Source organism: Bufo gargarizans, chromosome 2 (assembly GCF_014858855.1).
Source record: "Bufo gargarizans isolate SCDJY-AF-19 chromosome 2, ASM1485885v1, whole genome shotgun sequence".
In the NCBI taxonomy this organism is placed as follows: Eukaryota; Metazoa; Chordata; class Amphibia; order Anura; family Bufonidae; genus Bufo; species Bufo gargarizans.
The window spans coordinates 475,026,127-475,314,484 of record NC_058081.1 but is presented as its reverse complement, the minus strand read 5'-3'; the positions used below and the strand labels follow the sequence as shown (position 1 = coordinate 475,314,484).

Here is a 288,358-nt window from a genome sequence, read left to right as displayed (position 1 = left end):
TGAACAGAACAGAAAAACGGAAATACGGAAACAGAAGGCATACGGAGTACCTTCTGTTTTTTTTGCGGATCCATTGAAATGAATGGGTCCATATACGGAACAAAAAAATAACAGAATGGAAAAATAACGGTCGTGTGCAAGAGGCCTAACGCTAAGGAGTATTCGTAGGAACGCTTGTTAGTGATTATCTGCCGGTATAGAGGTAACGCCAATTACCCAATGAATGAGCAAAACGAAATCTCGTTTGTGCAGTCATCTGAACCAGCGTTTCTGGGCAGCAGATTGTGGTGTCTGAACAGCCTCTGTTGCCGGCAAACAATAGGGACGAGCGATGGCATTAGCGATTACTGTGGAGGGGATTGCTGCTTGTCTCCTACACTGACGAGAAGACGATCGTGGGATAAAATGTTACCTTCTCGCAATCACTTCTTACATCTGGACGTGTAAAGGGGCAATGTAAAAAGGGGCAATGTGTAAATTAGACAATGAAATGGGCTCTAATTGGGCCCCCAAACCCACATCTTCTCCAGTCACTTGACTCTGCTTGTTCGCCGAGTCCTGACACTACATCGTATCTCAAGGACTTTCAAGTTGCAGCTCCCTAAAGACCTGGGAGCTGTGTGTAAAGAGCCCAGGACACTGCATTATGAGGTCTTTCTACATAGAGATGTTTGTACAGATGTAGCAGAGTTCATCCTGTGATAAGATACTGTAAGTTTACCACCAATGGAAGCCCACCAGTAACACACTGTGGTACCGCCACAAGGGGTGTATCACATCTCTATATACATAGTACATGCAGGTGTGCGGCCCTGGAGGTGACGTCTCTGTGGACCTCATGAATTTTAACCCTGGAGCAGATAAACCTGTCTACATGTCTGATTTCTGAGAAGCGTTCTCCACACGAGATGATGTTATGGGGTCACTGAGTTCTCTTCTCTGCGGGGGAAGATTCCAAACCAAAAAAAGCATTTTCCTATCTGTAACTTATCACTCACAAGGCAAACGACCTGATACTTGTGTTTGTCTAAGAAATGTATTGATCTGAACTTCAACTTCTCTCAGATCCTGACTCTTGCAGTTTGTGTTGTTCTGCCATCTGATACATTGTAACAAGACCCTCAGAGACAGGGGCTCCTATATAAAAGCTAACCTGGGGCCCTGCACCAGGGGCGTAACTACCATAGCGGCAGACCATGCGACTGCTATGGGGCTCAGGGCAAGAGGGGGCACAGTCTTAGTTGGGATCATCTCCTCTTCTACTGGAGGTGAAAACTTGGTCAGGACTCTACCCGCTAAAGGAACAATATGTTGCAAATGAGGCCGAAAAGAATTGTCCCAAGGGTCACTGAAAAGGGTTTAGGCAGAAACGCTTCTGTCCTGTGTGGGGCCTGGTTTGATCCTTGTATGGGGCCCTTACTTCTCTATGTACGCCACTGTACACAGGTCCCCTCTCACAGTATATACGCAGCTCCTCTGTTCACAGACTCAGTATATACAGTCCGGTCCATCGGTCCATAAATATTGGGACATTGACACAATTCTAACATTTTTGGCTCTATACACCACCACAATGGATTTGAAATGAAACAAACAAGATGTGCTTTACCTGCAGACTGTCAGCTGTAATTTGAGGGTATTTACATCCAAATCAGGTGATCGGTGCAGGAATTACAGCAGTTTGCATCTGTGCCTCCCACTTGTTAAGGGACCAAAAGTAATGGGACAGAATAATCATCATAAATCAAACTTTCACTTTTTAATACTTGGTTGCAAATCCTTTTCAGTCAATTACAGCCTGAAGTCTGGAACGCATAGACATCACCAGACGCTGGTCTCATCCCTGGTGATGCTCTGCCCGGCCTCTACTGCAACTGTCTTCAGTTCCTGCTTGTTCTTGGGACATTTTCCCTTCAGTTTTGTCTTCAGCAAGTGAAATGCTCAATCGGATTCAGGTCCGGTGATTGACTCGGCCATTGCATAACATTCCACTTCTTTCCACTCTTTGGTTGCTTTTGCAGTATGCTTTAGGTCATTGTCCATCTGCAGTGTGAAGCGCCGTCCAATGAGTTCTGAAGCATTTGGCTGAATATGAGCAGATAATATTGCCCGAAACACTTCAGAATTCATCCTGCTGCTTTTGTCAGCAGTCACATCATCAATAAATACAAGAGAAGCAGTTCCATTGGCAGCCATACATGCCCACGCCATGACACTACCACCACCATGCTTCACTGATGAGGTGGTATGCTTAGGACCATGAGCAGTTCCTTTCCTTCTCCATACTCTTCTCTTCCCATCACTCTGGTACAAGTTGATCTTGGTCTCATCTGTCCATAGGATGTTGTTCCAGAACTGTGAAGGCTTTTTTAGATGTCGTTTGGCAAACTCTAATCTGGCCTTCCTGTTTTTGAGGCTCACCAATGGTTTCCATCTTGTGGTGAACCCTCTGTATTCACTCTGGTGAAGTCTTCTCCTGATTGTTGACTTTGACACACATCCACCTACCTCCTGGAGAGCGTTCTAGATCTGGCCAACTGTTGTGAAGGGCGTTTTCTTCACCAGGGAAAGAGTTCTTCGCTCATCCACCACAGTTGTTTTCCGTGGTCTTCCAGGTCTTTTGGTGTTGCTGAGCTCACCGGTGCGTTCCTTCTTTTTAAGAATGTTCCAAACAGTTGTTTTGGCCGCGCCTAATGTTTTTGCTATCTCTCTGATGGGTTTGTTGTGTTTTTTCAGCCTAATGATGGCTTCACTGATAGTGACCGCTCTTTGGATCTCATCTTGAGAGTTGACAGCAACAGATTCCAAATGCAGATAGCAGACTGGAAATGACCTCTGGACCTTTTATCTGCTCATTGTAATTGGGATAATGAGGGGATAACACACACCGGCCATGGAACAGCTGAGGAGCCAATTGTCCCATTACTTTTGGTCCCTTAACAAGTGGGAGGCACAGATGCAAACTGCTGTAATTCCTGCACCGTTCACCTGATTTGGATGTAAATGCCCTCAAATTACAGCTGACAGTCTGCAGGTAAAGCTGACAGTCTGCAGGTAAAGCTGACAGTCTGCAGGTAAAGCACATCTTGTCCGTTTCATTTCGAATCCATTGTGGTGGTGTATAGAGCCAAAAATGTTAGAATTGTGTCCATGTCCCAATATTTATGGACCTGACTGTACATATTTTCCCACTCACAGTATATATACAGCTTATTTACTTACAATATATACACAGCTCCCCTCTTATAGCATATACATATCTGCTTGAGAAACCCATGTATGTTTATGGGACGTGTGTTACACAGTATATATTCCGATAGATATGTATATACTATGAAGTTCTCTTCACAGTACTTCTCTCTGCTCCATGGACTGGCACTGGCTGTTGCTGGGCTGGCATTGGCTGTTGCTGGGCTGGCACTGGCTGTTGCTGGGCTGGCACTGGCTGTTGCTGGGCTGGCACTGGCTGTTGCTGGGCTGGCACTGGCTGTTGCTGGGCTGGCAGAGGTCACTCTCACAAGGCCTTTCACACTCCAGCACTGGTGAGTGCCCAGCAGCAGCTCTTGACTCTCTGATATGGGTTCTCAGCTGCTTGGTCTGGCTAAGCACAGGGCTGCTCGCTTCACTACATTTCAGCCCAGCGCACAAGGGAGCCATGGGCTACAGGTTTAATGTGCGTCTGGTTGCTCATTTGGAGCTCCCAGCAGTGAGGCCATGAAGTGCCTGCTACAGGTTCGGGGCAATGCAGTATGCTTGAAATTCGCGACCCAGGCCCCGGGTCTACTACATGCCTAGCGACACCCCTGGTATGAATGCATTTATCTGTGTGTATGTGCACATATTAGCGCTCGCCTATATATGACAGTGTTTGTGTTGTAACAATGTATGTGGAAAAGTGCTGGAAGCGGTGTATATATATATTTCACGCAGAGTCCTCATCGGGTTGAGATAAAAAGAAGCCAGAAAGCAGAATTTGTTTCAGCAAAGGGCAGTTTGCTGGAGTTGTCTCGTTCAGACTTTGTTGTGGGCTGGATTTTTTTTGGAAGCTATAAAAATATAGGCAATAAAGTAGATTCATATTTGAAAGTGTATCTGTCACCAGACTTGTCTGACCTATTTAAGGCAAATAAATAGAACATGTGCTGGTCTTGTCTGTTTTGCCATCAAGAATAGGCATTTTTACAATGGGGCCTTCAAAGAGTCACTGGGATCCTTACTGGGGAATAAGTAGAGGGCAGGGGCGTAACTACCATAGCGGCAGACCAATGCGACTGCTATGGGGCCCAGGGCAAGAGGGGGGCCCAGTCTTAGTTGGGATCATCTCCTCTTCAACTGGGGGTGAAAACTTGGTCAGGACTCTCTGTCAGGCCTCTTTCCCAAGGGCGTGTGCGCCCCGTGGTCGTGCTGCGGCCCGCAAAATGAGTGCCGCAATGCACGAGCACAGTCCATGGGGCAGCCGCAGCGGATCGCGGACCCATTCACTTGAATGGGTCCGCAAGTCAGCCGTTCTGCAATAAGAGCTATCTTTTAGCGGAACGGAAGTACGGGGCGAAACCCCACGGAAGCACTCCGTAGTGCTTCCGTGGGGTTCCGTTCCGTGCTTCCATTCCGCATCTCCGGATTTGCGGACCCATTCAAGTGAATGGTTCTGCATCCGTGATGCGGAATGCCCACAGAACGGACCCCCGTGTAATGCGCATCTGCAAATGCAGTCCGCAAAATGGCAACGAGGCGCACACGCCCGTGGGAAAGAGGCCTTAAAGGAACAACTTTTAGCAAATGAAGCAGTGGAAAAATGGCCCAAGGGTCATTGAAAAGGGTTTAGGCAGAAACCCTTCTGTCCTGTGTGGGGGGCCTGGTTTGATCCTTACTATGGGGCCCTTACTTCTCTATGTACGCCACTGCCCTGCACCTCACTGGCTATTGTGTAGGATTGATTTGCGTAGTGTTGTGTGTGTCCTGCCTGTCTATGGTGCAATTACTTTTATGAGAGGCTATGTGCCCACTTATGACTGCTACCCTCAGAACAGCAGCATTGCTCCACAGTACAGTAACTGAGTTGTCTAGGATTAGCCAAAAATGTCTGTTTCTTCCAAAATTAGCACCACCCCTGTCCACAGGTTGTGTGCGGTATTGCAAATTAGCTCCATTCACTTCAATTGAGCTGAGCTGTAATACCACACACAACCTGTGCAAAGGTGTGGCGCTGTTTCTGGAAGTAGGCTGCCATGTTTTATAATCCTGGAAACCCCTAAAGATTTTAACGTGAAGCCTCCAATGATGGGGCACGCCGCACAGATATATTCATATCTGCAAGCGGTGTCGATGGGTTATCAATAGTACTGCAATGTCTGGTTTGGACAATCTGTTTGTTACAAGGGTATATCCGAAAATAAGCTGATCAGTGGGTGTCCTGCTGCTGGGACCACCAGCAAGGGAAGCCTAGCACCAAGGGTTCTGTTCCTTGCAACGCCATCACCAGGGGCGTACATAGAAATCACTGGGCTCCATAGCAAGAATCTGAATTTTTTTCATCACTTCTCTTACCCCCAAAAATGTCATAAAATGTGATCAAAAAGTAACACACACTCCAAAATGGTATCAACAAAAACTACAATTCACCCCGCAAACAATGAGCCCCCACACAGCTCAGTAGATAGAACTATAAAAAAAATAGTTTTGGGGGTCAGAATTTGGTGATGTAAAAAAGTAAATAAAACATATTTTTTTTAGTTTTTATTTATTTTTACACTATTTAGACATAAAAAAAACCTACCGTACATATGTGGTATCATTGTGATCGTACTGACCCAGGTCAGTTTTTCCACAAAGGGAATGCCATAGAAACAAAACCCATAAAACTGAATTTCTTTGCCCGCTTCACACTACATTGTATGCATTCTCCCGCAAAAAATAAGCCCTCATACATCTATGTGAAGGGAAAAATAAAAAAGTTATGGCTCAAGGAAGATGGGGAAGAAAAAAGAAAATGCAAAAACCTCTGGTATCCTAAGGGTTAAAGGGGCTATCTAACCCCTATTATGCCCCCCAAAATGCCCAGGCACCGCATACAAATAATACTTATGCCCAATGGGGGGGGTGTAGCCAATAGCAGGCAGCGTCATAAATTAGCCTCCCTACCGTCACCCGCGATGCTAGGGAGGCTCATTCCCATCGTGGCCTGCTATTAACTTCCCTCCATGTCGCTGGATGTTTTCATCTGCGTAACCGGAGGGAGGCAGTGGCGGCTGTGCGGGCATCAGGAGCAATGCGGGGAATGAGGTAAGTGGGATGCCCGGCACTTGGCATTTTGGGGGGCCTTATAGGGGTTGGATAACCCCTTGCTGCACTCACTAGCTGTCAGCTGATTACTGTCTTGAGGGCAGCAGATGGCGGGCAGCAGGTGTGCGCAGAGAAGATAACTGCCACGCCGGGTGCGCGCCCCTGTGTGCCTGCGCTGCTCCTGCTGCCTGATACACTGGCCAATCAGCAGTAGGATCTATGAGCCCGCAGCCCATATCACGGAGGTCGGCCGGGGGGGGAGCAGGGCCAATGGTTGGAGTTGGCGGAGGGAGAACATAAGTGGGCGGGCCGCGGGCCGCCTCAATGCCCACATGACTACTGTCTTGTGCGGAGTAGGGGGAGAGGCCTTTCATGTGCACCGGGCCCCCCCCTGTGCCGTGGGCCCCATAGCAACGGCGTGGTCTCTCTATATTGGAGAAATGAAGCATTACATGGTGCCCATTGAAATCAATGGTTTGTGTGATGCACAGAAGTGCGGGGTCCTCCAGAGAGAGAGGTTTTCTAAACCAGTCTCTATTATTTCGCTTCCACGGGGACTGTCACCCGCCTTTGCCGGTGTGTGACGAGACAGCATTGCCATTCAGGAATCTGGAAAAGCTGGGTGACGAGTCCCGTCAGAGGCGAGATGACACTGCACAGTCACATAGCTACGGAACCACCATTAGAAAGGGTTAAACATCAGATTCCGGGAGGACAGGATAATTGGGGTAGTCCTGGTAATCCGGATAAAGCTGGAAGCAGAAATATCCTTTCTAAAAACACACAAAGTGGAATATTGTGCGGGGATTACACCCGCGATTCATGGGCTGATCCTGTTACATCACATCGTGTACATGGATTGTGCGCGCTAAGAGCGGTAATGTCCTGATATAAAACGCTTTGCTGGTAATGAAGCCGCCACAGTCACTTCCTGCGGGAAGTCGATCGCCTTAGGTAGGGAACGTGATGTGGACTAATAGAGAACATGCTGCCTGTGCCCAGAGCGGAGGACGACATCCCCAGATGAACTATGCCCGGAGATACCGCGCGAGGAGGGCACCGCCAGCCAAAATGAGCAATTGGGTCCAGTAGTCTCCTGCAAACTAAGTGCGGCCACTGATGGGCACAGCTGGGAGTCCACAGGAACAGTGTCATCCTGGTGGCACCAGAACGAAGGCGCTGCCTACCACCTTACTTAGGCCTCTTGCACACAAACGTTTTTTTTTTCCGTTTACTTTCGTTTTTTTGCCTTCCGTATATGGAACCATTCAATGGATCCACAAAAAAACGGAAGGTACTCTGTATGACTTCCGTATTTCCGTTCAAAGATAGAACATGTCCTATTACTGTCTGCATTACGGACAAGGATAGGACTGTTCTATTAGGGGCCAGCTGTTCCGTTCCGCAAAAAACTGAATGCACACGGACGTCATCCGTATTTTTTGCGGATCTGTTTTGTGCGGACCGCAAAATACTAAAAAAGCCATACGGTCGTGTGCAAGAGGCCTTACTGAAATTCTCAAATAGGGCCTCTGGAGGATCTCCTGGAGGTCCCCTTTATGCTAGCAGATGTTCACAGGGGTAGACGCTATGATGGGGGTGGTGGTGCACCTTCATGGTCACTGGATTCCCCAACCTCCCCCTTCCTTGGATCATCCGCAACACCGCCCATGATGTGTCCTATATCGACCTACTACTACCCCAACCTCCCTCTCATTGTGTACAAAGAACGGCCAAACAGCTTCGCGCCCCCCCCCCCCAGTTTTAGGGACGGGAGAAGATGCCGCATGGCGAATTGTTAGAATAGAGAACATTTCTTCTTATGCTGTGGATGTGTAGCTGCTGATACACGCTGTTCTCCTGCTATTCTGTACAGTACGACCAGCAGAGGTGAGCTGGGGACGGGAGGCGTGCGGTGGGATTACACCTAGTGGTGTTGATGGCCGTAATAGTCTATGACCATTGGATAATCCAGAATATTGAATATTTCGGCTCCCGTCAAAGAGGTCGTCCCGAAACAACTGCATCTGTCCAGAGCTGCACTACCGCACACAACCTGTGGACAGGTGTGGCGCTGTTTTTGTTGGAAAGCTATGCCCCTTTCAGTGCTCGACAAGCCAGGAATATTCCCATTGCATGCAACACACAAGGTCGATTACTGGAGACGCCACCAGCAGGAGGTTATTTGCTCTTCATTGTGACAGGTTAATAAAGCCCCCAGTCTTTTTCTTGATTGTGGCGGCTGGTACCCACATCACCGGAAACTCATGACACAAATAACATATTAACAGTTCCCATGCCCCCCCCACACTGGTCACTGCAAGGCTCCTACCCGTCAGCCCACAGGTTAAAGGGTTAAAGCAAATAAAACCTGCAGATATTTGCACTGGAGTTATGTGACCGGAGTGCAGGTTAATGAATGGTGTCTGCAAATTTGTTTTAGGTTTGATATTATGTGACAGGGTAGTTGTTTTACACCAGCGCATCCACAGGAAAAAGCTGTTGTAAAACTATAACTCCTAGTATCCACACTTTTGGAAACTCCCATAGAAGTGAATGGAGTTGGAGTTTCCCAGCAGCTGGGGGTTGCTCTCCCTTATATTACATCATGTCTGGCAGTTGGATGACGATAATGTTAGGGCTCTTTCACACCTGCGTTCTTGTCTTCTGGCATAGAGTTCCGTCGTCGGGGCTCTATGCCGGAAGAATCCTGATCAGTTTTATCCTAATGCATTCTGAATGGAGAGAAATCCGTTCAGGATGCATCAGGATGTCTTCAGTTCCGGATGCTGCGCTTTTTGCTCCGGCCAAAAATCCTGAACACTTGCCGCAAGGCCGGATCCGGAATTAATGCCCATTGAAAGGCATTAATCCGGATCCGGCCTTAAGCTAAACGTCGTTTCGGCACATTGCCGGATCCGACGTTTAGCTTTTTCTGAATGGTTACCATGGCTGCCGGGACGCTACAGTCCTGGCAGCCATGGTAAAGTGTAGTGGGGAGCTGGGGAGCTGGGGAGCAGTATAATTACCGTCCGCGCGGCTCCCGGGGCGCTCCAGAGTGACGTCAGGGCGCCCCAGGCGCATGGATGACGTGATCGCGTGGCACGTCACCCATTGAAAGGCATTAATCCGGATCCGGCCTTAAGCTAAACGTCGTTTCGGCGCATTGCCGGATCCGACGTTTAGCTTTTTCTGAATGGTTACCATGGCTGCCGGGACGCTACAGTCCCGGCAGCCATGGTAAAGTGTAGTGGGGAGCGGGGGAGCTGTATACTTACCGTCCGCGCGGCTCCCGGGGCGCTCCAGAGTGACGTCAGGGCGCCCCAGGCGCATGGATGACGTGATCGCGTGGCACGTCATCCATGTGCATGGGGCGCCCTGACGTCACTCTGGAGCGCCCCGGGAGCCACACGGACTGTAAGTATACCGCTCCCCCGCTCCCCACTACTACTATGGCAACCAGGACTTTAATAGTGTCCTGGGTGCCATAGTAACACTGAACGCATTTTGAAGACGGATCCATCTTCAAATGCTTTCAGTTCACTTGCGTTTTTCCGGATCCGGCGTGTAATTCCGGCAAGTGGAGTACACGCCGGATCCGGACAACGCAAGTGTGAAAGAGGCCTTACTCAGGTTTTCTGTTCCTTTAAAAGAGTTTTTCAATACTTTAGTACTGATGATCTATCTATTGTGCCTTTTTCTTTAGCACAATAGAAAACGGATCTGTCTCCCATTTACTTTCAATATAGTTCATGACGGATCCATCTTGGCTATGTTACAGATAATACAAACGGATGCACGCAGTTGTATTATTGTAACGGATCCGTTTTTTGCAGATCCATGACGGATCCGCCCAAAACGCAAGTGTGAAAGTCAGGACACCATAAAACTGGCGAGGAACTCCATTTAATACTTCTCATCGGGTTTGCTACAATTGTATCCAATCCTGTGTGAGCGGAGCACGATGGACTTCAGACTGAAACATTTTCCCTACATTGATACATTGTATCAGTCTGAAGTCTGTAATGTTTGGCTTGCAGAATATCGTGTAGACTGGATACAATTGTAATAAGCCCTATTTTTAGAACAGTCATTTGGCTCTTCAAAGTGGTTTTCTGAGATGTTAATACTGATGCTATATCCTCCGGATAGGTCATCGGCATCTGATCAGTGGGGGTCCAACACTCGGGACCCCCGCCAATCAGCTGTTTGAGAAGGCATTGGCTCTCGCAGCAGTGCCGCAGCCCCCAGCTTTTCCTAGGCCGGTGCTGACACGTTGATCGGTCATGTGGCCCAGGAGCGGCTCAGCCCCATAGAAGTGAATGAGGCCGATACCTGTTTGGCTCAGTTTTGTCAGGCGGACAGCAAAACGCTGCAGGCGGCCTCCAGAGCGGAATGTAGACGGATCGGAGGCAAACTGATGCATTCTGAGCGGATCCTTTTCCATTCAGAATGCATTAGGGCAAAACTGATCCGTTTTGGACCGCTTGTGAGAGCCCTGAACGGATCTCACATACAGAAAGCCAAAAAGTGAGTGTGAAAGTGGCCTTAGGGCAACAAACAAGTGACAGATCCCCTTAGCAAAATGCTGGGTCACTTTCACCAATTGACTATTGTGCTACAAAGGCTTCAGCACGTGCCGAACAAGTCGCCATATTTATGAGCTCGCGGCTCTCCCCGCCCACCTGCTGCTGATTCATATGGAAATCAACCTGTCAATCAGAGGCAGGTGGGCGAGGAGAGCCGCGAGCTCATGAATATGGGAACTCTGCCTGTGCCGGAGCTGTTAGAACCTAGCAGCATTAAGGGCCCATTCACACGACCGTATATTTGTGTCCTCATCCGTTCCGCAATTTAGCAGAACCATTCACTTCAAAGACAGAATATGCCCTATTCTTGTGCGTTTTGTGGACAAGAATTGGCATTTCTATCATTGGGCTAAATTTTCCGTTCTGCAAAATGTGGAACACACACAGCCGGTATCAGTGTCTTGCGGATCTGCAACATGCAGATCGCATCGCAAAACGGATACGGTCGTCTGAATGAGCCCTAAAACTGGTGACATATTCCCTTTAAAGGGGTCGTCTCACTTCAGCAAATGGCATTTATCATGTAAACAAAGTTAATACAAAGCAGTTACTAATTCATTTTTCCATCACATTATACACGTCTAGTTTCCCGCATATCCCGCAGTGGTGGCCGCACTTGCACACTATAAGGCCTCATGCACATGGCCGTTGCTTGTATTGCGGCCCGCAAACAGCAGGTCAGCAATATACGGGCACCGGCAGGGTGCACCCTGCATCATGGAATGCGACCCATTCATTTGAATGGGTCCCCAATCCAGAAGGATCAGTACGGAACGGAGGCACAGAACCACTACGGAGTGCTTCTGTGGGGTTTCTCTCCGTGCACGCACTACTTTTTTTGCGGTGCGGACGGATCACAGATCCATTCAAGTTGTATGGGTCTGGATCCATCTGCGGAATCCGCATGGATGTTGCCCATACATATTGCGCTCCCCAATGAACGGAACGGCCGTGTGCATGAGGCCTAAGAAAGAAAGCCGTGTCTGGGACCACAGGGGCCGCTCCCATACCGCTGCAGCACAGATATGAGGTGGCCGTATACCCTGGCTATGAGCAGTGTATAATGTGATGGAAAAATGAATCCAGCCAGCAAAGGAGGCAATATGGACAATCACAATACATTAGTAAGTGCCTTGTATTAACTTTCTCTACATGATAAATGCCACTTGCTGAAGTGAGACGACCCCTTTAAGGCTACTTTCACACTTGCGTTGTTAATTCCAGTATTGAGATACCGGCAGAAGATCTGAATTCCAGAATTAAACTGATCCGTTTTGATTTTGCACATCAGGATGCATCGGTTTTGTTAGGACGCGGTTGTGTGAAATCAAACAGGAAAAAAACGGATCCGTTGCTAAATAAGTCAATGGGTGACTGTTTTTAGGCTCCTAAAAAAATGGATCCATCACCACTGACAGTGTTTATGATCGGACACAAAACTGTACCTTGCAGCGGTTTTGTGTCCGGTCACAAAACGGAATGCTGACGGAACGGAAGACGTCCTGATGCATCCTGAACGGAACTCTTACCATTTATAATGCATGAGGACTAAACGGAAAGTTTTTTCTCTGGTATTGAGAACCTCTGCCGGATTTCAATACCGGAAAACAACGACGCAAGTGTGAAAGTAGCCCAAGTCTGCCCAGGTTCTCAACCTCTGGGTGTAAAGAAGCTTTCCAATTCACTGACAGCAAACGGATCATAAACCATATAAAAATTTAAAAAAGCTAAATTTACGTGAAGCACAATATATTTTTAATAAGCAACCCTGGCGTCATTGTTTAGGACTTCAGATGGTGTACGTGCCGGGCATGAGAAGCGCTGCAGGGCGTTCTTCTCTTCCCGGGGTCAGGCGCGGGCTCGTTCTAGTGGGACAGTGACAGAACTAACAGAAAACTTTGGTCTCGCTGGGTTCAGTAAAAACATATTATCCATGGGAAAGACTAAACAACAAGACCGGGGGCACAGGAAGCGGCATCTGAATACTGATGAAAGGGAAAAAGACACTCTATGGACTTTGAAAGGATTTCACATCTAAGTCAGCAGCCGGCGGAGCACACCCAGCTTTTCTGGACTTCTGAATGCAGCAGGATATGCCACAAATATCTGATAGTTGTGGGTCCCACGAAAAATATTCTGCAGTTTTCAAACCAGCTCCTGGATCTGAATACTTTTGTAATTTTATGTAATTAAAAATTTAGTATAGCCACCAAGTTATTCAATAAAATGTATCCGTATAGTGCCACCTGCAGTTTTTTCTTATTTCTTTGTCCAGCTCACTGAGGCCGCACATGCTCAGTTTCATCCTTCAACTGCCCCCCTGAGGTGTGATAGGGAGAGCTGAGACACGCCCCCCTGAGCTGTGATAGGGAGAGAGCTGCAGCAGAAAGGGCACGCCCCCTGAGCTGCAGCAGAAAGGACACTCTCTTTGAGCTGTCAGATGGATATAAATCTAGCAGGACAATAAATGTGGAGATCTCTGGATCCATGTGAGGTACAGGGCTGGTTCTAGCTTTGTTGGAAAGAGATTGTCATGTGCTGTATGATGTCTGAGATTTATTTTACATTAGTCATGGGATAATGCCTTTAAGATGCAAACCCTGGATCCCTTGTGGTTCTACTGGATCTATGTGATGTAACTGGTTCAGTGGAATTGCGGGGGCATGGGGTTAGGGTAATACATGTTGGATAGTTACACAGTGATGCCTAGGAGGTGTGGTGCACTGTGCACCTCAATACTGCTGGAATATGGGGGTGACCTTTTAGCTAAGCAACCATCAGATGGTCCACAGCGTGCAGTATGATTTTACGTTCAGCTTGGATAGCGGTAATGTGAGCGCATTTTAGCGTACATATTACAGCTGCAAATTCCATCCCAGCATGTTTAAAAACCCAGACTAACAGCTTTAGGTCTCATGCACACCACCGTTGCCCGGCTGTGGCCATATTGCGGCCCGTAAACAGCGGGTCCGCAATACATGGGCACCGGCCATTTGCAGACCCATTTAAGCAAGGTGCAATCAGGAAGGTCGGTGCGGAACGGAGGCACAGAGTGCTTCCATGGGGTTTCCTGCCTCCAAACCGCAAAAAAAGTAGTGGACTGACAGATGCGGATCGCGGATCCCATTCAAGTCAATAGGTCCGCATGCAGCAGCCCTACGGTCAGTGTCCATGCTTTGCAATCCACAGCACGGGCCCAGCCGGCGCATGAGGCCTTATTCTCTGTGCAGGTAGTTTGGTTCATTAGCACCGCAGTTAGGCCAGGATTTGCAGCTGTCACACAGATGCTAGAATGTACCCACATCTCAAAGCATGTTGGACAATTGGTTGCAAGAACGTCTGTCCTGTTCATATCACTTGCAGAATTCTGTGCACGTGCAGCAAAAACAACCTTAATCAGACGATTGTCAATGCACCGGAGCATGCAAAATGCATCCGTTTACACTGGATCTGATGCAGGACTACAACCACCAACTACAAAAAGAAAAGCAAATGCTATAAAATGACATTTATGCAGAGTTGCAAGTTTAATAAAACTCGTACCTGACAATCTGCACGCTGGAAGTAATGGATCGGACGTGCACATACTGCCCTCTAGTGTTCACTGTCGATTATACAAGTCAATAACATTCAGATTTGTTTTTTTCCTCAGTATATAATTTGTCTTATTTTTGATAATTGTCTTTATCTCAAACTGATGTTGCTCAAATACTTTTTTTCCTATATAAGTTATGGAAGGGCAATCGCATTAATGGGCTGGGGATGAGATGTCAATTTTTTTTTATTTATGAAAATGTATGTTGAGTTATATATTGTATAGCTTGTTATATGGCAGGATTTATGAAAAAAAATATCACATACATGTGAAATTCAAAAAATTTTAATATTGTGCAAAGTTCATTTATTTCAGTAATGCAACTTAAAAGGTGAAACTAACATGAGACTCATTACAGGCAAAGCGAGATATTTCAAGCCTTTGTTATAAGGGCACTTTCACACTAGTGGTTTTCTTTTCCGGCGCCGAGTTCCGTCAAAAGGGCTCAATGGCGGAAAAGAACTGATCAGGCATATCCCAATGGATCCTGAATGGAGAGTAATCTGTTCAGGATGTCTTCAGTTCAGACATTTTGACTGATCAGGCAAAAGAGAAAACTGCAGCATGCTAGTTTTATCTCTGGTGGAAAAAAAACGGAAGACTTGCCTGAATGCCGGATGTGTCATTTTTCCCCATAGGAATGTATTCGTGCCGGATCCATCCTTGCGGTCTGCATATGCGTAGACCGAAAAAAAAGGTGAAAAAAAAGTAAATGTCGGATCCGTTTTGCCTGATGACACTGGAAAGATGGAACCGGCATTTCAATGCATTTTTTTGACTGATCAGTCTTGCTAATGCCATCAGTTGGCATACGTTTTGCCGGATCACTCTGCCACAAGTGTGAAAGTAGCCTAATTTGGATGATTATGGCTTACAGCTTATGAAACCCCAAAGTCACAATTTTGAGGTCCCCTTTGCTCAGGGGATACGGATTAATTAGCTGAATAGAGGGCGACACTTTCAGCCTAGAATATTGAACCTTTTCACAAAATAAAATTTTAAGCTGCATTAATACAATTCCTTTTAATTTGCATTACTGAAATAAATGGACTTTTGCACAATATTCTAATTTTTCGAGTTTCACCTGCATAATACCGGATGATAAAATAAGCATGCGTCGCGAGTAGGGATGAGCGAATTTCATGTTATGTTCGTTTAGTGTTAAAAGCAGAATTGCGTTATGGATTCAATTATTCCTTCCGTCATAATAGAAGTCTATGGGCTGCATAATGGATCCATCCCATTTCCGTAATGCAAGCGAGTCCTCTCCTGCATAACTGAAAGGGGACGGATCCGTTCTGCAGCCCATAGACGTCTATTATGGACAGCCATAGAATTGCATTATGCTCCATGGTAACGGAATCCATAACGCAATTCTGCTTTTACCACCAAACAAATTCGCTCATCTCTAGTCATGAGTTTGGGAATATGGATTTTTTATTTTTTTTTACTGTAACGTAGTGCCACATGTCTCTATGATATTACAGCCTGTCCATGTGAAACGTGTAGGCTCCTGCTCACATGGTTTCCTTGTGCGAATATCCATCCCAACCAGCAGTGTGCAAGCAGGATTTAGGGAAAAGCTACACATCGATATCTTGGGCACCCGAGTACTGCAGTGTGGCTGGGCAGCCATAAGAATGACATGCGAATCACAAAAAAAAATATAAAAAAAATTCAACTTTTGTTTTTAATGCGATTTGCATGTCATGGGAGCAGCAAATGTGAAAGTTCCCATTCATTTGCCGGCCCTGCTATACTGCTGTGTAGACGTAACCTTAGGGCTCATCTGCTCCGACTTCAGAGGGGTAAGTTCTCCATGTTTTGTTTCTTCATGCCCAACCTAACAAAGTTTTCAATGGGGGAGGGGGTTGTAGGCCAGTTTAATAAACCCCTTAAAGTTTATTTTTATTTTTTTAAGGGCTTTGTCACACAGCTGTTGTGTGTCCATATTACGGTCCGCAATACACGGGCACCGGCCCGTGTGCACTCCGCATCACAGATGCGAACCCAATTACTTGAATAGGTCCGCAAATCACGGATATGCGGAACGGGAGCATAGATTAGAACCCCACAGACGCACTACGGAGTGCTTCCGTGGTGTTTAAAATAGAACACGTTCTATTTTTTTTTGCAGTGAGGACAGATCACAGACCCATTCAAGTTGAATGAGTCTGGATCTGTCCTGGCCACCGCACGGATGTTGCTCGTGCATTGGGGACCGCAAATTGCAGTCCCCAATGCACGGAACAGAAGCACACCGGCCGTGTGAACAAGCCCTAAGATTCATGACCTAGCCTAAGGATAGGTTATCAATATCAGATGGTCGGGGGTCCGACACCCCCGTGATCAGCTGTTAGAAGAGAATGCAATGCCTTCTCTTCAGTTTACTTTGCTCACTGCTGACCTTGCAGAAGCGTGATCACCGTCCCATTCACGTCAACGGGGCGGCTCTGTACTATTCAATTCAATAGGAAGGAGCCGTCCCATTTAAGTGAAGGGGGACAGGAGTTATAATTACACCTGCAATGATGGCAAGCAGGTAGCGCTTATATGAACACTGCGTTCTCTTCAAGCAGGTAGCGCTTATATGAACACTGCGTTCTCTTCAAGCAGGTAGCGCTTATATGAACACTGTGCTCTCTTCAAGCAGGTAGCGCTCGCATGAACAGCTGATCGGCGGGGTGCTGGGTGTCGGACCCCCACCTATCCGATATTTAGGGATGAGCGAATCGACTTCAGATGAAACATCTGAAGTAGATTTGCATAAAACGTTGTTTCAATACTGTAGCGAGTGTACAAAAAAGAAAGAATGAGCAATAGCATTAAAACAGGGAACTATTTTTAACCCCTTCCTGACATCCACCATACAGTGAGGAACAGAAGTAATCGAACATCCTGCAATTTTGCAAGTTCTCCCACCTAGAAATCATGGAGGGGTCTGACATTCACATTGTAGGTGCATTCTCACTCAGAGAATAAAAATAAATAAATCAGGAAATCACTTTGTATGATTTTTAAAGAATTTATTTGTCTCGCGCTGATGAACAGAAGTATTTGAACACCTGAGAAAAATCAGTGTTAATATTTGGTCCAGAAGCCTTTGTTTGCAGTTCCAGAGGTCAGACGTCTCCTGTAGTTCTTGACCAGGTTTGCACACACTGCAGCAGGGGTTGTGGCTCACTCCTCCACACAGATCTCCTCTAGATCTGTCAAGTTTCGCGGGTGTCACCGAGCAACACGGAGTTTCAGCTCCCTCCAAAGATGTTCTATTGGATTTAGGTCTGGAGACTGGCTAGGCCACTCCAGAACCTTGATATGCTTCTTACGGAGCCGCTCCTTGGTTATCCTGGCTGTGTGCTTCGGGTCGTTGTCATGTTGGAAGACCCAGCCACGACCCATCTTCAATGCTCTGACTGAGGGAAGGAGGTTGTTGCTCAAAATCCCACAATAAATGGCCCCATTCATCCTCTCCTTAATACAGTGCAGTCGACCTGTTCCCTTCGCAGAACAGCACCCCCAAAGCATGATGTTACTACACACACACACACACACACACCCCCCCCCCCCCTCCTTCATGCTTTACAGTAGGGATGGTGTTCTTGGGATGCAACTCCTTTTTCCTACAAACACTTTGAGTGACGTTTAGACCAAAAAGTTCTACTTTCTCCTCGGCCTCCTCTGGATCATCCAGATGGTCATTGGAAAACTTCAGACGGACCTGTCCATGTGATGACTTGAGCTGCGGAACCTTCCGGGGCAATGAACGATTTGAAACCATGACGGCATAGTGTTCTACCAACAGTGACCTCTGAAGCTGTGGTCCCAGCTCTCTTCATGCCATTGACCAGCTCCTCCCTTGTAGTTCTGGGCTGATTCCTCACCTTTCTTATCATCAGTGATACCCCACGAGGTGAGATCTTGCATGGAGCCCCAGTCAGAGGGAGACTGACAGTCGTCTTTAGCCTCTTCCATTTTCTAACAATTGCTCCCGTAGCCCTTTCCAGCCTAGTGGAGGTCCACAATTTTGTCTCTGGCATCTTTTGACAGCTCTTTGGTTTTGCCCATGGTAGTAGTTGGCATTGACTGTGGGGTGGGTAAGGGTCTTTAAAGAGACCAGACAGGTGCTACTAAGTTAGATTGAGTGGAGAAGAGGTGGACTTAAGGCACAGTAACAGGTCTTTGAGAGACAGAATTCTTGCTGTTTCTCAGGTGTTCAAATACTTCTGTTCAGCAGAGCAAGACAAATACATTCGTTAAAAATCATACCGTGTGATTTCCTGAAATGTTTTTTATTTATTTTTTTATCCATCTCAGAGTAGGAATGCACCTACAATGTGAATTTCAGACCCCTCCATGATTGGGAGAACTTGCAAAATCGCAGGATGTTCAAATACTTCTGTTCCTCACTGTACATGTATCTTGTTTGTATTAAAACTAAATAAAAACGTCAAAAAGTTGGTATCCATGCAATTGTACTAACTTGCAAAGTAAAATTAACAGTAGTTTTACTTCATAGGGAAAGCCGTAAAAAATAAATAAATGGCGGAATGGGGTCCTAGGTTCAAATCCAACTGAGGACAACATCTGCATGGAGTTTGTATGTTCTCCCTGCGTTTGCGTGGGTTTCCGCTGGGTTCTCCGGTTTCCTCCTACAATTCAACGACATCCTGATAGAGACCTTAGATTGTGAGCCCTATTGGGGACCGTGTGATGCTAATGTCTGAAGCGCTGTGGAATAGGTCAGTGCTGGTTAAGTGCATAAAATAAATGTTTTTTGTTTGTGTGAGTGACGTCATCAGTACCACCTCCCGTCAGTGAAAGGGTTAAAAAGCAGAGGGATAAAGCACAAAACCTTGAATAGTCATCTTGCTTTATTTTAATAATCAAACATTGCATACTCAAATGTGTCATAAAATGGCGGACAGCTATACATGGAGCCGAGCGATCTCACCGTATCCAATACTACCCAAAATTTCCGAAAAGAAGACAGAATGTGTCGCGCTGTGGATAGAAAAAGATTCCAGGAACTGAATAAGACTATGTACAAAGACGTCTAGATAAGAATTCCGCCGTTTATTAATAAAACATAAAATCTCTGAAATCCCATGGAGAGGAGCGGGTCACGCGACGGCGCAGGAGGGTCAATACTGATGGTTCTAACTTCTCTCCTTTCTCTTATAAATACTGTTGGAGTGCAAAGAAAATCCTAGAACAGGCAGAACCAAACTAAGTGGATCTGTCACTTATACGTGGTGTAGGCAGCCATTTTGTTGGAGTGGACAAGGTCAGCCAGTCTACTAGGACATGGCAGGATGTCACCAGGACAGTTCCCTTTACATAAGGACTAATGAATGAGGGGTTGAAAATACAGCTGTGCCCCATGAACGCCTTTGTCCAACACGAACTGGCCTTCATGGGTCCATGGTGTGGTGGACATGTGACAGTGAGGCAGCCAATCACTGCAGCAAAACATGACAGTACCAAATATCATGTCTACGACCACGTGATGACCTGACATTAAAGATAAAGGGGTGAGGGGGATAAAAGTTACTGCCCACTGATCCGACTGGTGGACAGCGATCACATGACCCCAGAGCATCGTCTCTAGGTCTGCTCCATAGACTGTTGAAAATTACAATACCATATACCAGGCATGCTCAACCTGCAGGCCCTCCAGCTGTTGCAAAACTACAACTCCCAGCATGCCCGAACAGCTTACAGCTATTAGCCTCCAGCAGGGCATGGTGGGAGTTGTAGTTTTACAACAGCTAGAGAGCCGCAGGTTGAGCATCCCTGCAATATACCATACGAGTTATAATTTCATAAACGGCCAGGGAGTCATTCAGGATTATAAAAACACGGTTGCCTCCTTCCAAAACCCTGCGCCACCCCCGTCCTCGGGTTGTATCCAGTAGTGCAGCTCATTTCCACTGAAGCGAGTGAAGCCGAGCTGCAATACCATAGGCAACCTGTGGAGGAGTGTTGTGCTGTTTTTTTGGGGAAAAAAAATAATAAAGTCATGTTTTTCTCATCCCTTAAAACCGAGCACCATAGCGGGAAGTCTATCCTAGTGACAAAACCCCCTTTAAACAACCAACTGGCTGAATACTGGTGGTACAAAATGGCCGTCTGCGCTGTGCTCCAGTGACAGGTACATTTTGATGCAACACAAAGATGACCAGTAGTAACACGTGCGGGGGCGCATTCACAGGTGAAAAATTCGCAAAGCACTTAACGCCTTGAGGTAGCTTCTTTTAGGCAGAAAGTCAGTTGTGTGTTGTTACAAGCAAATGGGGGGTAAAAATAGAATAGTGCATTTTCACTTTTTCACTAGATTACAGAATGCGGGCGACGCAGGGGCCGTCCCGGGCATCCCTCAATATAGCCCTGTAGCATGAACTAAAACGATCGCTAGAAACCAAAAGGAAGGCCTCAAGGAGAAAGAAAAGTGAGTGACAACTGAAGAACATCCTGCAGCATAAAAACAGCAAAACCAACGCTGCGGAGCAGAATGGATTTGAAAAAAAAAACAATAAAATCTGAAAAAAAAAAACTTTTGGCAAAACTGGTTTACATACACGTCGATAACAAAAACCACAAGTTCATCTGGAAACAGGAGAAGAATGAGCCGTAACATTCAGAGTTATAATTTTTTTTGTCTTTTTTTAGTTTTAACGGTGCAGAACAGTTTGTGTTTTAACGAGAGAAAACTTTATAGAATTGTTAAAATGTGAAATCTGTGCTGTGACATAAAAACAATACTAGAGTCAGCCAGGGCGCTTGTGATCCTTAAAGGAAGGTGGGGGTTCTTTTCACCGATAGCATTACTACAAGCAAGATTAAGGACGGGCTGATACACTCTCTCCCCCCCAGAGACACTTTGCTGCTGAGTTCTCCCTACTGACCTCTCGGGTGTTTCTGTAGCCGTCATGTCCCCCTTGTCACATCACAAGTCTGAACAAAAAAAAAGCGAGCAGAAAGTGAACGCATCTCATGAAGGAGCAGCGAGTAATGCATTCAGGGGCACAAGGTTAGTTCCAAGGATTCTACATATTTGCATCAAATACTTAGAGGGAATGTTAAGAATTAGTAAAAGGACCTGTCCGGAATACAAGGACCACCAAAGGAGATCCCTGCATCACGCTCCAACCCCTGCATGACCGAGGAACGCTCCAGTAAAACATTCTGTGGTAAGTTAACTACAGACCCGAAAAGGCTGATCTTCTGCTGAAGCGAACCTCTATTTACTTTGATTGCACTAAAGTCTATGGTGGGGGTGACATGGAGAAACAAGGGCTGGACGGGCTGTGTTATTCCATGGTTTCCCCTATTGCGGTATGGCTCATGTTCGTTAAGTACCTCATGGATGGAGTATGGGAGGGTCCTAAGCTCCGGGACTGCATTTTCATTACTACCTGCAGTAATTAACTGGCTCTCAGTTTCCATCTATGTTAAATCCTGAAGAAGCCAAAAACAGGAATGGAAAAGAGTCTGCGTAAGGCACTAGGGGGAGATTGTAAAATGCAGCCAAGAAGCTTAAAATGAGTGGGAAGGATCTTGGGAGAGGGCTCCCAAATGCACACTGTTACGGGACTAACTCCTATGGGCCAATAACGTGCTGTCCACGTCTCATCGTCTGCAGGAACTTCTCACCCCCATAACTGCAGCAACCAAGTCTTACTGAAATCTCCAACAACCTGACAGCACAGCCCACAACTAACCACTACTACAGTGGTAGCTGGGGAGCGGCATTCACAACCTAGAACACAGCGTGACGGCACGAGACACAAATGCCAATTTATTGGGATGAAAATAAATAAATAAATATAGGCTTGACCCAAAGGGGATCAATAAGGAATTAAGGAGACATCGCCACAGTCCTGCAGATAAAACATGTACCGTGAGAAAACCAGAGACTGGGAAAGCTATCAATCTGACTTTAATAAATATCTTCAAGTTAAAAATGTTCTAAAACTAGTACGTCAACCCCTGACAGATGAACAGAGCCGCCATTGTGCTCCGCTGGAATGCAAGGAACTCCACCATGTGACACACAGCCAATCGGGCAGCAAAATGCTCAAATGTCACCATGGATTGTGGCGGTGGGACAATGTCAAGGCTACTCGCTCCCATAGAGGCGGACAAGGTCACTACTGGACAATCTAAAATCACCAGTTTATCTTACATGCACCTTTCTGGCCCCTAAGGGGGGCTAAAATGCTGACTTAACTTACAAAATTTAACAAAATAAAGTGATAAAGAAAAGTGCTAACAGCTAATGTATGATGTGATTATTTCAGCATTTACTATGAGGAGCCATTAAAACAGCACAGGACAAAAGCCACAAGGCAAGTCAGAATCAGGGGGGGTTGGGGACACTTGACTACTGCAATTCAGAAAGTCACAAAGCAAAGCATGAGCAAACCTAACTGCCACAGAGGGGCGCTGAGGAAGCAGATCGCGGGGGACTCACAGGGTGCGATACTGAGACCTGTCCTTATGAAACAGGGCGGTATTTTTTTTTTCTTTTTATAAAAGGCACGTTAAGACGGTCTAATGAGATCTCAGCAGCAAAATGACCGTACAGATTGGATATCTACCCTGGCCTCTGGTGTTAAATTTTTCCATTTGTAATTTGTTTCCTAAAATTAAAAAAAGAAGAAAAAAAAAAAAAGGAAAAAAAAAAAAAGCCCAAGACAACAGCAGCGGTGACTGCTCCACCTGGTGGCGCTCTTTGTCCCTTGTTTGTTGTATAGCTGATAGGAGGCTTATGTCTGTGTCTTGAACAGAGAAGGCACTGAGGTAACAAGGTGCCTACTTTCCCGGATCTCGGAGGTCCATGCTAGAACCAAATAATGCCACCAGCTGCTCCTCGTAATGTGTGATGTTCCTCTTCATAATGTCCATGCAGGGGCCCAGTAATCGCTCAAAGGCTTGAACATCCATAACTGAAAACAGAGGAGATAATATGTAAATAGAAAGCAAAAAAAGGTCTTTTTTATTCCATATGACACGACACCCCTCCCCACCTTGGTACTGCTGGAGGCGGGAGCTGGATCAGTCTCCTTCCCTTTCTGGCAGCTGACTAAAGGATCCCTTCTTACTTCCCCTGAAGGAGTCTTCTCCGCTACACTGCAATGTACTGCACAGGCTCTGCTCCTGACAGGCAGGCAGAAAGCCATTTCTATTGGCTGCCCTGCAGTGAATGGAGGATTGCTATGCAGAGACCTGACTGAGGGAAGAGTGACTGAGGATGTCTGTCTATTCACCCAGCTCATTTGGTCGAGGTGCACAATGCTACCAGGTGCTGCCATACTACGTAAGAAAATGAACACCTGGCAGCACCATATAACATAAGTACATGCCATAACTTCACTGGATCTACCACCATGTAAATGGCAAAATATATGTTTGCTGATCAGCTGTTTGAGAAGCACCTTTGCCAGTGATGTCACATTTATCAGTCACATTGGCTAAGGGCTCATGCACACGAACATGCAGTGTTTTGTGGTCCGCAAATTGTGGATCCGCAAAACACGGATGCCGCTCTGCGCTTAGTGAGAACCGGTGCCTTGTCAAGCTAATCGGCCGGAGTCCTGGGTGTCGGACTCCTTGTTCATCAGATACTGATGACCTATCCAGAGGATCCTGGAAACCCCTTTAACAAAAGGAAAATTTAACGTCCTTCATGGTTTTTACCTAAACACTTGACGTTGTCTACAGCATACGCAGAGGCAGCTCGGGGTTTGTTGGTGACAAGGGCAAGTTCACCAAAATACTGTCCTATCGTACACCGAGTGATCTCCACCTCTTGGTTGCCTTCTTGGCCAGTCTTTGTCTACAATAGAAGAACAGAACGTTACAGTCTACATCACTCACAGGCCTGGTGAACAAAGGAAGCCCTTCATCTGACTCCAGTATCTGGCACAGAATCGCCTGATGTACGGGAAAGGCAGAAAAGAGCAAAACAATCAGAAGGCTGCTCCGATTACATGGTCTTCTGGTAGAAGGTTTTTTTTTTTTATGTTCGTTCCTGGACGGAGAAAGGTATCTCTAGATATGTTGGGACTATTTGGTAGTGGATTAGAATTAGGCTAGGGCTGTCATATTGTACAGTACAATCTGGCTGTAAGTCACACGCAATTAAACTGTAGGCTGGAGAAGTTGCTTCTGATTTGTGACCAAATAAAAAGCATGAATATTTTTACAACTGTCTTGTGGTGGCATCATGTTACATGTCAATGAGACCTTGCTGTTGTGCGACGCTTGCTTAAAGGGGTTTTCTGGGATTTTGATACTGATGATCTATCCTCAGGATAGATCATCAATATCAGATTGGTGGGGGTCCAACTCCCAGAACCCCCCGCCAAACAGCAGTATGAAAAGGAAGCGTGAGCTCTTAGGCCTCTTCCCAAGCCATGTGACATCCCGTTCATCGGTCAAATGATCTAGACATAGTTAAGACACATTCAAGTGAATGGAATTGAGCTTCAATATTAAACACAACCACTATACAATGTATGGTGCTGTACTTTGTCAGCTGTGAGGAGGTCGCAGCAGAGCACCACCGCTTATTCAGCTGACTGGCGAGGGTGCCAGAAGTTGGACCCCCGCCTATCTCATATTGATGACCTATCCTGAGGAAAACGCCATCAATATGAAAATCGTTTAGAACCCCCTTAATTTGTACTTATAAAACACGATGAGAAGGAACCTTTACAGTGGTGCTGCCCAAAACTTTTCGTGGCAGTTCTTGAGCCAAAGCTAGAAGTGGATCCAGCAGGAAAGAAAAGTCTAAGGCCCCATTCACACGTCCGCAATTCCGCTCCCGAAAAAAATAGAACATGTCCTATTCTTGTCCGCAATTGCAGATTGCCGCTGTCCGTGTTTTGCAGATCCTCAAAACACACGGATGTGTGAATGGACCCCAAGTCTTTGCTTTATATTTCTCATTCTGCAATAAAAAGCTGTGTGCGCCCGCAACAGGAGGTCTTCTGCTTTTTCTAAGCCTGTGTTGGAGGGTCCCCAGACATTAGGATGATCACAGGATGTCCTGGGAGCAAAAAATCTGCAGCTCCACTACTGAGGCAATGAACTACTGAAATCAATGAGCTGTCTGTAGTGCACAGATGTGCGGGTCCTCCACAGTGAGGGACTCTCTTTAGTCAGTCCACAATTAGTGTCCTATTAGAGTTGTATGGCAGGATAAGTGCCGATTAGAGCTCCTGAGCATTGGACTATTACACAGGGTGATGCAAAGTGAATGGAGGTGGCACCATTGTTACCGCTGCTGATCCTCACAAATTCAGTTCTACCAAGTGAGTCAGTGAAAACAATAATAATCATGCACTACTTTGGTCCATGATACGGACCAAACACGCCCATTGAAGTCTATGGGTCTGTGGAAAACCACGGACAACACGGATGCCATCTGTGCTTGGTCTGGTTTTTTCTTTTATAGGACCACTGATAGGAGATGCTCTGGAAATTAATTTTCAGCTGAGCAGTGTCCGTAGAATACGAATGAAACAACGGGCAAAAAATGGACACAGGCCAAACATGGATCCTTCACAGGTAAAAACATGGATTATTTTTTTTTCCACAGACATCAGACAGACACAAATGTGAACGAGGCCTAACTGCATTTTTCATTCTGATATAAGATGCAAATCAGCTGATCGGTGGTCTTATATGAGCCAATTATTGAGAAGGAGCAAAATGACAAGACCTTTGATACAGCAGGGGGTATACAACTTCTTACAAGCACCCACTGGTTAATGCTGATATCGGATGATGTGGGCAGCATGGTGGCTCAGTGGTTAGCACTGGTGCCTTGCAGCGCTAGGGTCCTGGGCTCAAATCTACATCTGCACAGAGTTAGTATGTTCTTCCTATGTTTGCGTGGGTTTCCTCCAGGTATTCCTGTTTTCTCCTGCACTCCAATGACATACTAATAGGAACCTTAGATTGTGAGCTCCATTGGAGATAATGTATGTAAAACACTGCTAAATATGTCATTGCTATATGAGTAAAAAATAAATCTATACGACAAAGAAAATGTGAACTCATATGAATGCAATTATATATCTGGTTCATACAAAACTCCTCTTGCTAAGGGTCATCATAGTATTGATCTCTGTTGAGGACAGGACATATTCCACACCCCTCCCCCGCATACCTTGCTTTTCATCATTATTTTTACTTCTCCTGACTCAACAATGTAGAAGCAGTCCGCCATGTCGCCCTAAAAAAATAAAAACACAATTGTAGAATGACGCATCAACCTCGGTCATCTACCCAGGAACATGGCGCAGGGACAGGCAGCGCTCACCTGTGCGATAATGCGATCGCCGTCCTTATAAATCTTCTCACCTATTACATCGACAATTTTCATTCGCTCAGAAAGCTGGGGGAAGAGGAAAATTTTTTTTTTTTTATATATATAAAAAAAGATGGAGTATTAAAGGGGTTGTCTCAGTTCAGCAAATAGTATTTATCGTGTAGAGAAAGTTAATACAAGGCACTTACTAATGTATTGTGATTCTCCATATTGCCGCCGCTACTGCTGGATTAATTTTTCCATCACGTTATACACTGCTTGTTTCCATGGTTACGACCACCCTGCAATCCAGAAGAAGTGGCCGTACTTGCACACTATCGGAAAGAGCGCCAGCCTCTCTGGTGGTTGGTACCTTGGGAGTGTCAAAAGGCCAGCGTTTGTTCCTATAGTGTGCAAGCACAACAACCATTGCTGGATTGCAGGGTGGTCATAACACCTGGAAACGAGCAGTGTATAATGTCACGGAAAGAATCCAGCAAGCACAGGAGGCAATATGGAGAATCACAATACATTATTAAGTGTCTTGTATTAACTTTCTCTACATGATATATGCTATTTGCTGAAGTGAAACAACCCCCTTAATGTGAACAACATGGGAACAATCCCAAGACATGGCAGCCGGGCCTCACCTCTAAGGACTTTAGGATGGGTACAGATTCTACAAAGAGCTCAAACATCTTCCTTTTTTTGGCATTGTTTTTCAGGATTATTCTTCTAAAAGTGACTCGATCCTGGTTAGGAGGAAGAAAAAAAAAATATATATAATTTTTTGTGGCAGTTTATGCATTTATATTGAGGGCATTACAGGAGATCAGTGCTCTGAATACAGACCCAAACTATAGTTCTACATGACGATACATAAGTCTGCATGTCACTTACACGGGTGTTCATGTCTAAGACAATCATTTAAAAAAATATATATATATATGCAAATTTGCAAAGATGATAATATACTTATAGTCAACCATCATCTGTCCTACCCTGTCCATCCCAGTCACTCCTGCATCATATTACATGACCTAATCCTCCACCACAACATGCTACCATATAACACGCTGTGCATACAGCATGGAGACATACATCAGGAAGATCTCCAGACGTATACATCGGGTGATAGGCTCAGACACTCACCAGGAGACAGCGGCATGCGACATCCACGGACCTCACATTACAATGTAAGTGCAGTGATTTACTGTACATGAAAGTGTCATCAGCCATGTTTTCCTACACAGCATACAGATCTACAGGGGTGGTGGTGGCGACATTTTCGGCCTCTGTCAGATGAGTGAAGCACTATGGGTAGCCTATAGGACGGATCAGCAACGTCCAGGCACTCCAGCTGTTCTGAAACTACAACTCTCAGAATCCTCCTTTCACTTGTATGGGAGTTTCAAGAGCAGCGCATAAAGTGTGCATGCCGGGAGTTGTAGTTAAACAGCAGCTAGATTGCCGAAGGTTGCTGATCCCTGGCTCATAGAATTTTCAAGCATATACATCAAATCCAGGGCTTGATTGCAGTGTGGAGAGAGTCAATAAACGGAACACAACCCAAACAAGAATAAATCACAATTAACAGCGACTGACAACTTTTTAGTAGCTTCTTCCTACAGTAAATGAACATGGTCATGACATACAGAACTCGTTGTCTTGGCCAACAGGTTAAATGTGTGTGTAGCTCCTGGACTCCCCTCTGACAGAATGTGTATGAACGCCCTTAGAAGTGAGCGATTCTAGATTGCTGCGTCCAGCATGCCTATAAACTGCAAGTTTGCAATCAAACCCATAACCTTATGAATACATTTGCACTGTCCTAATGATAAAGCCTCAATCAGCAGGATAAGTAACATGTCATTGATTAGTCATCCACTAGGTGGCACTGCCTAACCACACACAGTACATGTGCTACATGTGACAAAACAATGTGCCGAAAGAACGGAGCATGTGACATGAAGATACATCTTGTCATTACGTGGTAAGGGCACGTGCGTGCATATTATAAGGTCCCGATGCTTTTCCCATGTGGGATGGACAGGACAGTTTGGCTCTTTCATCAGTTGAATATAATTATACGTTCCCGGCCTATAAAATTGTGTCACATGATGACTATACACTGGAACATGCAAAGACTCGAAACACCTCACGGCATGAGGGTTAATTTTCATATTTTTTTTTACATTTTATTAAGTTTGCCTTCAAGTAAAACATTAAAAAAAAAAAAAAAGGAAAAGTCACTCATATCCCACATCTCACGCTCCGATGCTTCCTGGTCACCGCTGGTTTCTACTTTTCTAATTTCTGGTGCCTTTTGACACAGAGCACATGACCGCTCGTTGAGTCAATGTCCATTGTGCTGATGCGTCTCAGCCAGCGATTGGATGACTGGTCATTTCCTGAGTGACGAGAGGCAGCATGGAAATAGAGAAAGTGGGGTTTTTTGTCTTTTTTTTAATGGTATTCTGAACCTTTTCTAAATCGTTTTATCAGCCAGAGAACCTCTTTACTGGGCATAGTTTACCTGCTCACTGTCGATATTACAGCGGTGAGCAGCGTAATCACAAGCTGTCCCATTCACTTCTATGGGACGGCTTTGTACTACACACTTGAATGGAGGAAGCAGGACGGTTTGTAATTACACTGCTCACCGCCGCAATATCGACAGTGAGCAGGTAAACAATGAAGGGGAGGCTGCGCTGGCACGGAGAACGGCCTTCTATTCAACCAGCTGATCTGTGGCGGTGCCGGACCCCCGCTGATAGGTCATCAATATTACAATCCCAAAAAACTCTTAAGGATAGACATGCGTTTTTTCCAGGCATGTTTAAAGGGAACCCGTCACCACCATAATGCCACCCTACCCCAACCTCCAACAGTATCCCACATGATGTCCTTTGCCATTTCACCAGGCAAAGAGGCCAAGTTCGAGAAAAAAATTATTCCAGCTTCGTGTGCAGCATGAAGGCGGCAGCGGCCTTGATACTTCAAGCCAAGCTTAACACACCCTCTCTGCCTCTTCACTTTTGATGGACGCCTTTTTTTCCCCTTCAGACGTGAGGAATCTGAGATCCCATGCATACGCCACCCTCTATCCTTTGGCGCCTTCGCAGTGAGCGCAGGCTCCAAGAAGAGAGCACAGAGGAACATTCTAGTTTCAGGTCCTGTGAGACATTGATGCACAAGATTGTTCCCTGGCACACTTGCCCCCGGGAGTCGGCATCTGCACAATGAGCCTCTGAAGCCAAGTACAATGCAACTGAGCAGATGCTGATAAAGATAGAGGATGAAGCAAGCACGGAATCTCCGGCCCATCGCATCTGAAAAAAAAAAAAAACACAAAAAAAACAAAGGCATCCATCAAAAGCAAAGTGGCAGGAAAGGGGTGCAGCAAGCACAAACTAAAGTATCAAGGTCGCTGCCCTCTTCAAGCTGCCATTTGCATACACCAAGCAGAGGAATAAAGCTGTTTACTGTCAAACATGGCCATCTGGTGACAAGGACATCAACCTATCAAGAATGGGTGACCCCAGTTCCACCTGTGAGGTGGGCACCATATCCAGGCAGAGAATGAATGGAGAGGTAGTCATGGTCAGCTGTTTTAGTGACTCGCATAGAAGTGAATGGAGAAAGCAGAGGGTGTGCATGGCCACCTGGTGGTCCTCAGATGTGGAGATAGGTCCAGATCTCAGAATACACGACAGTTTTTTCACTGCCATTTTGCATCAATTTTCTGGCCATTTATCAGTTTTTTTAAAAACGGATTTTTTTATTTATTTTTTTTAAACCCCAACCCCATACAGGCCCCCCAGTATAGATCATTCCCCCCAGAGTGCTTTCCAATTTAGAAAATGTCTGCTTTGTGCCCCCAGTATAGATAAGGGCCTCCTTTATGGCCCCAGTATTATAAATTGACCTCTTTAGTGCAGGAAAAAATAAATAAAAAAAATCAACCACTCTCTCCTCACTGCGGACAGCAGGACCGGCGTTCCTAGTGTGATCATGTGACGTCATCACACTGGGAGCGCGGGTCCTGCTGCCTCAAGTGAGGAGTGTTTTGGCACATGCAAGTGGCGGAAGGATCTGGATCCGATATTGTTTACCTATCCTGAGGCTAGATCAATCTGTCTATAAAACCGACTCACCCCCATTGCTCCTAGAGGCTCATTTAAATAATTCCTCAGCAATGTGGACACATAAAATAAAAATGACAGAGCCAAGCCTATACATGGACTGTACATGGGCCTCTTGTGCTGTTCCTGCAGTCTCCACCACCAGAGATCTGTACAATTTCATGTGTAAAGATCGATTGGCTTTCGGTGTTACTCAGAACATGGTCATAAAGACATGTGTCAGATAAGACGTACAACGCATCCATGTTTAATTACAAGCTGGCCGGGAGAGTTCACTTACCAGTCCCCACAGTGCTCCTTCAGACGTGGCTACAATAGTCGCAGCCCTCGGAGTGTTGTACATCAAGGCCAGCTCACCGAAACTGCCGTGATCATCATATCTGCCGACGCAACGGGACTGTCCATCTCTAGCTACAAAAATGTCATACAGCCCACTGAAAGAAAACGTCAATGCAAGACACTCATTAACAGCACTGATAATCTATCATCACTACATTCTGTACTTCTATCCCTAAATCTATGAAAAAAAATCCATAAAATAACCCACAATGGCAGTCACCTAGGGGGCAATCCTAGATGTCTATCTGCAAAGGAAGGCTCCGGTCCATGTAAAATACCACAAGGTATGCTTTTTTCCTGCGTCCCTCTATATAGGAAAGTGAATCGGAATCTGATTTCTAACGCGCGGGGGGAGGAAAAAAAATAAATCAAGATGATCCCCTGCATACCAGCCCAGTGTAGGCTAAAGTAAAGCTAAAAAAAAGCTAATGTGATAAACTAAACAAGTGTGAACAGAGCCCAAGAAATCTCTAAATGAATGGAAAGCCACATCACGCAGACATTTCAGCCAGTTGATTACAAAGGGCCTGATTGACAGATACTTACTGCTCAATGACATAGAAGTTATCCCCATCGTCTCCCTGGTCGATAACATGTTCCTGAGGTTCTACTTTCCGCTCAAACATTGCATCAAGAACCTGCGAGAGCTGTTCCTAAAGGAGGGAGAGCAAACTCGGTAAGGCACAGACGTCTCCATATTAACCACCTGCGGAGAAATTGTCCAGAAGGAAACCACGGCAAAATCCACTTCAGTTACATGCGGATTTGTTGCCACGGATTTAACTTTGCATTGCAGAGGGCGAAACCCAACGAAAATCTGCAATCCATCCGCTGGTCAACTTCCACATAGACTATGCACAGATAGTTTTCTGCAGTGTGCGGAGATTGTTTAAATCTCACCCACTTTACTTCTACTATAAAATGCTGTCATTTTCTGCCAGAAGAATCCAGCCTGTGTGAACACACCCTAAGAGTTTATACACTGATGTCCTGTTATTTAGGTTTACAGGTATAGATAATATATATGTGACATGACTCCAAAGTATGATTAACTTAGGGCCTCATTCACACGACTTGATGCTGCCCCAATGGGGTTGCAAAAAATTAAAATAAAAGTGGACAGCACAGCCGTATGTTCGTTCCTCAATCCCACAAAGAAAGAAAATGTCCTATTCTTATCTATTTTGCAGACAATAGGCATTGTTACAATTGGTCAGCAAAAATAAAGGATGCAATACGGATGTCATTGGTATATTTTGCAAAATACATACAGTCGTGTGGATATGCACCCTGACATTGTTACTTTGTTATTCTTCCCCCTTTATTTGGTACTGATATCACCCCAATGAGCTCTTCCAGGCCGTAGGATTTATTCCTATGCCCAATGATCCCCACCCCCCCTAAGGTGAAATTATCTAAGTCTGTGTAGAATAAAAAAAAAAAAAAAAGTGAAGCCAAATGTTGCATGGTGGTTCAATTAACATCAGAAGATGAACATGTCAGGAGAACATGGCCGCACGGCAATACTTATCTATACATTTATTAATATGTCACGTTACCTGGTCAAGGTTTTTAAAGAGAAGAATATCTTTACAAGCCTCCTGTAATCTACATCTCTGCTCATCCGTTTTCGGGTGAACTACCTAAAGGATGAAATATTATTATTATTTATCTTCATTAAAGGAGTTTTCCTAGTAATTAAAGGGGTTCTTTGGGCTTTTAATATTTATGACCTATCCTCAGAATAGGTCATCAATATCAGATCGGCGGGAGTCCGACTCCCAGCACCCCCGCCGATCAGATGTATGAGGAGCCATCTACTGTCTTCCTGTTGCTGCAAAGCAGGAAGAGTGATGGGAGACGGCATGTGCACATTGCGAGCGCTGTCTCCTCATACAGCTGATCCCCGGCACCCCCACAGATCTGATATTGATAACATATCCTAAGGATAGGTCATCAATATTAAAAGCCCAGATAACCCCTTTAAGGCCTATCCTATGGATAAGTCATCAATATCAGATAAATGGGGGTGCACCACCCCACACCCTTAGTGATCAACTTTTTCAGGCACTGGAAACTATAGAGTGGATGGAGCAGGAAGTGTAGTATGGTGGAGCTGGAAACTACAGTGGAGGAATCCTTCCAGTCAGTGAATGGTTTCCGCTGTCAGCCTAAAAGTGCCGATTGGTGGGTGTGCCAGGTGTCTGTCCCCCCTGCCGCACCCCAATGGATCTGATATTGATTACCCCTACCCTGGGGCTAAATCAATCTGTCTACAGATTTGTACCTATGAAACCGACAATAAAACCATCATGCAGGTCAGTTGCGGAGAGCTGAGTCTCTAGGTGTAATGGCAACAATCATTTTTCTCAGCAATGCGGGCACATATAAACATGGGGCCAACACAGATGTCTTCGGCTGCCAAGCGTACATGTAACAGGTCGGCCAGTGTCATAGGTACAAAACTGCTGACAGATGCCCTTTAAACTCCTTACAGGACATATGCAGATTTACCCGTGGTTCTGCGTCTTCGTCATCTTCATCTGGGTTAAAGGCTTCCGCACAAACTAGTAAGCGGAAAGAATAAAAATAGATTAGTCCTAGGTCTGATGCACTTATGCCTATTAAATTACCAGAGATTGTTGTGTTATTAGCCATTCTCACTGGTATCGGACAATAATCCAATGTGGGAAGGAGCAGCGAGCTTTCAGGCACCATTAGGCATATGGATTGTTCACAACGATTGGCAGCGTGTGCCCGCTACATGGGTGGCACAGTAGAACCAGATAAAAAAAGCAGGCAGAAATAAACGCTGCCAAACTGTACTGATGCATATCCCATAACCTGTGGTTTTCCAGATGTTGAGCTGTTCTGGGACTTGCCATGCAGGATGGGCTCTGCCGTTCACAAAGTCGTCTGTATGACCTCCCTTCCAACACTTTAGCAGTGCAAGACATGATTGTAAAATAAAAGGGGTTGTCTAATTATGGACAATGGGGGCATATCGCTAGGATATACAGTGGGACCCGCACCTATATCAAGAACGGAGCCCTGCAAGGTGGTGGCTGGAGGACTTCGGTCCGGCCACCACCAAGTCGGATCCCCATAGAAGTGAATGGGAGTGTAACGTGCTGGAAGAGTAAAAATACTCCTCTTACCATTTTTGAGGCGTATTTTCAGCCGATAAGGAGTACGAAAGTTACAGTAACTCAAATAGTTAATACGAAGGCCTACATAACATGAAGGGGTTGCCATTTTTGCAGGGAAACCATTACTAGTATTCTAGAACTGTCTTCGATGCATAAATAGCAAATTTAGACAATTTTTTATTTAGCTGAGGTCACTGTTGCGCTGAGGGGTCGGCACCACTGAGGTCACTGCTGCAGTGATTTTATGAGGTTTAAAGGGTTTGTCCTAAGCGATATTTATCACCTCACCCCTGATCTAGAGGTTGTCATTTTGTGTTATGCTTGATCTTGCTATAAAGGAGAGTTTGTCTTCCATGACCCAGTTGCCCTATCTCATGCCCCAAAATTGCTACCTTCGCTCTGGTTATTGGATTATACAGTCTTACAGCGAAGACTTCATGCGCTTGACAGAGGGACTGTATGTCCTGGAGGCTGTAAATGGCCACATGCAGTCCTTGTAGCACCATATGCCGCCGCATTACAGAAGAAATCCTTATAGCAAACTGTCTAGTTCAGCGTCTGATGGAACATGCTGCAATGAATCCTTGATGGATTCATAAGAAAGTTGACAAAATGACATAAGTAGAGGTCTACAGGTGACAGGTCTGTCCGTTATGGAGGTCTCCTGTTGGCATGTCCAGCGCTGGGACCCCAGCTGACTTCTATAAGCAGGAGTCTAAAGCGCTCAGCCACTTTTCCTCACTGCTGAGCGCCGTAGGGAGGACGGTCCCATAGACCTTCTATTGAGGCAGTCTTCAGTACTGCACTCAGCAGGGACGAGAGACAGCGCTCCAGACTCAGAGGAAAATAAGGCACTCAGATCCGGGATCCTCACTAAATTCCACAGCGAGCCTACTTACCCCGCCAGTGAGGATCGCACGCCTCCTTCCTCCCTTCAGAGCGGTGTGTCATAAGCTCTGGCAGCCCGCTCAAACTGACCAATAACAAAGCTCCTTACTGTAAGGAGCCTTGTTATTGGTTGTTTCAGGCAGCAACATTGTTGTGCTGCCTGTGCCATTCACAGCGCTGATAAATGGCAGGGAAAAGTCTGAGGCATATCTGTACGCCTTAGACTTTTTCCAGGGAGTAAATTGGCCTGAACAGGAGTCTATAAATCTTGTACAGGCGTTATTGCGACCTCTGGTACCGCGCATGCACGACCCCGCTCCCATTCATTTCTATGCCAGAAAATGGAGGACGGCTGCGCATGCGCAGTGGGCCCTCCTTCACTTGCAGGGCTCCGTTCTCTATTAGGTGCGGGTCCCAGCTTAGCGATATGCCCCCATTGTCAATGATGAGACAACCCCTTTAATGAAACGCATTGAGTCACAAACAAGCTGCTGGTTTTGGAGCTGGGAGCTCCGGACAACATCATGAGTGTGGCTCTCTAAAGAGAACCCGTCACTTCTCCTGAATTGTCTGTTTTACTGCTTGCATTGCCCATGTAATAAAAATTCTGTAGCATCTATTCTTTTGACTCCATGTTGTGCCTTTCCTCTGTTATTCCTGCTAGAAGTTTACTAATAAATTATCAGCAGTAAAAGGTACTGGTGGGCGTTACCAGTAGCGGGTTTGTGACTCTGTCCAATCAGTGCTGCTGGTGTCAGACTGTGCAGGGACACACCCCCAACTGGTAAGACCGATCACATCTCTACCTTTACCAGAAGCTGCTGGCAATTCATTCATAACTTCTAAAAGAAATAAAGGAATGATACAACAGAGAAAATAATAAATGCTCCCGAATTGTCATGACATGGGGAATGTAAGTAGTTACTACAAGAGACACGTCAGGAGTGGGGACAAGTCCTCTTTAAGGTCTATCAAAAGATTAAAGAGCTAACCAAAGTGATTGCACTACACTTAAGGTCCCTTTACACAGACAATTTAGCAGGCGATTGTTGGGAAGGAAGCGTTAAGCAGACACATTTACATGGATCCTCTGAGGGGTGCACAGCAGGCTGATATGTTGCTGGGGGTTGATGGGCCAGACCGCTAAGCTACTGGGTTTAGCTAAGGGATTTCCGGTACCAATAGAAGCTACCGCTATGAAATTACTTTGAGTGATGTCTTTGCATTCTTGTCTGTGGACAGAACTGTATTGTGGGAGCAGTTCCTATGGGGGGAGGGGCGGTATAAAGGGAAATGTCTCCCCATTAATTTGCTCTATCCTTCTCATTGATTGCTGTTGTATTTTTGTATTCAAGTTTTTACGATCGAATTGAAAGGAAAAAAAAACCCTGCTGGCAATGAACAGAGAAAGCTCCTTCATCTGTCAGACGTGCAATGCCCTTTTTTATTATTATTTTTTTTAATCAGAGGCCTTGCAGGAATGGAAGGTCACTCCGCTGTTATCACAACCTCAGGATTCTGCAGCTCCAGAACAAATTGGTATTTTTCTTTTGTATTAGCCTTGAGAGCCAAGAAACTATTCCTTCAGCAAGGTCAAAACCACAGCTGGTAGTTGCCAAGTTTCCCAAAAAAGGCTTAAATGCACCCAAACAATCCGGCACCTTCCAGTGTAAGGGTGCATATTCACAAGCCCATATTTTCAGTTTGCGTCTGAAACGCATTTTTGGCGGACCACACATTAATTTCTATGGGGCTGCAAAAAATGCAGGCAGCATACAGATGTGCGGCCGAGACATACCGCAGAGTTCCCTTCTGGCATATTACAGTGTACAGATGCGTTTTAGCATGAATTGCTGCAGTTTTGTGATGCAGTTATTGGCTTTTTTTGTTTTTCTTATAGGTAAATCCTATTTATTTTAACACGTTTCACCTGTAAGGCCATGTACACATAGCGGATATGCATGTTGAAAAGTCAACATTTGCCAGAAAATGTGTGGCAGTAATTTGATACTGGATCTGCCCATGGATTTATCCCCAGTCCCTCAGGCCAGGCCACGTGTGGACACAAGGAAACTGTGCCAAGAATGAATATATTCACTCACCCGACTTCAGTTACCGATTCGGATAAGTGAACTCTTATGTGATGCGCTTTTAGTTGTGGATTTTGGCTCAGGAAAATTCACACAAAAAAAAACACTATTCTCTGAACATGAAACTAAGGTCTCATGCACACGACCGTTGTTTTGGTCCGCATCCAAGCCATAGTATTTGCGGCTTGGATGCGGACCCATTCATTTCAATAGGGCCACAAAAGATGCGGACAGCACTCCGTGTGCTTTCTGCATCCATTGCTCCAGTCTGTGGTCCGCAAAAAAAAACAAAAAAACACCATGTCCTATTCTTGTCCATTTTGCGGACAAGAATAGGCAGTTATATTAATGGCTGTCCTCACCGTACCGCAAATTGCAGAACGCACACAGACACCATCCATGTTTTGCGGATCAGCGATTTGCGGACCACAAAACACAACGGTCGTGTGCATGAGGCCTAAAACTGTGCAGCCAATTATTGCAGACTCCATGAGTAGTGAAATGTGTTTTACCTGTGAAACCTGCATCACAAAACAGCTGCAATTTGGGGTAAAATGCATCCATCCGGCTGGGTCACATGGCATCCTACTATAATCCATCAGCCTAGGCGAAGATGCCAACTGAGATGAGGTACATTTTCCAGTTATAATCTGTTAACACTGAAGTCGCTCACCTGACACTCTTCTATTGTACCGATTGATGACCGGAGCTAAAAAAGAACAAAAGCAAAAAATAATGTAAGTGACAAAAGAACAATAAGTAAAATGCAGAGCAAAGCAACACCTAGAAAAGGCTACAGATACTGCGGTGACATAACTGAACTGGTCACTGCGTAGGCACAGCTTCATTCTACTAGAGATTAGAAAAACATGGCTGCTTCCTTCCACAATCTGCGCCATTCTTGCTAATAGTATTGGCGTTTAACACTCCAGCATGAAATTAACTGTTCAGTTTCAGATGTCCAAGTTGTTAACCAAAGACCCTGGTGCGTCCAACACATGTGAAGTATGAGGGGTTTCCCCTTGTACAGAATAAGCACACAGCGAGGAGGAACGAAGGCATCTCTGCCCTCCAAGTGAAGGGGAACAGACCATCTAAGGCCATTAACACTGCAGCCGTGAACCTTACCTTATATACTGAACGAGGGGGCCATGCTCGGAGCACCACACCTCGCCAGGGCCAGACGTATTCGGCTACTTTCACACTCGCGTTTTGGCTTTCCGTTTGAGAGATCCATCATGGGCTCTCACAAGCGGTCCAAAACGGATCAGTTTTGCCCTAATGCATTCTGAATGGAAAAGGATCCGCTCAGAATGCATCAGTTTGTCTCTGTTCCGCTCTGTAGGCGGACACCAAAAAGCTGCCTGCAGCGTTTTGCTGTCTGCCTGACGAAACTGAGCCAAACGGATCAGTCCTGGCACACAATGTAGTCAATGGGGAAGTATCCGTTTTCTCTGCCAAAAGAAAACGGATCCGTCTCCCATTGACTTTCAATGGAATTCATGACTGATCCTCTATGTTACAGATAATACAAACTGATCCATTCACGACGGATCAATTTTTGCAGATCCATTACGGATCCGCCCAAAACGCGTGTGAGAAAGTAGCCTAAGGCACATTACAACCGCCATGCATGAAGCACACTGCAAAGGAACCATATTTTCAGACCTTTCCACACTGATTGAAGTTATAGGATGGCCCAGCTCTGGAGGAATTTCCCTACACATGTCCTCCCCTTCCCCAGCTTTATATCAGATTTTGCTGAACCGGTCCTATTAAGCCACAATGTGATCACTTTATATCAGGGATGTTCAACCTGCAGCTGTTGCAAAACTACAACTCCCAGCAAGCCCTAATGGTTGTTGGCTGCACAGGCATGGCTAGCGATCGTAGTTCTGCAACAGCTGGAAGGCCGCAGGTTGTGCTTCCCTGCTTTAGATATTTCCCAGGTACCAACTAAATAGAAATACACCCATAAGCTGCAGCAGAATATAAGCCGTCTGTAGTAACAGCTGAATAGAGAACGCCGATGAGTTTCCCGGATAGCACAGGAAGACATTATAGAGGGGGAAACCTGTGGTGATGTGGGTAACAGGTGGAGAAATCACTGCAGGTTTACTGGAGCAATCGCTGCTTCATGGGTCAGAATTAATGTGCCATGTTCTCCTTTCTCTGAGAAAAGCATGTCTGACATAATCGTGAGAAGGGAAGAATGAAAGAAGTGAAGGTGTAATTGCAGCATTTACAGCTAATGAGTCATTCACATGATGGGAAATGAGAGATGACTGAAGATTTCAGGATTTAATCCACCAGGGAAAAAGTGCATTAAGACCGGATTCACATGAGCCAGTCTTGTATTCTGGACAGTAGGGGTGGGCGATATGGCCCTAAAATCTATATTGCGATATATATATCGACCTGAGGGGTTAATTGCGGCGGATCACGGCGCACAGTAATAGAGGCCGGCACATGCAGGCTACGTTTGTATTCAGGCATATTAACTATATTCATTGGTGGCACAGTGGCCACAGTCCCTTCCCTCCTCCTCCTCATTGGTGGTCATCGGCAGCCGCACACAGTGGGGAGGGAGGCACTCCCTCCTTCCCCACTGTGCCGGCTCAGGAGAACATGGCGAGTGCTGAGAGCAGCGCATGCCATGTCCTACCGCGATATGGCGATAAACGAAATCTCTATCATTGGACAAATTTATATTGTTTATATCGCATATAGTCTATATCGCCCACCCCTACTGGACAGTGTGGACACTGTCAATTTGGGTGGCAGAGGATCCTGCTAGCAGCTGATTGGTGGTAGTACCAGGGTGTCAGACCCTCACCAATCTGACACTGATGACCTACCTTGGGTAGAAACACATGACGTGGTCGTGCCACAGTCAGGAACCGCAGCATCTTATTTCCCAATAGAAGTCAAAGGGGAAATAGGCTTCTGAGACAGACCTAGTACCTCTCAATGTTGTGATGACGGCACCTGCTGTACGTGCAGGCCACCTGCTTTGCGGCTGCTGACCCCTCCCTAGCGTCACTCATGATGCTAGGGAGGCTCGTCCCCGTCGCAACCTGCTATTGGCTGCCCGGATGTTTTGATCCACGCAACGGTCATGCAGTCTGAAACCCAGCAGTACCTTTACTGCAGACTGCTGGCAATTTGTAAACTTCTAGCAGGAATATAAGAATGGTACAACAGAGTGATAAGAACAGATGCTCCAGAATTGTTATTCCATAGGTAATGTAAGAAATTACTAAAACAGACATGATAGGAGAGGGAAGAGGACTTCTTTAAGGATAGTGCATCAATATCGAAGTCCTGGAAAACCCCTTTAGGTCAGTGTCAGACAAGCGAGCCGACTGAAGGAAACCGGCTCCGTGTGGGAGCGTGATATCCTGTCCTGAATTCTGCTGTTGTATCTGGACCTCACAGTAACACAATGATTTATAAACGCTGTGTGTTCCGTCCAGCATCTGTAATGAATTGTACTGACAGAATGCAGTCAGTACAATTACTTACAGCGGAGGTTGGCCAAGTACACAGCATTATAAATCATTAAAATGATGTAAGATCCAGATACAAGAACAGAGTCCAGGACGAGAAATCACAATCCCATGTGGAGCCTGTTTCTCAGTCAACTCGCTCGTCAAATACCAACCTTAAGCTTCTTCACAGCAAAGCTTCCAGCGAAACACTGTAAAAGGGCCACAGCAAAGAACCCGGAGCCCCTCTGTGCACAACTCCTGAAGGGACGTCTCTTCACCTACAGGATTCTGGATCGCTGTGCAGTGCAAGGGCTTTTTCTTAAGATCTGGTGACGTACCGGGGCTATGCTAGGTGGAGGCTTACACCTAGCAATGAGCTTGGTGGTGTCACCGACGGTCTTTAGCGCTGCACTGGCCTGTAAAACAGACTAGTGCAACGCTATAAGACCGCCTGTTAGTGCCGGTGATGTCACCGGGCTAACTGCTAGGCAGAAGCCTCCGCCTAGCAGTGTAAAAAGGTAAACAAAGAGCCCCTGCCCTGCGCAATTCCCAACCAGCTTATCTTTATTCTTTTGAGCGCGGCTTATAGCGTCACAAACAGAGGGTTAGTCCAGATGTACAGTAACGCTTCCTGCACATGTTGCGGATTACATGCGTTTTTTCCACGTGGATTCCCATGCTGAAAACACAGCGTCACACAGTACTGGCAAAGCGTATGAGATTATTATTTTTTTCTTCCATGCAAAAATTGACCTGCGGTGTGGATCTTGAAATCTGCAGCGTGTCAATTCTTGGAATGGAAGGGTGAAATCTGTGGCAAAACCGCATCAAATCCGCCCCAAAACCCGCACGGACCACATACAGTTTTTCCTTTAGTGCCGGTACCCTATCGCTGCGCCCGTCCTTCACTTTAAAAGGTTAATATTTGTCTTCGTAGATTGCCACTTCCGTCCAGGGCTGAACAAATAGCTGGTTGTCATAGGGAGGCCGAAGGGCTGCTGCGATGGACCCGGCCTCATCTGCACAGTCTCTTGTGACTATAGCTGCAGCCACCTAACTGCACAGCGCTCACATACTGACAGCACATATGCCACCTCATCTGCCAACCATAACAGCATCTCGGTTTATACATTTCACCACTGGAAGACCGCCAAAGTGCAGAAGGCGAAAGAGGCAATATGCTGAAGGACATTTGTTTGTGCTTTTCTGGGCAGCAGGAGGGAAAAAAAAAATTTAAACAATTTTTCTACATTGCAGAAGCCTGTACAGGGCGGGTCTCCAACCCGTGGTTCAAAAGTGATCTTAAAACTACAACTCACAGCATGCCCTGAGGCCACTATAATTTATTGGAGAAGTGGGAGCCACATCCCTGGGGAGAAGGGGCTTCACGGGTGTCAGGCAGCCACTTATCTCTCACACTGGAGGGAGAGGAAACTGGGGACTATAGCAGATGGGTGAACAATTATTATAGATATGGGAAGTCAGGTTAAATGGCATCTGTCAGCAGATATGTCCCTATGACACTGGCTGACCTGTTACATGTGCGCTTGGCGGCTGAAGGCATCTGTGTTGCTTCCATGTTCATATGTGTCCGCATTGCTGAGAAAAATTATGTTTTAATATATGGAAATGAGCCTCTAGGAGCAATGGGGGGGTTGTCATTACACCTAGAGGCTCAGCTCTCTGTACTTTAACAGGGCAAGACAACGACATCAACACACCTGGCCCTGTCAATTAAAGTGCAGAGGGTGCGGCAGCTGGAGAGAGCAGAGCCTCAAGGAGTATTGGCAATGCCCCTGTTGCTCTTGGAGGCTCATTTGCATATATTAAAACAATTTCTCTCAGCAATGCGGGCACATATAAACATTGGACCAACACAGACGCCTTGGGCTGCCAAGCGCACATGTAACAGGTCAGCCAGGGTCATAGGGACAAAACTGCTGACAGATGCCCTTTAATTGCTTTTAGGTCATGTACCTTTTACTCAGTCATTGAGGGAAGTATATGCAAATTATCAATTACATCAAGACAATGGCAGTAACGTCATCTGTGCTTGTAATAAAGACTCCATGCACAACTGCTCCAGGTGATAACTGGACATAATGATTGACTGCAACCCACAGACTCAGATCTGCAAAATACGGATGTGGTCTGCGTGCATCCTACACTTCCCTCTGGCCTATTTGAAAAACAGACAATAAGACATGTTCTATCATTTGCAGCACGGCTGCAGATACAACACTGATGATACCCACGTGCTATCCTCTTTTTTTGGCGGTCCCATAGAAATGAATGGGTCAACGAGCGATGTGCAAAAAAGGCGGATTGGACATGGACCGAAAATACGGTCATGTAAACACGCAGCCACCCACGCAGCTTTTAGAATCCAGACTGAGGACACTTCAGATAAAATATAACGCAGTCTTGTAACTTCCACCTCCCCCTCGTGCGCTGTGGTGTAATACGAGGGGATGAACATCAGATCCGCAGCCTCAGTTATTCCATAAACAAAGCAATGACATTTCGGATTTACACTCCATAACCACAAGAGCGGTTTCCATCTCACATTCTCGTCCACAGTGATGGGGCTGCTCTTTCACATTAGCATTAAAGTGCTCATCAGGGACTGAAGAACTAACGACCTAGCCTTAGGACAGGTCATCATCAGTGCGGGTGGGGGGGGGGGGTAGACTCCCAGCACCCCTGCCAATCAGCTGTTGCTCCATCCTAGTGGCCGGGGCTGGTTACTGCAGAACTGTTCCGCATGCAACAAATACGAACATAGTAAAAGCCTTCAACTCTGTTCCCGGTTTGTGTTCACTTCTTACTCCCGGGATACTACCAACATAATGTGTTTATGCTTATTAACATGTCGCTTGCTATAGATCAGGCAATTTGTCGGATTTGTACCCATCTTTCTTATGTATGAGTAAAAGCCACCGCTCTTTAGCTCTAACCACAGATCACCAAGAAATAGGGGGCATATCACTGTAGGATTTACCAACACAAGATTTGTCAGAAACCTACATCTGTGTGAGATGTGGTCACAATATAGTAGATTTAATGGCCATCTATGCCTTCAGGGCAATTTATTTTATGTATGCATTTTACTCATTTTGGGCTAAAGATCTTTTTTTTTTTCAATTGGCGTCTATCAAAAATTCAGCCGTTTTTGAGATACAGGGGTTAAAAAATATAATAATCAGTCTATGCAGAATATCACTTCTCAGGTTCATCAGCTGAGGGCTCATGTGAAGCCTTACATCTGATCTCCTGACCTCAAGCAATCTAAACTCTTAATCCAGTAAGGCCGAATGCACACGGCCATGTGCCGTCCGTGGTATCCCGGCCTGGAATCCTGCTGAGAGCAGAAGCGCACAGCGTCATTGGTTGCTATGACGCTGTGCGCTTCATGCCGCCGCTGCCATACAGTAATACACTCTGAATCCAGGCCGGGATACCACTGTGCATTCGGCTTAAGAATGTGGTTTATGAGGTCAGAAGATCAGCAATAAGGCCCAAGGTGGGACTGAAGTGACACTCTGCAGACAGACCGATTTTAAACCCCCGTATCTTAAAAAACGGCTGAAAAAATTATTTTTAGCCCAAATTATTAAAATGCAGCAATTAAAAAAAGATTGCCCAAAAAAGTTGTCCATAGCCTTTATTACTACTTGCAAAGTCATTTTATATAGATTTTATTTAGGACCCACTGGGGCATATGAAAACGCATCTGCTGACCAGGACAGCAGTAAGGTGACTACAATAAAAACTACACATATGTAAACGTGGTGTCAATCCAGGTCACAATCCTTAACGAACCATCCGGCAGAAATAATCCGCACTAATGCCTCCGAGTCAACAGATCCTAAGCAAAGTCATGGCGTAATCTACCGGGCTGGGCACACGGATCTCGTTCAGCACAAGTCTCTCTCCCTGAGCATTATTCTAATAATCCACACTCATACATGACAATATCAATGGGCACATTTGTATCCCACAATGATGGGAGTCTGACTCGCACACAAGGTTGTTCCAGCCGTTCTTCCTAAAGCTGCGGATTGACTTCGTATCCTGCTGAATGAATTTGTAAAAAAAGCAAACGCCACAACTCCCAATGCATTTTCTCATTTCTGTGCTTTTATTGCACTAGGGCTGAGCTAATCCAGGGAGCCCGGGTGCCAATGATCCATGAAACGCACTGCAGCTGCCAAACTTTTGGGCCATTTACTACTAAAAAAATTATAATTTGAATCATCTCTTAAAGACTAGTCAAAGTATAGGGCCAAAAGCTACAGCAAAAATCTGCAGATTTTATGCAAACTGCTGCAGATTTTACCCCAGCACATTGAAGGGGTAAAAATCCACCACATTTCCGCAAAACAAAAAGGGTAGGTTTACACCTCCGTATAAGTGATCTGACAGGCGGTCCCAGCGGAGAACAGCCTGTTGGAGTTCATTGGATTTGGCCTAGCCAGATACTGCCGCTCAGCGCTGGACCCCACTGACTGTAATAGGATCTTGGCGCTTTCTGATGAAATGCATGCAAGAGGTTTTTGTTTATCTGAAAACCTGGAATTTATGCCAGAAAGCAGCCAGATCCCATTATGGTCAGTGGGGTCCAGCGGTGACTGCACTATCCAGCTAGGCCAGGTCCAGTTAACTCCGGTAGGCTGTGAACATGCCCTAAGCTGCAGATCCGAAAATCAGCGTCATTCTCGTTTTGTCATGTAGAAAATTTCTGTTAAATGAAAACAATTTTCAAAACTACTGCAGCGCATCTTGGACAGACCCCTCCATAACATTACCCAACAGAAAATTCATTTTTTCCCCTCTGTTCTGTCTGAATCGTGCAGAAAAAAACCTTGGTATGGAACTGACGATATAACATGGTACAGCATGGCCCCATAGGCTTCTACAGGCGCTGCATTCAGAGGCTGGGCGGTTGTTTTTTTATTTGTTTGTTCTGGCCATAACTTTTCTTTTTTTGCGTGGTGAATTGTATTTTTTATGGTAATGAGAAAAAGCAGTTCCATCATTGTTTTTTGCACTTTTACGACCTGTGCGCCATAACTAGCATATTGCTGTTATTCTATGAGTCAGTACGATATCTGTAGTTTTTTTACAGCTTGGGCACAGTCTCATTAGGTTGCCACAATCCAAGAGACAGGACTTCATGTTTGCGCCGTTAGAGTCGCAGGCGGCATTTTTTTTTGGGGGGGGGGGGGGGGGGGGGACATGGGACTTATTGATTAACATGCATTATCTTTTGGGGCAGGGTGAAAGAAAAAAAAAGATTCCATATTTTTTTATGTTGTACTTGGGCCGGTTTAAATGACGTATTATACAGGGCTCTGGCAAACAGACTGATAGTGTTTTTTTAACCAATTTTATAAAATAACTATGAACAAATTTAACTAACTTATTTTTTACTCTCACTAGGGGACATTGTTTTTATAATGCACTGGTATACCTTGCATACCAATGCATTATAGCCCATCATTAACAGTGACAAGCAGTCTATTAGGCTGTAGCACAATCTAATATACATACAGTTATGTTAGGCCCCAGGCTGCCGTGACAGCACAGGGAGCCCCCTATCCCTCTGACCACTTAGATACTGCAGTCACTATTGACTGCGGCATCTAAAGAGTTAAGCAGCCGAAATCAGAGTTAAAGGTGTTATCCAGGAATTATTGATGATGACCTATCCTCAGTACTGATCATCATCATATCGGTGGGTGTTTGGGTCACAGCACCCCCACTCATCAGCTGTTACAGGGAGCTGCCACGCTCCCCAGAGCTCGCTCCCAGCAGATTTCAAAACCCAGAGCCGTATATTGTATAGCAATTCTGCCCCATTGACTTGAATGGGGCTGATCTGCAACTAGGCCCTGTGACAACACAGTCTCACGGAGCGGCGGCCTCTTCCAACAGCTGATTGCTAGAGGTCCTAGATGTAGGACCCCCACCAATCTGATATTGATAAGTTCTTTAACCCTGATGCTGACTGTTACAGCAGAAGCCCAGCTTAAGTAAGGGTACGGCTTCCACGAGGATCCAGAGCACAGCCTATGAGGTCTCTTCAGCCTGTGTCAGGGACTAAAGGGACCTCACAGTCTGGGCTGATACAGCGCTCCGGCCCATACAGTCTCACGCGTAGTAACAGGCATGAGACTTTTTGCTATGACACTCGTACAGTCGTTATTGTATCCTCTGGCTGTAAAGTTTCATACAACGAGCGATAACACATTTATGTGCATGAGGCCTTAGTGCCACACACAGGAACACTCAGCTGAACATGCATGTGTTGTAAACCGTAGAAGGAAGAAAGCTACTGCCAGACACCTCTGGAGAACAAACTGATCCAACATGCCTGACATCAGGGGTCGGGGAGATTCTATAAGACTTGGCGTTCAGCCGACATACGTCTAAGGCTACTTACACACTCGCGTTTTGGCTTTCCGTTTGCGAGATCCGTTCAGGGCTCTCACACGCGGTCCAAAACGGATCAGTTTTGCCCTAATGCATCCTGAATGGAACAGGATCTGCTCAGAATGCATCAGTTTGCCTCCGATCAGTCTCCATTCCGCTCTGAAGGCTGCCTGCAGCATTTTTCTGTCCGCTTGACGAAACTGAGCCAAACGGATCCGTCCTGGCCCACAATGCAAGTCAATAGGGACGGATCCGTTTTCTGTGGCACAATAGAAAACGGATCCGTCTCCCATTGACTTTCAATGGAGTTCATGACGGATCAGTTAATACAAACAGATAATACAAACGGATCCATTAATGATGGATGCATGCGGTTGTATTATTGTAACGGAAGCGTTTTTGCAGATCCATGACGGATCCGCCCAAAACGCAAGTGTGAAAGTAGCCTAATGTGTATGGCCAGCCTTACAGAGAAATCAGATACTGGTGAATGCATGTGAGGCTTCTCGTTTCAAGCACCGTGTCTTCATTAAGCCAGACGTATGAACTGTCAAAAAACCCCCTATACTGAACAACCCCCAGGGCGGGCTACTGACGTCACACCGACACCCGCAGCAATGCAAAAGCAGTTTCTCTGGTCAGACAGGGCAGACAAACAGGAAAATTATATATATATAAAAAAAATATATATATTTTTTAGTGTAAAAGTTCAATCCCATAAACCTGCACCTCCCGAAGGCCAGGACCTCACTCTACTCCACTGTCAAGCCCAGTGCACAAGACCTGCAGGTCCAGGATGCCCAGGAATGTACCAACCCTAGAGAGCGGAGGAACTGTCCGTGGGTAGAAGTCAAACGTACCGAAGTAGCCCTGGGCCTTGGCGCAGTGATCCTCCTGGTAGAGGGCATTTTAGTCTCTGCAGTGAATACTTTTTTCCTTTTTTTTGCTTTGTTCACAGGGGTTAATGCAGAGCGGACGGATCCCCTTTAAGACGTCAGAGTGGAGGCCTAACTGTACACATGAGCCCGTCTGCTTCCACGTCCTCCAGTGTTTGCACAATGTATAGAACAGACCTAAATATTTATTAGTACATCCTGTCCTCCCCCTATAGGCCCCGTCCAAGAACATGGCCGCTCCCTGTCGGCCTGCAAGAGCTTAGAGGTTGCGTTATCAGAATGCCAGCGTGCACCGTATGCCAGCGAGCAGCTTTTATCTAGAAAATGTCCGGTTCTATTACACGAACTCATTAGCACTTTGAGATGGTGAGAAGGCACGTTGGGAGGACAGGCTGCAAATAGTGGTATAGCTCCGGCAGTCCAAGCCATGGCACTATGAGAAAGCGGGCACTGCTGGAAGTAAAGACCCTGGTCTCGGGGTGTACGAGTCGCCCTATACGCAGCCATTCCCATACAACACGACCACATAGTGCTGCTGTATAAAGGCTTAAAGCTGAAGAGTCACATTCCACTTCATCTCCAGGGATTATGAACAAAGGCACATAATATAAATTTTCCATATGCCACGACGCTGCCAGGACCTTTAATCAGTAACATGCCAACAGTCAAGTAAAGCTGGGAGGCTGAGGTTACCAATCACAAAGGTGACGAGCTGGAGGATGAGGCCACGACAAGTCAGCTTCACCCCCGATGACTGTGCCCACTCAAGAGGTCTAGGGAATATTAGTGAACTGCACGCGGGCACTAACTGGACCTGATCATGGGAGAAAAAATGCCCGACAACCACCGAGGCCCTAGATAACCCCTAAACCGGGGACCTTCGGCACTCCAGCTGCTGAAAAACTACAACTCCCAGTATCCACACTTACTTGGTTGTTCTTATAGCTCCCATAGAAGTTAAAGGAGGATCCTGGGAGTTGTAGTTTCAGAACAGTTGGAGTGCCGGAGGATGCAGACTCCTGCCCTAGACTAAGGATGCTCAACATGAGGCCCTCCAGCAATTCTAAAACTACAACTCCCACCATGCCCTGCTGTAGGCCATCAGGGCATCCCGGGAGTTGTAGTTTTGCAACAGCTGGAGGGTTGCAGTTTGAGCATCCCCACCCCTAGACCATGCTGGTGGATCAAAGATGGAAAACCACCTTACCCACTCAAATCCCAGTTTGAGAAGTATCCCACAGCTCCAACCAAAGGTGTCACGAATGTCACCTGATGGCAGTACTATCAAACTCAATGTGCAAACCAAAACACAAACACTTCGCCTTCATCCGACAAACTGCACCTGGGTGAAAGACGACCGCGGTCAAGCATATTGGAGGCCACCAAAATTAAAAAAGAAACTTTCTTTCTATTACACCCATTTCCATCGCTGGACAATGAACAGGGACGGAGCTATCTGCCGGTCTGCTCTTCAATCAATCCACAGTGGATTTTTTTACGGTGATGCCACAGGGAGCCATTACGGTCACGTTGCACCAGTTTACCGATTTTTACTACGTCTGCACTCCACCAGTACAGGTGAGCGGCACACGCAAGATGAGCTGTAGGACCTGTGCAAATCCAGGCCACAAGTCCCATGGGACGTACAGGCAGCACCGTCATCCAGCATGGAGGTCACCGCACATCTCATGAAGTTTATAAATCACAAGGTGATCTAAAAGGACCGCCGGATCCCAGATAAGGGTTACAGCGGTTCTCAGATCTGTACTGACACCGTCCAAAATACAGGCAGGCTAACATCATGAGTTAGGGGGGGGTGCATGAACGCCCCCCCTACCTCCTCAAGGTGCCACCCTCCCCATTCATAACCACTTCAGAGGGCGACAGGGAGTAGTCACCAGTGACACACAGATTAGCGCTGTCACATTATATAAACCACAAGCTACCAATTAAGACATCATCCTCCTCATGTAAAAGGAGACACCTGTAGCCTCCACATGTACAAGGACTACGAGACGAATGGCCGACGTGCGCTCACCACCGGTACGGGCGTCCTTTCGACTGGTGAGCGAGAAAAAACTGAACGAGCTCGGCTTCTGCAGACGAGATGGATGATTCAAGCAGGTCACAAGTGAGGCGATAATTAGCGGATACAAGCGGCAATCCTCCTCTCACGATAACAGCCAAAATAACCCGCAAAGTTTTAACGTGTCCGCCAAGACTTCCACCGTATGGACTTAAAGGGGTACTTGAATCCAACAAATGGCCTATGACTGGGTTTGCTGATCGGTGACCTCTGGGACCCTCCCGGATCGAGAATAAATGGGGTGACAGAGCGGATTTACTGCTACAACCTCATCATAGCGGCTCTCCCGGCCACCCGCCTCTGCAGGGACCTCCGCCTCCATTCACTTAAAGGGGTATTCTGGTTGTGGCACATTAAAGATGATAGCTATTAGACTGGACCCCCATGATGGAGCATGCACACCTTCCGCTCTGATCAATTTGGGGGGTTCCCGCTGTCGTGATCAGTGGGACCCCCACTGTTAATAATTATCCCCTTATCCTGTGGACTGGCGATAACTTACCACAGACAGACTACCCCTTTAAGAAGGACAAAGCTGCAATCCCTGCACAATGAGTGGTCGGGGGGGGGGGGCTGCAGGAAATATATGTGAGAGGGCTCAGCACAGAAGCCCCTTCATTCTCAGGATCTGTGGGGGTGCTTTAGTTCAGGCCATCACTTTATACTATGGGATAACCCCTGACAGGAACCAGTTCTCATTGGAAAATCAATATACCCGCAGGCTGCTTTAAAGGGGCACTCCACTCAAAGCTTTCCTCTGATAAGACATACAGCCAATATCTCTCCCCCCCCCCTCCCCCATACAACAAATGTATTCTACAATCCTTCTGGTTAGAGACGCCCCCCGACAACCAATCACAGGGCGTCCCATCACTGTGACCCCCCCCCCATCATCCCGCAACAAGTGATCAGCGCCACCACAGGAGGAGCGAAGAATGACACCTTCCTCACTAAAAGCAATGTCCTGATTACACATGGCACAGAGGTGCCCGCTCCAGCCCCCCTCCTCAATTAACACAGGGCTGACAACCTCTAAGGATGTCTGTTACATCTATGCAGAGGTTTGGGGGATGCAGGATAGATAACAGAAGCCCAAGAGCCTCCCCAATACTGTGACAACCTGGGATTTATCAGATTATTGCCCTGATTGGGGGGGGGGCAGTTTAAATGTGGGGGTCTAGAGTCTGATTTAAAGGGGAAATGCACCCTAATGCAGTTGGAGCTGGGGGGGGGGGCTAGATGTCATTTTCTGACCTGTCAAAAGGGTGCACTTCCCCTTTAAGCAGAGCCTACAGGTGACTGCACAGAGACTGACAGCTGGGAGGTTCTGCAGCAGCTCCGGGGGCAGCACACAAGGGTGAGGGGCCTCAGTCTAAGGCGGGGGTGGGGGGGGCTCCATGAGGAAATCCAGACCCCAGATTCTTACGTTCAAAGTCAGAGTCATCGTCCTCGTCGTCTTCCTCCTCGTCGTCCCCGTTGGACTCGGTCTGCATGGGCTCCCCGTCAAAGTTGACCCCGCGGCCGTGAGGCCGTTGAGCTGCGGCAGCCCCGGCGCCATCCTGCAGCCGCTTCTCCTGGAGCCGGGTGAAATAGTGCACGGCGAAATCGACCAGATCGTGAGGTCTCTGGCGCAAAACCTCCACCGTGTAACCCTGCAGCAACTCCGTCAGGCCGGGCGGGATCTCGATGCTCATCGTCCCCCAGGGGGCTGCTCCGTCTCCGGCTCTCCGTACAGACACACACCGTCACCTCACCGAACGAGTTTTTTTTTTTTTTTTTTTCCTCCCTTGACTTGTAAACCCCCCTCCCTCCCCCCGTTACACACGCACAGCGGCCGCTGGGGGGGCTGAGGCGGCGGCGGCTCCGAGCTTCACCTCACACACACAACCTAAAAGGACCGGCAAGCGCAGCGCGCACTGATCCTGCTAAACCAGGAGGAGGAGGAGCGGCGCCGGGTGTGCGCACAGCGGGAGGGCGGGAAAAAGGGGGCTGGCCTATTGGAGGAGAGGGAGGGACGCTTTACTGACGTCACCGGAATTTCTTCCGCAGGGACTTATTTTTTTTTTCTCTCTCTCTCTATTTGACTGATATGAGAGACTGAAGAAGGAGGGAGGGGCGTGGCGCGCAGGATTTATTTGCATCAAAGAACCGCCCATTGGTCCTTGACCAATCATGGTGAGAGCCTTGGCTTGTGACCACGCCTTTTTGACGTCAGCAAGTAGCTTTGGCCTTGAGAGCTGTGTTGTGGTTTGGGCTGGCAGTGCCAGGCAGTGAGCTGGCAGGAGGGGTGGTGGAGGACTACAAGTCACAGCATGTCAATTTGCCATGGTATATAATTATAAGGGGCAGACAAACAGGGAACACTCAGAGCCACATGGAACTACAAGTCACAGCATGCCTAAGGGGCAGACATTGAGGGTACTCCCAGTGCTGCCTATGACAGTGTAGAACTACAAGTCACAGCATGCCTAAGGGGCAGACATTGAGGGTACTCCCAGTGCTGCCTATGACAAAGTAGAACTACAAGTCACAGCATGCCTAAGGGGCAGACATTGACTCCCTGTGCCACCTATGAGTGTAGAACTACAAGTCACAGCATGCCTAAGGGGCAGACATTGAGGGTACTCCCAGTGCCACCTATGACAGTGTAGAACTACAAGTCACAGCATGTCCTGATACAATGTTATAAGGGGCAGACATTGAGGGTACACCAACCAAGTGCCACATATGACAGTGTAGAACTACACGTCACAGCATGTCCTGATACAATGTTATAAGGGGCAGACATTGACTCCCAGTGCCACCTCTGACAGTGTAGAACTACAAGTCACAGCATGTCCTGATACAATGTTATAAGGGGCAGACATTGAGGGTACTCCCAGTGCCGCCTATGACAGTGTAGAACTACACGTCACAGCATGTCCTGATACAATGTTATAAGGGGCAGACATTGAGGGTACTCCCAGTGCCGCCAATGAGAGTGTAGAACTACAAGGCACAGCATGTCCTGATACAATGTTATTAGAAGGGGCAGACATTGAGGGTACTCCCAGTGCCCTATATGAGAGTAATGTAGAACTACAAGTCACAGCATGTCCTAGAAGACAGAGCAAGGGCATTGTGCAGGGATGGTGCCAGCAAAACGTGTGCTCAATGTACAGGAGGGTTGCGCAGGATTAGGAAACAGAAACAGCACCTCGCCTCTCCACAGGCCGTGTCTGGTATTGCAGCTCAGGGAAGTAGTCACAGGAAGCCTGAGCACACAAGAGGCGCTTTTTTTTCTAATCCCGAACAATCCCTTGAAGTCCTCCTGCCATTACATTTTCTGTGTAATGTATTGGAGATATATATGGCCTGTTTATGGCAGCCGGGGGTCAGCAGGCAGACCACCCTAAACAGCAGCCTGGAATCCTCTGTCAGCTCTGAGGGAACCTTTTAAATTCCCACGACCCCTGGGCTTCCCCAGAAGGACCCCGACAGCTGAACAAGTATTTTTTTTACAGTGGCACGACCCGTCTGAGTGGGCCCTAAACCGGGGTTGGGGGCTTCAGTCTCTGATGGGTTCTCACCCCGGCCTGGGTCTCTGAGGGGCCACTCTCTGCCACAGCCATGCCAGATTGAGCCGTTGGTTTGGTGCAGGCGAGTGCGGTATGGTGACATCATCTGCGTCTAGCCACCGAGTGGAGACCAGGCCGACCTGCGCTGCTATGTATGTAGTGGGCACATGGGCTAGGTGAGTGTTGTTTTTGGAGGTGGCAATAATGTGGAGTACTTATGGAGGCATCATATTGTGTGGGGGCACTTATAGCGCATCATACTGTGCGGGGGCACTTATGGGGCATCCTACTGTGTGGGGGCACTTATGGGACATTATACTTTGTGGGGGCACTTATGGGACATTATACTTTGTGGGGGCACTTATGGGGCATCATACTTTGCGGAGGCACTTATGGGGCATCATACTGTGTGGGGGGCACTTATAGCGTATCATACTGTGTGGCGGCACTTATGGGGCATCATACTGTGTTGGGGCATTTATGGGGCATCATACTGTGTGGGGGGGCACCTATGGGGCATCATACTGTGTGGGGCCACTTATGGGGAATCCTACTGTGTGGGAGCACTTATGGGGCATCATACTGTGTGGGGCCACTTATGGGGCATAATACTGTGTGGGGGCACTTATGGGGCATAATACTGTGTGGGGGCACTTATGGGGAATCCTACTGTGTGGGGGCACTTATGGGGAATCCTACTGTGTGGGAGCACTTATGAGGCATCATACTGTGTGAGGGAACTTATAGGACATTATACTGTGTGAGGGCACTTATGAGGCATCATACTGTGCAGGGGCACTTATGGGGCATCATAGTGTGTGGGAGCACTTATGGGGACATTATACTGTGTGGGAGCACTTATGGGGACATTATACTGTGTGGGAGCACTTATGGGGACATTATACTGTATGGGGGACAATTTAGGGGGCATCATATTGTGTGAGGTAATGTGGCAGCAAGTCTCAGACAAGTCACATGACTATTTTAGATTTGCAGCGGGTCGCACACAACCTGCATCACGGACTATGATGGCGCCTCATATGCGACCAAAATCTAGCGGGTGGGATATTTCCCATCAATCTTGTTGCAGTTTCAGGAGGTCGCAACGCGGCCACATAGACAATGCAATCACCGTGTGACTCTAGCCTTAGAGTCTGACCACACGTGGCCTTAGAGTGTGACCACACGTGGCACTTACGCTGTGGATTTTCTGCATCAGACTTGCATGGAGCGGCAGCTAAGTGGATGAATGGCGGCTAGTTGAAGCAGCTCCTTCTTTTTATTGGCGTGCCACTCAACGACCCCGTGTGAACCCAGCCTTACCGGCAGTCACTGGAGCGGTAGATACAGATTTCGTAAAACCTGCGTAATGTCTCCGCCGCAGCGAATGTCCCCGTCCACTCCAATACTGTACAGCGGGCGGCCATGAGCAGTTACCAGGTAGAGATGGATGTAAACTGCCGATTACGCCAAGCGTCATCCGTGCTGTGACATCACAGAGGGAAAAACAATGACTCGAGCCAAAATCCATCCGTGAAAACCAAGTGGCGAGCGGCGCTGTGGAGACGGGAGCATCGAGCAGCTGCTTATTGTAAGAAAGCCTCAGAATTTTAGCTTCCATGGCAAATATTCAGAGAGCAGCGGAAATGAACAGAGAAACGCCACGGCTGACATTATCCAGATGCCGCGCGCCCGCGTGGTGAGGGTCTGAAGGAATCCCGGAGACATAACATAAGGGTGCGTGAAAAAAACTAAAAACCTACACGGCGACGTTAACTGCTCCGTTAAGGCTTCCGTCACACACGTTTTTAATCGTTTTCCCAGGGACAGATGGCCTAAAAAAAACCATCATGGAAGAAAAAGTTTTTGTGTTGTTTTTTTTGGGGGCCACACGTTTTTGGTCAGGCAATTTTCAATTTTCCATAGACTTCATGTCCAAAGTGTGTGAAAGAACACCATACTGTGCCAAAAGCGAGGAAAAACACACACACAAAAAAAAAGAACGCTAGTCTATCATTTAGATTTTATGCAAAAATCTGCCCATGTCACCAAAAACAAATAAATAAATAAAACGGCAAAAAATAACCAAAGAAAAATGCCACCAAAAAAAATAATAAAAAAATCTGTGTTTGGGTGGGTTCACACATAGGTTTTTGCTGGCGTTTTTCCGCACTTTTGTAGGGGTTTTTTTGCACCAGGGCTTTTTTTGTTTTTTTGCGGTAAAAATGCCAGCTCCAGGAGTTAGGTAAAATATGAAATGCAGGACACGCAAGAGGTTTATTTGCTCCCGGCTTTTTGTTCGTTGGGTGGCGTTTTTTAATGTTTGTTTTTTCATCTTTCTAGTTTCTTTGTAAAAAGCACAGCGTGCTGGAGCCCCTGCGTTTTTTTTTCAGGCATTTTTTAACTAACCTTTTCTATGGGGGAAAAATGCCTTGAAGAAAACACTGGTGGTAAACCACACCGTGTGCAAAAAACGCTGAAAAAAAAACGCAGGAGGACAAAGCAAATGCAGCGCTTATTCTTAAAATTTTTTACATTTTTTTTTTACAGGTAAAAAAGCACCAGAGACAAATTCATGTGTTTAAGGAACCTTAGGCTGGGTTTACACACAGTTTTTTTTAATTTTTATTATTATTTCTGAAAATTGCTGCTGATTTTTTTTAGGTGTTTTTCCATAAGGAAAAAAAAATGCAATTCGCACCACACACGATAACAAGAAGAAAAAAAAAACTTTTTTACTGGCATTTTTTAGCAGGAAAAAAAACTCAGACCAAAGTTTTATTATATAGGTACACAGACATGGAATATATTGTAGCTTTGCCTTGTGCAGTTCCTCTGTTATTCTTCCTGTAAATGTATGAATAAATTGACTGGGTGTTACTATTTGGGGGGAGGAAGGAGGCCACCTGCACACTCTGGCTGTGTCCAATCAGTGCTGCCAGACACCGTTATGACGACAGGAATGGTAACAGTTGTCAATTGTGTCAGATATTTCCAGGAGGAATAACAGAGGGACATCACAACGCAGAGTTCTAAGGCTGGGTTCACACCTGAGCGTTTTACAGCGCGTTCCTACGCGCTGTAAAACGCTCAACAAGGAGAAACCAATGCTTCCCTATGGGAATGGTTCTCACCTGGGCGTTTTACAGCGCGTACGATCGCGCTGTAAAACGCCCGACGCCCCAAGAAGTACATGAGCTTCTTTGGGGCGTCTTGTCGCGCGTTCCTGTACATAGACTTTCGGGAACGCGCGACAATGGGCGTTCGCTTATCTCTGTATGCGCGATTGCAAACGCCGGTACAATCGCGCATACAGAGCGCTCCTTTCAGAACGCTCAGGTGTGAACCCAGCGTAAGGGTACTTTCACACTAGCGTTTTTCTTTTCCGGCATTGAGTTCCGTCACAGGGGCTGAACTCCGGATCCGGCATTTTTTCCCATAGGAATGTAGTAGTGCCGGATCCGGCATTCAAAATACCGGAATACCGTATCCGTCCTTCCGGCCTGCGCATACCGGTAAAAATGTGAAAAAATATACAAGACGGATCCGTCTGTCCGCATGACAAGCGGAGAGACGGATCCGTCCTTGCAATGCATTTGTGAGATGGATCCGTATCCGGATCCGTCTCACAAATGCTTTCAGTCAGCGGCGGATCTGACGACGGAACTGCCCGCCGGATCACACTGCCGCAGGTGTGAAAGTAGCCTAAGTAAAGTGGCTCCGGAATTGTATTTCATGTGAAATGCAAGTCTTTACTAAAACAGACACGTCAGAAGTGCGGCCCGGTCCTAGAGATCCCCCAGGACTGAGAGGAAGCGACTAATATGCCGCCATTTATCATATTTCGGGTGGAGATGGCTTCCCTCACGCGTCATGTGACTTTGTACTAGGACATAACAGGATCTCCTTGTCGTTGATGAAAGTCATGCGATCTGTTCCCACAGGAAGCGGCCGCTCGCTATCAGCCGCCGGGAGCAGACGCTCGGTTCTAAATGACATTTTCTGGGCTGATCCGGAAGCCGTCTGGTTATCGCCCGCTCCTCACCCTCGGCTCCCGCACTTATTTCATCATAATGATAACTTCTAGCAAAATTATAGCTCCAGCCACAGCACGTGATGGAAATGTTTAAAGCGAAATGACCTGAGGAGCCTGGACGTCACATATTCTGGATTAGCAGAAGTAAAGTACAGTAAATACCGGAAAAACCTGAATAATATTAACTTAGAACATAGAAAATTATTAAAACCACTGTCTCCTACCTACGCGTTTCGGGCATACCAGCTCTTCCTCGAGGAAGGGCTTGCATGCCTGAAACGCGTAAGCGACAGTGGTTTTAATATTTTTCTACTATGTTCTGAGTTAATATTATTTGGGTGCTGGATCTATTCCCGTTTTTCCTGCATTGTTCCGGGTTGCTAGCCCAGATCGCGTGCACCTTACCTGCATGGCGGTGAGCCGATCCAAATTATAGTAAATACCCACAGTCGGGTCCCATTATGATGACCACCATCTAATATCTAGAGTAGCCGCCCTGTGCAGCTAGACGGGTCCGGAGTGACTCCATAAGGTCCTGGTCGGTTGTCACAGGTATCTGGAGCCATGCTGACCACACAGCATCCCACAGCTGCTGGAGGGGGATCCATAGAGTGGACACGACCAGCGAGGTGGTCCCACAGATGCTCATCTGGGGAATTAGGGGCCAGGGTAGTACTGGGAAGTCTCGGTCAGGCTCTTCCAACCAGTGTCGGACATTTCTAGCCGTCGCATTGTCCTGCTGGAAGATCCCATCCGCCCCAGGGAGACAATCAGCATGTAGGGGTGTACGTGATCTGCAAGGATGAGAGATCGGCTGAGAGTGACTTCCCCGACCATAACGCTTCCCCCACCAGCTTGTGTTCTTCCAGCAATGGCTGCAGGGCGTTCCCTCTCTGATGTTTCTCTCCTGACACGCCAACGTCCACCCGTCCCATGAAGCAAAAAATGTGACTCATCGGAGGAGACCCTTTACCAATCAGCGGAGGTCCGATCCTGATGTAACGTCATCAAAGGAGCAGTGACCGTCCGTCTCCTCCGGAGCCCCAGACGCAGTAGGTTTCTCTGTTGTGTTAGACGCACATTTGGTGCCCCTAGGTCATTTTGGCGGAGAGCTGCTCCACTGTAGGGAGTCCTTCGCCCTCGAGCACCCTCGTAGCCGACGTTCACCTCTCACATCAATGGCACCTGGTGCTCCGCAGTTTCCACGTCTCTTATTCACAATGGCGCCATTTGTCCACTCACCGTACACAGCAGCAGAGAACAGTTCACACTGCTCAGTGTCAGAAATACCGCCACCCGGTGCCCAAAAGCCAATAATCATCCCTTTTACCCATGGCAGCAACAAGGGATATGTGTGCAGACAGCCCATCACTCACCTTATATACCCACCAAGCCAGCTCACAACACCTTATATACCCACCAAGCCAGCTCACAACACCTTATATACCCACCGAGCCGGCTCACCACACCTTATATACCCACCCAGCCAGCTCACAACACCTTATATACCCATCGAGCCGGCTCACCACACCTTATATACCCACCGAGCCAGCTCACCACACCTTATATACCCTCCAAGCCAGCTCACCACACCTTATATACCCACCAAGCCAGCTCACAACACCTTATATACCCACCAAGCCAGCTCACCACACCTTATATACCCACGAGCCAGCTCACAACACCTTATATACCCACCAAGCCGGCTCACAACACCTTATATACCCACCGAGCCAGCTTACCACACCTTATATACCCACATTTATATAAAAGGATTATCAGCCACATACACCGACTGGACTGGGGCGGGGGACCTCCATTCTCAAGACTGACACAAGTCCCAGAAGTGGCACCTGCATCTATAAGACATAATGGATAATGAGAATAACCCTCTGCGCCCCAAATAGTTAAGCCCCTGGCAATTTCCAGTTAGTTACAAGAGATAGTTTTTTCTTATTTTCTATACAGTATAGCTTAAAAGAGAAAGCCAACAAGGTCACAGGCTGCAGACCATCACTTCTTAGCATCAGATGGAGGGTCACAGGCTGCAGACCATCACTTCTTAGCATCAGATAGAGGGTCACAGGCTGCAGACCATCACTTCTTAGCATCAGATGGAGGGTCACAGGCTGCAGACCATCACCTTTCAGTATCAGATAGACAGTTGAGAGCTGCAGACCATCTCCTCTCAGAATCAGATAGAGGGTCGCAGCCTGCAGACCATCGCCTTTTAGTATCAGATGGAGGGTCACAGGCTGCAGACCATCACTTCTTAGCATCAGATGGAGGACCACTGTCTGCAGCCCATCACCTTTCAGTATTAGATGGACAGTCGCGGGCTGCAGACCATCGCCTCTCAGTACCAGCTGGAGGTCTGCGGGCTGCAGACCATCTCTTCCAGCTTTTCGGCCCCGTGGAACTCTTTCTCTTGTCTCCTCTCCTTTTCCCGCCTCTCGCACACTTCCAGTAAGTTTCACCTTTTGGACATCGTCCGGATGTATTTTTAGAAGCAGACAGTTTATAGAATGAAATAAATCTGTGCGCTTGGTACGCAGTCCCTGGAGGCGGCCATCGCTGGACTATTCTCTGCGCAAGGTGGAAAGACTCAACCTTAGGCCTCCTGCACACCAACGTATTTTCATTCCGTTTCCATTCCGTTTTTTGTTTTTTTTTTGCGGACAGTATACGGCCCCCCCAGCAAACAGTCAAATACCCACAGCGGCCAGAACTGAGATGGCAGACTCATCAGACCTAGGACAAAAGGATCGGGCATGTTGAAATCCAACAGCCCAATCCTTATCACCCCTCCATTTCTAGGGAGATTCGGAAGGTCCCCATACATTTGATCGTTAATGGCGACTGATGTAAAAAAAAAAAAATGAAAATCAGACATCATACAGCACATGACTATCTCTTTCTAACAAAGCCAGAACCAGCCCTGTACCTCACATGGATCCAGAGATCTGCACATTCATTGCTCCAATTGTTCTGCTAGATTTATCTCAGGCTGGCAGCTCAGCGGGTGTGTCCTTTCTAGTGCAGATCGGTGTGTCCTTTCTAGTGCAGATCGGCCTGTCCTTTCTGGTGCAGCTCGGCGAGTGTGTCCTTTCTGGTGCAGCTCGGCGAGTGTGTCCTTTCTGGTGCAGCTCAGCGAGTGTGTCCTTTCTGGTGCAGCTCAGTGACCTGTCCTTTCTGGTGCAGCTCAGCGAGTGTGTTCTTTCTGGTGCAGCTCAGTGGCCTGTCCTTTCTGGTGCAGCTCAGCGGGTGTGTCCTTTCTGGTGCAGCTCAGCGAGTGTGTCCTTTCTGGTGCAGCTCTCTCCCTATCACAGCTGAGGAGGCAGTTGAAGGTCGGAAGAGAGCATGTGCGCCCCCCTCAGTGAGGTAGATTTTTTATTATATGTAATTGCAAAAATATTCAGATCCAGGTGCAGCTTCGAAAACGGCAGAATATATTTTTTCGTGGGAGAACCCCTTTAAGTAAAAGTTCTCTTTTAGTACCTACATCTGCATGAAATGCGGAGTCATAGCAAATGCTTTAGATTTTAGGTCATGATGCTTTCTGCTCTAGTCACACCCGAAGCAGCATTTAGAATTCTGCCAAGTTCCCATTACCAGAGTGCAGTGCCTTGGGGGAGACCAGACTAGTGCTAATAGCCGCACGTGATAATGAGTCATTTGTGGTGGAGTACTTTTTTATGGCCATTCGATAACGGGGACCCTGAGAGGTTCTGGGTAGGAGGCGTCCCTCAGAGGCAGCGCGTGAGCCGTGCATCCAGAAAAACAATGTTATATAGGAAGAGGCACAGACGGTAAATGAAGTGCGAAAAGACGCTTCCTTCCCATCATCGTGACCTCACCGTGCCCCCACCGATTCCTGACCAGCGCTCAGCACGTTCTCTTAAAGGGGTCTTAAACATCCATGACCTATCCTCAATATAAGAATGATGGGGGTCCGGCTCCTAGCACCCCTACCGATCTGAAGGGGGATTGAGCTGCAATACCAAGCATAGCCACTACACGATGTACGGCGCTGATCGGGGGGGGGGGGGGTGTCAGACCCCACGATCTGATGCGGATGGTCACCAATACTTAATTTCCCTTACAGGGGGCAATCAGATGGTCGGCCATTAACTATAATTTTTACAATATGGCGCCATTTTCTTACCACCGCTGCCACTTCATTCTAAGGATTATCAGCGGTCACATGGATCATACCTCCGCCTATCGGCGTCATATCCTAGCAATGTGCCACCTTTGCCAATGCTGCGCCCACCCCTTTAATCGCTGCTCAATGGCAGGTCTCCAGTTCCCTCCATGTTTCAGTTCTGCCTCATTTTCAAGATATCCCCTTGCTGTCAATGAATGGAAAGATTCTTATCTATAAGCATAGGCTGAAAACCGGTCAGGTCCTGCTGACAAGGATGCACACCTCTCAACCACATTGTAGTTTAGCCACATTTTTACCCCTGTATTTCGGAGAATCCCGTAAAAAAAATTGCAACTTGTGAATGCACCCCTACAGTGGATGGCAGCGCTCGGCCTCTCAGTATGTAGATGTATAGAAGAGCATTTCTATTCACTGACAGCAAGCAGAGCGTTAGACAAATGGGGAAGAAACTAAACACAAAGTGGCAAGATTTATTTACAGCGTAGAAAAGTAACAATTGATTGCGCAAATTTTGATTTAAAAAAATTGCAATATTTAGCTTGTTTATGCCGGACTCGCCAGATTTATACACAACCCGACAGATTTACCATTATTTACGCCGGGTGTGAACTACACCCGAAATCTACACCAGCTCCGGTGTCCAGGCTGTGAATTTTCTGCAGCGAAAAAAATCTGCAATGAAATCCGTGCCGATTTTTGTTGCGCCATTCCCGGCATAAATGCTTCAGGTTTGTCGTGAATTGCGCCCACTGCGTTGCAAAATGCAAAATCTGCAGTAAAAAGACTACAACATACATGGACCTGCTGTGAGGCTAGCCTTGGGCGTGATGGGGAAAAATTGCGCGGTCGTATGGATCTTTGCTGTCTGTTCCCTTTGCATCTGCAACGGAACTTGAATTATCAGCGCCGAGTAATGTTTACTGGCGAGACGTTGCAACCACAAACCACGGAGGCCTCCTGTCCCGAGCAGATAAGTACTCGTGTAAGAGCCACATTAATGAGAGAGCATCTGGCACAGCGTTTACACCGACTGAGCCATTAAAGAGGAATAATAGAGAAGACTGAGTGCGGAATACGTCATCTCTATGGCGGACAGAGCTCTTGTTGCAGGGCATTAAAGGGGTTCTCCGAGTCTTCTATATTGATGGCCTATCCTCGGGATAGGTCATCAATATCTGATCGGCGGGAAAAAATAAAAACGTAAAAAAAAAAGGCATAAAACAAACACAAAAATAGTCAAAAATTGTATAGAAAACAAACTATGGGGGTTATTTACTATAGCTTTAATTCTGGTGTGGAAAAAGCACAAATTTAGTTGCAACAGATTTTGTGACTTTTTATCTATTTTTCCGACGCTCTTGCCACTTTTCTAAAAACTCACCAAAACTGGCGCAATTTTCACCAGAAATCTTCTCCAGATTCCAGTTTCTCTTGCATCGACAGCAGAGAATGCAACATATTTAATAAGAGACGTGTAAAACGCCAGTGTTTAGTAAATGACCCCGATTGGCTTTAATTTAATAATCTTAGTGCGCCATTTTTGTGCAGATACAGTCTCTTGGCATCACTGACCCGGCCCTCTCCTGGATCACATCATACCTCACAGACCGGACGTTTAGCGTCTCCCACTCTCGCACCACCTCCTCGTCTCATTCCCTCTCTGTTGGTGTCCCGCAAGGCTCTGTCCTAGGATCTTCCATATCCTCCTTCTTCTCCTCTCGCTTTCTAAAACTGAACATGGATGAAACAGAACTCATCATCTTTCCCCCCTCTTGCTCACCCGCCCCCTTCCCCAACAGACCTATCTATCACGATCAATGGCTGCACACTCTCCCCGGTCAACCAAGTCCCCTGCCTTGGAGTGACCTTGGATTCTGCCCTTTCCTTCTGACCGCACATCCAAGCCCTTTCCACCACCTGCCGCCTCCAACTCAAAAACATCTCCCGCATCCGCACTTTCCTCAACTTTGAATCTGATAAAATGCTTGTACATGCCCTCATCATCTCCCGCCAAGACTACTGCAACATCCTCCTCTGTGGCCTTCCATCTAGCACTCTCGCACCCCTCCAATCTATCCTCAACTCTGCTGCCCGACTAATCCACCTCTCACCCTGTTACTCCTCTGCCAATCCCTTCACTGGCTCCCCATTGCCCAGCGAATTCAGTTCAAAGTACTAACAAATACATACAAGGCGTCCACAACCTGTCCCCTCCCTACATCTCTGAGCTACTTTCCCGATACATCCCCACACGCACTCTCCGATCCTCACAAGACCTCCTTCTCTCCTCTCCTCTTATTGCCTCTTCCCACAATCACCTCCAGGATTTCTCCCACGCATCCCCCATACTCTGGAACTCGCTGCCCCAACATATCAGACTCTCACCGACAGTGGAATCCTTCAAAAGAAACCTGAAAACCCACCTCTTCAGACAAGCCTACAACCCGTGACCCTGCTGCCTCTATACCGCCATGACCAACTTCACCCGCACCTACTTAGTCCTTCTCCCATACCACGTAGATTGTAAGCCTCGCGGGCAGGGCCCTCTTCTGTACCAGTCTGTAACTCGTCTTGTTTATGATTAGTGTCTGTATTATGTGTGTGCACCGCTCCTCAGTACATGTACAGCGCTATGGAATGAATGGTGCTTTAATAATAAATAATAATAATTATGTGTTTGCACCAAAAAGAATGGCTTTGCGCGAAGGTGGGCACGGTTTAATGGGGGTATAATTTGCATCAAATTTACTATTTCCGTGGTCTGAAGTAAGCCGAGGAAGCAAGAAGCGCACTAAGCTGTGATAAGTTTGTCGCCTTCTGGGACTGCGAGTTCTTGTGCCCGGAGACCTGCATTTCACAACCTCCCTGTTCTCCTGCCCCATTATTTACTACACAACACTCATTACCTGTTGCGCCATCCCCGTGTTTTTCCCTAAGCAATGGAGATGACAATCCATGATTTACACTGCGGCCCCACCCGTCCTCCCTGCCGTCTATGAATGCAGCTGGATCAAAGAGTACCCGGCAAATTAAAGGGGTTGAGCAACTGTTTGACTTTATTACATTAGGATCTAATCTATGCAACAAGCATTCATTTTCCCTGCAGCACCCCCGCAGGTGAAATGAAGAATTACATCTACTGAAATCAGTAGGTATATGCATGAACATGTTGGGTCCTCCAGAGTTAAAGATGCTCTTTGTGATCGCTCTCCATTCTGGCTAATGGAGGGTGGTCCTGAATGGGGAGCACCTCCCGCCCCTTATTATTTCAGAATTCCCTAATAACATATTTGATAGTGGCTTTTCTAAACCGGACATTCCTTTTAAAGGGGTTCTGGTATTAATGGTCTACCCTCAGGACATTGTTGCCCATGCCCACGGTCCCCAATTTACAGGGACTGTCTCTAATTTTTAAAGACAGTCTCTGCAAATTTGGACTGCTCTGGCCCAAAAATGGATGGGGCATATGTAAGCACCAGTCATAAATGAGTGCTTCCACACCATTTATGGACGTTCCTTGGGTGCTGCAGTGACCAGCTCCATCCACTACACAATGGATGGCGCTGTGTAGCTCAGGTGTTGACAAACAGCTGATTGGCAAGGGGTCCCGGGTGTCAGACCCCCGCTGATCTGATATTTGGTGACGTATCCTTAGTCAAACCCTGGACAAACCCCTTTAAAGGGGTTGTCCGGGTTCAGAGTTGAACCCGGACATACCCTTATTTTCACCCAGGCAGCTAGGGCTCGCTAGCACAGGCTCTTTTGTTTATCATAACACACTGCCAGGCAGAAACCTCCGCCCGTCAGTGTGTTCGGTGACGTCACCGCTCTGATGGGCGGGCTTTAGCACTGCCCTAGCTGTTTAACTGGCTAGGGCAGCGCTAAATCCCACCCATCAGTGCCGGTGACGTCACCGGGCTTCCTGGCAGCCCCATGGAGAGCCCGGTAGGTCACCGGATCTCCAAAAAATGCCTTTGCCCTGCGTGATTTAGCACAGGGCAAAGGAGAGCATCAGAGCATGAACTGCTCCGATGCGCAAGTCAGCGGGGCTGCCGGGGTGAAAATGGAAGAATGTCCGGGTTCAGCTCTGAACCCGGACAACTGCCTTTAACCATTGTATAACGACATTATGTCCAAAGCCGAGAAAAATCCAGCTTCCAAGATGCAAAAGGTGGAATCTTTATTGTGCGATTAAAATCCAATACAAGACATCACAGGTTACAGTAACGCGTTTCAGACCACAAGTAAATCAGGGTCCTTCATCATGACAAAACACTGTGTTCAAAACTCGGTTTAAGGGCTCTTTCACACTTGCGTTGTCCGGATCCGGCGTGTACTCCATTTGCCGGAATTACACGCCGGATCCGGAAAAACGCAAGTGAACTGAAAGCATTTGAAGACGGATCCGTCTTCAAAATGCGTTCAGTGTTACTATGGCAGCCAGGACGCTATTAAAGTCCTGGTTGCCATAGTAGTAGTGGGGAGCGGGGGAGCGGGGGAGCGGTATACTTACCGTCCGTGCAGCTCCCGGGGCGCTCCAGAATGACGTCAGAGCGCCCCATGCGCATGGATGACGTGCTATGTCAGGGGTGGCCAACCCGCGGCTCGCGAGCCGCATGCGGCTCCTTGCGCCTTCATTTGCGGCTCGCAGGGGAGCGGTGCGGCCAGCGATTACTCTCCTCTTTGCAACGGTGGAAGGCTGGAGGATTCAGAGCGCCGAGAGCGGGCACGTGACTCAGTCAATCACTGCAGCCCCGCCTCCTCCAGCGGCAGAGAAGGCGAAGCTGCAGTGCTTGACCCCGCCACCAGCCGCCGATGTGCCCGCCCACGGCCACACCCCCCATCTGTGAGTGTGTTTGTGTGTGACTGAATGCCCGCCCATAATCTTCCCAGTGCCAGCCCAGCAGCCAGATTCATCAGACCGCAGGCTGGGTCTATGGGGGCGGCAAGAAGTGGCGCAGCAAGCAAGGAGGACCTGGTTCCAGTTCCATAGTAAATTTTAATGAATGTGAATGGTGGACAGCAGGGCAGGACAGTGGGCACTCAATCAGAGCAGCAGTGGCAGAGATAATCACTGAGGCCAGCAGCAGACCTTTTAGTCTGATTATAGCCACTCTGCAGCTTCGGCTCTAATCTGACTGAAATGGCTGCTGCTGGCCTCAGTCTCTCTGCCACTGCTGCTCTGCCTTTTTTTCACAGGTGCCACTGCCCAGCACACAAAGTGTATTTCAGCATATGGGCGGTCGTCTAAGCATGGGCAGTCATCTGAGCTTAAGGCGGTCATCTGAGCATATGGGCGGTCGTCTAAGCATGGGTGGTCATCTGAGCATATGGGCGGTCGTCTAAGCATGGGTGGTCATCTGAGCTTAAGGCGGTCATCTGAGCATAAGGCGGTCATCTGAGCATGGGGTGGTCATCTGAGCATGGGGTGGTCATCTGAGCATGGGGCGGTCATCTGAGCATAGAGCGGTCATCTGAGCATATGGTCGGTCATCTGAGCATAGAGTGGTCATCTGAGCATAAGTCGGTTATCTGAGCATAAGGCGGTCATTTGAGCATGGGGCGGTCACCTGAGCATAGAGCGGTCATCTGAGCATATGGGCGGTCATCTGAGCATAGAGTGGTCATCTGAGCATAAGGCGGTCATCTAAGCATATGGGCGGTCATCTGAGCATAAGGCGGTCATCTGAGCTTAGACTGGTCATTTGAGCATGGGGCGGTGATCTGAGCATGGGCGGTGATCTGAGTATAGGGCAGTCATCTGAGCATAGGGCAGTCATCTGAGTATAGGGCAGTCATCTGAGTATAGGGCAGTCATCTGAGTATAGGGCAGTCATCTGAGCATAGGGCAGTCATCTGAGTATAGGGCAGTCATCTGAGCATAGGGCAGTCATCTGAGTATAGGGCAGTCATCTGAGTATAGGGCAGTCATCTGAGCATAGGGCAGTCATCTGAGCATGGGCAGTGATCTGAGCATAGGGCAGTCATCTGAGCATAGGGCAGTCATCTGAGCATAGGGCAGTCACCTGAGTATAGGGCAGTCATCTGAGTATAGGGCAGTCATCTGAGCATAGGGCAGTCACCTGAGTATAGGGCAGTCATCTGAGTATAGGGCAGTCATCTGAGCATGGGCGGTCATCTGAGCATAGGGCAGTCATCTGAGCACAGGGCAGTCATCTGAGCATGGGCGGTCATCTGAGCATGGGCAGTCACCTGAGTATAGGGCAGTCATCTGAGTATAGGGCAGTCATCTGAGCATGGGCGGTCATCTGAGCATGGGCGGTCATCTGAAAAAATCTTGAAACACATTATAAAACAAAGATTGCCAGGAGTCTCACTAAAGCTGTCTACATTACAGGTAGGAGAGGTGGTTTAAATGTTTGATAACTCAATTGCAGTAATACTGTCGTGTGCACGCATATTTATGTAAACGGATAGCTTGTGGCTCCTGGCAGTCATACGATTTTTTTTTCTGGCTCTTTGTGTCTGTAAGGTTGGCCACCCCTGTGCTATGTGATCACGTCATCCATGCGCGTGGGGCGCCCTGACGTCACTCTGGAGCGCCCCGGGAGCCGCACGGATGGTAAGTATACCGATCCCCTGCTCCCCACTACACTTTACCATGGCTGCCAGGACTTTAGCGTCCCGGCAGCCATGGTAACCATTCAGAAAAAGCTAAACGTCGGATCTGGCAATGCGCCGAAACGACGTTTAGCTTAAGGCCGGATCTGGATCAATGCCTTGCAATGGGCATTAATTCCGGATCCGGCCTTGCGGCAAGTGTTCAGGATTTTTGGCCGGAGCGAAAAGCGCAGCATGCTGCGCTATTTTCTCCAACCAAAAAACGTTCCGGTCCGGAACTGAAGATATCCTGATGCATCCTGAACGGATTTCTCTCCATTCAGAATGCATTAGGATAAAGCTGATCAGGATTCTTCCGGCATAGAGCCCCGACGACGGAACTCTATGCCGGAAGAAAAGAACGCAAGTGTGAAAGAGCCCTAAAAAGGCTAGTCCACACCTGAAACCCCAATCACTGAATCACATGACCTGATTGCTCAGACTCAGATCACGTGTCAACCATTAAAAAGGGATATACATGAAATATACAACGAACACATAAACAAAGCATAAAAGAAAGAAATGGCAGCAAATATATGGTTAATACTGTAGTATGAGATCATGTCTCTTGTTAAGACCTTCTGGATAACGCGTGGCGAGTAAAAACATCCAATATGCTTCTCTGTTAAGCAGCTTTCTCCTCAGATCACCACCTCTAGCCGGAATATAAACCCTCTCTATACCTTGCGCTCTCAAATGGGTCACTTCACCCCCGTGCACTACTGCAGTGTTCACTTACTGCGGACACATGGCGGTTTTTGTAGTGGGGAATGTCTGATATGTGCTTGCGAATTCGCGATTTTATTTGGTTAGAGGTACAACCTACATATTGTAGCTTACAAATTGGGCAGGTCACTAAGTAGATCGCATTTTTTGTGTTGCAATTCAAATAACTTTTTGCCATTAGCTGTAGAATGAAAAGATTGGCTCACTTGAAAATGATCGCAGCAAATGCACCTGCCATGCCCGCACTTGTAGCTCCCCTTCGTTGAAAGCCAAGTCGGTGTTATATTGTTTTTTTCTTTATATAAACTGGGACTGATAAGACTGCCTAAGGCCCCTTACACACGGGCAAATTTTCCGCGCGGGTGCAATGCGTGATGTGAACGCATTGCACCCGCACTGAATCTGGACCCATTCATTTCTATAGGGCTGTGCACACGAGCAGTTATTTTCACGCATCACTTGTGCGTTGCGTGAAAATCGCAGCATGTTCTATATTGTGCATTTTCTACACAACGCAGGCCCCATAAAAGTGAATGGGGCTGCGTGAAAATCGCAAGCATCTGCAAGCTAATGCAGATGCGGTGCGATTTTCACGCACGGTTGCTAGGAGACGATCGGGATGGAGACCCGATCATTTTATTATTTTCCCTTATAACATGGTTATAAATGCACAGTACAATAGCGCTGGAGGGGTTAAAAAAAATAAAAAAAATAATTTAATTCACCTAATCCACTTGCTCGCGCAGCCGGCATCTCCTTCTGTCTCTTTCTTTGCTGATTGCAGTCAAAGGACCTGTGGTGACGTCACTCCGGTCATCACATGATCCATCTAAAAGATCATGTGATGGACCATGTGATGACCGGAGTGACGTCACCACAGGTCCTTTGACTGCAATCAGCAAAGAAAGAGACAGAAGGAGATGCCGCTGCGCGAGCAAGTGGATTAAGGTGAATTAAATTTTATTTTATTTTTTTAACCCCTCCAGCGCTATTGTACTATGTATTCTGTATTCAGAATGCTATTATTTTCCCTTATAACCATGTTATAAGGGAAAATAATACAATCTACAGAACACCGATCCCAAGCCCGAACTTCTGTGATGCCGATTTTTCTCACGCGCGTGCAAAACGCATTACAATGTTTTGCACTCGCGCGGAAAAATCGTGCAAAACGCACCCGCACGAGAAACCAGCCTAACATGGGAGCTTTTTTTGCAGCACATCTAATGCCTCCCGCTATTTTTTTCTGACCACTTCTCATCAAAACTGAGGACTGGTAAATGTTTTTTGATGATTTTACATATTTCCCGATACTGTACTGGGTTACAAAAGTGATGGGAGTATGCCCATCCGCTCCACTGCGACCCACTACAGCTGTGGAATTTTTATCCGGAAAGATCAAAGAATTGCGGTCTAAGCTCAAAACCGTTTTTTTGCTGATATGATTCCGAGCATAGGCTCTAAGAGCCAACCTGTTTACAATCTTAATGCTCTCCTGTTCAAAAGACGAAATGTCCGAGCAGTTTACGCCTGGTACGGATCAATTCGCCTTTCGGAATATTAGATATCACATGCTGCGGGTGGCATGATGATGCATGTAAAATGGTATTGCCGGCTAGATCTTTCCTAAAGGTGGAGGTGTTCACACTGGAGGTTACAGAATCACCACTCAATTTTAAATCCAAAAAAGTAACTAACCTGGTGTCAAAGTGCAGTGTGAAAGAAATAGAGGGTACACATGAATGAAAATACTCGCCAAACAGTGGTATGGACGCCACATGACCAGACCATACAAGGAGCAGGTCATCGATGTAGCGCCCATACCGCTGCAGGCGATCACAGAAAGGGTGGGTGTCGATGAGGAGGAGGCATCTCTCCCACCATGCCCTAAATATATTAGCAATGGAGGGAGAGAACTTAGCCCCCATCGACACCCCAGACGCCTGCAAATAATAACATCCATTGAACATGAAAAAATTGTGTTTTTAAAAGAAAATTGACCGACATCTCCGAAAATTCTTGCAATTCACAGAGGAACCAGCGCAGAGATCGCAGCGCCAATTCATGTGGAATATTCGTATAAAGTGACACCACGTCTGCAGCAATCCAAACATATTCCTCCCTCTATTGGAACGACGACATATAACGACATTATGTTCTAAAATTCTAAGGCTAGGTCTACACAACGACTTTTGTCGCACCAAGTGGTTGTTCCAAGAACAGCTGAGCAAGAATGCATGCTGGGAGTTGTAGTTTCACAATACCTTGAGTGAGAGTGACGGGTGTTCTTCACCGGCCACAGAGATATAGGCATGATGTACTGTATGTCTACATTGTAACATTGTGTTGTAACGGTTGTATTGTCTCTGAGCAGCCCCAGCCATGAGGTTGTCACAGCCCCGCCCAGTCATTGGAATTGTATAGTAGTATGAGAGGCCATGAAAAATGACCCTCATGATCGCCCAAACCATCCTAGGCCGCGCCCTGTTCCATTCACGGTGCCCACCACCACCACATGGCAGCATTGTTAATATCTGACTGGCATCCGCAGAGGATTATGGGAGGACATTAAAAGGCATAAAAAATGTATTTCTGCCTATGTATTATTAATAAAAAGAGCATCATACATGTTTGATGGAGACGACGCTTTGTGGTGAATGGATTCGTTCCGGAGCTGCGTGCTTTAATTCAGCTGTCTAATCCAATTGCGATCAAACAAAGGAAGAAAAAAAATGGTTCTATTTATGTCGGGGTGACAAAAGAGGGCGACGAATCACATCCGACCGGCGGAATTATTTGTACATTCATACAATATAAGGGATGGTTAATCTTATCTTTTTGCTCTGTATGTTTCCATCATGACCTCCAGATTAAAATGATTATTAGATAAACAAGGGGTCTCCTCTCCGGGCTATTAGTCAGAGAACACAGCTCTCATACACAGCTCCAGAGACCATCCTGCCTGCCTGCACCCACCACTAGGGGGAGCTGACTGCATACTGTGTTATAAACTCAATCCATGGACAGCATGCAGTAAGCTCCTGAACTCCCTCTAGTGGTGGCTTTATATATCTGTATGCAGTAAGCTTCTGAGCTCCCTCTAGTGGTGACTGTATATATCTGTGAGCAGTTAGCTTCTCAGCTCCCTCTGGTGGTGGCTGTATATATCTGTATGCAGTAAGCTTCTGAGCTCTCTCTAGTGGTGACTGTATATATCTGTGAGCAGTTAGCTTCTCAGCTCCCTCTAGTGGTGACTGTAATTATCTGTATGCAGTAGAGCTACTGAGCTCCCTGTAGTGGTGGCTGTATATATCTGTATGCAGTAAGCTCCTGAGCTGTATATATTTGTATACAGTATGGTCCTGAGATCCCTCTAGTGGTGGTTGTGTTTATCTATATGCAGTAGAGCTACTGAGCGCCCTCTAGTGGTGGCTGTATTTATCTGTATGCAGTAGAGCTACTGAGCGCCCTCTAGTGGTGGCTGTATTTATCTGTATTCCGTAAGTTCCTGAGCTCCCTCTAGTGGTGGCTGTATATAACTGTATGCAGTAAACTCCTGCGCTTTCCCTGGTAGTGGATGAATACAGTATATCTGTATGCAATAAGCTCCTGAACTCCCCTTAGTGGTGGGTCTATATATCTGTATGCAATAAGCTCCTAAGCTTCCGCTAGTGGTGGTTGTATATATCAATATATCAATATGCCGTAATCTCCTAAAATCCTTCTAGTAGTGGCTATATATATCTGCAGTAATCTCCTAAGCTCCCTCTAGTGGTGGTCACATATATCTGTATTCAGTAAGCTCCTAAACTCCCTCTAGTGGTGGTTGTGTATATCTGTATGCAGTAATCCCCTGAGGTCCCTCTAGTGGTGGTTGTGTATATCTGTATGCAGTAATCCCCTGAGGTCCCTCTAGCGGTGGTTGTGTATATCTGTATGCAGTAATCCCCTGAGGTCCCTCTAGCGGTGGTTGTGTATATCTGTATGCAGTAATCCCCTGAGGTCCCTCTAGCGGTGGTTGTGTATATCTGTATGCAGTAATCCCCTGAGGTCCCTCTAGCGGTGGTTGTGTATATCTGTATGCAGTTATCTCTTGTATGCAGTTATCTCCTGAGCTCTCTCTTGTGATTGTCATTACCTGGTGCAGCGTATCAATTTTTTTCTTATTACCAGTAAAAGTTCAGTTTTATCTCCCTTTCTCCGCTTTGGGGTTTATTTGATTTGCATTAAATTTATACATTCCGAATCTTTTTTCTATTGTCTATGCAGTCAGCTCCTAAACTCCCTTTAGTGGTGGTTGTGTATATCTGTATGCAGTAATCCCCTGAGGTCCCTCTAGTAGTGGTTGTGTATATCTGTATGCAGTAATCCCCTGAGGTCCCTCTAGTGGTGGTTGTGTATATCTGTATGCAGTAATCTCCTGAGGTCCCTCTAGTGGTAGTTGTTTTTATCTGTATGCAGTAAGTTCCTGAACTCCCTCGGGCGGTGGATAAATACAGTATATCTGTTTTCAATAAGCTCCTGAACTCCCCTTAGTGATGGCTCCCTCTAGTGGTGGTTGCGTATATCTATATGCAGTAAGCTCCTGAGGTCCCTCTAGTTGTGGTTGTATATATCTGTATCCAATAACCTCCTGAGCTCTCCCTGGTGGTGGATGAATACAGTATATCTGTATGCAATAAGCTCCTGAACTCCCCTTAGTCGTGGCTGTATATATCTGTATGCAGTAAGCCCCTGAGCTCCATCTAGTGGTGGTTGTGTATATCTGTATCTTATACAGAAAAGAAAGCAGCACTACTCACTGGATGTATTCAAAACAATCTGTCCCAATGGTGGGGGTGCCAGCAGTGTTAGGTCCAAGCCTGACAGGCCCCAGCAATCAAAAAAAGAAGAAGAATTACCGCAGCACTCTCTGTCTCCAGTCATATACGGTTTATTCACCAACTGTGCAACGTTTCGACTTCACAGAGTCTTTTTCAAGGTCTCCGAAATGTGTAAACAGCTTGTTTGTGATACTGCTCCGCATATGATGTAATTCAATAAAGAGGAAGATTTTATGGGAAGAAAAATAAGTGCCGGAATCGTTCCTTTTTCTTTCTCTTTTTCAAGCATATCAATGCTCGAAAAAGACTCTGTGGAGTCGAAACGTCACACAGTTGGTGAATAAACCGTATATGACTGGAGACAGAGTGTGCTGCGGTAATTATTCTCTTTTATGTGTATATCTGTATGCAATAAGCCCCTGAGCTCCCTCTAGTGGTGCCTGTATTTAACTGTATACAGTGAGCTCCTGAGCTCCCTCAAGTGGCAGCTGTATATATTTGTATGCAGTAAGCTCCAGAGCTCCCCCTAGTAGTGGCTGCAGTTATATTTTAAATGCATGTCATTCCAGGGGATTTGGAGCTCTGTGTCAGAAAAATGGAGCTCTACCTGCTGTTTTACTGGGGCAACCTGAGAGTATAAGGAAGAAGACACCTGAGCCACTCCTTTTTACTAAGTCTGTTGTTTCACATGGTCTAGCACTGGAGGAGATGGCCATGTGTGAGAAATCACCACAGAACAGTTTCAATCTCCTGTTCCGCAAGTGGTGTTCATCCTGAACCTTCTGACTCATGAATAAAATTCCTTCCATAGCAGGAGATTTCTGATTCCATTCACCAATGTGGAAAAAGTAGCGACCACCATATGATCCACATAATGGTGTTGTCACCACCAGACATCTGAGAAGCTCTGACAGACGTTCTTCAGAACCTCCTGCTTGAGGTTTCTTTTGTTTTGCTTTCGTTTTGTCATCTCGTTAGCCTCTCTCAGCTGTCATGTAGTTGCACTGATTGCATCCCTTTAAATCCCCTCCCATACTGCATCACTTTGCGGTTTATACAACTTCCTGGAGTGTGTGCATGCTGGATGTTACAACTGATCCTTCTACAGATAAGTGTTCATTGATTTGTGTTTTCCTGTTTGCTTGATCCTAGGTGACCCTGACTCCCTCCGTATTAAGTGTAGGGAGCCGGTGGTCGTGTCCCCTCACTATTATAGGGTGTTCAGGTGTCATACAGTCGAGGCACGAGGGCATGCAATTTTCTATCATAGAGATCTTTGCATGGGCTGAGAAGACAGGGAGAGTTTCAGGGCTTAAATAGGGGTCACCCTTTTGTTCCTTAGTTTCGGATCAAGCCAGTCGGATCCTTATTTGTAACTTCTTGTTTTCTGTTACACCATCGGTGACATTATAAATCGCCAAAACCGTCTCAAGCATGGATCCGGTTTCACTTTTGACTGAACACATGCAGGGTCTTTCATTGGAGGTAGCAGATCTCCGTAAAACTGTATCTCAGTTTCAGGTGACCGGTTCAGCTTGCGTTCATGGAGTTTGTTCTGAGCCTAAGATCTCGCTCCCGGATACGTTCTCCGGGGGTAGTGAGAATTTTGTTCGTTTCAGAGAGGCTTGCAAACTCCATTTTCGCCTACTTCCCCATTCCTCTGGTGATGAGGAGCAGAGGGTGGGGATCATCATCTCGCTGCTCAGGGATAACGCTCAGTCCTGGGCCTTTTCGCTGCCGGTGGGGGCACAGCCCCTCCGTTCAGTGGATGAATTTTTTTAGCCCTGGGTCAACTATATGATGATCCGGATCGTATTGCTCTGGCTGAGTCTAGACTACGTCTTTTATGCCAGGGTAAACAGTCCGCAGAGATATACTGTTCAGAATTTCGGAGATGGGCAGCTGATACTGGTTGAAATGATGCTGCACTCCGAAGTCAATTTTGCAATGGTCTTTCAGAGGGATTGAAAGATGCATTTGCCTTTCATGAGAGACCTACCTCCTTGGACACTGCCATGTCTCGGGCCGTTCGTATTGATAGGCGTCTTAGAGAGAGAGGAGAGATCACTCCTTCCTGTCATAGTGCAAGGACAGTGCGGCAGTCTCATTCAGTGCACAGGGGTCTCAGTCGCTCTCTATCCCTTCTGAGCAGGAGCCCATGCAGCTGGGTTTGCTTGCCTCTGACAATAGAGGATTCAGCTCTCAGAGGAGGGTTTGTTTCTGTTGTGGAGGTATAAATCATTTGGCAAATGTTTGTCCCTCTAGGAGATTCAGGCAGTTTTTTGAGAGTAATAAAGAAACAAAAAGAAAAAAATCCTCTAAAAATGTTCCGTCTGTTACTATTGGCAGGGTTGATGCGGAAATTGAAGGTTTTCCGTTTGCTTGTAGTTCCCGTTTTGTCCTACCTGCCAGGGTGGCGCTAGAGAGCAAGAACATTTTTTGTGAGATTTTTGTAGATAGTGGAGCAGCGGTCAATCTCATTGATAATCAATTTGCTATAACTCATGGTTTTCAGGTATGCACTTTGGGAAAGGATATTCCTGTTTTTGCTATTGATTCCGTTCCACTTTCTCAGAAATCGTTAAAGGGCATAGTTCACAATATCCATTTGATTGTGAGTGATGCTCATGTTGAGGATGTGTCGTGTTTTGTCCTAAGCGGGTTACCTACTCCTCTAGTGTTGGGGCTACCCTGGCTCACTAAACATAACCCCACCATTGATTGGCAAGCGAGGCAAATAAATGGTTGGAGTGACTTTTGCAGAGAGAATTGCCTCACGACATCTGTTTCTGAGGTTGCTACTAAGACTGTACCACCTTTTCTCTCAGAATTTTCGGATGTCTTCTCTGAGAGTGGTGTTCAGGAGTTGCCCCCTCACAGGGAGTACGATTGCCCTATTAATCTCACCCCAGGCGCCAAGCTGCCTAAATCTCGTTTATACAATCTCTCCCAACCTGAAAGGGTCGCTATGTGTGCTTATATCTCTGAGAGTCTGAGAAAAGGACACATACGACCCTCGAAGTCACCTGTTGCCGCTGGTTTTTTCTTTGTTAAGAAAAAAGATGGTTCTTTAAGACCATGTCTGGATTTCAGGGAGCTGAACAGTATCACAATTCGTGACCCTTATCCGCTTCCTCTGATCCCGGACCTGTTTAACCAGATTGTTGGGGCTAAAGTTTTTTCCAAGTTGGATCTAAGAGGGGCATACAACCTGGTCAGGGTCAGAGAAGGAGACGAATGGAAGACGGCCTTCAATACCCCTGAGGGCCATTTTGAGAATTTGGTTATGCCTTTTGGTTTGATGAATGCTCCAGCCGTCTTTCAGCATTTTGTGAACAGCATTTTTTATCATTTAATGGGGAAATTTGTATTAGTGTATTTGGATGACATTTTGATTTTTTCTCCTGATTTCAAAACTCATAAGGAACACTTACGTCAGGTCTTGCTCATCCTGCGGGAGAATAAATTGTACGCTAAGCTGGATAAATGTGTGTTTGCGGTTCCAGAAATTCAATTTCTGGGGTTTCTTCTCTCCGCTTCTGGTTTTCGCATGGACCCCGAGAAGGTCCGCGCTGTGCTTGAGTGGGAGCTTCCTGAGAATCAGAAGGCGCTGATGCGTTTTTTGGGTTTTGCCAATTATTACAGGAAGTTTATTTTGAATTATTCCTCTGTTGTTAAACCACTCACTGATATGACTAGAAAGGGGGTAGATTTTTCCTCCTGGTCGGTAGAGGAGCGTAAGGCCTTTTCTAGTATTAAGGAGAGTTTTGCTTCCGCTCCCATCTTGGTACAACCTGATATCTCTCTGCCCTTCATAGTTGACGTGGACGCTTCTGAGGTGGGTGTAGGGGCGGTCTTGTCTCAGGGTTCCTCTCCTGCCAATTGGCGACCGTGTGCCTTTTTCTCGAAGAAACTCTCCTCCGCAGAGAGAAATGACGATGTGGGAGATAGGGAGTTATTGGCCATCAAGTTAGCTTTTGAGGAATGGCGCCATTGGCTAGAGGGAGCCAGACACCCTATTACCGTATTTACTGACCATAAAAATCTGGCCTACTTGGAGTCAGCCAAGCGTTTGAACCCGAGACAGGCCAGATGGTCTTTGTTCTTTTCTAGGTTTAATTTTGTTGTCACGTTCCGCCCTGGGGTTAAGAATGTGAAGGCGGATGCCCTGTCACGTTGTTTTCCGGGAGGTGGGAATTTTGAAGACCCGCGTCCCATTTTGGCTGAAGGTGTGGTGGTCTCTGCTCTTTATGCTGAATTGGAGGCAGAGGTTCAGGCAGCCCAGGCAGAGGCTCCTGATCTTTGTCCTCCTGGGAGGTTGTTTGTGCCTCTCGCTTTAAGACACAAGGTTTTTAAGGAGCACCACGATACTGTCCTTGCTGGGCACCCGGGGGGTAGAGCCACAGTGGATTTCATCGCTCGGAGATTCTGGTGGCCGGCGCTTCGTAAGTCGGTTGAGGGTTTTGTGGCAGCCTGCAAGACCTGCCCTCGTGCCAAAGTCCCTCATTCACGGCCATCAGGTCCTCTCCTTCCGTTACCCATTCCGTCCCGTCCTTGGACACATCTGTCCATGGACTACATTACGGACCTGCCTCGTTCCTCGGGGAAGACTGTGATTCTGGTGGTGGTGGACCGTTTTAGCAAAATGGTGCATTTCATTCCTTTTCCTGGCTTGCCCAATGCTAAGACGCTGGCGCAGGCATTTATTGATCACATTGTCAAATTGCACGGTATTCCTTCAGACATAGTCTCTGATAGGGGCACGCAGTTTGTTTCCAGATTCTGGAAGACTTTCTGTTCTCGCTTGGGGGTTTAGGTTGTCATTCTCTTCTGCTTTCCACCCGCAGTCGAATGGCCAAACAGAGCGCGTCAATCAGAATCTGGAGACATATCTGCGCTGTTTTGTGGCGGAGAATCAGGAGGATTGGTGTTCTTTTTTGTCCCTTGCTGAGTTTGCTTTAAATAACCGTCGTCAGGAGTCCTCTGATAAGTCACAATTTTTTGGTGCATATGGGTTTCATCCGCAGTTTGGGACATTCTCTGGAGAGGGGTCTTCTGGTTTACCTGATGAGGACAGATTCTCCTCGTCTTTGTCATCTATTTGGCAAAAGATTCAGGATAATCTAAAGAACACGAGTGAGAGATATAAGCGTGTGGCTGATAAGAGACGTGTGCTTGGTCCGGACCTGAATGTTGGTGATCTGGTGTGGTTGTCTACCAAGAATATCAAATTGAAGGTTCCCTCCTGGAAGTTGGGTCCTAAGTTTATTGGGCCTTACAAAATCTTGTCCGTCATCAATCCTGTTGCCTACCGTCTTGATCTTCCTCAGACTTGGAAGATCCATAATGTTTTTCATAAGTCCTTATTAAAACCTTATGTCCAACCCATTGTACCCTCGTCTTTGCCTCCTCCTCCGATTGTGGTTGATGGTAATCTTGAATTTCAGGTCTCTAGGATTGTGGATTCTCGTGTTGTCCGCGGTTCTCTCCAGTACCTTGTTCATTGGGAGGGTTATGGTCCTGAGGAGAGGATGTGGGTCCCAGTGACGGACATTAAGGCCACTCGTCTCATCAGGGCTTTCCATAGGTCCCATCCTGAGAAGGTGGGCTCTGAGTGTCCGGAGTCCACTCGTAGAAGGAGGGGTACTGTCACCACCAGACATCTGAGAAGCTCTGACAGACGTTCTTCAGAACCTCCTGCTTGAGGTTCTTTTGTTTTGCTTTCGTTTTGTCATCTCGTTAGCCTCTCTCAGCTGTCATGTAGTTGCACTGATTGCATCCCTTTAAAGAGGACCTTTCACCAGAATAAAAAATCTAAACTAACTATACAGACATGTAGAGCGGCACCCAGGGATCCCCCTGCACTTACTGTTATACCTGGGCGCTGCTCCGTTCTCCCGTTATAGCCTCCGGTATCTTCATAGTTAGGCTCCACCCAGGGGAACCTGCCGTCGTCTCATTCTCCCATGCTGTAGTGCTGGCCAATCGCAGCGCTCAGCTCATAGCCTGAGAGAGAAAAAAGCCTCTCAGGCTATGAGCTGAGCGCTGCGATTGGCCAGCGCTACAGCATGGGAGAATGAGACGCCGGCAGGTTCCCCTGGGTGGAGCCTAACTATGAAGATACCGGAGGCTATAACGGGAGAACGGAGCGGCGCCCAGGTATAACAGTAAGTGCAGGGGGATCCCTGGGCGCCGCTCTACATGTCTGTATAGTTAGTTTAGAAGTTTTATTCTGGTGAAAGGTCCTCTTTAAATCCCTTCCCATACTGCATCACTGTGCGGTTTATACAACTTCCTGGAGTGTGTACATGCTGGATGCTACAACTGATCCTTCTACAGATAAGTCTGTTCATTGATTTGTGTTTTCCTGTTTGCTTGATCCTAGGTGACCCTGACTCCCTCCGTATTAAGTGTAGGGAGCCGGTGGTCGTGTCCCCTCACTATTATAGGGTGTTCAGGTGTCATACAGTCGAGGCACGAGGGCATGCAATTTTCTATCATAGAGATCTTTGCATGGGCTGAGAGGACAGGGAGAGTTTCAGGGCTTAAATAAGGGTCACCCTTTTGTTCCTTAGTTTCGGATCAAGCCAGTCGGATCCTTATTTGTAACTTCTTGTTTTCTGTTACACCATCCGTGACAGGTGTCCAGGAAAGTTGTCACTCGCTTAGCCCCTCCCCCATGGGATCAACAACGCATGAACTTAAAAGGAATGTGTCACCAAAAAATTACCTACTGTCCAAATCAAGCTTTTAACTTATATTTTAATAATCTTGGGTGTACTTTTTTAAATTTTGCATATCACTCTCTATATTTTAAAAAAAATCCTAAAATCTTGAAGTTTTGACCACTGAGCCTCACCATCTCTCAATTCCTGTTCTGCAGGGAATCACTTCTCAGCAGTCATCTCCTTATCATGACAGGCAGAATTACAATGACTGGTAATTCCTAGGTATATATAGGACTGGATCCACCGTGCACTAGAAGTGATGTCATAGCTCACCTCCTCCCCCTCACTACACAATGACCTCTGCATAGGTCAAAGAGCACGCCCACAACACTTTTCCATAGAAGTCTATGAGTCATATCCCAGACTACTAGCGTGCTAATCTCTCAAAAGCAAATCTCTGAATGATAGTAGCAGCAGCTTAGGCAAGATGGCTGCCCCCATTAATCATGTACAGAAAATAAAATTTACAGATAAGAAAAAAAAATGAACGTGTCAGTACCTGAAAATACAATGGCTGCATAGTACACTGCACATTAAATTATACAATAAACTTTTGCTTTAGTGCCCCTTTAAATTTAAAGGTACACACCCCTTAGTTCTATTTAAAGGCACAAGAAAGGCACATGCAGACAGTGCATGGGATCTGACTTGCATTATCCAGTTTTATGTTGAGGCTGACCTGGACTTCCTCTGATCGCCCCGAGTAAAACCCTGAAGCCACGGAGGCGTGGAGGCCTGCCAGGAGACTGTGCGGAGAGAACAGCACAGGCTCATGGAGAGCCAGGGTATAAATATCATCATTTGTGTTCATAAAACAAAGAAGGAAATGATTATCTCCCAGATTGTTTCCAAAGAACACTTGGCAGTGACAGAAAAATAACACGAGCAGTAAATTTGGCTGAGGACGAAACTTTCCAAAAAAAAAAATATATATGTCGACGACGCCATGGTGGGAGATTTATCGCGGATGTGCAATTTGTAAAGAGGAACCAATGTGACTGTACATGGGGCAAGGAGCCAAGGGGAAATGTAAAAGGTTGCCCACGTCCAGCCCCAGCGCCATCCTGCGTCCCTTTAACCATAATAATACCGAACTCTGGTCTCAGTGTTCTCCAAATACTGCCATATCTGCAGTAGGTATAGAGTATAGAAAGAGGGAATTACCCTGGGCCTCCACCAACTCATCAGGATGCTTCTTCCAAGGGGTTAACTAAATCCCTGTTCTGTCGTCATAGACAGACTTGGAATCCTGATGTTGGGGACACTGTATGGCGGTGTTATTTAGGTATTATATGACACTGTTTTACTAGTTTTTGATTAGCTATTTGTATAACGGTAACATGGCACCGTGGATGTGACTGGACACTGTATAGCGGTGGTCTTTTGGTCCTGTATTGTTGCTTGGGCGGTTTATATATTGACACTGCATGCATGTTTTTATTTGAACACTGTGTGACAGCATTATTGGATATGGTATGGGGATGTTGTTTGGGTACTGCGTAGCATTGATTTGGGCGCTGTATGGCAGTGTTACTGAGGTGTTATAATGACACTATATAGTAGCTTACGGAGGTATTAGTTTGACTTTTTATGGCAGCCTGTATGTAGTACTGTTATATCGGTGTTGTGTAATGGTAATCTTACTGCACCATGTGACGGTTTTTGGACACTGTGTAGACAGTAGTAGTGGTCTTTTGACCCTGTAGAGTATTGTTATTTGGACACTGTATGCAGGACACTATTTGGACAATGCATGGAAGTATTACGGTCTATGGTATAGTGATATTATTTGGGTACAGTATAGAGGTATCTTTTGGTCCTGTATAGCTTGGTGCTGTTATTTCGGCACTCTACAGAGGGCATTAGATGGACACTGCATGGCAGTATTATTGACTATGGTATGGTGATTTTATTTGGGTACAGTATAGCTCTGGTCCTGTACAGTATTGTTATATAGAATCTATACATAGGGTATTATTTGGACACTGCAGGGCAGTATTATTAAATATGGTAGAGTGATATTATTTGGGTACAGTATAGCACTTTTATTTAATTTAGGCACTGTATAAAGGTTTCTTTTAGTCCTACATAGTAATATTTGGGCTGTGCATGGTGGCATTATTTGGGCACTGCATGGCAGTATTATTGAATATATGGTACGGTACTATTATTTCGGCTCTACATAGCACTTTTATTCTACATACATTCAGGTACATACATTCGAGACATGCAATTGTGTGCGGCATAGCACTGTTATTTCGGCACAATATATTTTCATTTTTTTTATTTCGTTTTATCTACGAGGAAATAAAATAGCAAAATGCCCGCGACATTCGTCACTATTATGGTTCGACTGCGACTCCATGCCTTATTTTCGACTGGTGTTTTTCCATTAAAGATGACACGTCCTCATTTAGCAGCTTTTCAACACAGTCACGCCTGCCATAGAAAACAGAGAATGCGAGAATTTTTGGTCGGAGGCAGAGACGCGCACCTGAGCGTTTCATCTACAATGAACCTTTGTACTGTGACATCAAACACCAGTCCCCCCGTCAGCGCCGGCTCAACAAATCTGTCAAGTCACTTGTCGACGGCCATAAAGCCAACGGCTTCCACCTTATCTGGTGGGAAAAATGGGAGATCACCTGTCACATGCAGTTTTACACCGCTCTCAATAGAAGGCGGCCTTCTACCCTACGCTGCACTATGGCGGCCTTCTACTCTACGCTGCACTATGGCGGCCTTCTACCCTACGCTGCACTATGGCGGCCTTCTACTCTACGCTGCACTATGGCGGCCTTCTACCCTACGCTGCACTATGGCGGCCTTCTACCCTACGCTGCACTATGGCGGCCTTCTACCCTACGCTGCACTATGGCGGCCTTCTACCCCACGCTGCACTATGGCGGCCTTCTACCCCACGCTGCACTATGGCGGCCTTCTACCCCACGCTGCACTATGGCGGCCTTCTACCCTACGCTGCACTATGGCGGCCTTCTACCCTACGCTGCACTATGGCGGCCTTCTACCCTACGCTGCACTATGGCGGCCTTCTACCCCACGCTGCACTATGGCGGCCTTCTACTCTACGCTGCACTATGGCGGCCTTCTACCCTACGCTGCACTATGGCGGCCTTCTACCCTACGCTGCACTATGGCGGCCTTCTACCCTACGCTGCACTATGGCGGCCTTCTACCCTACGCTGCACTATGGCGGCCTTCTACCCCACGCTGCACTATGGCGGCCTTCTACTCTACGCTGCACTATGGCGGCCTTCTACCCCACGCTGCACTATGGCGGCCTTCTACTCTACGCTGCACTATGACGGCCTTCTACTCTACGCTGCACTATGGCGGCCTTCTACTCTACGCTGCACTATGGCGGCCTTCTACCCTACGCTGCACTATGGCGGCCTTCTACCCCACGCTGCACTATGGCGGCCTTCTACTCTACGCTGCACTATGGCGGCCTTCTACCCTACGCTGCACTATGGCGGCCTTCTACCCTACGCTGCACTATGGCGGCCTTCTACCCTACGCTGCACTATGGCGGCCTTCTACCCTGCGCTGCACTATGGCGGCCTTCTACTCTACGCTGCACTATGGCAGCCTTCTACTCTACGCTGCACTATGGAGGCCTTCTACTCTACGCTGCACTATGGCGGCCTTCTACCCTACGCTGCACTATGGCGGCCTTCCACGCCACGCTGCACTATGGCGGCCTTCTACCCTACGCTGCACAGTGGCGGCCTTCTACCATATGCTGCACAGTGGCGGCCTTCTACCCTACGCTGCACTATGGCGGCCTTCTACCCTACGCTGCACTATGGCGGCCTTCCACGCCACGCTGCACTATGGCGGCCTTCTACCCTACGCTGCACAGTGGCGGCCTTCTACCTTATGCTGCACAGTGGCGGCCTTCTACCCTACGCTGCACTATGGCGGCCTTCTACCCTACGCTGCACAGTGGCGGCCTTCTACCCCACGCTGCACTATGGCAGCCTTCTACCCTACGCTGCACTATGGCGGCCTTCTACCCTACGCTGCACAGTGGCGGCTTGTGTTCTTGGTGAGGCTGACTCCATATGATTAATGCGTTGTCTAAATTATACCGCCAATAAAGCACAAAGAGCCCTCTATAACACAGGAACAATAGGAGAAGGCAGGGCTCTCTCCACTACTGACATGTTAGGTGATGTCTTAGTGTAGTGTCCCACTAGGTAAATGTGGGCACTACACAAGGGTCAATATGGCCACGTTATTCTCCACCTCCTGTGGAACATGGTCATTGTATTTTATATGATGTTGTATGTGATTTTCCCTGTTATCTCCTGTATCAGGCCTGTTAGGGGTAGTTCCTCCTCCTAGACAGTAGAGGGAGCTAGGGAACCCCTAGTATATATAGTTAGGCCCAGACAGGAAGGGGGAGTGCAGTATAGTCCAGGAGGCTAGTGAGTCCAGTCTAGCCTGCCTGAGGTTCCTGAGCAGGAGAAGCTCAGAAGTTGCATCCAGGGAAAGAGTTGCCTCCTGAGAGAAACTAAGTTCCTACAAAGTACAGTGCAGAGCAAAAGTGATTCCAGAACTGAAGGGCAGAAGGATATATTTAAAGCAAGGAGACATATACCTGAGGAAGTTTTCCCTAACCAAGGATAAACCAGCAATAGGGCATACGGGCCTTGGGATAAAGACAGACAGGATTCTGAGGAAAAGTGCAGCCTGATCTGTAAGTGTTTAACCCTCTGAGTATCTTGCAAAAACTTTGTGCCTGCCAATTGATGTAAAGCCTGCATGTGACTACTTCTTACATATGGAACTCTGACCAAAGACTGTAAATAGTTAACTGTTCAGTAAACAGAAGTTTTGGTTCACTGCAACGTGTGTTCCTCCATTATTACTCTAATAAATCGGTGTGCCACCGTTACCGGCACTGGCGTCACGAATTTAAAGGGATCTTGCCACAGGCACAGTAAACAAAACCTGCAACATCCAGGGCACCTCACCAACCATCAGGCTTGGTCCCTATACACAGAGAGTGCCCCAGAGGACCCCTGTGCCAGCCTCTCCATCGCTGCTGTACGTCTGCCCAGGGTATATAAAAGACTGTGAGTACCATAACCACCCTCGGTTAGTAACTGAGATGGGACAATCTCAAAAAAAATAACTGATGTTGGAGATTTCTAAGGATGGAAATATCTGAGGAGCTCAAAAACGACCCTAGGCGTTCAAAAGATGACGAAGGACCATTCGTTTGGAGAACGGAAGGGGGTCACAACTCTATGATATATGTCAGGAGAGTCATTTAGGGATACACCATGGGGACAAACATTGGTCTGAGCTCCCCGGCAGTTCCCAGTCAGGGGATCACGTCCATAAGGGCTCGTTCAGACGGCCGTATGTTGCTTTCCACATCTGATTAGATGCGGACCCATTCACTTCTATGAATGCGGACAGCACACTTCCATTCCGCCGCCCCCGCAGAACAAATAAAACATGTCCTATGCTTGTCAGTGAAAACCAGAACGTGGAAAATGCGGAATGCATTCAGTTTTTTTGCAGACGTGCTGAACTGTCCGCAAAAAACAGATCTGCATTTTTGCGGACAGCAAACATAATGAGCCATTAAATTGAACATCGCACTACTATGTGCAACTGCAGGTGTTATCACGGGTCAGCCATAGAATGAAAACAGGCAATTTTATGTCTCTCGCAGTATATAGCGGCATCTTTATGTAGGATTCAGGAGTGACGTATATGCGGTTTATAATGTACATTTTGAGTATGTAGCTTAGGGGAAGGAACGGCTCTTCTTAAAGGGACTCTGTCACCACTTTCTAACCCCCACTTTTTTAACTATCGTTTTATTCATGGTGCCCTTCTGATTACAGTTGTCATCTTATATGTTAGATCTGCGGTGCCGTTTAGGTAAAAAATCGATTTATATCACCTGTCAATCAGCTAGATAAGGTGCCCAGGGCGTTCCTCTCCTCTTGAATCTGCCGCCTGCCGCCGCCGCCGTTGGTGCCCAGCTCCTCCCCCGGTCTCGTCAGCGCTGCCTCAAACAACACAGATCCGCCTCCGGCTCTCCCTCAATGCCCCCTCCTTTTTTTCGGAAATCTCGCGTGTGCGCACAGGCCTGCGCCCGTGCGTACGCATCCTTTTCTCGCGCATGCGCATAACGCGAACTTAGAGCGATGATGCCGAAAGGATGCGTACGCACGGGCGAGATTTCCGAAAAAAAGGAGGGGGCATTGAGGGAGAGCCGGAGGCGGATCTGTGTTGTTTGAGGCAGCGCTGACGAGACCGGGGGAGGAGCTGGGCACCAACGGCGGCGGCGGCAGGCGGCAGATTCAAGAGGAGAGGAACGCCCTGGGCACCTTATCTAGCTGATTGACAGGTGATATAAATCGATTTTTTACCTAAACGGCACCGCAGATCTAACATATAAGATGACAACTGTAATCAGAAGGGCACCATGAATAAAACGATAGTTAAAAAAGTGGGGGTTAGAAAGTGGTGACAGAGTCCCTTTAAGGAGACCAAGCTGGGTGTGTGAGAACTTAGTGGCAATGCACCATGGGAAAATAATATGCAAATAGGTATCTCCCAGAGAGAGGACCATCTCGCTAGCGCCACCTATTGGAAGTGGCTACCTCGTTGCATATTAGTTTCCCATAGAGCAGGCATGCTAAACCTGCGGCCCTCCAACTGTTGCAAAACTACTACTCCCAGCATGCCTTAATAGCTGTAGGTTGTAGTTTTGCAACAGCTGGAGGTCCGCAGGTTGGGGCATTCCTGCCATAGAGCGTTGCTACGGTAGTAAGTCTCTTTAAAGGGGTTGTCCCACAAAAGATTTTCTACAGTTTTCAGACCAGCACCTGGATCTGAATACTTTTGTAATTGCATGTAATTAAAAAATTTTGCATAGCCAGCGAGTTATTCAACAAAATCTATTTGTATAGCGCCACCTGCTCTTTGTTCTTTTTCTTATTTCTTTGACCTGCTCACTGAGATGGCCGCGCATGCTCAGTTTCATCCTTCAACTGCTTCCAGAGCTGTGATAGGTAGAGCTTAGACACGCCCCCTGAGCTGTGATAGGCAGAGTATGGACACGCCCCCTGAGCTGCAGCAGAAAGGACACTCCCCTTGAGCTGTCAGCTTGATATAAATCTAGCAGAGCAATGAATGTGGAGATCTCTGGATCCATATGAGGTACAGGGCTGGTTCTAGCTTTGTTAGAAAGGTATTGTCATGGACTATATGATGTCTGATTGGTCATCACAGTGCGCATGCGCCGGTGGGATCTCAGCCAGTACACTGGCCAAAGACAAGGGCACCATTTGACTGATCTATAGTTATGCTACAGTGCTACGTAAGCGGTCTATAAGCGCAACTTGTGGTCACAGACTCTCTTTAAAGGGGTTGTGTCCCATCACACATTGTTGGTATATATTTAGGATATGCCACCAATGTACCAATGTCAGATAGGGGTGGGCCCCACCTCTGGGACCGCTCTTTTCACTTCTTTGGGACTGCAAGTCAGCATTTTTGGAAATCGCATTGAAATGAATGGAAGACGGCCACGCATGCGCAGTGCACTCCCATTCACTTTAGGGGCTCCTTTCTAGAGATATTTGCATAGGTATCCAAGGCATCAGAATCCAATGGTATACTGATGAGGGGCACACCCCCCAAAACTGCTGACTGCAGATGGCTATATGGCTTTGCTGTCTTTCCTTGTCATGTCCCAAGTCTTGTTGAACAGTCAAACATAGACAGCCATTTCCACTACATGGCACTAGCGAGACGGTTCTCTTCCTCTGGGCGATACGTCTTTGCATATCATCATTTCGGGTATGTGTGAGTCAATACCTTTGGGGGATCTGCTAATTAGGGTTTGGTCATAGCTATGATCAGAGACTCGTTTTCAGCTACACCGTCCATTGGAGTCTGTGGTTGGCTGAAATCCATCTCCTGCTCTTCTGCCGCCATGCTTTGCACTGCAGCTCCGTCTGTTCTGATCGGCTGCTCTGTACAAGCACAAGCTCGCCGAGAAGGGCTGAAAGAGCCGATTGCCTAATAGTGTCACCAGAAGAACAAGGAGCATTGAGGCGAGCGCAGGTCACACTGGAGGCACGAGGCACCATAACTCCAGTGACTCTAGAGGTTACAACGTCTTTAGGAAATTCCCAGTCATCTTTCCAACTATTTCACAAGTAACTTACCCTGCAGGTAAACTGCCCACACGTCTGCCAGGCGTGGATGCCAAGATACACAGAGGTGCACATTAAACTCAATGTTTGTATAATTGGAGCCGTCTTATAGTGACAATAACTGCTTGACAACCAACATGGCTGCATTTACAGGTCCCAAGCAGGTTGTCACCAATTGTAATATTGGCCATATTAACATACCTGGTAACCCTCTCCAAATGTCCAGGAGACCTCCCGAAAGAGTGGCCATGTATCCCGGGCACCATATCCTGGCAGTCTTCTTCTGGGGTCTGTATTAATTTAGGGGGCCTGGTCAATTCGTTTAGGGTATGGGGGGATGTAATTATTTCGGGGGTCTTTTTATTTAGGTTGTCTGGTCTGGTGTCTATAAGTTTAGTGGTGGTGGGGGGTTATTATTTGAGAGGTCTGGTATCTACTGGTTTTGTGGGGGGGGGGGCTGTATTTATTTAGGGTCTTTGGTCTGGTAACTATAAGTTTAGTGGGGGGGATGTAATTATTTGAGGGGTCTGGTATATACTGGTTTAGTGTGGGGGGGCTGTATTTATTTAGGGTGTCTGGTCTGGTGTCTATAAGTTTAGTGGGGGGGGGATGTAATTTTTTTTTGGGGGGGTCGGGTCTGGTATCCACTAGTTTAGTGGGGGAGGGTCTGTATTTATTTAGGGTGTCTGGTCTGGTGTCTATTAGTTTAGTGGGGGGGATGTTATTATTTGAGGGGTCTGGTATATACTGGTTTAGTGTGGGGGGGCTGTATTTATTTAGGGTGTCTGGTCTGGTGTCTATAAGTTTAGTGGGGGGGGGATGTAATTTTTTTTTGGGGGGGGTCGGGTCTGGTATCCACTAGTTTAGTGGGGGAGGGTCTGTATTTATTTAGGGGGTCTGGTCTGGTGTCTATTAGTTTAGTGGGGGGGGATGTAAATATTTAGGGTGTCTGGTCTGGTATCTATTAGTTTAGTGTTGGGGGGGTCTGTATTTATTTAGGGTGTCTGGTCTGGTGTCTATTAGTTTAGTAGAGGGGGTGTATTTATTTAGGGGGGCTGGTCTGGTGTCTATAAGTTTAGTGGGGGGGGATGTAATTATTTGGGGGGGTCGGGTCTGGTATCCACTAGTTTAGTGGAGGGGGGGATGTAATTATTTAGGGTGTCTGGTCTGGTGTCTATTAGTTTAGTGAGGGGGATGTAATTATTTAGGGGGGCTGGTCTGGTATCTATATTAGATTAGGGGGTCTGGGATCTGTATTTACTGGTCTAGGGTGTGTATTAATTTAGAGGGTCTGGTTTAGGGTATTATTTATTTAGGGGGTCTGACCTGGTGTCTGTTAGTTTAGACATGTCTGTATTTGGTGGGGAACGGGGTGGTCTGGTGTCTATATGGTGTCTGGAATCTGTATTTATTTTCAGAGTCTGGTCTATGGTATGCGTTTATTTAGGGGGTCTGGCCGAGTGTCTATTAGTTAAAGGGAACATGTCACCTCTCCTGACGTCTGTTTTAGTAACTGTTTGCATTCCCCATGTAATAACGATTCTGGAGCATCTATTCTTATACAGACGGTGCTGTGCCGTTCCTCTATTATTTCAATTAGAAGTTTATGAATGGATTTCCAGCAGTTTGCAGTAAGGGTACAGAGGGGTGGTAACAAGCTGGGGGGTGTACCTGCACGGTATAACAATGGCAGCACTGATTGGATAGAGTCAGACCGTGCAGGGACACACCCCTGACTGGTAACACCCATCTGTACCCTTACTGCAGACTGCTGGAAATGAATTCAGAACTTCTAGGAGGAATAATAAAGGAATGACACAACAACATAGAGTCATAAGAATACATTCTCCGGGATTGCTATTACATGGAGAATGCAAGTAGTTACTAAAACAGACACAACAGTAAAGGTGACAGGTCCTCTTTAAGGGGTCTGTATATTTTAGGGGATGGTGTCTATTATTTTTAGACGTCTAGTCTACTGTCTGTATTTATTTAAAGAGTTTGGTCCCAGGTCTGAATTTATTTGTTTGGTCTGGTGTTTGTTAGTTCAGGGGATTTGTATTTTTATGGGATTTTGGCTAGTGTCTGTATTAGTTTAGGGTTCTTGTGCGTGTACTTACCTTTATATCTAAATCGATGTTCTCTAGCCTCCCAAAAATGTTGGACTCAATATGCTAATTAGGTTGAAAAGAGCCCAAGGGCTGTACTTATCTGTTGTGGACCCCCACTCTTCCCCACTGTTTTACTTTCCTCCTCCTAGCAGCCGCAACGCCATCATGCTGCTGGCTAAAATGTTGCGCAGGCTGCTGGTGCAGTACCACAGACCTGGGGGTATCTGCAAATGTTTTATTTAGTATTGTTATGTTTGGACATGTATACTAGCAGATGTGGTATGGTTGGCAGAAACAGGGCTAACCACCCTGTTCCTCCACTCTTGGTAGGAGTGGGCTGGTCCTACTTACTGTCAGGAGGGAGAGTTCCAGAGTAGAGAGTGAAGGGAGAGGAAGCACATGCCAGAGCTCCTACTCCATGAGCCTGATACTATTCTCCTGTGAGACCCTTACTCCAGGAAGATTACCACTGTCAAGATACAGCTTTCCCAAAGGCTACAGCGGATAAAGTCAGAAAACTGACCAGCAAGATTCAGCTTTACAGACCCTGCTGCCGGTGAAGGAAAACAGGCCAGACACCCATCACCTAGAATAACCACTAGGCTATACTAGGTTCAAGCCTGTATTATACAGTGGACACCTATACCCACAAGTGCTATTTAATAGCCATCCAACCAGCCACCATACCTCATTACCTGGTGCCAGAAACTGCACTTTGTACTTACTACTGCTGGATGTGCCACACGTTATATGAAGAGAGACCTTTGTGCGTTTACTTCTGGCCCGATTCTTGAAATCCCCTTTCCACTGCACCGATCCCCAGGGAGTACACCGTGACACAGCGTCTCATCAGGGCCACTACCACTCCCATTCTCTGCACTGGCTCCTCAGGGGCTCGCTGTACTGGCACCTGCGCGGTTAAATTAATAAAGCCGCTGACAGCAGAAGATGACAGACCAACCAGGCCCACCCAGAAAAGTGAACATGAATGAGATTTTACACATGACTATAGCAGAGCTATGGGGCCATGCAAACAGTTAAGACATGTTGCTTCATGGAGCATAAATACTTTACTTCTCAGAACTGGTTATCTCGCAGCTTTCCCAGGAACAGATATGGCTAAGAAATGCCGAAGAGTGCCGTCTCCCAGATTCTGCATCACATCAGCTCCTCTGAGCCCCTGAATATTCTGCCTGGTGTGTCTGCATGTAAGGCCACTTTCACACTGGCGTTTTGGCTTTCAGTTTGCGAGATCCGTTCAGGGCTCTCACAAGCGGTCCAAAACGGATCAGTTTTGCTCTAATGCATTCTTAATGGAAAAGGATCTGCTCAGAATGGATCTGTTTGCCTCCGATCAGTCTCCATTTCGCTCTGGAGGTTGTTTGCAGCGTTTTTGCTGTCCACCTGACGAAGCGGAGCCAAACAGATCCGTCCTGGCACACAATGTAAGTCAGTGGGGACGTATCCATTTTCTCTGACACAATCTGGCACAATAGAAAACTGATCCCCCACTGACTTTCAATGGTGTTCATGACGGATCCGTCATGGCTATAGAAGACATAGAACAACCGGAGCCGTTCATGACGGATGCATGCGGTTGTATTATTGTAACGGAAGCGTTTTTGCAGATTCATGACGGATCCGCAAAAAACGCTAATGTGAAAGTAGCCTTAATACGGAGACCTGTGAACCTGCCCTCTCTCATACAGTCGGCTGTGGAGGTGTAGCTGCATTTGGTGCTATGTTTCGGCTTGGAAATGAAAAGCATCCTTACTTTGACGATTCCTCCCTTTGATGTGCCTTCCAGGTTTGCTCACTTTTCCCCCTGGATATTCTCAGAATTGGATTTAACAAGGTGCCAGTTTTCAAGTGTTCCTCGCTCTCGCCTTGCCGTAACCCGATCTGCAAAACATGTTACCGTCTTAGGATCCGTGTTTCTGATAGAATAAAATGTTTTCTATTTTAACATTTTCAACTTAAAATAAATTTCAATAAATGTTAAAGGACAGCTCCCTCCTATAAAATACCTTAAAGGGGTTGTCTCACCTGGAACATTGGTGGAATATGGCTAAGTCAGATAGGTGCCAGTCCCACCTCTAGGACCAGCACCTATCTCTAGAATTAAGCTATCAAAGAGATCGAAAACCCACCATGCATGCTTGGCCACCCTCCATTCATTTCTATGGGAGTGCCGAAAATAGCCTAGTGCTGGCTCACTATTTCCAGCAGTTCCATCAAAGTGAATGGAGCAGTGGCTACGCTTGCGCAGTGTGTTCTCCATTCATTTCTATAGGACTTCCGAAAATAGCCGAGCTCCGGCTCGCTATTTTCATCACTTCCATAGAAATGAATGGAGGACAGCTGCACATGCGCGGTGCGCTCTCTTGAACTTTGGGTGCTCTGTTCACCTCTGGGACCCACACCTATGTGACACTGGTGACATATCCTAACGATATGCCACCAATGTTCCAGGTGAGACAACCCCTTTAAAGGACCACTCCTGGAAAGACTGATACACTGTGTCATACCCACCCCCTCTTGCTTGTTAGGTGCGTGGTCTGAGGCTGCAGGGATTGACAGATATTCGCTATATCGTGTCATGCTCCACCCCCCTAAGGCCCATGCAAATGCTGTTTGTAAGCTTTTCTTGTTCCTTTAAAGAATATCTGTCAGCAGTTTTGTCCCTATGACACTGGCTGACCTGTTACATGTGCGCTTGGCAGCTGAAGTCATCTGTGTTGGTCCCATGTTTATATGTGCCCGCATTGCTGAGAAAAATGAGGTTTTAATATATGCAAATGAGCCTCTAGGAGCAACGTGGGCGTTGTCATTACTCCTGGGGAAATTGTTTAAACAAAAGCACCCATCATCTCTCCTGTCATGTCTGTTTTAGTAAATACTTGCATTCTTCATTTAAAAAAACACTATTTAGAGCAATTCTGTGTTCCTCTGTTATACTTCCCGGAAATGAATAAATACATTGACAGTTGGATGTTTCCATTCCTCTTGACAACAGTGTGTCCCTACACTGACAGTATCAGACCGCCTAGGGCCACATCCTATTATAACAAAGGGAATGGTAACCCCCCCCCCCCCCCCAGGAGGAATAACAGACGGACAGCACCGTAACAAAAGATGCTCCAGACAGAAGATGCAAGTGCAGTGGCCGGGTTTGCGGTGGCCCCAATGCTACGCTGGGACCCTCAGACACCATTGAGGTGTCTGCATGTGTTGCTGCTCTCCGGGAGGGATGATGAGGTGCGGTGCACACCAATGGGAATTAAGTCCAGAGAGTCAGGGTCTGCAGTAACCAGTGTGCTTCTTTACTGGAGGAATTCAGGTGCAAAATAATACAGGCAGTGCACTGAGCTCGCTTCTCCAGTCTCCTCCCTGGCAGAAGAAGGATTTGATGCTGAGGAAAGGCCTGAGCTAGCTGTCCCTCTCCTTTTCTATCAGAAGGCTGGTAACCTGGCCAAAAATCTCCCATCTCAGCGTCTTCTTCTGGTCACTCAGTAGTCTGGCAGTCTCATCTTCCTAACTGTAGCACACTAGGGGCTCTGACTGCTCTCCTTATATACAGTTTCTGGCTGATCTAGACCCTTCTAGTGGGAGGGGTGGAGTGGAGAAACTGAGCACAAACAGATACAATGTTACACTTTCTGTCTCTCATAGACTTGCCTTAGAGCTTCAATGATACACAATGGCAATGACACAGCAGTTTTTCCAGACAAAAACAGGTTTTCAGACACAATAACAGTAGAAAACCAGACATTCAGAAGGTCAGTCTGTCTGGTTTTGCTGGTAAACAAGTCTGAGCTCTTCTTTAAACCTTATGGTAGCTGTGGAAAATTAGTAGCTTCTCATTAGAAAGTCCCAAAAGTCTCTCAGTGTTCATTAACCCTTTCAACAGTGCCATGCAAACACAGTGCAAGTGAACAGGATATACAGTATTAAAAAGTAGAAGTCAATGCAAGTTAACCCTGTAAAGTGAAATAAAGTAAGGAGTTGATGACTTTACATAGGGGTAACAGGGGCAAATGTCCAGACTTCAAAGTATCCCTGCTCCAGGGCACAACACATTTAGGCTACTTTCAAGCTTGCGGCAGAGGATTCTGTCAGGCAGTTCCGGCAGGCAAACGGATGCATTTGTGAGACGGATCCGGATGCGGTATTTTCTCTGGCCAAAAAACGTAAGAGGGACTGAACTGAAGCTTCCTGATGCATACTGAACGGAATGCTCTCCATTCAGAATGCATTAGGATAAAACTTTTCCGGTATTGAGCCCCTGTGACGGAACTCAATGACGGAAAATAAAAACACTAGTGTGAAAGTACCCTTAGTATGGCAGATATGTCAGGCGAGGTGACCTGTAGTCAGGAGTCTATTGAGAGAATACAGACTTCCACAAATGGTGACATTCCTTCCACCCCAGCATTGTCTTGAAGGAACCGGCAGCTAAAGGAAGAGTTTTAAAGAGAACCTGTGACCATGAAAATGCACAGGTGGCATCTTATAGAGCAGGAGGAGCTGAGCAGAACAATACACAGTTTTATGAGGGGGAAAAAAATGGTAGATTATTCATTTAAACCTCATTTTTATTTTAGCTTTGTGGACGGTCCTACTATGTTAATGACATCTAACTATGCATGACTAAGCAGAGAGCTGTCAATTTAGCAAGTCGGACCGCCCACATGACTCCAAAGCTCAAAAAACAAAGGTTTAAAGGGAACCTTTAACAAAAAAAAATAAAAAATTATTCTACAATCAGAAATCCCCTTTAAGGACCTATGTAAAATTGGGAGATGTGAAATGGTCAGAAAGCCCCAGCATAAGCGCCATTATCTATTAGTCATAGTCTGTAGGGGGAGTGAAATGTTATTAAGATTCCTGCAGAGGGCAAAGAAACCTGGTGACTGAACGAGCCAAAATCATGTGAGGGTTATTGTTCTGCGAAATTAAGATTTCAGGGTCTGGCACAGAATTTCTGCTTTGCTTGAAATAGTACATTAGCCATTTTTTCAGAACCTGTTCATCCTGAGCTTTCTGGTTCAAGAATAGAATGCCAAAGCCACAGTGAAGACTGACACACAGACACACACAGTGTCATGCAACTATTATTACGTTTTATCAGATTCTTGATCCATAAAGGGGTTGTCCAGAATTGCAAAAACATGGCTGCTGTATTCTAAAGAAAGAGTGCCACCCCTGTCCACAGGTTGTGTGTTGAATTGCACCTCATCCCTATTCATTTTAATGAAGCTAAGCTGCATGGACAGGTGTGGTGCTGTTTGACTTATGACAAATAAAATCCTCGGCGACATACATTGAACCGCTGAGGATTTAAATTTTCTGCGCATTTTTTTGTCACAATTTCATCCACTGCTAATACCATAATATGTAATGCAGATTCCCCCGCCCCCACAAATCCGGCATGAAAAAGTGATGTGTATTTGCTATGGAATCCGTGGCAGAAATCCGACCGCGTATTAACCCCTTTCCTGGGGCGGATTACAAATCCCTGAGCAAAAGACAAAAAATCAGCTTTGGCGTTATGAATGGAAACGTGGATTCTCGTTGAAAACAGTAGGACACAGGTTTTTCGCAGATTTTTTCGATGTGGTTTACGCTGCCGCACTAGGTCTGTGTTCAGTTTGGGAAACGACAAATCCCAGCATGCTCCATTCATTTCTATTGTTGTTCCAAGTACTGCCAAGTGAGTGTGCATGCTGGGAATCGTAGTTTCACCCACAGCTGGCGTGCCGGAGTTTGTGGACCCTGCTACAAGGCCTCAGCGCCGTTATGTCCATAGCTACAGAAGGAAGAGGTATACATAGGCCCCATGTTACCCCATCCACGGACAGAGACAAAAAAATTACTAAAATGTTCTTTTCAATTAACTTTATTTATGAAAAGACAATGGGGGAGCTTTATGAAAACTGCTGCAATGGAAAACTGCCTGAGTTGCCCATAGCAACCAATCAGATTACACCTTTCATTTTCCAGAGGAGCTCTGAGAAATGAAAGGTGGAATCTGATTGGTAATCAGATTCCACCTTTGATAATGGTGAAAAATCTCCCATTCTTGTCTTCCTACATCCCCTTCTTCGGGATACCAGGAAAAAAAAAATCCAGGCCTAATTATTGCAGTGACATTTTCATTGTTGCCATAGCAACTGGCTGCCATCATGTCTTCATACAGGCTCGTGCTATGCTATACCCTCAGCATCGGTAGAACTTAAAGAATTGAAAAAAAAAAAGCAGAATAACAATGTACGGCAGATGGATAAGATAACACCGCCGCTGCCGAGAATTAATTTATGCGCGGAGGCTACATGGGTAAATACGGCGTAACTGGTATTTAGCAGTATAGAAAGGCTTCTGCTCCAGGCTGGATGCGAGAATGATTACAGCGTGCCATCGCTGATGTATGTGAGCTGTATGTGACTTATACAGCGCCATGAATCCATTTTAGAAGAAAGCAGCATTTTACACTATGGGGAAGATTTATAAAAACCGACGTAAAGGAAAAATGGGTTTAGTTGCCCATAGTAACCAATCAGATTCCAATACGGGGAACATCGCCGTATTATTGCCGCCATGAGATTCTAATGCAGGGGTCGGCACTTCAGCTGTTGTGAAACTACAACTTCCAGCTTGCTCCGTTCACGCATTCATAGGAGTTCCTGGAACAGAGTGTTCATGCTGGGAGTTATAGTTGCACAACAGTTGAGGCGCAGGAGGTTCCAGACCCTAGTTCTTCTGTGGGTTTTATTATTTAAAGGGCATCTGTCAGCAGATTTGTCCCTATGACACCGGCTGACCTGTTAGATGTTCACTTGGCAGCTGAAGGCATCTGTGTTGGTCCCATGTTCATATGTGCCATATGTGGGTTTATATATGCAAATGAGCCTCTAGGAGCAATGGGGGTGTTGCCGTTACACCTTAGACGCTCAACTCTCTCTGTAACTGCCATGTCCCGATAGAGCCAGGCGTGATGACATCTACACTGCCTGGCCCTGTCAGTCAAAGTGCAGAGAGAGCAGAGCTTCTAGGTGTAATGGACAACGCCCCTGTTGCTCCTAGAGCCTCATTTGCATATGATAAAACATCATTTTTCTCAGCAATGCGGGAACGTATGAACATGGAACTAAGGGCTCATGCACACGACCGTTGTTGTTTTGCAGTCCGTTTTTCACTGATCCGTAGTTCCGTATTGGAGGGTTTTTTTTTCTCTGATTTAAGTCCTATTCCGTTCCGTTATTGCCCAAAACATATCCATATGGTTTCCGTATTTGATCCGTTTTTTTGCGGATCGTATACAGAAACATTAACTTATTAATCACCAAACACATGAGCAATATGGGCTGGGCATAGCATTTCTACAGTATGGATCCGCAAAATACGGATGAAATACGGAAGACATACTTCACCTACATCCACCAGAAATTTATTCACCTTTCATAAAGGTTTATTTTGCCCCTACATTAAATTTTATTTCATTTTCTTATACATATTTTATTTTTTAAGTTTTTTTATGGTTTTTTTTTCTGAATTGTTTTTATGGCTTTCTTTGTAAATGATGTCTGGATGTAAATTATAAGCGATAACTATGTGATAAGGGGATCGTGGAACTAATTTATGTCATTCTTTTTTTTCTCTTTCGTATTTTTCCTCTCTTTGAATGAAGCGCATTTCATCTGGCAATGAGCGCCCGCTATAGGAATAAGGTTTCCATGGAGACCCCGCCGAGGAACAGGGGCTCTTCACTAAATTGAATGGGGAACAAAAGGTGTAGATCGGGGTGACAGATCGTATTCCAAGCACTTCACATGCCGGAGCCGGGTATACGCCACGCGGTGCACAGATAAGCCATGCTAATTCAGAAAATGTCATTTCATTGGAGGGCGATGTATGAAGGCTGGAGTTATAAGCCATATACATTGCTCCCATGGAGCACACGGGATAAGGGAAGGGGTCACACTGGGTGACTGCGAGGTGAGAGAGATAGATCGATCAGGGATGCCTAACCTGCGGCCCTCCAGCTGTCCAGGCATGCTGGGAATTGTAGTTAGGCAACAGCTGGAGGGTCGCAGGTTGAGCATCCCTGAGATGGATAGAATGATACGATAGATAGATTAGAGATGATAGATATGAGAAGGATATGAGAGATAGATAGATAAATAGGTGATAGATAGGTAGGTAGATAATTAAAAAAGTACGGCAGCCATTTATAATGGTTCCCTGACTGCGGGGAGTAGGATTTAAGGAGTTAAACGGAAAGTGGCCTGAACCTAGTTATTGGGTGGGACAGTTGGGGTCCTGGGGTCCATTACTCCTCCTTATTTGATGGTTCACTGATGGTGGGATACTAGGGGTCCAGTGTCCTCCATTACTCCTCCTATTCCTCCTTCTATGTCTTACAGAATTTCTGGCAGTTCCTTGTCACTGGAAGCTGGGGGGATCAGAATGGACAAAATTACTTTATGAAATCCTCGGAAAACCCAGAATGAAAAAATTTGATGAAGCTGAAGGGGGGTTGAATTGGGTCATGTGCGGCAACCCTGAAGGGGTTAATTACGAGGGGGGAGATTTCCTCTCAGATCAGCAACATGGGGCTTTCACAAGTTCCATGCTGAAGGCAAATATTTGCTGTCATGAGAGCATCTCCCCCAGGACTGAGCCTGACATGGAAACATTACCAAAGAGAGATATTTCTCTACAAAGCAGTGATGCCCCCCCCCCTTCCACTTCATCAACAAAGGCGGGGGGAGGGGTCTGCACGGCCCTGGGTTTAGCGCCAGACCTATTTATGGGGCGTTATTATATCTGCTAATTAATGCACAACAGCAACATAAACTGATTAGATATTTTTTAAGGACGGTTACGTAATTTACACCTAAAAAGCAAAAAAAATTAGAAAGCAGAGAGGAAAAAGAAAATCTGAAAAACTCTAAACATATAACTGGGTGATAACTCATAAGGCTGTTATTGCAACTCCCAAAATGGTTGTCACCAAAATTTCCCAGCAGGGTACTTAGGATTTACCAGAGGACATCATTCCGCCTAGATTACAATCCAAAAATGTCGGGGAGACACCCCCCCCAAAAAAGTTCTCGACTCCAGAAAGAGTTTGATGGGAGGTATTTGGGACATGGTCTCTATTTGTAGGGTTTGGGTAAAGGTCTGAAAAAACACAGCCCACCCACCCTCTCACAGCAAACGCTACCTCCGATATCTCCTTTTCTCCCTGCATGGGGGTAATTGTTTGGTGCGGCGCTTTTGAGGAGGTATGTTGTGCTGCACTGTGGTATTTGTTTGGCACTGCTGAGGAGGTATGTTGTGCTGACCCGTGGTATTTGTTTGGCACTGCTGAGGAGGTATGTTGTGCTGCATGGAGGTAATTGTTTGGCACTGCTGAGGAGGTATGTTGTGCTGCATGGAGGTAATTGCTTTGCAATGCTGAGGAGGTATGTTGTGCTGCCCCGTGGTATTTGTTTGGCACTGCTTAGGAGGTATGCCCTGTGGTATTTGTTTGGCACTGCTGAGGAGGTATGTTGTGCTGCACTGTGGTATTTGGCACTGCTTAGGAGGTATGTTGTGCTGCCCTGTGGTATTTGGCACTGCTGAGGAGGTATGTTGTGCTGCACTGTGGTATTTGGCACTGCTGAGGAGGTATGTTGTGCTGCCCTGTGGTATTTGGCACTGCTGAGGAGGTATGTTGTGCTGCCCTGTGGTATTTGGCACTGCTGAGGAGGTATGTTGTGCTGCCCTGTGGTATTTGTTTGGCACTGCTGAGGAGGTATGTTGTGCTGCCCTGTGGTATTTGTTTGGCACTGCTGAGGAGGTATGTTGTGCTGCCCTGTGGTATTTGTTTGGCACTGCTGAGGAGGTATGTTGTGCTGCCCCGTGGTATTTGTTCGGCACTGCTGAGGAGGTATGTTGTGCTGCCCTGTGGTATTTGTTTGGCACTGCCGAGGAGGTATGTTGTGCTACCCTGTGGTATTTGTTTGGCACTGCTGAGGAGGTATGTTGTGATGCCCTGTGGTATTTGTTTGGCACTGCCGAGGAGGTATGTTGTGCTACCCTGTGGTATTTGTTTGGCACTGCTGAGGAGGTATGTTGTGATGCCCTGTGGTATTTGTTTGGCACTAATGAGGAGGTATGTTGTGCTGCCCTGTGGTATTTGTTTGGCACTGCCGAGGAGGTATGTTGTGCTACCCTGTGGTATTTGTTTGGCACTGCTAAGGAGGTATCCTGTGCTGCATGAAGGTAATTGTTTGGCACTGCTGAGGAGGTATGTTGTGCTGCCCTGTGGTATTTGTTTGGCACTGCCGAGGAGGTATGTTGTGCTACCCTGTGGTATTTGTTTGGCACTGCTGAGGAGGTATGTTGTGATGCCCTGTGGTATTTGTTTGGCACTGCCGAGGAGGTATGTTGTGCTACCCTGTGGTATTTGTTTGGCACTGCTGAGGAGGTATGTTGTGATGCCCTGTGGTATTTGTTTGGCACTAATGAGGAGGTATGTTGTGCTGCCCTGTGGTATTTGTTTGGCACTGCTGAGGAGGTATGTTGTGCTGCATGAAGGTAATTGTTTGGGACTGCTGAGGAGGTATGTTGTGATGCCCTGTGGTATTTGTTTGGCACTACTGAGGAGGTATGTTGTGCTGCCCCGTGGTATTTGTTTGGCACTGCTGAGGAGGTATGTTGTGATGCCCTGTGGTATTTGTTTGGCACTGCTGAGGAGGTATGTTGTGATGCCCTGTGGTATTTGTTTGGCACTGCTGAGGAGGTATGTTGTGCTGCCCCGTGGTATTTGTTTGGCACTGCTGAGGAGGTATGTTGTGCTGCCCCGTGGTATTTGTTCGGCACTGCTGAGGAGGTATGTTGTGATGCCCTGTGGTATTTGTTTGGCAGTGCTGAGGAGGTATCCTGTGCTGCATGAAGGTAATTGTTTGGCACTGCTGAGGAGGTATGTTGTGCTGCCCTGTGGTATTTGTTTGGCACTGCCGAGGAGGTATGTTGTGCTACCCTGTGGTATTTGTTTGGCACTGCTGAGGAGGTATGTTGTGATGCCCTGTGGTATTTGTTTGGCACTGCCGAGGAGGTATGTTGTGCTACCCTGTGGTATTTGTTTGGCACTGCTGAGGAGGTATGTTGTGCTGCCCCGTGGTATTTGTTCGGCACTGCTGAGGAGGTATGTTGTGATGCCCTGTGGTATTTGTTTGGCAGTGCTGAGGAGGTATCCTGTGCTGCATGAAGGTAATTGTTTGGCACTGCTGAGGAGGTATGTTGTGCTGCCCTGTGGTATTTGTTTGGCACTGCCGAGGAGGTATGTTGTGCTACCCTGTGGTATTTGTTTGGCACTGCTGAGGAGGTATGTTGTGATGCCCTGTGGTATTTGTTTGGCACTAATGAGGAGGTATGTTGTGCTGCCCTGTGGTATTTGTTTGGCACTGCTGAGGAGGTATCCTGTGCTGCATGAAGGTAATTGTTTGGGACTGCTGAGGAGGTATGTTGTGATGCCCTGTGGTATTTGTTTGGCACTACTGAGGAGGTATGTTGTGCTGCCCCGTGGTATTTGTTTGGCACTGCTGAGGAGGTATGTTGTGATGCCCTGTGGTATTTGTTTGGCACTGCTGAGGAGGCATGTTGTGATGCCCTGTGGTATTTGTTTGGCACTGCTGAGGAGGTATCCTGTGCTGCATGGAGGTATTTGTTTGGCACTGCTGAGGAGGTATGTTGTGCTACACTGTGATTTGAATACATCCTACATTCATGTATATACAGCTCCTATGCAGATCTACTGTATGTGTTTCCATGGTGACAGACTACAAACTCTGCATGTAGTCTGATCTTGCAGTCATGTGTTACTTTACTCCCTTTGTCCCCTTTTCATACAGTAGATACTGCAGGTTCACACTCGGTAACCCTGTAGACACATAGGTCTGCATTGGAACTGTATACAGACAGAAATACAAACATGGTTGCAAAAGTATACCAACCCTTTATGTATTCTTCACTGAAGCCAGCAGATCTTTCTGGGTATATTCTGGAGGTCAGGTGTCAGGGTCCGACGTTCTGGGTACACCTCATTTTGACATCATCTGTGCGCACAGCTGACAACTTTCTAGCCAAACTGTCCCTGAAATACCTTTCTATTTGTGGCCATTAGCATGCAAGTATTGATTCGGAGAGTCTTGACCATAGACCTCCTCCTAACAAAGCCCCTGGGATGTAGCTCAATTTGTGAGGTCCCCCATGGAGGAGGACAAGCGGCTCCCAGTCATCTGTAGCGCTGCTTAGATCTCAGAAACATATTGAAATACAATGATTTTGGAGTTCTCTCTCGTTCCATTATAGCACTGGCCTCCAACCTGGAACAGTCCAACTGCTGCAAAACTACAACTCCCAGCATGCCCTGGCAGCTAGACAGGCACAGGTCGGAGGCCATTTCTTTTCAGGATTCAGAAAGCTACACCTGTGTTATGTGTCACGTCTCAGTGATTCGAGGGGTTTACATTTTTAACGCGCGCTTCCCTAATCCCACCCTCCAGACACTCGCTAAAGCTTTTAATCATATTTTACGCCAATCAGTTTACTCTCCATAATCCAGACCTACAGCAGGAGGAAGACCCTCATCAGGATACTACAGTGGCACTCCATCTGATGCTGAACTACTACTCCCAAGCAGTCCCATGAAAACAGTTTTTTTTTAATGATTTCTATGACCTTCCCTCAATCACAAAGATCATAAAATAAGTTAGGTGGGTTCTGGGGGCATAATTATACTGGGTGCAATGGTTGTCACTGTAACCAGAGAGCTCAAAAAGTCTCTCTGTCCCAGATTTTTAGCTGAGGGGGCCCATAAACGTAAGGTTGCACCTCCAGGGTGGATCAACCACTGTAACCTCCCCCCCCGGCATCCCTGTTTCGGAAACTCCCTTTCATCTCTATGGAAAGTAGTCCCACATGCTTCTAATGGTCATCGGCCAAGAACGGGGATTTGTAGCCCCTCATTTTTGGCCATTGTTGGGGTCACAGAGGTCAGAACCCCAAGAAACTCAATCAGACAGGTCATAAAAGTGGGGGCTAACATGGGGCGGCTTTTAGTGGGAAGGTCTCCTTCAAGCTCATTGGACGTTCCAATCTCTCGGACCAATGGAGCAATGTAAGTGTAGATTCCCTTCCCAAATTACAGCACATTTCTTGTAACAAACCATGCAGCTGTATGAGCATCACATAACCAGAGCAGATAGTCATCCCCTGGAAGTAAACAATAAAGATTTCCATTCAATGCCTGCAAGCGGTGATCTTATGGAAGGCGATCCAAAGAATATTAGAAAACTGCACATTGTAATGAGCTCTCCTGACGCCTCTGTTTCAGTAAATACTTGTATAATTCTGAAGCATCTTAGAAGTTCTGTGGTGTGTTGTTCCTTTGTTATTCCTACTGAAAATGCAAAGAACAGTGCGTTACCGTTCCTTGTCAGTAGGGTCTGTCCCTACACAGTCCCACAGACCCCGAGGGTAGCAGACCGTGTACAGACACACCATTTTGACATGGAGACTGTTAACAACCAGTTCCTTATTTCTTGATACATTTCTAGCAGGAATAAGACAGGAACGGCGCAACGCAGTGTACAAAGAAAAAAAGGCTACGTTATTCTATACGAATTGCAATAATTTTATAAAATGGATATTTCAGGGGATCGTTCAGAAGAGCATCTGTCAGCAGAAACAACCCTATAAATAGCTGGAAGGGTTGGTACTGCCGATTAAAAGCCTACCTTTTGTTATGCAGACTGGTTGCTTTATTCTGGAGAAAAAGTACTTTTAATTCATATGCAAGTAAACAGCTAAGTGCACCAAGGGCGGGCCCAGGCTATCCTGTGCACCTTTACCCCCCTTGCTTCCTCTGCCAGCCCCTGCCTCTCCTTGATTGACAGATTCCTGTCCAGTCAATCAAGGAGGTGGAGGGAATGGGGGCAGAGGAAGCAGGAGGAGCAAGGGTGCACACAGTGCACTTAAAGGGGCATTCCTATCTCGGACAATGGGGGCATATCTCGTAAATGTAGCCTTGAAAGCTATTTCCGTCAGCCCTATAAAAATGAATGGTAGCGGTGGCAGCGTAAGCGCGGTGCACCCTCTGTGCCTTTCAAGGCTCCATTTACGAGATAGGTGCGGGTCCCAGAGGTGATATGCCCCCATTGTCTGAGATGACACAACCGCTTGAAGTACTAATTTGCATATGGATTAAAAGCACTTTTTCTCCAGAATAAAGCCACTGCTTTGTATAAGAAAGGTATCCTTTTAATCATCAGGATTAATCCCACCAGGGATTATGTCTGGTTTAAAAGGGTTGATCCTGCTGACAGATGGTGCAAGGTTTTTGGAATTTCAAGGCAGCGCCCAAGGCTTAAAACAAGTGGCTCCGACATTATAAATGGATTTAGAACGCAAGCTTTATATACGTAGAGTATATCCAGAAGCACAACCCTGCGCGGCGTCGCCGTGACAATCGCTTTGCCTTGTAATTAGATCAGGTCTGCATTCATCGCAGGAGGGAATCCGCTAGAAACGTACATTCTTGTTGCCTAGTGAAACAATTGTAATCGGGATATCATCCAGCTGGGTTAATTACCCCTGTCATGTAATTGCCCCCCTCCCACAAAGTGCTCTGACGTCACCTGCCGCTTCTTAGAGGTTTATGTAATCCCGTAATGCATTAATCCCGCTACAAGCTGTCAGCTCGTCCTACACCCTCAAGGTCTTTTGTTTTGTAGCCCGGGAGCGCGCGCTGCATTATTAAATCGTTAATTCCAATCAGTGCCGGGCAACACGAGGCCTCAGCAGCGCCGCAGTCACCTGCCCCGATCTTTTACAACTCGCTAAACACTTCATCGGATTCCATTTACTATTTTAATCCTTTTTTCTGCAGCACAAATATTTGGGGAAATAGTTCCAAAGCCGAGTGAGCGCGCACACAGCGCGATTCCTGAACCTCTCGCCCCCGCCGTCCTGACCTTCAATGTGTTTGACAACAGGAGATTTGTCTAAAAAACACATATCTAAAGGGGCAGTGCCGAAAATGTTGGGGGTCATTTACAAAGATCGGTGTTTTCTCCTCTGGGCAGCTGGAGGATTTGGCTAATTTACAACGTGCGCCTAGAGCAGTGGTTCCCAACCAGTGTACCTCCAGCTGTTGCAAAACTACAACTCCCAGCATGCCTGGACAGCCTTTGGCTGTGCGGGCATGCTGGGAGTTGTAGTTTTGCAACAGCTGGAGGCACACTGGCCTAGAGTGAAATCTATAAAGATGGTAAATTTGATGGGGTTGAATTCCAGGCCGCCCACTGCAAAGTGGTAAAGATAAAAGTAAAAACGCTCAAGCGACCAAAAAAAATGTATGCCAAAAATGTCGTGCTTAATAAAAGACCTCCATTAGGCTACTTTCACACTTGCGTTTTGGGCAGATCCGTCATAATAATACAACCGCATGCATCAGTCATGAACGGATCCGTTTGTATTATCTGTAACATAGCCAAGACGGATCCGTCATGAACTCCATTTAAGATCAATAGGAGACTGAGCCGTTTTCTATTGTGTCAGTAAAAACGGATCCGTCCTGGCACACAATGCAAGTCAATGGGGACAGATCCGTTTTCACTGACACAATAGAAAACGGCTCCGTCTCCTATTGCATTATCTGTAACATAGCCAAGATGGATCCGTCATGAACTCCATTGAAAGTCAATGGGACATAATGCCCCGTCCTGGATCCCTCTGAGAATATTTTATACTATCAATGCAATATTTAGAGACCTTGTCTGGAAAAAGAGAACACCTCGCATGAAGCTTACCACTCTGTGCAGATCTATAACTCAAGGGGGGCTGAGCGTTCCAGACCCGTGGATGTATTATTTAGCAGCCCAAATGCAACACCTTAGAGCAGGCATCCTCAAACTGCGGCCCTCCAGCTGTTGTAAAACTACAACTCCCACAATGCCCTGCTGTAGGCGGATACCTGTAGGCTGTTTGGGCATGCTGGGAGTTGTAGATTTGCAACAGCTGGAGGGCCGCAGTTTGAGGATGCCTGCCTTAGAGGTTGGCGAGAGGGGGATAAGAGGAACAAAGCTGGGCGGATTGTGCAACATCTTGTTAATAATAAGTGTATGATGGCAGCATTGGAGGATGGCACTTTCTATGACAAGGGAGGGCAATATGGGATATTGCCTACTATACATGCAGTATGGTGGAAAGCTAAAGAGATTGTGGGGATTCAAGGATATACACAATTCACCCCAATCTGTATAAAGAATTGAACACAGTAACCAGTGTAAAAATTTGGGGCACTTACGGTCTTAACCGTTTATGTCAGCTGTTTGAAAATAATTCCCTTAAGGAATTTAATAAGCTACAGAAAGAGTTTGGACTGTTAGTCCTCATTTTATGTGCATCTTTAAGTACGACACGCCATACAGACGCAAGACCGTAAGGGGAAAATAGTACCTGCTGACAAACATTTGAATATTGGCCTTACGGCCTATCACGGGGATACAAAAGGTGTGATTTCATCGCATTATTTGAGTATTAAGGAGGCCCTACATAAAAACCGCCACTGCCCCTACATCCGAAATGGCAGCAAGATTTTGCTGACTTAACGGTGGAACATTGGGAAGAGATTTCCTGGTGGTAACAGTGAGTGAAGCTCATAGAGTCTCTTACTGCATAGGGGCTTTGCGGTGCAGAGTCTGTGCTGCAAATCAGCACAATAAAGATGGATGTGTTTTTTTAAAACAATTTCCATGCGGAAATATTCTGCAGCATGTAGCTAGATGAACGGTACTGCAATATGCTGATTTTTCGGTGCATACGTCTGCACAGAAAATCTAATAGATCGAAAGATCTGAGACAGATATTAGGTAAATAGACATACAGATATATAGTTCTAAGGTTGATAGATATCTAAAAGAGATATAAAATAGATAAATATGGAATAGATAGACTGATAGATACAGGGTAGACAAATAGACAGACAGTTGTACAGATAGATATAATAGAGAGAGATGGGAGATACTTCTCCGCTGCGGTGTTGTAGCATTTCATCTCCTACTTTTGAAGTACCTTTCTTTGCTGCCCACTCACACCTACAGACCTGCACATTACTCACTGCACCGTCACCCTACGTCATCATTTCCCACCAGCAATGGACGATCCGCTCCTCAGCAGGATCCTTACATGTCAATTAAGCTCCAATACCACGTACTTAAAGGGAAATTCATATCCTTAATAAACGTGGCAGGTGACAGCAGATCTGCAAGGATCAACTCGCACAGTGCAGCCGGCTTGTCCTACCGGAATCTACATCCTTTTCCTATAGGCCTATCCTTTATGCTCTGCAAACATAACCCGTGCACAGAAACACAGAAATGGGGAAGACCTTCTAGATAAATGTGCAGTATAATGAAGCTGTATGCAATTTTCTAATATGCTTTGTGTTCTTTCGACATTTTCAATATCTCTTCTTCATGTCAGCAAACAGGAACAATCACTTGCTTACAATCAGGAGCTGAAAACCCTGTTCAGATCTAATACTTATCACAGCTGAGGGTTTGCTGCAGTTATATCCAGGCTAGACAATCCTCTACGAGTTACATACATCAGCATATGTTTGTATACAGTGTATCTGTGCAGGTAACAAACACTCTTGTGGCTGATAGATAGGCCTCCCGAGTCCTCCACACACATGCACACTAGGCTTGGCTGAGAGTGCACTTTTCCCCCATGGGGGGGGGGGGGGGGTGATCCTCCATTGCCATCGGGGGAGAGTCAGTCAGCTGTTCTTGCTGAAACCAGCAGATTTGACTGACTTTCATCAATATCTATGGGTGCCTTAAAAGGGATATACCCATCTGGGCACTGATTGCATATAGGTAGGAAATTACATATTTCTCGGATAGGTGCGGCTCCCACTCCTTTCTGAAGAACAGGGCATGAAGTGAATGGAGAGCAAGCCGCGCATGTGTGGCTACCCCCCATTCCCCACTATGGGACTTCTGAAAACAGCTGAGCGTTGTCTCATCTATCTTCGGAAGTCCCTTAGTGAATGGTAGGGTGGCTGTGCATGTGTGGGGTCCTCTCCATTCACTCCTGTGGGATTTCTGCAAATAGTTGTGCGTGCTTTACTCTATTTTTGGAAATCACATGGCAGTGAATGAAGAAGACTTTGTCCACGTGGAGTTTGCTCTCCATTCACATGAGGTCCCCATTCTTGAGACAGGACATCGGACATTTATGACATAATCTATTAATATGAAATAAATATTCAAATAGATTCCTTGTAGTAGTGGTTGGATCTTTTTTACCCATCACAGAATTGACAAAGAAATCACAGATACAGAAAGAGACGAGTGTATTTTTTTTTTTTATAGGACACATCTAGGATGTAAAGGAGGAAAATAAGAATTTTTTCAAAATATTTTTTCATCAGACCTCAGATCAGACCCCCAAGCTCTATTAGACATAAAACAAATAAAAGGAACTTGCTGTGGACCACTCTGACACTCACTGCTGGTCTTCTGCAGGCCCACGCTGCACTGTGACGTGATGTCACACAGCGTCAGGTCATAGTGTGCACCTACATGCACTACGTCCTGACGCTGTACTCAGTGAGGTGCCCGGAAGAACACTAGGGAGGGCGAGTACAGCCAGAGCAGTGCTTTCCTGCATGCTGATGACCGCATCCATAAGACACACTGCCATTTTCCTGTCGCTTTCTCATAGTCCTAAAAATACGTTTCGTTACAATGATCGTGCGGACAACGCGATTCATATGCGGATCGTGCACTTCACCAGGTCAGTAATGTCCAAAAAGGACACCCCCTTTTAAATTTAAGGCTAGGACTGCAATGCTCTGCTTTGGCAGGGTCGGTCACCACATAGCGGGTTGTTCTGCCACAAATCTGCATTGGATTTCACTCCATGGCACATGAGTGGCAAAATCTGTGTATGTGCGGGACATGCAGATTTTTACTGCGGATTCCACCCCTGCACCATTGAAAGTTTCCAGTGAGAATCTACAGCAGGAAGGGCCATGTTCCAGATTTTAGAATCTGCACATCCGGTCGATGCCCGTGCAGTAAAATTTCTGCAGCACTTTATAGAACGTCATCCGCCTGGCTGCTGCTGTATCGCTCTGTGGATTTTCCAGGCACAAATCTGCAGGTAAGCATTTCTGTAAGGGCTGCCTGCTGGTAACCATACTGTTCCCGCATCAACAATGGTTTTGATAAAAGTCTGAATCACCACTCTGAAAATAACACATTACAAAAGCTGTGATAAGGCAAAGATTTACTGCTGACAGAAATGTCCGTACAATATAAAATCTTTTCCCTTGCCCCCAAATTTCACTGTCAGGATGGGTAAAACAATTCATAGGCGACGAGGGGCCGGGATGATATGTACACGAAGCATTGCGCAATCCTCGGCACCATGTGCCGGACATTTAATACCTGCAGCTGTATACGTTTAGGGGTTGCTCTGCTCAGGTTACCCACAGCATTGATGCAAGGAAAGAATGTGCCCACATATGGGGAGGGGAGCAGCGCTGGGCACTGGGTGCTGTGAGGTAGTGCCAGGACAGGTACCAGTCTTCTCATCTATGGCTTATGGTTTGACAGCTGCAGATCGTTGCTATACAATCTGCTACATGGGAAGAGATATATTGTTTCCCGGGTCCTGCGGCGCCAACACCAGAGGAGATTAAGACAGAGGTCAGCGCCGGTCATTGCCTTATTGATCTACCAGATAAAAATAAATTGCCTGTAAATTAATATCTAATTCATCGCAGTCCGTAAAAACACGAGCAGCTTCTTACATTCGAAATGTTTGGGTTTCAAGTTTTTTCCACTTCGGTACCCGGCCGGCACCGGTCATGGAGAAGCCCCGCTGATCACGGGGGAGGGGGAGGTCTAAGGCAAGTTGTTAGTTCGAGAACAGTTCATTTCTACCCGAAGGAAGGTATCATGAAGTCAGCCGGTTTTCTATGACGAGGTGGGTATTCTCACAAGTTTGGCGCCAGCCAGTTTAGGCACTTCATGGCAACTTCGAATCCCAGGAAACAGGCCTGTGGATAGTGAGAGATGAGATTCATTAGTCGTGTAGTCGTTAGGTGGACCTGTTATAAAGGTGGGTTCCGCTGCTTCCTGGTTATATCTGCCATTGGGCTTCAGAACGATAGACATGCATGACTATGGACTGTAGAATTAGTACTCTAGCAATCTGCAGGCTGTCACCCAGCTTTCCAAGAAACGGATTAACAGATTTGATTACTGAGTTTACTTTCCTAAATATCATGATTGGTTGGGGTCTGCCGCTGCAACCACTGATCACAAGAATAGGGGTCACATGTGCCCCAGTGACAGGTCGGGGTTGCACGCTGCCGCTCCATTCATTCTCTATGGGGCTTCCACAGGACAGGCACTTAGCACTCTCCGACAGTCCCATAGAGAATGAATGGGGCGGCAGCACACACTATCGACCTGCTGCTACGTATAAGGGATAAGTTGATATCATGGTACATCCCCTTTAAGGTGATTTTGCAGGGGGAGGTGGGGGGTGCACATTAAATTCTAATTATTTACAGTCCATAGGATTTAAAGATTATTTCCAATTTGGTCAATCCGGGATTATGGATGGTCTTTTGGGATTGGCCTGGAAATCCTAATGATTTTCAAACTCTATCAATTATATTAATGGTGGAGGAGCGCGGAGACACCACACATTCAGCTCCAGGTAACTAAACCTCAAGTCGGCCGCCTGTATGAAGCTTATTACAGCAGCGGCTGACGCCAGTCACACGTGTCTACGTAGCATCTCAGCCCTGGAGAGATGTGACATGAGGCAGTGATCACCGGGGCTTTCTGGACTTTGTCAATTATCCCATTGAATAACATTACATTCAGGCTCCGCCCATCGTGAAACTGGCTGATAACTGGGAGCAATAGTTCCCAGAAGCCCTTGATGTGCTATTATGTCAGGATGCAGGGATAACATGACAGTTAAGTTCTGCCCATCATGAAATGGCTGATAGTAGGGAGTAGTGTTGAACAAAGCGAGCTTCGGATGCTTCGTTTTGTTCAAAACTTCAGAATAATAATGTACATGACACTGGCTGACCTGTCGCATGTGCGCTTGGCAGCAGAAGGCATCTGTGTTGGTCCCATGTTTATATGTGCCCGCATTGCTGAGAAAAATGATGTTTTTATTATATGCAAATGAGCCTCTAGGAGCAACGGGGGCGTTGCCATTACACCTAGAGGCTCTGCTCTCTCAGCAACTGCCACGCCCTCGGCACTCTGATTGCCAGGGCCAGGCATTGAAAACGTCAACACGCCTGGCTCTATCAAAGTGCAGAGAGCCCGGAAGTTGCAGAGAGAGCAGAGCCTCTAGGTGTAATGGCAACGCCCCTGTTGCACATATAAAAACATCATTTTTCTCAGCAATGCGGGCACATAGGAACATGGGACCAACACAGATGCCTTCAGCTGCCAAGCGCACATGTAACAGATCAGCCAGTGTCATAGGTACAAATCTGCTGACAGATGCCCTTTAATATTAATATATTTTACGCCCATAAAACCCGTAAAAGACGGCAATGTCACACTGCTAATATCGCAGCCAACGATAATGAATGTCGTCACACTGAAATCCAGAGGGTTAGTATTTTGGGCATCTGTTGTGTTGCAGTAACCTGCAGCTCGCAACCTAATCCCATTCACGATAATGAGTTGCGATTTAGCAGCGGGACACTGCAATCAATGTTCGCGCGGCCCTGGCCCGGACAGCAATGGAAATGGTTAGATCAGACTGTAGGTTGAGTGCCCCTTTAAAGGCAAGCTGCCACTTACAGCATTGGCTGGGAAGGCCCGAAGCATGACGGCTGTGAAGCCTTTATACAGCGATCCGATTCCTTCCTCGCGGATTAATTCACGCAAGACGTCCCGGAATCCATTGGGATATTTTCCAGCAGGCGCTGAGGGGGAGATGGAGAAATAGATTAGATTATAGACATTTATAGTCACTTCAGGGGCAGACTTTACCACCACACAGACTAAGCAAATGCTCTGGGCCCCAGAGATCAAAGGGCCCCCTGCTGGCTACATGAAGTTGCATAGCTGCCAACTGTCCCGAATTTGCAGGGACTGTCAGTGATATTTAGAGACAGTCGTGGCAAATTCGGGTTATCCCGAGTTGAAAATGGTCGGAGCTAGTGATAACCCTGCCCATAAGTAGGTGTTACCAGACAGAGTTGGGGCGTTCCCAGGCGGATGCCCCGATTTTACCAATGTTGGCAAGTATAAAATTGGCTGGAAAAAAAATAAAATATATGACTAAAAAAGGTGGACATAATGCCTTGCAGGTGCTTGAGCTTCACAGGGGCTAGATGTAGAGCAGGGATGCTCAACCTGCGGCCCTCCAGCTGTTGTAAAACTACAACTCCCACTATGCCCTGCTGTAGGCTGTCCGGGAATGCTGGGAGTTGTAGTTTTGCAACAGCTAGAGGGCTGCAGGTTGAGCATGCCTGCTGTAGAGGAAGGGTCTAAGTGCCCAGGCTGCATTGCTAAGCCAAGAATTTGACAACAGGGCGGAGCTTAGCTGTGCCATGGGGGCCCCCCAGACATACCAAATCCACTCTCACCACTAATAGGTTATAGGATTTTCAACCTGCTTTTATGCCCCCCCCCCCCCCCAACATTATTTGTCCCCAACATTCCCATCTTAACTTCACACAAAATCCATGCAGAGAAACAGAAAGGGCACAGATTTACCATACTGTCCCCTGTTACCCATGGCAACCAACCACAACACTGCTTTCATTCTTCAAGAGCATAATTTAAAATGAAATCTGCGCTGCGATTGGTTGATATGGTCAACCTAAAGAGCCTCAATGCTAGGCAGGCTTCATCTGCCCTAGTTAGGCCTCGCAGAGGAACAGGCCTTGCTGCCCATAGCAACCAACCGGAACGAAGCTTACAGAGAAACTGGGCACATGAAAGCCGCGCTCTGGCGGGTTGCTATGGGCGACAAGGCCAGATATTCTGACAGACAGATTTGATAATTGGGGCCCATTGGCTGAGATTAATCAATAGTTTAGGGGGGGGGGGGGTGCACGACTGACAAATTGGGCTATATTCAGTAATATATGTCGCCATAAAAAAAAATTGGCAGATACTTTGAAATCTATTCTAAAAATACCCATTACATTTTGCACACTCCATGTACTTATTGTTGTGGCACAATTTTTTTTCATGAAATCCCCCCAGCTAGGCCTCATTGATCAAAGACAAAGCTTTCTTGTTGCCCAGAGCAACACGTTAACCCCCTCAGCTTCCATTTCTTAAACAGGATCGGTCACCTCTCTGGACTTAAATACTTGTATTCCCCAATTCTGAAGCAACTATTCTTAGATTTCGTCATTGTGCCATTCCTCAGTTATTCCTTCTGGAAATATATAAACAGACGGCGCAGCTTGAGCAGTTTATAGCGGACCGGTCATCTGTCCTGACACATCTATTTTAGTAAATACCTTGAAACTGCAATGCTAGGGCACTGTTCTTCAAATTTTGCTTAGCTGCTCCTTTGTTATTCCTCCTGGAAATGTTGGACGATACCATTTTGCTCCTTGTCAATAGGATGGGTCCCTACACACTCGTACTGTCTGTAAAGATTGTCAGAATGTGTAGAGTCACCCTCCTATTGATAAGTGAAATAGCAAAACCCAGTTATCAATTTATACACACATTTCAGGGAAGAATAACAGAGGAAGGACAAAGCAAAATTCGACGAATGGCACCCCAGCAATTTCAAGGTACTTACTAAGGAGAGACATGTAAACCGATCAAGCTGTGCCGTGACCGGTTGCTATGGGCAACAACCCATCTACATGGTGCATCTAAAGGATAAAGAGTTTGCAAAGCTGGAAGTTGTAGTATGACAAGCCTTGGGTTGGGCACCGCTGATCTTTGGCCTGTGCTGCTTATCTCCATATTCTGCTGCTCTGCATGTTAATCTGGAATCATTTCATTATTTTGCACGCAGCTCAGCTCTACTACATCCTCCCAGTTATCGGCACGCAGCCCCGCAGAGTGCAATTCAATTCACAAGAGGCTCGGAAATTGTAAGCACTTGAAGAGGTGGAAAAAGAAGGAGGAAAGAAGAATACGACGGGGATTTAATGAAATACAAGTCCCCCATTAACACTCCTAGCCGCACAGCCAGCCGATCACCCACCTGTCTGGAAACGAGATTTTAGCACGTCTGGGGGAATTGCGACAGCCCAGTTAAAGATTCCAGCCATACCACCGGCGAAAAGAATTCGAGGAACACTCAGCTCACTGACACTGTTGGGGGGGAGGAAAATAAATAAATAAAAAATTAACTTATAGCATGACTACGGCTGTGCGCCTGTAATATCGCAGCTGAGCCCTAATACACCTCACAGCTGAGGAGCCGTTACAGTTGTATCTAAATGCAGCAGCACATATCTGTCCCTGTAGGTTTGTTACAATGTATCAGTAAAACATACCAGTGTACACAGAAATAACCTTAAGGGTTACATTCACACCACGGATTTTGAAAATCCGTCTCCAAAACTTAGATCAGAATTTCTGCCGATATTGAAGCTTTTTGTTTTGGACGTGCTTTTTTGGGGGTGTATACTTTATTTTATAACTGCATTTTTTGCTTGCGTTTTTCAATGCGCATCTGCACAAAAAAAAAACCAAAAAAAAAAAAACACACGGATTCCGCTCCAAGATAGGACATGATTCTTCCCCCCTCCCCCCCCCCCCCCAAAAAAAATAATAAATAATCATGAATGACAAACTGCTTGGAGTTGTCTTTTGGCTCAGATTCCAAAGCAGAAAATGCACCAAAATCTGCCAAAAGAAAACTTAGTGTGAACGGCCCATATGGCCCGCTTAAAGGGCACCTGTTACATGTGCACTTGGCAGCTGACGGCATCTGTGTTGGTCCCATGTTCATATGTGGCCGCAATTGCTGAGAAAAATATTTTAATATATGCCAATGAGCTGCTAGGAGCAACAGGGGAGAAGCAGTTACACCTAGAGGCTCTGCTCTCTCTGCAGTGCCTTCTGCACTTTGATTGACAGGGCCAGGCAGTGTAAACATTATCACGCCTGGCCCTGTCAAAGTGCAGAGGGCGAAGCTGTTGCAGAGAGAGCAGAGCCTCTAGGTGTAATGGCAGCGCCCCTGTTGCTCCTAGAGGCTCATTTGCATATATTAAAACCACATTTCTCCCAGCAATGCGGCCACATAAACATGGGACCAACACAGATGCCTTCAGCTGCCAAGTGCACATGTAACAGGTCAGCCAGTGTCATAGGTGCAAAACTGCTGACAGATGCCCTTTAAAGGAGATTTCCCCAAACAACACTTATTACATATCCACAACGTCTGAATGATGGGCACCCAACTGACTGCAAGCCCGTATGTCTACATCATCTACCTCCGTCAGTCCCATGGAGTTTGAATGGAGTGGCAGCGGCCATGTGTGATCGCAGCTCCATTTAAACAGAGAACATAGGAAACCTATTCCTCTTAGATAGGCGGCAAGTGTAGTTCATGGAAAAAAAAAAAACTTTAAGTTGTGCCCCTCTATACACAGCTGCGATGTAGTTGGTGACCATGAATGAGTGGGGCCCACACCACTAAAATGAGGCAGGAACTTCCACATAACTGCCCCCATCCATCCGGGCCTGCTGGGGGAAAAAAACCCTTAGGGTTTCCATTCATTTCCACGGTGGTCACAGCATGTGTGTATGGCCTCCCCTTACGGCTCCAGCTATGTGCGACCTTAACGAGAACCTCTGCTGATGTAGCTGCTCTTTTTGCAAACTCTTCTAGTTGCTCAGTGGGTCGAGAATGAAGCGGGCGAGGGGGCGTCGCGTGCATGGGCATACAATCGAAATAATCCCTGCGGAGCAGTAAGAGCAGCCGCACAGCTTGCTCGGTTACTGAACAGATTTACAGTCACATTCTCTCGACCCTTTGTGGTATGGATACAAGAATAGTCTACCTAACTACACACACATCTCTACTGCCATATGTTCTTCAGGTGGATAAGAGATGTAGCAGAGCTGTATTGGTTGTCTGTGCATTATGAGATCATTTAACACAGTAGCGTTACTTTCTATGTAAAACCCCACAGAACAAAGGGATATAATAGTAACACTCTGGGCTCTGCTGCATCTATTTTTATATTCTGGGTCTTATATTTTCACCCCCCCCCCCCCCCCATTTACTCCATAAATCATAAAGGAGGTTCTGTACTGTGGTTTGAGTGCAATAACGTGATGATTACAGGGCTTTACTTTATTTACACCAATTATATCTGTGCACACAACAAACCGAGGACAGGAGCCCGCCCCACGTACCCGCCAGACCGGATATTCTGGCTCAGATCGACCGTTCACAGGGGTAACAAATAAACTCCTTAAATTGTATTTCAGAAACAATAAACCATTTTGCCGCAAGCAATGTCCCAGAGGCGGGGAACGAGGACAAGCGACTGGCAGGAATTGGTGGGGGTCCCAGCAGTTAAAGGGTTTTCTGGGATGGTATATCCTTAGGATAGGCCGTTGGTATCAGAACGGTAGGGGTTCCAGTTCAAGGCACCAATACAGATCAGCTGACTGGTGGCAGGAGAGCGCTGCGGCCTCTTCACCGTTTACTAGGAGCAGCACCTGGTACCATTCAAGTGAGGCTGCAATACCAGACACAGCCACTACACAATGTACGGCGCTGGTGCTGTGCCTAGTAAACTTTGAAGTGGCTGCAGGGCTCACCTGACGTTCAGACCTCCACCGACCTGAAACTGAACATAGATCATTAATATTAAAGGAGTTTTTCGTGAGTTAAATATTTATGACCTATCCTCAGGAGAGGTCATCAAATTCTGATCGGCAGGGGTCCAACGCTAAGCACCCCCGTCGATCAGCGGTTTGAAGAGGCTGCGGCGATTACTGTGGTCTCTTCACAGCTCACCAAGCACAGCGCCATACATTGTATAGTGGCTGTGCTTGGTATTGCAGCTCAGCCTCATTCCCTTGAATGGGACTGTGCCTAGCCATGTGCCTGAAAGAGATGATGTCACTGGCCTGCAGCAATCACTGTAAAGTTTTTTTCTCTGTCAATAGATACAAACCGCGTATGACCACGCTCACGAGCCCTTCACACAGACAATAGTGGTCTCCTGTACAAACGGCAGATTACTACACCCTCTTGATATCTCCTAAGTGATGTCATGGTATAGACTCAGTGATGTCACTAGTCCTGGCCAGTCGTCCTAGGGCGCTCTCTATCCACCCCCTGTCACCACCATTACTGACAATCACTATATGGCACCCATGTCATCTTTTTATAAAGTCCAGTGACCTGTCTATCATCCTGTCGAGAGTCCACTGAGCAGAGCTGACCCTCCCCGCAGATTACCTGTGGCCCTCCGGTGTGAGGACGTTCTTCAGCCATTCGTAGGTCATAAAGTACATCCCACTGGCGGGAACATCTACAAGACAAAGACAGAGTTCACACGCTACACTGGTTCCCAGTGACAACCTCCAGTAACGAGGCAACAGATAATTAGTAAGGTATCTTCTGCTTACATTTTAAGACGTTTTCTCCCATGGGGTTGTCACCCAGCTTTCCTACGGCCCAATAAGTCAAACCCGCCTAGTTGTGCACTGATACAAGTGAATGCACCGCTGACAACCTACGCACATTTGCCCTACAGGGGTGTGGGAAAGCCTGGTGACCACCACTAACATCTGTAGCAGATTTCACACAGCTTTCCTAGACACAGATGGAGGTATTCCCATCTAGGATATGCCATCACTTTCCCATAGGTCAGACCCCCAATGATCATGAAGTGATGGCCCATCGTAGTAATAGGACATCACATTTTTAAAGGGTGTCTGAGCAGATTTGTACCTATGACACTGGCTGACCTGTTACATGTGCACTTGGCAGCTGAAGACATCCGTGTTGGTTCCATGTTCATATGTGCTCGCATTTAATATATGAAAATGAGCCTCTAGGAGCAACGGGGGCGTTGCCATTACACCTAGAGGCTCTGCTCTCTCTGCAACTGCCTCACCGTCTCCACTTTGATTGACAGGGCCAGGTGTGATGATGTTTTCCCTGCCAGGTCTGGCAAAGTGGAGACGGCGCCGCAGTTAACGAAAGAGAGCAGAGCCTCTAGGTGTAATGGTAACGCCCCCGTTGCTCCTAGACGCTCATTTGCATATAATAAAACATCATTTTTCTCAGCAGTGCGGCCACATATGAACATGGGACCAACACAGATGCCTTCAGCTGCCAAGTGCACATGTAACAGGTCAGCCGGTGTCATAGGGACAAAATCTGCTGACAGATGCCCTTTAATATCCCTTAAAAAATCCTATCCTGGGAATGAAGCGACTGCAGCGCCTTATTGGCATTGACTTCCATCACTGAATATGTTACAGACTCTTTAGCAGTAAAGTCAATGAGGCATGAGGTACATTGCACCTCCAGCCTCAGTGAAGTCACCGGTTCTAAGCGTCTGTATTGCTCTGGACATACAGTACGGCGCCCTCACTTATACCTATCCGTTAAAGAGGACCGTTATACCATCTTTGATCATCTGTAATCTCCCGGGATCTGGGTGCTGGTTCGGGCTTGCGTGATGTATACAATTAGCTGACCTTCGTTTACGCCTCCAATGTCGGGTTTACAGAATTGTGCGGCTGTGCCTCCGATTAGGATGTGAAATTTAATCAACGGAAGGCTGACACGCCGCTCCTGAATTTAATCATCTGCAGAAGGGGCCGGCGAGTGTAATCATCCGAATACCATCACGTGCCAAGTACCCCGGAACTGGCTCAAGTAGGAGAGAATAAACGGAGAGTTCCCTATCAAACCTTCACCTCCGCCGTCTGACCTGTATAGCTGACATCTCCTGCTCTGTAATGTCTCCCCCTAGTGTTATTTGCTGAAACCTGCAGTGTGAAATTCCCCATGTGCCTCCCATCCGTCCTTCATACCTCTCATGAGCGTCAGCACCGTTCCCTTGTATATTCCCCTAATTCCAGCTTCTCTGTAGATTTGCTTGGCGCAGTCCATGGGGCCGTTATATTTCACCCCTCCGGTGGCGGCCTGAATCTGGAAGACGAAATTATAGGCTGTATGAACCGCAAAGGAGAATTACAATTTACTGTATTCCGTCAGCATGGGCCCCACCTTCGTAACAGTCCAAGGGGTAAGGACTAATACTCCGAGAAGTCTGGTTGGTACGGGGACAATGGCCATTTTAAAGGGATTGTCTCCTCTGGACATTTATGGCATATCGACAAACCCTTTAACTGAAAACCCGCCTGAGCCAAAAGTCAAGCTATAGGGATTGTACAGGATTTTAATAAAATTGCTGCTTTCTTCCAAAAACAGTGCCGCAACTGTCCACAGGTTGTGTGTGGTATTGCAACTCGACTCCATGGAGCTCAGCTGCAGTACCAGGCAGAGCCCACGGAGAGATGTGGTGCTGTTTTTGGAAGCAGCCATGTTTTTTTAATCCTGGACGACCTACAGGGAGGCGATATATGCCCACAACTTTATGCTGTAGTGCTGTCTCATCATTGCCAGCAACAGCACCACCTGCTGGCCACGGGAAGGAATGACACACATAAAAAGCACAACTATCCAGTTCCAAATGCTACATCTTCGGCAATGCACTAGAGCCGTGACACAGGTCTACAGCGTGGCTAATTCACTTTTATTCTCCTGTGGGCAGCATACCTGTAAGAGGCACTTGATTCTTTCACCAGGTGCCATGATCGCCGTCGTGAAGACCCCGGATAACATACCAGCTGCAAACAGCTGGGGATACCTTTAAGCAACAAAAAAATTAATAATAATAATAATAATAATAATAATAATAATAATAATAAAATAATAATAATAATAATAATAATAATAATATATAGACATGCATATAATAGTAAAAACGGTCATTGCGATGTGCCTAATCTGCAGAAGACTGGAGTGGAGGTGGAATGGAGGGTACAAATACAACCAAAGACCAAACATGTACACCGACGGCAAGGCACACGTACCTTACACAGGCCGGGCGGGGGGACGGATGGCAGGATCATGCCCCTCCAGTATCCAAGGCCTGCAAAAGCAGCAATTAAGACGGGGGGGGCAACCGGAAGATCACGGCATTAAGGTCACGCATAGTATTCAAGGGACACAAAATCTTAAAAGGGTCACTAACTTTTCAAAAAAACTTATACATGTGTCATAGAGACATATGAAAAGTTTAGATCGGTGGTGGACTGAGTGGCGAGGCGACCACCACCAGTCTCTAGAACGAGGAGAGAGAAGCGAGAACAAATTGGAACGTCTATGGAGCCAGTCTCACACAGCGAGGAGAGAGACCGTGATATGTGAGCACTTCTCTCCCCTCGTTCTAGAGATCAGTGGTGGTCTCAGCGCTCTACACTTTCAGTATGTCTCTATGACATATCAAAAGTTTTTCGTTTGTTTTTCTTCTTCAAAGTTAGTGACACTTTAAAGGGGTCAAAATCGCAAGGCTCTGTCCGATAGGTGCAGGTCTCACCTCTGGGACCTGCATCTATATCTGAAACAGAGCCTACAAAGCGAGAGTGGACCATTTACGTGGGACTGCCGAAAATAGCAGAGTGCTGGCTCGTCTACTTCCGTCAGTCCCACAGTAGTAAATGGAGCGGTAGCTGCGCTTGCGCGCCGCTCTTACCATTCATTTCTACTGAGACTTCCGAAAATGGCCAAGCGCTGGCTCGTCTAATTCCGTCAGTCCCATAGTGGAGCAGTAGCTGCGCATGCACAATGCTCTTACCATTCATTTCTATGGGACTTGCGAAAATGGCCAAGCGCGCCGCTCGTCTATTTTCAGAAATTAATGGAGGGCGGTCGCGAAGGCACAGTCCATTCTCCCTCACTTTGTGGGTTCCGTTTACAGATCGGTACAGGTCCCAGAAGTGGGACCCGCACCTATCAGACGTTAGGGGCATATCCATGCAATACGCCCTCAATGTATGAGATGGGCCGACCCAGAGGGAGAGGCAGACTGTAGCAGTCTTCAGTGACATAACAAGGCCAATGACCACTGCCTATGTGCATCTCCTTAGGTTCTGCTGATCTTCACCCATTGCCCAGGCTCAATAACTGCTTGCTGTCAGGGAATGGGAACATTCCCGTTTACATCTGTTCGTAGATCTAATACTTCTCACAGCGGAGGATTTGCTACAGGGAAGAGCACTATAAACAATGGCGCTATGATACCAGTTATGCAGACAGGCCCTCTGGATAGATCTATATACACACACTGCACAGGTGCTGCCAGGAAGAACAACCCCCAGCATCCGCCACACAAGGCCGCTTTGGCTGCAGGGACTAAAGTTTAATTAGCAGCAATTAATTTATGAAGTGAAAGTTGCTATTTAACGAGAACTCGCATGCTCGGGGGAGAAATCGCTTTATTATCCGAAGAAATTATTAACAGACGGCTACTCCCCCCTCCCCCCCAAGACTCGGAGGAGTCCGTGTCTTACGTGAGAACTTCTTCCGGATGTTTCTGCTGGAGTTTCTTCCCAAGACCAAAACCGAAAAAGCAAACGGCAAACATTGGGGTAACGCCGATGATGGGGGCCGCCATCCCCCTGTAGAGACCTTTGATGCCCTGCGGCAAAGAAAACAAAAGAACTGTTACTTCCCTGGATTTCGGCTATCTCGAGGCCAGTGTACAGGAATCATAGATATGGCCTTGGAGAGAAGTGGCTGTCAGCCCGTTTCCACCGCTTATCGCCACTGCTGTGAGAATGGTAAGCTGCATGTACAAGCCAATGAGATGCAAAAGCTGGGTGACAATCATTATAGATACTTTGCAGTCAGCCGTCTCATTAAAGGGCATCTGTCAGCAGTTTTGTACCTATGAAACTGGCTGACCTGTTACATGTGCATTTGGCAGCTGAAGGCATCTGTGTTGGTCCCATGTTTATGTGCCCGCATTACTGAGAAAAAGGATGTTTAAATATATGCAAATGATCCCCTAGGAGCAACAGGGGGCGTTACAAAACTGCTGACAGATGCCCTTTAAGGTTTGTCACATATCTTTCCCTATGCAAGCGGTACCTGCAGCCATACTGTATGCCATGCCTACTCTCCCACCTTTACCAGTAGGAAACGCAAGGCTCCCTGTGATACCTACTTCAGGATCTGTCACACAGCTTTCCCCAGTCAGGACACTAGGAAAGTTAGGTGACAACCATGGAGGAAGCAGTACCAGACTATGCAGGTGACAGGTGGACATGAGAAGAATGCAGCCCCGCGCCGCCTCAACACCAGAAATTCAAGAAAGACAGGGTCGTAAGACTAGACATATCTACAACCAATCTGCTGTGTGTGAATTGACCCTTAGGCCGCTTTCAGACGAGCGAGTGTCATGATGCAGACTCGCCGCGCAGCTCCCGTCCTGACCTCCTAGCACTGACGGGGTTGCATAGCATTATATTGATTTATGATGCTATGTAACCCTTAGGCCTCTTTCACACGGGCGTCATGTTTTTTGCCCAGATAAGATGCGGGTGCGTTGCGGGAAAATACGCGATTTTTCTGCGCAAGTGCAAAACATTGTAATGCGTTTTGCACGCGGGTGAGAAAAATCGGCATGTTTGGTACCCAAACCCGAACTTCTGTAGATTGTATTATTTTCCCTTATAACATGGTTATAAGGAAAAATAATAGCATTCTGAATACAGATAGCATAGTACAATAGGGCTGGAGGGGTTAAAAAAAAATAAAAAAAATAATTTAACTCACCTTAGAGCTCTTTCACACCTGCGTTCTTTTCTTCCGGCATAGAGTTCTAGAGTTCCGTCGTCGGGGCTCTATGCCGGAAGAATCCTGATCAGTTTTATCCTAATGCATTCTGAATGGAGAGAAATCCGTTCAGGATGCATCAGGACGTCTTCAGTTCCGGACCGGAACGTTTTTTGGCCGGAGAAAATACTGCAGCATGCTGCGCTTTTTGCTCCGGCCAAAAATCCTGAACACTTGCCGCAAGGCCGGATCCGGAATTAATGCCCATTGAAAGGCATTAATCCGGATCCGGCCTTAAGCTAAACGTCGTTTCGGCGCATTACCGGATCCGACGTTTAGCTTTTTCTGAATAGTGTCTTGGCAGCCATGGTAAAGTGTAGTGGGGAGCGGGGGGAGCAGTATACTTACCGTCCATGCGGCTCCCGGGGCGCTTCAGAGTGACGTCAGGGCGCACCACGCGCATGGATGATGTGATCGCATGGCACGTCATCCATGCGCATGGGGCGCTCTGACGGAATTCTGGAGCGCCCCGGGAGCCGCACGGAATGTAAGTATACCGCTCCCCACTACTACTATGGCAACCAGGACTTTAATAGCGTCCTGGATGCCATAGTAACACTGAACGCATTTTGAAGAAGGATCAGTCTTCAAATGCTTTCAGTTCACTTGCGTTTTTCCGGATCCGGCGTCTAATTCCGGCAAATGGAGTACACGCCGGATCCGGACAACTCAAGTGTGAAAGAGCCCTTAATCCACTTGATCGCGCAGCCTGCATCTCTTCTGTCTTCTTTGCTGTGCACAGGAATAGGACCTTTGATGACATCACTGTGCTCATCACATGGTCCAATCACATGGTTCATCACCATGGTGAGGGACCATGTGATGTTGACGTCACCACAGGTCCTTAGCCGGCAACTCAACATTACAGAAGACAGAGATCCGCAACTACGCGATCAAGTGGACTCGGTGAGTTAATTTTCTTTTATTTTTAACCCCTCCATCACCATTTTACTTTGCATTCTGTATTCAGAATGCTATTATTCTCCCTTATAACCATGATATAAGGGAAAATAATACAGATCGGGTCCCCAGCCTGATCGTCACCTAGCAACCATGCGTGAAAATCGCACCGCATCCGCACTTGCTTGCGATTTTCACACGGCCCCATTCACTTCTATGGGGTCTGCATTGCGTGAAAAACGCAGAATATAGAGCATGCTGCGATTTTCACGCAACGCACAAGTGATGCGTGAAAATCACAGCTCATGTGCACAGCCCCATAGAAATGAATGGGTCGGTATTCAGTGCGGGTGCAATGCGTTTAACTCTCACATCGCATCCGCGCAGAATACTCGCCCGTGTGAAAGGGGCCTTAGAGGGTCTGGAATGTATTGGATAACACTGACATAGCATCATAAATCAGTATAATGCTATGCAACCCAGTCAGTGCTGGGAGGTCAGGACGGGTGCTGCGCTGCGATTTCGCCCTATTCTCCTATACATACAGCATGCTCTGCTCAGCATAGGTAGTGAATGGGAGAAAGCTGCTGTCAGATGCCTCTGACAGGGATTTTTTCAAAAGGATTGGGCAGCTGAAGTCCAACATGCCCGATCCTTATCTTCCCTGACAACAGATGTCAGGGAAGAGGCAGGAGGACGCCAAACACATTAGATGATCGGCAGAAGTAGCTAAAAATCGGTGGGTTCGACCGATACACATCTAACGTGCATGGCCAGTTGGAGTCACTGAGGGGCGGGTACAGGGGGCAACCGCAGTGCTATATGGGATATATGTTACCATGGCATGGGGCACCTGTTCCTGGTATGGATAAAGTTTGGGAGATCTAAATCTGTTTGTCCTTTTCACATCATAGAAGTTGTCCGTCATTTGGGTCTGGGCCCCTAACCTTACCCTTGCTGGGGACCAAAGCCCGCCCTGGCACCAATAAAATCTAGATGTTAATACCTCATTTACAAGAGTCTTCCTAAAACAGTCAAAGGTTCCCGAATACAAGGGGAGCTGCCCGGGGCCCGGCTTCGGCTGTGTTTGAATCCGAACCTACAAGATAAATATAGAAAAAATTAAAAAATAAAAATAAATAAAATATTTCCAGGAGGAAATCACCAGTGACCAGCAACACCACAAAACACAGTTTTGGGTTTCAGAACGTTACTTCTAGTTATGTGTCTCTGCGAAAGCTGGGTGCCAACCTAAGTGCTTTCCCACAATCCGAAATTACATATGGATAGATTTGTCACCCAGCTTTCCCAGTAACAGATACAGCCACATTTTTAATTTGACTGAAGAGGATGACAGCAAGCAGAGATCTTGAAAGAGACGAGAAATGAAAACAAGTAGCTACGTTTTATTTTCCATGATTGTAACAATGTGACAGTGTCTGAGAACCTTTACCACTGTAACCTTTCACCTACTATGCTGTGTGAACACGAGCGCCCCCTGCAGGTCACTGAGGAGTCACCTTTATGTAAGTTCCCTCAAGGCCATGGTGCAGGTGACTGTCAGCTTTTCAGTGCACCGTCACCTCCAGGATCCTAAACTGCTGCTCTCACCCTTCATTCAGTACTTTTATTTAAAGACTCAAAGACTAAAATTCCTGAGGAGCTCCCTACAATGACTGCCCGCCCGAGCCTTCTGCAAGTGACTCTGCAAAGACTTTACCCAACTGCCTGCTGCAGCACCCCACACCCACTGAACAGCATCAACTGCCGCAAAGCAGAGCAACGCCACCTACTGCACTGCACCCCACTGAACGGCGCCACCGACTGCACAGCACCCCACTGAACGGCGCCACCTACTGCACAGCACCCCACTGAGCGGCGCCACCTACAGCACAGCACTGAGCGGCGCCACCTACTACACTGCACCCCACTGAGCGGCGCCACCTACTACACTGCTCCCCACTGAGCGGCGCCACCTACTACACTGCTCCCCACTGAGCGGCGCCACCTACTACACTGCACCCCACTGAGCGGCGCCACCTACTACACTGCACCCCACTGAGCGGCGCCACCTACTACACTGCTCCCCACTGAGCGGCGCCACCTACTACACTGCACCCCACTGAGCGGCGCCACCTACTACACTGCACCCCACTGAGCGGCGCCACCTACTACAATGCACCCCACTGAGCAGCGCCACCTACTACACTGCACCCCACTGAGCGGCGCCACCTACTACACTGCACCCCACTGAGCGGCGCCACCTACTACACTGCTCCCCACTGAGCGGCGCCACCTACTACACTGCACCCCACTGAGCGGCGCCACCTACTACACTGCACCCCACTGAGCGGCGCCACCTACTGCACTGCACCCCAGTGAACCGCGCCACCTACTGCACTGCACCCCACTGAACGGCGCCGCCTGCTACACTGCACCCCACTGACCGGCGCCGCCTGCTACACTGCACCCCACTGACCGGCGCCGCCTGCTACACTGCACCCCACTGACCGGCGCCGCCTGCTACACTGCACCCCACTGACCGGCGCCGCCTGCTACACTGCACCCTACTGAGCGGCGTCGCCTGCTACACTGCACCCCACTGAGCGGCGTCGCCTGCTACACTGCACCCCACTGAGCGGCGCCACCTACTACACTGCACCCCACTGAGCGGCGCCACCTACTGCACTGCACCCCAGTGAACCGCGCCACCTACTGCACTGCACCCCACTGAACGGCGCCGCCTGCTACACTGCACCCCACTGAACGGCGCCGCCTGCTACACTGCACCCCACTGAACGGCGCCGCCTGCTACACTGCACCCCACTGACCGGCGCCGCCTGCTACACTGCACCCCACTGACCGGCGCCGCCTGCTACACTGCACCCCACTGAGCGGCGTCGCCTGCTACACTGCACCCCACTGAGCGGCGTCGCCTGCTACACTGCACCCCACTGAGCGGCGTCGCCTGCTACACTGCACCCCACTGAGCGGCGTCACCTACTACACTGCACCCCACTGAGCGGCGTCACCTACTACACTGCACCCCACTGAGCGGCGTCACCTACTACACTGCACCCCACTGAGCGGCGTCACCTACTACACTGCACCCCACTGAGCGGCGTCACCTACTACACTGCACCCCACTGAGCGGCGTCACCTACTACACTGCACCCCACTGAGCGGCGTCACCTACTACACTGCACCCCACTGAGCGGCGTCACCTACTACACTGCACCCCACTGAACAGCATCAACTGCCAAAGAGTATCTCACAGAACAGGGGCACCAACTACAGAGAACCCCACTGAACGGCGCCACCTGCTACACTGCACCCCACTGAACGGCGCCACCTGCTACACTGCACCCCACTGAACGGCGCCACCTGCTACACTGCACCCCACTGAACGGCGCCACCTGCTACACTGCACCCCACTGAACGGCGCCACCTGCTACACAGCACCCCACTGAACGGCACCACCTGCTACACAGCACCCCACTGAACGGCATCACCTGCTACACAGCACCCCACTGAACGGCACCACCTGCTACACTGCACCCCACTGAACGGCACCACCTGCTACACTGCACCCCACTGAACGGCACCACCTGCTACACTGCACCCCACTGAACGGCGCAACCTGCTACACTGCACCCCACTGACCGGCGCCGCCTGCTACACTGCACCCCACTGACCGGCGCCACCTGCTACACTGCACCCCACTGACCGGCGCCGCCTGCTACACTGCACCCCACTGACCGGCGCCGCCTGCTACACAGCACCCCAATGAACGGCACCACCTGCTACACAGCACCCCAATGAACGGCGCCACCTGCTGCACTGCACCCCAATGAACGGCGCCACCTGCTGCACTGCACCCCAATGAACGGCGCCACCTGCTGCACTGCACCCCAATGAACGGCGCCACCTGCTGCACTGCACCCCAATGAACGGCGCCGCCTGCTGCACTGCACCCCACTGAGCGGCGTCGCCTGCTACACTGCACCCCACTGAGCGGCGTCGCCTACTACACTGCACCCCACTGAGCGGCGTCACCTACTACACTGCACCCCACTGAGCGGCGTCACCTACTACACTGCACCCCACTGAGCGGCGTCACCTACTACACTGCACCCCACTGAGCGGCGTCACCTACTACACTGCACCCCACTGAGCGGCGTCACCTACTACACTGCACCCCACTGAGCGGCGTCACCTACTACACTGCACCCCACTGAGCGGCGTCACCTACTACACTGCACCCCACTGAGCGGCGTCACCTACTACACTGCACCCCACTGAGCGGCGTCACCTACTACACTGCACCCCACTGAGCGGCGTCACCTACTACACTGCACCCCACTGAGCGGCGTCACCTACTACACTGCACCCCACTGAGCGGCGTCACCTACTACACTGCACCCCACTGAGCGGCGTCACCTACTACACTGCACCCCACTGAGCGGCGTCACCTACTACACTGCACCCCACTGAGCGGCGTCACCTACTACACTGCACCCCACTGAGCGGCGTCACCTACTACACTGCACCCCACTGAACAGCATCAACTGCCAAAGAGTATCTCACAGAACAGGGGCACCAACTACAGAGAACCCCACTGAACGGCGCCACCTGCTACACTGCACCCCACTGAACGGCGCCACCTGCTACACTGCACCCCACTGAACGGCGCCACCTGCTACACTGCACCCCACTGAACGGCACCACCTGCTACACTGCACCCCACCACCTGCTACACTGCACCCCACTGAACGGCACCACCTGCTACACAGCACCCCACTGAACGGCACCACCTGCTACACAGCACCCCACTGAACGGCACCACCTGCTACACAGCACCCCACTGAACGGCACCACCTGCTACACTGCACCCCACTGAACGGCACCACCTGCTACACTGCACCCCACTGAACGGCACCACCTGCTACACTGCACCCCACTGACCGGCGCCGCCTGCTACACTGCACCCCACTGAACGGCGCCACCTGCTACACTGCACCCCACTGAACGGCACCACCTGCTACACAGCACCCCAATGAACGGCACCACCTGCTGCACTGCACCCCAATGAACGGCGCCACCTGCTGCACTGCACCCCAATGAACGGCGCCACCTGCTGCACTGCACCCCAATGAACGGCGCCACCTGCTGCACTGCACCCCACTGAACGGCGCCACCTGCTACACTGCACCCCACTGAACGGCACCACCTGCTACACTGCACCCCACTGAACGGCACCACCTGCTACACAGCACCCCAATGAACGGCACCACCTGCTACACTGCACCCCAATGAACGGCGACACCTGCTGCACTGCACCCCAATGAACGGCGCCACCTGCTGCACTGCACCCCAATGAACGGCGCCACCTGCTGCACTGCACCCCACTGAACGGCACCACCTGCTACACTGCACCCCACTGAACGGCACCACCTGCTACACTGCACCCCACTGAACGGCGCCGCCTGCTACACTGCACCCCACTGAACGGCGCCACCTGCTACACTGCACCCCACTGAACGGCACCACCTGCTACACAGCACCCCAATGAACGGCACCACCTGCTACACTGCACCCCAATGAACGGCGACACCTGCTGCACTGCACCCCAATGAACGGCGCCACCTGCTGCACTGCACCCCAATGAACGGCGCCACCTGCTGCACTGCACCCCACTTTCAGAATTGCACCCCACTAGTTTAGGCAGTGCACCCTAAGCCCACTGCCCTCACCCACCATCTCTGCCAGACATCCCATTCTGTGCCCCCCCCCCCCACCTCCTGACAACTTTCCACCATTCACACCCAGACACTCTTACTAAGTTGTCATTCTATTGCTTATCAATAAAGAGCCGCAGAATGAAGGACGGGTCTCCCGGGGTCACCGCCGGTCCCCGAAGCTCGCACCTTTATGGTGTCCAGAGGATGTCCAACAAACACCAGGCACACTCCCCCGAAGCCCCCGGCGAAGAAGTTCTTCACGGGGCTGATCACTTGCTGCTTCTTCTCGGACATGGTGACTGCAGTGTAGCCCCCGGACTCCGCACCGTGACCGCCGCCTCCCGCACTCAGGACAAGGTTTACAGCCGCGACCTTCGCCCTACTTTGCCATACAGATAAACTGACCAATCACAGCGTTCACTGCTGCCTACTTGCAGCCAATAGACTACTTCAATCTCAACAACTTCCGCCCTCACGTGCTGACTGACAGTCCTCTTCACCAATGATCGAGCTCATTTTCCATATTGCCCCGCCTTTACCGGATTTCTGCTGGCGACGTCCGTCCAAACTGGATGATTGACAGACATATACACCTATCAGTGAGCTGATTATTTATAATTCCCGCCTCCTTAAAGGAAGCTTACCCCTGATAAGTCTGTCTGGTCACTAGAGGTAAAACAGCATTCCAGTTCTCGCTAAGGCGGTGTAACGTTACATTACCCTACTTCATGAGATTTCCCTACCTCCATAGCTGAGCATTTCATGTGGAGGCATATGTGCCACGCCATCTTTGAAATGGGCAATCTGGGCACTGCTGTATTTTACCATTTATTTCTCATATACAAAAATGACTACAGTTATAGAAAAGCCATTTTCAAATATCTTAGAGAATTCTGAATTAAGGCAGTATTTTCATCTGGACGTTTATGACCTATCATAGGTTTGTCACCTTTCCCAACAAAAAATACCAGCCAAGTTAAAGGGCTTCTGTCACCCAACTAAAGTCATTTTTTTTTTGGCTAGTTACATTCCTTATAGTGCGATATATGAGAATATTATGTTGTTACTTACTTTCATTCGGCCGTTTCTTATAAAAAAGAAGTTTTATAATATGCAAATCAGGTCTCTACCAGCAAGTAGGGCGTCTACTTGCTGGTAGCCGCCGCAAAAAACCGCCCCCTCGTCGTGTTGATTGACAGGGCCAGCCGCGATCTCCTCCTCCGGCCGGCCCTGTCAGCATTTTAAAAATCGCGCGCCTCTGTTCATTCGACGCAGGCGCTCTGAGATGAGGAGGCTCGTCTCCTCAGAACTCCCTCAGTGCGCCTGCGCCGATGACATCACCGAAAGAGAAGACGTCATCGGCGCAGGCGCACTGAGGGAGTTCTGAGGAGATGAGCCTCCTCATCTCAGAGCGCCTGCGCCGAATGAACAGGGGCGCGCGATTTTTAAAATGCTGACAGGGCCGGCCGGAGGAGGAGATCGCGGCTGGCCCTGTCAATCAACACGACGAGGAGGCGGTTTTTTGCGGCGGCTACCAGCAAGTAGACTCCCTACTTGCTGGTAGAGACCTGATTTGCATATTATAAAACTTCGTTTTTATAAGAAACGGCCGAATGAAAGTAACAACATTATATTCTCATATATCGCACTATAAGGAATGTAACTAGCCCAAAAAAAAAAATGACTTTAGTGGGGTGACAGAAGCCCTTTAAGCAACAGCGTGGCTTAATGGGGTGTTAAAGGGAACCTGTCACTGGGATTTTCTGTATAGAGCTGAGGACGTCCGCAATACCCAGTCCCCATAGCTCTGTGTGCTTTTATTGTGTAAAAAAACAGATTTAATATATATGCAAATTAACCTGAGATGAGTCCTGTATGTGAGATGAGTCGGGGACAGGACTCATCTCAGGTTAATTTGCATGTGTATTAAATCTGTTTTTTTTTACACAATAAAAGCACACAGAGCTATGGGGACTGGGTATTGCGGATGTGCTAGCGGCCATCTAGCAACCCATGTCCTCAGCTCTATACACAAGATCCCGGTGACAGGTTCCCTTTAAGTTGCTATTTCATAATGTGGCTCCCAGTATTAGTAATGCCTCCATTAGTGCCCCCTAGAATTATTAACATACATACCTCCCAACTTTCTGGACGGTCAAAGAGGGACACTTATGGTTTATTATGTGAAAGGTGCACTTTCCCTGCATATTTATACTTCAATAGTGCAAGAAATATCTGAATAAAAAGATTTCTAAAATCAAAATACATCAAATAAAGAAATAATATGCAAGGGGGCTTCAATATATAGATAGGAACCAGGGAAACACATATTGTAAATGTAACAATGCAAATCTATACCTCAGAGTAAAAAGAGGGACAGAGGGACTTGGGTCAAAAAGAGGGACACTTGGGAGGTATGTAATTATGCCTCCATTAGTGACCCCCCCAGTAATAGTAATGCCTCCATTAGTGCCCCCAGAATTAATAATGCCCCCATTAGCACCCCCAGAATTAATAATGCCCCCATTAGTGTCCCCCAGAATTATTCGTGCCCCAATTAAAGCCCCCCAGTAATATTAATGCACCCATTAGTGCCCCCTGGAATTACTAATGCCTCCATTAGTACCTCTAGAATTAATAGCTCCCTCATTAGAGCCCCCCCCAGTAATATTAATGCCCCCAGAATTACTAATGCCTCCATTAGTACCCCCCTAGAATTAGAAGTGCCCTCATTAGAGCCCCCCCCAGTAATATTAGTGCTCCCTGGAATTACTGATGCCCCCATTGGCGCCCCCCAGAATTAATAATCCCCCCCATTAGTGCCTCCCACCACCTAGTTTAAGAAAATTAAAACACCAGCATAAGTAGCAGAAAATAAAGGTATGTACATAGTAGCATCATAAAATTAGAAAACGCACATTATAGCAAAAAGCCGCCATATTGTTATTCCCCAGAAAAGGGTACATTGTTCTTGTGGGTCCCATAGCAAGTGCTGTGACCGCTATGGCTATAGTTATGCCCACAGCTGAAGGTCCATTGATATTAGGCTATTTCCACATCTGCATTTTTGCTTGATCCGGCAAGGGTTCAGCAAAAACGTTTCTGTTACTGATAATACAACCGTCTGCATCCGTTATGAAGGATCCGGTTGTATTATCTCTAAAATAGCCATGACAGATACGGCACTAAAACCATTATCAATGGGTGACGGATCAGTTTTCTTTTGTGTCCGAGAAAACTGATCCGTCACCATTGACTTACATTGTTTCATGCCGGATCCATCTTGCTCATCATCCCAGGACGTTCTCAAAAACGCTGCTTGCAGCGTTTTTCTGTCCGGCAGGGGAACGCAACCAAATGGAACGGAATGCATTCAGGAGCACTCCGGTACATTCCGTTCCGTTTTCTCCCCATTGACAATGAATAGGGACAAAACGGAAGCGTTTTCCTCTGGTATTGAGATCCTATGACGGATCTCAATAGCGGAAAGGAAAAACACAGATGTGAAAGTAGCCTTACAAATCTCAGATTTTGGTCCTTCTGCTCATTCTTCTTGAGGTCAGTAGGGGGCGGCCTTGTCCATCTTTCATGGATTCTTTTCTCTGTTGTGTCCATTATTATTCTCTGTAGCAAAATAAAAGCGCGGCGGTGCAGCATGGAGCCCCCTCCACCTAAACTTCTATAGGGGACCTTTTATGCTACATGAGGTCACTTTTTGCACCCCTCATAGGTTGGGAGTCTGTAGGATGAGTTTAGCTCGTTGGCATATTCATAACAATAACATTTAGGGTACGTTTACACGTCAGCGCGCGCGGTGGGGGGGAACAGACATTAAAAACGGATGGACTGTCAGTTTTTCATATGTGTGCATCCATTTGCTGGCCGTCTGTATGTATTTAATGACCATTAGACAAGTGCACTTTTGTCTAAGTGGCCATTGAAAACTGCTCCATTGGGTCCATCCAGCTGTGAAAATGGCCAAAAATAGAATGTCCTATCTTTTTGATGCCCGCTAAAAAAATGTCCATGTGAATAGCCAGGTTCTGAAAATGGTCGTGTGAATGAGGCCTTAGGTATTGCCTTGCAGTACGAAAACTTTTTGGAAATATTCATTCACAGAACCCAATGAGCTGACAATCTATCATTGTAGTGGGCAGTGTATGAGGGACAGAGTGGCTGGAGGGGGTAGGTGGCCACCTAGTGCACCAAGAGGTAAATGGATCAAATCAATGCTCTGCCTTTACATTTCTTTGTACAGTCCATCAGACGGTGTTCCCAGGCCGAACAGCGGGCAGATCCGGAAACCCGTACTTTGGGCACCAGAGCCTTTTCTGCACCATGTGTTTGGTACTGTATGGGGTGAGACTGTAGCTTGTAGTGTATGGGGACCAATTGTGACTGGAACTTTAGGGGGTGCACCCTCACAAGGAGGTATAAACTTTGCTGCAGGAAGATCCCCAGGTCGCGATCTCCAGATTAGTTATAGATGCAGTAGCATCATCAGAACCGGATACAAGAGGCTTTGCCTGAAGGAGACAGAAGAAGTCAGGAACTAAGCCAAGGGTCAGGACCAGGAGTAGAACAGCAGGTAAGAGGCAAACGCTCCAAGGGACAAAGCAGCGTTGCTATACAGGAACAAGGCCAAGGTCAGGAGTCAAATTAGGATAGGAATAAACCTCAAACACTAGGCAAAGTATGGCAGAATGATTCCCCCTAGACCATCCCACCCGGTGGCATCTTTAGCAGCCTGACACCGCAGCAGAACGGCAAAGAAACCAGCAGAGCCAGGGAAAAGAGCCGTGCTGCGGCCAATTTGGAGTTCTGTGCCTGTGGCCTCCTTAGATCTAATAGGTGCATAGCATGATAGCATGCAGTCTAGCATAGCCTACGGACCCAGAAACTGTGTGCTGTAGTGACAGTTCTTAGACTCCAACCAAACCAAACGTCTTTGCTCCCGGGGATCCATGCCCCAGGCTGCCCCGACTCCCGACCATGGGTCTGTAGGGCCTGCTCCTTGGGCCTTCCTTGATCCAAAAGGGTTGGAAATGTGAAGTCACTTCCCAGAAAAGGAAGGTCTGATTCCTGGGCTGTCCTGATTATGATCCTGGTGTAAATCCAATAACCACAGCAGTAACACGACCGTTGTTTCATTCCGTGTCCGTTGTTCAGTTTTTCGTGAATTTCTGCGGATCCATTGACTTTCACTGGGTCCGTTGAAAACTCGGCTAATGCACCGTTTGTCATCCGCGTCCGTGATCCGTGGTTTCAGTCCGTCAAAAAAATATAACCTGTCCTATTTTTTTCACGGAAAACGGTTTGCGGACCCATTCAAGTCAATGGGACCGTGAAAAAACGCGGAGACGCACAAAATTGTCATCCGCGTCCGTTTTTTTTCTATCATTTGCATGGCAAACTTGACTTAGATTTTTTTTTTACTTTCCTTCATGTCTGGAGATCCTCCAAACATAAAGGAAGACACACGGAAACAAAAACGGAAACGGATCACGGAACAACGGAACCCCATTTTGCGGAACGGAACACAACAACGGTCGTGTGCATGAGGCCTAAAGCTGTAGCGTTCGGTAGACTGTCCCGGTAGACCGCACCTCTAATAACAGGCGGCATTCATTGTCCCTCTCATATAAGCGCGCCTTCACACGCGGCAGATTTTTTTGCAGGATTTTCCGTGACTGAAAATCAGTTCCATCCACCTGAACGAGTCTTGCAGAAAAACACCTCATCCAAATGAATGGAACTGATTTTCAGTTGCGGGAAATGCGTGAAGGCACCCTAAAAAAGAAATTTGATTAATAGGATTTTCTCCCCCGTTGGCCCCCGGGCTCAGTTCCTGCACATCCCGATGCGGGCACAGCCATTGGCGTGTTATTTCGCTGGATTACAGGCAGGTGGCCCGTCCTTTGGGTCACCGGGGCTAGTGACAGTCTGAAAGCTGCTGGCTTATCACTTATGTCTGGCAGATCAGCTTAGTACAACAGACTGCTCCATCCAACAACACGGGTCACCGCGATCTTGAGGAGCAGACCCGTCTCTCGGGCATGGAGGAAGAGTATGATGTCATCGTGCTGGGAACGGGGCTGAAGGTAGGTGGCCATGTCCCCCCAAGATCCAGTGGATTCTGGTTTCAAGCATCTGGATCCTGGGACGCTTCATCCCTCCCCGATCGGGATCATGCAGCGCGGCGCTGTGGACCCAGGATAGGATTCAAACCTTCACAACTTTATTTCATTTGAATTCACTTATTAGTTACATTTCTTGCATTGGTGACCTACATCATATAGAAAACTGTATTTTATCTCAAGTGTCTGAATTAGAATGGTTTTGCTTCTTTTTTTTTTTTTCTGCCACATTAGTGCATGAAGGTAACATAACATACTATGTGTGCCGCCATATAGTGCTCAGTACCGCACTATGTTATGGAACTATTCCATGCTCTTCTGAACCCCCATAATACTGATGATGCATTTTCTCTATCTGACACTGGAGATATAACAAGGTACGATGCCATATAATGGTGCACTGAGTTATAATACAGCCGTGTGCACGAGCTCTTACATGTAGCATGTATGTGGGTCACTTACATGATGCAAAACAGGTCGTCCCACTTTATCTCATTCCCTGTGGTATATCTTTTATGCAAGCTGAATCATATTTTTTTAATAATGTGCATATAAATTAATCATTATGATCTCTGTGCCTGGTAGGGTTGATCCTGCTGATCCAAATGTCACCTGTCTTGTGAAAATAGTTTCTTCTTCCCGAAAAAAAAAAAAAAAAAAGACTTGATTGTTTGTGCAAATGAGGGCTTGAGTGCACTGGGGGGCGTAGCTGGCACTGGAGGGCTGAGGTGCTAGGCCCCACCCCTCCAGTGCACTGAATACCTCATTTGCATAAACAATTAAAAGTCTTTTGCTGAGGAACATGGCAAGTGATTTTCACAAGGCATTATTTTAATCAGCAGACTCAATCCCCACCAGGTGACGTCCCTGCAGATCAATGTGGTTTAACCCTTTCTTGACGCTTATTTTTTTAATGAATTTATTTTTAGAATTAAAAAAATGGGGTTATTACAATTTTTATTTTTATTATATATATATATATATTTTTTATTCTTTTTACTTCTTTTACGCTTATTTTTTGAGCCATTAGAAGACTAACATGTAATCATCTGATTGCTTCTCCCATAGACTGAAATGATTTATTATTGCAACCTATAGAAGAATGAATGCATCCCTATCAATCCCTGCCACAGGCAGGGCCTAATAGGAACTTCAGAAGGCCCCAGGCTGCCATAGCAACCAAACAGCTCCCATTATGTCGGCACAGGGAAGCCTCTTGGTCCCCGGGAGTGCAGCACTCCCAGAAAAAGGGGGCTCAGAGGCTGCGGTCGCAACTGACCGTGGCACCTGAGGGTTTAAAAGTCCATGATCGGCGTTAATTCTGTGTAAAACAGCAGGAAGCTCTAATTTGCATAATCTTGGGAACACCTCAGCCGATTTTCACAAGACAGGTATCATTTTAATCAGCATGATAAACCCTACCAGGCTCTATGCCTAGTTTAATAGGGTTGGTCTTGCTGATGGGTGCTCTTTAACCCTTTCCATATGGCTTATTAGGTTCCATTCAGCTCCGCTTCACTCTGAATTGAAGGAATACTCTAGAAAAATCTGATACACGTTGTTTTGCCTAAAGCAGGGGGTGGAGCCTGACACAGGGATTCTCTCTTTGCTGTTCTTTGGGTCCCTGTGTCAGGCTCCACCCCCTTTCATCCTGCACTAACACAGGGTGCCAGTATTGCCTGGAGTGTTCCTTTCGCACGCTCACGTCCCCTGCGTGCGTTCGCTGAAATCACTGGCAGATCAGCGAGGCTGTCATGGTTAATCTGCTTGGGGGTTTTAAGACACCGTCACCAATCTCTAATATGTCAGAGGAGAGGGATTAGCCTGATTTGCCTCATCACAACAACAACAACAACAATAGGGCGGTATGTGAAACACAGAACATTGGATCTGAAAGAAAGCATTAAAATGTGTCCGATAAATATAAACACAGCACAAACACTGTATTGATATGTAGAATACTGTAGGAGAGCATTGCCACCTAGTGGTCAGAATGATAAGAAAAACACGTGTCTTAACCCATCTCACCTTTAGGAATGCGTGTTGTCTGGGATAATGTCCGTGAATGGGAAAAAAGTTTTGCACATAGATCGAAACGACTATTATGGAGGAGAAAGTGCGTCAATCACACCCCTGGAAGAGGTAAGTTATCACTGCCCAGGACTGTAAGATTTGTAGTTCTACCATATACCAGCCATAGTTATATTCTTTTACATAGGAGTAGTATTATAGTAGTTATATTCTTGTACATAGGAGCAGTATTATAGTAGTTATATTCTTTTACATAGGAGTAGTATTATAGTAGTTATATTCTTGTACATGGGAGCAGTATTATAGTAGTTATATTCTTGTACATGGGAGCAGTATTATAGTAGTTATATTCTTGTACATAGGAGCAGTATTATAGTAGTTATATTCTTTTACATAGGAGCAGTATTATAGTAGTTATATCCTTGTACATAGGAGCAGTATTATAGTAGTTATATTCTTATACATAGGAGCAGTATTATAGTAGTTATATTCTTGTACATAGGAGCAGTATTATAGTAGTTATATTCTTGTACATAGGAGGCAATATTATAGTAGTTATATTCTTGTACATAGGAGTAGTATTATAGTAGTTATATTCTTGTACATAGGAGCAGTATTATAGTAGTTATATTATTGTACATAGGAGGCAGTATTATAGTAGTTATATTCTTGTACATAGGAGCAGTATTATAGTAGTTATATTCTTGTACATAGGAGCAGTATTATAGTAGTTATATTATTGTACATAGGAGGCAGTATTATAGTAGTTATATTCTTGTACATAGGGGCAGTATTATAGTAGTTATATTCTTGTACATAGGAGCAGTATTATAGTAGTTATATTCTTGTACACAGGGGCAGTATTATAGTAGTTATATTCTTGTACATAGGAGCAGTATTATAGTAGTTATATTATTGTACATAGGAGGCAGTATTATAGTAGTTATATTCTTGTACATAGGAGCAGTATTATAGTAGTTATATTCTTGTACATAGGAGCAGTATTATAGTAGTTATATTATTGTACATAGGAGGCAGTATTATAGTAGTTATATTCTTGTACATAGGGGCAGTATTATAGTAGTTATATTCTTGTACATAGGAGCAGTATTATAGTAGTTATATTCTTGTACATAGGAGCAGTATTATAGTAGTTATATTCCTGTACATAGTAGCAGTATTATAGTAGTTATATTCTTGTATATAGGAGGCAGTATTATAGTAGGTATATTCTTGTACATAGGGGCAGTATTATAGTAGTTATATTCTTGTACATAGGAGGCAGTATTATAGTAGGTATATTCTTGTACATAGGGGCAGTATTATAGTAGTTATATTCTTGTACATAGGGGCAGTATTATAGTAGTTATATTCTTGTACATAGGAGGCAGTATTATAGTAGTTATATTATTGTACATAGGAGCAGTATTATAGTAGTTATATTCTTGTACATAGGGGCAGTATTATAGTAGTTATATTCTTGTACATAGGGGCAGTATTATAGTAGTTATATTCTTGTACATAGGAGGCAGTATTATAGTAGTTATATTATTGTACATAGGAGCAGTATTATAGTAGTTATATTCTTGTACATAGGGGCAGTATTATAGTAGTTATATTATTGTACATAGGAGCAGTATTATAGTAGTTATATTCTTGTACATAGGGGCAGTATTATAGTAGTTATATTCTTGTACATAGGAGCAGTATTATAGTAGTTATATTCTTGTACATAGGAGCAGTATCATAGTAGTTATATTATTGTACATAGGGGCAGTATTATAGTAGTTATATTCTTGTACATAGGAGGCAGTATTATAGTAGTTATATTCTTGTACATAGGAGCAGTATTATAGTAGTTATATTCTTGTACATAGGAGGCAGTATTATAGTAGTTATATTCTTGTACATAGGAGGCAGTATTATAGTAGTTATATTCTTGTACATAGGAGCAGTATTATAGTAGTTATATTCTTGTACATAGGGGCAGTATTATAGTAGTTATATTCTTGTACATAGGAGCAGTATTATAGTAGTTATATTCTTGTACATAGGAGCAGTATCATAGTAGTTATATTATTGTACATAGGGGCAGTATTATAGTAGTTATATTCTTGTACATAGGAGGCAGTATTATAGTAGTTACATTCTTGTACATAGGAGCAGTATTATAGTACTTATATTCTTGTACATAGAAGCAGTATTATAGTAGTTATATTCTTAACCAAATCTCTTTTTATTGAGATAGCAAATAGTTAGAAAGTGCCACAGTACAGCATACGCCATACGCAGATGGCATCCGATTAGTGCAATCAAATATAACAATAGTCAAACAAATGAGGGGGGGAACAAACACATATAGACAAACAGGACAACGGACAGGGATAAAGAGAACACATACAAGAAGAAGGGAGGAAGGGAGAGGGAGGGGGGGGGGTAGGTACAATAATGGCGGTGTCGGACAGATCATGACAGGGTCGTCACGACGCCGGGTGACGATAGGCTTTCCAGGGACTCCATATGTCCAGAAAACGAGGGCGAGTGTGAGATTCCCAGTGAGCCAGTTCTTCAAAACGACATATCTGATCCACTTTCTCTTGCCACATCAGCAGCGTAGGTGCAGAGTCGTTCTTCCACAGCAGAGGGACCAGCAGGCGGGCAGCAGTTAGAAGTAACGTTGGTAGGTTATTCTTAGAAGGGGTGAGGGACATATTGGGGCACCAAAGCAGGACTAATTGCGCATCTAGACTTATAGGGGAGCCGCAAATGTGCCCGATTAGGCTCTCAATCTGTGTCCAGAAGGGACGGATTAGACTGCAGGACCACCATATGTGAGATAGGGACCCCTTCTCTGTTCCACACCTCCAGCGTTGATCGGGTATTTCGTGATTAAGATTATGGAGGAATTCAGGTGTTTTGTACCAACGTGTAAGAAGCTTGAAGGAATATTCCTGTATTTTGATACAACGACTGAATCCGTGAGAATTGGAGAGGATAAATGCCTTTTCGGGTTCTGAGAGGCGGTACGAGAGCTGCTTCTCCCAGGCCACTAGAAAGGATAGTACTGGGGGTGTGGAAGAGAGTAACTCCTTGTAGAGAGTCGACAAGGGCTTCTTCGGGGGGGATCGGCATATCTAGTTTCTTTTCCAGCCAGGTGGGTTCTTCCGTGCAGAAGGGAGGGAGTTTCAAAATCGCAATATCTTTGCGAAAGGCAGCAAGAGCCAGGAAGGATTGCTTTCGAACCTCAGGTAAGGCCCGAATCGTGTCCCATGCCAAGTCCCCACTCGCAGATACAACCTCCTGTAGTGTGTGGTTAGACAACTGATACCAAACACCTGAAGGGGCAGTGGTCTCAGGGTGAACTAAGTTTTGTAATAAGTGCAGAGGGAGGTGGGGGCTTGGGAATCTTAGATCTTTAGAGTTTAGCCCATTCAACGAGCATGCCCTTCCAAATGGGGGAGACAGAGGAATGTGAGGGCGTACAGCTACGGACCCCCCACAGGACGAGATAGTCTTTATATGTAACTAGGCCTCGCTCTAGAGCTGTGCATAGATTTGGGGGGCTTCGGGAAAGAAGAGAGAAGCACCTATTTAGGTGCGTGGCAGTGTAATACAGGTGGACATCGGGAAGGCCGAAGCCACCAAACCTCTTTTCCCTCGTCAATGTAGAGTAAGCTATCCTAGATGGTTTGTTCGTCCAGAGGAAAAGGGAGAATCTCCGACGCAACTCTGTAAAGTACGAGCGCGGGAGCCATATGGGCAACGTCTGCAGCAGGTATAGGAGTTTGGGAACAATGAAGGTCTTGAGATAATTCTTCCTGCCTATCCATGAGATGAAGGGAAGTTTAACCGACTGTAGATGGGATTTAATTGAGTTGAGCATAGGGGTGTAATTAAGGCTGTAAAGGTCATTCAGATTCGCAGAGATGTGAATCCCCAAAAATGTGATGTCCCGAGCGGCCCAAGTGAAGGGGGTGGAGCGTTTAAGCGACGCAACAAGAGCGGGTTTACAGGTGACATTCAGGGCAAGGGATTTGCTATAGTTGATCTTGAAATTGGAGACCCAACCAAATTCTTCAAATATAGAGTGTAGCCGGGGGAAGGATTTCTCAGGGTTGGTGGTCATAATAAGGAGGTCGTCTGCAAATGCAGCTGTGAGGTGAGTGTGGGAGGCTCTCTGGAGACCTTCAATATCGGGATCTTGCCTGATTTTGCACAGGAGAGTTTCCATGACTATCACGAATAGCGAGGGGGAGAGAGGGCAACCCTGCCTAGTGCCATTAGTAATGGCAAAGGCGGGTGAAAGAGTGCCGTTGACTTTGACCCTGGCAGAGGGGGCTGAGTACAGAGAGAGAATAGCGGAAATGAGTTGGTCAGGAAAGCCAAATTTCGACAGAGCCAGTGACATATACTGCCAGCTCACTCTGTCAAAAGCTTTCTCTGCATCAGTGCTCAGCAGAGCTAGCGGAGTAGAGGTGGACCGTGCCCAGTTCATGAGATGAAGGAGGCGAACAGTATTCTCATTGCCCTGTCTGCCAGAGACAAAGCCAACTTGTTCTTTGTGAATAACATCCGGGAGAACTTTTTGAATCCGTTGAGCCAGGATCTTAGCCCACCATTTAATGTCCATATTTAGTAGGGAGATAGGGCGGTAACTGCCACATTGCAACGGGTCTTTATTCTCCTTATGAATAATGGTGATGTGGGCTGTAAGTGACTGGGGAGGGAGGTGGCCACCACCCAGGAGATAATTACATAGGGAACTAAATTGAGGGGCTAGAACAGATTTAAAAGTTTTATAATAAGAGATGGTGAAACCGTCAGGGCCGGGACTGCGACCGGAGGGGATAGTGGCTAGAACTTTCAGGACTTCCGGGCCAGAGATGGGAGCTAATAGTTGGAAGGACTGATCCAGGGATATAGAGGGAAGCTGAAGGGAGGAGAGGAACTTATTCGAGGCCTCCGCGATGGAACAGGGAGATGATCCAGGAGGGGCCGGGAGGTTGTAAAGGTCTTCATAAAAGACACAAAATGCTTTGGCTATGTCAGGGGTGGATTTAAGATGGTTTCCCGCAGCGTCTTTGATTGCCGGAATGAAGGAGTCAGAAAATAGTTGTTTAGTTAACGCCGCCATAAGCTTGTTCCCTCTGTCGCCGTGTGCGTAGGACTTAAAGCGCGCACGAAGGAGCAACTTAGCCGAGGTAACGTTTAACATATCTTTTAATTGAGATCTCGCGACCGAAAGCTCCTCCGCAAGGCTTAACGCTTGGGATTGCTTATGGCTGAGCTCGAGGGTGGCGATACGGGATAGGAGGGTGGACATGGCCTGGGCTTTTTGTTTTTTAAGATGGAAGCCGAGAGCGATAAGCTCCCCACGGATCACAGCCTTGTGGATTTCCCAGATTACAGCCGGGGAGGGAGGGGAGGGACCTGCGGTGTTAGTTAGTAGTTATATTCTTGTACATAGGAGCAGTATTATAGTAGTTATATTCTTGTACATAGGAGCAGTATTATAGTAGTTATATTCTTGTACATAGGAGCAGTATTATAGTAGTTATATTCTTGTACATAGGAGCAGTATTATAGTAGTTATATCCTTGTACATAGGAGGCAGTATTATAGTAGTTATATTCTTGTACATAGGAGCAGTATTATAGTAGTTATATTCTTGTACATAGGAGCAGTATTATAGTAGTTATATTCTTGTACATAGGAGCAGTATTATAGTAGTTATATTCTTGTACATAGGAGCAGTATTATAGTAGTTATATTCTTGTACATAGGAGCGGTATTATAGTAGTTATATTCTTGTACATAGGAGGCAGTATTATAGTAGTTATATTCTTGTACATAGGAGGCAGTATTATAGTAGTTATATTCTTGTACATAGGAGCAGTATTATAGTAGTTATATTCTTGTACATAGGAGCAGTATTGTAGTAGTTATATTCTTGTGCATAGGAGGCAGTATTATAGTAGTTATATTGTTGTACATAGGAGACAGTATTATAGTAGTTATATTCTTGTACATAGGAGGCAGTATTATAGTAGTTATATTCTTGTACATAGGAGCAGTATTGTAGTAGTTATATTCCTGTAATATAGAGCTGTATGATAGTAAAATTAAACAGTTTTCTCTTCTTTTCAGCTTTACAGAAGGTTTCATGTGATCGGTCCACCAGAGCCAATGGGCAGAGGCAGAGAATGGAATGTTGATCTTGTACCTAAGTTTATAATGGCCAATGGTAGGAAAGGGAAAAGCCCCAATGCACCTTTAATGGGCAGCGTCATAAGAAGAAACACTGGAGATATGACATAAAGCAGTGATCATGGGGCAGGGTTTTTCTTGACTACCTATTACTCATCCTAATTAAGGAAACACCAGTTTGTCCGTTCTTAGCCTGAGATGGCTGATAGCCGATAACAATAGATTGTATTAAATTGTACAGTAAAAGTAGTAAAAAGTAAATATAGACTTTAGGTTTAGAAACCATTTTACATACTTGTTTTTTTATTAACTAAATAATATTGGCGGCCTGACTAGTATTATAACTCCCAATATGTCTGTGTCTATTAGGTCAGCTGGTGAAGATGTTGCTATACACAGAAGTCACTCAGTTTATCGATTTCAAAGTAGTGGATGGAAGCTACGTGTACAAAGCCGGGAAGATCCACAAGGTGCCCTGTACAGAGGAGGAAGCCTTGGTCTCCGGTGAGTGGATGGACTCCTGGGCTCCAAACTACCATGTTCCATGTGTTTCACGTGTCCTGTGATGTGGCTGGGGGGCCTTATGGGCACCATGACCCAGGTCCGACTGCTGTCTATTCACCCCCCCCCCCATAGCAGAGGTCAGCACTGACACTTCAGCTATGTTGAAAGTACAACTCCCAGCATGCACACTCGATGGGCTGTTCCTTTAGAAGTGAATCTAGCCTGCAGGGAGTTGTAGTTTCACAGAAGCTGGGACACAGGACCTCATGTATTAAAAATGGGGCTGCTGCCACTTCATGGGGACATCAGATAATGAGAGCAATAAGTATCTCACACCGCTGTGTGGATGACATATCACAGGATGATTTCAGTCTGGAGATCTAAAGGGGTTGTCTGAGATTTTGATGTTGATGATTTATCCTCAAAATAGGTCATCGATATCAGATCAGTGGGATCCGACTTCCGACCCCGATCGGGTCAGCTCTTGGCAGGGGCCACAGTGTTCACGTCACGTTCATTGGTCGCACAGCCCAGGTGCAGCTCAGTTCCATTCAAGTGAATGGGCCTAGGTTACAATACCAATCATAGCCACTATACATTGGGGGGCGCTGTGTTTGGTAAGCTGCGAGGAGGCCACGGCTGCAGCCACCTCAAACAGCTGATCAGGGGTGGTGCTGGGCCTCGACCCCGCTGATCTGATGACCTATCCAGAAAAGCCATTTGTTCCTTGTAATAGGTCTGAGCCTGCTCAGTTAGGCCGCGAGATTTCCGCGCAGGTGCAATGCGTGATGTGAACTCACATGCGACGCCCGTGTGAAAGAGGCCTTATATTTAAATGTAGTCCTGCAGGTGGCAGCACTACATTGGAATATACAGAATTTTCTTTATAAAAATGTACTGAACGCCATTGCTAAATATAAGGCTACATGCACATGACCGTTGTTGTTTTGCAGTCCGTTTTTCACAAATCCGTTGTTCCATAAAGTGAGGTTTTTTTTTTCTGATTTAAGTCCCCTTCCGTTCCGTTATTCCACAAAACATATCCGTATGGTTACCGTATGCGATCCGTTTTTTTTGCGGATCGGAAATGGAAACAGTAACTTATTAATCACTATACACATGAGCAATATAGCCTGGGCATAGAATTTCTACAGTATGGATCCACAAAATACGGATGAAATACAGATGAAATACGGATGTGTTCCGTGTGTGTTCCGGATTTTTTGTGGACAATAATAGGACATGCACTACTTTTTTTTTGTGGAAACGGAAATGCGGAAACGGAATCCACACGGAGTACCTTCCGTTGTTTTTGCGGACCCATTGAAGGGAATGGTTCAGCATACGGTCCTCAAAAAAACGGAACAGAAGCGGAAAGAAAATGCGTTTGTGTGCATGAGCCCTAAAACAGTTGGCGGTCAGAATATAGCAACGGAAGGAAAAAAATTGTTTTAGTATTAAAACACAAGAGAAACTCTATAAATGTAGTATCGCTGTAATCATACTGAGGGCTCATGCACACAAACATATTTTCTTTCCGTGTCTGTTCCGTTTTTTTGGCGGACCATGTGCAGAACTATTCATTTCAATGGGTCTGCAAAAAAAAATGGAAGTTATTCCGTTTCCGTATTTCTGTTCCACAAAAAAATAAAACATGTCATGCTCATGCTCACTTATTTTGCGTTCCGTAAAAAACTGATCCGCAAAAAACATGGATGACGTTCGTGTGCATTCCGTATTTGGCGGAACGGAACAGCTGGCCCCTAATAGAACAGTCCTATCCTTATCCGTAATGTGGACAATAATGGGACATGTTCTATTCTTTTGTGGAACGGAAATACGGACATACAGAAGTAACTTCTATTTTTTTTTGCAGACCCATTCAAATGAATGGTTCCACATACGGTCTGAAAAAAAAAACGGAACGGACATGGAAAGAAAATACGTTTGTGTTCATGATCCCTTATTGTGTGCATTACGGACAAGGATAAGACTGTTCTGTTAGGGGCCAGATGTTCCGTTCTGCAAAATATAGAATGCAAATGGCTGTCATTCGTATTTTTTGCGGATCTGTTTTTTGAGGACCGCAAAATACATACGGTCGCGTGCATGAGTCCTTACTCCGAGTGCAATCCGTTTCAGTATGTCCGTTCCGCAAAAGAATAAAACATGTCCTATCATAGGATATGGACTGTTCTATTAGGGACCAGCTGTTTCATTCCGCAAAATACGGAATGCACACAGAGATCATCCGTATTTTGCGAACCGCAAAATAGATACGGTCATATGCATGAGCCCTGACCCGAAGAATGAAGGGCACAAGTCAGTCTTACTGCATAGGAAAAAACGTAAAAACGAAACCCATAAAAATGTGGTGGAATTGCATTTTTTTCCCCCAATTCCACCTGGTTTAGAATTTTTTTCCCCCCAGTTTCTAATACATCGTATGCAAACAACAAGCCCTCATATGGACGTGAACGGAGAAATAAAAAAAGTTATGGGAACACATGGAGTAAAAAAAACAAAATGTAAAAACTGAAAATGACAAGGTCCTGAAGGTGTTAAACACGCAGACGACCCCTTTAAGAAAGTCAATTTTGTAATGATTTCTCATTGCCTTTGTTTTCAGATTTAATGGGGATGTTCGAAAAGAGACGTTTCCGCAAATTCTTACTGTTTGTCTTACATTTCAATGATCACGACGTTAAAAATCATCAGGACATAGATCCCAGGAGAATGACCATGCGTGAGGTTTACAGGAAGTTCGACCTTGGGCCGGAGGTGATGGCATTCACTGGGCATGCGCTGGCATTGTACAGGACAGATGAGTAAGTAGAAGGGGGCGATTTGTATGAAGCAGCGTCAGTCATCGCTCACATGTGTTTGTACTGGTGAACTCCCAGTGGAATGCTTTTCTTAGAACATTGTGACATGCCTCTGTTACTCCTCTTGCAAACGTATGATTTAAAAAAAAACTAAAAAAACATTATTTTTGTCATTGGGAGTGTATCTCCAAAGAATGACACTGCCGACACTGACTGGGGTATGCCAATCTGCGTAGGGAGATGTCCTTATTGACATGGGCAATGGCAACACCCATATGTCAGCTTATTCATACATTTCCAGGAGGAATAACAGAGGGATGACACAAAGCAGAATTTTATGAAAAGTTGCTCCAGCTTTACAATCTTAGAACAGACGAGCGCTATGGTACTGTGTATCACAAATGGTGATCTGTATCGGATCCCAGCGTTTGAGTTATATCAGCTTCTGGGAGAGCTGGGTGGCAACCAATATGGCTACCATTACAGCTCCTTAATCAGTCCTAACTAGCATATAGGACTATTCATACAGTGATTGGAGGTCATTGAGAAGACATTAATGGGTCCATAGCGTTATTAAAGGGGTAGTTCAGGATTTTAACACTGATGAACTATCCTCAGGATAAGGCCTCCTGCACATTTTAATTCCAAGTCATTTCCGTTTTTTTTGCTGACCGTATACGGAACCATTCATTTCAATGGGTCTGCGAAAAAAACGGAAGGTACTCCGTGTGCATTCCGTTTCCTTATGTCTGTATTTCTGTTCTGCAAAAAAAAACGGAAGGTACTCCGTGTGCATTCCATTTTCTTATGGCCTCATGCACACGACCGTGCCGTTTTTTGCGGTCCGCAAATCGCGGATCTGCAAAAAACGGAAGCCGCCCGTGTTGCCTTCCGCAATTTGCGGAACGGAACAGGCGCCGGCAATATAAATGCCGATTCATGTCCGCAAAGCGCTGACAAGAATAGGACATGTTATATTTTTTTAGCGGGGCCGCGGAACGGAGCCACGGATGTGGACAGCACACGGAGTGCTGTCCGCATCTTTTGCGGCCCCATTGAAGTGAATGGGTCCGCATCCGAGCCGCCGAAACGGCGGTTCGGATGCGGACCCAAACAACGGTCGTGTGCATGATTCCTATTTCTGTTCCGCCATAAAATAGAATATGTCCTATTATTGTCCGCATTACGGACAAGGATAGGACTGTTCTATTAGGAGCCAGCTTTTCCGTTCCGCAAAATACGGAATGCAAACGGATGTCATCCGTATTTTTGGAGGATCCGTTTTTTGCGGACTGCAAATTACATACGGTCGTGTGCAAGAGGCCTAAGCCATCAATATCTGATTAGAGGGGGCGTGACAGTCCAAGGAGTTCTGCAATAGTTCTGGTGCTGGACGTCGTCGCCAGAACTACACAGCTCCACCCATCGTGTAGTGGACGGAGCTGGTTACTGCAGCACTGCACCCAATGAATGGAGCTTATCAGCAGGGCTGCGGGGTGCTGGGTACCCACTGATTAGATATTGATGGCTTATCCTCAGGATACACCATCAGTATTAAAATCCTGGAAAATGGAAGTGGAAATTTGTACCACTAGGGGGAGTTACTGCATTGATTTATGCATTGATCTCAGTAATGTAACAGTATGCAGTAAACACATGGGCTCCCCCTAGTGGTAACGGCAGATCTTCCATTTTTTGGGGAAGGATTTAGGATGAAGATAATCTGCTTCTTCTCTGCAGCTACCTGGACCAACCATGTCTGGAGACCATCAACCGAATCAAACTGTACTGCGAGTCCCTGGCGAAGTACAGCAAAAGTCCTTACCTCTACCCTCTGTATGGGCTCGGGGAGTTGCCGCAGGGCTTTGCCAGGTGAGGTCACGGCCATGTTACATCCCAGAACCCTGGTTCTGCAGTCGCCAATATTTATCTGGAGCACGGTGATAATTAGGCACGCTTGGTTCCACCACCCATTATCACAGCCGGCCTCGCTGAGTGTCATGCCGCTTATAGATGTGCTGGCATCTGCTCTTGAAACTTGCCTCCTTAATTAAACTAATGGGGGTCATTTACGACGGGCGCTATGCCAGTTTTTAGCTTAAAAAAGTCACAAGACCTTATTTTGCAACCATGTGACAATATTTTGTTGCACGGGCATTCATGTGCCATGCTCGCCACTTTAACTATATTTACTTCTGGAAACGTAGAATGCGTAAAAGTGCGATAAAAAAACGAGTCCAGCCCCTGACTGCCGACTCTGGCATTGTTATAAATTAGGCACTTTCTCCACCAGAGGGCGTAAAAAGCCTGTCTTTGTAAATGACCCCCAATGAAACTACAACTTCCAGTGTGCTAGCTTGCTGTCAGAGCATGCTGGGAGCTGTAGTCTCAGACTGCTAAGTCTAACTAACTAATTGCAGAACTCTCAGGTGTCTCCCCTCTGCCCCCCCAGGCTGAGCTCTCTGTATGGTGGGATCTATATGCTCAAAAAACCCGTGGACGAGATATTGATGGAGAAGGGGAAAGTAGTCGGAGTGAAGTCCGAGGGCAAGGTGAGCAGTGAGACCATGAGTCATGTGTCTTCTCTTTCAGGCTTGCAGACCCAAAACCTAAGGCCCCTTTCACACGGACGAGTATTCCGCGCGGATGCGATGCGTGAGGTGAACGCATTGCACCCGCACTGAATCCTGATCCATTCATTTCTATGGGGCTGTGCACATGAGCGGTTATTTTCCACACATCACTTGTGCGTTGCGTGAAAATCGCAGCATGCTCTATATTCTGCGTTTTTCACGCAACGCAGGCCCCATAGAAGTGAATGGGGCCGCGTGAAAATCGCAAGCATCCGCAAGCAAGTGCTGATGCGGTGCGATTTTTCACGCATAGTTGCTAGGTGACGATCGGGATGGGGACCCGATCTGTATTATTTTCCCTTATAACATGGTTATAAGGGAAAATAATAGCATTCTGAATACAGAATGCATAGTACAATAGGGCTGGAGGGGTTAAAAATAAAAAATACATTTACTCACCGAGTCCACTTGATCGCATAGTTGCGGATCTCTGTCTTCTATAATGTTGAGCTGCCGGCTAAGGACCTGTGGTGACGTCACATCACATGATCCAATCACATGGTCCCTCACCATGGTGATGAACCATGTGATTGGACCATGTGATGAGCGCAGTGACGTCATCAAAGGTCCTATTCCTGTGCTCATCAAAGAAGAAGACAGAAGAGAAGCCGGCTGCGCGATCAAGTGGATTAAGGTGAGTTAAATATTAATTTTTTTAACCCCTCCAGCCCTATTGTACTATGCTTTCTGTATGAAGAATGCTATTATTTTTCCTTATAAGCATGTTATAAGGGAAAATAATACAATCTACACAACACCTAACCCAAACCCGAACTTCTGTGAAGAAGTCCGGGTTCGGGTTTGGGTACCAAACATGCCGATTTTTCTCACACGCGTGCAAAACGCATGACAATGTTTTGCACTCTCGCTGAAAAATTGCGCATTTTCCCGCAACGCACCCGCATCTTATCCGGGCAAAAAACATGACGCCCATGTGAAAGAGGCCTAACTGAGCCTGTCCCCCTATACATGTATACTCAGATCAGCCAAGTGTGCATGTTTTCTTCAATGGGGAAAGAGCAATAAGACGCTGCCAGACTCCGCTGGCAGCTGCCTATCTCCCACAGAAACAAAGGATCGGGCATATTAAAATCCAGCTGCCCGATTCTTTTTTCTGATGACATCTGCCATTGGGCGAGATTTGGAAGGCCGCTATACATGAGATGCTTGATCACACTAAAATTGACAGGGGTGACAGACTTTCATCTAATGTGCATGGACATCTTAGGGTATGACCTCACAGTGCGGTCGTGTTGCCAATGTGACGCAGCCACGCCACACCCGGGTTGCACCCTCCCCATTAGGGTCCATTCACATGTCCGTAAACACAGACACCTGCAATGTGTGATCCGCAATTTGCGGACCGCACATCACAGACACTATAATAGAAAATGCCTTTTCTGGTCCGCAATTGCGGACAAGAATAGGACATGTTCTATTTTTTTCAGGAACAGAATTGCGGATCCCCAAAAAATGGATGCGGATCCTGAAAATGCATTCGTTCCAACCCCATTGAAAGTGAATGGGTCCGCAAATTGCAGAATGAATGTGGACCCAAATTACGGACGTGTGAATGGACCCTAGAGGTGCAGCCGTCCCTACTGTAGAGCCTGTAACCGACAGAGAGGTCGGCCCAGTTCTCCATGAACCCAAACCCTTCCTTCCTGCACCAGCTTCTGAGCCACTTATTTAACTCCTTAAGCTCCCGTTGTCTCTCTGGTGACGCTCGTGGCACTGGTGGTATTTCTGAAAACAATACCTTGGAGGTCCTGGACTTGAGCTTCTCTCCTAGTTCCCTAAAATCGTTTTTAAGGACCTTCCATCTCCCCCTGACTATGTCATTGGTGCCAATGTGTACCATGAACGCCGGGTCTTCCCCAGCCCCACCCAGCAATCTGTCAATCCAATCCACAATATGCCGAACCCGAACACCCGGAAGACAACACACGGTTGTTGGGCATTCACGGTCTCGGCGACAGATGACCCTGTCTGTCCTCCTAATAAAAGAGTCCCCTACCACCAGCATCTGTCTGACCTTTGCTGCACTCCTTTTCCCATCCTTCCTGCAGGGGGCATCCTCCTGGGTGCTCGGAGAAACGCCCTGCTGCAGTGTTGCTGACCCTGGACTTTCATCCCTAATATCAGCCAAACAGGCATATTTACTAGGGCGTGCCAGCTCAGGACTAGCCTCCCTGGCACTTTTCACTCTACCCCTTCTTCCTACATTAACCCAACTGCTGACCTGATAGTCCTGATCTTGCTCTCCTCCTCCCACCTCCATTTCACTGACCCCAGTCAGCGCCTGCACAGTGAGGTCTAAGCCTCTCTCCAGGTCTGCAATGCCCCTAAGGCTGAGTTCACACGGGCGAGATTTCCGCGCGGGTGCAATGCAGTAGGTGAACGCATTGCACCTGCACTGAATCCTGACCCATTCATTTCAATGGGGCTGTGCACATGAGCATTTTTTTTCATGCATCACTTCTGCAATGCTTTAAAATCGCAGCCTGTTCTATATTCTGCGTTTTTCACGCAGCCCTGGCTCCATAGAAGTGAATGGGGCTGCGTTAATAACGCATTGCATCTGCAAGCAAGTGCGGATGCAATGCGTTTTTCACTGATGGTTGCTAGGAGATGTTGTTTGTAAACCTTCAGTTTTTTATCACGCGCGTGAAAAACGCATCAAAACGCATTGCACCCGCGCGGAAAAAACTGAACAACTAAACGCAATTGCAGCCAAAACTGACTGAACTTGCTTGCAAAATGGTGCGAGTTTAACTGAACGCATCCGGACCAAATCTGTCACGCTCGTGTGAACTCAGCCTAAGTATTTCAAGCTGCTTATTTAGATCCAAGATCTGGGCTTCCAAATATGCAACCTGATTGCATCTAGTGCAAATGTATTTACCCTCGAATGGCTCTTCAAGGCTCGCATACACTGCACAGGACACACACTTAGTAGCATTGTCCATGGAGCACATGTTTAGATGGGGATGAACAGTAAAGAAGGAAAACAGTAAATAGGACTTAGAATTAGACCCCGTCTGCTGCAGTTGGAGGACGAGCTAGAATCAAGCCAACAACACACAAGGAAAATCTATCCAACCTTAGTTTCTTGCTCCTTGTCTTAAACTCCACTTATTCACAAGCCACTTGGTGCAGCAAGCTTCAGGTAGCGCGAGCTCAGGAGGAGTTCAGTTCAGCCCCCATTGTCTGAGGTGACACAACCCCTTCAAACAATACCACACAGCCATTAAGGCCCCATGCACACTGCCGTGTTTCACAGCCGTGTGCGGGCCGTGGAACCGCGGCCTGGATCCCTCCTGAGAGCAGGAGCGCACGGCGTCACTGGTTGCTATGACGCGTGCGCTCCCTGCTGCCGGCACAGTACAGTAATACACTGGTATAGATCATACCAGTGTATTACTGTATTGCGGCGGCAGCAGGGAGCGCACGCGTCATAGCAACCAGTGACGCCGTGCGCTCCTGCTCTCAGGAGGGATCCAGGCCGCGGTTCCACGGCCCGCACACGGCTGTGAAACACGGCAGTGTGCATGGGGCCTAAGGCTACAATCACACGACCGTATTTTCGGTCCGTGTCCGATCCATTCACAAGGGGCTGCAAACAATGCGAACAACGCAGGGAAGTCATCGGTGTGCTGTCTGCATGTGTGTGGCTGGGCCGCAAATGATAGAATACGTGCTGTTGTTGTCTGTTTTGTGGACACAAATAGGCATTTTTACAATGTGGCCCCCGAAAAGTGAGGGCTGCACCCAGACTGCATCCGTTTTTTGCAGATGAGCGATTTGCTGACCGCAAAATGGATACGGTCGTGTGATTGAATGAAGGTAAAATAAACAGCGCAGTCCTCATTAGTTTAATTAGGGCTTGCTGCGGCTTGAACGGCAGCGCTACCCAGCTGCAACATGACAGCGCTGTGTGGTCGTGCCCTTAAGGTGTGTCTGCGCAGAATGCCATTTTTCCACCTGCCCAAACAGGTACAGGAAGCTGAGATATGAGGAGCTGTTCGGTGAGGTGCTTATGCTGTGGATCAGGGTTCAGCAACCTTCGGCACTCCAGCTGCTGTGAAACTACAACTCCCAGCGTGCACACTTGCTCAGCTGCTCTTGTAACTCCCAAAGAAGTAAAAAAAAGGGGATTCTGGGAGTTGTAGTTTCAGAACAGCTGGAATGCCGTGGAGCATGTGATGTGGAGGGATCGCTGCAGTGACCGCGGAGTCTTCTTCCCTGAATAAAGGTGGTCATACCCATGAGAGGAACGTCAGGTGAACCTGATGATTTGACCGGGACAAGACGAACATCTAATGTATATGGGTCTGTCTTGACTCTGCCCAGGTGGCAAATGGAAAGGAGGGCCTGGCATGCTGGATTTTAATGGGCCCGATCCTTTTATTCTCACTGGAGAGGAGTCTGGCCCATTTCTTGCTCTCTGATGAGGGGACTTGCACGCTCAGCTGAGCCCAGGGTGCATGGGTGTGGGGAGGCCTCATTCACACAAACGTATTTTCTTTCCATGTCCGTTCCGTTTTTTGTTTTGTTCAGTGAAACTCACTCCATTTTGCAAGCAAGTTCAGTCAGTTTTGTCTGCGATTGCGTTCAGTTGTTCAGTTTTTTCCGCGCGGGTGTAATGCATTTTTCACGCGCGTGATAAAAAACTGAAGGTTTACAAATAACATCTCTTAGCAACCATCAGTGAAAAACGCATGGCATCCGCACTTGCTTCCGGATACAATGCGCTTTTCACTGAAGCCCCATTCACTTCTATGGAGCCAGGGCTGCGTAAAAAAAACCCGCAGAATATAGAAACATGCTACGTTTTTCACGCAACGCAAAACTGATGCGTAAAAAAAAAAACGCTGAATATGGCGATGAAAGGTAAAAAATACGTTTTTTCAAGGTTTTTATTTTTTTTGCAGTATTAAAACACAAGTAAAACTATATGAAGTCCCTGCACTGTGTTTTTCTGTGGAATCAACATTCTGCAGAGTTAGGCCTCTTGCACATGAACGTGTGCGCCCCATGGCCGTGCTGCGGCCCCACCCACCGCGGGGCAGCCGCAGCGGATCGTGGACCCATTCACTTTAATCCGGCCGTTCCGCAAAAAGTTAGGACATGTTCTATCCTTTTGCGGAACGGAATTATGGGACGAAACCCCATGGAAGCACTCCGTAGCATTCTGCATCTCCGGATTTGCGGACCCATTGAAGTCAATGGGTCCGCATCCATGATGCGGAATGGACACGGAACGGTGCCCGTGTATTGCGAATCCGCAATACGGCCACGGAGCGCACACGTTCGTGTGAAAGAGGCCTAGATAATGATTTGTTCCATTTTTTTATGAAGTCTCCATTCATTTCAGTGGGGGCTGTAATCTGTACAGAAATCCTCATCCTATTCTGTGCGTAAAAGCTCACAACTTTGTAAAAATCCGCACCTGCAGATTTTTATGGCGGAATTTTCTCAGCTGCATTGAAGTGAATAGAGCTGAACTGCAATACCGCGCACAGCTTGTGAACAGGCGCTGTTTCCGAAAACGTCCATGTCCTCTAATTCTGGACAACCCCTTTAAGTTTCCTCTCTCTATGATCAATCATTTCAGGGTAGGACGCTGAGCCTGGTAGTCAGCCTAGAAATATATCTGCTCCCCCATGATGACAAAATGATTTAAATTTAACCCCGTATGAACCCCCTTGTCTCTTATGTTCCAGATCGCACACTGTAAACAGTTAATCTGTGACCCCAGTTACGTTCCCGACCAAGTGAAGAAAGTTGGGCAGGTGATAAGAGTCATCTGCATCCTCAGCCATCCAATCAGGAACACCAATGAATGCACGTCTTGCCAAATCATTATTCCCCAGATGCAAGTCAACAGAAAATCGGGTGAGAAGCGGCTGCGGGATCTGAACGCACACGGGGTTCAATGATGATCTGTGACCATGGAGGCCCCTGGGTCTGCATAGAAGCTGTATACACATAGCAGTGGATTTTTAGGGTTAGGCCTCATGCACACGGCTGTTGTTGGCCTATGCGTGTTCTGCGGGCTGCAAATTTCGGTCCTCAATGCATGGGCACTGACCATGTTCCCGCCATATGCAGACCCATTCACTTGAATGGGGTCCACGATCGGCATGCAACGGTCCGCACCGCAAAAAAGTAGTGCATGCTTCCCAAGATGTCTCCAATTATTTTTAATGGGAAGCTGCATCGCAGTTCATGTGACCAAGGATTTTTGCGGTTTTCCAGACTGCACAAACACCTCGTGAGACCGCGGCGGGATTCGTCTTGGTGGTTTAGCTCCATTTGGTGGAGCTAAACTCAGAGCGGGATTGCAGCATTCAAAAATGAAAAACCACAGCAGAGATTTTTGCCATGAGATACGTGGCGGATTTTGACACTGTGAACATACCCTTTAAGCTGGATTTACCTATAAGGGCCGTTGCGCGGCCGTGGCCATATTGCGGCCCTGCATACGGCGGTTCCGCAATACACAGGACACCGGCCGTGTGCACCCCGCATTAAGGATGCGGACCCATTTACAAACCCGGAGATGCGGTGCGGTCGGATCACGGACCTATTCAAGTTGAATAGGTCTCGATCCGTCCCGTCCGCCGCACGGACATTGCCTGTGCATTGCGGCCCCCAATGCACGGAAAAGCTGCCGTGTGCATGAGCCCTAAGATTGAGACAATGCCCCTGCGCCCTCATTAATATACCCATTTAGCGCCTACTATCTGCCGCTAATAGCTCATATTGAAGCATAACTAGGCAGATTTGCATTTCAAGGATCTAGGAAAGCTGGGTGGTAACTCCTTGTATTTGTCATGTCTTTCCCCTACGCAGACATCTACGTGTGCATGGTCTCCTGCTCGCACTGTGTGGCATCAGATGGGAAATACGTCGCCATCATTAGCACAACGGTAGAAAGCGAGAATCCGGAGAGCGAAATCCAACCCGCCCTGGAACTGCTGGAACCGGTCGATCAGAAGTAAGTTGGACCAATGATCGGGGATGGGGGCGATTGTCTAGCTTTTTGGAACCATAGAGGAGTTTGCTACAATTGTATTCAATCTCAACAATCCTCGGAGCAGCAACAGAGATCTCTCCTGCCCTCTTAGCTACAATGTATCAATCTGAAGATCACAGAGGACTAGATACAATTGTAGCAAACACTATAGTATTAGGTCTATACAGGTTGTTCTTTTTGATACATTGGCTGTGGATGTTCAACTTTAAAAGGCTATTCCGGTTATAACAAGTTAGGGCACTTTCACACTAGCGTTTTTCTTTTCCGGCGCTGAGTTCTGTCCTAGGGGCTCAAATCCGGAAAAGAACTGATCAGTTTTATAATCAATAGGTTTTTTATTGAGAAATTTCCTCAAGAACAAGCATAATCGATCCTCACACGCAGGTGAGATAGCTCACATGTAAGCATAGATTATAACAAGACTCCCAGGCACGGGAATCAACACAAATAGACAGCACAGACGGTTAGAACCATCAAGTGTGTAGTACATAACAAGCAAGCAACAGTTCCTCAGATGTACCAGTGGGGGGGGGGGGAACAGAACGTATGAGCTACTATGCACACAGGTATTGTGATCAGGAGGGAGGCATGAATGATGATGCCTTCCATACCCGCCAGGTTTTCTCATATTTCACCGTGTTACAGTTGCTATTCAAGGTTGCAAAGGCCATTATTTGCTCATAAAGGCAAGTTTTGTTAACCCTTTGGATTACTTCCTCTATCTTAGGGGGGAGAACAGATTTCCATCTAGAGGTGATGGCTAATTTGGCAGATAGGAAGATATGACAAGCTAAGCCTCTATATGCGATGGGCACCTCTGTGATACCAATCAATAATAATGCTAAGGAGGGGGAGGGGGGGTCCAGGGAATACCTTGAGACAGTGATTCTGGAGATTAGAGAGAAAACGTCTTTCCAAAATGACTGAATCACTGGGCAGGTCCACAATATGTGGTATAACGTGCCCTTACTACCACAGCTCCTCCAGCACAGGGGAGAGACAGACGAATATATCAGATGTAGCCTTTCAGGGGTGAAGTACCATCTCAAGGAGGTCTTCACAAAAGATTCGTACTGGGTCACACAAGTGATATTGCTCGAGACGTATTTAAAAGCCGCTTGCCATTGTATAGGTGTGAACTTAGTCTCCAAATCCCGTTCCCAGGAAGTGAGAGGTGCACTCATAGTAAAAGTGTCTTTACCACTAAGCTGAGAATATAAAGGGCGAAGGATTTTTTGTTTCGGATTAGGTAGAGACCATAGTTCCAGGATCCGCATATTTGCCATTGACAGAGAAGGGTTATCTGCTAGAAAATGTCTAATTCTGAGAAATTTGTAAAACTCTACGTTGGGAACCTGGAAGGCAGTGTGAAGACTTTCAAAGGAAGAAAGTCCAGCATTCTGGAACAGCTGCAGGGTCTCAGTTATGCCATATTTATACCAGGCACTCACCCCTAAATCCGGGACAAGGTAATCTAATACCCCTAGTGGAAGAGGGCTGGAGACAGGATGGGACCCTTTGGATGTGAGGATGTGATACCGGATCCAGCTGTCTACCGCAGTGGAAGCAAGAAAGCTCAGGTCGGGTTTTTTGAAGGAGCCATTCAAGGAGGCTATCAACAAAGCTTTCAGGTCTCCTCTTGGGACTTCCGTGGAATCAATATGAACCCACTGTTTAGAGAAATCTGATTTCCACCAGCTCTCAAGTTGGGCAATTTGTGTCGCTAAATAATAGTCATGTATATTGGGAAGGCTAATACCGCCCAATTGTTTCCTAATCTGAAGGATTTTAGATGCTATTCTAGGTTTCCTGCCATGCCAGAGGAAGTTATTTAGCAGCTTATTGCATTGGGAAAAATAGGACAAAGGAAGTTTTATAGGGAGGACCCGAAATAGATAGAGAAATTTGGGTAAGGCAAACATTTGGAAGGTAGCTAACCTGCCTAGCCAGGAGATTTCAAATTTATCATAGTGCTCAAGGTCTTTCTTGAGACTAGCTAAGAGAGGAGGGTAGTTGGCTGAATACAAACCCTGAGGTGAGGAGGTGAGATGGATGCCCAGATATTGAATTTGGGTTGGTTGCCAATCCAAGTCGTGCTTCTCTTTCAGGGACGCCACTGTTCGGGGGTCTAAGTTAAGGGGTAGGGCCTGGGATTTCGTGGTGTTTAGTTTATAATATGATAATTGACCAAAATATGAGATCATATCTAAGGCTGCGGGTAGGGAAGAGGCAGGGTCGGTAAGCGTGAGTATCACATCATCTGCATATAGACTCAGTGTATGATTGCGATCAGCGATCTTGACGCCCGACACTCCCTTTTCCAAACGTAAGGCCTGGGCAAGGGGTTCTATAGACAAAATGAACATGAGAGGGGAAAAGGGGCACCCTTGCCTAGTCCCATTGGAGATACTAAATGGATTGGAGAGGGACCCATTTACCCACACCCTAGCTGAAGGGTCTTTATACAAGGCTCGGATCGAGGTGAGTATAGGGCCAGCTATGCCCATTTTGGCCAACACTGCAAAAGAGAAGGACCAACAAATGCGGTCAAACGCTTTTTCAGCGTCCAGCGTTACAAACAGAGCAGGAGTCTTTTTTTTGTGTAAGTGAGCAAGGATATTTAGGACTCTCCTAGAGTTCTCCTGAATTTGGCGGCCTTTGACGAATCCGACCTGATCAGAATGGACTAGAAAAGGGATAATGGGGGCAAATCTAGACGACAGGATTCTGGCAAATATTTTAATATCTGTGTTTAGGAGGGATATGGGGCGAAAGTTTTTTGGGTCATCAGTTGGTTTATTGGGTTTGGGAATGGTCACTATTAACGCTTCAAGCATTTCTTTAGGGAAGGATCCTGTATCTCTGGCTGATTGAAAGGATTGTAGCATATATTTAGAGAGTTGGTTGAAGAACACCTTATAGTAGGAGTTAGATAAACCATCTGGGCCTGGGGCTTTATGTGAAGGCAGTTTCCTAACAATGGCTTGAAGTTCTTCAACAGTCAGAGGGGCATTGAGGGCATCTAACTGGGCAGAGGTTAGTTTTGTAAGGCCCAATTTATCAAGGAAATCCTCTATGAGTTCCGCCCGCGGGGGCGTGACCAGACTATGGGGAGACAAGTTATAAAGGGAAGCGTAAAAATCTCCAAAAGCGTCCGCTATTTCCGTTGGGGATATTAATTTCTTCCCTGAGGAGGGATCTAAGAGATAAGGGATCTTGGACTTAGCAGCTCTCTGTTTCAACCGGTTAGCCAATAGGCGTCCAGCTTTATTATCCTGGGAATAGAAGGTAGCCTGGGTCCTTTTCAAGCGTAACTCGTGCCTGTAAAGGAGACAGGCAGATAGCTGAGTTCTGAGTGATTTTAAAGTTTCTGAGTGAGTAGGAGAGATAGAGGATTTGTTTAGTGCTTCTGCAGATTTAATCTCCTTCAATATCTTATCTATCTTCTCCCTACGTTCTCTCTGCAGTCTACTACCAATCTTAATAAAAACGCCTCTGATGTACGCCTTATGGGCGCACCACAAGGTGGAAGGGTTAGAAACAGAGCCATCGTTCAAGTTGAAGAACTCAGTCAATGCAGAGTCAAGTTCTTTGGAGAAAACAGGGTGGTTAATTACATAGGTATTATTCCGCCAGGGGGAGTAGGGTTTGGATAAGTGGGATTCTTTAAGCGTTATAGTAACCGGGGCGTGGTCTGACCATGTGATCGAGCGGATGGATGATGAGATCACATTAGCGATCACTGATCTTCCCGTCAAAAACATGTCTATTCTAGAGTATGATTGGCCAGCTGCTGAGAAAAAGGAGTAGTCCCTTTCAGATCCATGCTGGAGTCTCCAGACATCATACAGATCCTCTTGTAGAAAAAGGGACTGTATACCTTTAGGGGTGTCTCTGGAGATGGTCGTGGAATCAACCTCTGGGTCTAAAATGGAGTTAAAATCTCCTCCCCAGATCACATGGCCAGACCGCAACCGCCGGACCTTTGAAGCAAGGCGGCGGAGGAAGGAAACTTGATGTCTATTAGGTGCATATACAAAAACTAACGTGTACTCCACGTTATTGATGGAGCATACCAAGACAATAAATCTACCGTTAGGGTCCAGAACCGAGGATTTCAAGGAGAAGGCCACAGAATTACTTATGGCCACCATAACGCCCCTCTGTTTCCTAACATAGTGAGACTGAAAAATATGCGAGAATTTAGGATGATGAATCCTGTGGCCATCTGATTTTAGCAGGTGGGTTTCGGTGGCACAGAAAATGTCACATTTCAATTCTTTTATTTCCCTCCATAACATAGACCTCTTGAAAGGGCTATTTAACCCTTTAACATTCAGAGCAGCAATATTGAGAACCATGGTGAGGGAGGGAACGAGAGACTATCACATTTGAACTCACATGTAGGTAGGACAAGTAAGACTGGTCTCAATATACAAGATCTCAGCTCTGGACCCGACGGTATTTCGATCACTGGCACTCGAGGAGGATGCAAAGAGAAACAGTTAAAATAACAAGGACATGGGATGGGGAAAGAAAACATGAAAAAGGATAAAACAAAAGTTCTGAACAAACACCTGAAACTCATCAGGCACTATGGTGAGGGCTTGAGGGCGGTTTTTCAACCGGATCAGCCGCACCGAGCCCAAACACTGAAAAACAGCTTTATCTGGAGTTGGAAGGGCACCATTCAGCGATGTGGCCTGCGCCTGGATGATGCGGTCTGCCAGTCCGTTGGAATTGTTTTAAGACCTCTTGATTGGAGATCGGGAGGGTCCGGTATGGTAATGTTCCAGTCCGCTAGGATTTTCCGTCCCAGGTCCAGAGAATGTACCGCATGCAGAGTTCCTTGATGCTGAATCAAAACCTTGGTAGGAAAGCCCCAACGGTAAGGTATGTTATGGTCCCGTAGAGCGGCAGTGAAGGGGGCCAGGGCTCTCCTTTGCTGAAGAGTAGGTGCAGATAAATCTGCAAAGATTTTAACCCCTTCATAAGGGGCTGGTAGAGATCCTTTCTTCCTCGCGGCGTTCATGAGGAGCTCTTTAACCTGGAAGAAGTGGACCCGAGCCAGGGTATCTCTAGGAACAGAGTCTGGCAGGTGTTTCGGTCGGGCCACTCTGTGAGCTCTGTCTAATGTAAGGTCTTTGTCTCCCAGGTTCGGCAGCAGGAATTTCATTAGGCCTAATATGTAGGTCTCCAGCTCCTTTGGTGGTATGTCTTCTGGGATACCTCTCAATTTGATATTATTGCGGCGGGACCTATCCTCCAGGTCCACCACCTTATTTTTAAGTCTCTCCACTTCAGCGGAGAGTTCCTCATGTGCATCTACTAGGTGATTATGTGATGCCGCGAAGTCCCCCATCTTGGATTCCACATGCGTTAGACGCTTATCAGCTTCTGCTATGGAGGCCTGCAGGGGCGTCAGCAGGGCCGCAAGTTCGCAATGCATGGAGCGGCTAAAGACAACTAACATGTCTTTTATCATGCTGCCGGTGGCTACATCATCAGTCGTAGGGTAGTCTAATAGGGACGGGGCATCCCGTTCACTCACCCCCGCTGTCGGTATCGATTCCCCATGGAGCCGCGGCTTCTGCTTCGGTGGGCTCTGGCAAGGTGAGCCGTCCCTCTCTTTGGGACTGGAGACGCTGTGCCGGGCAGAGGAGCCCATCTCCGGTGGAGTCAGGGAGGACTCGGTCATAGGAGGTAGGTGCCTCGGAGAGGGTTTAGAGGCAGTCGGACTCCTTTGCTGTGGTGGAGTGACCGCCGGTGAAGCAGGGTCCGCAGAGCCTGACGATCGCGTTGAGGCCGGCGAGCCCGCGCCATCTTGGTCCCTTAGTTTTTCAACAAAGAAGTCCAGCTTCCCTTGATTCTTTATCGATTTCTTGCCTCTCGTCATCATGGGAGCCAGGAGGGAGGCTATTGCTGTAGGGTCAGCGATCAAAAACAAGTGCCAGTCCGTTGTAGCTATGTAGTCGATGGTTAGGGCTCGGGAGCTCAGAGCTCAGGCAGCCATTTCTCTCGGCCGGCAAACCACGCCCAGAACTGATCAGTTTTATCCCCATGCATTCTGAATGGAGAGCAATCCGCTCAGGATGCATCAGGACGTCTTCAGTTCAGTCTTTTTGACTGATCAGGCTTTTCAGAAAACCGTAGCATGTTGTATTTTTACCTCCGGCCAAAAATCCGGAACACTTTGACTGAACACCGGATCAGGCCTTTTTCCCATTGACTTGCATTAGCGCCGTGTGTTCAGTCAAACCGGATCCGGCTTTTGCATGTTAAACCTGAAAAATTTTAAAAAAAAGTTAAAGTCCATAAATGGCGGATCCGTTTTTTCCAATGCATTTTTTCATTGTGATCAAAATCCTGATCAGGATTCAAATGTAATCCGTTTTCACACGTTTTTCCGGATCCGGCGGGCAGTTCCGGTGTCGGAATTGAACGCCGGATTTAAACAACGCTAGTGTGAAAGTAGCCTTATTCCCTATCCACAGCGGTGGCGCACATTTCCATCGAACCACCCAGTCCATTTCAGGGGGGCTCCACAGGGTATGATCAGTGGTAGGACCCCCTCCAATCCACAGGATAGGGGATAACTTGTTATAACCGGAATACAGTCGGCCTTCTATGAGTTATTGCTCCTGGCGTGCCTCATTGAGGTGTTATCTCCTGAACGTGATCTGCTATATGTCTGGGAATAGTTGAGGGTCAGCACACAGGCGTTCAATGACAGAAGTAACTAAAGGCCAAATTCCGTTGAAAGAAATAAAGAATTGTTTTGGAACTATTTTTATTTTTAATGTAGCCAGACTTCCAATCGTATAACTCAGGCATGCTCAACCTGCGGCCCTCCAGCTGTTGCAAAACTACAACTCCCAGCATGCCCGAACAGCCTACAGCTATCAGCCTACAGCAGGGCATTGTGGGAGTTGTAGTTTTACAACAGCTGGTTGAGCATGCCTGATATAACTGAATGGGGCACAGCTGCAATACCAAAGACAACCCCAGGGCAAGAATAGCGCTGTTTCACAGAGAAATCAGCCATTTCTTTCTAACAGCCGTCTCCTCTCCTGATGTCTGTTTTAGTAACCGCTTGCATTCCCAATGTAATAACAATTCTGGAGCATCTATTCTTATGACTCTACAATAAGCCATTCTTCTATTATCCCTACTAGAAATGATGAATGAATTGCTAGCAGTCTGCATTGAAGGTCCAGCTGGGTGTTACCAGTTTAGGGGGGGTGTCTTAAACTATCCAATCAGTGCTGCCAATGTCAGACTTTGCAGGGATACCCCCCCAACTGGTAACACCCAGCTAGACCTCTGTTGCAAACTGCTGGTAATTTATTCATAACTTCTAGTAGGAATAATAAAGGAACGGCACAACATAGAGTCATAAGAATGTGCTCCGGAATTGGGGGATGCAAGTAGTTACTAAAACAGACGTCAGGGGAGGTGACAGCTCCTCTTTAAGATTATTTCTAAGTTTTGCAATACACGTGGGCAGCAAAATTTCCTAACGGGAACTCAGGAAATAGGGCGGCGATGAGTCAGTGTTCCCGGGGTGAGCAGGAAAATTCTGCCGCTAACAGTAACTGGTCTTCATAAGAACGAGGGGGGAGAGTGACACTTCAGTGACATAATCCACAGAAATTACGCAGGAAAGAAGCCGATAGAGCACCATGGTCTAAATGATCAACATGATTTATTGTTCTCTGGTATCAGCCACTTCGAGCTGCGGGGAAGATAATCGTAGCGTTATTCAATGGGATTTAGGCCTCACACACGAACGTGGGCCAGCCGCAAGCGGATCGCGACCCCGTTCACTTGAATGGGGTCCACGATCCGTACGTTCCGCAAAAAGATAGGACAAGTTCTATGTTTTTGCGGAACGGAAGCACGGAATGGAACACCACAGAATCACTCCGTAGAGCGTCCGTTCCGTATCTCCGGACCCATTGAAGTGAATGGGTCTGCATCCGTGATGCGGAATGCACATGGCTGGTGTCTCGTGTATTGCGGACCTGCCGTATCTGGGTCGCAATACGGCCACGGGGGATACACGGTCGCGTGCAAGAGGCCTTACTGAGAGGGAGTGCGAAAAACTTCCTGCAGTGTGGCCCCAGGGGCGGCTGAAGTTCTCGGCTCAGCCAGGGGGGCCGGGAGCGCTGCTGTGCAGAGAATACTGCGTCCCCTTCAGTCTTAGGCCTCATGCACATGAACGTATATTCTTTCTGTGTCTGTTCCGTTTTCTGCGGACCGTATACTTCGTGTTCATTCCGTTTCCTTATGTCCGTTCCACAAAAAAATAGAACATGTCCTATTATTGTCCGCATTACGGCCAAGGATAGTACTGTTCTATTAGGGGCCAGCTGTTCAGTTCCGAAAAATACGGAATGCACACGAACATTATCCGTATTTTTTGCGGATCCGTTTTTTGGCGTACAGTCGTGTGCATGAGTCCTTAGGATCAGCTGGGGTCCAGGAGGTCAGACCCAACCCCCAACAATCTGATGGCATGACCTGGCATCCAAGAGTACCAGGCACCGCTTTCTAAGAAATGGAAATCCGGATGCTAGGGAATTGTATAAATAGCAGTTCCCCATTATAGGGATTGTGGAGGAATCACAGTAGGCACCATACAAAAAATGTAGCAGGGATATTGGGGGATGTTATAAATCCAGTATGGTGGTCCTTAGTTTTTATTAGGACTCACGCACACATCCTGTGGCCTTGTGTATTATGTGCCGCCATATGACGCTACTGTGCGGGAAAGTTGACTTTCCGCAATGCATTTGTATAGTTCCTGCTTCTAAGGAAGGTAACCGATTCATAGCAGCATGTTTAGGAATTGCTCTACAAGTAATTCTCTCACCTTTTCCATAACTATCTCCAATGTAAAAGTATCTCTTTGTAGTATTTTCAACTCCTTTATTTTCCCCCCCGCAGGTTTGTGTCCATTAGTGACCAGTATATCCCGAAACACGATGGAACGCGAAACCAGGTGAGATAACAGGACCTTGACTTAAAGGGATTGTCAGAACTATTAATTGATAGGCACAGCGCCGTAGGTAGGAGGAGTGTGGCCGTAATGTTCAATCAATGGCCGGCTCCATATATCATGCATAGCATTTTATTTTAAAAATAATTCACATAAAAATACCAATTGAACAATCTAAAAAAGGAAATTATAGTATAGAACATTATAGTATTTATAGCTAGGTGGTTACAGCAGGCTGTGCTGTATTCTAGTGAGCTCCTCACACTAAGGGCTCATTCACACGACCGTTGGTGTCCCGTTCCCGTATTGCGGACCGCATTTGCGGATCCGCATTACACGGGCACCGTTCCGTTGTCATTCCGCATCACGGATGTGGACCCATTCATTTAAATGGGTCCGCAAATCCGGAGATGCGGAATGGAACACTACGGAGTGCTTTCTGGTGTTCTGTTCCGTGCCTCCGCACCGCAAAAAGATAGAACTTGCTCTAGGGATCTCGGACCCATTCAAGTGAATGGGTCTGCGATCTCCATGCGCTTGCCCCACGGAAGGTGCCCGTGCATTGCGGACCGCATTTTGCGGTCCACAGCACGGGCACGGGCTTCACACGTTCATGTGAACGAGCCCTAATTGTATGCTCATGTATTTGAAACCATAGGAGTGTGGCTGTGCCCGGTACTGCAGCTCAGCCCATTCTACCGATCGTGGTGATCCCTGGTGTAAAGCGCTCTTTAGTAATACATTGAATGTCCCGGGTGAGATAACAGCACCCTTGTCTTAAAGGGGTTGTAGGAACTATTAACCGATTGGCACCAATGTGTGATTCACTGTTTATCCAGGCACAGCGCCCCATGTACTGACGTGGCTGTGCCCGGAACTGCAGCTCAACCCGTTCTACCGCTTGTGGGGATCCCTGGGGTAAAACACTCTTCTGTCATACACTGTAAGTCGCCAGAGGATGCCTTTAAAGCGTACCGCCGGCCAAAATTTGCAAGTGTGTGGTGCAAGCATTATACGACAAGGGGATTCCCGGATGTATATTTCCAGTGGGTGCCACTGGTAACCATAACCCTCACTTTAAAGGGGCGCAGGGAATGACAGTTTTAGGCCCCTTTCAGACAAGTGAGGGTCACGCTGCGGACTCGCCGTGCAGCACCCGTCCTGACCTCCCAGCACTGCCGGGGGTCGCATAGCATTATAACGATTTATGATGCTCTGTAACCCTTAGAGGTCTGGAATGTATTGGATAACACTGACATAATGCTGTCAGTGTTATCCAATACATTTCAGACCTCTAAGGGTTACATAGCATCATAAATCAATATAATGCTATGCGACCCCCAGCAGTGCTGGGAGGTCAGGACGGGAGCTGCACGGCGAGTCCGCAGCGTGACCCTCACTTGTCTGAAAGGGGCCTTAAAGGAAGGTCCTGGCAGGGCAGCACCTCGATCCTCTCCTAATAAAACGTTTGCAAAATTGAATTGACCTCCGTGCTCCTTCTGCAGATTTTTATCTCTCGATCATACGATGCCACCACTCACTTTGAGACGACCTGCGATGACATTAGGGACATCTTCCACAGGATGACTGGTGCCACCTTGGACTTCAACGACATGTGGTGCGCGGCCTCCGACACGGACAAACAAGATGGAGAGTGACACGATGTTGATTAACTCATTAATATTTCTACTTTTTCCACTGCCTTGATTGTGTCTCCTCTTCTGCGGACGTTGATTTTCTTGCTCGCTGGGACACTTCCATCAGTTTTGAACCTAGCTCACCCGCTGTCATGTGTCAGACGTCTGCTTAATAAGTCTTTCTATATTTGCATTTTAAATATATTTCTTTACACTATAGTAAAAAGACAAAAATGGTAGGAAATCGTAATTCAGGGCATCTCAGAATCTGGCAGTACACACTGTTCTCATAAAGATGAGAGTGGAACAGACATGAAATTCAATAAGGAAGACAATCAGCTGAATAAGTATTTCCGTGTGGATTAATTCCATAATATATCTTTGTAAGCCTCAGAGCTAATAGCTTCCCTTCACCCAGGCATAGAGGTACATGATAACATTATGACTGTCTGCAGCCACCACTAGGGGGAGTTCAATGGAGACAGACTTATTACTGAGCACATCTGTAGGCAGTAAGCTCCCCCTAGTGGCTGCTTTGTGCTACAGTCTCTAAGTGCAGCACATTTGGAACTCTGTAGCAGAAAGGCAGGACTTCCATCCGTATAAAGATCTTTGAAGCAATTAATTTATGCAGAATGTCTAAGCTAAAAATGAGAGGTACACTTTACATTCAGAAGACATATCAGACAGAAAGGGTTAAAGAGGGGTTTCTGAGTGCTTAATACTGACGACCTATCCTCTGGTGGGGGTTCAACTCCTAGACCCCACCAATCATCAGTTTGAAGAGGCCACAGTGAGCGGTTAGGCCTCTTCCTAGGCCAGGGATAGGCAACCTCTGGCACTCCAGCTGTTGTGAAACTACAACTCCCAGCAAGCATGCTTACTCTGCTCTACTCCAAACTCGATAGAAATGAATGGAGCATGCTGGGAATTGTAGTTTCACAGCAGCTGGAGTGCCGAGGGTTGCTGATCCCTGTCCTAGCCAATGTGATGACATGTTCATCGGTCACATGGCCTAGGTACAGCTCAGTCCTATAGAAGTGAATAGGTCTGGGCTGCGAAACCAAACACGGCCACTTTACAATGGATGGCGCTGTGCTTGCTATGCTGTGAACAGCCCACAGCGCTCACTGGCCTCCTTAAACAACTGATCAGTGGCAGTGCTGGGATTCGGGCTCCCAGTGATCAGATACTGATGACCTAAAGGGGTATTCCCATCTCAGATAATAGAGGCATATCGCTAGGATATGCCCCCAGTGTCTGATAGGTGCGGGTCCCGCACCTACATCAAGAACGGACCCCTAAAGATTGTGGAGGACGCACTGCGCATGTGCAGCCGTCCTCCGTTCACTTCTATGGGGCCACTGAAAATAGCTGAGAGCTGGCTCGGCTATTTCCATCGGCCCATAGAAATGAATAGGAGCGGTGGCCGCGCAAGCGGGGTGCACCCCCACTCAATCCTATGGGGAGAGTGCTTGGCAGTGGCCGGACCCCGGGGTCTTCCAGCCACCACCTTCCCTGCTCCGTTCTCAGTGTAGGTACTACCTCTGGGACCCGCACCTATCAGACAATAGGGACATATCCTAGCTATATGCCCCCATTGTCTGAGATGGGAAAAGCCCTTTAAATCATACAATCATTTGTGGTGTCCCAATACAGTTGTGCTTGTCACAAATTAAAGGGGTTATCCATCTTTTATTTATTTTTATTTTTTAATTTGCAGCCTAGAATACCTGTGAAGAAATCCATACTCACAAGGCTTGGGTGCAAATAAAAAAAAAAAAAAGCTGGACAGCCCCTTTAAATTAGGCAGATTGCCTAGCAACAGAAACCATCACCATCAGGTCCAGTGGATTATCTCCCTTGAGATCAAAGACTCGGCCATTGACTATGCACTATGCTTTTCTACCCAGTGTCTGGAGACAGGCGGCCGATGCTGCTGCTTTTGGGCAATGTTAGTCTCTGTGATGAATACCACCCCTTGCGCCCGCTTGACGTTAACTACGTCGAGCTCATGAGACGCAATATGGTCCCTGGTTACCAAGACGTGACATTACGCCCTCCAGGAGGAGCAGGTAAGGTCAGCTTGGTACAGTTTACACAGACATCTCCTGTCAGCTGGTTGCAGGTCCCTCTAAACACATGGCATGATGTGACCCTCCTTCAGAGAAAGACACGCCCGCTTGCTGGCACAAGCCTTTTAACCTGTATCTGGTCCCTCCCTCCCGGCCTATGGGAGGGGTCCACCCCCCCTCCTCTGCTGGGCTGGCAGCAAATGACCCACAAAACCCTTTAGGGTTCATAGCTCCAGGCCAGAAGGTCACAGGTAGATGGTTCTGGGACCAACGGATCCGCCTGGGTTCCGGCTACCAGTAGAGTCCAAGCATGGTACCGTTATTGGGTTTCTGTAGGGAGATATGTATATCTCCCTTCCCTGGCATCCCACCAGCAAACTAAGACCATGGGCGTGTTCACCGGAACACAAATATGTATCCGGTTTGCGTCTGTGATGGCCGGGAGATTCATAATTCCTTATAAATTGCCAGTTCCATGCTGTCTGCTAGATTTGATTTAACTGGGAAATGGCTTTTACCCCCTGCAGGAAGGTTTTCATGCAGGATCCATGCTGTCTGAATGGGGTGTGAAATTGTAAACAAAGGTGGCCTGCAAGAAGTTCCCTGCCATATGGCTGGGGCTTTGAAGCAGGGCCCTCCTTTGGAGTTCACTGGCCCTGCTATCTGACAAGCCAAGGGTTGAAGTGAGAACTTATTGTGCATGTACACTGACAAAGGTGAATCAGATGAAAATCATGGCTGCCAGTAAATAATTATCCATATTCCTGACACCTCCCCCTTATAGAGGGCGCTAGGGGAAGCACATTCCTGTGTTTCCCTGTGTGCCTATCTACACCCTCTCTGGTGGCAAATGGCAAAGTGGTATGGCTGGAGCGCCAGGCCGCAATTACTGGCATCAGTCGGTACTATAAACAGCCGCGTGAAGTCAGCTGCCTGTAGTACCAGGAAGCTGGAAAGGGCATCTTTCGGCGCCCGGAAGGCCATTTCGCAGTCGTTTGTCCAATCAACTGCGGAGGGCAGCTTCTTCTTGGTGAGGTCCGTCAAGGGCTTCGCCAGGTTACTATAGTGGGGGACAAACCTCCTATAGTACCCGGCAGTGCCCAGGACGGACATCACCTGTTTTTTGGTCCTCGGGCTGGGCCAGGATGCGATAGCATCCACCTTCCTGGGCTCTGGCTTCAGGGTCACCCTGCCTACCAGGTGCCCCAGGTAGTGGACCTCGCTCATGCCCAGCTGGCACTTTTCTGGCTTGACGGTCAAGCCTGCCTGGTGGATCCGCCCCAGCACCTGTGTCAGGTGCTCCTCCCATGTGGGACCGAAGATGGCAATGTAATCCAGGTACGCGGCTGTGTACTCTTCAAGTCCCTTAAGCAGCGTGTTGACCATCCGCTGAAAAGTGGCAGGGGCATTCTTCATGCCGAACGGCATTACCGTGGATTCGTACAATCCAAAGGGGGTGATAAAGGCAAGAGCGTTCCCGCGCCTCACGGGTCAGGGGAATCTGCCAAAACCTCCGGTTCATATCCATGATGGTCAGGTACTGGGTCCCGGCCAACTGATCGAGTAGGTCATCGATGCGTGGCATCGGGTACGCATCGGTGACCGAGACAGCGTTGAGTCTCCTGTAGTCCATGCAGAACCAGGTGGTCGGGTCCTTCTTTGGGACGAGGACCAAAGGCGATGCCCAAGCGCTTTGGATGCCTGGATGACCCCCAGCTTCAGCATCTCGTCAATCTCCTAGTGCATGTGCTGCTGCACCTCCAAGGAAACCCGATATGCTGAACGCCAGATTGAGGGGTGATCCCTAGTGTCCATGTGATAGACGGCCAACTCTGTCCTTCTGGGCTTGTTGCTGAAAAACTCCCGGAAGGGGTGAAGGGTGGCCCATAGCTGGGACCGTTTGTCCTTCAACAGCTGTTGGCCCACCTCCACATCCTCGATGGACCCACCCGCCTTCACCTGGGTGAGCATGTCCAGGAGGAAACATGCCTCCCTCTCCTGATGTGCCTTCATCATGTTCACGTGGAAGGCCTTCCACCTTCCCTGGGCATGGTCCAGGTGACCAGGTACGTCACGGCGTTGAGGCGCTGATGCATGAGGTACGGGCCTTCCCAGACCGCCTGAAGCTTGTCTTGAGGTACGGGGACCAGTACCCATACCTTTTGACCTGGTAGGTCCTCTTACAAGCGTTCTGGTCATACCATCGCTTCTGTTCGGCCTGGGCCCGCTCCATATTATCGTGCACCAGCTACGACAAGGCCTGCATCTTGTTTCGGAAGCGCATGACATACTCAATGACCGACACTCCAGGGGTGGCTACATCTCCCTTCCAGGCCTCTTTTACCAGACTCAGGGGCCCCTGCACACGTCGCCCATACAGGAGCTCGAAGGGGGAGAACCCCGTGGAGGCCTGTGGGACCTCTCGGTAGGCAAACAGCAGATGTGGGAGGTACCGCTCCCAGTCACGCCCGTGGGAGTCGACCAACATCTTAAGCATCTGCTTTAAGGTGCCATTAAACCGTTCACACAGGCTGTTGGTCTGTGGGTGGTACGGGCTGGTCACCAGATGTTGCACCTGGGTTTGCCTACAGAGGGACTCCATCAATTGCGACATGAACTAGGTCCCACGGTCGGTGAGCATTTCCTGGGGAAAGCCCACTCTGGATAAAATCTCCAGCAAGGCGGTGGCCACCTTGTCGGCCCGTATGGAGGACAAGGCTACCGTCTCCGGGTACTGGGTGGTGTAGTCTATTACCGTTAATATGAAGCGTTTCCCGGAGCTGCTGGGAATGGACAGCAGTCCAATCAGATCCACAGCCACCCTCCTGAAAGGATCTTCACCCAGTGGGGTGCCGCCCCGCCTTCCCCATCCGCTGGCAGGTGTCACATAAACGGCAGTAGGCAACCACATCAGCCCCAATCTTTGGCCAGTAGAAATCTGGCCCATGTCTTAGCGAGCCCTAGGTGTCCAGCCATCGGAATCTCATGCGCAACAACTCCGTCCTGAACTGATAGGGTACCACTAGCTGTCGATCCCTAGGCCACACCACTTCTGGTGAGCCCTGCTGGACCGTGACCCGGTACAGCCATCCTTGGTCCCAGACCATCCACTCGAGGTCTGAGTCTGAGGGGGGGGGGGGGGGCTGTGCTGCTTGCTCCTTGAGAGCGGTCATGCTGGCGTCAGCCACTAACGCTACCTGAAACTCCTGAGGCAGCCACTTGGTCGGAAGGGGGAAAGCCATCAGACCCCTGAGGAGCCCCAGCACTCCCACTGCACGTGACAGCAGCTATGGCTGCTGCCACCGCTGGTAGTGCCTGCTTCCCCTCGGCTTTCGACTAAGTCAACAGTCCAGACGGGCTAACCTGGCCCTCTGACATCCCAGTTGTGAGTTGTGGAGGAACCCTGCACTGAGGCTTCACCTGGCAGACCCAACTTCTCCTGGGACAGCCCTGACCTCATTTGCATCCTCCTCCTCCGCAGCTGTCTGCCCCCTGCTTGTCCCCTCAGTAGCCACACCTCAGGACAACAGGTTCCCGCAGGCTTGCTGGCCACACCCTGGGGCCTCAGCACAACTGGCGTGAATGACCCCCTCCCCCTTGAGGGGAGAGGCACACATTACATCCCCCGCATCCCCATCAACAGGCATAATAGGTACATTCACAGTATCATCGGGGGGGTCATTACAGCATATTCTGGGGAATCGTACCTCGGGGTGTCAGTGGCCACGTACTTAGACACAAGCCGCCCCAGGTCTGTCCCCAGCAAAACACTAGCAGGGATATTTGAGGATACCCCCACCTCCCTTACTCCTTGACCGGCGCCCCAGTCCAAATAGACCTTGGCGACGGGCAGCGCCGGTTCTACTCCTCCAATCCCGGAGACAGTAAGGGATCTCCCGGGCAATAAATCATGGGGTGCCACCAGTTCAGGCCGTACCAGAGTCTTCTCTGCGCCGGTGTGTCTCTAAGTCCCATGGCCACGGCCTGACCCACGGTGACCAGTTAAAAATTGTCAAGGGACCTCCCACCACCCCCACCCACACAGTGGACGGTTTCCGGGTTGATGACTGGGATGGGTCCCTTGGGCGCTGGGGACACATGGCCTTGAAGTGTCCTGGCTGCTTACACAGGTGGCAAATTCGGGGTTCCCCCACTGACGTGGAAAGTGTAGCAGGGGCTGGTGCCCACTTTGGCCTAGGGGCAGGGGTAGCAGATGCAGCGCGAGTCTTACCCCCTCTCCAGCCGACTGGTTTCCGGGCCTCTAAAGTCCTGTTGTTAGTGTAGTCGTCGGCCAGGGCTGCTGTTGCAGAGGCCTCCTTTTGCTTCCGGTCGCGGAGGTACTGCTGGAGGTCCTCCGGGCAATTCCACAAGAACTGCCCTGTGGCAATGAGCTCCTTCAGCTGATGGACGGTGATGAGCTCCAATCCTATGGTCCATTGGTCGACCTCTCTGGGTAGAACCCCTCTGCAAACTACAGAGTTTTTTCCGGTATGTCTCAGGAGTGAGGTGGTACTGCCTTACCAGCGCCTGCTTGATGTCATCATAGCTCAAGATGGTCTCGCTGGGCAGGTACCCGAAGATTTCAAGGGCTTTTCCCCAGAGACTTGGCGTGAGGATTCTGACCCACTGGTCCTCTGGCAGCTGGTACTGATGGCAGGCCAGCTCAAATGCCAACAAAAAGGTGTCCAGGTCCCCATCTTTGTCCAGTAGGGGAAAGTCCTCCGCCCGCAGTTTGGGAATCCGGATCTCTGGAAACTCACATCGGGCTGCTGGAGTTGGAGCTGGAGCACTTGTAGCTGGTGCTCACGACGTTCTGCATTCGCTGCTTGCTCGTGTCATTCTTGTTCTGCAGCCTCTGTTCATTCGCAATGTTCTGCAGCTGCCATAAGGATCTCGTATGAAGCCTGGTCTCCGGCCTGGAGTCGGTCTAGGGCAGCCTGTAGGAGAGCAGCCGAGCTTGCCTGGCTGGGGGGAAGGGCAGGTGGAGTGAGGCCCACCGCGGACCTCACCTCCGGCAACGGGCTCCTTGGGGAGCTTTGGCTGTGTTCCCCCTCGCCTTGAAGAAAGTCGCCTCCTACCCCCTCTCGGCCTCCTATCTGGACTGCGTCCTTCCCGCCACCATTCATAGCATCGGCCATCTCCTTATCCTTGATTCTTGTCATACTGGCCGTCATTGCCACTGATGATCACTGACACAGACTGCAACCTGATGCACACACACCTTATTGTATTTGCACTGTCTAGTGTTGAGCTGATCTTAAGACTCCAGCGGCAAAAGCTACTGCTGGTCGTCTTTAGTGTCTGGGAGTATGGGTCTCACACTCACACACACTAGTATCTCGATCCCACTTTACTGCCACCAATATGTGATGGATACCACTCCTCCCGCCCGCTTGACGTCAACTACGTCGAGCTCACGAGACGCAATATGGTCACTGGTTACCAAGACATGATGTTACGCCCTCGTGGAGGAGCAGGTAAGGTCAGCTTGGTACAGTTTACACAGACACCTCCTGCCACCGTGAACCAGCGCCTTCTCAGCCTGGGTAATCTGCCACCAGCTTCTTGTTTGATATAAGCCCGGTCCGCTAATGGGATTATATAGGGTGAGAAACCAACCCGCGGTAGCTTATAACTAGGCCGAAACACGGACATGGGGATTCGTGATCTAGATACAAGACAGCACAAGATTAAATTATATATTTAATCGCCTTAAGGGCTCACTAGATATAACACTATATACACAGTATATATACAGTAGTCTGAGGTTACAAATACAGGTAATATGGTACACACAGGATTACACAGAGCACAAGTCAGTTACCGGGTAGATGAATGTTCCTTTACTGCATTCACATGGAGGGTGGTGATGTCAGCTGGTTGCAGGTCCCTCTAAACACATGGCACGATGTGACCCTCCTTCAGAAAAAGACACGCCCGCTTGCTGGCACAAGCCTTTTAACCTGTAGCCGGTCCCTTCCCTTCAAGCCTTTGGGAGGGGTCCACCCCCCCCCCTCTGCTGGGCTGGCAGCAAATGACCCACAAAACCCTTTAATGTTCATAGCTCCAGTCCAGAAGGTCACAGGGAGATGGTTCTGGGACCAACGGATCCGCCTGGGTCCCAGCTACCAGTAGAGTCCAAGCATGGTACCGTTATTGGGTTTCTATGGGGAGATATGTATATCTCCCTTCCCTGGCATCCCACCAGCAAACTAAGACCATGGGCATGTTCATCGTGGCCACCGGGACACAAATATGCATCCGGCTTGCACCTGTGATGGCTGGGCGATTCGTAATTCCTTATAAATCACCGGTTACATGCTGTCTGCTAGATTTGATTGAACTGGGGAATGGCTTAGACCCCCTGCAGGGAGGTTTTCCTGCAGGATCCATGCTGTCTGAATGGGGTGTGAAATTGTAAACAAAGGTGGCCTGCAAGAAGTTCCCTGCCATATGGCTGGGGCTTTGAAGCAGGGCCCTCCTGTGGAGTTCACTACCCCTGCTACCTGACAAGCCGAGGGTTGAAGTGAGAACTTATTGTGCATGTACACTGACAAAGGTGAATCAGATGAAAATCATGGCTGCCAGTAAATAATGATCCATGTTCCTCACAGTCTAAATTAGTTATGAGCGAACTCGACGTTTTTGAGTTTGGCATTTGATGAATTTGGTTATAATTTCTGTTAGCACGGGACATAATGGAATTCTATGACGGAATGCAAAACGGAAGCCTTTCAGAGCCTCTTTCGTTTTGCATTCCGTTATAGAATTCAGTTATATTCCGTGCTAACGGAATCCGTAACGGAATTCCTCCACTGCCCGAACGTCAAACCTGAAAACGTCGGGTTTCGCTCACCCCTAGTCTCAATGTGTATGGTCTGTTTTAGTTGCAACAGTCACATAGCCACATCTAGTACGGATTTACGCTTTGTGCAGAGCGGACAGCAGCAGACTGGTCCGGAGTGACTCCATTAGGTCCTGGTCGGTTGTCACAGGCATCTGGAGCCATGCTGTCCGCAAAGCATCCCACAGCTGCCGGAGGGGGTCACGGGGGGATCCATAGAGCGGACACGACCAGAGAGGTGGTCCCACAAATGCTCAGATGGGCTCAGGTCTGGGGAATTAGGGGCCAGGGTAGTACTGGGAAGTCTCGGTCAGGCTCTTCCAACCAATGTCGGACATTTTCTAGCCGTGTAACATGTCGCATTGTTTTGCTTGAAGATCCCATCCGCCCCAGGGAGACAATCAGCATGTAGGGGTGTACGTGATCTGCAAGGATAGCGTCATACTCAAATCATCTGAGAGTGCCCTCCACATGGATAAGTGGCCCAGAGAATGCCACGAAAACCTTCCCCCGACCATAACTCTGCCCCCACCAGCTTGTCTTCTTCCAGCAATGGCTGCAGGGCGTTCCCTCTCTGATGTTTTTCGACGTTCACTTCTCACATCAATGGCACCTGGTGCTCCGCAGTTTCTACGTCTCTCATTCACAACAGCGCCATTTGTCCACTCACCGTACACTTTCACCACAGTAGCGCATGAACAGTTCACAAACAGCGCAGGTTCAGAAATACTGACACCCGGGGCCTGAAAGATGATTATCATCCCTTTCTGCAATTCTGATAAATCCCTCCTTTTACCCATGGCAGCAACAAGGGATATGTGTGCAGACAGCCTATCACACCCACCGAGCGAGCTCACATCTTATATACCCACCGAGCCAGCTCACCACATCTTATATACCCACCAAGCCAGCTCAGCACACCTTATATACTCATCGAGCCAGCTCAGCACACCTTATATACCCACCGAGCAAGCTCAGCACACCTTATATACCCACCGAGCCAGCTCACCACATCTTATATACCCACTGAGCCAGCTCAGCACACCTTATATACCCACCGAGCCAGCTCAGCACACCTTATATACCCACGAGCCAGCTCAGCACACCTTATATACCCACCGAGCCAGGTCACCACACCTTATATACCCACAAACATTACCTAACAACCATCAGTGAAAAACACATCGGATACAATGCGTTTTTCACTGAAGCCCCATTCACTTCTAAGGGGCCAGCCCAGGGCTGAGTAAAAAAACAGAATATAGAACGTGCTGCGATTCTCAAGTGACAATCACCGCTCATGTGCACATTCCTATAGAAATGAATGAGTCAGGATTCTGCGTCCACTTCACACATCGCACCCGCGTGCTAAACTCGAAAGTAGCCTAAATTATCATCACACCTGGTCCTGTCAATCAAGGTGCAGAGGGCGCTGCAGTTGCAGGTTTAGGCCTCATGCACATGACCGTATATATTTAGCGTTCCGCAAAACACGGATCTGCAAAAAAAATAAAAATAAATAACGGATGGCATCTGTGTGACGTCCGTGTCACATCTGTTTTCGTTGCGGATCCATTGTAACAATGCCAGTCCTTGTCCGGGAAAAGGAAATGTTCTATTTTTTTTGCAGAACTGACTTGCAAACCTACAGTCATATCCGTTTTTATGCAGACCCATTGAAATGAATGGCTCCGCATACAGGACGCAATAAAAACGGAACAGACATTTGTGTGCACGAGTTCTTACCGCACAAGCCAGAAAAATTGCAAATTTTGCACTAAAAATAAAATAAAAATACTTCTTTTTTAAACACATTATATTTACCCAGAAACGCTGACATTAAAAATGCAATTGCTTCTGCAGGTTACATTAAAAGAAGAAAAAACCGTTACGGCTGTGAAAAAAACGCCAATGAAAAAAACAAAAAATAAATGCTGCGTCACAAAAGACAAAACTTGCAGTTTGGGGGTAAAAAACCTACATTCTTCGGGTGGGGTTTGCTGGGACTTGTCGTTCCACAGCCTGCTTCCATCCCCAAGCGCAGCGAGCTCATGCCGCACCATGTGACCAGGGAAAAGCCTCGGGGGTAGCCACGCCCACTGTGGGCTGCCACGCGATTAGTAAACAGGAGCGGATCTGGCCACGCCCCCAGTCGGCGGTCACAGCACAAGCCCCGCCTTCGAAAGTTGTCATAGCGGCCGCCTCCTAGCGGAAGTGACGTAAGATAGGAGCGAAGCACTTCCTGTGTAGGCAGTCGGTGCAGAAGCTGGCGGAGGTGGAGCGGCTGAGGTGATTAGCGCCGCCTACCACCGGGACCTTGGGACAGAGCTTCGCCCCGGTTAGGTGAGCCTGACATTGTGGTTTGATGGAGGTGACAGTGGTAAATAATAATGAGGGAGGGGAGAGCTGGAGGAGGGGGTCACAGGGAAGTGAGTGATAACTCCATGGGGGGGATGGGGGTCTGCTGAGCTCTATGGGTGGGGTAAGTGAGGGGTGCAACTGTGCCTGGGTTACAGGGTCTATGTAAGTGGGCTAATTCTAATCTCCCTGTGTGGCAGGACTTACCTGGAGGTGGGTGGCTTGGCACAGCAGGGGTAGCCAGGCCTCATGTATTACAGGTGGGGGTGCAATGCTGACCCTGCACCGAAAATCACGTCACATGACCCCAGCGGAGAGCCGCTAAGTTCTGTAAAGTTTCAGATGGCGCAAAAGTTGATGCCAAGGTTATGACTGCCTACAACCCTGCCCATAGAGGGGGAGTCCAATATATTTTGTAGAATAAAGAGATGTGACCCCTGATTTTGTCTGGAGGAGCAGTGTACCCCTCTGTGGTAGGATCTCTGCACACCCAGGGAAGCTGCCAACAATTTCAGGGGTGCGGGCCTTCGCACAAGTAGTAACCCCAGAAGTACAAGGTTTGGTCTATGGGGCACAGGGGCAGTAAATTGGCATAGCTGCAGGGATGGTGGATGCTCTTGTGCCCTACCAGCCGGTGCTTAGGTTCCAGCAGTGACGCGAGCAGGTATGGCCCATGACTGCTGAGGCCATTAATGGGCAGGCAGCAGTGACGCGAGCAGGTATGGCCCATGACTGCTGAGGCGATTAATGGGCAGGCAGCAGTGACGCAAGCAGGTATGGCCCATGACTGCTGAGGCGATTAATGGGCAGGCAGCAGTGACTGCTGAGGCCATTGATGGGCAGGCAGCAGTGATGCGAGCAGGTATGGCCTGTGACTGCTGAGGCGATTAATGGGCAGGCAGCAGTGACTGCTGAGACCATTGATGGGCAGGCAGCAGTGATGCAAGCAGGTATGGCCCATGGCTGCTGAGGGCAGGCAGCAAATAAGTCACGGGCCTGATGGGATACACCCAAAGCTATTAAAAGAGCTCAGCGGTGAACTAGCAAAACCATTAACAGATTTATTTAACCAATTACTGGTAGCAGGAGTCGTCCCAAAAGATTGGAAATTTGAAAATGTTGTGCCCATTCATAAGAAAGGTAGTAGGGAGGAATCGGGCAACTATAGGCCAGTAAGCCTGACATCAATAGTGGGGAAATTAATGGAAACCATACTTAAGGAGAGGATTGTGGAACATCTAAAATCCCATGGATTGAAAGATGAAAAACAGCATGGGTTTACTTCAGGGAGATCATGTCAAACTAATCTTATAGATTTCTTCTGATTGGGTGACTAAAATAATAGATGGAGGTGCAGTAGACATCGCTTATCTAGACTTTAGTAAGGCTTTTGATACTGTCCCACATAGAAGGCTTATCAATAAATTTCAGTCTTTGGGCTTGGACTCCCATATTGTTGAATGGATTAGGCAGTGGCTGAGGGACAGGCAACAGAGGGTTGTATTCAATGGAGTATATTCAGACCAAGGTCTTGTTACCAGTGGGGTACCTCAGGGATCTGTTCTGGGACCCATATTGTTTAATATCTTTATCAGCGAAATTGCAGAAGGCCTCGATGGTAAAGTGTCTTTTTGCTGATGACACAAAGATTTGTAACCGGGTTGGTTGATGTTCCTGGAGGGATACACCAAATGGAAAAGGATTTAGAAAAACTAGAGGAATGGTCAAAAATCTGGGAACTAAAATGTAATGTTGATAAGTGCAAGATAATGCACCTGGGACGTAAAAACCCAAGAGCAGAATATACAATCAGTGATACAGTCCTAACCTCAGTATCTGAGGAAAGGGATTTAGGGGTCATTATTTCAGAAGACTTAAAGGTAGGCAGACAATGTCACAGAGCAGCAGGAGATGCTAGCAGAATGCTTGGGTGTATGGGGAGAGGCATTACCAGTAGACGGGGGGGCGCTCATGCCGCTCTACAGAGCACTAGTGAGACCTCATCTGGAGTATTGTGCGCAGTACTGGAGACCATATCTCCAGAAGGATATTGATACTTTGGAGAGAGTTCAGAGAAGAGCTACTAAACAAGTACATGGATTGCAGGATAAAACTTACCAGGAAAGATTAAAGGACCTTAACATGTAGAGCTTGGAAGAAAGACGAGACAGAGGGGAGATGAGAGAAACTGCTAAATACATAAAGGGAATCAACAAGGTAAGAGGAGAGAATATTTAAAAGAAGAAAACTGCTACAAGAGGTTTAATAGTTTTAAACCTTTGCCCCTCTAATTTAAAACTAATATCAGGAAGTATTACTTTACTGAGAGTAGTGGATGCATGGAATAGCCTTCCTGCAGAAGTGGTAGCTGCAAATACAGTGGAGGAGTTTAAAGGGAACCTGTCACCGGGATTTTGTGTATAGAGCTGAGGACATGGGTTGCTAGATGGCCGCTAGCACATCCGCAATACCCAGTCCCCATAGCTCTGTGTGCTTTTATTGTGTCAAAAAACGATTTGATACATATGCAAATTAACCTGAGATGAGTCCTGTACGTGAAAGGAGTCAGGGACAGGACTCATTTCAGGTTAATTTGCATATGTATCAAATCGTTTTTTTTGACACAATAAAAGCGCACAGAGCTATGGGAACTGGGTATTGCGGGTGTGCTAGCGGCCATCTAGCAACCCCTGTCTTCAGCTCTATACACAAAATCCCGGTGACAGGTTCCCTTTAAGCATGCATGGGATAGGCATAAGGCCATCCTTCATATAAGATAGGGCCAGAGGCTATCCATAGTATTCAGTATATTGGGCAGACTAGATGGGCCAAATGGTTCTTATCTGCTGACACATCCTAGGTTTCTATGGCCCATGGCTGCCGAGGCCATTGATAGGCAGGCAGCAGTGACGTGTAGATGACATGGGGCACTCCAAGAGCCGGAGCACAAGTGAGTCATTTTATTATTATTTTTCTCTCCTGCGTCCTGTCTGGACATATGAATAGGGGTTCCTAGGTACAGGGTACCCTTTTAATGAATTACCCCTCAAAACTGCAAAAAAAACAAAAAAAAACTATAAGATAGGGCTGCAACGATTAATCGATTATATTCGATAACTGGATTCGTTGTCGACGAATCCAGTTATCGAATAATCGCCGATTCGTTGCTATGCGGGCGGTCGCTGCATCTTTATTTTACCTTTTTTACAATGACGCTCCTGTAACAGCCAGGCAGAGCGGACAGCGGCGCAACGTCACTCACGTGACACGCCTGCTCCGCCTCCTTCATTCATGAGGTGGGCGGAGCAGGTGCGTCACGTGAGTGAGTGACGTTGCGCCGCCGTCCGCTCTGCCTGGCTGTTACAGGAGCGTCATTGTAAAAAGGTAAAATAAAGATGCAGTGATTAGTCCGACTTATAAGCATCGGGGCCGGGGCTGTTATGGGGAGGGGGGAGGATCTGTCTATGGCACTGCTATGGGGAGGGGGGTCTGTGTATAGCACTGCTATGGGCAGGGGGGAGGATCTGTCTATGGCACTGCTATGGGGAGGGGGGTCTGTGTATAGCACTGCTATGGGGAGGAGGGGGGGTCTGTGTATGGCACTGCTATGGGAAGGGGGATCTGTGCACTGTTATGAGGAAAGGGATCTGTGCACTGTTATGCCCATAACAGTGCACATATCCCCCTCTCCATAACTACGCCACCCACAGATCCCCCTCTCCATAACTGCGCCGCCCACAGATCGCCCTCTCCATAACTGCGCCGTCCACAGATCCCCCTCTCCATAACTACGCCACCCACAGATCCCCCTCTCCATAACTGCGTCCGTCCACAGATCCCCCTCTCCATAACTGCGTCCGTCCACAGATCCCCCTCTCCATAACTGCGTCCGTCCACAGATCCCCCTCTCCATAACTGCGTCCGTCCACAGATCCCCCTCTCCATAACTGCGTCCGTCCACAGATCCCCCTCTCCATAACTGCGTCCGTCCACAGATCCCCCTCTCCATAACTGCGCCGTCCACAGATCCCCCTCTCCATAACTGCGCCGTCCACAGATCCCCCTCTCCATAACTGCGCCGTCCACAGATCCCCCTCTCCATAACTGCGCCGTCCACAGATCCCCCTCTCCATAACTGCGCCGTCCACAGATCCCCCTCTCCATAACTGCGCCGTCCACAGATCCCCCTCTCCATAACTGCGCCGTCCACAGATCCCCCTCTCCATAACTGCGCCGTCCACAGATCCCCCTCTCCATAACTGCGCCGTCCACAGATCCCCCTCTCCATAACTGCGCCGTCCACAGATCCCCCTCTCCATAACTGCGCCGTCCACAGATCCCCCTCTCCATAACTGCGCCGTCCACAGATCCCCCTCTCCATAACTGCGCCGTCCACAGATCCCCCTCTCCATAACTGCGCCGTCCACAGATCCCCCTCTCCATAACTGCGCCGTCCACAGATCCCCCTCTCCATAACTGCGCCGTCCACAGATCCCCCTCTCCATAACTGCGCCGTCCACAGATCCCCCTCTCCATAACTGCGCCGTCCACAGATCCCCCTCTCCATAACTGCGCCGTCCACAGATCCCCCTCTCCATAACTGCGCCGTCCACAGATCCCCCTCTCCATAACTGCGCCGTCCACAGATCCCCCTCTCCATAACTGCGCCGTCCACAGATCCCCCTCTCCATAACTGCGCCGTCCACAGATCCCCCTCTCCATAACTGCGCCGTCCACAGATCCCCCTCTCCATAACTGCGCCGTCCACAGATCCCCCTCTCCATAACTGCGCCGTCCACAATTTGTTTTAATATGGCCTTTGAACATAATTTTTCAAGTAAGATCATATAAACCTCTCTGTTTTGTAATTTTGTCGTTTTTCCCGATTAATCGTAGAAATTAATCGGCAACTAATCGATTATTCAAATAATCGTTCGTTGCAGCCCTACTATAAGACTACCTGCACATGTTTCAGTGTGGAAAACCCGCAGCGTAATGCAGTACCAGCAAAGTGTATGGGATTAGACAAATCTCACGTACACTGCTTTTTTTTTTCATCTGTCCAGAAATTTATCGGATTTGGAAATGCGCATCATGTCAATTGTTTGTGCAAAATGTATATATATTTTTTTTGTGTGGATTACACTCTTTACGATGCTAGGGGGAGATCTGTGGCTAAATTGCATTAAAAAAAAACCACAGTAACACATGCGGTATTTGGTGCCGAAATGCACACAATTCCGCTAAGGGATATTTTTCTGTCTGTAAACCTGCACCAGGTAGCCTAAAGCCTCAGTCACACGTGCAAGTTTTCCACGCGGGTGCAATACATGACCTGAACGCAAAGCACCTGCACTGAATCCTGAACAATTTATTTCAATAAGGGTCCATTCACACGTCTATTTTTTCTTTCTTGATCTGTTCCGTTTTTTGCGGAACAGATCAGGACCAGTTCTGGACCCATTCATTTTCAATGGGTCCTGGAAAAAATCGGACAACACAATGTGTGCTGTCCGTTTCCGTTCCGTTCCGCATGTCCGATTAAATATAAAACTTGTCCTATTCTTTTCCGCAAAAATCGGATCCTGGTACAATACAAAGTCAATGGTTCCGCAAAAAACGGATGACATTCGTATGTCATTACGTATGTCATTACGTATGTCATCCGTTTTATGCGGAATCCGTTCCTGGAAATTAAATCCTGCCCACAGAAATCACTTATTCACTTTTTTTTTTTCCAAAGAAATCCAAACAACTTTTATTTGCTTTGTGAAATTTATACATGTTTCCGTTTTTTGCGGATCCGCAAAAAACGGATGACATACGGAAACATTTTCAGGAACAACGGATCCGCAAAAAATAGACCGAAATTCGGGATATAGAAAAATACTGACGTGTGAATGTAGCCTTAGTCTGTGCACACAGGCGTTGTTTTTCATCTCTGAGCAGCACGTTCTATATTCTGTGTTTTTTCACGCGGCCCTGGCCCCATAGAAGTGAATGGAGCTTCAGTGAAAAACTGATTCAATCCGAATGTACGCTGGATGCATTTCGGGTTCAATGCATTTTTCACTGATGGTTACTAGGCGATGTTTGTAAATCTTCAGTTTCTTTTCTGATGCACGTGAAACAAAACCGGAAGTACTGAACGCAATCGCGTCCTAAGGCAGAGTTCACACTTCAGTTAATGTGAACAAAAACCAGATGGGAGGAAATCTTTCCTTTTATACCTCATCTCTGTGGAGGCGTCACTATGGGTTTAGGCCTATTGCACATGACTGTATGGCTCTTTCCGTGTTTTTCTGTCCGCAAAAAATACGGATTACATCCGTGTGCGATCAGTTTTTTACGGAACATCTGGCCCCTAATAGAACAGTACTATCCTTGTCCACTATGCAGACGATAATAGGACATGTTCTATCTTTGAACGGAAATCCGGAAACGGAATGCATACATTCAGGTTTTTTTGCGGGCCCATTGAAATTAATGGTTCCGTATACGGAACGTAAACGGGGGGGGGGGAAACCCTTTGTGTGCATGATGCCTTAGGCTCGCAATCGATGATGGAAATAAGTGAAGTGTGAACTCGGCCTAAAAGAGATGTATCCAAACTGGTGCAGAGGAAAGATGGTGTGGTTGCTTGTGGGAGCCAATCGGATTTCAGCTCTTATTCTTCAGTCTCCTTTGGTAAATGAATGAAGCAACCTCATTGGCTGGCCGACATGAGCAGCTGCTCTGCTTTTCCTTTTGCACCATCTTCCTGTATATAATGCAGTGAACCCCTCTACCTGCTTTGCCGAATCAGCGGGACATTAGCAAGAATGACGGATTGTAGTGGATGCTGGAGATGCCTCAGCAATGCCCGACAGTCCTATACAGAATGACTGGAGCTCCCGGGCACATGCTGCTCCTTTAGTATGGTGGAAACAGACCCCCGTTCTCGGGAACGGTGGGGGTCCCAGAGCTCAGATCTCCTGGATAGGGGATACTTGTACTACACCCCGGAATACCCCTTTAATGTTTATGGGACCTGGTTCAGTTCTGATTATCTAAATTAAACAGATTTTCTAGAATTTATTTATTTTTGTAGTAAAGGAACATTTTGGACTCCCCTATGACCACAGCACATAAAAGGCCAAAGAGCAAGGAGTGGTCTTGCCCCTGATTTTCGGGATGCTGTCTTGTGTTCAGTCTACTTTGCATGCAGACATTTATCTGGATGGTGATCTGCGTCCACGCAAAGTGTAGATGATGAGGATGATTGTCCCGAGAACAGGACAGGAAGTGTAGTCATGGGGATACAGGAGCTTCAGGTTTTGGGCCTGTAACTTCGAGCACTGGTGATGTGGTGAACTAGCCGATATGCCCCTTTTCAAGGGACCATTATGGCCTGTTGCATTATAATCCCCTTATATCAATGTCTTTCACCGTCCAGTGCAAGATTCTGCTTGCAAAATGCTCTATGAAAGCCTCCTCCTCCTCTTTGCACTGTGACTGAGCTGTCAGTTTGACGGTGTGGGCAGAGCTGTCACCGATGTATCCTTACATTGTGGGAGAGAAAAGCTGATGACACAATTCTCTAAGAACTTGGAATAAAGTTGAAAATGGGAACTAACTTTATATATAAATGTGAAGTAGTCAATCACAGGAGCCTTAAAGGGTTATTCCACAACTAATCCCTCCCCCGGTTGGATCAGTGGTGGGGCGCATACTTGCCTGCTCCCCACCAGTCCTCCACTGCATTCACTGCTCTTCGGCCCCCACTTGTAAACTTTCAGGACAAATAAGGGGATTTCGTGTGCTGTTGCAGCCAGTGACTGGCCGTGTCCCCCCCAAGCAGCATGTCACTGCAGCAGCCGGTCATTGACGTGATCCCTATCCATGCCGGAAGTTTACAAGGGGAACCGAACGGTGTAGAGCAGGTAAGAATGCCTTATTTTATTTTTTTCCCCCATAGGTTTGGTTTGGGGAAAACCAAAAAGTGTTACAAAGTTGGAATAATCCTTTAAAGGGCTATTCGCAGCTCATAAAGTACCATCACTTTATGATCAGTGGGGGTGTGACCTCTGCGTCCCCCACCAAAACTGAGAATGAAGCCGCTGCGGGACTAGTTTAGTGCCGCGTCCCCTTCGCTATTCTTCCCTGCACAGTGGCGCCATCTGACTGCACAGCTCCATTTAAGTGAATGGGGTTAGTTGCTGCCCCCTGTCCTGTGTTTTTCTGGCCAGGGAACCGCTGTGCTGCGCTAAACTAGATTTTAATACTATCCTCTGAATAGGTCATCGGTGTCTGGTTGGTGGGCGTTTGACACCCGGGGCCCCTGCTGATCAGATGTTTGAGAAGGCAGCGGCGCTCACAGTATCGCGGCGGCCTTCTCGCTGCTTTCCCAAGGCCGAGTGACGACACGTTTATTGATCATGTGGCCTAAAAATCTTGGAAAACCCTTTTGAGTGTGGACTTTCCACACAGATTTTCGTGCGGACAAACAAGGTGTAATACAGCACCAGCAAAGTGAATTAAATTAGCCATATCTCATGTTCGCTGTGTGCAAATTTTCATGCGCAATTTTTCTCATTTTAAAATTTGCAGCATCTCAATTGTTTGTGCAATTCTGCACCTTGTACATCGTTGTTTTCCCCATAAACGTCAGTGGGGTTAACATAAAATAACAAACATCTGCAACAAAAAAACACACCAAAACCACAATAACTAGTGCGTGTTTTTGGTGCATGCAAATCCACAGTGTGCAGGTAGCCCTATAGGACCAATAATCTAGTCATCTTATAACAGTACAGGAGCATCATATAAGAAGTGGCTGATATCAGTCATATATGGGTCTGAACGTCACTGGAGGGTGGCATAAAGTAATCATGGGGGCAGGGATTTTTAGGGATGTTTTGTCCGTCCTCTTACCGATCAGACGTTGGGTTTAGTGTTGTACTCTAGGCCAGGGGTCAGCCTCCTGCAGCTGTCCCAGCTTTTATGAGACTACAACTCCCAGCCTGTGACACAGACATGCCACTAAAAAAAATAGATTGGGACCTATTCGCAGATATTTCTAGAAACTGGACAACCCCTTTAGGCATGATCAGCTCATTGTCAGGGGACAGCGCTGGCAATCAAGTCTCGCTCATGCGCTGTGGGTTGTAACCAGGATAGGATCGCATGCACAATGTCCGACCTCCAGGAGCCCGGTGATTATGAGAACTACATGTGCTGCCAGACAGCCCCCTGACTCGCCGCGGCGCTCATTCCACTTCCATTCTGTGCTCCTGAAAGTCCCATAGAAGTGAATGGAGCAGTAGACGTAGCATTGATGCGTTTTCATGGCGCAGTTTAGCGCCACTTGCAGATCCCCTTTCTCGTAATTGCTGGGCGCTTGGTGGTCGGACCTCCGGCAATCAAACCCTTATTGCTTATCCTCCGTGTGTTAGTGGCACACCCCATTTAAGATGATGTGCTCCTTCCATACTGCGTCTTTGGCACAAACCCTGCTTGTTCAGTGGCTGCGCCGATTGTTTCAGTGGGAATCAATCCTGTTTAACCCAGCTCGTCAGCTGTAAGGGTGTGTCCGACAGCAAGCTCTGACTGTTTCTGATAACCAGCAGAATTGTGAGTGCTGCTCTGGATCTACATTTTGTATGATTTTTTTTATTGTAACTTTAAATGCACAAAAGAAATGGTAAAGGTAAGTGGTCGTTTCTGTTGTCATCTGACCCTTCCATTGTGGAAATCGTAAAGCTTTTTTTGTGTACCTCCGATCACTCGATCAATAATTGTAGGGAAATTTGGGCATTTGGACCATTTTGGAGTTGATCAGTGGTCTCCAGTCATGCCCAAACTACAACTCCCATCATGACCATATGGCTGGAGACCATTGATGTAGATAATTTTCTGTTGTATTTGTTATTGAAGGAGTCTCTGATGTGTAGGTAACTCCTTACACTGTGTGTTGTGGCCTTATCTTACCATTCACTGACTCTGTGCTTTACATTTTCCAGACTACTACATCACCAGATGGGTGCCGGCCACCAGCCCTACGTCCTGCTGTGAGGGGATCATGCACGGGATTTTGTAGCTTTAGTTTTGACCCCTGATGGTATAATGTCTGTAGATATGAACAGTCAAGGATCAGACAGCAATGAAGACTACGACCCTAATTGTGAGGAGGAGGATGAAGAGGAAGATGACGACCCTGGAGACATAGAGGACTACTATGAGGGAGTTGCTAATGACGTGGAGCAGCAGGGGGCTGACTCTTTTGACCCTGAGGAATATCAGTTTACCTGCCTCACCTACAGGGAATCTGAGGGTGCACTCAATGAGCAGATGGCTAGCCTGGCGGCTCTGCTAAAGGTAAGCGGCCGTCCTTATACTTTGCCTTCCCACCCTGCCAAGGTGACGACAGACCAGCTGTGAACAACTTGGTGTTTTATCTCCTCACAATCTCTGCTTGCTGCTATTGAATGGAAACATTCATAATTACGTTCAGAGCCCTTCAGCAAACTGTGCAGCGGTGTCAGAAGGACTTGATCAGCATGGGTTGTCAACCTCTGAATGCAAGCCAGAATGATTTCGTTCACTGACGGCAAGCCAAGTAGCAAAGCATAAAAAAAGAAAGCATATTACATAATTGCAGAACTTTACACTTGACAGCAGTAACAATCCCTTCAAACCAGACATACTGCTCAGTGGGGTTGATCCTGCTGGTTAAAATTATGCCTGTCTTGGGAAAATCAGTTGCAACCTTCCAGAGAGACATTGACTTTATAAAGATTAGAGCTTCAGTGCACCGAGGGGCAGGGCCAACGCTGGACAACTGAGGTGCACTGAGGAGTTATTGTCACGTTCAAGTGTGAGAGGGTAACGCCACACCAAACATAGGAGGGAAAGGGGTGAGGGAATAAGGCTTGGGAACTAGGGAAAGGAGATGGACAGCACTTAGTAAAACCCTAAACCAAGTCCTGACTACCAGCATGAACAGACCCCAGAGGTAGGTGAGTTCATACACCGGATACCTAGTGTCCTAACTCCCCCTATAGAACCCTGGTACTAGTGTCAGGACTGAGACAACCTGTTCCTCCAAAAGGAAGGATGAACAGGAGTCTCTCTCGGGCCTTTATACAAATGACAGGGAAATGCAACACACAAAATAACCTAAACAAAATACAAAAGAGAAAGAAAACGCTTAACTTCAAGTGGCTATGGCAGCACCAGAAACTCAGCCGAGATCCAAACACCAGCTATTCACAACTCCAACAGAAGCTATAAACCGCACAGCATAGTGGGAGAAACCACAATTAGAGAATGTTAAATGACCCTAATAGCCATACCTGGGGAAAGGTGGTGTGAAACAAGACAGACGTTGTTTGGTCCAAACGGAAAACATGTCTCGCCGATCTGTCGCAGGAACGTCTGTGACAGTTTGGCCCACCCCTCCGTGCACTGAAACCCTCATTTACATAATGTGGGCACATGACGATCAGACATTATTTACATTTAGACTGTCCATGATAGATCCAGCTGATTTGTATAGGTTGTATGGACAGCTTGTAGATTGCTCATGTAAAACAAGCGACTAAAGGTACGCCCTTTTGTAAAAACAACAAAAAAAAACACTTTAAAGGGAGTCTGTCACCACATTTTAGCATGTTAGACCGTTAAAATAGGGTTATGTGATCCAGCCAGAACATAAAAACGGTACCTTTGTGGTAGAAAACAGACTTTTCAATTTGCCGAAAACGAAGTTATAAGATTATCTTCTGAGCCCTCTCAAGTGCCCAGGGCGGTCTCTCAATCCTCAGAGCCCAGGCAGGCACCTCCTAAACGGCTGATAACTCCGCCCTCCGTGCGCCTCTGCCCGCCCGTTTACTCCCCTCCCCTGTCCTTTTCCACTGCGGCTGTGCGGTCCAAATCGTAGCTGGCGCATGCGCAGTAGGTATTGCGATGCCCTGCCAGGAGCGGGCATCGCATTGCGCATGCGCCCGCTACGATTTGTACCGCACAGCCGCAGTGGAAAAGGACAGGGGAGGGGAGTAAACGGGCGGGCAGAGGCGCACGGAGGGCGGAGTTATCAGCTGTTTAGGAGGTGCCTGCCTGGGGCTCCAGGGATTGAGAGACCGCCCTGGGCACTTGAGAGGGCTCAGAAGATAATCTTATAACTTCGTTTTCGGCAAATTGAAAAGTCAGAGTTCTACCACAAAGGTACCGTTTTTATGTTCTGGCTGGATCACATAACCCTATTTTAACGGTCTAACATGCTAAAATGTGGTGACAGACTCCCTTTAAGGGGTTGTGCAAAGTGCACAACTTATCGCCTATGCACAGAATCCTGTGGATAGGCGATAAACAAAGTAATCACTGAGGGTCTGACTGCTGGGAACCCCACCATGCCCGACAACGGGGCCTCGATCTGATGGAACTGCAGCTTGTGCATATGGCCTGTCGCTCCTTTCATTCTCTATGGGACTGACAGAGTACATAGATTGGTGATTGTCCCAGCAGTCGGACACCCCGTGATCATTTATCACTGTGGATAGAGGATAACTTGCAAACCTGGCACAACCCCTTTAAACAGGTCACATGGTAGCCAAGACTGGTACATACACATTCTATGGCTATCAGTGGAATGCTCGCTCGGTTAAGAGCTATCCCTCGTGACTCCTCCATGCACATCCAAGCTTGGCTCGATGACCATTTTATATATTTGATCATATAGACACGGATATAGATGAAGTACATTCCAGTATGTTTTCTCGTCTGATGCATCAGTTTATTTTTTGCTTGTGCTGGGTGTGAACAGTGCTCCTGAGACCCACGCGTTGCAGGCTGACATCTGCGGCTCTGCAATGTGCCCTGATCAGCCAAAGCATTAACGACAGGTGAAGTGAATAACGTTCTCTCGTGACAGTGGCATCTCTAGGGCGGAGGATATATTGGGCAGAAAGAGAACAGCCAGGCCTTCAAGTTGATGTGTTGGAAGCAGAAATAATGAGCAAGAGCTTGGATCTGAGCGACTCTGATAAAGGCCAAATCGTGATGGATAAGATGGCCGGGGCACAGTCTTTTGGGGTGTTCCCGCTTATGCAGTGGTTGGTGCCTACCAAAAGTAGTCCTAGAAAGGGCAGCCCGAGGCTCATCAATGTGCATGGGGAGTGAAGGCTAGCCCGTCTGGTCCGATCCCCCAAGAAGAGCTACCGTAGAGCAAATCACTGACAGTGATACTGCTGGTGATTAGAAGTGTGAAGTCACACAGGGCATCGCAGCTTGCTGTATGTGGGGCTGTGCGGTTGCAGACGGGACAGAGCGCCCATGATGACCCTTATCCATCATCAAAAGTTCCTACAGTGGACACATGAGCATCAGAACTGGACCATGGTTCACTATGGGAAGAAGATGGCCTGGTCTGATGAATCGGGTTACAAAATGTGGACGGCTGGGGGTATGTAGGTAACTTAACCGGGGAAGAGATGGCACCAGGGGCACTATGGGAAGAAGTCAAGCTGGCAGAGGCAGTGTGATGCTCTGGGCAATGTTCTGCTGGAAACTTTGGGTCCTGGCATCATGTGGATGAAACATGTACCTAACTGTATAGACAGCCCCCCCCCTCTTATGGCAGCAGTGCCCCCTAGTGGCAGTGGTCTCTTTCAGCAGGAGAATGCCCCGGCCACATTGCGAAACAAGGGATATGACAAAGATCAAAGGTGATGACTTGGCCTCTGAATTTTACTTTGCAACTTTAAAGGGGTCCTCTCACTTCAGTAAGTGGCATTTATCATGTAGAGAAAGTTAATACAAGCCACTTACTAATGTATTGTGATTCTCCATATTGCCTCCTTTGCTGGCTGGATTCATTTTTCTATCACATTATACACTGCTCTTTTCCAAGTTTACAGACCACCCTGCAATCCATCAGTGGTGGTCGTGCTTGCACACTATAGGAAAAAGTGTCAGCCTCTCTGGTGGCCGGGACTATGAGAACACACATAGGCTAGTGCTTTTTCCTATAGTGTGCAAGCACGACCACCACTGATGGATTTCAGGGTGGTCTGTAACCATGGAAACGAGCAGTTTATAATGTGATGGGAAAATGAATCCAGCCAGCAAAGGAAGCAATATGGAGAATCACAATACATTAGTAAGTGCCTTGTATTAACTTTCTCTACATGATAAATGCCACTTACTAAAGTGAGAGACAACCCCTTTAAGGATCTTCTACTAACGTCTTGGTGCCAGATACCACAGGAGACCTTTTAGAGGTCTTGTGGCGTCCTCACCTCGATGGGTCAGGCTGTTTTGGTGACAGAAGAGAAGCCTACAAAATATTAATGTAATGGCTGTTATGTGCTGCGTTCTGAGGTTACATAATGGCCTAGGAGCTGTGTGCCATTCCACGAGCCCAGAGAAAATCTTTGTGCAGCCGCATATCATGGCTGCTCTCATGTCGCAAGGGCCACGCCTTCAGCTCTTATATCACAGCGAGCATTTCTCTGGTGCCTAAGGGTTAACACAGAGGCTGCCGGTAGGTATAATCCTCCCTGCCCGATGACTCTTCAGTCTTAGACTATAGACCTAGAGTGACTGTTAATACAGTCCGCTGTCACCCCCTGCACGGCTGCGCTCCCCGGTGGCATCACCGCAGACTTATTTAGGTTGTATGCTCCCTGATAGTGTTGAGCGAACTTGTGTTTTTAAGTTCGGCGTTTAATGTTCGGGTTATCGAAGAATCGCGTTATGGATTCCGCTACCACGGACCATAACGGAATTTAGAATCCATAACGCGATTCTTCGATAACCCGAACTTTAGATGCCGAACTTAAAACACAAGTTCGCGCAACACTACTCCCTGAATTTACCAGTGTACTGACAGGCGCATGACATTCCTCTAAAAAAAATGCCCTCATAGGCACAAGGATTGATATGAATGCTATTTTTTGTATCCCTTGCTGACGTGCCTGACAGATATCCCACAACCCCATTAATACCTGGATCCATGTATAGGGGACGGAACCGTAATACGGAGAGTATCGTGGCTTATTCTTGTTTGTTCTCATTTCCAGACTATCATGTTGTTCTGGATTATGGGATGCTGTATAATTTTATACTTTATTATTATTATTTTTTCTAGGTATCCCATTCAGTGGCGAAACTCATCTTGGTTCACTTTCATTGGCAAGTCTCCGAGATCTTAGAACGGTGAGCGTAACATTCGGCTTATTCTAGTTGTCAGCAGTTCATCTGCTGACGATTCATCTCCCTCCTCCCCCTTTTAAATCTCTTAATTCTCATAATAGCCCTTCTTGAGCGCCTGCACATTGATTTTTCACCTGCAGTGCTCCATTAGACCATTTTTATTTTTCTGATCCAAACCAATATCCCAGCATAAAGAAGCTGATCAGTCATTGCTTCCCCTGCGAGGGGAGATTTCTGCACAGTGTACAATGGAAATATACAGGAGACAGGACCTCTGTATGGGATATATATTGTTACTCCACATTTTCCAATGTAAATCTACAGTCACTGATCCTGAATGCCTTGTACTCCAATCACACCCAGAGCTGCTGCAATCTGTGCTAACACACGCAAGCGAGGCCTTGTGGAGCAAAGGTAGAGGTGTATGGTGTTATTTGGGGCATCGGGCTACAACTCGTGTGAACACATCTCCCACCAGATGCAATACAGCAGAGCATGCTTTGTACCGTCCACCACCAAAAAAAGGAAGGTGGGCAGATGTAAGGTGGATGGCAGGAATCCAGCATAATTTGGAATGCAGCTTTGGATGTGAGTGGAGAAAAAGCTTTGATCTAATTCAAGCACAATTCTAGAGAGGTCAAGGGGGTAATGTGCTTTAAAGGGATATTCCAGTAGCATCTGGTTATCCCATATCCACTTAGGTTGGATCAAACCGCGTGATCACTAGAATGGGGGTCTTAACCTTCCACCCACCCAGTCAATAGAGCAGGAGTTGAGCATTCAGGCTACTTTCACACTTGCGCTTGATCGGATCCGTTCTGAACGGATCCGATCATATTAATGCAGACGGAGGCTCCGTTCAGTACGGATCCGTCTGCATTAATAACTTAGAGAAATTTCTAAGTGCGCAAGATGCCTGAGCGGATCCGTTCAGACTTTCAATGTAAAGTCAATGGGGGACGGATCCGCTTGAAGATTGAGCCATATGGTGTCATCTTCAAGCTGATTCGTTCCCATTGACTTACATTGTAAGTCTGGACGGATCCGCACGGCCAGGCGGACACCCGAACGCTGCAAGCAGCGTTCAGCTGTCCGCCTGGCCGTGCGGAGGCGAGCGGAGCGGAGGCTGAATGCCGCCAGACTGATGCAGTCTGAGCGGATCCGCTCCATTCAGACTGCATCAGGGCTGGACGGAGGCATTCGGGTCCGCTCGTGAGCTCCTTCAAACGGAGCTCACGAGCGGACCGACGAACGCAAGTGTGAAAGTAGCCTCACACTGCCTCTGATCATTATTGGCCAGCCGGAGATGGCTGAATCCAGCACTTGGCTATCTCTGGCAATCCCTTAGAATTTGAATAGAGCGGCAGGGAACCTGTGTAACCAGAGCTCTATTCAAGTGAGGGAATCATGACCCCCCCCTTCTCTTGAACATTGGGAGTCTCAGCATTTGGACCCCCCCCCAGTGATCTAACAGTAACCTGCTATCTAGTGGATATACAATAACTTGCTGTATCTGGGATAATTGCAGATTACAAGCTACACATCATGGACAGAATAACTAATGATTTGGGGTTTGGAGGATGTCCTAATGATGAGGGAAGAGTTTCAGCTCCCCCGTAATGTGATTGAGCAGTTGCAGTCTGTGCTGCAGAGCTTGTCGTTTTCAGTACGCAGCCTGATTGCTCCCCTCCAACCACATCTTAAAGCAGTTTAATTGCATGTATTCCCCCTTGTATAGAGTAATACCTTTTACTTTTCCTGCATATTTAAAATCGCTTGCCGGTGCACCCATCTCATTTTACACGGTGCCGGTGTCGTACATTGGGTGTGTGATCCGAGCCTGGTTACCTGGTTACATCACAAAGTGCATGCGTGAGAATGAATTGCTATCGCTGTAGCAAGAGGTTCATTATCATGCATGTGTTGTGGACTGTAACCAGGCTAGGATTACATGCACAAAGTACGTGCCAAGAGCATATAATTGGACCGATAATGCAGTGCTGTCCCGGGAAGCAATTTTTAATATTTACAGTTAAAGTTGTTACTCACTCGAGGGGGGGGGGGGGGCAAGGAAAAAAATGGGATAACCCCTTTAATCTTTCCACCTCTGTTTCAGAGGAAGAAAGTGAGACAGTGGATGCCCCCACTCCAACTGCCACTGCCTGATTTGAAAAGGTTGCACCACTAATAACTTATTCCCCATCCAAAGGATAAGCAATAATGGCTTGGCTGGGGGTCCGACCGCTAGGAGCTCAATGATTACAAGAACAGGATCTACAAGTGCCGCTGAATTGCCCCCATGACCTGCAGCGGGCGCTCCATTCACTTCTATGGGACTCCGAGTATTGTGCTCCCGGAAGTCCCATAGAAGTGAATGGAGCTGTAGACGTAGCAGAGAGGCTCATTCCCATGCATGCACCTTGTGTTGTAACCAGGCTAGGATCGCATGACCAATGTACGGCACATGATTCTGGCAGTGCGGCCCTGGTAAGCCATTTTTAATATGTACCAATGTAAAAACTCTGCACAAAGGGATACATGGAATAAAAAAGGGACCTTATTAGCGGATAATTCCCCCAGAGACTCGCTGATCATGGGGGCACCTGCTGTCGAATACATAACCCCGTCTTGAGAAGATCTTGCTGACGTGCAGGCCCTGTGTGTACACATTCCTACTCCATGCCTCCTAATGATCTCATGGTTTCCCTTCCTTCTAGGCATAAACTGAATTCTGTCCAGTTGTTAGTCGACGCCAGGGTTCAGCCTCTAGCGTCTAAACATGTGAGTCTTTGTATACATTTCTTCTTGTGGGTCTGGATCCTTCAGCTGCTGATGTGGTGGGTGCCTGCAGTTCATTTTCTCTATTATCCAATATTAAAGGCTATGTCCACTGTCACGACCATTTTTCTGTTGCTCCAATGGATCTAAAATGAAACAAACAAAAAAATCTGATGTAATCTACAGCTCCTTGAATCTCCATAGTAACAGACAACAAACAAACGTTCTGTAGTCTGACCCTGCCATCCTACCTCCTGTTAACCTACCAAATGTACGTTAGGTAAAAGGCAGAAAGATGAAAGGGGCCTGTCACCATAGAGACACATAGGAGCTGTAGACACCAAACGGTATGAAATGTGTGATGAAGTCTATATTTAAAAAAAAAAATTGTGGATACTTTGGAGCAATAAAGAGAAAATTTGGTTTGTAAAGGTGGACATATGCTTTAAATCCTAATATTGGGAACGCTGAGGTTCTGTCCCCGTAACGAATATGATCTCGGTGACTCCATTCCTTTCAGACTTAAAGGAAACCTGTCACCAGGATTTTGCGCATAGAGCACTAGCACATCTGCAATACCCAGTCCCCATAGCTCTCTGCGCTTTTATTGTGTTAAACTGTTTTGATTGATATGCAAATGACCTGATATGAGTTCTGTATCCGGAGAGGAGTCAAGCGGAAAGGAGCACAGAGCTGGAGCGCCGAAATCTCGCGATGCGCATCGCGAGATTTCGGCGCTCCAGCTCTGTGACGCCAGCAAGGAGGAGATTCGGAGGACGCGGGGCGGTGCTGGGCTCCTTTCCGCTTGACTCCTCTCCGGATACAGGACTCATATCAGCTAATTTACAAATCAATCAAAACTGTTTTTTAACACAATAAAAGCGCAGAGAGCTATGGGACCTGGGTACTGCAGATGTGCTAGCAGCCCATGTCCCCAGCTCTATGCGCAAATTCCTGGTGACAGGTTTCCTTTAACAGGTTAATACACTTCTGGTTTGTGAAACCTTTTTTTTTTTTTTTTTTTTTTTGGTCTTTGTCCATGGTCTGCGACCTCTCAGCTGTGTTGAACCTACAACTCCTAGCGTGGAGCTGAGGAGGTTTGGTGAATTAAAGGGCATCTGTCAGCAGTTTTGAACCTATGACACTGGCTGACCTGTTACATGTGCACTTGGCAGCTGAAGGCATCTGTGTTGGTCCCATGTTCATATGTGCCCACATTGCTGAGAAAAATGACGTTTTAATATATGCAAATGAGCCTCTAGGAGCAACGGGGGCGTTGCCGTTACACCTAAAGGCTCTGCTCTCTCTGCATCTGCCGCACCCTCTGCATTTTGATTGACAGGGCCAGATGGTGTGACGTTTTCATTACCTGGTCCTGATAAAGTGCAGAGGACGCGGCAGTTGCACAGAGTGGAGCCTCTAGGTGTAATGGTAACGCCCCCGTTGCTCCTAGAGGATCATTTGCATATATTAAAACTTAAAAAAAAAATCTTCAGCTGCCAAGCGCACATGTAGCAGGTCAGCCAGTGTCATAGGTACAAATCTGCTGACAGATCCCCTTTAACCACTTTGAATGCTGGGAGTTGTAGTTTTACCATAGCTGGGTAGCCACAATTTGCAGACCACTGACTTATATCAGGTTTTTTTACTTTGTAGTTCATCACTGTAAATGCTAGGAGTTGTAGTAGCATCATAGCTGGGCAGCCACAAGTTTCAGACTGTTGACCTGCATTGGTCTTTTATTTTGGAGTTGACCACCATGATGAAACCAGTGGCCTTTGGTGACCTGCCGTCTGTCTTTTGCTCTGTGTCCTCAGGTTGTGGCACATTCCTCCCATCACTGCGCAGTCTGCATGCAGTTTGTCCGGAAGGAGAACCTGCTGTACCTCGCCTGTCAGCATCAGTTTTGCCGCAGCTGTTGGGAGCAGCACTGCATAGTCCTAGTGAAAGATGGAGTCGGCGTCGGTGAGATCATCACCTAAGACATCTCGTGCTTCTTTCTTGGAACAATGCGTCCTTACTTTTCCCCTCTCTCTTCTTAAGGTATCTCCTGCATGGCCCAGGAATGCCTGCTCCGAACACCAGAAGACTTTGTTTTTCCTTTACTGCCGAACGATGAACTGAAGGACAAATACAAGCGATACCTTTTCAGGGATTATGTAGAGGTATGTTGCTTGAATATGGAGGAACAGAACGCCCCTTGTCACTGGCACAGGCTCTATTCTAGCCCCATGCTTTACACTGCAGCTCCGTGCTTAGTCGGTGCATGTTGAGGTGCAAGGTTTTAAAGAATATAAACTCATAAAATTATCATTGGAAGGATTCAGTAGGAAATGCTCCAGGTCTGGGGACAGGCTGCCATCTTTCCCTGGCAGTGGGCAGAAGCACTGTTGCCATATAGATCTTCTGCATGTGAATAGGCTTGTGCTGCAGTTCCCCTCGCAGCTCAGGAGACTGTGCTAAACTGGGACATCTTCATCTTCAGGATTGCGGGGGTCAGAGGTCGGACCCCACTGATCTTAGTGATATGGGTTCTTATTATAAATCAGGTCCTGCCTCTTACTGTTGGCTTGTATGAATGATGTCTCTTCAGAAGGCCTTTTTCCGGTTTGATCTTGCAGCTCTCCCAATATTTGTGTCGCTTCATGATGAAATATTGAGGTGAGGTGTGATTTCTTTTATCTTTCTCCCCCAGAGCCACTATCAGCTACAGCTCTGCCCCGGTGCGGACTGCCCAATGGTCATACAGGTTCAGGAGCCAAAGGCTCGTCGAGTGCAGTGCAATAGGTGCAGCGAGGTCTTCTGGTAAGTGTTTCCTCAATCCAAATTTTGATGCAATAGGCATCTAGGAAGGGGATTTAAAGATCTGTCGTCCTGTGACCTGTTGGAAGCAGCAACACAATGACTACAAAGGTTCACCATGTATTTCAACCTTGCTGCTTTTAAAAGTGCTGAAAATCTGCAAAAGAACAACCATGTCCGCAGCATGCTCACTGTTGAGCCTGGTACTGTGCTTCCCTGCAGATACTACCTGGGCAAATCTTAAAGGGTTCTCCAGGCTTTTAATATTGATTACCTATCATCGGTGGGGGTCTGACACCCGGCACCCCTGCCGATCAGCTGTACGAAGAGGAGTGCACTTCTTTTCTCTTCCTGCTCTCTATAGACATAGCAGCAGCGAGCAGGAAGAGATGAGGAAGACGGCACGCGCGCACTCCCTTCATACAGACCCCTGCTGAGGGCAGGTCATCAATATTAAAAGCCTGGAGAACCCCCATTAAGGTTGAATCTGCAGCAAATCTACCATGTTTAAATTCAGCCTTAAAGGGAGGGGTTGTATGATCTGGAACTTTGATGTGATATCGCTAGGATGTGCCATCAGTTAGGTGCTGTAAGCCGCACCCATCTCTAAAACGGGTCCCCTAAAGTGAAGGAGAGTGCCATGTGCAGCTTTCTCTCCATTCATTTCTATGGGATCTCTGGGGGGGAAGGCAGAGCGAGTGTGCTTGGCTTTTTTCAGGTGTCCCTTAGAAATTAATGGAGACCGCTCGAGCGCAGCCACCGCTACATTGGCTTCTGTGGGACTGCTGGAAATAGCCAATCCAACGCTCGGCTATTTTTGGAACTCCCATAGAAATGAATAGAGGGCAGCTGTGATCCTCTTTGGGGTTTCTGTTCTGGAGATGCCTACCTCTGGGGCCTGCACCTATCTGACATTGGTGGGATATCCTAACGATATACCGCCAACCTCTCAGATGAGACAACCCCTTTAATCTACTCCACTTAGTAAATTTTACTGTGCACAGTTCTCTGTTTTGCAGTCTCTTGGCAAACCTTGCACAGATATCATCTCTATTACCAAAATATGGAATCTTAATGCATTCTGTTCTCACTAGATCATTCAGATGGACATGAAATATCCAGCACTAAGCCCTTCTGACCCAAATGGGTTAATGTTTCAGGAAAAAGTCAGAAGACTTGCATCCTCTGCCAGGGCTATTTTTATAAGGCCGCTGGCTACACCATGTTCTATAAAAGCCCTGTCATTTAGTTTGACCCTTCTCGCTCTGCGTTGACTTTCCTTCCACTCTGCAGATGAAAAGATTCCCCTTATACAGTCCTGATCAAAAGTTTAAGACCACTTGAAAAAATGGCAAAAAATCCTATTTAGCATGGCTGGATCTTAACAAGGTTCCAAGTAGAGCTTCAACATGCAACAAGAAGAAATGCGAGTGAGACAAAACATTTTTTGAACATTCAATTAATTGAAAAGAACAATTAAACTGAAATAGGCTGTTTTTCAGCTGATCAAAAGTTTAGGACCACATGTAGTGTTGAGCGAACTTTTGTTTTAAGTTCGGCGTCTAAAGTTCGGGTTTGGGTTATCGAAGAATCGCGTTATGGATTCCGCTACCACGGACATGGTCCGTGGTAGCAGAATCCTTAACGCGATTTTTCGATAACCCGAACTTTAGACACCGAACGTAAAACAAAAGTTCGCTCAACACTAACCACATGCCTTTTTAATAGGCCAAATCTGTGCAAAGATGTGGATTCATTGTCATTCTCTGTCAGGTAGTCACACGTTGCGATGGCAAAGGCAAAAAAACTCTCCCTTTTTGAACGTGGTTGTTGAACTGCATCTCTCACAGCGCGCCATCGCTGCTGAGGTGGGACGCAGTAAGACAGTCATTTGGAATTTCTTAAATGATCCTGTGGGGTTATGGAACAAAAGTCAAGTGGAAGACCCAAAAAGTCATCAGCAATGAGCCGGAGGATCCAATTGGCTGTCCGTCAAGACACTGGACGATCCTCGACCCAAATTAAGGCCTTGACTGGTGCTGACTGCAGCCCCATAACCATCAGACGGCATCTGAGACTGAAGGGCTTCAAAACCAAAAAACGTCTTCAAAGACCTCGTCTCCTTGAACGCCACAGAACTGCTCGTTTGGACTTTGCAGGAGAGCACCAAACATGGGACATTCAAAGGTGGAAGAAAGTTTTATTCTCTGAGAATTTTTTTTACCTTGATGGTCTTGATGGTTTCCAACGTTACTGGCATGACAAGCAGATCCCACCTGAGATGTTTTCTACGCGCCACAGTGGAGGGGGCGCCATAATGGTCTGGGGGCTTTTTCCTTCAGTGGAACAATGGAGCTTCAGGAAGTGCAGGGGCGTCAAACGGCCGCTGTCTATGTCCAGATGTTGCAGAGAGCATTCCTCATGACTGAGGGCCCTCGTCTGTGTGGTAACCACTGGGATTTTCAACAGGACAACGCTACAGTACACAATGCCCGCAGGACAAGGGACTTCTTCCAGGAGAATAACAGCACTCTTTTGGCCCATCCTGCGTGTTCCCCTGATCTAAATCCAATTGAGAACCTTTGGGGATGGATGGCAAGGGACGTTTACAAAAATGGACAACCGTTCCAGACAGTAGATGGCCTTCGTGCGGCCGTCTTCACCACTTGGAGAAATGTTCCCACTCACCTTATGGAAACGCTTGCATCAAGCATGCCGAAACAATAACGGTGGAGCTACTCATTACTGAGTTCATGTTTGGAAGTTGGATTTCTGTTTTGGGGGGGTTTAGTTTTTTTTTTTTTTTTTCTGAGGTGTGGTCCTAAACGTTAGATCAGCTGAAAAACAGCCTGTTTCAGTTTATTCGTTGTTTTCATTAAATTGAATGCTCAAAAAATGTTTTGTCTCCCTCCCATTTCTTCTTGTTGCATGTTGAAGCTCTACTTGGAACCTTGTTAGGATCCAGCCATGCTCAATAGCATTTTTTGCCATTTTTCAAGTGGTCTTAAACTTTTGATCAGGACTGTGTATATTTGTTTCCACCTTTTTTAAGCACCATATCTGCTGTTGTCCTCCTTAATAATTTCTCTGCATATTATTTTATATTAGCTTCCGGTGCCGCCAAATGTACCATGCTCCCACAGACTGCGCCACTATCCGGAAGTGGCTGACGAAATGTGCAGACGACTCTGAAACGGCAAACTACATCAGTGCTCACACTAAAGATGTAAGATGTGAAATGTGGATGAAAACGTTTAGCGGAAAGGGCAGAACTTGGGTTTTTCATGTTTATGGATATCGGGTTTAATTGTCCTAAAGTGAAAGGTTCTGCTTCTTTTTGATCAGGTTTGTGTTTCAGTTCTGCACCATTTTTAAGATCTCTGCTTGCTAAAAATTATTCCTATTTATGGAAGCAAGCAGAGATTGGCAGCAGTGTGTAGTATATTAGAAAGTTGCAGGACTTATTACAATTAAAGGGGTTGTAAAGGTTTTGCAGAAATAGTGCCACACCTGTCCACAGGTTGTGTGTGATATTGTAACTCTGCTCCACTGAAGTGCATGGCGCCGGGCAATAGTGTTAGACACAACCTTTGAAAGGGTTTGTTGGCGGTTTTGGAAGAATGCAGCCATTTTTTTTTATTTTTTTTTATAATCCTGAGCAACCCCTCTCAGCTTTTCCTTGTTTATGTGCTCAGAAAAGGAAAGACTGTCAATCAAGAGTGAATGCTCTATGATCTCAAATGGCTGTGATGGCTAACATCTGGCACTCTAGCTGTGGTAAGACTACAACTCCCAAGATGCACGCTTGCGTGGCTGTTCTCAGACCTCCACAGAAATGAATGGAGCATGCTGGGAGTCGTAGTTTCACCACACCTAAGGTGATGGAGATTAGCTATCACGGTTGTAGGGAGTGGCAGTTGAGCGTGCACGCCGCCACTCCATGCAGCTGTGTGGGAGGTATAGAAACGGCCAAGTGCATTTCCAACTCCCATAGACTCGAATGGCGGGGTGAGCATGCATGTCATAGTCCTCCATTGTCTTCATGCTGGTGCAGAGAGTTGGTACATGGAGTACCCTTTTTCAGTGATCCGTGGGGTTCCCACACATGAATCGTGAATAGGTGACAAATGTTATCTCCTGGAATATAGGATTATTCTCATCTCGTGAAATGATGACCCGTGACTAGGCTATGCTATGACATTTTATGATCAGTCTGGGTCAACCTCTGAAACCTCCATCCATCCTGAGCATGAAAGGACCACAGTGCAAAGTCAGCGCTGCAGCCCCCTTGCTATTTTCTTTCCTGCACACGGGGCTCCTGGCCGTGCAGCTGTTCTCTGTTCACTTGAATGAAGCTGTGCTGCAGATCCCATGCTCAGTGGATGGCCGGGTGCCATTGTGCAGAGAGACTGTGCAAGGGCTGCAGCATTGAATTTGCACTGCAGTCCTTTTATTCTCAGGATCTGTGGGTGCCTCAGGCTGATCATAATGTAATGAGCATATCCCAGCGATAGGCTGAGACGGGAATAACTGTCAGGTAAATGACAAGTTATGCAAACTCTACCCACAAATCTGTTGGCCATCTCTGATCCCTCCCCTCCCATCTGTAACATGCTGTCCACAGCGCGATGTTGCTTTAAGAGCCTGGCATTTCCAGCAGCTGTTTGCTGTGTCAGAGCTGCCGGTCAGTGATCCAGCTTCATGTCACCAGTATTGCGGGCTCGCTGAGGTCTCGTATTCAGGTTCACTGTGTTGTAACACATCACATACTAGAAAATCTCAAACCCCTTTTTTCGCATTACAACAACTACAGATGGTTATCATAAAGGTTTAACTCAACTGATTGCGTATTATATTCCGTTAGGTGGAAGGGGCAAGTGGCACCGCTTATCTCCACTTACTGTGAACTCTCTATTTTATCTTTTAGTGTCCCAAGTGCAATATCTGTATTGAAAAGAATGGAGGTTGCAACCACATGGTAAGTAATGGGAAGAAGAAAGTGTCTACGTGATGATCACTGTCCAGTAACTTGTCTTTAAAGGGCTATTCCATCTCATGAAGTATCGTATATCGCTAGGATATGGCATCACTTTATTGTCAGTGGGAGGCTAACCTCTTGGACCTCCACAATCCTGAGGGGTTGCAGAGCTGGGTTAGTGCGGCAACCTTTTTACAGTCTTGCCCTGCACAGTGGGGGCTCCCAGCCACACGTCATTGCAGGGCCACTCATTAGAATGGAGCCGTTCCTGCAATTTCCCCCTGTACAGTGAATGGCTTGGGTACTGCTCAAGCTCTCCAGCACTGCAGCCCTTTCATTTTCAGGAACTTTGAGGTCCCAGAGGTCATATCCCCTCAGAACATAAATTGATTGCATAACCTAGCCATATGCCATCATTTTATTAGATAGAAATACCCCTTTAACATGACTCTTAGACACATTAGGGGTCCCATGTTTTGTCAGATCCTACTACAAAGGGAAGGAGAATGGCTGTGCAAGGCTAGACAGTAATGGAGAGTGCGGCTTCTCCACACCTTTGTGGCTGTGTCTTCAAGGCCACAGAAAGGTCACAGGACTCCTGTTCTGATGATAGGCGGGGGTTTCTTTTAAGGGATGTTCAAGGGACCCTTCAAGCATCATACGTTCCTGTCTGAGTATATTTTTGGACCTCATGTAACACTGTTCTTTATTTCTTACAGCAATGTTCGAAGTGCAAGCATGGTAAGTATCTTCGGTTTATATATCGGGTATTATATTTTGTGTAGGTTTCATGACACACATTGTTTATATGAAGCCACTAAATAAAGTAACTCTGTAGTCAGAGCCACCATTACAGCATACCAGCGATCCTCTCCAGCTATTGCAAAACTACAACTCTCAGCATGCACAGAGAGCCACAGGATGAAATATATTTATGGTCAGGAAATAACATATGACGTGTCCGTTCTCAGACTTCTGCTGGATGTGCCTTGGTGACTGGAAAACACATGGTAGCGAATATTACGAGTGCAGCCGATATAAAGAGAACCCCGATATCGTAAACCAGAGTCAGCAGGCTCAGGCACGAGAGGCCCTCAAGAAATACCTCTTCTACTTTGAGAGGGTAAGTAAGCATCAGCAAGAAACAGACATTGGCCAATGAGACGATATATTCAACCGTATAGACAACCCTCATCATCCTCCTCATTTTACTGTCCGGCAGTGGGAAAATCATAATAAGAGCCTGCAGTTGGAAGCTCAAACCTACCAGCAAATTCAGGAGAAGATCCAGGAACGGGTAATGAACAACCTTGGCACCTGGATTGATTGGCAGTACCTGCAAAATGCTGCAAAGCTGCTGGCAAAGGTGAGACATTCCAGCATAAATAATGTCTGCAGCCACGCAGGTCCCGGCATCATCCAGTGATTATGCTTAATATTTTGGCTGGGGTCATGTCTGCTTTTGGATCTTTACAGTTTCTATTCTTGAGCCTCCATTTTTTTTTTTCTGCTTCTGCTTGCCCCCCTCTTCTCCCACAGATACATTTTAAGGGGTACTCCCATCTTATAAATTGATGGCATGTTGCTAGGATAAGCCATCACTTAATGGGGGGAGGGAGGGAGGTGTCTGACATCTGGGACCCCACAGAGATCCTGAGAATGAAAGGGCCACAGGGCTGGCTGCAGACTCTTCTGTTTTCCCGTGCCACCGGAGAACTGCTGTAAGGTGAAACTTAGAGGACGCTTCGTTAAATCAGAGCTGCGGCCCCTTTTATTTTCAGGCTTGGTGGAGAAATACCCCTTTAGCTGGTATCACACAGGGCTTTTTTTGGGGGAGGGGGGAGGGTTGGGGGGACGACAAAAACTTGCACCAAATGTTAATTGCAACATTTGACCCGCAAAAAATACGGATGACGTCCGTGTGCATTCTGTATTTTGCGGAACGGAACAGCTGGCCCCTAATAGAATAGTACTATCCTTGTCCGTAATGCAGACAATAATAGGACATGTTCTATTGTTTTGCGGACATACGGAAACGGAAGGCACACGGAGTACCTTCTTTTTTTTCATTATTTTTTTTTGTGGACCCATTAAAATTAATGAAAAAAACTAAACTGAACTGACACGGAAAGAAAATACGTTCGTGCGCATGAGGCCTAATTCTTAAAATTCACCCAGGACCCTGGATAATGGGAAGCTCACCTTCTGCATGTGCATTGAAAGATTTCCTATATAGATTCCTGGGCAAATCATAGCCAGCACTACCTGGGACCTGTATAAATCTGAGCAGCCAGGCTGCAAGAGAGGCTTTACGACGAGTCAATATTCACCAGTAATACATGTATGTGCCATAGTCAATTGATGCCCTGGCCTATACTGATGAAAGATACTGGTAAATTCTGTATAATTCATTAGAATCTGCTGGTGATGCCGTTCTCGCTCTCTCCTCCATCTTCAGTGCCGATACACTCTGCAATATACATATCCCTATGCTTACTACATGGAGTCCGGCCCGCGTAAGAAGCTGGTGAGTTCCACAAGCGTCGGCTCCCCTATAGCGTGTTTATGACGTATTTGTTGCTGTCATCTGACACCTGTGATTCCTTGTAGTTTGAGTATCAGCAGGCCCAGCTAGAGGCCGAGATTGAGAACCTTTCCTGGAAGGTAGAACGAGCCGACAGCTATGACAGGGGGGTGAGTACTGGCAAGTGTGTTTCAAGCTTCTTCTCGTTTCATGGTTTGTGACTTCCTCGTGGGATTTCTGAAGTTCTAGGAACATTGGGGGAGATTTATAAAGACTGGCTCTTTTTGCGCCTGTCGATATTCCCCCACGCTGCCAGAGGATGCGCCTAAGTTATGACGAGACGTATGCCTCCTCCTACAGTCCGTGCGGCTAACCAGAAATCTACAACCGCTCAGAGCTGCCATAGATTTGTCTTCATTTACGCCAGAAAATGGGCGGAAATCAAGATAAATTTGTTGCTGCGATTGACCACGCCCCCTTGCTACCCTTGACACACCCGCTTTTAGAAAAGTGGCAATGACCACAAAAAAGGCAAGATGGTACAATTTATTTTTATTTTTTAGAGTTGCTCCTGCGACTTTTTAACGCCACTTTTCAGGTGTAAAGGAAATGATAAATCTCCCCCATTGTTTTTAGGACTTTAGAACATTGTGCAACCTCCTCTCTAAACCTCATGGAGTTAGAGAACCTCCCACCAGATGTAACCCTATGAACCGTTCCCCCCAGGGCTGTGGCAAGTGTAAACCCCTTTCTAAACTCATGGTTATGCAAACGGCGTACAACAATCAAGATTTTGTAATGTTTAGATCTTTCTTTGGGTTTGAGCTCAACTTTTGTGATGGAAATCGCCTACATTACCTAAAATTAACTGATAAAATTCTGCTTGCCTGCAACCACCACTAGAGGGAGCTTAATACATACTACTTATACACATTAAGCAATAATTCCATAGGCTTCACCTAGTGGTGACTGCAGGCAGACAGAATTTACACTTTTTTATAGGGAGCCGATCATTAGGTTTATCCCTGTGAGCTGCTCCCACCACGCTCTAGATAATGTAAATCCCTTTCTACACTTAGGCTGGGTTCACACCTGAGCGTTTTACAGCGCGTTCCTACACAACAATGAGAAACCAATGATTCCCTATAGGAATGGTTCTCACCTGGGCGTTTTACAGCGCGTACATGAGCTTCTTTGGGGCGTCTTGTCGCGCGTTCCCGTACATAGACTTTCGGGAACGCGCGACAATGGGCGTTCGCTTGTCTCTGCGCGATTGCAAACGGCGGTACAATCGCGCATACAAGAGCGCTCCTTTCAGAACGCTCAGGTGTGAACCCAGCGTTAAGGTTATGTGTCCAGAGTACAACTGGGTGGAACAAACTGGTGCTCCAAGGGCTGTGGCTGGCCCCTTGCTGCACCAGTAAGCTTATTTGCACATCAATAAAATTCCAGTTTTCTCATCAGTCGGGCAACGTACTGTCCTAATCGGGGTATCGTTTTTATTAGCATGATCAACCCCACCAGGCTGTACGTCTGGATTAATAGGGTTGATCATGCTGACAGATGCTCTTGAAATACATTTGGAAAGAGGTGTAGAAGGGGCCATCCAGGTCAGTCATCCAAAGATGGGGCAGGCTACAGTTCAGTCATCTGGACATTTGGAAGTCCTGCACACGCCCACTGGACACCTCAGCCCTAATTATCATACCCTGCCGATGTTTTATATATTTTCTGAGGTTTGCAGTTGTCCTCTAGAGACAGTCATACGTTTAGAAAGGAGTTTTTCATTTAAAATATATCAGTAGATGATAATTTTGGGCATACGTAGTCAAGGGTGTGGGCATTTAAGGGTCCATTCACACGTCCGTAGTGTGTTTTGCAGATCCACGGATCTGCAAAACACGGACACCGGCAATGTGCGTTCCGCATTTTGCCGGCACTAATAGAATATGCCTATTCTTGTCTGCAATTGCGGACAAGAATAGGAAATGTTCTATTTTTTTTATTTTATTTTTTCGGGAACGGAAATGCGGACCTGGAAGTGCGGGTCCGCAATTCCAGACGTGTAAATGGGGCCTAATGGGGTTGTATACGATTTTATAAAAAAAAACAAAAAAAAAAAAACATGGCTGCTTTGTTCAAAAAACAGCACCTTGCCCGCCTGTGGGTTGCGTCTGGTATTGCAGTTTAGCCTCCTGCAGTTCAGTGGAGCTGAGCTGTAACACCAGACACAACTAGCGGACCGGTATTGCGCCATTAATAGCAGAAAACGGCCATATCTAATGTTTTCTAATGCCCCTTTAAGTCTGGTCAGTGACTGATGAGAACGTGCCTCTCCTCCCTCAGGACCTGGAGAATCAGATGCATATAGCCGAGCAGCGTAGAAGAACTTTGTTAAAGGACTTTCACGACACATAAACGACCGACGCATTCTCCCCGGGAAAGTGAGCGCATGTTAGAGCGTGAGGAGGAACGGATGCTACAAAGAAACGCGGTAGCTGCGAGAAATGTGAAGAAAACCAGAGAACCCACTTTTCTTACCCTGCTCATTGATTTTGGAACGTGATCCGTTTGTATTTTTTCTTCCCCTTTCCGTATGATTTTTTTAAAGTCCCGAGCGCCTTCCTTTCCCTGAGTAGATGCTGTAAGCGGCGCTCTGTTCCAGACACTGCTCTTCTGTTTTTTTTCTTCCCTCCTTCCTTTTTCCCTATTTAACCCTTCCAGCGCTCCACCAGCCTGCAGAGAATTGCTCTTGCAGTGAAAGGGTCGATCTTCAGTTTTTTTTTTTTTCTTCTTCTTCTTTCCTTTGTTCCGGATGGCAAGTGTTGGAAAAGTAGTTCAATTTTTTGAATGGCTGTTAATAGAGTTAGATTATTATGCAAACTGTCATTTTGAACTGTTGTAAAATTATACAGAAAAAAAATAGAATTACAAAAAAAAAAACAATTTTTAAAAACATTTAACCTGCAGTAGTTTTTTTTTTTTTTTTTCTTTTTCTTCCTCCGCTCCCGTTTTCATACATGCCCTGCTGCTGTAGCACGGATGGGATGTGTCTGGGCCACTGCCATCTTTACAATAAGGGCCGGAATGGTATACAGGTGAAACTCGGAAAATTTTAATATCGTCCAAAAGTTAATTTATTTCAGTAATGCAGCTTAAAATTAGAATTTTGTGAAAAGGTTCAATATTCTAGGAGCAAAGTGTCAGACTCTAGTCAGCTAATTAATCCATACCCCCTGAGCAAAGGGGACCTCAAAATTGTGACTTTGGGGTTTCATAAGCTGTAAGCCATAATCATCCAAATTATAACAAGTAAAGGCTTGAGATATCTCGCTTTGCCTGTAACGAGCCTCATATGGTATCGTCACCTTTTTAATTTGCATTACTGAAATAAATTAACTTTGCACGATGTTCTAATTTTTCAAGTTTCACCTGTACATGTAATAGCTGTGTCTCTACAGCAGCACAAATATTCCCTCTTGCTGCCTGTCTGCCACAGTGTGTCAGTGCAGGTTAGACATATCGCGATGGGGTCCAGCTTAAAGGTAAAGTATTAGGAGATATTGACATGCGTCAGAAACTTCTGCAGCAAATCATCTGGCCGGGTTGTTTCAGTGGCACCGTGCGTGGATTTCTACAAGCCTCATTTACAGGAATAGTACAGCCAGCAAAGATTTATGCAGCTAATCTGTCAATTCAGCCTTAAAGGATTTGTTCAGCATCTGGATATTGATGTTACTGTCCACAGAATAGTCCATCAAAATCAGATCGGCAGGAGTCTGACACCCCACACCTCCTCCGGTCAGCTGTGACCCTGTCGCTCCAGTGCCAGAACTACACGGCTCTGTCCATTGTGTAGTGGACAGAGCTGGTTACCATTGAAGTAACCAGCTCTATCTGCAAGGGACGGAGCAGTGTAGTTCTGGCGCTGAAGCTAGAGGGTGACAGCTGATTGGTGGGGGTCCCTACCAATGGGATATTGATGACCAATCCTGAAGATAGACCATCAGTATCAACATCCTGGACAACCCCTTTAAGGGTAAACTCGCACGAAGTGGAAATTATGAAATGCAAATATCCAGCGCGCTCGTTGAACAATTTCATCCACTTGCTTTGTACTGCAGATTTTACTTGCAAGTTAAGGGTCCATTCACACGTCCGTATGAGTTTTGCGGATTCGTCGCAAAACACGGACACTGGCAATGTGCGTTCCACATTTTGTGGACAGCACATTCCGGCCCCATTGAAAATGGAGGTGTCCGTACCTGTTCTGCAAAATTGCGAAACTGATGCGGACACGTGAATGGGACCCTAAGACTGCAGTAAATGTGACCTGCATCTATTCACTGCCGGGGCGAATGTGCTGTGGATTTTCCACTATGGAAAAAATGTAAGTGTAAAAAATGTGTGTGGGAATTGACAGGATGGGGGTTTAATCTGCAGCGCGTCAATTTATGCTGCAGATATTTACTACACTTTTGCAAAGCATAGGGTGAAATGTGCAGCAAAATCCGGAATATGCAGCTAAAATCTGACGCAGATTCGTTGCCCTGTTCTCTCCAACAAAATACGTCCTGGATGGTTTTTATGATTGAAATTATTAAAAAGCTTTATCAATTGATAAATGTAAAGTTCTACAACTTTATATTTTCTGTACATTCCTCTCTACTGTCAAGATCTCTGCTTGTTGTCCATGAATAAGAACACTCGTTTACATTCAGAGACCGTAAACCTGTACAAAGCTAGTTCTGCTCTCGGTGGATACAATTCTATCCAGTCTAGAAAATGCTCTGTGAATGCAACCCATCAGCAGCTGCTGCACCAATCTCGGTGGTAGTTTGCTACAGTGTATCAGTCTGGAGCCCAGACTGTTTAGCTTAGCGATGCTCAACCTGCGGCCTTTAAAACTACAACTCCCACGATGCCCTGTGTAGGCTGATAGCTGTAAGCTGTCCGGGCATGATGGGAGTTGTAGTTTTGCAACAGCTGGAGGGCCACAGGTTGGGCATCACTGGTTTAGCTGATTTGTACAGTGATAAAGCTTTATAAACAAGGGGGGGGGAGCCTTCACATGTGTAAGGTTTACACCTCTGGGTTCATTAAGAATGTTTCAATTCATTAACAGCAAGAAGAGATCTTGAAGAATGTTTTTAAAGGGTTGCTCCAGGATTAGAAAATAATAGTACCAGAGCTGACAATGGGTTTGTCTGGTGTCACAGGTCCTTTTTTATTGAAGTGAATGAGGCTGAGCTCCTATACCAGACACAACCTCTAGACCAGGGATCCGCAACCTACTGCACTCCAGCTGTTGGGAAACTACGACTCCCAGCATGCTCCACTCACTTCTATGGGAGTTCTGAGAACAGCCACGCAAGTGTGCATGCTAAGAGTTGCAGTTTCACCACACCTGGAGTGCCGAAGGTTGCTGACCCCGGGCATGTTTTCTAATATTGGACAAACCCTTTTGCACATATGACACTGGCTGACCTGTTACATGTGCACCTGGCAGCTGAAGGCATCTGTGTTGGTCCAATGTTCATATGTGTCCGCATTGCTGAGAAAAACTTTTTACTATATGCAAATGAGCCTCTAGGAGCAACGGGGGCGTTACCATTACACCTAGAGGCTCTGCTCTCTCTGCACTTTGACAAAGCCAGACGTTATAATTTCACTGAGGTAAGAGCAATAATAAGGGGGCACACTCAAGAGGGAAACACAATGGTGAATATTAATATAGTACTTTAAAAACATACCCCTAAAAAATACATTAAAAAACACACATGGGTCCTGTGATTGGCGTGATGAATACTCCTACACAGAAATGTCAATAAAATAAAGACGTGCTATACAGCATGCATCAATAACTGGGAATCTGATAACTGGGAATATGATTCAACGTACCGGCAATGTCCCAATCAATCGTAGGTAACGTACCGGCAATGTCCCAATGAGAGTCCTGTTCCCGTTAAATACAATCCTGCTGATATAGCAATGGCACTAAAACCAGGTGGAGCAATACTAGTGTTGCAACAGAATTCAGGTGTCCAGTAACATCAATTGAGGACATTCAATGGTGGATATAAATTACGGCACCTGTTCCTGACTTCACAATGGAACTGATAATGTCAATACTCAGTCTCTTCATGAGGCTTGTAGTGCTCTTATGAGCCTGGTCTTACCCCACTTCACTGCCTTTCCGCAGCGCTGTTACCAGGTGGCCGTACTCTCGCAGCGTCCCACGTGGTGTGCTTGGCCGTACGTGGTGTCCCACGTGACCTCGTTGCTTAGGGGACCAGATAGACGCTCAGCTGATGTCACTACTCTGTGACTGCTACTCCGATTCTTTAATTTGAGCTGATCTTGTATGCTTTTTTCCTTTTGTCAGGCTTCCCTTATCCTTTTTGTAAATCCACGCTCACTCTGTATGCCAGATGCGTTTCAGGGTCTTGCGCCCCTTCCTCAGTGGCCAACTGAGTGAGCGGATCCTCACTCCTTATAAAGGGAATGTACTTGCCCACAATCCCACATTTCTGTGAATGTCCAAATATGCGGGGTGGATTGGATTGGGACATTGCCGCTACATTGAATCAGATTCCCAGTTATTGATGCATGCTGTATAGCACGTCTTTATCTTATTGTCATTTCTGTGTAGGAGTGTATTCATCACGCCAATCACAGGACCCATGTGTGGTTTTTTAATGTATTTTTTAGGGGTATGTTTTTAAAGTATTAAAGTACTATATTAATATTCACCATTGTGTTTCCCTCTTGAGTGTGCCCCCTTATTGCTCTTACCTCATTTATCCTTGCTGGTCCTGAGGGCGAGCACCTTATCCATACGGTGAGGGGGGTGAGCCGCTGTAACTTTATACTTTTGCCTACGTTATAATTTCACTGCCTGTCCCTGTCAAAGTGCAGAGAATGCGGCATTTGCAGAGAGAACAGAGCCTCTAGGTGTAACGGCAACGCCCCCGTTGCTCCTAGAGGCTCATTTGCATATATTAAAACATCATTTTTCTCAGCAATGCGGGCACATATGAACATGGGACCAACACAGAGATGCCTTCAGCTGCCGAGTGCACATGTAACAGGTCAGCCAGCACTGCTGACAGACAGGCTTGAGATGCTGCTGGGTCTAAATGCAGTATGACCTGCCTGGGCGGAGAGTTGGGCAGCTCCTATCCACAGGATGTTTGTCAGTGTACACTGCCGAGAATCTCAATACATTCTACATACAAACTAAAGCTTGAAACGTAAAGCTTTGCTGTAGTGCATAGTGGGAGATGTATTTGGATGTAGAAGGTAGAAACCCTCTGCCAAAATCCAGTGTATTTTATTCTGCTAAAATGTTAGGAGTTTATGTAGTACTTTGAATGCTGCTCTGGAGTACAAAGCCTTGTTCATGCCTTGGAGGGGAACTATTTCATGTTAAAAATGTCATGAAGCCCTGAGCAGCCTCATATTCTACTTAACTATGGATCTAGACAGTAGAATTCTGATAATCCCGCACCTCGGCTGTCCTATTACCAGAACCCCTCCGGAGTGACCTAATATGCTGCTGTGGGGTCCTCATACCACCCACAGAGGTACTTGTTATAGGCATGAGGCATATGGTAGCCGTAAAGACTATGCAGGTACCCAGGACCCCACCCAGTGCTGGACTCTAAGGTCCTTCTCATGTTAAAGGGGCATTTCCATTGTATAGGTGATAACTGCCTGTCCACCCATTGGGAATCCCACCAGTCCCAAGAACGGGGACCTAATGTCTGCTGTTTGAACGGAGTGGAGGTTAGGGGACTGGTGGCGATTGTCTCCTATCTTCGTCAGTCCCATAAACCAGGGATCTGCAACCTTCGGCACTCCAGCTGCTGTGAGACTACAACCCCCAGCATGCATACTTAATTGGCTGGCCTTTTAACTCCCATTAAAGTAAAAGGAGAATTCTGGGAGTTGTCGTTTCAGAACAGTTGGATTGCCGGAGGTTGCTGGTCCCTGGTCTAGACACTGAATGGAGCGGCATTGGACATGCTTATCTGCTGTGCCATTCAAATGGAGGATCCCCTGTTCTGGAGATCTGTGGGGGTCCCAGAGGTCATAGCTCCCATCTAGCAGTAGTCAACTGTCCCAGTCGATAGTAATACTTTGTCATTACCAGAATACCCCTTTAGGCCTCGTGCACACGACGGTTGTTTTGGTCCGCATCCGAGACGCAGTGTTTGCGGCTTTGATGCGGACCCATTCAATTCAATGGGGCCGCAATTAGACTGCATTGGAAAAAAAAAAATAATAAAAAAACATGGAATAATGAAGTGGATTCCACAACCTCTCACACGATTTCCAGACCATCAGTTGGCAGATGACCAAAATTTGCCCCAGCCCTTATCCAACGTGTGGCCCCCAGTGTCTTTGCGCTGTAGTTGGTGGTGCCGCTGTGGTCTTGTTCCTTGGTGCCCGTGGCCCGGGTGCTCATAACAGGCACATGCCTTTGTTCTTGGTTACTGTGTAAATGAATGAGACGTCAGGCCTGGTGAATGTGTTGGGATTAGATCATTGAGGGCGACTCCAACATGTCACCCTGTGCGGCTATAAATACCCCGGGGGTCGTGCCACCGCCGCGCTGAAAACTGTGTGGGATCTGATGGAAAGCAGCTTCTCGCACTGTTATCTCAGAGGGAATGTGCTCGGCTTTGTTTTGATAAGTCCAAGATGGCAGATATTTTTAGATGCTGACTAGGTGCGATATGCACCATCCCGGGCTCATTTACACAGTCCCTGGGAAAGCTGGGTGCCAACCCACAGTGCTGCCATCATAGCTCCTGTGCAACAGATCCCCCTACTCATGCAGCATTGTATAAGTTCAGCGGGTGCAGCAGCAAACATTAGGAAATTTCCCCTGCAGGAGTCCAGGAAAGCTGTAATGCTGGTTGTCACCCAACTTTCCTAGAGTCCTGTATGGAAAGTCAGTGGGGGATGTGCCCCTGAGAACACAATACTCACCTGGCGGGCAGTGCTGTATGAGGATGGAAGGCAGCAGATGACATCTGGGGGCAATCATAGACTGATCATAACCCCTTTTCATAAGATGGAGAAGCTGATGGTCAGTGACGGGAAAGGGGGAGCTACAGCTAAGTAATATGGAGGGGCCAGAGCCCTTTAATCGCTAAGTGCCCCAAAATTGTGCTCATTAAGAATAATTTGACTGCACTGGAAGTAGTTTTATTGTGGCCCCTTGAAGTAGAACAATCACGTAGCCCTCAGACCCCAAAAATTGCTGTGCAGTGTGCACCCCTAATGTAAAGCGTATGGCCGGTCAGCAGATAGGCACAATATAGCTGTCAGTCTCTGGGATACACGCGGCCGTCAGTCAGTCAGTCTGTCAGTCTCTGGGATACACGCGGCCGCCAGTCAGTCAGTCAGTCTCTGGGATACACGCGGCCGCCAGTCAGTCAGTCTCTGGGATACACGCGGCCGTCAGTCAGTCAGTCTCTGGGATACACGCGGCCGCCAGTCAGTCAGTCTCTGGGATACACGCGGCCGCCAGTCAGTCAGTCTCTGGGATACACGCAGCCGCCAGTCAGTCAGTCTCTGGGATGCACGCGGCCACCAGTCAGTCAGTCTCTGGGATACACGCGGCCGCCAGTCAGTCAGTCTCTGGGATACACGCGGCCGTCAGTCAGTCAGTCTCTGGGATACACGCGGCCGTCAGTCAGTCAGTCTCTGGGATACACGCGGCCGCCAGTCAGTCAGTCTCTGGGATACACGCGGCCGCCAGTCAGTCAGTCTCTGGGATACACGCGGCCGCCAGTCAGTCAGTCTCTGGGATGCACGCGGCCACCAGTCAGTCAGTCTCTGGGATACACGCGGCCGCCAGTCAGTCAGTCTCTGGGATACACGCGGCCGTCAGTCAGTCAGTCTCTGGGATACACGCGGCCGTCAGTCAGTCAGTCTCTGGGATACACGCGGCCGCCAGTCAGTCAGTCTCTGGGATACACGCGGCCGTCAGTCAGTCAGTCTCTGGGATACACGCGGCCGTCAGTCAGTCAGTCTCTGGGATACACGCGGCCGTCAGTCAGTCTCTGGGATACACGCGGCCGTCAGTCAGTCTGTCTCTGGCCGTCAGTCAGTCTCTGGGATACACGCGGCCGTCAGTCAGTCTCTGGCCGTCAGTCAGTCTCTGGGATACACGCGGCCGTCAGTCAGTCTCTGGGAAGGATACACGCGGCCGTCAGTCAGTCTCTGGGAAGGATACACGCGGCCGTCAGTCAGTCAGTCAGTCTCTGGGAAGGATACACGCGGCCGTCAGTCAGTCTCTGGGAAGGATACACGCGGCCGTCAGTCAGTCTCTGGGATACACGCGGCCGTCAGTCAGTCAGTCTCTGGGATACACGCGGCCGTCAGTCAGTCAGTCTCTGGGATACACGCGGCCGCCAGTCAGTCAGTCTCTGGGATACACGCGGCCGCCAGTCAGTCAGTCAGTCAGTCTCTGGGATACACGCGGCCGCCAGTCAGTCAGTCTCTGGGATACACGCGGCCGCCAGTCAGTCAGTCTCTGGGATACACGCAGCCGCCAGTCAGTCAGTCTCTGGGATGCACGCGGCCACCAGTCAGTCAGTCTGGGATACACGCGGCCGTCAGTCAGTCAGTCTCTGGGATACACGCGGCCGTCAGTCAGTCTCTGGGATACACGCGGCCGTCAGTCAGTCTCTGGGATACACGCGGCCGCCAGTCAGTCAGTCTCTGGGATACACGCGGCCGTCAGTCAGTCAGTCTCTGGGATACACGCGGCCGTCAGTCAGTCAGTCTCTGGGATACACGCGGCCGCCAGTCAGTCAGTCTCTGGGATACACGCGGCCGTCAGTCAGTCAGTCTCTGGGATACACGCGGCCGTCAGTCAGTCAGTCTCTGGGATACACGCGGCCGTCAGTCAGTCAGTCTCTGGGATACACGCGGCCGTCAGTCAGTCTCTGGGATACACGCGGCCGTCAGTCAGTCTGTCTCTGGCCGTCAGTCAGTCTCTGGGATACACGCGGCCGTCAATCAGTCTCTGGGATACACGCGGCCGTCAGTCAGTCTCTGGCCGTCAGTCAGTCTCTGGGATACACGCGGCCGTCAGTCAGTCTCTGGGAAGGATACACGCGGCCGTCAGTCAGTCTCTGGGAAGGATACACGCGGCCGTCAGTCAGTCTCTGGGAAGGATACACGCGGCCGTCAGTCAGTCTCTGGGAAGGATACACGCGGCCGTCAGTCAGTCTCTGGGATACACGCGGCCGTCAGTCAGTCAGTCTCTGGGATACACGCGGCCGTCAGTCAGTCAGTCTCTGGGATACACGCGGCCGTCAGTCAGTCAGTCTCTGGGATACACGCGGCTGTCAGTCAGTCAGTCTCTGGGATACACGCGTCCGTCAGTCAGTCACGTGGCATAATCTTCGGTCTCCTAGTAACCTCCCTCCTGGTCCTCCCGTGACGTCACCGGCTCCGCCTGCAGGTGTCGCTAGCAGGTAGCACGCGCGGTTACCAGGGTAACGAGCGCGGCCCCGGCTCCTGTCAGCCAGTCAGTCAGGCCGGGGTAGGGATGGAGACCACTGGGAACGGAGCACCGGGGATCGGGGGCAGCTCTCCGGCACCTGACGAGGAGCCCCCGCCGCCGATCAGGGACAGGCTGGCCGGCATGCAGAAGGGGAACAGCGTGTGCTCCCGCTCCTACTTCGTGGTGGTCATGGTCTTCGTGCACGTCTACATCCTGAATGTCATCGCGCTGCTGCTCTACGTCTACTACAGCAACGGCGGCCAGGACGGAGCGGACACTTCGGGGGCACCGGCCGCCTCCAGCTCAGTCTCCTCCACACCGGCCCCGGAGCACAGAGCTCGCCACAGGCAGGAGGACGGCTACCTACCCCGGCTGGAGGGCATCAAGGTTAGTGACAGCTCGGGGTCATGTGACCTTTGCCGCAAGTAGGGTGTTGGGGTCACGTGAGCTGTCAGGGGAGCGTAGTCATGTGACCTGAGCAGTATGTCATAAGGTTGTGGGGGTGGAGTTACCCATAGCAACCAATCAGAGGCTTTATGGAAAATAAAAGCAATGGCCTCATTGGTTGCTATAGGCAACTGCTGCACTTTAACCTCGGAAGGACTGGAGCCATGGCGGTCGCCCTCTAGTACTGCCTGGTGGCTGTGTCCAGGGGTGTCCCACAATCAATTCTGCTGGGGGATCCCAGGGACTTCAGTCCGACACTACAGGAGAGGTAAGAAGGAGGTTCTTGAATCAAAGCAGAATCCTCCCCAATACAGACCACCCTCTCTATAATACAGACCACCCTCTCTATAATACAGACCACCCTCTCTATAATACAGACCACCCTCTCTATAAGACAGACCACCCTCTATAATACAGACCACCCTCTAAGACAGACCACCCTCTCTATAAGACAGACCACCCTCTATAATACAGACCACCCTCTCTATAAGACAGACCACCCTCTCTATAATACAGACCACCCTCTCTATAAGACAGACCACCCTCTCTATAAGACAGACCACCCTCTCTATAAGACAGACCACCCTCTATAATACAGACCACCCTCTCTATAAGACAGACCACCCTCTCTATAATACAGACCACCGCCCTGGAATATAGACCACCCTCCATATAGAACACACCCAATAATACAGACCATCCTCTCTATAAGACAGACCATCCTCTCTATAAGACAGACCACCCTCTCTATAAGACAGACCACCGCCCCGGAATATAGACCACCCTCCATACAGAACACACCCAATAATACAGACAACCCCCTGTAATATAGACCACCCTCTCTATAAGACAGACCACTGCCCTGGAATATAGACCACCCTCCATACAGACCACCCCCTGTAATACAGTTCACCCCCATAAGACAGATCACCCTCCGTAATACAGACACTCACCATAATACAGACCACTCCCTATATATAGATCACCCTCCGTAATACAGACTACTCTCCATAATACAGACCACCCCCCAGAACTCACATCACACCCCAAGATGTCATAGAACTAAATGATAAAATTATGTCCACCTGCAGCCGCCACAAGGGGGAGCTCATAACATTACACTTTTACAAAGTTCCAATCGAATTCAATGTAAATACATAGAAAGGAGCTCCCCCTAGTGGCAGATGTCTTGCATCCAGAGGCTGGAAATCCATCCAGCTGACTAGAAGTCCTGCACCTGCGTCACAGCAGCACATTATCAGCTTCTGGATGTAAGTGGTGGGATGGTAAATCGATATTGGACTCCAGCAATTTTACTATAGTGACGACTCTGCAGACTGCAGTACTAGTTACCAGACATGAGGCATGCTGGGAGTTGTACTGTTGCAACAACTGGAGAGCCACAGGTTGGAGACCACTGCCCTACAGCCACACTTCAACTGGCCATACACATTAGATTAGGGAGAGAAGGATCAGGCCGATGGATTTCACCATGCCCAATCCCTTTCTTCTGGGGAGGTAAGGTGTCTGGCTGTGGCTTACTCCCTTCTCCACATTCGGAACACATCTACTCTCAGCTAAGCCGAGCATGCATGTGTATTGTGGGGTTTAAGAGGGATAACTGTCGACCGATCGTGCATGTGTTTGGGGGGTCAGAAGTGATAGCTGTCAGCCAAGTGTGCATGTGTATGAGAAGTCAGGAGTGATAGCTGTCAGCTAAGCGTGCATGTGTATAAGGGGGTCAGGAGTGATAACAGTTGGCCGAGTATGTATGTGTGTATATGTGGAGTCACGAGTGATAGCTGATGGCTGATCTGTATGTGTATTAGAAGTCATGTGACAGCTGTTGGCCGAGTGTGCATGTATATGTATTGGGGGGAGGTGTCAGGAGTGATAGCTGTTGGTAAAGCTTGCATGTGTGTAAGGCGGTTCAGATGTGATAGCTGTAAGGTGACGTTTGCTTGTGTATGTATGGTGGGTTCAGGTGTGATAGCTGTCGGCTGAGTATGCATGTGTATCAAGGAGTCACGAATGATAGCTGCTGGATGAGCATGCATGTGTATAGGGGGTCAGGAGTGATAGCTGTCGGTGGAGTGTGCATTTGTATAAGGGGGCCATAAGTGATAGTTGTTGGCTGAGCATTTATATGTATAAAGAGGTCAGGAATGATAGCTGTCAGCCAAGTGTGCATGTGTATGAGGGGTCAGGAGTGATCGCTGTCAGCCAAGTGTGCGTGTGTATGAGGGGTCAGGAGTGATCGCTGTCAGCCAAGTGTGCATGTGTATGAGGGGTCAGGAGTGATAGCTGTCAGCCAAGTGTGCATGTGTATGAGGGGTCAGGAATGATAGCTGTCAGCCAAGTGTGCGTGTGTATGATGGGTCAGGAGTGATAGCTGTCAGCCAAGTGCGCATGTGTATGAGGGGTCAGGAGTGATCGCTGTCAGCCAAGTGTGCGTGTGTATGAGGGGTCAGGAGTGATCGCTGTCAGCCAAGTGTGCGTGTGTATGATGGGTCAGGAGTGATCGCTGTCAGCCAAGTGTGCGTGTGTATGAGGGGTCAGGAGTGATAGCTGTCAGCCAAGTGTGCGTGTGTATGATGGGTCAGGAGTGATAGCTGTCAGCCAAGTGTGCGTGTGTATGAGGGGTCAGGAGTGATAGCTGTCAGCCAAGTGTGCATGTGTATAAGGGGTCAGGAATGATAGCTGTCAGCCAAGTGTGCATGTGTATGAGGGGTCTGGAGTGATCGCTGTCAGCCAAGTGCGCATGTGTATGAGGGGTCTGGAGAGATAGCTGTCAGCCAAGTGTGCATGTGTATGAGGGGTCAGGAGTGATAGCTGTCAGCCAAGTGTGCATGTGTATGAGGGGTCTGGAGTGATAGCTGTCAGCCAAGTGCACATGTGTATGAGGGGTCAGCAGTGATAGCTGTCAGCCAAGTGTGCGTGTGTATGAGGGGTCAGGAGTGATAGCTGTCAGCCAAGTGTGCGTGTGTATGAGGGGTCAGGAGTGATAGCTGTCAGCCAAGTGCGCGTGTGTATGAGGGGTCAGGAGTGATCGCTGTCAGCCAAGTGTGCGTGTGTATGAGGGGTCTGGAGTGATAGCTGTCAGCCAAGTGTGCATGTGTATGAGGGGTCTGGAGAGATAGCTGTCAGCCAAGTGCACATGTGTATGAGGGGTCAGGAGTGATCGCTGTCAGCCAAGTGTGCGTGTGTATGAGGGGTCAGGAGTGATAGCTGTCAGCCAAGTGTGCGTGTGTATGAGGGGTCAGGAGTGATAGCTGTCAGCCAAGTGCGCGTGTGTATGAGGGGTCAGGAGTGATCGCTGTCAGCCAAGTGTGCGTGTGTATGAGGGGTCTGGAGTGATAGCTGTCAGCCAAGTGTGCATGTGTATGAGGGGTCTGGAGAGATAGCTGTCAGCCAAGTGTGCATGTGTATGAGGGGTCAGGAGTGATCGCTGTCAGCCAAGTGTGCATGTGTATGAGGGGTCAGGAGTGATCGCTGTCAGCCAAGTGTGCGTGTGTATGATGGGTCAGGAGTGATCGCTGTCAGCCAAGTGTGCATGTGTATGAGGGGTCAGGAGTGATCGCTGTCAGCCAAGTGTGCATGTGTATGATGGGTCAGGAGAGATAGCTGTCAGCCAAGTGTGCATGTGTATGAGGGGTCAGGAGTGATCGCTGTCAGCCAAGTGTGCATGTGTATGAGGGGTCTGGAGTGATCGCTGTCAGCCAAGTGTGCGTGTGTATGAGGGGTCAGGAGTGATCGCTGTCAGCCAAGTGTGCATGTGTATAAGGGGTCAGGAATGATAGCTGTCAGCCAAGTGTGCATGTGTATGAGGGGTCAGGAGTGATCGCTGTCAGCCAAGTGCGCATGTGTATGAGGGGTCAGGAGTGATCGCTGTCAGCCAAGTGTGCGTGTGTATGAGGGGTCTGGAGTGATCGCTGTCAGCCAAGTGTGCGTGTGTATGAGGGGTCAGGAGTGATCGCTGTCAGCCAAGTGTGCGTGTGTATGAGGGGTCAGGAGTGATCGCTGTCAGCCAAGTGTGCATGTGTATAAGGGGTCAGGAATGATAGCTGTCAGCCAAGTGTGCATGTGTATAAGGGGTCAGGAGGAATAGCTGTCAGCCAAGTGTGCATGTGTATGAGGGGTCAGGAGTGATCGCTGTCAGCCAAGTGTGCATGTGTATGAGGGGTCAGGAGGGATAGCTGTCAGCCAAGTGTGCATGTGTATGAGGGGTCTGGAGTGATAGCTGTCAGCCAAGTGTGCATGTGTATGAGGGGTCAGGAGTGATCGCTGTCAGCCAAGTGTGCGTGTGTATGAGGGGTCTGGAGTGATAGCTGTCAGCCAAGTGCGCATGTGTATGAGGGGTCAGGAGTGATCGCTGTCAGCCAAGTGTGCATGTGTATGAGGGGTCTGGAGTGATAGCTGTCAGCCAAGTGCGCATGTGTATGAGGGGTCAGGAGTGATCGCTGTCAGCCAAGTGTGCATGTGTATGAGGGGTCTGGAGTGATCGCTGTCAGCCAAGTGCGCATGTGTATGAGGGGTCTGGAGTGATCGCTGTCAGCCAAGTGTGCATGTGTATGAGGGGTCAGGAGTGATCGCTGTCAGCCAAGTGTGCATGTGTATGAGGGGTCAGGAGTGATCGCTGTTGGCTGCATGGGCGTCTGGCGGACGGTTATCGGATGTGTATGGCCGCTCTCTGCTGCCCTACATGGAGGGAGTCACACGCTGAGCAGACGATATCCGGGGTTTCCTCCTCAGCAGTGACAGGGGTATTCTTTTCTGGAAATATGTGCCCCCCCCTTCTCCTGTGTCGCAGCTTGTGCCTGATTCTGCCGCCATACTGCCCCCGATTCACATATTGTCGGGGGGGTTGGGGGGCGCAGCTGCGCTCCCTTCACCAGTACAAGCTCCGCTGACCGCAGGGCTCTCACGTATTCTTAGCCTGACCTATTTCTTGATAATAAATTGTCATGTATTATCCTCACGTCTCTGCTTTACTTTCCAGAGCTTTCTTAAAGGAGTTGTCCGAGATTCTTTTCTATTTAGAAGTCTGCTTGCGGTCAGTGAATGAAACATTTTGTTTACAACCCTTACAGATGCAAAGTCAGCCATATACAGTTGTGTTCAAAATAATAGCAGTCAGACATCACTAACCTGATCAATCACTGTTTTTGGTAGAAACGATATTTCTACACGGCAAATAATTTACTAGCAGGTGTAGTAGAGTAATAGAAATCCAACAGTCATGACAGGCATGCTGCTGATTCTCTGTAATTCAATCACTAATTGAAAGGGGCATGTTCAAAATAATAGCAGTGTGGAGTTCAATGAGTGAGGTCATTCATTCTTTGAAAAACAGGTGGCAATTATTGTCCTTATTTAAGGAAGGAAGGCGGCACATGTTGTACATGCCGGTTACAGTGCATTTCTCTCTGAAATTCGGAGGGAAATGGGTCGTTGCAGACATTGTTCAGAAGAACAGCGTACCTTGATTAAAAAGGTGATTGGAGAGGGGAAAACATATAAAGAAGTGCAGAAAATGATAGGCTGCTCAGCTAAAATGATGGCAAATGCTTTAAAATGGCAACTAAAACCTGAAAGACGTGGAAGAAAGCCAAAAACTACCATTCGAATGGATAGAAGAATAGCCAAAATGGCGAGGACTCGGCCAACAATCAGCTCCAGGAAGATGTAAGAAGGTGTAAAGTTCCCTGTGAGTCCTGTTACAATGAGAAGACGCCGATGTGAAGCCGAGCGATCTGCAAGAAGCCCCCGCAAAGTCCCACTGTGGAAAAAGACGTGTGCTGAAGAGCTTACAATCTGCCAAAGAGCCTATTGACCGGTCCAAAGAGACATTCTGTGGACTGATGAAAGTGAGATTGTTCTTTTTGGGTCTAGTGGCCGGAGACAGTTTGTCAGACGACCCCCAAACACTGAATTCCAGCCACAGTACACGGTGAAGACAGTAAAGCATGGTGGACAAGCATCATGATATGGGGATGTGTCTCATACTACGGTGTTGGGCCTATTTATCGCAGACCAGGGATCATGGATCAGTCTGAATCCATCAGAATACTGGAAGAGGTCATGCTGCCTTAGGCCTCATGCACACGACCGTTGTGTGCATCCGTGGCCGTTGTGCCGTTTTCCGTTTTTTCTCGCGGACCCATTGACTTTCAATGGGTCCGTGGAAAAATCGGAAAATGCACCGTTTTGCAGCCGAGGCCGTGATCCGTGTATCCTGTCCGTCAAAAAAATATGACCTGTCCTATTTTTTTGACGGACAACGGTTCACGGACCCATTCAAGTCAATGGGTCCGTGAAAGAACACGGATGCACACAAGATTGGCATCCGTGTCCGTGGCCGTAGGTTGCTTTCATACAGACGGATCCGAAGATCCGTCTGCATAAAAGCTTTTTCAGATCTAAGTTTTCACTTCGTGAAAACTCATATCCGACAGTATATTCTAACACAGAGGCGTTCCCATGGTGATGGGGACGCTTCTAGTTAGAATACACTACAAACTGTGTACAAGACTGCCCCCTGCTGCCTGGCAGCACCCGATCTCTTACAGGGGGCCGTGATCAGCACAATTAACCCCTTCAGGTGCGGCACCTGAAGGGGTTAATTGTACTATCATATCCCCCTGTAAGAGATCAGGGCTGCCAGGCAGCAGGGGGCAGACCCCCCCCTCCCCAGTTTGAATATCATTGGTGGCCAGTGCGGCCCCCCCTCCCTCCCTCTATTGTAATAATAGCTTGGTGGCCAGTGTGCGCCCCCCATCGGGCCCCCCCCTTCCTCCCTCTATTGTAATAAATCGTTGGTGGCACAGTGTGCGCCCCCCATCGGGCCCCCCCTTCCTCCCTCTATTGTAATAAATCGTTGGTGGCACAGTGTGCGCCCCCCCCTCCCTCCCTCTATTGTAATAAATCGTTGGTGGCACAGTGTGCGCCCCCCATCGGCCCCCCTCCCTCCCTCTATTGTAATAAATCGTTGGTGGCACAGTGTGCGCCCCCCATCGGCCCCCCTCCCTCTATAGCAGTAACAACATTGGTGGCCAGTGTGCGGCCTCCAATCTCCCCCCCCCCCCCATCATTGGTGGCAGCGGAGTTCCGATCGGAGTCCCAGTTTAATCGCTGGGGCTCCGATCGGTAACCATGGCAACCAGGACGCTACTGCAGTCCTGGTTGCCATGGTTACTTAGCAATAGTACAATAGTAGAAGATTCATAGTTACCTGCTTGCTGCTGCGATGTTCGTGTCCGGCCGGGAGCTCCTCCTACTGGTAAGTGACAGGTCTGTGCGGCGCATTGCTAAAGAACTGTCACTTACCAGTAGGAGGAGCTCCCGGCCGGTCACAGACATCGCAGCAGCAAGCAGGTAAGTATGAATCTTCTACTATTGTACTATTGCTAAGTAACCATGGCAACCAGGGCTGCAGTAGCTTCCTGGTTGCCATGGTTACCAATCGGAGCCCCAGCGATTAAACTGGGACTCCGATCGGAACTCCGCTGCCACCAATGATCGGGGGGGGGGGAGATGGGAGGCCGCACACTGGCCACCAATGTTGTTACTGCTATAGAGGGAGGGGGGCCGATGGGGGGTGCACACTGTGCCACCAACGATTTATTACAATAGGGGGAGGGGGCCGATGGGGGGTGCACACTGTGCCACCAACGATTTATTACAATAGAGGGAGGGAGGGGGGGGGGGGCCGCACTGGCCACCAATGATATTCAAACTGAGGGGGGGGGGGGGGTCTGCCCCCTGCTGCCTGGCAGCCCTGATCTCTTACAGGGGGATATGATAGTACAATTAACCCCTTCAGGTGCGGCACCTGAGGAGTTAATTGTGCTGATCACGGCCCCCTGTAAGAGATCGGGTGCTGCCAGGCAGCAGGGGGCAGTCATGTACAGTTTGTAGTATATTCTAACCTGAAGCGTCCCCATCACCATGGGAACGCCTCTGTGTTAGAATATACTGTCGGATCTGAGTTTCACGATGTAGCTCATATCCGACAGTATATTCTAACATAGAGGCGTTCCCATGGTGATGGGGACGCTTCAAGTTAAAATATACCATCGGATTGGAGAAAACTTCAATCCGATGGTATAAAAGAACTCCAGACTTTACATTGAAAGTCAATGGGGACGGATCCGTTTGAAATGGCACCATATTGTGTCAACATCAAACGGATCCGTCCCCATTGACTTGCATTGTAATTCAGGACGGATCCGTTCGGCTCCGCACGGCCAGGAGCCGTGGATCCTCCAAAAATCAAGGAAGACCCACGGACGAAAAAACGGTCACGGATCACGGACCTACGGACCCCGTTTTTGCGGACTGTGAAAATAAACTGTCGTGTGCATGAGGCCTTATGCTGAAGAGGAAATGCCCTTGAAATGTCTGTTCCAACAAGACAACGACCCCAAACACAGCAGTAAACGGGCAACATCTTGGTTCCAGACCAACAAGATTGACGTTATGGAGCGGCCGGCCCAATCCCCGGATCTTAATCCAATAGAAAACTTGTGCGGTGACATCAAAAATGCAGTTTCTGAGGCAAAACCAAGAAATAGAGAAGAACTGTGGAATGTCGTCCGATCCTCCTGGGCTGGAGAACCTGGTCACAGGGGCAGAAGGTGGTGACTCCGAGCGGCACAGACGTCCAGCAGGTCTCAGAGGCAGCGGTCATACAACTAGATATTAGTGACGGGATTCAAAGGAAAGCAAAATCTTCAGACATTTCTCAGTTTATACAGTGAATGTTTGAGTTTGTAATATTCACTTTTCTTCAAATTTTTTTTTTTTTAAAGGAACAACACAAATTTGATTCTTCATGTTTTGATTTGGAATAGAATGTGTAGTGTTCCCAATGCATTTGTGTGGATGGAAATAAAAGCTAGTAGAAGGATTTTGAGCTTTATTCACTTTTTTAAACACACTGCTATTATTTTGAACACAACTGTACATTCGATAGCTGTTGGCTTTCTCTCTTGACCCTCCATACACACGCACTCTCGGCCGAGCATGCACGTGTCCTGAATGAGAAGGGGGTGAAAGCCAGGAACAAAAGGATGGGACAGTAAAAATCCGACTGCCCGATCCTTATCTCCCTCGACATCTGGCGTTGGGGTCCCGTACACATTAGATCAGGGGTCAGCAACCTCAGGCACTCCAGCTGTTGTGAAACTACAACTCCCAGCATCCTCCTTTTTCTCTATGCGAGTTCCAAGGACAGCCTGGTAAATGTGCATGCTGGGAGTCGTAGTCACAACTGCTGGCAACTGTCAGCATTTATCTAATGAGTGTGGCTAGTGTAATACACAGAGCTGAGGGTTTGCTCCAGTTACATCCAGTCTATTCTCTGCACAAACATCTCTCCAGTCCTGACTGTTCTGATAGTTTGCTACAATGTATCAGTGCACGGTTGTCTAGGATACAATTGTCAGCTGTGGAAACTATTAGGTCTAAACTGGTTTTAGCCTCTAAAAGAAAATCAATGTTCTCCTTCACTGACAGCAACCAGAGATTTTGAAGACTGTGAGGAATAGGAGCATAAAATAGATCAGAAAGTTGCAGATCGTTTATCCAGCAGTCGGATACCCCAGATAGGCCGACATCTAGCCCCCTTGACCCCCCAGTCAGTCCCTGCAAATGGCGGATAACAGAGAACACCCCGCAGTATAAGGCTAGGTCTACACGATGACATTTGTTGCACCAATGTCGAGCGACATTTTTTATAATGATAGTCTATGGTGTCACACTGCGACATTCTGCGACACGACAGTCGCAAAAAACCCATTCAAGATAGATTTTTCTGCGACTGTCGCGCCGCAGTGCGACACCATAGACTATCATTATAAAAAATGTCGCGCGACACATGTTGCAGTTTAGTTGTGCCCTATGTGTCGCTCACACCTAGCCTAATAGTCGCAGCGTCCGCTCTCCTGACACGCCCTTTTAGTAAATAACGGTACTTTCTCACGAAATAACAGTTATGGATATTCTTTCTTAGGCCTCTGCATTATGTCGTCGCTCCGTTATTCCTGCTGGAAATGTATAAATAGATGGACAGTAGTGCTGAGCGAACTTGTGTTTTAAGTTCGGTGTCTAAAGTTGGGGTTCGGGTTATCGAAGATTCGCGTTATAGATTCTGCTACCACGGACCATAATGGAATTTAGAATCCATAACGCGATTCTTCGATAACCCGAACCCAAACTTTAGACGCCGAACTTAAAACACAAGTCTGGCACATTGAAGGAACCTTTGTCTAGAGCCGACGGCCCCTTTAATAACATTTCTCCTGGCTTTTCATGTAATCGTTTTTCGCCACATTCCAATTGCCACGGAACATGCTGATACCGGCACACGTTAAGCCGTCACATGCTGCGTAATCCTGGTATTATTCCGTCGCCGCAGAGTTTTATTCCCATAGTCTGAACCTGGATCGGGGGTTGCTGAACACTTTTGAATTTCCTTGAAAGAATGTGGCTTAACCTCCGGTGACCCCGGCGGGCGACACATCCCCCTGAGGTCAGCATTAGGACCTGGTGCAGATAGTGCTTCCTTTTTATGGATGCTGTGGATAAGTGCACCCTCCCCCACCCCCTTCTTTATGTCCACACCCAGATGTCAGACAGGACAATCACTTTGGACAATCCCTTTTTGTTAGAGGGGTGCAGGGAGAGCGGCTGTATTCTGCAGGAGAGCTTGGCAGCAGGTCCAATCTCCCTGCAGTATTAGGCTAGGCCTACATGACGACATGTGTCGCGCCACAATGGTGACATGACAGTCGCAGAAAAATCTATTTCGAATGGATTTTTTGCAACTGTCGCGTCGCAGTCACAGCATGTTGCATTGCGACACCATAGACTCCATAGACACCATCATTATAAAAATTGTCGCGTGACATTGGTGTGACAAAATGTCGTCGTGTAGACCTAGCCTTACATAGTTCTTATCGAAATCAATGAGCCGTCCATCAAATGCCTGGGTGTGCCTGCCCCTCCACTCATAGATGAGGGACCCTCACTCTTATTAATATTTTGTTCATTACATAGAAATGAGCAATGGTTCATATTTACTTACATAGTATGGCTCCACCTGGCGTTCATTTACTTACATAGTATGGCACCCCCTGGTGTTCATTTGCTTACATAGTATGGCTCCACCCGGTGTTCAGTTACTTACATAGTATGGCTCCACCTGGTGGTAATTTACTGACATAGTATGGCGCCCCCTGGTGTTCAGTTACTTGCATAGTATGGCTCCACTTGAAGTTCAGTTACTTACATAGTATGGCACCACCTGGTGTTCAGTTACTCACATAGTATGGCTCCACCTAGTGTTCAGTTACTTACATAGTATGGCTCCACCTGGTGTTCAGTTACTTACATAGTATGGCTCCACCTGGTGTTCAGTTACTTACATAGTATGGCTTCACCTGGTGTTCAGTTACTCACATAGTATGGCTCCACCTAGTGTTCAGTTACTTACATAGTATGGCTCCACCTGGTGTTCAGTTACTTACATAGTATGGCTCCACCTGGTGTTCAGTTACTTACATAGTATGGCTCCACCTGGTGTTCAGTTACTTACATAGTATGGCTCCACCTGGTGTTCAGTTACTTACATAGTATGGCTCCACTTGAAGTTCAGTTACTTACATAGTATGGCACCACCTGGTGTTCAGTTACTTACATAGTATGGCGCCACCTGGTGTTCAGTTACTTACATAGTATGGCTTCACCTGGTGTTCAGTTACTTACATAGTATGGCTCCACCTGGTGTTCAGTTACTTACATAGTATGGCTTCACCTGGTGTTCAGTTACTTACATAGTATGGCTTCACCTGGTGTTCAGTTACTCACATAGTATGGCTCCACCTAGTGTTCAGTTACTTACATAGTATGGCTCCACCTGGTGTTCAGTTACTTACATAGTATGGCTCCACCTGGTGTTCAGTTACTTACATAGTATGGCTCCACCTGGTGTTCAGTTACTTACATAGTATGGCTCCACCTGGTGTTCAGTTACTTACATAGTATGGCTTCACCTGGTGTTCAGTTACTCACATAGTATGGCTCCACCTGGTGTTCAGTTACTTACATAGTATGGCTCCACCTGGTGTTCAGTTACTTACATAGTATGGCTCCACCTGGTGTTCAGTTACTTACATAGTATGGCTCCACCTGGTGTTCAGTTACTTACATAGTATGGCTTCACCTGGTGTTCAGTTACTCACATAGTATGGCTCCACCTAGTGTTCAGTTACTTACATAGTATGGCTCCACCTGGTGTTCAGTTACTTACATAGTATGGCTCCACCTGGTGTTCAGTTACTTACATAGTATGGCTCCACCTGGTGTTCAGTTACTTACATAGTATGGCTTCACCTGGTGTTCAGTTACTCACATAGTATGGCTCCACCTAGTGTTCAGTTACTTACATAGTATGGCTCCACCTGGTGTTCAGTTACTTACATAGTATGGCTTCACCTGGTGTTCAGTTACTCACATAGTATGGCTCCACCTAGTGTTCAGTTACTTACATAGTATGGCTCCACCTGGTGTTCAGTTACTTACATAGTATGGCTTCACCTGGTGTTCAGTTACTCACATAGTATGGCTCCACCTAGTGTTCAGTTACTTACATAGTATGGCTCCACCTGGTGTTCAGTTACTTACATAGTATGGCTCCACCTGGTGTTCAGTTACTTACATAGTATGGCTCCACCTGGTGTTCAGTTACTTACATAGTATGGCTTCACCTGGTGTTCAGTTACTCACATAGTATGGCTCCACCTAGTGTTCAGTTACTTACATAGTATGGCTCCACCTGGTGTTCAGTTACTTACATAGTATGGCTTCACCTGGTGTTCAGTTACTCACATAGTATGGCTCCACCTAGTGTTCAGTTACTTACATAGTATGGCTCCACCTGGTGTTCAGTTACTTACATAGTATGGCTCCACCTGGTGTTCAGTTACTTACATAGTATGGCTCCACCTGGTGTTCAGTTACTTACATAGTATGGCTTCACCTGGTGTTCAGTTACTCACATAGTATGGCTCCACCTAGTGTTCAGTTACTTACATAGTATGGCTCCACCTGGTGTTCAGTTACTTACATAGTATGGCTCCACCTGGTGTTCAGTTACTTACATAGTATGGCTCCACCTGGTGTTCAGTTACTTACATAGTATGGCTTCACCTGGTGTTCAGTTACTCACATAGTATGGCTCCACCTAGTGTTCAGTTACTTACATAGTATGGCTCCACCTGGTGTTCAGTTACTTACATAGTATGGCTCCACCTGGTGTTCAGTTACTTACATAGTATGGCTTCACCTGGTGTTCAGTTACTCACATAGTATGGCTCCACCTAGTGTTCAGTTACTTACATAGTATGGCTCCACCTGGTGTTCAGTTACTTACATAGTATGGCTTCACCTGGTGTTCAGTTACTTACATAGTATGGCTTCACCTGGTGTTCAGTTACTCACATAGTATGGCTCCACCTAGTGTTCAGTTACTTACATAGTATGGCTCCACCTGGTGTTCAGTTACTTACATAGTATGGCTCCACCTGGTGTTCAGTTACTTACATAGTATGGCTCCACCTGGTGTTCAGTTACTTACATAGTATGGCTCCACCTGGTGTTCAGTTACTTACATAGTATGGCTCCACCTGGTGTTCAGTTACTTACATAGTATGGCTTCACCTGGTGTTCAGTTACTCACATAGTATGGCTCCACCTAGTGTTCAGTTACTTACATAGTATGGCTCCACCTGGTGTTCAGTTACTTACATAGTATGGCTCCACCTGGTGTTCAGTTACTTACATAGTATGGCTCCACCTGGTGTTCAGTTACTTACATAGTATGGCTCCACCTGGTGTTCAGTTACTTACATAGTATGGCTTCACCTGGTGTTCAGTTACTCACATAGTATGGCTCCACCTAGTGTTCAGTTACTTACATAGTATGGCTCCACCTGGTGTTCAGTTACTTACATAGTATGGCTCCACCTGGTGTTCAGTTACTTACATAGTATGGCTCCACCTGGTGTTCAGTTACTTACATAGTATGGCTCCACCTGGTGTTCAGTTACTTACATAGTATGGCTCCACTTGAAGTTCAGTTACTTACATAGTATGGCACCACCTGGTGTTCAGTTACTTACATAGTATGGCGCCACCTGGTGTTCAGTTACTTACATAGTATGGCTTCACCTGGTGTTCAGTTACTTACATAGTATGGCTCCACCTGGTGTTCAGTTACTTACATAGTATGGCTCTCCCTGGTGTTCAGTTACTTACATAGTATGGTGTCACCTGGTGTCCATTGTTTAGCAATGTGCCCATCCACCTAATAAGCTGAGTACTGGTGGACATGCATCCTCAGTCACTCTCCTGACTTGCATAGTATGGCTCCACCTGGTGTTCAGTTACATACATAGTATGGTGTCACCTGGTGTCCATTGTTTAGCAATGTGCCCATCCACCTAATAAGCTGAGTACTGGTGGACATGCATCCTCAGTCACTCTCCTGACTTGCATAGTATGGCTCCACCTGGTGTTCAGTTACTTACATAGTATGGCTCCACCTGGTGATCAGTTACTTACATAGTTTGGCTCCACCTGGTGATCAGTTACTTACATAGTATGGCTCCACCTGGTGATCAGTTACTTACATAGTATGGCTCCACCTAGTGTTCAGTCACTTACATAGTATGGCTTCACCTGGTGTTCAGTTACTTGCATAGTATGGCTCCACCTGGTGTTCAGTCACTTACATGGTATGGCTCCCCCTGGTGTTCAGTTACTTACATAGTATGGCTCCACCCGGTGATCAGTTACTTACATAGTATGGCTCCACCTGGTGTTCTGTTACTTACATAGTATGGCTCCACCTGGTGTTCAGTTACTTACATAGTATGGCTCCACCTGGTGTTCAGTTACTTACATAGTATGGCTCCACCTGGTGTTCAGTTACTTACATAGTATGGCTCCACCTGGTGCTCAGTTACTTACATAGTATGGCTCCACCTGGTGCTCAGTTACTTACATAGTATGGCTCCACCTGGTGCTCAGTTACTTACATAGTATGGCTCCACCTGGTGTTCAGTTACTTACATAGTATGGCTCCACCTGGTGTTCTGTTACTTACATAGTATGGCTCCACCTGGTGTTCAGTTACTTACATAGTATGGCTCCACCTGGTGCTCAGTTACATACATAGTATGGCTCCACCTAGTGTTCAGTTACTTACATAGTATGGCTCCACCTGGTGTTCAGTTACTTACATAGTATGGCTCCACCTGGTGTTCAGTTACTTACATAGTATGGCTCCCCCTGGTGCTCAGTTACTTACATAGTATGGCTCCACCTGGTGCTCAGTTACTTACATAGTATGGCTCCACCTGGTGTTCAGTTACTTACATAGTATGGCTCCACCTGGTGTTCAGTTACTTACATAGTATGGCTCCACCTGGTGTTCAGTTACTTACATAGTATGGCTCCCCCTGGTGGTCATTGTTCAGCAATGTGCCCATCCACCTAATAAGCTGAGTGCTGGTGGACATGCATCCTCAGTCACTCTCCTGACAGTCAGGTCTCTGCATGGTGATCCTCTGTTCACTGCACGGCAGTTAATAGAAATAGCTATCTGCCTGTTTGTCAGGTGAGGAGCAGAACCTCTGCAGTACTAGGCGGTATAGTTGAGAAGACTCCTCTGCAGAGGAGGTAAGAAAGGTCTATATTGTCAGCTGCCAGGAGGGGAAGGAGACTGATTCTATCCAGAGCCCACCCCAGCAGCACCAAGGAGGACACATGGAAGCAAAACATGGTGAAAAGGATATTTTTATACTAGAATTGCTACAAATTACCATACAACAGGACTTCATAGGACCCTCACATGGAGCCATATCGGGGAGGTATGATTAAGCCGTAGTAAGGCAGGGGCGGGACATAGGTCAGAAAGCTGGGTGATACAGGTGGTGTAATGGCGGCACGCCACGTTGGATGGTACTGATCGTTCCTCTCTTTTAGGTCGGCTACAAACAGAGGATTGAACTGGTCAATAGCAGAATGCATGAGATGAAGACGCTGAGCCTGAAGCCCCTGCTGTTCGGTAAGAGACACCCCCCCTGCTCCGTGCCAAGGTCTTATGGTGGTGGATACGGGTGACGTTGCGCTTCAAGCTGTTGTAAGGGAATTTAATCGCCTTAATGCTCCAGGCAGCCTGTCATTTTATTAGAGAGTGGGGGGTGGGGGCGATATAAATGAGCAGCAGATCTAATCACGTCAGGGTGGGGGTCACAGTAATCCCCTGTATCCTGCACAACACCTGTTTTTACTTTCCCTTCAATCCCCAGAGATGTCATCCTGGGAGAGTTTTTCACATGTCTGGTCAGTGTTTGATCAGTGATTTTCATCAGTGATTGTGAGCCAAAACCAGGTGCGGATCAAAAAGACAGAACAGGAACAGATCTTTCCTTATACCTTATCTCTGTGGAGGCAGAGCAGCCTTAGGGCTCATGCACGCAGCTGTCCGCAATACAGGGCACCGTCCATGTGCCTGCCATTTGCGGATGTGGACCCATTCACTTATGGGTCCGCGATCTCCAAGATTCAGTCCACACCGCAAAAAAATATAGAACATGTAGTGCTTCCATGGGCTTCCGTTCTGTGCCTCCGCTCCGCTCCGTATCTTGCGGATTGTGGGCCCATTCACGTGAATGGATCCGCATCCGTGATACAGAACGTACACGGTCGGTGCTCATATATTGTGGACCCGCTGTTTGCGGGCCGCAATACGGGCACGGGCTGCACACACTCGTGTGCATGAGCCCTTAGGCTTAGCACATGAACGTATTTTTTTTCCCGTGTCCGTACAGTATTTTTTTTTTTGCGGCCTGTATGCGGAACCTTTTACCTCAATGGGGCCGCAAAAACAACGGAAATTAGATATTATGGTTCTCTTGTCCTTCTGGAAAGAGATCTAGCGTGCATGTCTCACTAAGAGACGTGTAATCCTTGGTGGGATATTCTGGTTCTCTTTATCAGTTTCACTTTCAGTTGAATAGCTAAGCCAGCCTCACTTCTGCAGCTAGCTCTTTCAGGACAAAATCCCCTTATTAGAGCAAAGCAGATCGAATTGGCTTTTCTAGTTTAGAGGCCTTGGGGGAACTTTTGGTGGGTACTAGTTCTATTATGGAGACCAGTTAATATACGTGATGATTATTGTAGGCTAGGCAACATTTCTCTTGGTTTCTGGGAAAAATATATGAAAATTAGCACATCTTACGTCTGTTGGTTTAGGAAAGCTAATTTGAATATATCTTTCCTAGAAACCCAGAGGAGCACTGTCTGGCCTACAATATTCTGCGTATGTACTACACATACTAGGTGCTCTCCATAATGAGAAAGAGTACCCCCGCAGACAACGCATATATACTGCCAAGAAACCCAGAGTAGCATACAAGAGTACCTCCACTTCTGGGTGAACTGACACAGTGGCAGGTTGGAGAGGTAAGTATTCTTTCCTTGGTCCCTTCTGCAGAGGTTACACTGCCAACAATAATTATTTGTGAGTCACAGCTGCAGGTGCCTTTAGTCCTCTCAATAAGCACTAGGGACATAGCTGTAGTGGTGCTCGGAGCTCTACAGCCCACCCCTTGGTGCTCCAACTGCCTGATTTGCATGAAGATAGAAATCTTCATATCTCTGCAACGCATCAATCTACAAAGATAATCAGGGTATCGTTTTAATCAGCATGATCTACCCTACCAGGCAATTTACATGGGGTTGATCATGCTGAGAGATGCGCCTTAAATATATTCAGACCCCAGAACACAACCTCTGAATGTACTCGGACCCTCTATATTAATTTCAGACTCCTAGTAACCCAGACCCGAGGTCACACGGAACCTGGCGCTGACGGGGGCGAGGAGGATAATGTACTGGCTGCTATCTATTGAATGGGAGAGGGAGGATAAAACTAGGGTAACTTCAAGTAAACCTGGGTCTGACATGTCTGACCCCCTGGTGTGGAGCCACGATTGATGCTCCAGGGCCTCTGTGCATAATATACATTGGGCCCCTCCGTGAGCATTTGTGGGCCCCCAGCCATCGGGATAAGACTCTTCGAGTGATTGAAGCATCCACTAAACATTTATTTCAGTCACTTATATTGATATCCATTACAGCAAGACATTCCACATATATACAGTGCTATATACAGTCTGCGCCAGGGCTACACGACCCCCGGCGCCAGTAAGAGGGGCAACCCAACATAGGGTGGCCCCTGAGGGACTATCCAGCGGGGGCCACAGATTGCTGGCTTAAAGGGAACCTGTCACCTTGATTTTGTGTATAGAGCTGAGGACATGTGTTGCTAGATGGCCACTAGCACATCCGCAATATCCAGTCCCCATAGCTCTGTGTGCTTTTATTGTGTAAAAAAACCGATTTTATACATATGCAAATTAACCAGAGATGAGTCCTGTCCCTGACTCATCTCACATACAGGACTCCTCTCAGGTTAATTTGCATATGTATCAAATCGGGTTTTTTTACACAATAAAAGCACAGAGAGCTATGGGGACTGGATATTGCGGATGTGCTAGCGGCCATCTAGCAGCCCATGTCCTCAGCTCTATACACAAAATCCGGGTGACAGGTTCCCTTTAAATTATTTTTTTTCTGTTTTATATCTCTGCTTGCTGTCAGAATTTTTATCTACATCCGTACGGAGCATTTATTTCTCACTGACGTATCCAGTGTAGACAGTCTTAGACAAATAAGTGGCACAAGTCTCCTTCCTGCCCTGATGGTTTGTTACAATGTGTCTGTGCAGGGAAAATGTATCAGTCTGGAGTCCTCCGCTCACAGAGGTTTGGATGCGACTACAGCAAGCAGAAGTCTTGAAAATGATGAGGAATTGATACACAAAACTGCAGAACTTAAAGTCAGTGTGTCACTAAGAAATTCCCTGTTATACCCGGCACACTGTCTTGCAGGGCTAGCCCAGCTGAATGTAATGATACCTTTCACTTAGCGATCCGTTGCTTTTAATCCGTATTCAAATGAGCAGTTAAGTGCACAGAGGGCGGGCCCAAGCCACTCTGTGCATCCTTGCTCCTCCTGTTTCCACTGCCAGCCTCTCCCTCTGCTTGATTGGCAGGGCCGGGTTCCTGCGTAGTCATTGCGCCTGGCCCTGTCCATCAAGGAGGAGCGGGGGGGGGGGGGCTGGCAGAGGAAGCAGGAGGAGCAAGGGTGCACTTAGTGACTTAGGCCCGCCCTCTGTGCACTAAACTGCTCATTTGCATATGCCCTCCAGAAGAAAGCAACGTATTACCAAGTGAAAGGTATCATAACATTCAGCTGAGCTAGTTCTATAAGACATTGTGCCCGCTGTAACTGGTAACAGACTCCCTTTTTTATGGGCAAAATGGGTAAAAATAAATAAAAAAGAAGCAATACTCACCCTCACCCATCCCCTCCAGCTGCCATTATGATGGTCCCGGCTCAACACACAGGTTGATGTCTGCTCAGCTAGTGACTGGCTAAGCAGGCATGCCCACGGATTTCCTGTCCGTCCAGCCGGGACCAGGAAGCGGAGACCAGCAGCTACCTGGGAAACGGGAGAGTGGCAGCAGTGGGGGATCGGTGAGTAATTATTTTATTTTTTATTTTTTTTTAAACCCAATTTGCCCCATACTGAATGGGTATTCCCACCTCAGACATTGATGGCATACCTCTAGGACAGGGGTAGGCAAACTCTGGCACTCCAGCTGTTGTGAAACTACAACTCCCAGCATGCATACTTCTTCTACTCTTCTCAGAACTCTCATAGAAATGAATGGAGCTGGAGTGCCGAAGGTTGCCATCATTGTCAGACAGGTGCAGGTCCCACTTCTAGGACCCACACCTATCTCCGGAACGAGACCCCCCCAAAGTGTAGGAAAGCGCAGCGTGCTCTCCATTCAGCGCTATGAGAGTTTTGAAAATAGTCGAGCATTGGCTATTTCTGGCAGTTCCATAGAGGTGAATGGAGAGGTGGCTGCGCATGCGCTGTGCTCTCTCCTTCACTTTAGGGACTCTGTCCTGGACCTGCACTTATCTGACATTGATCACATATCCTAGCGCAGGGATCAGCAACCTCCAGCACTCCAGCTGCTGTGAAACTACAACTCCTAGCATGCACACTTACTTGGTTGTCCTTGTAACTGCTATAGAAGTGAAAGGAGGATTCTGGGAGTTGTAGTTTCAGAACAGCTGGCGTGTCGGGGGCTGCTCATCCTTGTCCTAGCCATATGCCATCAATGCCTGAGATTGAGGTTGTATTCCCACCGGACGACTTAAAACTGGAAAACCCCTTTAAATAACAGCCCTGTCCCATCTCATTAGAGACGGCCCCTTTTAGAATGTGGCCAGCTGCTGTGAAACGGCGGCCTCTACTGGGGAAATGCAGTACTACGTGGCGACCCTTCATACGGATGAATGACCCTCCATATAATACAAGGACGGCCCGGGTCGGCCAGAATGGCTTACAGAGTGGCTCTCCATTCTGTCTCCTAGAGGGGGGTCCTGAGCAGTGGAGCCCCCCTGTATGATGCCCATAGGCTCTAATGGGGCAGGAGACAACCCCTGCGTTTCAGTCGGGGGCACTCTTGCATTCCAGCCCTGGGCTGGTACCTCCATGTTACTCTATGGGAAGACAGTTGCATGGTTTTTCTAAAAGTCGTGCTGCTCTCACATGTAAACCGTTATTCACATCTCTGTGTGCGCTTAAAGGGCAATCCCCTCCCGAAATAAAAAATATATAGAAATCACCAGGAAATGACGTCACCTTCTTTTTTTGTACTTTTAGTTATATCAGTCCCTAGGAAAGCAGGGTGACACCCATATCACCAACCCTACAGCACCCCTTGGGGTTTCACCCATCTTCTCCGCGCTCCAGAATGGCCAGTGTGGATGCACCACTCAGCAGAGATGTCATGGCAGCCATATTTGTTGTCACCCAGCTTTCCTAGGATCAGATACGGCTGAGATAGGACGACTCAAGGACTTTCATCTACTGGTGACCTGCTTATTTTAGGGGGGGGGGGTTCTCTCTGTACGTTTGATGCGCCGCGGCCCAGTGAAGTCCTACGATCGGCATCTGTGGTGCTTCCACTTCTTGACGGCGAAGTGCAGGTTCTTGTTCCTCTTCTGCCAGGCGTAGGCGTTGTGCACCACCACCTTGTCTTCTTGCACGTCGCCGCTGATGACGTAAGTGCCTGTCCGGGTCCCGCGCATAATGTTCTGCACGCACGTAGCATCCAGGTCCAGCCACTGCTGAAGCCTGGGGAAGATGTCACCCCGGGAGAGCGGCCCGTGCTTTAAGATGTCCACCCTGGAGTCCATGTCAAAGTCGGAAACCGAGCTGGAGGTCATGTTCCTCTTGATGATACGAACTTTGGCAGCTGCAAAACGACAAAATAAGAGATAAATCTGCGTCCATTGTCTGCGAACGATGCCCATACTAATGTATGGCAGAGGAAATTCTATTTCTATTGATTGCTGGGTGGCAATCAATATGGCCGCCATTACAGGTCCACATGATAGCCCTTTGAGGTGACAGAGGTAGAGGACCCCAATCCGAAAGCCGAGGGAAAAACCGCCGCAAAGAGGAATGGACGGCCCAACTCAGCATTTAGGACAGTGATCCCCAACCTGTGGCTACCCAGCTGTTGCAAGACTACAACTCCCAGCATGCCCTGACAGCCTGCTAGTGGAACATCAAATAGTACAGCGATGCCTAGCCTGTTACAAAACTACAACTCCCAGCATGCTCTATGGAACAATGTGTTGTCTAGTGATCCCCAACTCCCAGCATGCCCTGGCAGCCTGTTAGTGGGACATCAAGTAGTGCAGTGATCCCTAGCCTGTGGCTATCCAACTATTGCAAAACAACAACTCCCATCATGCTCGGACAGCCTGTTTATGTACTGCAGTAATCCCCAACCTGCAGCTCTTCAGCTGTTGCAAAACTTACAACTCTCAGCATGCGCTGACAGATTGTTAAACGGACATAAAGTAGTATGACTCTACATCTGTTGCAGAACTACAGCTCCCAGCATGCATTGACAGCTGCAGACTGTCAGAACATGCTAGGGAGCTGTAGTTTTGGGGACGACAGATAGAGCGATTCCTCTGCCAATAACGTTGGTCCTGAGACCCCTTGATCATGACTGACTAGATATTGAGTAACCCTATGAAATGTAGGGTGCTGCCCAAAGGGGAGACTGACCCTAGGGTGAATTTACTCTGTAGTAGATTATTCAGGCCTGAACTAGTACCCTGCTGGATGCAGCACTTCTTCCATGGATGGGTATATGACATCAGCGCGAGTCTTGTCTTTATATGGTCCCGGCAGCGGGGGGCTCCAGTCAGGCGTCCTCTGTATGTAGGGCTCCCCTCCTCCCTGGTGGTCACTGTATTCGCAGCGCAGCAGCTTCTGAGACAGAAAACATGTCTTTCCCAGGGATGAGCGAAACAGCGCCGGAGCTGCCGAGGCCTTTTATGGGGCTGAACTTTAAAATATGCTGAGATGATATCACCTGCTCCTCACAAAACAGAGTGGGGGGGGTCGATACCAGGAGGACGTCGCTGGAGGAACTCTGGCATCACTTAAGTGATCATGGGGGGCAGGGAGGATGCGGGGGCTTCTATCAGTTATCCATTGGAGAAGACTAGAGTCAAGCCTTTCATCAGCTCACATGGAATGATAGAGTGCAGAGGTTTACTGGCCCTTTAAATTTAAAGGGGATCTGTCACAGAGAAATGAGTAAGACACCATTCTAACGAGGGGCGCAGTTGCAGTTCTCCGAGACTGGGGACCCCTCTTCATATGACAGGGCCGGGTGCAGGGATTGAAAAAGGAAAAAAAAGACTCGCCTGTCACCAGTGGAATGGTTCCAGAGCGGAGCTCCTGTCTCCTACGTTTCACCGCTGGACCGAAAGTGTGACGTACTGTCTACAGAGACATCATCGGCCTCAGTGGTGACATGTGCCACTGCTGAGGCCATTGATTGTCACACTTCCGATCCAGCGAGGACCAGAAGCGGTTGAGAAGGGAGCTCTGCGCTAGAGCGGGAATGCCAGTGACAGGTGAGTGTTTTTTTGCCTGGCTATATGAAAAGTAGTCCCCAGTCTCGGAGAGCCCCTTTAACTGTGACCACACGTAACATTAAAAGTTGCTTTCTTCCTGAAACGGCGCCCCACCTGTCCATGCGCTGCATAAAGTATTGCATGGTAGTAAATGGGATGGAGCTGCAACACCGCACACAACCACCGGACGGATGTGGCGCTGTTTCTGGAAGAAAGAAGTCATGTTACACTAGGCTCAGGGTTGGCCAACCTGCGGCCCTCCAGCTGTTGTAAAACTACAATTCCCACGATACACTGCTGTAGGCAGTCTTTGCATGCTGGGAGTTGTAGTAGTTGCAACAGCTGGAGAGCCACAGGTTGGCCATGCCTACGCTAGGCTCAGGGTGGCACACTCACTGATGGTCTCTGGTGGAGCCTCCTGACACACAGGAAACGCCTGCTCAGCCAATCACTGAGTGAGGTGGGTCAGTACTGCAGCCAGTGATTGGCTGAGCAAGCACTTCCTGTGTGTCAAGAAACACCAGGAACCAGACAGAATGTAGGCAGCGGAGAGGTGAGTATGACCTGACCCGAAAAAAAAATTCAGACGGACGACCCCTTTAAAGGGGTTGCAATCAGCTGTATTCTACAGGGTGGAAGTATTCAGTTTCCCTACAGCGCCACCACAGGAGAAATGAAACATTGCAAGTTGCCGGTTGAAATCAATGGAGGGTCTATGTAATGCATGAACAAGTCAGATCCCCCACCCGCGAGACGCTCTATGCAGCCGCCCTGCGCTCTGAATAATAAGATGAGGGTCTCAAATAGGACATCTCCGGACCCCCATAATTTATTTTAAAGAGTGAGCCAGTCGTCTCATCCCTCATGGCGTCAGTACAAGCCGTACTTCACCAATAAGTGGCAGCATCACTTAGAGGCAGCTGTGTATGCAGGTGTCAGTACTTACTGAAATCATTAGCGCAGAACGTATCCAGGATCTCCTTGGCAGAGCTGGCCTCGTTGAGTTCACAGTCCCTGCAGCTGGCACGGGGCACCGCTGTAAAACCAAAGGAGCTTTAGTATTCCTGAGTCCTCTCTATTGTGCAGTGACAGTCAGCATTACATTTATGGTTCCTATTACCAAGTGGAGGAAAAAAATCGGTTTTTGCTTGATGGAAACCATCATCCAGCAGGTTACCTGCTGCTGACAGATCGTATCCATCTACGGGCTCATGCACACAAACGTATTTTCTTTCCGTGTCCGTTCCGTTATTTTTGCACACCGTATATGGAACCTTTCAATTCAATAGGTCCGCAAAAAAAAATGGAAGTTAATCCGTGTGCATTCCGTTTCCGTATGTCCGTATTTCCGTTCCGCAAAAAAAAATAGAACATGTCCTAATATTGTCCGCATTACGGACAAGGATAGTACTGTTCTATTAGGGGCCAGCTGTTCCGTTCCGGACCGCAAAATACATACGGTTGTGTGCATGAGGCCTAAGAAAGAAACCTAATGCTCAATTAATCTGAATTTCAAAGATTAGTGCCGACCACCTAAACCTAGAAAGATTTTCGTTTTCAATATTAAATCTATAAGAATGCTTCATCGTTATGAATGTAGTTCTAGCTGTGCCAAGCTTCTTGACTGTTTCCAATAACAACCAACCGAATAGTGAGTGCAGCTCTGGAGTATAATACCCTGTACTGATCCTGAGTTGCATCCTGTATTATACCCCAGAGCTGCACTCACTATTCTGCTGCTGGAGTCACTATGTACATACATTACATTACTTACCCTGTACTGATCCTGAGTTACATCCTGTAAGTAATGTAATGTATGTACACAGTGACACCACCAGCAGCATAGTGAGTGCAGCTCTGGGGTATAATACAGGATATAACTCAGGATCAGTACAGGATAAGTAATATATGTACACAGTGACTGCACCAGCAGAATAGTGAGTGCAGCTCTGGAGGATGTAACTCGGGATCAGTACAGGATAAGTAATGTAATGTATGTACACAGTGACTCCACCAGCAGAATAGTGAGTGCAGCTCTGGAGTATAATACAGGATGCAACTCAGGATCAGTACAGGATAAGTAATGTAATGTATGTACACAGTGACTGCACCAGCAGAATAGTGAGTGCAGCTCTGGAGTATAATACAGGATGTAACTCAGGATCAGTACAGGATAAGTAATGTAATGTATGTACACAGTGACTGCACTAGCAGAATAGTGAGTGCAGCTCTGGAGTATAATACAGGATGTAACTCAGGATCAATACAGGATAAGTAATGTAATGTATGTACACAGTGACTGCACCAGCAGAATAGTGAGTACAGCTCTGGAGTATAATACAGGATGTGACTCAGGATCAATACAGGATAAGTAATGTAATGTATGTACACAGTGACTGTACCAGCAGAATAGTGAGTGCAGCTCTGGAGTATAATACAGGATGTAACTCAGGATCAGTACAGGATAAGTAATGTAATGTATGTACACAGTGACTGCACTAGCAGAATAGTGAGTGCAGCTCTGGAGTATAATACAGGATGTAACTCAGGATCAATACAGGATAAGTAATGTAATGTATGTACACAGTGACTGCACCAGCAGAATAGTGAGTACAGCTCTGGAGTATAATACAGGATGTGACTCAGGATCAATACAGGATAAGTAATGTATGTACACAGTGACTGTACCAGCAGAATAGTGAGTGCAGCTCTGGAGTATAATACAGGATATAACTCAGGATCAGTACAGGATAAGTAATGTATGTACACAGTGACTGCGCCAGCAGAATAGTGAGCGCAGCTCTGGTGTATAATACAGGATGTAACTCAGGATCAGTACAGGATAAGTAAGTTATGTACACAGTGACTCCACCAGCAGAATAGTGAGTGCAGCTCTGGAGTATAATACAGGATGTAACTCAGGATCAGTACAGGATAAGTAATGTATGTACACAGTGACTCCACCAGCAGAATAGTGAGTGCAGCTCTGGAGTATAATACAGGATGTAACTCAGGATCAGTACAGGATAAGTAATGTATGTACACAGTGACTGCACCAGCAGAATAGTGAGTGCAGCTCTGGAGTATAATACAGGATGTAACTCAGGATCAGTACAGGATAAGTAATGTATGCACACAGTGACTCCACCAGCAGAATAGTGAGTGCAGCTCTGGAGTATAATACAGTACATTAATCTAATGTATTTACATGTTTCCTTACTGGGGATATATGGTTGGCAGTACGCACTATACAGATGAGCTGAGCATTACTTTCCCCCCTCACATTTTCTTTGATATATATATTGTATACTTACTCCTTCCTCGGGTGCTCGTGTCATTGGTGATTGTGGAGATGCACATCCCATGATCAATAGGAAACTGTTCACACTTCAGTATCTCTGGCCACGGGTACCCATAACACGCCATGATGGGGGCGCAGCTGTTCCTCACCGCCTGGCACAGGCTCCTGCACGGCTTTATGATCCTGTCCCTGAAGATGTGATGAGAAATTAGAGAATAGAAAATAAGATTTCAATAGCATTTCCTAGAAGTCGTCACCCAGCTTTCCCAGATGCAGATAAAGCTACGACACCTAACCCATGAATGCAGCGCGGGCCCCGCCACTTATTAGCCGTGATAATCTCTAAAAAGCGGCGCTCGGGCTTTGGCGGTAGGTGGCCCTAATTCTGTCAGCTTGTATGTTTCATTGAAACAAAGATCAGGGGGCTCGGCGCCGGTGACGCACGTAGGGGTCAGTCAGCGGTAATTCAAGGAGACATCCAGCATGACCAGGACCACTAATGGGAAAACATGGCTCCTAATTACCGGGCGAGTGACGCAAGTAAGGGTGGTATGTCCACGCATGATCACCCCCCACCCTGGGGGTTATAGGCACCGCCACAATGGACTCTTATGTCAGTGCCGTTCAGTGTAAGCGCAGGCGCCTCCCCCTGTCACAGCGCGCTCTGCCGCGGTTTGTTGGTTACATCCGATACCAGAAAAGCTGAGTTAGACTCCTAAATGGCGTGTCAGCCAAGTGATAGAAAAGTGAGGGACGTATCACAGCAGGTTTGCTGTGCAGAAGTCTGGGAAAGCTGGGTGACAATGTAATGATCCACAAGCGGAGACCGCCCCAAGAAACGACAGGTCCCAGAAATACGAACAGCAGCCCAGACTTTAAAGGGGTTGTGTCACTTCAGCAAATGGCATTTATCATGTAGATACTAATGCATTGTGATTCTCCATATTGCCTCCTTTGCTGGCTGGATTCCGTTTTCCATCACATTATACACTGCTCGTTTCCATGGTTACGACCACCAGCCCAGGAGTGGTGGTCGTGCTTGCACACTATACTGTGTGTGCTCCCACGGTCCCAGAGGCTGGCACTTTTTTCTTATAGTGTGAAAGCACGGCCACCGCTGCTGGATTGCAGGGTGGTCGTAACCATGGAAACGAGCCGTGTATAATGTGATGGAAAAATGAATCCAGCCAGCAAAGGAAGCAATATGGATAATAACAATACATTAGTAAGTGCCTTGTATTAAAGTGGTTATCCAATGTCATAAACAGCACCCCCCTCATGTGCCGGGCCCCTCACAATGAATATACTTACCCCGCTCCCGGCACGCCGCTCCTGGTCCCCGCACCGCTGCTGCTGCTTCTCCCTGTACACGGATGAAAACATCTGGTGTCGGGGGAGTAGCAGTGCGGGGACCAGGAGCGGCACCGGGAGTGGGGTATTCCATGTGGGGGGGGCCGTTTATGACTTTGGATAACCCCTTTAACGTTCTCTACATGATAAATGACACTTGCTGAAGTGACACAACCCCTTTAAGAACGGATGGACTTATCCATCTACGGACAAAACCCGCCATGTGAATAGGGTCTTGGGAGTATTTCCTGACAGGTAGTTCTGAGGAACGCCACTTTCAAAATTCGAAACCACGGCAGAGCCTCAGGTTTCTGCCACTGATAGAAAAATCCAACCTGCTAACTAAGGGTGCATTCACACAACCGTATGTATTTTGTGGTCCGCAAAATGTGGATCCGCAGAATACAGATGACGTCCGTGTTGCATCCGTTTTTTTTTGCAGACCCATTACAAGGGTTCATGCATGCGAACCATGTGCCGGCCGTTCCGTTCATTGGAGACCGCAATTTGCGGTCCGCAGCACAGGGCCCTAACGTTTGTGTGCATGTAGCCTTAGATTGTAGAAAGACATTGCAAAATGAGGTGTGAATGCCGCCTAAGGGTATGTTCACATGTCTGATTTAGAAAATCCGCCTATAAAATTCAGTGCTTTTATCGTGCATTTTTTTACGCCTTTTTTTAACCAATGGATGTCTACTTCAATACATTTTCAGCTCGTGGTTTGTGGCACCTATCCACGCCCACAAACCGCAATGACGCGTACTGAGATCTTTATTTTATGCTTCCCATTCATTTTTATTGGAGATTCAGCACGGATTCCGCCCCCAAATTGGGTATGCTTTTACTTTCTTCCACGTGGAAAAAAAGTAAGTGCTGCTCCCCATTAAAATGAAAGGGAGGCGATTTTTAGAGCTGATTTTTTTTAGGCAGAAACGGCTCCAAAATCAGCGCCCAAAAAACTCAGGTCAAACTAAGCTTTAGGGCATGTCCAGAAAGGTTGGGAAAAATCTGACGAATCTGCAGCAAAAGTCCATAAGATATCCTTATACTGGAGTGGCTGGCTCCCCCACTGCGAGGGGCAATCTTCACTAGTTCCCCCTCCTCCTATGGCATACATACAGGACAGAAATGCAAAGTGCAAGAAAGCGAAAGTTTTTAGGGTACGTTACCCTTCCAGACATATAGGCGCGAAGAGCGAGCAAAGGAAGATCCTGGCGTCCGGGTGGCATTCACGTGCAAGCAGCGGCAGCCAACTGGAGGACTGCTGGATCACCTCCGCCATCGTCTCGTGCTCCAGCAGGTTAGGAATCCTCATCTGCGTGTACCCAATGCCGTGACACAGGGGCATGTGCCTTGGGATGCTCACGCAGCGGGATGAGCTGCTGACAAAGTCCACGTACATCGCTCGAGAACCGCAGGTCAAAAAACAGAGCAAGAAGATCAGCTGCCACGTTGAGCCCTGGCATCCCGGGCATCTGCATCGCCGTGCACTCATTATCCCAGACAAGATCTGATGCGTTGCCTGCGAGAAGGGCGACTGAGTCTCCCTGAGCGGTGGCCCAGGGTGTTTTTTTATAGGGCCGGGGGACACTTTTCCTGCTAATCCTCTCTCATTAAGATCCAGCACACTTGGACAAGACAATCCCACAGTTTGCGTTGGCCAATGGGCCCGATTGTTTGGTCTTGTTAGGGGGGCAGCTTAAACCAGCAGGTGTTGTAATAAGGGCGGACAGGGGGCTTGAATGTTTGAACTCTCCTGCCCATGGCATTATCTCGGCCCATTATTGTACTCTTGATTGGGTCTCTGCAGGAAGCCATTTGTCCACCAGTCCCCCCACCACCACCTTTCTCCGATCATTAACCTTCACGGAAAATACGACGTGTTTCCTCTTTGCTGTTCTCAAGCCAAAAACAATCATTTACTGGCTGGGGGGGCTGTTTATTTAGCACTGGGGGGAGGCTCAAACAACACACGATGGGGGCTTGGGGCTCAGTAAATGTTTTCCTTTTTCCAGACAATCCATCCTGGCTTGCATCCCTTTTGCAGTTTTGTAGTTTATTTACCCGGTGATCCATCAGAATGTCATTTGCTGTAATGGAAAAGGTAACAATTTAAGGGGAATTTACCCCATAAAATAAAATAAAAAAAATCTATCTTTGGACAACCAATATGGCTGTGATGATGCAGCTTCCCCAGACCAATGCCTTGAAAAGGCCTAAAAAAAACTTGGATTTTCCAGGAGTAATATATTGATGGTCATCAGTATGAAATTGGTGGGGGTCCGACTCCCAGCACCACCACCCATCAGCTGATTGAAGAGGCTGCGTCGCTCCGTGAGCGCTGCAGTCCTCTTCCTAGACCATTGATGTAACGTTTATTGGTCGCATGGCCGCCTCGCCTGGGAAGCAGCTCAGTCCCGTTCAAGTGAATGATGGTCCTGAGCTGCAATACCAAGCACAGCCACTATACAATGGACGGCGCTCTGCTTGGTATGTTGTGAGGAGGCCGCAGAGGTCTCCAGAGTGCAGCAGCCTCTTCAAACAGCTGATCGGCAGCTGACCCCCACTAGTCAGATACTGATCACTTATTCTATGGAGAGGTCATCAATATTATATTCCGGAAGACCCTTTTAAAGAGGTAGATCCCCCCGACGTCTCCTGTTTTGGCCGTCCTGAGCTGAATGGCCGTCGTGTCATACTGCATTTCAGCGGCGCTTGCAGTTCCCACTCCTGTACCAGAAGTCATCCCCGGGGCGATCAGCTGATGGGCCCGCATTCTAATGGGTTGAACCACATTTCATCTGGACACCCATTGGCAAATACACTTTTGGGTTGGTCTCCATCACACTGTATCAGATTTATATACAGTCTATTAGTCCGCATCCATTCCTGCCCCATATAGAATGAATGGGTTTGCACCCGTTCCGCAATTTGAATGGACCCTAAGGGCTCACGAACGTATGCTGGCCAGGCCCGTGCTGTGGTCCGCTATGCACGGGCAGCGACCGTAGAGTCGCCGTATACGCGGACGCGTTCCATTCAAGTGAATTGGCCCGCATCCGTGATGCGTTGCACAAACAGCCCTTGCCTGTATATTGTGGACCCGCTGTTTGCGGGCCACAATATGGGCACCGGCCAACACAACGGTTGTGTGCATGAGCCCTAAAAATAAGATATTCTGAATATATACTTCTATCTATTTTAAGTGTTTGGCCTACTCCTTTTTTTTTTTTTTTTTTTTTTCTAAATAGATTAAAAAAAACATGCTGATTAATTTCATAATATATCTTTATAAAACCAGAGCTCGGTTTTTCTGATACACAGCTCCAAATCCCCTGCATTGGCGTAGAGGTCAGTGGTACAATTTGTGACTTCCTGCAGCCACCACTAGGGGGAGCTCAGAGCATTCTGTCTTATTATAAGTGCACTGATGCCATTCCCTCCTTCCTTACATGCATGGCACCTTGGACGTAAATTAACCTCTGTTTTTTTTTTTTTGCAGAAATCCCAAACTTTTTGTCAGAAAAAGAGTGCAAGCTCCTCATCCACCTGGCCCAGTTAAAAGGACTCCAAGCCAGCCAGATTCTGCCTGTGGACAGCTACAAGGAAGCCATGGAAAATCTAGAGATAAGCAAGGCTGACCTCTTTAATCTGTTGGATCACAATCAAGATGGGCAGCTTCAGATAAAAGAGGTGAGGAAGGGCCATTCCCTCTTACAGGGGCGATCCAGTAAGGCCTCATGCACACGGCCGTTGTTTTGGTCCGCATCCGCATCCGATGCGGCTTGGATGCGGCCCTATTCACTTCAATGGTGCCGCAAAAGATGCGGAAAGAACTCTGTGTGCCGTCCGCATCCGTGGCTCCGTTCCGTGGTCCGCAAAAAAAATATAACCTGTCCTGTTCTTGTCCGCGTTTTGCGGACAAGAATAGGCAGTTATATTAATGACTGTCTTTGCCGTTCCGCAAATTGCAAAAAGCAGACAGAAGCCATCCGTGTTTTGCAGATCCGCGATTTGCGGACCACAAAACACACAACGGTCAAGTGCATGAGGCCTAAATCAGTCATTATATAATGACAAGTTCTGCAACTTTGTTTCAGTCGTTCAACATTTTGGAAAATCTCTGCTTGCTGCTAGTGAATGGGAACTTGTAATTTAACAGACTGGACTCCAGGCTGATACCTTTACCTGCATTGATACATTGTAACAAGCTGGGAAGTAGATTTACACTAGACTGGATACAACTGTAGCAAAGTCTCAGCTGTGAGGAGTATTAAGTCTATGCTAGTTTTTGGCCTTGGGCTATAGACACAGACGTTTCCATTCACAGGCAGCATGCAGAGATCCTGAAAAAGGAGCCTAATTGTTAATTTTAAAGTGATTTTAAAGAGGTTTGGACAACAGTTATCTCCTATACACAGGATGAAGTATAAATGTTTATTTGGACAGGGTCTGTATGAGGATGTTCTCATTCACATCCTGCAGAGATCTTGAAAATAGACAGCATGCAGAGATCTTGGAAAAAAAGGAGCATAACTTTCCATTGTACAGTGATTAAAGGGGTTGACTTATCTCACATATTGTGGCATATCGTGAGGATCCTACCTCTGGCACCCGCTCCTACCTCCAGAACGGGGCCCCTAAAGTGATGGAGGGTGCACTGCACATGCACAGCTATGGAACGGTTGGAAATAGCCAGTGCTCTGCTATCTTCATGGGGTGGCCGCATTCTCTTTCATTTTGGAGGGCCCCCAACAGTTATAAGAACAGAGGTCCCGTGTTCCCCATTTCAGTGGAGCAGCGGCCTTGCATGTCGCCTGACGCTCCATTGAACTATGGGACTGCAGCAGATAACCAAGCGCTGCGTGCAATTCTCTGCCCATAGACTTGCATGGCAGCGGACACGCCTGATTGCCGCTCCACTGAAATAGGGAAACACGGGACCTCCTTTCTGGTGACTGTCAGTGCTTCTTGTGGTCAGACCCCCAAGTTAGACATTTCTATTTGTATAGTATTGCTAGAGTAACCTTTATACCTTTTATATGTAAAATATCCCACATGATAGCATAAAAATTCACATTGTAACTGGGGCATCTACAGGATAAAGTGGCCCTCGGTGGTGACATTAGTCACTGGCAGAACTGATCGCCTGGATCACTGGGTCTATAAGGGTCCATTCACACGTCCGTATGTGTTTTGCGGATCTGCAAAACACGGACACCAGCAATGTGCGTTCTGTATTTTGCGGCCCGCACATCGCCGGCACTCTCATAGAAAATGCCTTTTCTTGTCCGCAGTTGCAGACAAGAATAGGACATGTTCTATATTTTTGAGGAATGGAAGTGCGGATCCGCAAATGCAGATGCGTACAGCACATTCTGGCCCCATTGAAAATGAATGGGTTCGCACCTGTTCCGCAAAATTGATCACTATATAGACTACAATAGAGCGGTTCTAAACAATCTTCTCGGGGTCCCGCCGTCTCTGGCGTCCCCTGGCACCCGTCCTGTACTTGGAGCCTTGAAGCAGCAACACCAGAGGACTTAGGACCTGCGCCACCCCCCATCTAAAGTCAGTGAGCGGTCATTAAAGTGTTAATCTGATCAGGTTTGGATATGTGAAGTGAATGGAACGTCGCACATTCAGTCTATTCAGACCCTGGTGGTCTGTCTCATGCCCTGGTGTCTCATCAGTCTATGCGTCCCCATCCCCCCGTCCTGAGCTGTCACATTGGTAGGTAATGACGAGAAGCAGCTCCCTGCAGTTAAGATCTCTGCATCCAGACAGCAAGGAAAGCAAATCGCCCCTTTTCCCTCTGCCAAAAACCTCTCTGACTCGATAGGGTTTCCGCATTTATGTAACTAATGAAAAGTTCGGCAACTTTATAATATTCTTTACGTTTCATCTGCTTGTTGTCAGGGAATAGGAGCGATCACGACTCTTATTCGGTGGGTGAAAACCTCTGCAGACCGAAAGATTCTCGCAGCTGGGGGTTTGCTCCAGTAGTATCCGATGTAGACGATGCTTCGTGAGCTGCTCACATTTCTCTCTTCTGTGCTGATAGTCTGTTACAGTGTATCAGTCTGGGGTCCAGGCTTTTCAGCTCCCAGAGGATTGTCTAGACTGGATACAATTGTAACAGATGTGTATTAGGTTTGTTTGGGTTTCCAGCCTTTGATTGTAAACAAGATACTTGCCATTCACTGACAGCAAGAAGAACGTTTGAAAATAATGAAACATTCATTGAAAGAAGTGCATTAGGAAAGTAGGAGAACCATTTATTGTAAAGTGATTATACTTTATTGATATGAAATTGGGCCGCCGCTCCTTAAAGGGGTCCTCTGGATTCTCAAAAACCTAATTATAGTAGTTTTCCTCCTTCCCTCTTCTCATAGTATCCTACTTCCATGGATGAGCTACACCCAGCCTGCCTTCCCGTGAAGACCTCCTACATTACTGTGCTTCTCATGGAAGTTTCTTCCTGCTTTGCTCGAACCCTCATAAAAACCATTATGGACGGCCATATTTATATTATGCTCTTCCCTGATACAGCAGACCGTACATTAGCGGTGGCACGTGCCATATAAACATGCCCGCCGCTCCTACATTTCATTTTTATTGCTGGGGGGGGGAGACGGGCGGCTGGCTCAGACCCATCCCCTGAATCTACTGTGTGAGCCATGGAAAACGGCGTCAGAGGCTTCCAGTTACAGATATTACCGTCTCTGCCTGCGCCTTACCCCATTACCCATGTTCTCGCCACCTATAATCTGCAGTAGGAAGGACAGATGTATTCCGAATCCATCTCAGAGCCGTTCATGTCTGGCGCCGCTTTATCCGGACTTCCAAATATCTGTATTTATTCTGTGATTTATTCCTTTAATCCAACATACAATAAACCAGGAATTCTGATAATTTAGTTCCTGTTATAACAATATAAAATGGGGGTCATTTTACTGGAGCAAAGAGAAGCAGGAAATGTCTCTGATTTTAAAAAAAACACCGAAATATTAGATATATTGTATATCAGAATATCTAATGGGAACCTATCAAGTCCCACTGATCACTGATTAAAAATAGAGATAGATAGATAGATATGAGATATATATGAGCTAGATAGATAGATAGGAGATAGATAGATAGATAGATAGATATGAGATAGATAGATAGATAGATAGATAGGAGATAGATAGATAGATAGATAGGAGATAGATAGATATGAGATAGATAGATATGAGATAGATAGATAGGAGATAGATAGATAGGAGATAGATAGATAGGAGATAGATAGATAGGAGATAGATAGATAGGAGATAGATAGATAGATAGGAGATAGATAGATATGAGATATATATGAGCTAGATAGATAGATAGGAGATAGATAGATAGATAGATAGATATGAGATAGATAGATAGATAGATAGATAGGAGATAGATAGATAGGAGATAGATAGATAGATAGGAGATAGATAGATATGAGATAGATAGATAGGAGATAGATAGATAGGAGATAGATAGATAGATAGATAGATATGAGATATATATGAGCTAGATAGATAGATAGGAGATAGATAGATAGATAGATAGATATGAGATAGATAGATAGATAGATAGATAGGAGATAGATAGATAGGAGATAGATAGATAGATAGGAGATAGATAGATATGAGATAGATAGATAGGAGATAGATAGATAGGAGATAGATAGATAGGAGATAGATAGATATTAGATAGATAGATATAGATATGAGATAGATAGATAGATAGATATTAGATAGATAGATAGATAGATAGGAGATAGATAGATAGATAGATAAGAGATAGATAGATATGTTATTTTATTTTTATTTTTTATTATTTTATTTATCTTCTTTACAGGTTTTAACCCATTCTCGCCTGGGGAATGGAAGGTGGATGACACCTGAGAATATTCGGGAAATGTATACGGCGGTGAGAGCAGACCCAGATGGAAATGGTGAGCAGCACGAGACGCGCTGTCTGCGCTGGAGATGTTAAACATGCCGCTCAGTGTCAGTATGCTGCGTGCATGCTCTCCAGAAACGGAGCCCTGTGTTTATATGACGGCACTACCCCTGTTGTGTCTTAATGGATATCGTCTGTCCTGTGCCTGGAAAGGGATTAGGATAGAATTTCTACAATGTAGTGCCTACTAAAATATGGAATCCAGGTCTTCTTATTTACTAATGGGTCCTAGTTTCTAGAACTGCGTTAACCACTTATTTCACGGTTTCCGTTCTTGACCTCTTACCTAAAGCCCATGAACATCTTGGTGAGCGTTGTTTTTTATTATTGCATTATACTCGTTTGTGGCTAAAAATAATTGTTGCAATTGGCCTTTATTAAAGATTTCGAGCAGTTTTTGTGATACAGGGGTTAAATGTCAGTCTATTTGCAGTTACTTTCTCTGATCTCCTGACCTCATAAACACTCATTTGAGCCATAGTCTTATCAGTTTGATAACAATTTAGCTATAATGAGTGTCTGAGGTCAGGAGATCAGAACAGAGCTATACATGAGCCAAGACACAACAAAAAGTAACTGCAAATAGACTGAAATTTAAAGGGGTTTTCCCATCACATACAATGGGGACATATCGCTAGGATATGCCCTCATTGTCTGACAGGTGCGGGACCCGCACCTACAACGAGAACAGAGCGGGGAGAGCTGTGGCTGGAGGACCCCAGATTTCCCGGGGTCTGTCAGCACCAATCGCTGCTCCCCGCTGCTGCCATAGAAGTGAATGGGAGCACACCACGCACGCACGGCCCCTGCTTCCATTCATTTCTATGGGGCAGACGGAAATATCTGAGCCATAGCTCGGCTATTTTCAGCGGCCCCATAGAAATGAATTGAGTGCGGCTGCGCATGCGCAGTGCACCCTCTGTTCATTTCCCTGCTCCGTTCTCATTGTAGAGGTGGGACCCGCACCTATCAGACAATGGGGGCATATCCTAGCGAAATGCCCCCATTGTCTGAGATGGCAAAACCCCTTTAACCCCTGTATCACAAAAACTGATAATTTTTTTTTTTTTTATAAAGACCTATTGCAAAAATGTTTTCTAGCCCAAAATGCAATCATAACAAAAACATTGCCTCAAGGGTTTCAATAGCCTTTAAAGGGGCTGTCCACCTGGATTACATTTATATATGGCTCTGAGTGGGTTAAATAAAAGAAGCATTATGATGGGGGACTCTGTTCTCTTAATAGGTTGGGGCCCCCAACTACCGGACATTTATGGCATCTCATAGGGACCTCATCCCCAATCTTACTATGTGCGTATCCCAACCCTGACCCATCTCTTCAGCCTATGAATAACCACTGATGTCTCCCCTCTCTAAATATTCAACCATCACGCCCATCCTTGAAGGGGTTCTCCACTTTGGACAGTCTCTGCTTGTTAGAAGGGTCCCCTGACAATGAGATGATCACAGAGTGTCCCTCTTAGGCCTCATGCACACGACGTTTTTTTTTTTAAGGTCCGCAAAAACGGGGTCCGTAGGTCCGTGATCCGTGACCGTTTTTTCGTCCGTGGGTCTTCCTTGTTTTTTGGAGGATCCACGGACATGAATCACGGACGCGGATGAAAATCTTGTGTGCATCCGTGTTTTTTCACTGACCCATTGACTTGAATGGGTCCGTGAACCGTTGGCCGTGAAAAAAATAGGACAGGTCATATTTTTTTCACAGCCAGGAAAAACGGATCACGGATGCGGCTGCCAAATGGTGCATTTTCCGATTTTTCCACGGACCCATTGAAAGTCAATGGGTCAGCGAAAAAAAACGGAAAACGGCACAACGGCCACGGATGCACACAACGGTCGTGTGCATGAGGCCTTACTGGGATCCCCAGTGATCAGGGGAAATCTGGGGCAGTGTTCCCTCTAAGCTGTGCGGGTGCGCGGCCGCACAGCAATTACAGTGCAGTCCGCTCAGCGCTCACCCTGCTGGCAGAATGCCCACATTTATTTATCCTACGTCCTACTCCTACATGACGTTCGGTGTGCGGCTCAGCGGGGCGCCGCCTACCCCATATGGCCGCGCTACCGATGCCTCCTCCTCCTTTTTCCGACCGGAAGAGGAGGACTGAGCACACAGCAGCGGGGCGAGGTAACATGAAGGCGGCGGCAGCGCCATCTTAGAGGCTAGAGGGAGTCTTTAATGAGTGTCGTGTTTTTCTTCTCCCTTCAGCTCAGGGTAAATGTACGAGGAGAGGAAGTGTCAGCAATAAGAGTCTCCCTACTAGCACTAGAATGATGGCCCCCTCGTTGTATATAGTGATATGGGCTATGATGGTATAAGCTGGGCGTCTCCTCTCCTATACATATTTTTTTATGTATAGCTGGTATGACCTAGGTATAGACCATGATGCTGGTATAACCTAGGTATCTGCCTGTGTTATACAGGAGACGCCCACTTGCCAAGGTTATACCAGCATGGTTCATATTGTATACAAGAAGATGTATAACTGATACCAGCTGTACATATATAATTATACAGGAGATGCCCAGGTTATACCAGCATGCTCCATATCACTATATACAGGAAGATGTATAACTTATACCGGCTGTACATATATAATTATATACAGGAGATACCCAGGTTATACCAGCTGTACATATAACTATGTACAAGAAGATGTATAACTTATACCAGCTGTACATATATAATTATATACAGGAGATGCCCAGGTTATACCAGCATGGTCCATATCACTATATACAGGAAGATGTATAACTTATACCGGCTGTACATATATAATTATATACAGGAGATGCCCAGGTTATACCAGCATGCTCCATATCACTATATACAGGAAGATGTAAACCTTATACCAGCTGTACATATATAATTATATACAGGAGATACCCAGGTTATACCGGCTGTACATATATAATTATATACAGGAGATGCCCAGGTTATACCAGCATGGTCCATATAACTATGTACAAGAAGATGTATAACTTATACCAGCTGTACATATATAATTATATACAGGAGATACCCAGGTTATACCGGCTGTACATATATAATTATACACAGGAGATGCCCAGGTTATACCAGCCTGCTCCATATCACTATATACAGGAAGATGTATAACTTATACCAGCCGTACATATATAATTATATACAGGAGATGCCCAGGTTATACCGGCTGTACATATATAATTATATACGATTATCTCTTGTTTGATTGCCCTATCGCCCACCATTGACTAAGCATTGCCCGTCTCTAAGCCGACCCCTCTCGGCAGCTGCCAAGGCTTAGAGGGAACACTGATCTGGGGGGAAACCTGACTGTGAGGGTTCTGCTTCCTTGCAGCGCCACCACAGGAGAAATGAAGTATTACATGGTGTACATTCATATCCATATCATTCATATCAGCCGCCCCGACACATCAGACTCTTCCCCACCATCTAAAACCAACCTGAAACTCGCCTCTTCGGGAAAGCCCACAATAACCCTGCTGCCACTACACGGCCACCTGAGCAGCTCCTACCCGCACCTACAGTCTCCTTCCTGTGTAGATTGTATGCCCTCGCGGGCAGGATCCTCTCTCGCCCTGTACTGTTGTATCCCCTGTGAATAGGTCGGCCATGATACTCCACAACAGAGGCCATCACAGTGCCCCCGACCAAATAAAGATCTGTACCCTAGTGATGTAGGAGGGCATTATCCCCCTCTAAGTGACTGCACCGCCCCACAGCTGCCTGCACAGCACAGCCCTCTGTCTAAGGCCTCATGCCCGGCCGTGCTCGGGCACCAGCCGTGTGCACCCCGCATCACGGATGCGGACTCATTCACTTGAATGGGTCTGCAATCCAGAAGGTCGGTGCCACAGAGTGCTTCTGTGGGGTTTCTGCCCGTGCCTCCGCAGGGCATGCACTACATTTTTTTTGTGGTGCAGATGGACCACGGACCCGTTCAAGTTTGGTGGGTGTGGATCCGTCTGCGGAATCCGCACAGACGGTGCCCGTGCATTGGGGACCACTAATTGCGGTCCCCAATGCACGGAACGGCCGTCTGCAGGAGCCCTTATACTGAGGAGTAACAATAAGAGCACGGTCTGCAGTTCTTCAGAAATAATTTTCAGCCCTGGAGGGATATGGAGATTTCTCCCCAGGGATTGAGCAGCTCCAGACATCATTATGTTACTGTAGGAATGTCTAGGACGTTGCGCAGTTTTAGGATTTCCTGGTGACCGCTCCTTTTTTTCATAGGTGTCCTCAGTCTGGAGGAGTTCAAGAAACTAAACCTCAGGGACTTCCACAAGTACCTGGGCAACCGAGAGATCACCATGAACGACTTGGTGAGGAACAGTCAGCACACCTGGCTGTACCAGGGAGAGGGCGCCCACCAGGTGCTGAGATCCATACGTCAGAGGTAGGTATCTATATAGTATTGGAACCCATAACCCCCATCTTCCTCTCGCCCCATTATTCGGCCAGTTCGTCACCCATTGGGGTGGAGAGGAGATGAGTGGTCTCAGCATCTATATAGCAGGAGAGCTTAGAACGGGAGGCTTCAATGCTGAGGTAAGGTGATCAGTGGATGAAAGGGCAGGCATATGGATGGTGGCCAGTGAAAGGGCTCCGTGAGTGCATGCCACCATAAAGTGCCAGCCAGGGCGCCAGCAGAAAGAAAAATTGATTCATCCTATTTCAAAGGGCTGCAGAGTAATGTGTCCTGGGACCACTCACGGGTCTGCCGAGGGTTCATGGAACCACATACGGGGCAAATTATCATCAATCCCTGTAATCGGTCATCCTGGTATCCGGCTGTCAAGCTCCAGCGCTGCCTCCTGCTTTCGGGATCCAGAAGAATCCAGTAGTAGATGATGTAAAGTACGGAGAAGATCTGCCTATTACGGCTACGGCACCCACAGCACCCCGTGGGGCCACACTGCACCCACGTATGTCATAGGTGGTGTCTGCGTAAAAATTCTGTCCTATTTCATGGGATGCTGCGGAACATCTTCATAATACAATGCTATATGGTGGAACCATATGGCGACACACAGAACACATAAAACTCAGCACTAAGGGGCCCCGGGGAAATGCAGGTGCCCACAGACATTAGATTAACGTCAAACGAACCCCTCGTCTCCCCAATTTTTGCCACCACCAGCCGACTATCTGATGGGGGAAGTGGGTTGTTGAATTATCCATGTTCTCGGGGAAACAAGCCCTTCCCCTGGCACTTTTTGTGCCCAGCGGGCATGTGTAGGGAAGGGGAGACCTAGGAAATTGAAGAAAATTTTGTAAAAACTTGCACAGACTTGGGGCGGCACCAGGAGGATTAGCCGATAGGTCATCAATATTTGACTCCCAAAACCCCCTATGATCAGCTGTTTGAAGGAGCAATGTGGCCTCCTCATAGTATACCAAGCCCAGCGCTGTGCATGTATAGTGGCTGTGTTTGGTATTGCAGCTGGGGCTGCCAGGGGTCATACCACCAACCATCAGGTATTGATGACCTATACCTAAGACAGCGGATCCATATTTACAGGCTTCCATGTTTTCACCAGTCCCCTCCTTCTCCGACCAGGTCTTGGCCCCCTCACCCTTGAGCTCTCGTCACTGTATATTTGAGGCCAGAACAGTGATTGCAGATCTTGTGAAAACTCTTATCTGCATAATCCACTCCCGGAGTTTATTTACTGAGCCTAATGTAGTGTTAATTGAGGGACGCAGAGGAAATGAGAATCCAGCCCTGTCGGTAATTATCAGCAAACACCCGCCGCCCCCGTGTTTACTTTCATTAAGTCTTTCCTAATCAATCCCATGCATCACTTGATTGGCTGGACCCCGTTCACACGCAGCGTAAAGACCGTGGTAATAATGGCTGCCACAAAGCAAAACGCTGCAAAGGGAGTCATTTCAGCAACGCCTGGCTGTAAAAAAAACCGTAAAAAATGCTTGTAAAAATACAAACCTGGCACGTTCCCACATGGCGGATACACTGCGGATTAGATGGCGGGCAGAAGATCCCCCAGCGCCTGTGTTACGGATCCATAACATGTTAATTTATGCTGCGGATTTCACGCTTTGCAACATCTAAAAAAGATCTTCACCCAATCCGTGAAAAAAATCGTAACACGTAACCCTTGCTGCAGATTCGCCAACAAAATTGCTCTGTGTGTTCGGACCCTGAATTGACATGCGGCGTATTTAAAGGAGCACCTGTCAGCAGAATCAACACTATTATATCAGACCTACAGCCTGGTAGGGACGATCCTGCTGATTAGGCCTCATGCACACGACCGTGGTTTGGGTCCGCAGCCGAGCTGGCATTTTTTTGTGGGTGGGATGCGGACCCATTCACTTAGATGTGTCCAGATCCGTATCTCCGTTCCGCAGCCCTGAAAAAAAATAATAGGATATGTCCGATTCCTGTCCGTATCACGGACAAGGATAGGACTGCTCTGTTGAGGGCCGGACATTCCATTCCGCACGCGACCGGCATCCGTGTTTTGCAGATCCGCAATTTGCGGACCGCATAACGGACACAGTTGTGTGCAAGAGGCCTAAATATGATACCTGTCTTGTAAAAATCAGTTGTGGCGTTCCCGAGGAAAATTTTTTTTTAATTATTTATGCAAATTAGGATTTCTAGGCCCCGCCCCTCACCTCATCATACCATCTGTTTCTGGGAAAGAAAAAAAATATTCTTTTTTTTTTTTTAATTTGTCTGAATCCCAGACCATCCCTTTAAGGACTGATGCTCACAAACATATTACAGCTCCACAAGGTCTCACTTATAGAGTCTATGGGACCGCACCGCCATATGGAAAAAAAAATGTGGCGTGCCGTGTAAGTTTCATTTCAGAGCTGTTCATCCTAATCTTCCTGGTTCATAAACGAGAGAAAACCACACTGAAAACAGAACCTTACAATGTTTTACAGTGACAACCGCCATGGGCGCTGTGAAGGCTTCTGGTAGCGGTTGTCAGCCTAGAAATTACTTCTTTGCTGGATAGTATAGAACAGGGATGTCAAACACCACAGCTATCAGGCATGCTGGGAGTTGTAGTTTTGCAACAGCTGGCGGGGGGCGGCAGGTTTGACATTCCCATAAGAAAGGATTTACGACCTTTGGTATATTCACGTTCTAGAGTCATCCGGTTAACCCATCTGCCCCCAGACGTGGTGGAGAACAGCGAGCCCCTGCAGGTGGTGAGGTACGACACCTGGCGGCCATTACCATGCCCACATGGACAGCGGGCCAGTGTTTCCCGAGACGGCATGTGCCCATACCAAGCTGACGACCAATGAAAGTGCCGCATTTGAAACCTCCTGTCGGTAAGACAGCCCCTGCCCCCGCCGTCACTGCCATTCATTACACGTAGCTGCAGATGGCGGCACACATTGAATGCCTGTGCATATAGCGTAGTTGTATTTACAAGATTGTCACTCTCAGGCTTCCGTAGATCAGGCTCTGAACGGACTATAGAGTACGAGCCACAGAGAGGGCAGGCGAGCAGGGACGGGGCAGGACTGTGAAGCCTGGGGGACCCGGGGGCTAAATGATAGACAGACAGACATGAGACAGACAGACATGAGACAGACAGACATGAGACAGACAGACATGAGACAGACAGACATGAGACAGACAGACATGAGACAGACAGACATGAGACAGACAAATATAAGATAGATACAGAGAGAGGGGGATAGATAGTGTTTATACTTAGTGCAGTTGTCTGTATTATGTATGTGCACCCCTTATTATATGTACAGCGCTATGGAATGAATGGCGCTTTAATATTAATAGATAGATATGGACTCATTTCTCCTCTGTCACATGCTGCATTGTGATAAATGTAATGACATCTTTCTGGTGTCTGTGGAATGCAGAGATGGTGTAATGCCGCCCTCTGCTGGATGTATAGACATATTACATGCTGGGTCTGCGTTGACAAGTGACTTGTCTGCAATGGTGCTGTGCACCAGGGGTGTAGATGTAGGGGCCCGAACTCAGCATCTAAAAGATTTTATTGTCATGGCCCCCTCAACAGTATTATACCATGACAGTATATACAGTCTATATATATATATATATATATATATATATATATATAGGCCTGGTCTGAGAGAGCGATTTATGTGACTAGCCACAGGAGTGGGGGTTGCATGGGAGGAGGGGGTTTGCAAAAAAGTTTCTAGTGAGGGGCCCCTTTCAAAAATTTACTGTGGGGTCCAGTCATTTCTAGTGACTCCACTGCTGTGCACTTTTTTCTCAGGTATGTGACGGTTCTTTTCTATTTAAACAATGTCACCGGGGGTGGCGAGACGACATTTCCAATCGCAGATAACAGGACCTATGAAGAGATGGTGAGTCGTCTATCACTATGCGCAGAACACTTGCCACAATGTTTGATCATCCTTATAACAGCTTTAATATATATATACACAGTATATCTGTATATGCGCACCCTATAATTGTTGGTGCCCCTAGAGACATGATGTGGACCCCTTAGTGTACACGTACCACAGGGTAAGGCCTCGTGCACACGTCCGTTGTTTGGGTCCGCATCCGAGCATGCAGACCCATTCATTTCAATAGAGCCGCAAAAGATGCGGACAGCACTCCGTGTACTGTCCGCATCCGTGGCTCCGTTCCTGCGGCCCTGCAAAAAAAATATAACATGTCCTATTCTTGTCCGCGATTTGCGGACAAGAATAGGCATTTATATTGCCGACGCCTGTTCCATTCCGCAAATTGCGGAAGGCAACGCGGGCGCCTTCCGTTTTTTGCGGACCGCAAGAAACGGCACAGTCGTGTGCATGAGGCCTTAGACTGTGATCATGGTGGTTAGGGGACTCCCTAGCAGGATAGTAATAGAATGCATGGATAGGAGTCTACATGTCGTGTCCCTTTGATTTCAGCCCATCCGACTCTCCCTCGTACCCGGTACATGCAGAGGTTACATCTTTTCCATGTGAGATTTTACATTTTGTGTCGCTTTTCTTACAGTCTTTAATCCAGAATGACGTTGATCTGAGAGACACGCGGAAACATTGTGACAAGGGGAACTTGAGAATTAAGCCTCGGCAAGGAACAGCTGTCTTCTGGTACAATTACCTGTCTGATGGCAAAGGTGCGCAGAGTGTTGCCTTAAAGGGATTGTCTACTTTAAACACCCCAGTGCTTATTAATATAATTATTATACTGGGGGAGCTCTTTTTTGTTATACCGAGCTCCAAATCCTCTACATAGACAGTTATATGCACCACTAGGGGGAGCTCACTGCATACTGAGTTATTATGGAGTTCAATGTATAATCAGTATGCAGTGAGCTCCCTCTAGCGGTGGCTTCAGGTAGAGAAAATGTCATAATCTAAATATATGTCATTGCAGGAAATTCGGAGCTCTGTATCAGAAAAACGGAGCTCCGCCAAATAAAGAAGAGCATTTACCTAAAAATGACACGATAAGAAAAGTTGGACATTTACAGATTTTTTTTCAGATTTAAAGGGATTGTCAAGCCCAATATCAATCTTTAAATCCTCACCCTGCATGACCTGTCGAGTGAAGCATACCTGCTCTCTGACGCTTGGTTCCGGCTCCTAGAGTCCACTCTTCTCTGGACATCCAGCGCCACAAGTAAACATCCAGTATGGACGGGGTCACATGCCGTTTGAGGAACACATCACCGATGCTAGCAACATTGGCTGCAGTGGTGCACATGACCCTGTCCAGGTCAGATGTTTACTTGCAGCAGTGGAGGTCCAGAGAAGATAGCCTGGGACCCAATGATCTGGAACTAAGTGTCAAGTACCAGGTATGCTACACCCGACAGGTACCGCAGGGTGGTGTGGGGGGTCTAACAAATTGATATGGGGCTGGACAACCCCTTTAAAGAAATACCACAGGCAGAGCTAAAACACTGTTTTATGCTTAGTGCAGAGCCTGAGGGGGTGGGCGTGGCATAGGGAAGCTTTCTTTGGGGTTCTTTGTCATGCTCCTCCCTATTGTCGTCTCTGGAGTGTTCCTTTTAACAATGACCTCTTGAGCGTCATCTTTCCCTTTCCTTTTTTAGGCTGGGTGGGGGATTTGGATGAGTTTGCGCTCCACGGCGGCTGCCTCGTGACAGAGGGAATCAAATGGATTGCCAACAACTGGATCAACGTAGATCCCAACAAGAGCCGTCAGCTGTGGTTCCAGCAGGAGATGGCCCGATACGCCAAAGAGGACCAAGAAGGCCAGAAGGAGTGGACAGTAGATAAGTCATACAAGGACATCCACATGGACTTATAACAGGAGGACAGCATGGCTGGAGGTAGACGTGGGTGCCGAGCACGGCCATCGCTTACCCCGTCATTTACACGCCCTGTTCTTCTTCTTCCACTTCCTTTGAGGATTCGGTAGGGCTGTCATCCAGGCTCAGTGCCACAGGGAGGCGCCGGTGAGAAGGGTCTGCATGGCTGTATACAGGGGGTACAGTAGAGAGGGGCCCTGTGTGGTCAGGGCAGCGACAATGAAGTCACACTGAGCTAGATTCACTGGCTTCGCGTTACGAGTCTGGGTCCATGTGCCCAGGTTCCGTTTTTCTTTTGTTTGTTTTTTTGCAGCATTTTCAATATCGCTTGTCCGAAGACCCTCAATCACCATCAAAAATGACCATTCATATCACCCGTGAGTGTGGACAACCGATGGAGAACCTCCACCAGGAGTATCTAAAATGACCATTTTGTCTGTTCAATGGAGTTGCCGGCTGCCTTGTCCCTATGACAACACTTCCAGTTCTGTGCTCTAGGGGGCCAGCATTATTATAAGGGATAGAAATCATGATCAGTGTCCACATCGGATATCGGTAAGAACACTAACTGTCGAAAGGTAAGGACCAGGGTTTAGGATCTATGCAGGCTTCTACAAGACACTCTGGATCTTCAGTATTTAATATCTTGGACCCCAGAAAGTTGTAAAATTTCGACAGAGAACATAGCAAAGGGGCTTTTATGTCCACCATTGTCGGGTTCAGACCCAACATTCTGCACTGATTAATCTTTGACTATATCTTTAAAGCGGACAAATCCCCCACATGGACATAGAGGTGACTGATAAAATTCTGTATTCCTGCAGTCACCACTAGGGGGCGCTCACTGTATGTATATATTATACGTTGAGTGCCCTCAACTGGTGGTTGCAGGGAGAATGAATTTTATTATTTTAATGCTATGCAGATGTTTGGTGTGGGAAAAAATTATTACCGGTGTGTTTATATATATATATATATATATATATATATATATATATATATATATAATTTAAAGGGGTTGTCCATGTCTTTAATACTAATGACTAATGATACTTAGGATAGGTCATCAGAATATGAGGGGTCCAACTCCCAGCACTCGGTCCTCCTTGCAGCTTACCAAGCACAGCGCTGTCCATTGGATAGTGGCCGTGCTTGGTACTGCAGCTCAGCCCCCTTCACTTGAATGGGATTGACCCCCGCCTAGGCCATTTGACCGATGAATGTGACGTCACTGTCCCAGGAAGAGGGACTTAGGGAGTGCCACTGTCTCTTCAAATAGCTGATTGGCAGGGGTGCCGTTAGACCCCCACCGATCACATACTAATGACCTATCCTGAGAATAGGTCATCAGTGTTAAACACTCAGTCTTTAATAATTATCCATTTTCAGTTCGCTGATATCTGTTTGAAACCTTCTTTTAGTTTCAGACATGTGGATATGTCCCTACCAGTAATACATTCTGGATCTGTGCAACCAGGATGCTGCTGTCTTCACTAGCTCTCATGTATGAAGGATCTCCTCTCACTCGTAGTGACAGTCACCGATGCCGAGGAGTGTGTGATTTTCCTTTCTGTTGTAGAGTCAACCATGGATGCTCTGCTTTTTATCTACACTTGTACACAGACTATGTGCTTCTCCTCCTCCTGCAAGTTGCCTTGTGTGCTGTGTCCTTTCCTCCCTATCTACAACCTATGTGATCTGTCCTCTTGGATGCTTTCTGCCCCCCTCCTCTCCACACTCTGATCTGCCTTATACACCCTCTTCCCCCTCCCTGCTGCTATCTCTAACGCTGAGAGAAGGGAGTGGGAGAGCAGAAACAGAGCAGAAATCTGAATTGATTTATGTCAGATTCCGCAGCGCAGCAGCAGCTAGGTGAAGGACTTGCACACACTGTGCAGAAGAAAAATGGTAGGAAATTTTAGTTTCATTTTAAGGCTTTAACTCTATGTCTATGCAGGGGATATTGAGCTCTTAAGAAGTGAGCGTTCTTATCTATCATACCTGCGCATGTGTCCAGGCGCTTTATCATCAGACGGGTGGGGTCACTTTTTTTTTTTTTTACATTATTTGTACCAAAAAAAACAACAGTCAATTTTATTTAATGAAAATCAGGGTATTCTATTAAAGGGGTATTCCCATCTCAGACATTAATGGCATATCCATGGGGCCCTGCCGTACAGCCTCGTGAATGGAGAAGTGGTCGCGCATGCGCAGCTCTGTACAAAGCCAAGCGTGCCTACTCTCTCTACATTCACAGTGGCTGCCACACGGGGCCCTTGCCCGAGATAGATGCGGGTCCCAGAGGTGGGACTTATGCCTTTCGGATATTTATGGCATATCCCTTTAATTAAGAATGAATGTAGATGTGGGGTTTCAGTAGTCACTTGGGTTCCACTTTACTGGTGGAAGCGCTGAAACGGCATTAACCCTCTCAGAGAATCTTATTTATTTATTAAAAGGTGTATATTTTGGAGATCTGTAGCTTTAAATAATCCAGAATCCTGCGAGGATGAGGTTTACATATCAAGAGCGAGAGGATATCCTAAGCCTGTGATGGCTAACCTCCGGCACTCCAGCTGTGGCAAAACTACGACTCCCAAGATGCACACTTGCTTGGCTGTGCTCAGAACTTAATAGAAATGAATGGAGCATGCTGGGAGTCGTAGTTTCACCACAGCTGGAGTGCCGGAGGTTATCCATGGCCCTTACGGGATGTCCTTCATGTCAAATATGGTCTCCAGCTACGTGTCAAACGTGTGTCTGATATAACTGTGTGCGCAGCTGTTATCACAATCATTATATTTACCGTTTTATCATAATGTCCTTTTTAGGTCCAACATTTTGTGCTGATTAATTTCTTAATATTTTTGTAGGAGTTGGAGATGTTTTATCTGATACAGTTCCAAATCCTTTGTCAATGTATAGAGTTAAATTACAGTTACCTACAGTCACCACTAGAGGGAGCTCACTGCACACAGTGTTATTGTTGAGTTCAATCTATGACCAGTGTGCAGTAAGCTCTTGGGCTCCCTCTAGTGGAGGCTGCAGACAGACAGAATCTTATCATTTAATTATATGTAGGAGATTTGGAGCATTGCGTCAGAATATGTTAAGAAATGAATAAGCACATCACTTTAGACCTGCTCAAAAAATAAAAATGAGGTTTAAGAGTGGAGATGTACATCAAAGGGTTTCCCCCCCCAATTTCTTGTCTCACAAGAAGCATAATACAGAAGATACTTACCCTCATCAGGAATCTGCCCCTCTGTGCTTCCCATGATCATTTGTATCCAATGAAGTGAGATATGATCACAGTATGTATTGTTTATCGTCTCTGTGGTGCTGTATGCACATCTACGCAGCACCGTGCCATTATGGTTCGCATAGGATGCAGTCTCAGTGAGGATCGGGGGCAGAATTCCAAGTGTGGGGGAGATGTAGGGTAGAAAAAAAAAAAATTGATGGCATCAAAAAGCCCTTCAAGATGACCATAGGCATTAGAGCACAGTCTGCTGACAACTAGACCTTCAGAAAGTCAGCTGACAACTCAAATAACATATCAGACTCCAGCACAAGAAGAAACCATACTCAGTGTTATTCAGGTCTACTCTAGAGTTTACAGGTTTGTCGTCATTGTAATGTTGTGTCTGTGTGGTGCTTGCTGCCTGAAACGCGTGGGTTGGATTGCACTTCTTCACTGTTTACACACCTGGGATCAGGCCGGTTATTGTATGAACTATTCCACGTTATTTCTCTGCACGATTCACTTTACTTTGTCGTTTCCTCTGTTCATGATGTTGTTTGTTCCACCTTTTCAATTATTGAAAAATAAACATTATTTATACCCAAGTGCGTCCTGTGCCGTTCATTGTGCTCCGTGGACAACGAGATATACCGCAGCTGATGTATAGTACATAGGAGCAGTATTATAGTAGTTATATTCTTGTGCATAGGAGGCAGTATTATAGTAGTTATATTCTTGTACAGAGGAGCAGTATTATAGTAGTTATATTCTTGTACATAGGAGCAGTATTATAGTAGTTATATTCTTGTACATAGGGGGCAGTATTATAGTAGTTATATTCCTGTACATAGGAGCAGTATTATAGTAGTTATATTCTTGTACATAGGAGCAGTATTATAGTAGATATATTCTTGTACATAGGAGCAGTATTATAGTAGTTATATTCTTGTGCATAGGAGGCAGTATTATAGTAGTTATATTCTTGTACAGAGGAGCAGTATTATAGTAGTTATATTCTTGTACATAGGAGGCAGTATTATACTAGTTATATTCTTGTACATAGGAGCAGTATTATAGTAGTTATATTCTTGTACATAGGAGCAGTATTATAGTAGTTATATTCTTGTACATAGGAGCAGTATTATAGTAGTTATATTCTTGTACATAGGAGCAGTATTATAGTAGTTATATTCTTGTACATAGGAGCAGTATTATAGTAGTTATATTCAGGGCCGTTTCTAGGGGCGGGCGGGACGGGCGGCCGCCCGGGGCGCTGTCAGAAGGGGGGCGCCGGCAGGGGTGCCCTCTTGTCGTTTCTCGGCCGTGCGCCCTGGCTCCCTCCCTCTGACATCTCGCCTGACCTGCGCCCGAGTGCCGAGTCCTCTCACTCTTCAGACAGTGCGGGCGGCACTTACTGACGTCACGCGCCTGCTCCTCCCACTAGGCGGCGCAGGCGCGTGACATACAGTGAGTGAGTGGGTGAGCGCCGCACTGCCTGCCACCGCCCGCCCTGAGCGCCTGAGCAGTGCTGATGCCTGCTGTGAGGCGAGTGATGGTCTGGGGGGGCATTAATTACAATGGGGAGGGGCATTAATTACAATGGGGGGGCATTAATTACAATGGGGGGGCATTAATTACAATGGGGGGGCATTAATTACAATGGGGGGGGGGCATTAATTACAATGGGGGGGCCACTGTGGGAGACATGAAAATGGGGGCCACTGTCACTGTGGGGGACATTAAGTTTAATAAGGATCACTATGGACATTATTTAGAATGGAGGCTGCTGTTGGTGTCATTACTCATTATAACTGTATAATGTCTGATAGGCCTAGCTAGTCCTGAGCTGAGTTATATTACTCTGCCCATGCCCTGTATAATAATGTACCCATCCCTGATACCCCTTAGTTATATTACCCCGCTGGAGTAATATAACTAAGGGGTATCAGGATACATTATTATACAGGGCAGGGTAATATAACTCAGGACTAGGCCTATCAGACATTATACAGTTATAATGACATCCACAGCAGCCTCCATTCTAAATAATGTCCATAGTGATCCTTATTAAAAATAATGTCCCCCCACAGGCAGGCAGTGCGGGCGGCGGCGCTCACTGTACCTCACGCACTGCGTGACGTACAGTGAGTGAGGTGAGCACCGCCGCCCGCACTGCCTGCCTGCCTGTTACCGCCCGCCCGGAGCAGTGCTGAGAGAGAAGCCTGCTGTGAGTGAGAGCCTGAGTCTATGGGACAGTGCGTCACTGTGACCGTCCGTGCAATGTGGTTCCACATTTTTTACAATGGGGAGACACTTATTTCATCGAGCAGTTGTGGGGGGGGGGGGGGGTTTGACACTCGCCCTGAGAGAAATTTTGCCTAGAAACTGCACTGGTTATATTCTTATACATTCTCATAACTACCCTAAGCAGAAAAGAAAGTAAAACCTACCATCACTCACATTCTTATTATCGATGACTGCAGCCGATCTCACACAACCAATACCATAATGAAACTTTCCTCTAGACCAGGGGTGCACAACGTTTCCTGGTTGGGGGCCACATTGCCAGACCGAACCAACGAGGAGGCCTGAAATTAAAATTTAAAGGGGTATTATCAACTGAAATACTGTATTTATGGCATATTGAACACAGCATATACCATTAATGTCTAATTCCAGTTCCAGGACTCCCATCTAATGGGAGAAATACATGAAACATACATGTGAGCAGCCTCCAGATATAGACATCATGTCTGTTACTACATGGTTGGGGGCCGCAGTTGTCCACCCCCTGCTCTAGACTGTAATATACTTCGTACCTGCACTAGTGACCTCCAAGCAGCAGAGGGCGCTCTAACTGACATAGATCAGCGCCTTGCGCCTCCGCTGATTCTTTCTGCGCATGCGTGCATCTGTCTGTCTCACTGTCAGCTGGAAGATGGCGGCGTCCGTGTACAGAGCCGGGAACGCCGCGGGCAAAGCCTTCTTTTGCGCCCGCTCGGTGGGTACAGCTCTCTGCCAGGCAGCGGTGGAGGCCCGGTGGATGTTAGAGGGCTGCTATCATGTGTTATAGGTGATTGGGCAGAGTGGATGGAGAGCCCGCTCATCTGTGTGGTGAAGGTCACCCAGTCCCAGGACACAGCAGGGCCGCCTAGCCCGGTTCTGTGAGGACCCCTGCCCTGAGTAATACCTAGTCCTGTGGGACTCCAGTCTAGACCATTATGCAGGGGTTGTAATCCGGATGTCACTTAAAGGGGATGTCCATGAATGTGGAAATTATCATGTTCCAATTTGCATTAATTAAAACCTGCTCTTCTGGCTCATTGTCCTAAAAAATCTAATGGGATGATGTGGTCATGTGACTGCGACCTGCGGTTGATTATTTTTAGAGATGAGAATGCTGCAGAATCGGGCAGTTTTCCCCGCAGACAGGTTTCCGTTTACATTCATCATGGCAGGATGCTGTCCTCCAAAAACAGCGCCACACTTCTCCACAGGCGGTGTGCGGTATTGCAGCTCAGCACTTTAAAAAGCAGCCATGTTTTTCTGGGCTCGTTACAGTGTGTCAGTGTGCGCTGTTAGGCTCTGAGAGACATGGGCGGCTGAAGCTCCGATTGGGATGTAGTCAAAAACCTCTTGACCCCCTCTAATTTTACTCTAAGGGCCCGTTTAGGTCGGGGTTTATGATGCTGGAATTTTAGCGCGGACTCTGCCAAAGATCAGTCGGCGGCTGTGTGTTTTCTGCCACTGCAGCTCCACTCTATTGACTTGAATGGGGCTGAACTGCAACTAGGCCATGTAACCGATGTACAGTGATGTCACATGGCCTCACGGAGCGCCAGCCTTTTCTAACAGCTGATCACTAGGGGTCCCTGGTAGAGATGAGCGAACTTCTGTTTTAAGTTCGGCGTCTAAAGTTCGGGTTTGGATTAGCGGAGAATCCCGATCTGGAACCGGATATGGATTCCGACTTCCGTTGTGGTCCGTGGTAGCGGAATCCATAACGCGATTCTTCGATAACCCAAACTTTAGACGCCGAACTTAAAACACAAGTTCGCTCAACACTAGTAGCATCGTGTGCCTGGTCGGACCTTTCGTTGGCCGATCACTCCTCCTGTGGATCTGAATGATAACTTGTTTCTAATGTTTCTCCGACTGCAGCCCGCCCTGTTCTGTCTGAAGAGGAATCGGAGCGCGGTGTCTTACGCCCAGTCGTTGAGTAACATTCCCGATACCCAGATCAGCGCTCTGGACAACGGGCTGCGCGTTGCTTCTGAAGAATCTGGACAACCTACCTGCACCGTAAGTCGTGTTAATAATCGGCGGGATGTGGTTTCCATCAGGGCATCCAGTCACCACGGAAATTCACCATGAAAGCTCCTGTCGCTTTACCTTGTGATTAAGTTAATCTTTAAAGGGTTTGTGAAAGAATCGAAGCGGGGCCGGACTTCCCGGCACCAGCTTCCCGCTCCTTTTCCTCCAGGACTGCAATGCCGCAGCCAATCACTGGCCACGGTGGAGACTGGACCCCCCCCTGCGTCATGTTACCGTTATTCATGATGTAAGGGGATCTGGTCTCCACCACAGCCAGTGATTGGCTGAGGCGATGTCAGACTAGATGTTGACATCGAGGGAGACCACCAGAGCATTGCAGGCCTGCAGCAGGGAGCCGGCGCCGGGAAGCAGGTAAGTAATCATTCTAGGTCCAGCCGCCATTCGTGCACAACCCCTTTAAGATAGAATGTGAACATTTTTGTTTACATCCATATCCTGATCAAGGCAAAACTCTAATGTGTTGTATTGAGCCCCTGGACTGAGCCGAACAGGTATTCATCCTCTGGGTGGAGGATTGCATTCATTCAGTGACAACAAGCAGAGCTCTTGTAGAAAATAAAGATTTTTGTTTGACGCATTCATTTAATTTCTGTCTTTAGGTTGGAGTGTGGATTTCAGCCGGCAGCCGCTATGAGAATGAAAAGAACAACGGAGCAGGATATTTCTTGGAACATCTGGCCTTCAAGGTGGGAGACGATTATGCGGAGGTGGGGGGGGGGGGGATAACCTTTATTACCTTTACATACCTCAAAGGGCCTTTCACATCATATAAAGTGGTGGAAAATTGCTAGGATATGCCAATTCTTTATGCTCCGTGGAGGTCTGATCCCTGGGACTCCACCGATAATGGCAAGGAAGGGGCCCCAGTGCTGATGTAGCGCTGAGTCCCCTTCACAGTCATTTCGAGGTGGCCACACTACACTGCTGTGCAGGGGAAGTGTAGCATAGCTCCATTCAAATGAATGGGGCCAGCTGCGGTTCCTGCACTTCTGGGGGTGCTGGTGTGCAGGGAATTCTTAGATGCACCAGTACTGCGGACCCTTCATTCTCAGGGTCTCTGGTGGTCTTAGAGGTTTAATCCCCCTCTCAGAGATGGTAAATTCTAGCGATGTGCTACTACTTTTCAGCATGGGAATGCCCCTTTAAAGGGACGTGTAGAAACGGTTGTACAAAATGGGAGATGGATATAATCTAAATAACATTAGCTTCTCTTTCTGTGGAATATTATCCTAATTGCTGCCGTTTGATCCAGGGAACCAAGAAGCGCCCCCAGACTGCCTTGGAGCAAGAGGTGGAGAGCATAGGAGCGCACCTCAGTACATACACCACCCGTGAGCAGACGGCTATCTACATAAAGGCTCAGTCCAAGGACCTACCTAAAGGTAACATGACGTCTTCTTACCAGGTGTGGTTTATAGCCAGCATTCGTGATCATTCAGTCCGTCTGTGCACATCACGTGACTGCAGAAACTTCGCTGTATCATTGCGATTAGCATTTGACTTTAAGCAGATTTCCTTGATAAGGAGACATGGAAACACCTTCCTGCTGCCTCTGATTGGAGTCCATTTTTTTTTTGTCCGGGCTCCATTGATACAGTTGTCAATACACTATGCAGCACGATAGGGATGACTGTAACATGAGCTTTGAAAAGAATAGGAGGTAGACATTTGGGGGTTTTCTGGGACCTGACTCCGGACCCCCATACCTTTTTTAGCTGTGTGGGCGCATATTTTGCGGCACGATATATACTTTTCATTGATACCATTCTTGGGTGTGTGTGACTTCTTCATCGCTTTTTATTCCATTTTTTGTGGGAGGTGAAGGGACAAAAAAATGTCAAATTGGCCATTTTGACTTTTTTATTTTTTTCATTTTGTCGTTTTAATAGTTTTTGCAAGCGGTGATGCCCATAAAGTTATCTTTTTAAATTACTTTTGTATTAGAATTTTGGTGAAAGGGGGGTGTTTTGAATTTTTATGTATTTAATTTTTTTAAAATATTTTTTAAAACTTTTTTTTTTTTTTTACACTTTTTAATAGCTGCCCTAGGGAACTATAGCAAGCAATCATTAGATTGCTTTTCTCATAGATTCCAATGCTTTAGCATTGGAGTCTATGGGGGATTACAATGTGTTCCTTTGGAACCCTGCCTCAGGCAGACTCTCCATTAGGAACTAGTGTGCGGCAGCCCTGTTTGACTCCTGAGTACAGGGGCGGCCGCACACTGCATCCGGATACCCGAACTTCACTGGCGGGAGTCGGAGCATGGCTGGCAGCGAGCGTGCTCCTGATCTTTAACTTCTCAGATGCCGTGGTCACATTCGACACGGCATCAGAGGGGTTAGGTGTATATCGTCAATCGCATACATTAGTCCCGGGTGCCTGCTGAGTTAAGGGTTGGGTGGTCAGGAAGAGGTTAAAGGCTATGGACACCTTCAGGGCAATTTTTTATGATTGTATTTTACTCATTTATTTATTAATTTTATGTTCAGCTGTTTTTGGGATACAAGGGTTAAGAATCTATTTGCAGAATATCTCTTTTCACCAAGTCTCTTGGGGCTCCTGTGAAGCCTTATCTCTGATCTTCTGACCTCATAAACACTCCTTATAGCTAAACTCTTATCAAACTGATAAGACTATGGCTTAAATGAGTGTTTGAGGTCAGGAGACCGGAGATAAGGCTTCACTTGAGCCCTGACTTAGTGAAAAGTGATATTCTGCAAATAGATTTTTAACCTCTGTGTCTCAAAAATGGCTGAACATTTTTAATAAGGACCAATTGAAAAAATGTTTTTAGCCCAAAAATAGCAAAATGCAATCATAGAAAAAAAAAATGCCCTGTAGGTGTCAATAGCCTTTAAGGTGTGTATCCACAAGAGCCCCAGCCGCAACCGTTTATCCTTATGCACATCATGGCTGCCGTGTTCCAGGACGTGTCTGTCATCATTCTCTGTTCTCAGCTGTCGAGATTCTGGCTGATGTGGTTCAGAATAAGAGCCTGGAGGACTCTCAGATCGAGAAGACACGGGAGGTGGTGCTGAGGGAGATCCAGGAGCTTGACTCTAACCTCCAAGAAGTGACATTTGATTACCTCCATGCCACTGCATACCAAGGAACTCCCCTAGGCCTCACTGTTGTGGGCCCCACTGAAAATGTGAAGTGAGTGGTTCTGTATTGGAGTGGCTGGTGAAAAGGGCAAAATGGAAAGAAAAATTTCCAGTCTTCACTGGTGCTTGTGTGCAATAGTAGCAGCGTATGACGGTGATAACAGGATCCATTATTTCATGTTTGTCCATTGACCGTAGTGGGATATTCATGTCAGACATGCATTCTTATCTTATATTCATGGATGTGTATATGTGTGTGTGTGTGTGTGTATGTATGTGTGTGTGTGTGTGTGTGTGTGTGTGTGTGTGTGTGTGTGTGTGTATATATATAAATTTTCTTGGTGATCTTTTCTTTTAGGAAGTTCACACGGGCCGATCTTCTTGAATACGTCAACCTACACTACAAGGCACCTCGTATGGTCCTTGCAGCAGCAGGAGGTAACCCTATGTCCATCATGGACCCGTTTCATTAATATAAGCCCAATTTGCTATTATTTATTGTCAGTTCTCCTCCTTCCCCCGAGCGTCTGTAAATGAATATATATTGGATAATTTCATCACAGGTGTTATATGTAGCTTTAAATGTTCCCTTGTCCTCAGGAGTCAATCACAAGGAACTGTGTGACCTAGCCCAAAGACACTTTGGTGGACTTTCTTCAGAATATGAGGATGGCGTTATCCCTGTGCTTTCCCCATGCAGGTTTACTGGAAGTGCAGTGAGTATTTGCACCTTTAATGGCTTATATGCTGTATGCACCTTTTTTATTTATTTTTTGAATTATTGCTCCAATGCATCTGAAATGAAGCAGCTCTGCAGACTATTTAGTGTATACAGCTCCTATGCAGTCCCATGTATCTCCACAAACTCCAAGCAAACCATGTGCAGAAGGAGCAATACAATGCACTGCCTTGCAGGCTGCGTGCTGGTAAATGGCTCCCTGTGAAGCCGTGAAAAGGCAGCAGCACTCCTATGAGCGCAGTGGGCTATTCAAACAGCTGGTCATCAGTAGTATCTATAGTTGGACCTCCACTGGTCTAATATTGATGGCCTATCCTGAGGCTACACCATCAATATCCTAAACCTGGAAAATGGGTTTGGGGGGGTGTCCCTGCTGCCAGTTCCAGTAAGAGCAGCTCCATTTGTCAGTGTGACCCCAGAGCGTCTGGGTTTTGGGTTTGTTTTTTGCATTAATTGTGTTATCAGAATTTTTCCGTTTGTCCCTTTTTAGCTCTCTGCCCGCAACGACGACCTGCCCCTGGCTCATGTTGCTATAGCAGTTGAAGGACCAGGATGGAATAGCACCGATAATGTTGCTCTGGCTTTGGCGAACACCATCATTAGCAACTATGACGCTACATATGGAGGCGGGAAGGTGAGCATAATGAAGCCAGCTCTCCACCACAGAATATTTGTTCATTTAGTAATGATCAAATATTATAGCACAAGTTACTGAGGGCTAAACATGATGGGAGTTGTATTTCCCCAATAATTTTATTTATTTTTGTAGAATCTTTCCAGCAATGTGGCAAGGACTTCTGCCGAGTACAACCTGTGCCAGAGTTTCCAGTCCTTCAATATCCGCTACTCAGACACAGGCCTTTTCGGCCTTCACTTTGTGACCGATAAACATAATATTGAGGACATGCTCCACGTTGCTCAGGGAGAGTGGTAAGCAGAAAGCATGATTTCTGTTTAATGGGAAAATCCCAGCAGTCAGCTGTGATCCATGGTGGAACGTGGCAGTGTATGTTCCATTTTCTTACAGTTCCATCACAGGGGAATTGTGTTATTGCACAGTTTACGAAGCCGTCACTCAGTTTTTTTTTTTTATATATCTATTCCACAGGATGCGTATTTGTACCAGTGCAACTGACGGCGAACTGGCCCAAGCTAAGAAGACCTTGAAAAGCACTCTGGTGGCCCAGCTGGATGGTACGTTGGTATTATAAGTGTGGGGGGAAACGAAGACTGCAAAGCTCACATTGACATCTTATGTTTCGGTGTGATTCTATAGGAACAACCCCTGTGTGTGAAGATATTGGGCGTCAGGTTTTGGCTTATGGCCAGCGAATCTCTCTGGAGGAATGGAATTCCAGGATTGATGTGAGTATTCACTCAGGCTTAGTCTGATTGCACTGGCTATATAATGCCGCTACACCCCCTGATTTTGCTTCCGCATCCTCAAATGTCTAGTGAAGTGGTATCTTATAGCATGTGCAAGCCCTTTGGTGATGGACCATTAGTTCGGGAGGAGGATGCATCAACAGTTCTACGCAGATAGACAGTGTATACATCAGTCACCCCACGTCAGTGCTCTCCATCCAGTCCCCATTGAGGTGCCTGCAACTTGAATAGAGCAGTTTACACTCTGGACATATGCAGGTCTATTATTAAAGCTATTGTCTGCTTTTAGCTACAATATGTGATGCACCAGTGAAATAATTTTTCCTGGAAAAATGAATTTCTGTAATAAAAAAAAAAAAAAGCTAGGTCGACTTGCAACCATTTTCCAGGTTGGGGTCCAATGCAAAAAAAATAAAAAATCTAGAAAAATTTGCATAAATCTTACTTGTAGTCTTGATTTTAAAAAATCTTCTACTATTTTGCAGATCTATGTGTATGCATGCTAACAGATAACAAACCCTGTATAGTCTGATCCTGAAGTTATACCCCCGTCCGTCTGCCCCTTGTCTTGGTTAATTTTCAGAGAATATAAGAGAAGTAAGGGCCCTTTACACGCGTAAAGGATGAGGCCGACTGTCGGGGACCAGAGTTTATACGAATGCTGGTTTCCGATAATTGACACGTGTAAATGTGCCACAGATCACCAAATGAGCAAATGTTCATTCATGTGGCACCTAAAATAGTTGTTTGCTGGCAGCACATCGACCCTGGTACACAGAGATGTTCTGACAACAAACAGTGGAATGGTGGTGGACGAATTATCGTAGTGGTGATTGTTCATCACCCTCATACTGCCTCATCTCCATGTCCATGTGACAGGCCCCTTGTGCTGGGAAGGATGAAATCTCCATTTATGTCATGTCTTCTTACAGGCTGTCAATACCAAGACACTGAGGGAGATCTGCTCCAAATACCTGTACGATAGGTGTCCTGCCGTGGCTTCAGTTGGTAAGTTTATCTGAGGGACACGGCTGCTGAATGGTCTTTTGTTTGCTGAGCTGCAGTCCTATTGATTGCACCTCAGTAATGAAGTTTAATTACAGGTGAGAATATATTTACAGCGTCATCTTCTCATCTTTCCTTAGGTCCCGTTGAGCAGGTTCCTGACTACAACCGCATCCGCAGTGCTATGTACTGGCTGCGTTTCTAAGCCCTAACGTTGCTGTTGTGAAAAAAGGAGATTATTTTTTTTCTGGTAAACCTAGGGCATTGCTGCCGAACATGTCACCGGGCAGAACATTTGCAGATCATGTAACAAGACGTCCACGTTCGTCTGTTCACTGTTTGATCTCAGATTTCTAAAAAGAACATGAAATAAAATTAATTTAAATGTTGCGATTGGTCCTGTTGGCTTGTCCGTAATTCTCTGACGCTTCATATTGTATCACAGGCGACGACCCTGCCCCCTCCAGAACTAGATTCTTCTTGAGGAGCAGCAAATTAAAGGGGTTCTCCGAGACGGAAAACTCATGATCAGGTGGCCAGACAGGGTGCAAAAGTAAGCACTCGAGGGCTGAAGGCTCCTATCTCCACTGCTTCGGGTCCCCACTGGACTGGAAGTGTGACGTGCGGTCTTCATGCACATGACCATGCATGTAGTTATCACAGCGGACTTCTGGTCCTGATGGGAGCTTGGCACTAGACTCGGAGTGCTGGTGACAGTTTTCATTTTTGCACCTTGCTAGGCCCCCTGTACTTGCAGTGCTCCAGATGGTGACCAAAATGCTCTCCAATGCGACTTAGAATTTACAAATGGTGATAAGACCCGCCACTGCAGCTCTGCAGTTCAATACTGCGGCGGGGCACAGGAGATGATAGTACTCTACCCCGCTGCCGATAACCCTCATAGGCTTCAGGCTTAGAAGGCCTGAAGCCTATGAGGTAGTAAATACCTGCGCAGGCGTGCGTGATGACATAATGCGATGTGGCCGTAGACCAGAAGAGGTTGTGGCCTGCATTGTGAACGTGGGATACAGGTGAGTATTACTTGTTGTTTTTTCACTGCCATCTTGGGGCCTTTACTAACAGGAAGGATAGCACTGCTGGGGGCATAATACTGAAGGGGCACTTTGGGGCATTACTCAATGGGAGCACTATAATGGACACTACTGGAGGGGCGCTGTGGGGGACATTACTACTGGAGGGGCGCTGTGGGGGACATTACTACTGGAGGGGCTCTGTGGGGGACATTACTACTGGAGGGGCGCTGTGGGGGACATTACTACTGGAGGGGCGCTGTGGGGGACATTACTACTGGAGGGGCGCTGTGGGGGACATTACTACTGGAGGGGCGCTGTGGGGGACATTACTACTGGAGGGGCGCTGTGGGGGACATTACTACTGGAGGGGCGCTGTGGGGGACATTACTACTGGAGGGGCGCTGTGGGGGACATAACTGGCAGCATAATTGGGGCACTCTTGAGGAGTTTTTAATACAGGGGACAGTATAAGGGCCATTGCTGGTGGCACTGCGGACTTTTAACACGGAGGTCTTATAGGGGGCATTACCAGGGCATTTTTTAATGAGGGCACTATATGGGGCATTACTGGATGCACAGGGGGGCATTTTAATCCTGGGGCACTATAGCGGGATTTTTTTTTTAACATGGGCATTACTACTAGGGGCACTATAGTGGCATTTTTACCTGGGGTAAAATAGGAGATATTAATGCTGGAGACACTGTAGGGGCATTTCTATTACAGGGACATAATAGGGGACATTATACAGGCATTACTACTGGGAGCACAATATAGGGTTTTATTATTACTGGGGGGCATTTTAGCGGACATTATTATTAATGGAGGAGGGCACGCTAGGGAACATAATTGCTGGGGGCACCATAGGGACACTGTCTCCTGGGGTCACTATTTTTTCAGCAGGGGCATTGGGGAGCACAGGGCTGGGAGGGACAGCAGGATGACATTGTTGGGAAACCAGGGTGGGGAGGTTGTGTTAAAAATGTGAGGAGGCTTATAGAAAAATTAAGAAATCTAACATGTTTTTAACAAACTCTGCAGAGCCTAGATGCGGCTGAAAGAATCTGCCATGGCGGTCTGGGTCAAAGAAAGGAGAAGAGGAAAGAGAACGTCTACATGAGAGGAGATGTCAATGGATGGAAGAGGTATCTGGTGCTGTAGTCTCCTATGTTTCCCAGTTCTGGCAGGAAGTCTGCTGTATGTAGCAGCTGACTCACTACGGTCTCCTCTTCTCCTCCAAGTCTTTTTTAATTATAATTTATATGTATTTAAAATTTGGCGACAAGATTTTTCAGTTCAGTAGCCAATGGCTCCTAGGTATTTTTTTTTTTAGTCTGGAGCACTAACTTGGCTTCTCTGCCCTTAAGGGCTTAGTTGCCCACAATTCACAGTAAGGCCGAATGCATCACGGCCAGTGTTCCGCAGGCCGATGAGCGGTCCGTGGTATGCCGGCCTGGATTTCCTGCTGACAGCAGGAGCGCACGGCATCATTGGTTGCTATGACGCTGTGCGCCTCATGCCGCCGCTGCACTACAGTAATACACTCATATAGATCATATGAGTGTATTACTGTAGTGCAGCGGCGGCATGAAGCGCATAGCCAATGACGCCGTGCGCTCCTGCTGTCAGCAGGAATCCAGGCCGGCATACCACGGACCGCTCACGGCTGCAGAACACGGCCGCGTGCATTCAGCCTAAGGTGTATGATGGCAAAAAAGGCTTACAAGTGACAATGTGAAAACCAGTTTGTTCTCTTTTTGCATGAGTTAGGCCAGTTTCATACTGGCGTTTATCTTTTCCGGCAGTGGAACAGCCTGCCAGATCCGTACTGCAGTATACACACCCGTGTGCTGCCGGAAGTCCGCCTGGCCCCATTCACTATAATGGGTCATGTTGGAGATCCGGCTGCAGCATGGTAAATATTGCCGAGAGGCGGACGGACGGACAAATACCACTGCACACAGCATTATTTTTTTTTGTCCGGCTGCCTCTGCATATTTGCCGTACTCCGGCCGGTCCCCATTATCGGGAATGGCTCTGGGCGTACTTCCGGCAGCACATGGGTGTAAACTGTAGTACGGATCCGGCAGGCTGTCCTCCTCCTGGAAAAGATAAACGCCAGTGTGAAACTGGCCTTACACATGAGCCGTGTTTTTACAGCAAGTCACCACAGTGGTCCTCGCCTAAAAGACTACTTCACTTTTTAACTTCATCTTATAGGACAGAACTATAGTCCATCCTGTGGGTCTAAGGATCACAAGTACTGATCAGTGGATCCATCTCTGTGGTGATCACTTTGATAGTTCTTTACAGTATATGTTACTGACTTATAATAAGATCAGCCCTACAGCAGCGCCCTCTGGTGGCCGTTCTCTCTCATCCTGGTTATTATAGAAGCAGGTTTACCCTCCCTTCAGCAGCAGAAACAATGCTGCCCCTCGGCTGTATTTCACGTTGCTATGGAAAGCCCTGACATGTTAGAAGCGTGGTTGTACAGCTGTGCAGACGTTTTAGGAGTAACCTCACCGCTGTGTTATACAAAGTTGAAGACTCATTTTACTGCCACCATAAATCAGACGTAGGGTTGATGGACGTGTACGAAGACATGCATCTGCACCGGGGAGTCTGGGGGAAAATGCACACAAGAACGTACTTCTATTAAACCCCACAGGATCTGCATCTTCTCCCGCCACCCTGTGCAGCAGCAGCAGTACCTTGCAGACCTGCCCTAGAATTGAATAAATGTAATTTATTCTCAGCCGGGGGCAGGTACACCCTATAGACCAGTGTTTCCCAACCAGTGTGCCTCCAGCTGTTGCAAAACTACAACTCCCAGCATGCCCGCACAGCCAAAGGCTGTCCAGGCATGCTGGGAGTTGTAGTTTTGCAACAGCTGGAGGCACACTGGTTGGGAAACACTGCTATAGACAACTTCTGTGCGGTACATTTAAAGGAGGCTCCAGCTGAGTATAAATGTACCCCCGGCTCCCCAGGAATAAGGTCATGCTGCCTGAGGTTTATGTTCACAAGGAGCAGACGCCTTCACGAATATGTAGACCCCTGCTCCCAATACATTCTGGAGTGCATGTGCTCATATCTAGAGGGTGTAAGCTGTGGCTCAAAGACCTTTCAAGACTTGCACTGAAATAGTGCAAACAGGCCGCCCGTCGTGCACCAGATCATAATTGTGCTTGCCGAAACATGGAGGACAACGCCCTCACTACAGGCCCTCGGCTGGCATGGCACCAGACTCCCCATTGCAACGTGTTAGCTAATTACAGCAGGAGCTAAACGGTCCCCCGGGGCTACAGACACAGATTTCAGCTACAAGCCTCTCAGGGCAGGGTGGAATTCTGTATTGTTTTTATTTTTCTGTATCCATTGATTTTTTTAGGTGGAAAATTTCCAGGAATTCCGACTAAGGGCCTCGTGCACACAACCGCCTTTTCGATCTGCATTTTTTTGCGCCTCTCATTTACCCATTTCTATAGGGCTGCAAAAAAGGAGATGTCGTCCATACCGCAAATGATAGAACATGTCCTATTCTTGTCTGTTTTGCGGCAATGGAAAGTGCGGCGTGCACACAGGTGGTATCTGCAGTTTACAGGCCACAAAACATGGCCTCTCTGGTGTAGGTGCAGAAATCCGTTCAGGTGAGTGATGAACTGCCGGAGGGTAGAAGTCGTGGCGAGGATATGTGATCAATCTGTCATTATTTGATATTATTGACTGCGTCTTATCGCGGGCCCCGTTGTAAATCCAAGGGCCAAAACTAGGGGGAAACATTGCAGATACATAATGCAAATGGTAGAATTTCAGTATGCACACCGCACTGGACCTGCTTTCGGCATCTTGTACTTTACTTGAAGTACATAATATTTTGTCCATCGTTCACAACCAGAGCTGCAAACCAATATTTGTCAGATACTACTGAGAATGCATCAACTGGATGCTGATGGTCTCCGCCTTTACAGCTTATAAACGATGAGGCCGTGCAGCCTGAGAGTTGGGGCTTGTGCACACGAATGTTGTCGGCCGGTGCCCGTATTGCAGCCTGCAAACAGTGGGTCCGCAATATACGGGCACTGGCCGCTCGTGCACCGCTTCATGGATGCAGACTCACTCGAATGGGGGTGTTGTGTGGTTTTCTGGCCGGGCCTCCATACCGCAAAGAAAAATAGAACATGGATGGTACCTGTGCATTTGCGGTCCCCAACTCACAGAACCGGGGGCATACGTTCGTGTGCAGAAGCCCTTAACTAGAATATTGCAGCTCTAGATGTGATTGTGAATAGAGTATAAAGCATGATGGAGTAGAGCTACATGTTGGAGGAGGACGCTGCCCATACATTCAGCAGTGGATAATCGGCATTGATTGCCGCTGATCTTTCTCTGTATGGCACTTTTGGCCTATCTGAGCATTTATCTTTATGGAGGAGATAGCTCTTAAGTGTGTGGCCAGAATTCTCCCGAGGGTAGGTTTATAAGGCTACTTTCACGCTTGCGTTTTATGCGGATCCGTCATGGATCTGCAAAAAGGCTTCCATTACAATAAAACAACCGCATGCATCAGTCATGAACGGATCCGTTTGTATTCTCTTTAACATAGCCAAGACTGATCAATCTTGAACACCAATAAAATTCAATGGGGGACGGATCCGTTTTCTTTTGTGCCAGATTGTGTCATAGAAAACGGATTCATCCCCATTGACCTACATTGTGTGCTAGGACGGATCTGTCTTGCTCCGCACCACATCGCTGACAGAAAAACGCTGCAGGCAGCGTCCAGAGCGGAATGGCGACTGAACGGAGGCAAACTGATGCATTCTGAGCAGATCCTTTTCCATTCAGGATGCATTAGGGTGAAACGGATCCGTTTTGGACCGCGTGTGAGAGCCCTGAACGGATCTCGCAAACGGAAAGCCAAAAAGTGAGTGTTAAAGAAGTAGCCTAAGGGTGAAGGGATGCAGGTTATATAATTCTGGGGGTAGCTGGGGGGTGGTGTTCCCCTTTTTACCTATTGCAATCTGCCCTCCATACCACATCTCTCTATCTTGTCCCTTTGCTCACTCCAGGCGTTGACATTTTTTTCCTTTAAAACTATTGTTTCCAGAGCGATATCTACAAGTTCTGACACCGGTCGTCTCCTGTCCCTGAGGGAGCGGTGAACGCCTCTGTGCATAATTTGTGATTAAATCAGGAGGTTTATTGAATGGAACAGAACTTGATCCTCTCCCATTACCGGGCAGATCCTGCCTCAGAGTTACCGGATCAATGTCTGTCGAGTTCTCACGCTTTCAGTGTTTTATTCAGCCTTTTATGTCTGTTCCTGGGAAAGCGGGGTAACCACCCATATGACCTCCATTGTATCTGCAGGCGGACGACTGTACTCCTCCCTGACTGCATAACGAGTTAGATTTGGCATTCTGGAGCTTCTTTAGATTGTAAGCTCTGCAGAACAGGCCGCCCACCTGCACTGCCAGATGAAGGGTTAAGCTCCATGTTACATATTTATCATCCTAAATTGTCGTACTCGTTGCTATAAAATGTGACCGCATCGACCAAGCCTGGAGATAATCCGCTGTTCCCTCAGTATCTTAGAATATGTCAGGGACAAAATAGACAGGCGCTAATGACGGGTTATTACGGCAGAACCCATGTACCGTTAACGCTTGGTTTGGCACAGCAATGGCGCTTTCTGTGAACGTGATTTATGGTTTCACACAGTGTCTTGTTAGTTTGGTGTATTTTTATGTAAAGCTCCAGATGTGTGTTGGAAGTCTGTCAGACACGCTCAACCTGCAGCCCTCCAGCTGTTGTAAAACTACAACTCCCACAATGCCCTCCTGTAGGCTGTTCGGGCGTGCTGGGAGTTGTAGTTTTGCAACAGCTGGAGGGCCGCAGGTTGAGCATGCCTGGTCTATGTTATTTAAACGCAAAACAAATGTGTGTGTTTTTTTTTCAGTGTTTTGTTGTTTTTGTCTTTTATTTGTTTGTTTTTTTACACTTAGGCTACATTCACACGAACGTATTTTTATTTTTAGCGGATTGGATTTCAATGGGTCTGCAAAAAATGCGGACAGCTGACCGCATCCGTATGCCCGTTCTGTAGCACCTGCAAAAAATATATAGCATGTCCTATTCTTGTGTGTTTTGCAGACAAGAATATACATTGTTACAATGGATCCGGAAAAAAATAAAACGGATACAACACGGATGTCATCCGCGTACCGCAAAATACATACGGTCATGTGAATGTAGCCTTAAGGTGCATTTTTGGGGGGATCCATAGCGGCTTTTTAAATTGCAGCTTACTGGGAGTGCAGTATTTTTTGCTTTCATTTCTGGATTATTATTTTTTGTCCCATAGACATCCAGTGCTTTTGGGTTTTTTGGCCCTGCTCGAAAAACTCTAGCGGTGTTGTTTGCCGCATTTTTTAAAGGCATTCCTACATTAAGTGGGTCATTTATATCTACGCCAGGTTTCTGCATAGAAAAGTCGCAAGTGATGCCCGCGTGTGACATTTGGTGAACTTTACCACCTTGAGAAGTGGAGTGAAAAGCAGGTCAGGGTTTCAGATTAGAACCTCTCGGCGCCAGGCAACTCGCCGGTGGACCTTTACAGACAGGCGTACATCACTTTGCTTTGTGAGGTTGCGTCTAATGCAAAGACAGTCTTAAAACTGACACCGCAAATTATAATATAATTTTTTTTTTATAGATTTTTTTTTTTCATACTAATCTACAGAGGAAGTGAGAGGGGGGGTGTATTGTTTTTGTTTTGTTTTTTTGTAGAAAAACACATGGCTTATGCAAAAAAAAAAAGACTATTAAAAGCCTCGTGCTCAAACACAGTTGGTGAAAAAACAATGCAATAAGCGAAAAAAAACACCCTCACCATAAGCGCCCATTCAGATGGCCTTATGTGTTTTGTGGTCTGCAAATTGCACAGCCGCAAAACATGGATACTGGCCTGTGTG

The 288,358-nt window shown here is 47.2% G+C and overlaps 6 protein-coding genes and 1 long non-coding RNA gene across 7 annotated transcripts; 4 read left to right on the top strand and 3 right to left on the bottom strand.

Annotated features, from left to right (window-relative positions):
- Nucleotides 1-19,322: 19,322 nt before the first annotated feature.
- Nucleotides 19,323-52,244, bottom strand: PRKAR2A (protein kinase cAMP-dependent type II regulatory subunit alpha). Its single transcript, XM_044281103.1, has 11 exons — nt 51,734-52,244; nt 38,073-38,108; nt 33,787-33,839; nt 32,832-32,915; nt 31,819-31,925; nt 31,214-31,367; nt 27,439-27,540; nt 26,801-26,875; nt 26,648-26,713; nt 24,169-24,307; nt 19,323-23,417 (listed from the first exon to the last, which is right to left on the bottom strand). The coding sequence occupies exons 1-11, from the start codon at nt 51,999-52,001 to the stop codon at nt 23,284-23,286; spliced, it is 1,218 nt and encodes a 405-aa protein (XP_044137038.1). The 5' UTR covers nt 52,002-52,244; the 3' UTR covers nt 19,323-23,283.
- Nucleotides 52,245-110,620: 58,376 nt separating this feature from the next.
- Nucleotides 110,621-131,296, bottom strand: SLC25A20 (solute carrier family 25 member 20). Its single transcript, XM_044281101.1, has 9 exons — nt 131,088-131,296; nt 126,167-126,259; nt 122,934-123,061; nt 121,138-121,228; nt 120,390-120,507; nt 118,801-118,873; nt 115,579-115,688; nt 113,196-113,320; nt 110,621-111,412 (listed from the first exon to the last, which is right to left on the bottom strand). The coding sequence occupies exons 1-9, from the start codon at nt 131,193-131,195 to the stop codon at nt 111,350-111,352; spliced, it is 909 nt and encodes a 302-aa protein (XP_044137036.1). The 5' UTR covers nt 131,196-131,296; the 3' UTR covers nt 110,621-111,349.
- A 7,518-nt stretch (nt 131,297-138,814) lies between these two features.
- LOC122926478 (rab GDP dissociation inhibitor alpha-like) lies at nt 138,815-169,252 on the top strand. Its single transcript, XM_044277862.1, has 10 exons — nt 138,815-139,180; nt 145,217-145,313; nt 145,646-145,780; nt 148,410-148,608; nt 150,346-150,477; nt 151,058-151,157; nt 156,965-157,136; nt 158,097-158,241; nt 167,230-167,284; nt 168,787-169,252. The coding sequence occupies exons 1-10, from the start codon at nt 139,094-139,096 to the stop codon at nt 168,937-168,939; spliced, it is 1,275 nt and encodes a 424-aa protein (XP_044133797.1). The 5' UTR covers nt 138,815-139,093; the 3' UTR covers nt 168,940-169,252.
- Nucleotides 169,253-180,049: 10,797 nt separating this feature from the next.
- On the top strand, nt 180,050-211,427 carry ARIH2 (ariadne RBR E3 ubiquitin protein ligase 2). Its single transcript, XM_044277861.1, has 15 exons — nt 180,050-180,180; nt 190,197-190,551; nt 195,323-195,390; nt 198,105-198,168; nt 199,983-200,130; nt 200,209-200,330; nt 200,861-200,970; nt 204,076-204,193; nt 205,895-205,945; nt 206,665-206,686; nt 206,917-207,068; nt 207,168-207,311; nt 208,404-208,472; nt 208,556-208,639; nt 210,816-211,427. Exons 2-15 carry the CDS (start codon nt 190,300-190,302, stop codon nt 210,885-210,887), a joined length of 1,476 nt encoding a protein of 491 aa, XP_044133796.1. The 5' UTR covers nt 180,050-180,180; nt 190,197-190,299; the 3' UTR covers nt 210,888-211,427.
- An 8,535-nt stretch (nt 211,428-219,962) lies between these two features.
- Nucleotides 219,963-267,474, top strand: P4HTM (prolyl 4-hydroxylase, transmembrane). Its single transcript, XM_044277860.1, is given in 10 exon segments — nt 219,963-220,383; nt 236,491-236,572; nt 251,751-251,941; nt 256,127-256,223; nt 260,490-260,652; nt 263,384-263,456; nt 263,458-263,570; nt 264,512-264,602; nt 265,246-265,369; nt 266,312-267,474. Coding segments are annotated over 10 exon segments (1,494 nt in total). The 5' UTR covers nt 219,963-220,041; the 3' UTR covers nt 266,530-267,474.
- A 2,502-nt stretch (nt 267,475-269,976) lies between these two features.
- On the bottom strand, nt 269,977-272,559 carry LOC122926474. The gene is made up of 3 exons (XR_006387675.1): nt 272,496-272,559; nt 272,235-272,362; nt 269,977-270,340 (listed from the first exon to the last, which is right to left on the bottom strand). It is a non-coding gene; the product is annotated as an uncharacterized LOC122926474 (long non-coding RNA).
- A 117-nt stretch (nt 272,560-272,676) lies between these two features.
- On the top strand, nt 272,677-280,735 carry LOC122926473 (cytochrome b-c1 complex subunit 1, mitochondrial). Its single transcript, XM_044277859.1, has 13 exons — nt 272,677-272,775; nt 273,936-274,076; nt 274,709-274,795; nt 275,362-275,491; nt 277,070-277,268; nt 277,575-277,654; nt 277,817-277,932; nt 278,446-278,589; nt 278,725-278,885; nt 279,064-279,149; nt 279,232-279,320; nt 280,274-280,349; nt 280,487-280,735. The coding sequence occupies exons 1-13, from the start codon at nt 272,677-272,679 to the stop codon at nt 280,549-280,551; spliced, it is 1,473 nt and encodes a 490-aa protein (XP_044133794.1). The 3' UTR covers nt 280,552-280,735.
- Nucleotides 280,736-288,358: the final 7,623 nt, after the last annotated feature.

Excerpts from the sequence above, each read along its gene's own strand:
- PRKAR2A (XM_044281103.1), bottom strand. The coding sequence starts at position 52,001 with ATGAGCATCGAGATCCCGCCCGGCCTGACGGAGTTGCTGCAGGGTTAC. Across the intron at positions 32,916-33,786 it reads ACGAAGACGCAGAACCACGG|GTAGTTCACCCGAAAACGGA; the intron begins GTAAATCTGCAT and ends TTCATCCTTTAG. Across the intron at positions 31,926-32,831 it reads TCTTTAAAAACCTTGACCAG|GAACAGCTCTCGCAGGTTCT; the intron begins GTAACGTGACAT and ends TCCCTCCTTTAG.
- ARIH2 (XM_044277861.1), top strand. The coding sequence starts at position 190,300 with ATGTCTGTAGATATGAACAGTCAAGGATCAGACAGCAATGAAGACTAC. Across the intron at positions 200,131-200,208 it reads GAAAGATGGAGTCGGCGTCG|GTATCTCCTGCATGGCCCAG; the intron begins GTGAGATCATCA and ends TCTCTTCTTAAG. Across the intron at positions 204,194-205,894 it reads TCAGTGCTCACACTAAAGAT|TGTCCCAAGTGCAATATCTG; the intron begins GTAAGATGTGAA and ends TTTATCTTTTAG.
- LOC122926478 (XM_044277862.1), top strand. The coding sequence starts at position 139,094 with ATGTCCGTGAATGGGAAAAAAGTTTTGCACATAGATCGAAACGACTAT. Across the intron at positions 145,314-145,645 it reads TAAGTTTATAATGGCCAATG|GTCAGCTGGTGAAGATGTTG; the intron begins GTAGGAAAGGGA and ends TGTGTCTATTAG. Across the intron at positions 167,285-168,786 it reads ACGATGGAACGCGAAACCAG|ATTTTTATCTCTCGATCATA; the intron begins GTGAGATAACAG and ends CTCCTTCTGCAG.
- LOC122926473 (XM_044277859.1), top strand. The coding sequence starts at position 272,677 with ATGCGTGCATCTGTCTGTCTCACTGTCAGCTGGAAGATGGCGGCGTCC. Across the intron at positions 275,492-277,069 it reads GTCCAAGGACCTACCTAAAG|CTGTCGAGATTCTGGCTGAT; the intron begins GTAACATGACGT and ends CTCTGTTCTCAG. Across the intron at positions 279,321-280,273 it reads AATGGAATTCCAGGATTGAT|GCTGTCAATACCAAGACACT; the intron begins GTGAGTATTCAC and ends GTCTTCTTACAG.
- SLC25A20 (XM_044281101.1), bottom strand. The coding sequence starts at position 131,195 with ATGTCCGAGAAGAAGCAGCAAGTGATCAGCCCCGTGAAGAACTTCTTC. Across the intron at positions 121,229-122,933 it reads CATCCGGAAGAAGTTCTCAC|GTATCCCCAGCTGTTTGCAG; the intron begins GTAAGACACGGA and ends TGTTGCTTAAAG. Across the intron at positions 118,874-120,389 it reads GGTGCTGACGCTCATGAGAG|ATGTTCCCGCCAGTGGGATG; the intron begins GTATGAAGGACG and ends TTTGTCTTGTAG.